Source organism: Carettochelys insculpta, chromosome 1, assembly GCF_033958435.1.
Source record: "Carettochelys insculpta isolate YL-2023 chromosome 1, ASM3395843v1, whole genome shotgun sequence".
In the NCBI taxonomy this organism is placed as follows: domain Eukaryota; kingdom Metazoa; phylum Chordata; order Testudines; family Carettochelyidae; genus Carettochelys; species Carettochelys insculpta.
In genome coordinates this window covers 119,959,745-120,224,082 of record NC_134137.1, presented here as the reverse complement: position 1 = coordinate 120,224,082, position 264,338 = coordinate 119,959,745, and the positions used below count along the sequence as shown (strand labels likewise).

At 43.1% G+C, this 264,338-nt stretch overlaps 2 protein-coding genes across 12 annotated transcripts; both read right to left on the bottom strand.

Moving 5' to 3' along the window:
- Nucleotides 1-4,208: 4,208 nt before the first annotated feature.
- On the bottom strand, nucleotides 4,209-13,544 carry F7 (coagulation factor VII). Its single transcript, XM_074986103.1, has 7 exons — nucleotides 13,347-13,544; nucleotides 12,963-12,987; nucleotides 12,763-12,876; nucleotides 12,219-12,359; nucleotides 8,860-8,966; nucleotides 6,846-6,966; nucleotides 4,209-4,887 (listed from the first exon to the last, which is right to left on the bottom strand). The coding sequence occupies exons 1-7, from the start codon at nucleotides 13,542-13,544 to the stop codon at nucleotides 4,346-4,348; spliced, it is 1,248 nt and encodes a 415-aa protein (XP_074842204.1). The 3' UTR covers nucleotides 4,209-4,345.
- A 26,947-nt stretch (nucleotides 13,545-40,491) lies between these two features.
- Nucleotides 40,492-256,777, bottom strand: MCF2L (MCF.2 cell line derived transforming sequence like). Of its 11 annotated transcripts, XM_074990669.1 has the most exons (34): nucleotides 238,604-238,620; nucleotides 146,143-146,226; nucleotides 133,656-133,770; nucleotides 99,852-99,942; nucleotides 93,395-93,514; nucleotides 91,936-92,052; nucleotides 90,994-91,143; nucleotides 90,115-90,239; nucleotides 86,199-86,313; nucleotides 84,505-84,624; nucleotides 83,547-83,738; nucleotides 83,065-83,256; nucleotides 80,273-80,432; nucleotides 80,057-80,133; nucleotides 79,535-79,611; nucleotides 77,376-77,442; nucleotides 76,416-76,531; nucleotides 73,207-73,276; nucleotides 68,977-69,069; nucleotides 68,774-68,866; nucleotides 59,804-59,929; nucleotides 57,484-57,705; nucleotides 56,632-56,724; nucleotides 54,929-55,007; nucleotides 54,043-54,109; nucleotides 51,786-51,901; nucleotides 51,283-51,375; nucleotides 50,409-50,468; nucleotides 49,983-50,057; nucleotides 45,935-46,015; nucleotides 44,719-44,846; nucleotides 43,885-43,997; nucleotides 42,887-42,990; nucleotides 40,492-42,767 (listed from the first exon to the last, which is right to left on the bottom strand). In XM_074990669.1, the coding sequence occupies exons 2-34, from the start codon at nucleotides 146,216-146,218 to the stop codon at nucleotides 42,673-42,675; spliced, it is 3,618 nt and encodes a 1,205-aa protein (XP_074846770.1). In that variant the 5' UTR covers nucleotides 146,219-146,226; nucleotides 238,604-238,620; the 3' UTR covers nucleotides 40,492-42,672. The 11 variants fall into 11 exon arrangements, with proteins under 11 accessions (XP_074846770.1, XP_074846751.1, XP_074846734.1 ...); XM_074990650.1 differs by lacking the exons at nucleotides 45,935-46,015; nucleotides 51,283-51,375; nucleotides 238,604-238,620 and adding an exon at nucleotides 256,623-256,777 and having other exon boundaries at nucleotides 49,953-50,057; XM_074990633.1 differs by lacking the exons at nucleotides 45,935-46,015; nucleotides 51,283-51,375 and having other exon boundaries at nucleotides 49,953-50,057; nucleotides 238,604-238,631.
- Between the last annotated feature and the right edge of the window lie 7,561 nt (nucleotides 256,778-264,338).

Below are 264,338 nucleotides of genomic sequence, written 5' to 3'. Positions count from 1 at the left end.
ACCTTTCTCTTCTAACATCTTCAGCATGAAGGACTGGAACTAGCCAACCCATTTCCAACAATTTCAATAGTTGGGGACTGGGGAACTGGCAGGTAGATCTGTTGCCCTATCTCCCAGTCCCGGTGAGGATCTTTTAAGGCTTAGTTAGCTCTTCCTTTTGTCTGCCAGCATCAGGAGTGAAAGTACCACAGTCACTTCAGACTGTGAAAAGCCCCCGGAGTGTGCTACTTCTCAAGGAAATCCCTACTGTTGGCACTGCAGGATTGTTTCTTGTGCTTGCTCACTGATTTTCTAGACTTTGCCCAGTGAAGCTTTAAATATCACAAGAGATGGGGGTTCCAGGATACACTGTGGGGACTGTTCCTTAATGGAACAAATCACACGGTTAAGAAAATGGTCAGGAGATGTTTATATTTTCACCCCCACTGCATCTAGACAGTCTGTCTGGTGCACCCCATTAAGTGATTGCTTCTTTGGAGTTCACAACTTCGATCTCTCAGGAGCCCACTATCACTCACTGCCTCCTTTACATAGCCAAGAGACACATGGTAACCCCGCACAGTAAAACCCTGAGCTATGCGCAGGTTGTGTTCCTGGGCAACTGTGCATAGTCAAATTTCAGGTAAGTCAGGAGCGGGGTGGGAAGGGGCAAAGAGCTGGCCCAGAGAGCGAGGTGCCCTGCTGCCTTTGGATCCCCGCCCCCCCCGGGCCAGGGCTGTGAGTGATGTGGGGGCTCGGGCAGCTGCAGCAAAGAGGGTGGCGGTTCCATGCGCCCGTTGGCTGGTGCGGCAGCGCTGCCTGCAGCGTTCATCCTGCTGCTCTCGTGGCTCCGGTCTGCGGGACCAGGCAGCTAGAGCAGCAGGGTGAGTGCTGTAGGCAGCGCTGCTGCACCAGCCGGTGGGTGCGTGGAACTGCCACCCTCTGTGCTGCAGCTGCCGAGCCCCTGAAGTTTTCAGATGGGCAGCAGTGAGCGGAGAGGGGGTGGTAGAGGTGCGGCAGGACCCGGCTGGAGAAGCGGCCAGGGCACGCTGCAGGTGGTAGGAGTGCAGCAGGGCCCAGCCCGAGGGTGCAGCAGCCAGGCAGTGACTCTTGATTTTGACTTGCTTTACTTGAAGAAATGTGCAAGTCCAAATAGTGTAAGTTGGGCGGGGGAGGGTCTACTGTAGTTAAAACATCCTTTATAGGTCAGGCCAGCGAGACAACTCACCTTTTCGCTCATTTTTCAGTATGCATTCCCTCCAGTTTGTGGGTGTCGTTCTGCAAAGGAGCAAGCCAGAAGCGAAAAACATTGACAGTGGAGCTGTATACAGAGGCACCATTAGCTCTCTGCTCCAAGGTGTCCTGCCTCAAGAATCCCCAAATAAATTGGATTCACGGTGGTGGCTTAGTTGCCATTGCAAAGTCACGCTTTATGTGCTGGTCAGTATTACCTATTTGCTGCTCTATTTATTAATTTCCAGCTTTCTCTCCAACCAGCGTGATCTGCAGGCTCCTTCTCCCCAGATATATTCGTTTTCATTTTTCCAGCATGGCTCTTCCTTCATTATTTCCTTCCATTTTGTAGTCTTTCTAGGTCCTTTTACAGTATCCCTTTGTCCTCTCAGAAATTTGCTGCTCTTTCCAATTTAAGGGCGCCTACAGTTTTGACTATGATCTGTGTGGTGCTACCTTTGATCAGAGAGGTGCAATATGGATCTCTGCAGAACTCCCCTAAACATCTTCCCATCACAGCACATTACCGTGTATCATTAGTTTACTGTTCTTCAGCCACTCCTTGTGACTGTGCTGCTTGTCAGACTGATTCCAATTAATTTGAAGAGTAAATGATTTTCCTAAATTGTGAGCTATTTTATTTACTTTTCTCCTTTAGTATATTATTTTGTCTTTCTAATGACATTTGGAGACACCTTTTCAAAGGGACCAGAGTGCAGCCTCTCATTGTGGATTCAGAATTTTTCATACACTACCAAATGCAGGTGAAAACAAGCATTGGCACAGGCAACCAGCAGTCGTCTGTTCTACACAGGAGGGCAGAAAATAATGGTCCTTAGCTGGCCTTAAAAAGTTTCAGTCTATACACACACGTGGAAAAAGGCCTGATGGTTTGAGACCTGTTTCTGTACAGGGCTGCACAATAAGCATTGACATTCCCTTTGCTCTCATAAGCTGCGTCTACACGTGCACGCTACTTCGAAGTAGCGGCAGTAACTTCGAAATAGCGCCCGTCACGTCTACACGTGTTGGGCGCTATTTCGAAGTTGAAATCGACGTTAGGCGGCGAGACGTCGAAGTCGCTAACCTCATGAGGGGATGGGAATAGCGCCCTACTTCGACGTTCAACATCGAAGTAGGGACGTGTAGACGATCCGCGTCCCGCAACATCGAAATAGCGGGGTCCTCCATGGCGGCCATCAGCTGGGGGGTTGAGAGATACTCTCTCTCCAGCCCTTGCAGGGCTCTGAGGTCACCGTGGGCAGCAGCCCTTAGCCCAGGGCTTCTGGCTGCTGCTGCTGCAGCTGGGGGTCCGTGCTGCATATACAGGGTCTGCAACTAGTTGTTGGCTCTGTGTATCTTGCACTGTTTAATGAAAGCGTGTCTGGGAGGGGCCCTTTAAGGGAGCGACTTGCTGTTGAGTCCGCCCCGTGACCCTGTCTGCAGCTGTGCCTGGCTCCCTTATTTCGATGTGTGCTACTTTGGCGTGTAGACGTTCCCTCGCTGTGCCTATTTCGATGTTGGGCTGAGCAACGTCGAAGTTGAACATCGACGTTGCCGGCCCTGGAGGACGTGTAGACGTTATTCATCGAAATAGCCTATTTTGATGTCGCAACATCGAAATAAGCTATTTCGATGTTGGCTGCACGTGTAGACGTAGCCATAATGTAATGATGCTATACCAGAGCAAAGTTACCTTAAAGTCAGATGTACCAGGCCCGAATGTGGGTCAATATGATAACTAATTGTTCACAATATTTTATTATTATTTGCTGTAAGAAAAATGAAACTAAGTCTTCAGTAAAGATGCTTAGAAACCTGGAATACACATTTTTCCATTTCTTTGGTTTGGGGTCTCAAGACAGATCACACATATCCAGGTTTGCCTTTTGTATTTGCAACTGTGATGTGAGGTAAGGTTGTGGGAATATAATTTACAATGGTTGCAACCTTCAAAGATCTTGCTGTAGAGTAATTCCTTATAGGATAAAATTCTGAAGTAGGCACGATATTTGCTAAGAACCACTGTTCTAAAATGCCGGAGGGGTAGCCATGTGAGTCTGGATCTGTAACAGCAACAAAGGGTCCTGTGGCACCTTATAGACTAACAGAAAAGTTTTGAGCGTGAGCTTTCGTGAGCACAGACTCACTTCATCTGATGAAGTCCAGCATGTGATGAAGTGAGTCTGTGCTCACGAAAGCTCACGCTCAAAACTTTTCTGTTAGTCTATAAGGTGCCACAGGACCCTTCGTTGCTGTTCTAAAATGGAGTGTGGTAAGTGCTCCCCTCCCTGCGCCATCCTCCAGTCATCTGGGGGGGGGTCACCCAGCTGGTGTAAATAACTCTCTAGTCACAGCCACATTCCAGGAAGGGACCCTGCGGGGAGGGGAATTGGACTATAGTTAAAAAGCGATTGACACGATTCTTTCACTAACTTCTGCTTTGATCCTGCATTGCCCGCTTGCTTTGTTTCTGTAGAGCTAACACGACTGGTCATGTTCGTGCAAATATTACATCAGGATGCCGGATAAGACATCACTGCTTTATGCATCAGTGTATTACAGAGGAGATACCACCACTTTATACATCAGTGTATTACAGACGAGACGTCACAGCTTTGCACATCAGTGTTACGACTGCACTCATCAAAGGACTTGTTGTTTCTAGATAAAATGTTCTGTAAACTGCATGCAGAAACGCTCTGTAACTCCCAGCTTCTTCATTACTTCATCTGGATTGCTCATTGATTGGTCATCGATTATGCTCATTGCCTGCCTGCTCCTATTCTTTCTTCTGCCTGTCAGCTCTCTATATAACCAATCACAACTTGATGTCTGTCAGTGCATGCTGAAACTCAGCCAAGTTCAGAATCACTCCATCAGCTGGCTATAATAAAACTTTTGTTGTGTCACATACAGTATCCAGACTTTGTTCCAACATCCTCTTTGAACATAATGTACAAACAATGCAGACAGGTGAATGAGTTTAATGTAACTGAACTGGAAAGCGACTGGCTTCAAATCATTATGTATTTAAGAACCTGAAAGAACACTGAATAGGGACGTGTCCAAGGTGGGCCACTCAGACAGCTCTGCATTGTGGAACTGTTCTGACTGGAGGCAGCTTGGCAGTTCATGAATTTATGTGCTTGTTTAACCAGTCAAGATATTTAGATACCCTTGTGTAAACTCCATACATGCCTTCGGTAGCACACCCCTGCCCCCAGCTGACAATACCTGTCAGAAACCATGTGTTCTTATACTTTGTGGCGTGAGGTCCGCCACTGTCCCCCTTGCAGGAGTCTTTAGTTCCACTCAGGTCTCCTGCACAGAACATGTTCTCTGTAATATTTAAGTTGGTTTCCTGGATACATTCTTGTGTCTTTACACGTGGCAGATCAACTCTCATAAGAACAGCAGCAGTAGCACCTCCGTCTAATAGGCGCCCCCATCCACTGACTGTGGAGAACTTAATGGAGGACAGCTCATGTGTTGCAAGCCATTTCTTAGGCAAACATATGGGTACCACATAATCGGTGTAGTTAACAGGTGCCTCCAGGTGCAGCAAGGCAATGTCATGGTCAATTGATCCTGGAATGTACTTTTCGTGAACTATGATTTTGGAAACCCTCCTTTCTTGCTCCCCTTCATCTTCGTCATCTATTCTGTGTTCTCCTGGCAAAGGAATCAAACCCGTCAGGTTCACATATAGATCGTAAACATCTCAACTCACACAGCTCTTATGGGATGAGATCACTAGGCTGACATTACTTCTCTTCTTACTACATCCCTGTGGCCACTGCTGAATCCTGCAGGGGTTAATTCTTTTCGCTGGTTCAGCAGACAGTGTTTGTTACCACAACAGGTCTCCCCTAGAGCCTCTTCCTTGATTCCAGCTTTCCCCTTGACAGACGCGTAATAGGGATTAGCCACAGAATTATAGCAGAAGCAACCAGAGTACAGGTGCTGCTTCTGTAGGACTTATTGACTGCATCAGAGCTACCCAGTTTGGCAGTTCAGTGACTCACTTCTAGCACAGAAAAAGACTAGGCTAGGTTCCATGACACAGTTTTATATACATAATCTACTACTAGACGCTGGAAGCCAAGTTCATCCCAAGTGTAACTCAACTGGCACGTGCCTTTCTCTGTGGTGGGAGAGAAGAAATGAGAGTGTATAGGTGCTGGAACTAGGGCTGGTGCCACAGCATGTGGCTTGAAGTGGTTTCTGTCACATGCAGGATTAATAGTTTGTTCACTGGCTCTCAGCACCCCCACTGTACATATTGATCCAGCCCCCTGTCAAAGTGCAACCTGTGCAGCACACCCCGCCCCACCCCCACCCCCCGATCCCAGCACCCCCTCAGCACTCCCTTGGCAGCCACTCTGGAGGATCCATGGGCCAAGGAGGGAGTGGACAGGGCCATCCTTATTCTTTATGGGGCCCTATGCAACTGATGCTGCCTTCCCATGTGACTTTTGCCAGGGGCCTGGGAATTCCCTTCACCCTAATTCCCTGTGTGGCTTCTCTCTGGGGTTCAGGGTCACCCATCTTGTGTGGCTGCTGCTGGGGGCCTGAGACTTGAGGCTTGCCCCCACCTACACACAGCTTCTGTCGGGGGCCTCGTGCTCAAGATCTCCGCCCCACCCCACTCCCCCTGTCCCAGCCACATACCCCAATGCAGCTTCTCCCTGGGGCTGGGGATTCCTTCCCCTCCTACCCCCACAAGGCTTCTACCTGAGCTTGGGGACGTTTTGGGGCCTGAGCAGAGATATAGAGGCTGAAAGTTCTTCTCTGCCTCCAGCCTGGCAGGAGGAAGCCCTCCCTAGTGGCTGGAGGCTGGCTGAGCAGAGCATGTGGAGAGGGGAGGCTGCAAGGAGAAGGCAGCACGGCTGCGGCTGGCAGGAGACACCAGCAGAAGTAGTGTGGAGCGGAACCAGCCCAGCTGCAGGGCTGCAGCAGCAGCAGAATGCAGCAGAAGAGATGGAAAGGGCCATATAAGAACATGCATCTGAGTAGGGACACCTAGAAATTTGGTGCCCCCAAATTTCTGGTGCTTTATCCAGCCACTTATTTTGCTTAGGAACGGCCCTGGGAGAGGGCCAAGGTAGGGAGGGACTGAGGGATTGATTGTTCTCTCCCTGTTTGGCCAGCAGATCCTTGGAGAAACCCACCACTCCTTGGCAGCAGAGTTCCTGCTGGAGTCCTGCTGCTCCCAAACCCTTCTCAAGGCTGAGTGCTGCCCTGGCGCAGAGACGGACACCATCCACACCTCTGCACTCTAATGAACCTGGCCCCTCATCCCCATTCCATGGGGGATAATTCAGCACGTTTTGAGCCACCTTGAGCCCAGCCTTGAAATCTGTTTTATGAGACTGTTATATGATGACTGACAAAAGTGAGGAGGCTTAGGAATCGCTACCTGCTCCTGTCGTAAACAAGCAGATGGCCATTGTCTTTGCGATCAGGTTTGAGAGATATTTGTTGCATTGAACCCTTATAAATGTTTGCAGAGTCACCCCACATAAATGTGGAATAACTCCACTGACTTTACGCTGGGTTTCCACAAGTGAACTTGACAACAAAACCTTGGGCCACAATGCTTGAAAAAGCGAGGCAAGAGAAAGACGTACCTAGTTTGACGCGGAGCTGTTTCACATGCGATTGCTCTAAGCAATGAGCGGCAGTAACTACCCAGCTTGGTGCAAGCAGTGAACCTCCACACTTTTGTTTCTGATTTTCTGTTAGCAGAGCCTGAAATATGCACAAGAAACTTTTCCATTGCACCGCTTTGTTTAATCGAAATTCTACTGAATTTACAGAGAACATTCATTGTATTTGGCCTGCAAGGACTCTGTTTAGTCATCATTGTCCTAACTGAAGCTTGGTGGCATTACCATCAGGTCTGTGAGGCAGGGAATAACCCAACAGGTTATTAGTTCTTTAGTCTAATCATTTGAGCAACTCAGGTTTAAAAGTAATTCAGGGGCTTATGGGAAGTAGGCATCCAACTTCAATTGAAAGTCAATAGGAGTTGAGCACTTAACTCCCTTAGAACCCTTTAAAATGCAAAGACATTTATAAATTGGCTGTAAAACTCATGCTGAGTCGCACCTTAATCTGCAAGCAGAAGTACCAGATTAGGGCTACTCATGGGACTTGTTCTACACTAGCCCCCATGTTCAAAGTGGTCACGGTAATCCGCCCGAGCGGAGAATAGCAATGAGGTGCTTCAATGTATATGCAGCACCTCATAAGGCTAATTCTCACCACAGCAACTTCGAAGGTGCAAACAGTTGGGAGTAAGAGCACTTCAAAGTTGCGCAGGTACTTCGAAGTGGCCATGACAACACAGCAAGCCGGCGCTGCGAAGTTTGCAACTTCACAGTTGCTGCGGCGAGAAGGAGCCTAATGAGGTGCTGCATATTCCTCACAGCATCTCACTGCTATTCCCTGCCTGGGCTGCTAGCATAGCCACAGCCATGGAGTAAGGTACATAGCAAGAGTAAAGGTACCAGCATCTGAGATCTTGGCAATGATTGTATGGCTTGTGCGTTGTCTTTTTGGAAATTAAAACTTACTCAGGAATAAAAAGAAACCAGCAGTCATGTAGTGCTTTAAAGACTAACAAAATAATTTATGAGGTGATGAGCTTTCCTGGGACAGACCCACTTCTTCAGATCTCATTTGTTAGTCTTTAAAGTGCTACTGGACTGCTTTTTTGTTTTGATAGACTACAGACTAACACATCTATCTCTCCGTCATTACTCAGGAATGTATTTGTGATCTAACTTATTAAAATAATTAGTCCTGAAATAGTTTCTTTCCTGTTTGCTGAAAGAGAAGCTTTCAGTCTAGCTCCAAAAAAGACAATTGGGCTACTCTACATACAGGCTATGCTACTCTGCAGTCCGCTTTCGGAAGCGGAATGCAAATAAGCAAGATCGGAAATGCAGATGAGGTGTGTAGTTACATATCATACACCTCATGTGCATATCCTCATGAGATCTCGCCTCCAGAAGAGGCTTTTCCAGAAGCAAAACCAGCCAAGTGGATGGGGTTCCTTCTAAAACAAACCCCGTTTTTGAAAGAACCCTTCTTCCAGAAAAGTAATTAGCGGGTTTTGCTTCCAGAAAGGCCTCTTCTGGAAGTGACAGCGTGTGAGAATATGCAAATGAGACCCGAAGCAAGGTGTGTGCTGACTGCCCATGACACTGACTGAGAGCGCCAAGCAGTCCCTCTGCATCCAGTCAGGTGCTGCTACGGTTCAACTGGCACACTTTGCGAAGTCTAGGTTTGCGCACACAGTTAATCAAACTACCCTGTGCTGCTGATTACCTGCTCTGTTCACTCGCTCTGAGGCACCTGGCATTGCCCACAGTTAGAAGAGAGGATACTGGGCTAGATGGACCTTTGGTCTGACTCCTTCTGGTTGTTCTTATTCAAAGACTGAATGGGCAGGGTATGGCGGAATCTTAACGCCCATTAATTACCAAGCAATAATTCTAGAAAACTGATAAGGCTCCTTACCAGAGATGTGGTGGTGCTGGGGAGCTTGCTTTCCCTTCATCTCTGCCTTAGCTGTTCAGTGGCTGACTAGAGGGTTTTGTTCCCTCAAGGACTTCAAAAAAAAACAAACCACCTCACCTGCCATGGACATTCGCCTGGAGGACAAATATTACCACCAATAATTCTTCCCCGCTGACTTGCACTTTTCTCTGCCAAAACAGGTATTTTCCCACATGGGTAATCCACTGTGAAAAGTAATAAATAAATCATAGTAATAAGTGTGATTAAAGACAACACAGCTACTGGAAAACACACAAGGCCAAATTCTCTGCTAGGGAAACTCCAGAAAACTCGGTTAATTTTATATGCTTTCAGGCCTGCGGCATGTGCTGCCCCTGCACTGAAAATCTCTGCCTGGTGTGGAGCAGAAGGTAGGACCGATGGGAGGGTGTGGGGAGGAGGCTGGAGAGCAAGCGTGCGCTGCACTCACCCTGTATTGAAAGGTCCCCAATCACGGGGCTGGATTGAGCTCCTCCCTATGGGAGTTACAACCTGGCAAACAAGGTCGCAGTGCCATTCAGGTTTGGCCCAGCCACCTTTCGGTTATGAAGGCTGGGATAAATTTGAGCAAGTAGTTTTGTGACGTGGTGCGCAGGGTCATCTCGCTGTGCAGCTCTTTGTGCCATGTTATAATACCCGGGGCAGGGAGCTGGGCCCAGCTGCTACTAGCAGGTGACAGGGGCGTGTGAGGTGGGCTGAAAATTGAAGGCAAGCACTTCTTTTACCCAGGTGTCTAATAAGCTTGAAAAGTTGCCACACATCTAAAGGAAGCCAGGGAGAGTTGTCCCCCGTCACTTTGCTAGTATCTCCATCACTTCCCATTTTATAAGACAGGCCTGTTCACCCACTTCTTCTTGGGGAAGGATGGCACAATCCAGTCACTCCCTGACTGGGCCCCCTCGGGTTGCCAACCCAGACACCTAGCACATCTAATGGGCACCTGTAAGTAGGGACCCAGAAGCAGCTTCCCCAAAAGAAGTATTTTATTTTGCCCAGAGGTGCCCAGGACTCAGAGAAATGGATCTACAACAACTGAGTCCTACAGCCTAATTGCCTCACTCCCACTTGGCCTTTCCCTCACGGCCATAAGTAGACATGAACCAGCCATAGTGCTCCCCGATGTTCCTACTGAAACAGCTGACAATCCTTTCCACCAATCGTCTCTGTAGAGTAGCTCTCTGACCTGATCAGTGTCTTTTCATCGCCATAGTCTCAGCCTTTGTAAAACAGCTCTATAGCTAGTATAGGCCAGAGAGATTGTCTCTTCATGGCCATAAAACTGCCTATTGTATCTGAGTGTTTGCTGGTCCTGAGGTGCATTTTCTAGGCCATTGTTTTACCTTTCACCTTTCCAGTCTTCTTTCTTTAACAACCCCTTTCCCTCTAACTCTACTCATCCAGGCAGGGTACTATATCCCAGGCACATTTACAAAGCAATTAACTACTTGCGGCTGGCCTGGGTTAGCTGACTAGGCTCATGGGGATCAGGCTGTAGGGCTGTAAAATGGCTGTGTAATTGTTCTGGCTGGAGCCCATGCTCAGGGCTCCCATGAAGAGGGGAATCCCTGTGCCCGGGCTCCAGCGCTAGCCTGAACGCCTATGCCACAATTAGCTCAGAGGCAAAGCCCGACCTGATTCAGTCCCACATGTTTAATTCCAATATAAACATACCCCAGGACATGAGGAGCCATATGATATTTATAAAAAATAAATTGTGATGCCTATTTTGCTACTGAAGATGCACAATGGCTTTGTAGAAGTTGTCAGCTGGAAGCGGGAGGGGTTGACAGCTGAGCAGGAGCTTTTGCTCCAGGAGAAGGCATGGCAGGTGGAGTTGATTTCTTGGACACTCGGCTACAACTGGCGATTTGGACCCTGAGGAAGGGAAACTGCTCATTTTCTTCTCCATTTTGGCAGGGTCAGAAGTTTGTAGTGAGTCTGGAATTTCCTGTTCCTCATCCCAAACAACCCTAGAAACCAACTGCTCCATTGCAGCCCACTGCTAGACTGCATGAGCCCATGACTGGATCGGTGTTCTTTAGTGAAATCGTTTTTAGTGTTAGCACCTCCATTAGTCTTCACTGTCACTACCCCGGTGAGACGAACAGGAGCAATTCACTCCTCTCAGAACTGCTGGTTCAGGCATTCTGCAGAGTCCTGCGGAAGGTTTTCATTGCAGCCACAAGAGCTAAGGAGGAATTTTTCAGGCACATGTGGAGGATAATGAGACACCCAAGGGAAGGGAAGTTGGGTGCCTGGCTCCCAAAGCGTCTTAGAAAATACCCCCTTTAACATGGTGAGGACAAAAGCTGGTGTTCTGAAGCAGAACAATGCAGCCCATTGTGCAAGGAGCACTGGTGCAACCGCCTAATGACACTGAACACAGGCCTGTGTTCACAGGGACCGTGTGATATATTTAACCCAAGGCTGGGGAATCCCCAGCCTGCGGTCTGGATCCAGACTGTGGCTTCTCTGGATCTGGACTCTGAGCTCCCCTCCATGGCATCCGGCTCACGGCGCAGGTGGAGGGTCTGGAACCCTGAGCCACGCAGCCAGGATCAGCCAGCCAGATCCAGACCACGGGCTCTGCCAGCGATCGGGGGCAGGAAGCAGCTCTGGGCTTCACTGTCACTGGCTGCTGCTCCCCCAGCCAGGGGAAGGGAGGTTGAGTACCTGTGGCCTCAGCAGTGCCACCCAGATGCTTCCTACCACACCTTTGATTGGCTGGAATTCTGGCCAACCAGAGCACCAGAGGGCAGTGCCTGGGAGCAGAGGAAGGGGGAACAGAGCCATATGCATCCTGGGGGGAGCAGGTAAGCTGCATCCCTGTGACCCAGATCCTGTGCCCCTCGGCTATGCCTGCACCCTCTTCCATCAAGACCCCCACTCCCACCCCACTTCCTGCTCTCTCCTGACAAAACACCTCCCCCAAACTCTCCACTTCCTGCCACTCAGACACTCTACCAGCACCCTGCTCCTGCCGCCTTCCACCCAGACACCACTTCTGAAACCCTCCTGTACCCCACTCCGGCCCAGATCACCCACTTCCACCCTGCCTCCTGCCCAGACCCCAGAGCCCTGCCCCCCATACAGTTGGGCTTTTCCAAGGAACAAGGGAGTTTGGCACCCTTAAATCCCTGCTTTTAAAAGCCCAGCAGTACTTTGTTATCGCTTCAAATGAGTGAGAAGCTGACATTCCTTGGCCATTCCCTGAAGGATACTATCTGTGTTTATTAGTCTTATTCAGCTGTAAAAAAGAGCATTGATTTCTCACTGGTTTCTTTAGGCTTATTCCTGTCTTGACTCATATAGTGAAATACACAAAGTTGTGAAACATCTGTTCATTGAATACAAATTAACAGCTCCTGGGGACATGCTGCCAAAAGACATTTCCCATAAAATATGTTGATGCAGTGATTTGGTTTGCATTACCTTACCTTGAGGAATACAGGCCATTTCATCACTTGCTAACACATAACCCTCTGCACACGAGCATTGTCGTATCATGGTTGAATTCTCAGTGCAATAGTGTTCACAGCGTCCATTTTCATAAATGCACTTCAATGTGTTATTCAGACCTAAGTACATGAAAAGACCACATTAATTTCTGGGTCTAGTGGCTCCAGTCAATTATGTTTGCAAATTTTGAGCAAGAGCGATTTGCAACTCAGTAACATTGATCTATTGACAGAGAAAGCTGCTTCTAGTGAGCAAATACAGGCACACATTAAAGTGTACAGAACTGGGAACTAAATACTCCAGCATTAATTAAAGCGATCAAAAATGAACCAAAAAGCACACAGAGTACATGCAATAAGTGTTTGCTAAATGCCATCTGTCAGCAATCCACTCTCTGCTAGAATGATGCAGTAATAATAAACTTTGCTACCAGTCCAATTTAAAAGTAACAATGTATTTATCAGAGCACCTTGCATTTGAAAAGTGTTTTCTGTTTAGTGTCTTAAAGTTTTAATATCTGACCTTTTTCACAGTTTTTGCCCTTATACTCCTCAGGGCAAAGGCAAATATAATCCTGAAACTGATCGACACACATCCCACCATTCTCACAGGGGTCAGGCTCACACTGGTTGGGATCTGTAAAGACACAGTATCAGCCAAGGCTCAAAGGAAGGATTGCGGTGGTGCAATTTCAGTAATTAGAACTCATGAAATTCTCATACCAACATAGTTCTGCCAGAATTCTGCCTGGAAGAAAGAGACAGAAAAGGGCATAAGGAATTACCCAAACAATATTATGCATCATTTCATGGACAATGGACAAGAGGGTTGTATGATACGGTAGCAAACAAATTATGGATGTATAGCACATAGTTGGTTGAAGGGTGAAGAAAGTTTTGGCTATTTAAAGACCATGTCTAAAATGTTACACTGTAGTTGAAGACAAAGATAATACAAGACAAAGGTACTATATTAGGCACTTTATTGCTCTCAGGGGTTAAGAGTCAAAATACATCTATGTTTTTAGTAATGCGATGGAAAGTTGCACGTTAAAAAAAAAATCAGGCCAACAAAAGACAACTCAGTCAGTGTTACCCGTTACTTACTGTTCTTCTATCATCTTGGAAGATTTCTCTGGCTTCCTCATATGAACACTTTTCTTCAAAGCACTCCCGTTGCAGTGACCCTATTTTTAACTCTTCAAAGAAGCTATTTGCTCTTCTTTGTCTTTTCAGCAAGCTGTTTGCCTGCTCCTGCTTTAAGAAGACTGAAAAATTGAAATAATTGGCACTCTGCATACACATTTTGTCTCCCCACAGAAACATAATATAGTAGAATCTCAGGTATAGGAACCAACCTGTTGACTGCCAACGTCATTTGGAACCAGAAGTACACTACCAGGCAGTGTGTGTGTTGTGGGAGAGAGAGAGAGAGAAAAGGGAAGCACAAATGCCCTTCAGTACTGTGTGACTAAGCTACTAAAAATAAAGGGAAAAGTGCTTTAAGTGTATTAAGTCACTGTTCAGTTGTAAACATTTGAAAGAACAGCCATGTTTTGTTCAGACATACAAAACAACCTTCATTCCCAAGGTGCTCACAATGCTGAGATTCAACTGTAAGCCAATGAGATTTCAGCTTTCTTTACTTTTTAAAGTCCAGGCTGTTTGCAACAATGTTTAGACAAGGTGTAAGGACATTATTTACCCATGCTGCTGTACATGAGGTAAAGAGACAATCTCTAGGTTTTTATGTTGGCCAGCACTTTAGGAAAGATGCTACTTATTCTAAAGTTATAGCAGTTCTGCATCCAGATAATTCATGAAGACTCATCATGCAGCACAAGGTAGGTTTAAACAAAAGTAGGACAGGATTTCCTTCAATAGTCTCAGGGGGTAGCTGTGTTAATCTGTAGCTTTACAAAAAAAATCCAAGCAGTCCTGTTGCACTTTAATGATTGTATTTATTAAGTAATGAGCTTGTGTAGGTAAGACCCACTTCACCAGATTTGAATCAAACTTAGATTTGAATCTAACAAAGTAGGTCTTACCCAGGAAAGCTCATTCCCTAATAAATAAAACTGTTAGGCCATGTCTACACTAGCCCCAAACTTCAAAATGGCCATGTAAATGGCCATTTTGAAGTTTACTGAGGAAGCACTGAAATACATATTCAGCGCCTCATTAGCATGCGGGCGGCCACAGCACTTCGAAATTGACGCGGCTCGCCGCCGCGCAGCTCATCCCGACGGGGCTCCTTTTCAAAAGGACTCTGGCTACTTCGAAGTCCCCTTATTCCCATCTGTTCACAGGAATAAGGGGACTTCGAAGTAGCTGGGGTCCTTTTGAAGAGGAGCCCCGTTGGGGCGAGCTGCGTCAATTTTGAAGTGCCACGGCTGCCTGCATGCTAATGAGGCGCTGAATATGTATTTCAGTGCTTCATTAGTAAACTTCAAAATGGCCATTTACATGGCCATTTCAAAGTTTGGGGCTAGTGTAGACACATCCTTAGTCTTTAAGGTGCTACAGGACTGCCTTAAATTCTGGCAGCCCAACAACAACACTGCTTGGAATTAGACATGTGGCATATAACCACACATATTTACCTACTTTAGCTGCCTATCTTTATATTTCCTATGAACTCACTTGGCAAGATAGAGGTCTACAGAGGGATAACAACTTTTCTGGACTCCCCAGTCTCCCTGCCCTCACTTCTTCCCCCTTCTGCCTTCGCTTACTCTTATCTTCTGTGGACCAGCGGGAAGGATCTTGAGACCAACTGCATCCCACTGATTGTTCCTCTGAAAAGACTTTGAGCCTTGGCAATACCTTTGATGGCAAAGGAGAGCGGGGTGCGGGGGGGGTCTCCATTCGGAGACAGTTATTGTCATACCTTTGCATCCGCTAAAGGAGCTTGTATGTAACTCCTAAGCTCATCAGACCAGTACCATGTGGCACTCAGCTGACAGCCTCAGCAAGGGCTAATGTGTAAGAAGAAAAACAGAAGTCAGAGTGGAGTGGTAGCCAGGCCTGTGCTGTAGCACATCTCCTGCCTGCATCAGCTGTGCTGTAATGGGGACCCAGTCCTGGCTGGTGCCTTTAGGCACTATTGTTAAACAAATATCAAATTAATATAGAGAGATAATTGATAATAAACAACACAGATCAGTGGTGTATTTCTGCATCTCTACATAAAAGACTATAAAACCAATCAGGCTATGAGATGAATGATGTCCTACCATCTATGTATTAGGCATTAATTCTGAAGCCTAGTGATGACAATTTAAATGTTGTTATTTCCCTTCTGAGCATTTTGGTAGAACTATACAACTACTCTGGGCTGGTGGGTAAAGTGGGGGCTTGAGGATGGCACTGGAACAGAGTGGTCCCAATACAATGTAGTTCCTAATGGAGACTGACCTGTCTTCCAATTGGAGGCAGCTCTGTAAGGCAATGTTAAGCTGCAGAGATATAGGCTTGGGGAAGTTTACACTACTCATAATAGAGGCCTTTGGTTTCCTGATTTACCAGCCTCCACACCACCATTAACATCACTAATTTTCCTACAAACTCATTTGGCACAGCTGTATCACAACTTTTTTGGCGTCTCCGTTTTTAGATAGATAGCTCTATCTATACATCTATAGCTAAGGGATTTACCATAGACAGACTACCCTGATAATTACCCCCTGTATAAGAATACACACAGTACAAATTCTTTTGCTTATGCTCATTTCAGGTTTTAGACTTTCACTATGTTAAATATTGTTATTTCTAATTCTTTGCAATTGTTTTCTTACTGCCATTGTCCTCATTAACTTACTGAAATAAGGGGATGCCTAGGGACATCACCCTCCCATAGAAATGGTGATGTATTGGAATCGTCTTAGAATTTTGTTCTTTGTATTTTTTTTATTGTTTGTCCAACCTCGGTGTCTGTATGTTGGGGGGGGCTCAATCTGCATCTAGTCTGCGTTCTGTGACATCAAGTGCTGTGTTTGCCACGGGAGTGGGTTTTGAGGCACATATTGATATTACTGAAGACTGGGTACCTGACTTTCAGTTGCCCTGGTTCACCCTTCTATACCCTACATTTCTTGTAACATCCCCTTTGTAAACAATTGTGGATTGAATGAGAATGACTGACTTTTGAGTCTCTGCTTTTAAAATGCTACATACAGGGTTGAATTTCTTCTGGTTTCATCTGTTAGGTAGGTAGTGGATGGATTAGAGCTTTCTGTGTGGTGAGATAACTTATTCACCTCTTTTTCCCAACTGGCACGATAAGTGCATGAGCACAATTGACACTCAAATCAATAAGCGCATGAGAATATCTGCACAGACAAAGACACATTCATTAGAACTTGTATGTACAGCCATTGCTCTGGATGATCCAACACACTTCACAAGAAAACCATAACAAAATAATAAATAATAATCATCATCATTACAGAGGTTTATTGGAACATACCTGCAGCTGGTGAAAGTGGAAGCAACAGCAAAAAGCAGAGAAGCAAAACCAAGAAGTGGCTGGTAGCCATGATGAAGCTGAAATATGAGTGTCCCAACATCTTGTTGACATTTCAGCAAGAACTGCATGGCGAAAGAGCTCTGATTCAAAGGCTTTGACCTGGAGGAGGGGTTGGGTAGTCATTAAACACAGACAGCTAAAACCCATGCAAATAATTCTAATCATGCAGAAATGGACGAACTAATCTCCCCCAATACATGCTCTTGAAAAAGGCAGCTATCTTGGTTGAGAAGAATTTCCATTCCTAGTGATTGAAGGCCACATTGATCCTTATGAATGTTGTAGTGTGTTGTTACTACTGCATGCTATTAAATGTGAAGTGGAAGTGCCAATTTATAGCCATGTACACTTTATACATAGCCACCTCAGCATGTCAGATATGAATCAGAATGCCAAGATTTGGCTGATGTGGGGCGGCGGGTGTGTGTGTGTGGGGGGAAGTTTGGCAACTTAAAATTTTGGTACCTTTGAATGGGATCAAATTGTTGGTGTTTTCAAATGCACCATGTTTTTTCCTTCTTGCCCCCAGTGGAGGCCCTGAATGGCAGACTGACTTCATGTTGCGACACTAATTAACTAACAAGAAACACCAGGTTTTTGGAGACATACCTCTCTCACAGAGCTGGAAGGGATCTTTAGAAGTCATCATGTCCGGTCCCCTGCATGCACAGCTGGACTTATCATCATTCCTAATGGTTTTTTTTTTTTAAATGTATTTGCCTCACCTCCCTAAACGGCCCTCTCAAAGGCTGAGCTCACAGCCCTGAGTTTAGCAGGCCAATGCTCAATCCACAGAGCCGTTCCTCTCCCCTGTTGCCCCCCGCACCTCCTGTACTGGTCCCTTTTTTGCTGCAGTGTAGGAGCTGTGTACTTTATCTACATGGTCTTCTCCACTAAGTACTTATAGTTAGTGGAATGAAAAGAGGAGTGGAGCAAAATTCTGTTTTTATTACTAATTGTAGCAGTGTGACTGAACCAACCGTTGTTTCTGGGGTATATTAGAATGTCTCGGGGGTAGCTGTGTTAGTCTGTAGTTTCACAAGCCATAAGCAGTCCTTTTTTTCCACTCTAATTTCATCTGAAGAAGTGGGTTTTTACTCACAAAAGCACGACCTAATGAATGTGTTAGTCTCACAGGCTATGTCTAGATGACAGGAATTTGTTGCCAGAAGTTTGTGTCAGAAGCTATCTTGCAACGAAACTTCTGTCAACAGCTTGCAGCCAGACCACAGGATGGCCTTAAAGAGTTCACAGAACGGCCAGCTGGAACCACAGCTGACAGGGTTGCATGGTGTCCTGGAGGACTTTTCTGTTGACAAAGCCCCCCCCCCGCCTCGGAATGTTCAGCTGGGCATTTTGGCGGTAGTATGCCGTCAACAGTGGCATTCTTCCTCGTGGCAAGTGGGGTACGGCTGTTGATGAAAGTGCTGCAGTCTGTTGCCTTACTGTAGACTATGGAGAAGAGGGTTGCCGTCGCCCTCTAGAAGCTTGCCAACCCCAAAAACTACCGGTTGGTGGGCAACCAGTTTGGCATGGAGAACCATCTGGGCCCTCCTCATGGAGGTAACACAGTCTCGGGCAGCAGTCCCCGCATGGAGAGAGAGTGTGTGTGTGTGTGTGTGTGCGCGCGCGCGCGCGCGCGCGTCCCACTAAACAAGGACCCTCGAGAAGTGAGGTTGGGAGGTATGGGGGTGGGAAGGAGAAGCCTCATCCCCTGGGGAACCTCACGTCCTGCCCTGCTGCTGGGGAGGCAGCCTCATGGGAGCAGTGCTCCCAGAGTGCTTGAGGGAATGAATGGGAAAGGGACCCCCTACCCAAAGGGCACAGGTACTCCCTCCCTCAGTCCTGGTCAGTGTGATCATTCGCTTCCCTCTGCTTGCTGTGAATGGTCATCAAAGTGATCCTGCTGTGACAGGTCATCAGTCTGGGAGACCTTTACCAGGTCTTGGTCAGATTCGCTGCCCTGGGTTCCCGGGCCATCGATGGGACTGACATCCCAAACTGCACCCCAGAGCATAGCATGGCCAAGTACATCAGCTGGAAGGGCTGCTTCTCCATGGTGATGCAGGCACTGGTCAGCCACCATGGACAGTTTATGGACATTTACTTCAGGTGGTCAGGCAGAGCACATGACGCCTGTGTGTGCCACAATTCTAGCCTGTGCTGGAAGCTGGAGATGGGCACATGCATCCCCTGCTGTGAGCTGGCAGTTGGAGCTGTGCAGATGCCATTTTGCATTGTGGGGGATGCAGCCTACCCACTCATGAGCTGCGTCTACACGTGCACGCTACTTCGAAGTAGCGGCACCAACTTCGAAATAGCGCCCGTCACGTCTACACGCGTCGGGCGCTATTTCGAAGTTAACTTCGACGTTAGGCGGCGAGACGTCGAAGTCGCTAACCTCATGAGGAGATAGGAATAGCGCCCTACTTCGACGTTCAACGTCGAAGTAGGGACCGTGTAGACGATCCGTGTCCCGCAACGTCGAAATTGCTGGGTCCTCCATGGCGGACATCAGCTGGGGGGTTGAGAGATGCTCTCTCTCCAGCCCCTGCGGGGCTCTATGGTCACCGTGGGCAGCAGCCCTTAGCCCAGGGCTTCTGGCTGCTTCTGCGGCAGCTGGGGATCTATGCTGCAGGCACAGGGTCTGCAACCAGTTGTCAGCTCTGTGGATCTTGTGTTGTTTAGTGCAAGTGTGTCTGGGAGGGGCCCTTTAAGGGAGCGGCTTGCTGTTGAGTCCGCCCTGTGACCCTGTCTGCAGCTGTGCCTGGCATCCCTATTTTGATGTGTGCTACTTTGACGTGTAGACGTTCCCTCGCTGCGCCTATTTCGATGTTGGGCTGAGCAACGTCGAAGTTGAACATCGACGTTGCTGGCCCTGGAGGACGTGTAGACGTTATTCATCGAAATAGCCTATTTCGATGTCGCAACATCGAAATAAGCTATTTCAATGTTGGCTGCACGTGTAGACGTAGCCATGATGTGGCTGATGAAGCCCTACACCGGTCGGCTGGACCCCAGCCAGGAACTATTCAATGACCACCTGAACCACGACAGTATGCAGGCTGAGTGCATCTTCAGCTGCTTCAAGGCATGGTTCAGGTGCCGCTAACAGACCTCAATGTGCGTGGGAGGGGGCGCAACATCCATCAGGCTGTGGGGGCTTGTTGTGACGTGCACAACATTGTGGAGAGGAAAGGGGAGGCCTTCCTCCCAGGGTAGGGGGACAGACACCAGCTGTGAGGGGCATGCCTACAAGCAGCTGGGCATAGCTATCATCTGCCAGGTCCATCGGGATGGGGTGTGGATCCAGGAGGCCCTGAGGGAAAACTTCTTCCAAGACCCCCAGTAATTCCTCAAGTTCCCCCACCACGCCCACAAGAGGAGCTTTGGGCCCACAGCTCTAGCCTGCTCCCATCATGACCTGCCCCTTCATCCCACTCAACCCTCTCTGACCCTAGCACAACAATGATGGATACACGTGGGGTGAACAATTAATTGGAATTTACTGAACCGAAGCAATACTTGTGCAAAAGAATAAAAGTGCAATTCAAAAGTATTTAGCAGAAACATACATGTACCAAACAATTACAGGCAATTCCAAACTCTTTACAAAGAAGTGATATGCAACCATAACTATAGAGTAGGGAGCTTGGGATGGGGCGGGGTGGGAGGGGTTGGCTTCTGAACTTAGCTAGGAAGGGTGTGGGGTGCAACAGCAGGTGGAAACCTCAGAACATGGAGGAGCATGACCCTGGGGGCAAGGGAGGAGGGCAGGACCCTGAGCGGCATTGGCCTCAGCATCCCCTGCCACCACAGCTTTGTGGCCCCTGTCAGGACTGGGCCGGAGCCAGGACCAGGGGAGATACAAACGGGGCAGGGGGGCTGCAGCAGGGTATGGGTGGGCAGGGGGAGCATAAGAGGCCTGAGGGCCAAGGGGCGCAGGGGGTCCTGTGGGCCAGGGGGACCTAGGGGCCAAGGGGAGAGGCCATGGCCAGGGAGGCAGGCATGGGGTCAGGGGGCTTTGCAGGAAGGTGCTGGCCAGTGGGGTGGCCATGGATAGCTGGGACAGCATGTCCCACAAGACACTGGTGACAGCATTACAGTGGACTATTAACTGCTCCAAGGCCCACGATGGTATGCTTTAAATGAAGCACTTAAGATCTTTTATGGGGGAAAAGGCAGTGCACCACATTTATTGAGAAGATAACAGTAGCATATGCTTTTCTCACACACACACACACACAGAATCCTGCCAAACGATGTTATAGTTACCAGTCCAGAGCTTGGCTCAATCTAGTGGCCAGCTAGACTGATCACAAAGTGGGAGCAGGGCCTTGTCAGTCGCGATCCGATGCTCTCCTGCTTTTATAATCCTTTCCTCCATTGAGGTTTGCTGTGTCAGTCTTTGACTAGTATGTTATCTTTTGATACCAATCCTTCTCAAAACATCTCCAAAAGTCTCATCCTGTAATCAATCGCCCTTAGGGGATCCTGCTCTATGCTTTAGAGTCGTCAATCTGCCAATCCAATCACTTCTTGACAGGGGGGTACGCATTGATGGTCTTTCTCTGACACCTGAAGTCTGTCTTCACCCATGCTTTGCCCTCCTTCTTTAGCCATCTGGCTCTGGGATAACTTTCACACCTTTATCTCAACACAGACATACCACTGTAGCCAGACAGACTCCCCCTGCTCTACTCCAACTTGCCCCTCTTAGGTGCCTCAGAGCACAAAGGATACAGCACAGTCTTAGAATGTCTGAAAGCACAGATGCGCTTATCTCAAGCACAGTCTTTAATGCTTCAAAACACAGATGTGCTGCCTCATCATGACCCTGGATGGAAGAATACAGATAAGAGGGCTAACAGGCCAGCTGATGATCACAGGGCCTTAAACTGCCCTTGGCTGGTACTGATAATTGACACGCCTATACATCGTCCCACAAGAGGAATCTCCCACCCATATGAAAAGAATGTCCTGTCTTAATGATTTAGTTATCTCTATCTTACAAGTGTAAATTAAGTTGCAACTCCCTTGTGAGAACTGGCATCACAAAGACGAACCAGTACAATTGGTACCTTTAGATAAGTAAGAGTGTACGTGACCCAAGGGGTATAAAGAAGGGCCCGGCAGACCACTCTAACTGAGCGCCAATTACCTATACCTGCTGGTCGGGTAAGGTCTTTGCCTCCCGAGATCCCAGGGGCTGTCCTCCTCGTACTGTTCTTCCCGAGGGATTCGGTGAACGACGTTGGCTACGCCGGAGTCGAAGGACGCAGGGGTGAGAATTATACCTGCAATGTACTTTTGTGCATATTCAGTAATAAGAGTTCTTTAGGCTGAGGCATCTGGTCCTCAAATGGGTAACTTTTCACTTGTAATATAATTGACATCATATGTATCATCCTACTAGTAGTTAAGAAGATAGAGCAATAACCTCGTAACCACTAAGATTCTTATTTCTGCTTTTTTAATAAATAGCAACCATTTAAGCTTTCAGCCTGACTCCTTCCAGTTACTGTAACTCAGCCGAACACAAAACAAAGGACCTTAGCCGTTTGGCTCTATCAGCCTGGTCAGTGGTAAGGTGCAGTAAAAGCTGAGCGCTGAGTCATGTCGCCTCCATAGGGCAGACTCTTGGGGCACCCGACAGCCATCCTGGCTGCCCGCTGCGAAGGGACAGTCTGTCCTAGCAGTTAAAGACTCGGGTGGATCTCTGGGGCATCTGTCAGCCATTTTGGCTGCCTGCTGCGAAGGGACTGTTGGTCCCAGCAGTCAAAGACTCGGATGTAACTAGGCTCACAGACCACTCATTACCCAGCCAATCAGCTAACAGCCACTTTCACACGTGAACAATTCTTACAAGGACCCTCAGAGAAAAGCAGAGTTGTAAATCAAACAATTAAGGCTTCAGCCTTCAACCTCATCCTGTGATCTCATTAACCTAGACACAATACCAACCTGTCTCTTACTTACTTCCTAAATTCACTGAACTCTAAAACAAGAGGCATATATTCAATTGGAGAACTTAATCAACAAAATCAATAAATGTTACACTGACTGCCATGCCACATCCCCCCAGACAGCACTCCAGCGTGGCATGGATGTCCTGCAGCACCACGATGTGTTGCCGCATCAGCTCTTCATGGAGATGCCATTGCCGCCTTTGGGGGCTGGGGTGGGCTGGTGGCATCGTGGGGGTGGCCCGGCCATCAATCAGTGTATGGATGGCACACACGGAGGAGAGACAGTGAGTCATTCACGTAACACAGCCCCTGAGGCTGTGCACTCCCGACATGAGTAGCAACCACAGCCCCTCAGCCCAAGGGACAGGGATGTCCTGGGAGCAAAGCCATGTGCCCTGCTGCATGGGGACTCCATGGTGCCTCTGGGCCTGTGCTGGCCCCTGCAGCGCCCTCCCAACCACCATTCAGTTGACAGGCTAGTGGCTAAGGAGGGTGGCCTCATGGGTGGTGGGTAAGCCAGAAGCAGACCTCCCCGGAGCCCATGCACACACCTGCAGCTTGTAGCACTGCCCAGAGGAGAGGGTGCTGCCTTGCATCTGCAGGCATACCTGTGTGCCGGGTGCCACCCTCCTTGGTATTTCTGGGGTCAGGCCAGCACCCTTGTGCGTAGCCTCAGCCTGTGGGCCAGACCAGGATGGGGCCCAGCTGTTGGAGCCCCTGGGATGGTGCTGGGAGCCCTGAGGCTGCTTCCTGTTACCAAAATCTCCTTTAGTTTGGAGCAAACTTGGGGGTGGAATTATGGTGGGCATTGAGAAGAAAAACCACCTGGAGAAGTGCTGATCAGCAGGGAATTGGAGCGGCTGGCAACAGGAAGGCAGGTGAGGCACAGGAGAGGTGGTGAGCTTGGTGGGAAGTTTCTCGACACCCTTAGGGCACCCAGACAAGGCAGGAGGGGCCCTGTGTTCAGGGAAGGAGACAAGGGGAGGGCAGCAGGAGGACAAACTGTGAAGGAAATTTGTCTCTCCTGACTGTGAAGGAAGGGGACAGGAGTAGAAACTGCAGTTTACTTGGTTGCAGCTATCAGTCTCAGGCTCAGCTTTTTGAGGGTTAAGATAAGTGTGCCAGAGCCACTTTGCAACTTTCTTTATCTTATCTTCTTAGAGCAGAAAAACCATTTTCCCCTCTGATGAGAAGGTCTCTTCCTCTGGTGGCTGCAAGAGCTGGAAGGTCATGTGTCTGACATAGCTACCATGGCTTGTTTTTTAAAACTGCTCTGACTCGCCTTGTACAAGCCGTGACACTTAGACAACGCTCTCTCCCTCTTGTAGGAATGTATTGCTATGAATGAGGTGGAACGCTTGCATTTAGACTTCTTGCTAAACCTCTGTACCAGGCCAGTTGGAAGTAAAGATAGATGTTTGGTTACACAGCTCCCTCTTAACACTTTAAAGAAACTGACTTCACAAAACCAGCATTTCTATGTACCTTTGTGTGCTCAGACCATCTGGAGTCCTATGACTTACCTCTAAATTGGATTTTGTTCCTGCCCTCTAACCCCTATAACAAACATAACGTAGATGGTATTATGTTGCTTTTGTATGTTGTGTGTGAGTCATGTGACATTTACAGAATGTCCTCTCTCATTTGATTGATATCCCTTAAACCCAGGAGGTTCTGATTTAACTGTTTGCTTGTGAATGTAATACAAACACAAACTAGGGAAGCCCCACTTGTGGAAACATAGTACATGAATGAAACAGCTCAGTTCAAAGAAACACTGGTACGATGTGGTTAGGTGATGAAATGTTTTGTGAAAAAAACCAAAAAAACAAAAACAGCTGCATATCTGAGTTAATTAATTTTCTTTTTAAAATTTGTGGTTCAGCTGCTTTGTGGTTTTTTTTTTCTAAATTTACGAGGTTTATGAAGGAAACAAGCATCGTGGGAAAAGCAGAGCAAAAAACTAGATTAAAAAAATTAAAATACATGTTCTTTAAAACTCCACTGCAGTCACTGCTCTCCAATCACATGCTGCGTAACAATGAAAGCCAATATGAATAGGAGAGACAAACCTGGACCCCCTGACAACCAGACAATTGATTCCTACCCACAATATATGTCAAAGTACTGCCTCTGCTAGTTAAACCTCTCAAATTAGCAATGTAAAGGGTTCCTCCTGCTCTAGCAACACCTACAGGCTGCTGCTGGAATTGAATGCTGGGAACTGTTACAGAAAAGGTAACGGAGGAGCTGTGAGATTCCAAGCCGCATCTACACTACAGAGCTCTTTCAAAAGACGTTCTTCCAGAAGATCTCTTCCGAAAAACCGTCTTTTGAAAGAACCCGACAACACACAAAAAAGCAGATTAAAAAAAAAAAATCAATCCACTCTGATGGACAGCATCCACACAGAACCCACTCTGTCGAAAGAACAGGCCAGGGATCAAAAATCCAGCGCCGCGAGGACCGCTCTTTAGAAAGAAGGGCCTGCGAAGTGTCTACAGATTTTTTTTTTTTCCAAAAGAAGCTTTTAAAAGGAGGTGCTCTTCCTGATCTGGAAGAGGAAGATGGCTTCTGGGAGAGGAGCTGAAGTCTTTCTGTCACCCTTCTGCCGGAAGGAGTCGGCAGCAACGAGGGCCAGGTTCAACATCTAGGGGTTCCTTTTCATTCATCTCACACAGAACTGGCTTAAGCCCCCTCCCAGTAGCCTGGGAACTTCACACACCCCTGGGCACCTCGGAGAGGCAATGCTTGCCCACGTGCAAGCACAGAGTCTGAGTGTAGAAAAGAAACTCAATGAAAAAGGCAGCAGTGTCATATGGCAGAAGCTTGGGAAAATACCACACCCAGAGTTCATAACCAATCCTCAAGTAACGTCCCAGCTCAAACAGATTGAGCAGGCCCTTGCCTCTCAGGCTCACCAATCCAATACTGTAACCAGACAATCCACACCCCCAAACTTTCTTCATACCTCCCCTTTTCAAATGCCCCCGCTTACAACTCCGTCCAGTCCGTGCAGGCCCTGACACATCACCCTGATGCATTCTCTCATTTCACCTGAGGCAATGCCCCCTTTCTGCTCGTCTGGCCTTCCGCTTGCTCCCTGCCAGCTACCCCACTGGCTGTCCGCCGGTCGCACCTGCTGTCTGCCTGCTGCTCCTCCTGCCAGCTGGCCACCGGTCACAACAGCCATCCATCCACTGCTGCTCTGCCTACTGGTCAGCTGCCAGTCACACCATCTTTCCATCTGCTGCTGCTCCTCCTACTGGCCAGCTGCCAGTTGTGCCAGCCAACCATCCACTGCCGTTTTGTGGGTTTTGCTGTGGGCAAAAACCTGTGATTCCAGCTTTCAGTGGCATTCCACTCTGGGCCTAGACATAGCATCTCGGTATGCACCAAGGTGGATTCTCATGGAATAACTATTAACCCATGTTTAAATCTACTTGTGAACGGTGGCGGGGGTGGGGGGGGACTAGTCAAACCAATTTTACAGCTGTATAGACAAAAGGCTTCCAGCCAGTTGGTTCAACCACTATACCTCCTCTCTTTCACTCACACAATGCTTTGAGCAGGGGGGGGGGGGGGGGGGGGGGCTCTGTAATCTATATTTTACACTGTAGTGATGACTGCCCTGTACCCCCACAAAACTTCAAGCATTGTTGAGACACCACAATTCTTGCACTGGGTGATAGCATAAATTGTGACTTTACAACAACATGTTGTTTAGAACAGACAAAAACCTCCTTGCTTTGCCTGCTCCCGTGAGGCTTTGTTTACCAGGCATTACATATGCACACCTTTGTATGTTCATGCAAATGACTCTGCGGAATACATTCCCTGACTCCTTCAGCAGTATTGAGCTCCTGCTGGCACATTCCGTACATCTCGATTTTGGATCCGAAGAGCACATTCTGTGTGTGGACGCTCTGCGTGTTCTTTCGAAAAAGGGCCGGATTTTCCAAAAGGACTTGCTAGTGTAGATGCAGCCGGGGCATCTACATCTGCTTTTTTTCCAAAAGAATCTCTTGGGAAAAAGGGGCTCTTCCTCACCTGGGAGATGAAGAAGGCTGATGGAAGAAGAGCCGCATTCTTTCAATTTCAGACCGCTGTGTCTGTGTGTAGATGGTCCATGGAGCCTTTTGGAAAAGGCCCATTTTTTCAAAAGCACTGGTTAGTATAGCTGTAGCCACAGAGTTGAACTCACTAAGTAGTGGTGGAACTGCAGCCTCACCATTGCCAGCTAACGGAAGCAGAGGTGGCAGTTACATGGGTGGGCAGTGGCAGGAGGCAGCTGCATCAAGCAGTGGTCAAGCTTGATACCACATGAACACCCCACCCCGCCCGGGTTCTGGGCCTTCATTTACTCAGACAACCAGCTGTGCATGGGTACAGTGGAGGACAAAGGAGAGCGCATGCTAAAGTGACATTTGTCCACCCAAGACTTTCATGCAGAAAGATGAGAAACTGAAGCATACGACTGCTGCCCCAAGGTATTGTGGGCCAAGCATTTACTTACTTTTGAATCACTGTTGCAGCATTTTCCCCATTAATAAATGTTTTCCTTGCTTATACACAGACACGGTGCTTGCCTCAAAGACACGGCCAGCGTAATGTTTAGTTTTCCCAGATTTCTGGGTGGGGCTCACGATGGTTCTCTTTGGTAATATTAAGTGGAACATCTGGCCAGGGAACCCACTCCTTTTTCCTGCACACAGCACCTGACAGCAGGGTGGTCCTTGCCTTTTGTTATACTAGGGACTTCATGTAGGATTTGGACAATGTCCACCTTCCTGTAAACTACACGCTAGGGAAACTGGAGAATTTAGCAGTCTCCTCCTGTCCTGTGTTTGGCCTCACTTCCACACACCAGGCTTATATGACAGGGCTGTTTGTGACGTGGCCTTGATAATCCACACCTTTCCAATCCCATGCTGCTATCTAGCAAAGTGCAGTCTGTTTTTCTATATAGGACTCCATCCCATCAATTTAAGCCTGCAGCAGTCTGATGCAGTGCAGAGAAGGAAGATTTTTGCTTCCGAAATGGTTTCAAGGTTCTAACTATTACATTAATCATTCTTAAAGAGCAGATAATCTGGGTCATCTCGTTGCAGTTACACGGATTCAGATCCATAACAACATCATTGATTGTCATGACCTTATTTTTGTTTTTACAGCAATTTTAAGTGGCTCTCTTATTCCTGAGGATGTAACTTGTGCACAAATCTGGCTGCAGAATGGCTCCATATGGCTGCTAGCCTGTGTGCCGCATTGGTGCCTGCTGACGTGCTGAATGATGTGGGGAAGTGTCTTAGTGCAGTGGAAGAACTTTTGCCCCAGCAACCTTTGGCGGAGGATTGCAGACTACCTCCTGGAAGGGTTCGCTGAGGTCTTTATGTAGGATTCACAGCACACCCCAGTGCATATAAGCTGTTTGGCAGGGCCTCCTCTGCTTAAGTGTACAGGGCACTGAGATGCAGATGGTAACATTTCCTCTGTTGGCTGTTTCACTAGCTCTTCTAGCATAAGGAAAAAGAGTCAATGAACAGATGTAGCCTTGCAATACAGCTGCATACTTATCAGAGGTACCTTCCCTTGCAGTGGGTTCCCTTGTACTGCGCTGGAGGGACTGGGCAGGAGTCAAAAACAGGTCCTGGCTCACTGTGCCACTGGAGTTTTGTTAGTCTGTGGCCAAAATAGCCTGGCCTCTAGCTGCGGTTCTATTACAATGACACTGTTTTACTAAACACTTAAACACCCCCCCACCCCCCACTCTGGTTTCTTGGAATGGAAATTTGTGTTTTTTTCCCTCTCCCCTCTCATCTGTCTGCTCACCATCTCGTTAGGACAAAGGAGCTGCTGACAACTTTTTTTTTTAAAAGACCCGAATAGGGGCCAGGACCAATATACATAAATGTCAAATGTTACATTAATTTTGCAAATAGACACGGGCTGTACAAAGAAACCTGTAGCGCAGACATATGCAAAATTATACTAACAGTGAGCTGAGCTGAGCTGAGCGGCAGCACCGGAGCACTGCCGCCTTCTGAGAGACATCATCGTCCTGGGTAAGGGCACAGCTCCACAAAACTTAAGCTTTGTTGCCAGGAAACGTTTGCTGTCACGCTGTTATGAAATACAATCTCCTTCCAGTTGTAGCTGTTCTGTTAATCCTCCGGCGTCTCTCCCTGTGCAGGCTCTTCTTGCCAAATTAACTGAAGGGACATTTTACAGCTAATAGTAGCACTCTCCTGGTGAACGGTGCACTGGTTGGTCCTCCCTGGTTCAGCACCCTCAGGACCAGACCACTCCCAAATGAAGGAACGATGGTCCCCGGCTGTTGGCCCTGCAGCATACTGGCTCCCAGTCCTGCAGCAGGGCTGCCTCAGGCTTTGTCTTGCCCCCGCTGAGGCTCACCATCTCCATGGCAACGCAGACCCCTGCTGCTCTCCAGTCGAGGCTGCCTGGCCAATGCTGGGCCGCTGCTTCCCAACCCCAGTGGTGGCACTGACTGCCCCACTGCTGCCAGGCCACTGCTCTCAGCTGCAGCTCCCCAGCCTCCCCTGTGGCTGCTGGGCTCTCTGGTCCAGCACTATCTGTGGCCTGTCTGGAGCAGAGAGTACTAGATTTCAGAGGTACTACCTGTACTGGTGAAGTACCAGAATCCCTCACATGTAATTGTATCTCTCCTTCACCCGCTGCCCTTTTACAGCTTGTGCATAACTAGCTTAGTAGATGTGTAAGCGGGCACAAGCTGCTGGCACGACAGGCACCCCAGAACTGGGAGGAATGGAGGGAGGAAGTCTTCAAATCTGGGATTTGGTTTGAGCCCATCTCAGATGTAATACACATATTGAATAATTTTTCTGGCCAAAGTGGTTCCAGTTCCACATATCCGAAGCTCTACTCTGCATCCACCTTGCTAGTTTTTTTCTGGAGCAGACCCTAAACTTCCAGGCACAGATATGCATTTGGCTGTACCTTGGATCAGGCCTAAATCTTAGAAATCTTGAGAGAACAATTTATTTGACTAGATTTCCAACTCCTGTAGGGCAAGGTCATGTGAGAAGAGAGAGATTTTTCAGACCACTGAAAACAAGATCAAACACCTTTTTTTCCCTCAATAAAGTGACCAGCATATTTCAGGTGGTTTCTAAAGGAGTAGATCATTTCATGTGTAACACTGCACTCAGTTCGTTTAAAAGGTTTGAAAGGCCTTAAGTTTCCTTTTCTGGAATGAATTGGTCGTGAAAGTAACTAGATAAAAATGAATTAAAAGCAGGTGTTTGAAAGTCTCCTAAAATAAAACAAATGAGCATAGTTAATACTGCTGGAAAAAGGCCTGAACTTAGTCTCATACAGCAGCTGACCCTTATCTTTTCAAGCTATTTGTGAAGGGCATCAATGGCCTGCACTGATCACATATCAAGCACTCTGCTAGCCCACCTCTGAAAATTGTGTCCCCATTGGAAGCTGTAACATGACCTTCCTACTCATTTATAGACCCCAAAAGAGCATCTTTGGACTCCTTATCCTGCTGGAAAAGGCCTTTTCTTTATCTGCAATGTTGTAAGAATTGTCACATGCCAAATAATAAACATATATTGATAATTGTCATCAGAAATATATTCCCACCTTAGTTTAAACTGCATCCAAGTTTCTACCACACTCATCTCTCATCGATGCAAGACTCATAAAATGGGGATATTACAACAATGTAGGTGTTTCTAGTGCACGTTAGCTACTGTGTTTAGGTAGTGGGGATGTTAAAATGACTAACCAATTATCTGTTTTAATCTAGAGACTGCCACCAGTTATGGGGCCCCACCAACTGGCCTGCCTCCCAGCCCTACCCCTTGGCTCTGCCCTGGCTGTAGGGTCCCACTGCCCGGGCTGCTTTAGCCCAGAGTGGCTGAGTGCCACCAGAGTTCACCACAAAGGGCTGGCTAACCAATAAGCATAACCATAAGCCTCATGCTTACCAATTGACCATTTAACATCCCTGCTTGGTAGTATATCTAGATGGCATTAAAGGTCAGAAAACTCTGCTTTCAAAACAAAAAAGCAGTCCAGTAGCATTTTAAAGACTAACAAAATAATTTATTAGGTGATGAGCTTTCGTGGGACAGACCCACTTCTTCAGACCATAGCCATACCAGAACAGCCTCAATATTTAGGGCACAGAGAACCAAAAGTAGTAATCAAGGCTGACAAATCAGAAAAACATTATCATGGTGAGCAAATCAGAGAGCAGAGGGACAGAAGGTGGGGAGGGGGGAGAGCGTCAAGAACTAGATAAAGTCAAGTATGCATAAGAGCCCCTATAATGACCTAGAAAATTCCCATCCCAGTTCAAACCACCTGTTAATGTGTCGAATTTGAGTATAAAAGAGTTCAGCAGCCTCTCTTCACAAACTGTTGTGAAAATTCCTCTTCCAGAAGACACAGACTTTCAGGTCATTAACAGAATGACCCATCCCATTAAAGTGCTGGCTGACAGGTTTGTGGTGGGAAAAGCAAAGTCTAGAGCTGAAAGTGCTTGATCTCATTTATAACAAATCTAATTTAATTTTTTTAATTTACGTACATGTAGGGAGGTAATGTTTGCAGGCAGCCATAATACATACCAGATAGAGTCTATACTATAATTTCAAAATACAACTTTTACACAGCACTTGGAAGATGGTTAGAAATTAGTGCAATCTTTGATGAATTGGAGACTGTTTATTTGAAAGTTTAGTTTAATTCAATGGAAATAATTCTACATAGTAAAATACACTCATCCTGAAGTCTTCCATGGGACTCTAGCTTTGTACCCACTAGAAGAAGGGCTTTTGCTTGATCGAAGCTATTGAGACAACAGGAAAAGAAACTCGAGTTCACAGTGGGGAAACAAGATAAAGTTGTCTCTATCACTAGTCACATTTTCACAAAAACCAAACCAAACCAAAAAAACCTCAAACAATCAGGATTTCTTCCACATTCCATTGGACAAATGTGTAGGAACATTTTTCTTAAGCTATTGACGCCCCCTCCCCCCCGTGGTGGTTGCCATTCTGTAGCTCAGGAGCACCAAGCTCTTTTGGCGCTCATCACTGGGGCTCCCTAATCTGTTACGCGGAGGCCAGTCTTGAGTAAACAAGACCCACTCTTTGCTCCAATGTATTGAAGTACAGTTCTGCAGCACATCCAGCCTGGCTGGAGGAAAGGATGTACAATTAAACCCGTCTTACATGGCAGCAGGTGGCCATAGGTCTGGTCCAGAATATCACAGTTCAGTGTGAAATAACTTCCTTGCTTCCAATACCTAGACACAGTGTGTGCTCTGAAGAGTCCATTAATTCTTAGACCGCCAAAGTATTTTTTTTTAAGATGCTGTAAGTGAAGAGTTTAGCAACCAATTCCTCTGCCTTGGCTGCTCTCATGACAGACATAAGGAAGAGGTGGAATTGAATCTCCACGTTCTTCAAGACAGATTTCCCAATGGTGTCACACCCAAAGACAATTTGGCAGAGCTCTCTATGTACAGCTTATGAATTCTGGCTATTATGAGACTACTTTATCTGGGAATACCTCTGCCTGTATGTGAACACCATTTGCTGACATGGGCTGCACTACAGTACCTATCAGACCGGGGACACTGGCGGATCATTAATAACTGTCTGCTGATGGACCAATGCATATGCCAAGGAGACTGGCTGAAAAGATAGTTACCGTTTCCATAACTGGGGTTCTTCGAGCTGTGTTGCTCAGGTTCATTCCAGACCGGGTGTGCGCTGGTGCATGCCTGGTTGCTGGAAGCTTTTTTTCTAGCTAGTAGCCATAAGGTCAGTGTGGCGCTCCCTGGAGTGGCACTGATACGGTGACCGACATGCACCGCCCAATGCACGCCCCCCGGCTCAGTTCCTTCTTGCTGGCGACTCCGACAGTGGGGAAGGCAGGAGGGTTTGGAATGGACATGAGCAGCACATGTCGAAGAACACCATTTACAGAATGGGTCACTGTCTTTTCTTCTGTGAGAGGTTGCTCATGTACTTTCCAAACTGGGTGAATACAAGCCAGTGGGTGGGGCGGGAGGTCAGAGCCCTGGAAGGACTGTAAGCCAGCCCTGCCCACTGCAGCGTCCTCCCTTACATGATGCGTGAGTGTGTAATGGGCTGTAAACATATGAATTGAGGACCAAGTGCCCACCCTACAGATATCCCGGGTAGGAACTTGGGCTAAATACAACATGGAAGATGCACACGCTCTGGCAGAGTGAGCCCTGATTGCGGGAGGGGGGGAACTTTGCCAGCTTATATCATTCTTTAAAGCAGGGCGCTATCCAGGAGGAGATCCACTAAGAGGAGACCTGGGGGGCCCTTCATCCTGTCAGCCACCACCACAAACGATTGCTGTGTCTTTCTAAAGGTTTGGTCCTGTCCTTGTGGAAGGTGAAAGCCCTTTGAAATATAAATTCTGTTCCCTAGGGGAGGCATGAGGTTTTGGGTAAAAAACCAGCAGAGAGATATCCTGGTTGACACAGAAAGAGGAGCCCACCTTTGGTGAGAAAGCTGGATGGGGTCTCAGTTTAACTTTGTCCTCGTGGAATACTGTATAGGGTGGGGTCCACCGTCAGTCCCCTCAACTCAGATACCCTCCTGGCTGACGTGAGGGCCACCAAGAAGGTTGTTTTGTAACTTAGATGCAGCAGGAAACAAAAAGCAAGGGGCTTGAAGGGAGCCCTCATAAGCTCTGACAACATCAAATTGAGATCCCACAGTAGTAGTAGTAGTAGTAGGCATCCTTCAGTCTGCATAGACTATGGATCGCGCCCTTTAAAGTTTCAATTGAGGACTTCATTTACAGCATTTATTGTGACTATGAAGACCCACACGAGAGTGACAGTCCTTGCTGCATCTCTTGCAGATGTAGTGGGTGTCTGGCAAGTCCTTATTGTGCTTTCTGTGCGCTCACTTCTCCTCTGCTAGCTGTCTGATCCTCATCTCGCCCTTCTGAAGGCCCTTGTGTAACCCCTGCCTCCATCTGCTGCAGTCGTCTGCTAGTTCTTCCCAGTCGTCCAGCTCGATGTCTACCTCTCTGAGGTCTCTCTTGCAGTCATCTTTTTAGCGCAACTGGGGGTGTCCGGGAGGTCTTTTGCCAGAGGCTAGCTCACCATACAGGATGTCTTTTGGAATCCTTCCACCATTCAGCCTGTGGACGTGGCCAAGCCAGCGGAGACGACGCTGCCTGAGGAGGGTGTGCATGGTTGGGATTCCAGCTTGCTCGAGGACGGCGGTGTTGGTCACTCTGCCCTTCCATGAGATTCCAAGGATGCGCCTGAGTGTCATTGGACACTGAGCTAAATAGGAGGATCGGAAAAGCAGCCACAACTCTAAGATCCCACACAGGTAAAGGGATCTGTACCTGTGGTTCAACCTTCCCTAGGCCTCTCATAAATCTTTTCACAACAGGGTCTGAGAACATTGAGGAAACCCCGGAACCAGGGTGAAAGGCTTAAATGGCCACCAAATGCACCTTAATTGAAGCTAGACAGCTCTTCCTGGCTTAGATACCACAAATATTGGTAGGACATAAACTGGATAGCGTATTCCCTTCCTTCCACGTGCAGCACCCTCTGGTCTGAAGTTACGCAGCACCAGGCAGGGTAGAAAGGGCATATGCAGAACAAAATAGAGGATGTGTTGGAGCTGGGCTGGAAACTGGTGTAGTGCTTTCAACCCACGGGTCAAAATGCTTTTTAGAGCCCCATGGAGGCTTAGGGTGCCCTTGCCTTTGACCCTGCTGATTAGGGCCCCTTCTGCCATTTTGGCTTCTGGGTCTGTTATGACCCCATTGCTGTTGGAGGAGATGTCTAGCAGGCAGGCGAGGGGTGAAGTGCCTACGTTAGGTTGCAGGCTTATGCAAACCCAGGGAACGAAGCGTGGCCCTTGAGTCTTTTCATCTCTGCAGTCTTTTGTCAGTCCTCTCTGAAAAGAGAGCGTGTCCTTCGAACAGCAGGTTTTGAATAGTCTGTTGGACATCATAAGGGAGGCCAGACACCTGTGACCATGTTCCCCCAGGCCACAACACTCTTAGCAGTGTCTGCAGCATCCAGGACCTCCTGGAGAGCCACTCTAGAAATGAATTTATTCTCCTTCACCATGTCTGTGAGTTCAGGTTTAGAGTCTGGAGTGACTAATTCTGAGACCTTTGAAAGAGAGGTGGCTACATTGTATACATATCTACTACTCAGAGCCTGCTGGTTAGCAATTCATAATTGTAAACCACCCATCAAATAAACTTTCCTGCCATACAGCTCCAACCATTTAGCCTCCTTATTTTGGGGGAAAGGACCCTGAAACCTGTCTCTCCCTATGGTTTGCGGTGTCCACCACCAGGGAATCAGAGCAAGGGTGTGTGAACAGATGTTCGTTTCCCTGAGAGGGCACAAAGTATCGGCATTTATTTTTCCTGGCCATTGGGAATGCCAAGGCCAGGGTCTGCCATACTGTTTTAGCTCTGTTGGCAATAGTTTTAATGATCGGTAAAGCTACTCGAGGAAGGTAAAATGTCTGTGACAACGATCCATGTCATCCTGTATCTCCTCGGCCTTCATCCTAAGCCCCTGAACCACCCTGCGCAGGAGCTGCTGAAACACTCTACTGTCCTCCAATACCAGGGCACTAAGTGACCCTACCACTGCCTCATCGGGTGAGGAGGAGGAGGAGATCCTCATGACATCCTACTGTGGAACCACAGCAGGGGGTCCTGCTGGTACCAGCTGGGGTCTCTGTAAAACCTGTGGTTCCCGGTGCCCCACACCCAGGACCAGCTGAAGTGTCGCAGGCACCAAGGGCACCAGTGCTTGAGTTAAAACCTGATTTAGAGGTGCCTGGCCTGGCACCAGACCAGCTGCTGCTGAATAAAATGGTGCCATGTAGCCTAGCACCAAGGCCAGGGGTTGCCATACTGCTGAAGTTGGTAGCAACTTCTGCGTTGGCATCGGGACGACGGAGCCAGATGGTGCTGGCAATGACTGTCCCATAGTCTCAGGCTGGTCCTGGTGTTCTTCCTGTGGCAGAGCGCTGAGTGATGCCGAAGGCACCAATGATGGTACCAAGGGTGTTCTCAACCAACCCAGCAATTGACCCTAGGCTTCGTGGTACACCCATGGGGGTCCGAAATGGACATTGGATGCCCACTATACCCACAGAGGAGCTCCTGGCACCCCTGGAATGGCAACTTTGATGGCTATAGGAAGAGACAAACCAGTGACTCTGACTCCTGCCCGAGCTGGAGTAATAAGATTTAGACTCTGATGCTGAGAAATCTGTTGCCGAGGACCAAGGTGGTGCCACTGGAGGTTGTAACAGCACCTCAGGGGCCAGTGCCTGTATCGACACCACCGACTGAGCAGGGCACATGGCAGGTGCCTGGAGTGGATAAAAATGCTCCAGCACTGCAGGTGGAAGCAGCATTGGTGCCATGCAGCTAAAAACCCCAGTGTTGGTGCCCCAGGGGGGTGAAGTAGGGGAGGCTTCAGGTCTTTGGCCGCTGCACTTATGCATATACGTGGAATGGCTCTGGTGTCATAGGAAACTCCAGCACGTGTGGGTCCTGGCCTCACACTGAAGTTCCAGTGTGCGCCCCAGGCTCATGAGCCAGGCATTCTGGTACTGGTGCACCTGAGTCCTCTTGATGCCGCAGTGCCAGAGAGGAGCAGCCCCTATCATGCCACTTTTTTTTGTTTCAGCACTGAGGACGGGCTCTTGTGCATTCTCACATGCACAGTGCCCTCCGCATGGTGCCGAGCCTCCTCCTGTGCCAGCGCTGGGGTGCTCTGCACCGAGGAGGCTGTACGTGGCCCTTCAGGGTGCGGAATGTCTGGCTGCAACACCGCCTCCACGAGGAGAACTTTTAGTCTTTGAGTCCTGTCTTTGAGAGTCCTGGGCTTAAAGGAATGGCAGATCGCACAGTGATCACCCTGATGGCCTTCCCCAAGACAGGCGAGGCAGTCTGCGTGTGGATCAGACTTGGGCATGTGCTTGCCACAGTTTTTGAAGCTTGGGGAAGCAGGCATCCCCCCGTGCCGAGGACAGGGAACCTCTCCCCCCGGCCCCTGCAGCAATTAAAAACCGGTGCAAATATTGGTCGCCATTTCGGCACCACTCCAGGAGGTACCGCTCCCACCTGAAGGCTGCTGGCTAGGGCAAAAAGCTGCTGGCAACTGGGCATGCACCAGCAGAACGTCAGTTTGGAATGTATATGAATAATCACTCGAAGCAGCAGCTAGTTTCTGCAACTAGTCTGTGCAGGGAGGCAGAACTGGACAGAGTGGGAAATTCCCAAACAGTACGACGATGACAAAGCAGAACTTAAAAAAGGACTCACAGGAAGAAGAAAGGGAACACAGGACGCATTCAGGCAAGAGAGAGGAAGAGATAAGGAAGCTTTTGTAGCAAAGGGGTAGTCTGGTTTAACTGTAGGATGAGCCAAGATCATGCCAAGATTATGAAGAGAAGCCATGCGCACGAGAGAGACACTGGCTGTGCCCATATGGAGAAGAGGACTCTGCCTACATCCAAAGAACTCTCCAGAATGGTGGGGAACCTGTACTAAGGAAATGCTTTTAGGGATATTTGTTATTTTGTATAGATTTGTGCATTTGCCATGCTTCTAAATAAAAGAGTTATGGTGTTTTACAAATCTGTGCAAAATTGGTCCATAGATTTTCACTGTTTTGTATCCTTGAAGAGGGTGAACTGTAAACCAGACAACTCACCCCTTTGGTGGGGGGGGTGGATCATGGGGAATATACACTAGATGCTGGAGAGGCTACTAAAAGAATCTAGGCACTAGACAATGTGGCTTCAGATAGGCTTACCATATAAAAAAAACAAACACACACCCCTGAGAGGAAGTGTATCCAGATCACCATCTACCGACTCGCATCATATTAAAGAGTTATAGTATAATCTAGTATATTAATACAATGTGAGTCGGTAGATTGATCTGGATACACTCCCTCTCAGGGGTGTCCTTTTTTGAAAGGTCAACTAGGGTAACCCTAGATCCCTTCTGCCAGGAGAGCCACAGACAGAATGGCTGTACCTGGAGCGTGTGCTTAGAGGCCCAGACCCAGGGACAGCATCTAAATGCTGCTCAGACCCAGCAAGCTAAGGGGCAGGTGCGAGTCAGCATTTGTACCCCCTCACAGCAGTCTAGTGAGCATCCAGCAGGGAGCACTCAACCAGACCTGTGAAAGACACCCCGCTTCCACCCTCCAAAATTGAACCAAAAACCAAAACCATCTTCCAGATCTGAGAAAGCCATCCCTTTCACTTCCCAACATTAAACTAAACCAAATCCTGAACAAATATTTGTAACAAGCTGTCAAGATATCTGGCTACTGTCAATCTGGCAGCATCTTAACTTCATTATCCAATCAGCAGGCTGGGCCCACCTCCCTGTGACAGCAACAGAGGGGTGGAATAGCAAACCAGGGGAGAGGTAGGAACAGAAGCCTGAGGCTGCGTCTACGCTACAAGACAAATTTGAATTTATTTATATAGAATTTCTAATTCTAGAATTTGTAAGTTCAGGTTTGATTGTCCTCACTTCCCACGTGCTCTCCACAAAGTTGAGTCTTTGCTGCCACACACAAATTGGCTAGTATTGACTGTTGCAGTAGTGCATTGTGGGAAGCTATCCCACAGTTCCCCTCATCCCCATAGCATTCTGGGTATGCTCACTGGTCCTGACATCTTCCCACATTGCATTTTCCTCATTCCCTTCCCACTCCCTGAAAATCTGACGATCCCTGGAAAAAATGCAGTGACCCTCAAAGTTAGAAGAAAGAGGACAGAAAAATCTAGGAAAAAATTTTTGGTTTCCTGACACATTATATTCCCCACTTGGGTGCAAGAACTGTGTTCTCAACTGGCCATCCACTGAGCGTCCCACCTCCCATCATTGATTGCATGTGATCCCTGGAAGTCATATGGGACTGTATTTGAAAGTGAGAAGAAAGAATAGAAAAATGTAGGAAAAAGGAATTTTGGGTTTTCCTATTCATTATCTTGGTGTTGGAAAGTGTCTTTGGCTTTCTGGTCCATTATAAGGCACCTGTGCAACAACTGTGTTCTCAACTGGCCAGCCACCGAGTGTCCCACCTCCCATCAGTGCACGTGATGATAATGTGTGGGCACGAACTGTTTTGTAAAGTGAGAAGAAAGAGAATAGAAAAGTCTAGGAAAAAGAATTTTTGGCTTCCCATGCCATTATATTGCCCACATGGGTGCAACAACTGTGTTCTCAACTAGCCGTCCAGAGTGTCCCACCTCCGACTATTGCATGCATGTGATCCCTGAAAATAACACGGGGCCTGGACTGTCTGAGAAAAAAGAAGACAGAAAAGTACAGGACAAAAGAATTTTTGGTTCCCCCCCAAGCGGCAGCAAGCCCCAGTATGGGTGAAGGGGAGGGGTACAGTGGGGGGCCAATTGGAGTGGTCCTTCCCCACATTAGCATCTAAACTCCAAATTTCTTAGCTGCCAGGGGAGACTTTTCCCCAGCAGCAGCAAGCTGCGGTATAGGCTAAGTGGAGGGAAAGCCAGTTGAGGTGGTCCTTCCCCAGCAGCAGCAAGACCCTTTGCTGCTGGGGGAGACTTTTCCCCAGCAGCAGCAAACCCTGGTATGGGCCATGGGGGGATGGCTCAGTGGGGGACTAGTTGTGGTGGTCCTTCCCCATGAGGACAGCAAAACCCCCAGTATCTTAACTGCTGGGGGAGACTTCCCCACGGCAGCAGCAAACCCCATAATATCTCTTCCACCCTTGGAGCCCTAAACGTGACTGGCAGCATTGCCAGCACTGAACTGCAGGCGCACCCTTTTATTGGGTTGGGTTGGGGGCTACCCACGTGATGTGGCTCAGGGTGGGAAAGACCCAGACTGCATGGCACCTGGCGGGGAGGGAAGGGGTTCACACACAGGAAGCTCCTCTGCGTGTTATGCAACCATGACACCCCGCACAGCCTTGTTGACACATGGTATGGCGGGGCACGGGGTGGTCCCAGGCAGTGCAGGAAAAAATCACAAGTGTACAGACAAAGCCGTGAACTCCCTGCAGGGGCTATTTGAATGGGCAGATGCACTCACCCCGCTAATAGCATAGAAAGAAAGACATTTCTCAGGCTGTCATAACATGAGCCCACAGCTAAAGGTTGGCTGCTCTGGCTTGGAAATTCAGGCTCTTCCTGTTACTGGAAAGCAGCAGCCATAGCGCAGCACTGAGAGGGCACTATGGGTTACATATGGGACACCTCTGGAGGCTATTAAATTCAATTTTAAGACATGGTGCTTCCACACTGGCCTTTAATCAAACTTCTGAATTCGAGCATGACACTACACACAGCAGGTAACTGCGATTTGTGATCTTGAGATTACTGCACCCAAAATCAAGCTAATGGTCTTTGCAGTGAAGACGGTCATGTGGTAAAATCAAGCTAACAATTAAATCTGAATTTATTTCATAGTGTAAACACATCCTAAGAGGTGGATTAAAAGAAGGAAGCAAAAGATTTAGGAGTGCAAAGGTTATTTTTCAAAAGCTTCACTCTGGTAGCACTACAAAGGCTACTCAAAAGTGTTAACCTGGCTTTTGGAGTCAGACACTGCAGCCCTCTGGGGTTCTACTGATGCATTTATGTTCTAAACAGACCCACTTCAATATTGTGTCCGAGTACCTGGAAACAATAAAGCAAACAGCACTCCTATGTTGAGGGCATCCAGCAAGGAATGCTGAGATTTATTCATTAAACTTTCATACATCCAGTAAAGACCTCTGACTTTGTACTTACAATTTACAACAGCAGTAGAAAAGGCAATGGTGAAATGTGCTATATTAAAGTGCAATGGTGTGTGTATGATCACAGTAATGGAAGGGACACTGCAGACAGCTGGAAGGACATGATCTCGTTCCAGGACTGTTAGAGAGCAATGTATTTAAGTAAATTATGTTACAGATCATTTACAAAATAACTTACAAACAATGAGACAAACTCATATATCTGCACATTGCTATTTCATCATCACATATCAGGTGAAACAGTCCCGGTGAGCACAGTTTTGTATGGGATAATAAGAATGAACAGATGATTTTTTTTTAAATTATGCATAAAGTAAAAACCCTGACCAGCCTTCATACTGCAATATTGCAAGAAACCTAAGTATTTATGAATTGTAAAGTGACACCTTTTCAGCAGCATGAAGACTATAAATACATCCTTTACATTTATATTTATATATATATATGTACACACATATACATACACAGAGACACATACATATATATGTATAAACACATGTATGCACTGGCCATAGCCAGCTACATTTTGATTGTAACTGGGATAGGAATCACTTCTGGAAAGTAGAAAAGTAAGTTGGTCTTTTGAGGCAATTGTTTTTTATCTGTTCACATGATCGGGTGTGAAACTGAGATTTCTTATATTGAGTGAGACTTCTAGGTGCTGAGCTACTGCAGCTTCCATTGATTGCAACAGAAACTCACTGCACTCAGAGCTTCTGAAAAAAATCAAGCCCTCAACATTCCAGATTATTTTAAGTAATACAGTTACAGAGGCCAGGAAGGAATGATATTCCAGCATAAGCAATATATATAAATTATTATAGGAAGGAAGGGATTCAAGTTACACATAAGCTAAAACACTGTGTGTGCATTTGTAAGGCTGATTTGCAAAGAATATCTGATGAGGAGACACTTTTTTTTTTTTTTTTTTATACAGCATTTACATTATACCCTGAAAAACTGCATGTTTATGATTTTCCTCCTTTAAAAAACAATTAAAATATTTGTCCAAAACATAGTTCACATTTTTTTTTAGTTTCCCTTACCCCCTCCTGTTTCTTAGAAAAGATACAATTGTTTAATGTTTTCCATCCTTTTGAGTAAATCTACAAACATACATCCTTTGCTAAAAGGTTCAGATTTGTAATCCTCATAAGTAGTCTTCAGCATTAGGAAACTTCTTGAGCTCTATAATATCGTTGTAATAGTTTCATTTGCCTGTAACTCTCTTCTAACTGTTTGAGCTGAAGATAACCACATGGTATTGCAAATCATTAAGAAATCACACAAATAATACAAACATTTTGTGTTTCAATGTGTACCCTAATCGTGAAAAATTATTTTTGTATCAAAGATGCTATTAAATTGCCAATGTTATGTAAACACAGTGATTCTTGGTAAAGAACTTGTTCAGAGGCCCGAATACCTCAAAAATAGCCATTTGATACACAGTAAAAATGCTGGAAAAGATAAAATAGTCTTTTCTTTCGATGCTGTTGGGGTCAGTGAAGTGTCTATTTCTTTTTGAGCACAGTCTCTGAAGACACATTTTACTGTAGAAAGCACAGTGCTGAAAATTCAAGAGAAGAGAATGGCTGAATCTACATTTAATTCCTGGGCATTGTAAAAGAAGCCCCCGATGCGTGCATTAACCTGGAAGTATCTTTAGAGGAAGGGTATTTGGAGGGAACTGTAAACTCAGATATCTTATCCTTATTTCTATAACATACAATTTTTTTTTGGATGTTACAATAGCATTTATCACAGAGGAACAGATTCCTGTTTCATTCTGTTTTTCTTCCGGTTGTGGTAAAGTGGCATGTCTGTAGAAATTTGATGGCAATATCCAAGGGAAAATGTACGTTGAGAATCAGACTTCAGACCAGAAGCTTCTAGAAGATCCAATTGCAGATAATTGACTTTTCTTCATAAGATTCAACGTACTTTTCATTGAGCTCTTCCCAGAGATGGCTCCATTAATCCCCATTTAAAACACAAGACAGGCAACACATACAAGCTGGATCTCCATTTCAGATCAATGTTTGGAAGTCTGCCCAAGATACTGTAAGTTCAAAGGTGAAAAATTTGACGTTAGCCCTTGAAGTCTGAGAAACTGGTGCTACCAGCATTGCCACTTTCACTGTAACTTGATGATGAACTCAGAGTGCTGCATCCAGTGCCTGATTCTGGAGTAGGAGGGAAACCAATCACAAGAAACGTGCTATGTCATTTGCTTTCTCAAAATGCTTACCATAGAAATGTTCAGCTCAACTGAGCATCACCACATTTACAATTAATCTCTTACCAGAGCTGCTTAAAGATTGTGCTGATTTTGAGTTGCCTATGAGCATTAATAAGTTGTTAGCTGGCACCAAACCTTCTTTCCCAGTGCTCAGATTCTTCACATACCTAAGAAAAGAATTTTACTGTCAAACTGTTTCATTTCATTGCTTTGAACATACTCTCTTTATACAAATCTCAGAGGGGTAGCCGTGTTAGTCTGTATCTGCAAAAACAATGGGGAGTTCTGCACACTTAAACACTAACATTTATTAGGGCATAAGCTTCCCATGGGTAAGACCCACTTCATCTGATGCACTGGAGTGGAAATACAGAGGCAGGGATCTGTATGGCCACACATATTCAGGCTAGGTCTAGATTAAGGAGATCTGTAGGCAAAAGATACGCAAATGTATCACACAATTTGCATATTTCCTGCCGACAGCTCTGTCTGGAGGGGCTTTCCTGACATTTGGCCCATCTTCACTGGGCCAAATATTGGGGAAAACCCCCTCTACTGAAACATCCCCTCTTCCTCGCGGAAGGGGATAGGGATAGGGATGTCAGCAGAACGCTCCTGATGTGGCATACTTCTGCCTTGAGACCTCCAGTCTCCCGACAGAAGCCTGCAGTTTAGACATAGCCACAGATGCATACTTAGGACTGAATGATTTATAGTAGTTATCTCATTAAAAAGGAAGTTTCCCCTCTCTTGATAATCACACCTTCCGATCAGCTGCTAGGAGTGATCCACATCAACCCTGACTGAATTGGACTTGTTAACACTGACTCTACACATGATAAGTATCTCCCTCCCCCCTTTTTTTATATATACACTTGTGTGCGCGCATTTCCATGCCAGTGTGTATGATGAAGTGAGTTTTACCTGCAAAAGCTTATGCTCAAATCTGTTAGTCTTTAAAGTGCCACACACACACACACACAGATTCTTCAGATAATAAGCTGTAGTAACGGAAGGGCTACTTGTGTGCATTTTAAACATCTACACTCAATTTTCCATACCAAAGTCTGTCCTCCCCTTCACGGATCAGCTGAACGAGGTCTCCACTTTTTACTGCAAGATATTCAGAACCTCGTTTGTCATAATCAGTCACTACAGTGTATCTACCAGGAGTCTAAATGGACAGAAGGAAAAACAAATGAAACTGTATGTTAAAGTACTAGACATTATTGACAACAGTAAATTAGATACTAACTTTTGTAACTCAGGGGTAATTTAAAAAAAAAAAAAAAAAAAAAATCAGTGAAGCCATGGTGAATATTTACTTTGAAGGACAATGAAGCTTGCTATTCATCAAGATGTGAAGTCAGTACATGTATTCTGACAAACATCCTGAGTGACTTCCTCAGAAACATTTGTATACCTTTCCATTATAACCAATAGCAAGCAAACAAACAACCTACGCCCTCAACCCTCACTCATGTTCTGAGCAGCAGATAAGATTTGAAGTCCAGAAAAAGCTTAGGTGAACTAATCAGAGAACCAAAGATTTAAATATACTATTTCATTTTATAACGTTGCTTTATAACTCACTGTTTTTCATTATGGAGGCAGTAAACAATAGACAATTTCTTTTGTATGAAATATAAACCACTGCAGATCCCACAAATCCGAATGACAAAAAAAAAAAAACCCCACCTTTCTCAAGGCACTTATGCTAGCCCAGCCTTAAACTAATATCACTGTGAATTTTGCCAGGTTAAAACCTTCAAACTTGGGATCATACTTTTTTTCCCACTGCAAATTCCAACAATATTTCCATTTACTAGATACTTTTACTACATTACTTAGTGATACAATTTTCATTAAATGGGTAGAAAAATATTTCTGGTTACCAGCTTCATCTCTCCTCTCCCTCCTCCTTCTTCTTCCTCTGCATCTGACGAATTAAGTGGGTCCTCAGCACTAGACCACCCATCATTTTCTTCAGAGGCGTCAAGTGAATGAGATGTTTTAGCCCAACCTTAGTAAACAAATATCCCATAGTTATTAATTTTGCTCAAATATCCTAGAAACAAGAAAACCTTCCCACCAAATTCAGGGCGACCAGGACTGCACCACTAATACTTACTTACATTACATATCAATTGAAAAGAGGAAGAAAATGTTAACTAGGGAAATATTTATATCCTTAGGGCCAAACTGACTGCTGACAAACTGGCACAATCCCTACAAAGTAAATTAAGTTGTGCTATTTTATGGCAGTGGTGAATTCTGGCTTTAATTTTTTTAAAAAGAAAATAAGTGGATTTGTGTACATCTGAGGGCCAGTGGGTAAATGTGACATCATCAAACAAGCTTAAGTGGGCGATCAGAAGATGACAATGGACAGTAGTAGCACGATTTTCCAAATTGCTAAGCAACTGCAATTCCTGTCAAAGCCAGTCTTCAGCGCTGCGCCAGATCAGCACACTATTGTTCAAAACCAACCCAGGGTGACAAAATGCCCAGTGAAACTAAGCAAATTCACCATGATTAAAACCCCAAGAACAAAGCTGTATTTATCACATTGTAAAGGGTTACTATTTTTCTTATGAGTAATAATCCAGGTTAAACCATTTCACTTATTTACAATGCTGAATCACATCCAGGGTGCATACCATGCCATTCCCAATGAAATCAAACTAAGAGTGCTTTTCACTGAGGTCAGCAGGTACCTAAAAAATGTAACCACAAATATATGCAAGTGGTTCTTTATGACATAAGCAAATCATGATAAAACACAGATTAGGAGAGTTTTAGAATTAATTTTTATGATAAATTTCTGTTTAAGACAAACAGTTAAACCATTAATACCCAGTGAAAAGAACAACAGGAAGAACACTCTCCAAGCCTACTCAAAATACAAAAACATGATGGAAAAATGCTGGGGGGCAAACCCACAGTATTTGCTTTCCACGGAATCTGTGAGGCAGCTTCTATTGCCTGCACCACGTCTACACAATATGCTACAAAAAAGTGTCCTAATGCTAGCAGAATAAAGTCAAAACAACCTCTAATCCACAGCACTCCAAAAACATAGGCTTATGTGGTCTAGGACTGATACTTTACCTTGCCTGCGCTGGGTTGCTGGTACTAGGTTAGAAGTACTGACCCATCTGGCCCTGTCCAATGTTAACACTGAACTTGAATCTGTGAAAGAACTGAGTAATAAATCCCTGCTTCATTCCACTTAATTTTTTTTTTTAGCTTAAAAAAAGAGATACCTTTATTGCTGGGCTCGTGAGATTCAACTAGACTCCTTTTCAATATTTTTAAATAAAAAAAAAACAACAGAATAAAGGTAAATAATTGCTGTCTGTCCCCCAAGTCCTCAATTTAGCCATGATATTTACAAAAACAGAACAAGGGAAACAAACAAAAATGGGAGACTAAAGCTAATGTTTGCAAACTATCACTCTGTTTATATGTTGCATCCTATTCCTCCCCCTCTTTTTATCTTGTCTCTTTTACATGGTCAATTCTTTGAGGCATGGACTAACTCTTAACGGCTATGTCTACACTAGCCCAAAACTTCGAATTGTCTCTTTTACATGGTCAATTCTTTGAGGCATGGGCTAACTCTTAACAGCTATGTCTACACTAGCCCAAAACTTCGAAATGGCCATGCAAATACCATAAATACAGAATCACTTGACTGTTTTTATTTTTAAACTGAATGCTACGCTTCATGACTAATACCATTACTGTTAGCTGCGCTCCAGCAGTGTCTATCGGGATTTGGGGCCCAGTAGCAGTAGATGCTGTATAAACACATGTGACGGCTATGTCTACACTAGCCAAAAACTTTGAAATTGCTATGCAAATGGCCATTTTGAAGTTTGCTAATGAAGCTCTGAAATACATATTCAGTGCCTCATTAGCATGCGGGCAGCCAGGGCACTTCGAAATTGATGTGGCTCGCCGCCGCGCGGCTCGTCCCGACGGGGCTCCTTTTTGAAAGGACCTCGCCTACTTCAAAGTCCCCTTATTCCTTTGAGCAGATGGGAATAAGGGGACTTTGAAATTGACGCTGCTTGCCACCACGTGGCTCGTCCAGACGGGGTGCCTTTTCGAAAGGACCCCGGCTACTTCGAAGTGCTGCGGCCGCCCACATGCTAATGAGCCGCTGAATATGTATTTCAGAGTTTCATTAGCAAACTTCAAAATGGCCATTTGCATGGCAATTTCAAAGTTTTTGGCTAGTGTAGACATAGCCCACATGTGTTTATACAGCATCTACTGCTACTGGGCCCCAAATCCCGATAGACACTGCTGGAGCGCAGCTAACAGTAATGGTATTAGTCATGAAGCGTAGCATTCAGTTTAAAAATAAAAACAGTCAAGTGATTCTGTATTTATGGTGGGGAAAAACAAAACAGCCCACAGAATGTAGTGATTTCCTAATTCAGGCAGGCCTGGCCGAAAACTGATAGAGCACCACATTGCTGAGGGTAACTAGGAAAAAAAAGTCCCTTTTTGGCAAGTAACTTTCAACTTGAGAAAAGAAGCAAATGAAAGACAGAGAACCAAAGAGAAAAGGAACTGCTATAATCCCAAACCAGTTGGAGGAGACAGTTTCGTTAATTCAGGCCTGATTTTGACTGGACTTGTACCAGTTCTATACCAGTCATTTCAACAGAGCAGAACAATCCATCTGTTCTCCCAAGGCTTTGGTGGGCAGAAGGAAAGCAAAGTGGTGGAAAGGAAAAGTAGAAATACAGTTGTCCTACAGTTCCCTGTCTCACATTTTTATTTAGTTTCTCAGCTTTTTTTCTTTTCTCAAATATACAATCTGTTCCAGAACCACATCTGAAATCTTTGTTGGGAGCTCAGGAAATAAGCAGTATTACAGTGGTAGAAACTAAAATGAAGAAACTTGATTTCTCCACAAAACAGAACCTCAGTCATTTAACAGCATTACTATGTGAGGGTTTTCTAAGGCAGATGGTTTCTAGAAGTGCTGTGGGCTAACTCATGCCCAAATACAAGAATCACACACTTTTCCATCAAGAAGCAGAAGCCCTCATATGAATTGGATTTGGATTTTCTGTGCACCACTTGCAAATCTATAAGTTCTACATGGGATAAGGCTCTTGACTGGACATCCACGTTCCCTGCTGATCTGTAACACATCACCATAGGACTGTCTTCACCTCTTCCTGCGTTATCTAAAGCAACCACCTTTTTGAGAGAGTTCCCATCCATATGCAAAGTCTCTTGAGCAAAACTTTGCTTCCTGGTAATATTCTCCAAGCCCAGACCTTTCATACTAGCTGGCAGATCTAGCTGCTTTTGCTGGTTTCCTACGGGACTCAGATGTCACAGCCACACATGAAGAGTCTAGGTACACCCTTAGGCTATGTCTAGATTACAGCGATTTGTCGAGAGAAGTACTTCTGTCGACATACCATGACCAAATTGACTGCACAGTTGCTCTCTTGACAAAAACAGCCAACCAGAAGCACAGAAGACAGGGCTGCCCGGTGTCTTGGAAGCCCTGCCTGTTGACAGAGGGCCCTCCCCGCAGAATGTCCAGACCTGCTTTCTGTAGACAGCTCTCTGTTGACAGAGGAGTTCTGCCTCATGGGGAATAAGATAAGACTGTCAACAAAAGTGTTGTGCTCTGTTGATTTATTGTCAACAGAACAGCTTGGGAACCTGGACGCTCCTTGGGTTTTGTCAACAAAATGCTAGTTTTGTCGACAAAACTCTGTACTGTAGACATAGACTTAGAATGCATGGAACGCCTTGCAGCAGAGGAAAAGTGAATACTGCATCACCAGCCTGGCTTTCACATGAGGCATGGTTAAAAACAAAGGATAAAGAAACCTTGAAAAATAGAGTTTGGAAGAAGAAAGTGTTCTGTAGGGGAAATAGGAGAGTACACAAGAAGGGCCTTGAGTCAGTGTTCAGGAGAGAGCTGTGACCATTCCTGCCACACAGCCTGATTAATCACCTCCCCAGTGATGTGCAACCTCCAGCCAGCAAGAGTCCTCATTATTCAATTCAGACATGAGTGTTCACATTGAAAAGTTCTCTCATGATTATTTGCTTTGCTGAATGCAATGGGGCCTTATGAAATCTGCTGGGTTTCTTAGCAGTGCATTGAAAGTGGTTCACTAGCACCAAGGATGAATATTTTTAAAATGGAAACATACACCATAAGTTAAATGACATGTAAATATCTCATGACAAAAAACAGAACAAGGTGATATGAATTTCACTTTAGAATAATTGTCTCAAACTACTCATATTCCACTGTTATGGGACTATGAACCTTTATGGAATTACATCCAAGGTTGAATGGACCTTTATGAAATTATATCATACACAATAAGCATTGTGACTGGGTAACAAGGGTTCCAGTTCTGCAGAGGTCTGGTACAGTCAGCTGTCTCCTTTGCATAGTATGGTCAGACTGTATGGCTATGTCTATACTACAGCGATCAGCCAACAGACGTTACTGTCGGAAGATACGTTCCAACAAATTTTGTGTCAACAGATTGCGGCCAAATTGCAAAGTGGATTGCAATAGCTATCCTCTCTGTTGACAGAGAGCAGTCAGACTGCCCAGCCACTCTCTTAACAGAATGGCCAATGGGAGGTATAGCAGGCAGGGCTGCCTGGGGTCCTGGAAGCCCTGTCTGTTGACACAAGGCCTCACAGAACTGCCCAACTGGCCTTCTGCTGACAGCTTTCTGTGAACAAAAGCATTCTGCCTTGGGGGAGGGGAGACAGAAGAATGCTGTCAACAAAAATGCTGCATTACTGTTGACAGAACACCTTGGAAATCTGGACGATTTGCAGGTTTTGTTGACAAAAAGCCAGTTTTGTCAACAAAACTCTCTAATGTAGACATAGCCTATTAGACATGCATTAAAGACACAGCTTTAGGTTATTTCTTTGGCAGAATGACAATTCTTTTCAAATTCATTGTATGTTACTTTCTCTGATCAGTGGGTAATTATGAAAATTTGCTCCATCAAAAACAACACACAAAGCAGCTAGACATAAACAGGCAATGACAATACATGTGTGCACCCAAACTCGCTTGATATAAACATTACATTAGTGAATTATGGCTTACTGTTGAGTACAAAAGGCAGTATCACTCTACCTCTTAAACCAAAAGGAGTTGGATCACTCTTTACTTCATGTCGTTTAGCTTTTTTGTCAGGGCTGGTAGGAGAAGCTGCAGTAGGATGAATAGGCAAAAAACACAGAAGAGAGATATTGAAGAACTGGAAGAAAGAATAGCTAGATTGCATGCTAAATACCTTTGAGTTTACACTGGATTGTAATTAATGGTTTCTGGTGAGTCTAATTCAGTTTAGTTGCCACTGATCATTACAACAAAAGGAATTAATTTTGGGGTATTATATTCATCATTATGGGCTAAACTGGCAAGGACATTTTTACAATTATGGATAGAAATATGATTTTTTTCCCTGCATCAACAGAATACAGTTAAACTGCATTTTAGGTACACACATTATAACAACATGATCATTTTATTCTAGTGTAACTACTTCTACAGTAATACCTGGTCCTGTCAGAAGGATCATTGGCAATGTCTGGTTTTTAGCAGTAGGAGATGGCATTTCTGTCAAGGCAAGCATGGGATATTAGTGCTTACCTCATACGTGCTTTGAGTATTTAGACACACTATGCTGAGACAGTCTCTCCAGAAAGAACTCAAAGGTAATCAGTGTTGAAAGATATGTAAAGAGGGAGCTTGAAAAATCATGCGTCCCACTAAGCGTAGTCATATTAGTGCAGCCCAGACTATTAAATAGATCAAAACTGAAGAGCTCTTGGGAAAAAAAAAAAAACAAAAAACAATTCTTATAGCCTCAAAAATAGCAGCACCCCTATTACAGCCTTGCATTAGGTACTGCAACATAGATTAACAGGAAGTCAATAAGAAAATACTTCTAGCAAAATATTGGTTCCCAACTAGTTCTCATACAGATAATAACCCAGAGCAGATTTAATGAAGGTGCAACACAGTGCTGCTCTTTCACTCTGAGGACAGGCAACTGCGGTTTCCCCTGCCGCTCTCCTTCAGCGTTCCCACTGAATGAGAGCCACCTGAACTCCCTCTGGGAACTCCACGGAAGGAGGGAATTGAGGTGTATGTAACCTAGACTTAGCACTTCCTCCATCCTGGCTAGCACCATGTCCTGGAACACCCTGTCACCAGAGAAAGGGAGATAGTAGGTACTTGGTACGGCCCACTTCCCCCAGTGGGCTTCCAAACTTAGAGCCTTTTGCCAGGATCTAGGATAGCAAAAACTGACTGAAACTTAGGAGAGGAGCTGAGCCATATATCCCTAAGATGTGTGTCTATTCACACAGAAAAACACACCAACAACATCCTTGATTGGAAAACAGAATCTAGCTAGTAAAAAATTTACCTTTCTGACTTTTGAGGTTAGTAAAACCCTGAAGTGTAAAGCGCTTTTTTGACAGTGCAGAACATTCTGAGGTAGGACTAATGACTGTATCATCTACAAATGAAGCGAGAGAGGGAAAGAGAGAAAAGGGAGACACACATAAAAGGTCAGAGAACTAGCATTCTGAGGGAGAAATACAAGTCAGAAAGCTCATGCACTGCAGAAGAATCCAAGCAAAGAGTTTATCACCATCATATAGGCCTTTATGTTTAGAAGCGGTCTTTTAGCTTAACTCAGTGATGGCAGTGAAATCACAGAAGAATAAAGGGCTTTTCTAAACACTCTCTGCAATGCCTTAAGAGATTTCTGAGTGTCAAGACATTTGTCCAGTTGACAATGTTGTCCCTATAACAAAAAAGCCCAAGAGAATACTCCTAGCTCCCATTTTAAATGGGACACTCTCCATTCCCCCTCAGTAAGGTCCTCTATGACCATGGATAATTTAATTGTTAACTGAGACTCACCTTTGCCTTTTTCGGGGTACTTTGGTGCTATTGAGGTGACACAACCTTCTGGACTTGTGGAATCAGCTTTTCTCTCTTCTAGTTTCTTGAAGTTTCTTCCCTGATTCCTTGAAGGACTATTGATTAGAGGAAAATTAAGACAATACACTTTCTGTACAGGTTGGCCCTCCCTGGCCTGGCATCATAGAATAATAGAATCATAGGGCTGGAACGGACCTCAGGAGATCATCTAGTCCACCCCCTGCTTCCAGCAGGATCAGCCCCAATTAAGTCATCCCAGCCAGGACCTTGTCTAGCCAGGACTTATAAACCTCTAGGGATGGAGAATCTACCACCTCTCTAGGCAATGCATTCAAGTGCTTCACCACACTCCTAGTGAAGTATTCTTCCTAATAAACAACCTACTCCTCTCCTTCTGTACCCTCAGACCATTGCTCCTTGTTCTTCCATCTGACACCACTGAGAACAGTTTCTCTTCATCCACTTTAGAGTTCCCCTTCAGGAAGTTGAAGGCTGCCATTTAATCACCCCTCAGTCTTCTCTTTTGGAAACTAAATAAGCCCAAACCCCTCAGCCTCTCCTCACAGGTCATGGGCTCCAGCCCCTTAATCATTTTTGTTGCCCTCTGCTCAACCTGCTTCAGCACATCCACATTCTTTACGTACCGGGGGTCCAAAACTGGACAGAATATTCCAGATGTGGCCTCACCAGTGCTGGATAGAGGGGAACAACCACTTCTCTAGATCTGCTCAATATGCTCCTCCTAATGCACCCCAATATGCCCTTAGCCTTCTTGGCTACAAGGGCACACTGTTTACTCATATCCAGCCTCTCATTCACCATAACCCCTAGGTCCCAGTCCCAAACAACAGAATTTGCTGTACCATGGGAGGTCCACTGTTACTGGCCCCCTAGTGCACCAGTCCCACTTCTGGCTCTGGATGGCCTCCCTGCCTCTGGCCTGCCGGCCCTGTCTGGACTTGCTGGACATCAACTGCTACCGCCAGTCCTGATCTCACTACCACTGCCTCAGTCTTGCTTCTGCTGCCTCCAGCCAGGCTCCCAGACCTCCCTGCCCCTGGGCACCCAGATCAAGGACATCCATGGTCCAGCAGCATCACAGATATTTCTGAAACAGAGTCCCGGTTTAGGGAGGTACAACCTGTAGTTCTAAATCCAAACAGGGATGGCAGGTACCTCTCTCTTCTACAGCCACAAGACTGGTGTTTCTCCTTCCTGCAGACATGCATACTGTACGGACCCATGCTTCCCACTCCCTGGAAAGCTAGGATGGGGACTGTCACCCAAAGATTGCACCCACATGTGTTATGGTGGCTGTAGTGGGTGGGAAAGGATTCAGGACTCCTCCCACACCTGTCACCTGATTATTTCAACTTTAGTAGAGCCCTGAACATTGCTTCTGTTAGCTTTTACCACTGGGCAGATAGGCAAATGGTGAAGGAGGAAACAAAAATGGAGTCCTGGAACCAGAAGAGGTTCCCATCTCAACGTTAGAGTTCAGACTGGAAAGGAGAGGGCTGACTCTAGAATCCTGGACAACAACTGGCACATTTTCCTTATGGCACTGGCAGGCTGAGGTACCCTGCCTTCTACATCCACCGTACCACTTTTGGAGGGAAAGGTGCTAGAACTCAGACTGTGCTGAGTCCTGGGGTATAGGAAGAGGAGAGCCTATATGGTAACAGTCCTGTAGGCCCCACCCTGGACCTATTAAATGCCAGATGAAGGAAAATGTGGGTGATAGGTGATAGTGCCCCTGCTCTGTGTCAGTGTGAAAACTTGTGGCCTGACAATTAAAAGTCATTCACCTACATGTTAGTTGTCATTTCACGGCTGTGTCTGTTTCAAAAGATGTATAGCCCTTTTTTCTTCATTTCTTGGCATTAAGTGTACAAACTTTTATGATAAAAGCAGAATAAATTATACTGTATTCCAAATACAGGGAACCTGGTATGTTTTGGCATGTATAGGAGTACTAGATTGAACTGTTCTCTAGTTCATGCCCCTCTTACTAGCTCTTCATTTAAAACATGCAAAAGTTCAAAAGCTATTAAAAGTCCAGGCCTGTAGTTCTACAGTGGTAAAAAAGACAGCAGGAGCAAAGAAAAATTAAGTAAAATGCATGATAAGAGGCAAGTGGACAAGAGAACAATATTTCCTTGGTAACTCTTTAGAATTCTGTAACTATCTGCTATGTCTTAGCTCACCTAGTTGATTATAGGTTATATTTACTTACCTTGAACAAGATGACATAGGCATAGGTAAACTGTGCGTCTGTTCAAGTGTTCGGTGCTGACTAGCTTCTGCAAGGAAGAAAAATACCTGTCAAAATTGTTTAGTTGAATTTGGAGCCCTTGCTTTCAGAGGTCTCTCACAAACCAGGGTTACACAGGTTGAACCTCTCTTCTGGCACCCTCGGGACATGACTGGTGTTGGATGAGAGAATTTAGGGGTAAATTACAGCTAAATAACAGAACAGAGCACTGAGAGCCAGCACTGCTTGGAGGGATAGCTCAGTGGTTTGAGCATTGGCCTGCTAAACCCAGAGTTGTGACCCCTTTAGGGGTCTTGGGCAAATAGAAATAAAAAAAAAAAATCTGTCAGGGATGGTGCTTGGTCCTGCTGTGAGGGCAGGGGACTGGACTTGATGACCTCCTGAAGTCCCTTCCAGTTCTGTGAGGTGTGTCTCTCTCACTATACAGCCAAACTTGTTGGGACCACAGGAAACTTGGCCATACCCAGGATAAGTGGTCATCCAGCTAACTAAAATCATGCTGGATTATGGAGTTTGCCAGATGATAAAGTATCAGAGGGGTAGCAGTGTTAGTCTGGATCTGCAAAAGCAACAAGGGGTCCTGTGGCACCTTACAGACTAACAGAAATGTATGAGCGTAAGCTTTCGTGGGCAAAGGCCCACTTTGTCAGATGCATGTCACCTGCATCTGACGAAGTGGGTCTTTGCCCATGAAAGCTTACGCTCATACATTTCTGTTAGTCTAAAAGGTGCCATAGGACCCCTTGTTGCTTCTGGATGAGAGTGTTTCAACCGCAAAATGGGGTTTGCAGTACAAAACTGAACTGTGCAGAAGAGAAAGGAAAAGGAGACAAAGAGAAAGTTTTACCTCTGCATGCCTGCAGTTGGCTAGTTAACACTTTCCTAATTTCATTTACCCAGGTAGCTTTAACTTCAGGGGTTGGTGCCTATCACAAAAAAAGAAACCAGTGATCAAATAGTGAAAGCTAGTTACACCAAATGGTGCATGCAAAACACACATTTAGGAAGAGTCCTCAAAGAAAAGATAAACATCACTATCTCTCAGTGCTTCAGATGTAGGGAGTTATTTTTAGTTTTTAGCTGGCATGGAGAACTGATGCTTTTGTCACTGTCACAGAAACTTCATTTTATTAATGGGAAAAATAATAAGATTCTTATTTACGCAGAATGTGTGTGAGAAATATTGGGTACCTTATTTTTTGGTCAAAAAGGCCTGGATTCTACACATGGTAACTTTTACAGGATCAAAGCAGTGTCACAGAAGTCAATGATTATCTCAGGTATGTAAAGCTAAGCAAATTTGTAAGTTCTTGCAAGATCAGGGATAAGTTCACACACTTTTGGTCCACTTTTTGATCAATGACATCTGAATCATGTCACACAACTACTGTGCTGAAAGCTGTACATTAGTAGGTTATAAAATGAGACAACACTTTTTTTTTTTGAGCGCCTCTTCTGTTTAAAGTACCTTCTACATTCTCTGATGTGTATGAGTTCTTTTCTTCTCTCATTATATCAGTGCACAATAATACCTTAAAAAACCCGTTATACCTTCTGTAACATTTATTGTATCCCAAAAAAGCTTCAGAGTTGAATACTACTTTGCTTTTTACTTTTATATTTTATCAGAAGAAGAGTGAAATTAAGAGTTGTATTTTTCCTCTTTCTTGTCTTTCCATTAAACAGCTCCTATTACTGTCCATGGACCACATCTTAAGCTAATGTAAACTCCTGTAGCTCCATTGACTTCAACTGAGCAGTAATCTGCCTAAATTGAGAATCTGGTTTAATCAATCTTATGCACATTCACAAACCTTTATGCACAATCGTGAAAAATGTTTCACCAGGCACTTTTTTGTGAATTTGGATTGTATAGAGATGTATACTGGCTCCATTTTTTCCCTCTTGATGGAAGTCAAAAAGCATTACTGTCTCATAGCCAAACATGAAAAGAGAGTCAACTTTTAATCCTCTTCAGACCATATGAGATTTGCTGCATATGTCTATTACTTATGTTTCTTGTCCAAGTGTCATTACTGTATGGCTGCACCTACACTGCCCCTCCCTTTAGGAAGGGGTATGCAAACACGGCTGATTGAAAATTTTAATGAGGCACTGATATGAATGTTCAGTGCCTTATTTGAATAATGCCAGCCACTTGCTGTGTCAAAAGCACTGCTTTCGAAATGTAAAATAGCTGTGTAGACGGGGTTCTCTAAACCAATTGGGAGGAAGGATGTTTTCAAAAACAGAGCTTCTTTTCAAAGAAACCCTGTCTACATGGTTATCTTAGATTTTGAAAGCAGCGAGTGGCTGTATTATGCAAATGAGGAAGTTAATATTCATACCAGCACCTCATTAGCATTTTCAATTGGCCACATTTGCATGCCCCTTCCGAAAGGGAGCGGAAGTGCAGAAGCGGCCCAAGTGTGGAAATCACCTCACAATTTGTTTTGTGAAAATGCATGATTCAGAAATTCAGAACCAGCTGTACATACAGCAGAAATATAAACCAATAAATTCATTTAAACTGAAGTGAAACACCATTACCTGTATGATGTAAACTTCTTCCCTTGCATTATACCAGATTTCAAATTTCTTTGAGTCACCTTTAACATTCTCCGTTATACCAACAGCAGTCATCTGGCAAACACAATAAACTAAGTATCAATGAAAATAATGGTAATAGCAGAGCAGTGGTGGTAAGGGTAACAGAAGACCATTAATCACATTCTTTTATCCCAATACACTTAGCTGTTTAAAATCTATTCAGCACAATCTTTCCAGCACTGATCTGAGGCTGTCTCAAGACCAAAGACTATACTGATCATGTGCAAGCCACACATTATGCAGTTGGAGCTTGTAAAATTTAGAGCTTTAACCGCAGAGGTCACTGATGTGCCAGAATGAAGGGAAGAGTCTGCAAATTAATCAAGGCAGACCCATATATTATTTCATATCTAAGGGCCAGATTTGGACACCCTCATATTTAGGATGATTTACTTCACCAGGAGTCACAACTAACTACTTAACATGGGTAAGGGGATCACACTCTGGATTACAATAGCATAATATGGATTTGTAATTTCAAAACAGAAGGTTTTGGAGTCAAAAAGGGGATGCTACGTAGAGATGGAAAGGACAGGAGGGGACGTAGAAAAATATCATGAAGAGAAAGAGATTATGATTATATTGGCTACACTTGCTTCACAGTTTAAATTCCATACTGCAAAAACAATTCTTTAGGAGTTTAAGACAGCAAAATATATTGAAGCACATTATACATTTACAAACATAGCTATAGGTATAAAATATCTTCAGTGTGTGAGAGTAATATACCATATTAAAGCAGCACAAATATTTAGATACTACTTTTATTTTATTCTTAATATGATAACTTACATTTAAGGAATGCTTATAACTGTAGGAAGGTGCTTTTTCATATCCCTCTCCATTTTCTTCTCTCTTCTTACAGAACAACACTGCCTTCTCATGGAGGAACAGATGCCTTTGCATTGGCTTGAAACGAGCCAAATCTTTCACTTTTGAGTGTCCCTTTTTATGATCAGTCCATACACTGAAGGATCCTTGCATTAAAAGCTTACCTAGTTCATTTAGGTTTCCCTGAAGCAAGAACAATGAAGTTGTTTATACTCTGAAGGGACACGATCAACTTCAACACATATTTCCATCTAGAAATGTTGTTCTAGCTGTGTGCTTCTTATCAGAAACTCCCAGGATCAGCAAGGGAGAGCGGATCCAAGAATGTTTGATAGAGTTAGAGAGAACAGCAGAAAATCTCTTGTAAAGATATGTGTTTGTGTGCGTTTATTTGTGTAAAGGGGGCTCTACCAAATTTTTAAATAATCAAAAAATTGGCTGACATTTTTCCATTATACTTTTTTTTGGTTTATTAATCTTGAAAGTGAGAGGACTTTAGACCAAGTGATGTAAGGAGGTCTAAATTAGTCTAAAGAGAACAAAAGCAGCACAGCAGGACAGCAATGATATTTCTTATTTAGACTTTAACCATTGTCAACAAAGAAAGGGGGAGGAATACACAATTACATGCAGATTCACATCAACAAATTACATGTCTAATATCTAAAATCTAACAACACATCAAATTCTAAAAAGGAATCTGATAGAGAAGGACGTGAGATTTTCCAAAAGACAAGAAAAGGTCTTATCTGAACATTTTTACTTTGATAGTTCAGAGAAAATGGAACTTGGGGGTGAAATCCTGGCCCTATTGATATCAATGGGACTTCTCCAGATTCATAGATTCTAAGGTAAGAAGGAACCATTGTAATCATCTAGTTTGACCTCTTGCATAGCACAGGCTGTAGAACTTCCCCAAAACATTTCCTATAGTAGAAAAACAACCACTCTTGATGAAAAACCTGTCTGATAGATAATCCACCAGGGTACTCATCCCAAAGTTTCATTGCCCTCAGAGTTATTACTACCCACACCTTATTTCCACCTTACTTTGCCTAGCTTCAACTTCCACCTCTTGGCTTGTGCTATACCTTTCTCAGCTAGACTGAGGAGCCCATTATTAAATGTTAAGTTCCTGCAACAGGTACTTACGGACTCTAACCCAGGCGTGTCCAACCTGTGGCCGCGTGCAGCCCTGGACAGCTAGTAATGCGGCCCCACAAGATCGTAAACTTTTAACATTATTATGTGATTTATATACATTATTTTATATGTGGCCCAAGACAATTCCTCTTCATTCAGTGCGGCCCAGGCAAGCCAAAAGGTTGGACACCCATGCTCTAACCCTTTACCTTCTCTTCTTGAAGCTAAACTGACTGAGCTCCTTGGGTCTCTCTCTAAGGCATATCTTCTTATACTTTAATTATTCTCACAGCTCTTCTCTGAACCACCTCCAATTTATCAACAGTCTCCTTGAACAGGGGACACCAGAACTGGTCACATATTGCAGAATAGTTATACTAGTGTCAAGACAGAGGTGAAATAACCTCTCTTCTCCTTCTCAAGCTTCTCCTATTTATGCATCCCAGCACCACATTAGCTATTTTGACCACAAAATCAAGCAGGGATCTCATGACTGTCCACCATGACCCCAAAATTTTTGTCAGCACTTGTCCCAGATGCTACTATTCCTGGGACTGGTTTTGCAATCAGAACTGTCCTATTAGTTCATCTCTAAAGGAAACTTCCCTCCAAAGATAAAGTATTATGAAAGGGTTAATAATGTCTTCTTCTGAGACACAAGGTACTATCTGTAGGTGCATGTCTTGGCTTGAAGTGACTTCTATCACATGGTGGGGGCAGGTTCAGTTTAGTTCAATGGGTCTCTGCATGTCCACTATTACAAACTGTTTCAGCACCCTTGATACGGTCTATTGTCAAGCTGTGTGTAACACTAGAAACAGACAACTGATGTGACAATTCTTATTCTTTTCTTTCTGAGGCACACTGCTGAATAAAACAGGCCTCACATGCATTTGAAAAAATTAAAGAAATAAACTAGGTTCTACAAAATAGGATTGGGAGTTGTAATAAAACTTAAATTTGTATTAGTAATGAGATTGGTGAGAAATAGCTCAGAATCCACTTCCCCATTATTTTTATTAGACAACACAGTTCAGATATTAGTTAAAAAGAAGCTTTCAGAACCTCATCTGCATTATTATGTACACCTCATAACTTTTTGTATCTGTCAAAAAAACAATTAAATGCTGTCACTTACATCATAGCCGGTAATGGCAATCTGGTGCATGGAATCATTGACTGCCTTGAGAATACCTAGTATAGAGGTTAATGCCTCCTGCAGATCTTCAGCTCCTTCACAGTTTTTGCTATATTTTAGCATTTCCTGTAAAGAGAGATTCAGTGCCCATGCAGGTTTGTAAATGAATACCTATTGATACTGCAGAGTACTTTCAGTACTGACTGAGACAAGTTTTTAAAATTACCTGACAAAATTTTGTTTTAAAATACTTCCCTTGTCACATGACTGGATTTTATATTGGATATGGAAGCCATTTTATGTGCCCAGTGCATCTGTTGTCCCCAAATATCATGATGGGGGGCCATATGTGAGGTGTCTAATGAATGCTAATGATGCCTTGAATCTATGAATGCTACTTATATGTCTGCACCATGTTTGTAGGTAAAGTTAATAGATTTTTAACTCTATAGTTGCATTAGAAAGTGTTTCAGGGCTGAGCTTCACAACAGGAGGTGTGACCTCAGCCCCAGCAAGGATAAACAGACTACGAACAAAGGATCAAACAGTGGAATCCACATACTAGAGGCTTGGGACTTGTCAATGGAATGCAGCCCACTGGTCAGGTGACCTGGCCTGAGTAAAGAAATTGAAATGAGATGCCCAGGCATCCACCCCACTTGCCCTGTAAATGACTGGGGCATGCTAGCAAAGGCATCAACCAATGGCAGTTTGCCACAACAGCTCACTTGAGGCAGATGGGGTGGACCCTCAAGGGACTATGGAAAGAAGAGGTTTGTCCCTGGACACAAAAAGAGAGAACCAGGAGGTGGACTTAGTGTCCATCTTGGTTCTTTTTGTCTTTTGGTACCTGTGCCTGCCTCCAAAGGTCCATGTCCCAGCATGTGGACCCCAGTGGGCCAGATCTACAATTCTCCAGTAACTGAAACTGTGTGACCTGAAATGACTTTGAGACTTAAGAATCAGCTTATAACATCGCTGGCCTTCATCAATAGCCATAATTGATCAAAACAAAAAGCAGTCAAGTAGCACTTTAAAGACTAGCAAAATAGTTTATTAGGTGAGCTTTCATGGGACAGACCCACTTCTTCTTGGTCTGAAGAAGTGGGTCTGTCCCACGAAAGCTCACCTAATAAACTATTTTGCTAGTCTTTAAAGTGCTACTTGACTGCTTTTTGTTTTGATAGTGTATAGACTAGCACGGCTTACTCTCTGTTACCATTCAGCTGTAATTGATGTATGTAAAGTACTGCTTTGATGATTTTTTTCTCTAACACCGTTCTTTATTACTAAATCTTAACATATTTGGATCTAAAGGATTTGGGCAAGTGTGTTTTTTTTGGGTAAGATCCAAATATATATTGACCAAGAACTGGGGCTGGACCCTTTGGGGACTGGAAGAATCTGCGTGGTGTTGGGTGAAACAGGTTTACTAACTGCTCACCATAGTTTGGGGTTGTTGGTAGAGCAGCTGGGAAGTCTCTGGGCTCGCTTGCTGGCTTCTGGCTGGCCAGTGGGGCTGGCAGAGGTATGTCTGTGGCTGATTGGGTCTTCCTTAGCGAGAAGGAAATCCCAGCCTTGGGCTGTGAGTAGTCAGGATTTTAAGCAAAGGTACCCTGGATTGATTTCCCTAGCTGCGCCCAGAACCCCTGTCCTATCACACCAGTGTACTTTCATTGCTGAATTTGGGACAAGTTTTCAAAATTATCTGATGAAATTTTGTATTAAAAATCACCCCTATCTGGTCTGTTGAAACACTTTCAACCACAAATTCCCACTTGCTGCATTTGAGAAAAACCTGAGGATGTGAAGGTGGAAATCCCCAAAAGTCCCATGGCAGTAGATAAAATAAAAGGCGGGGTGTCAGAAGTTTCTAAATTCTACTTTTCAACTGTGCCACTGACTGGTCTTAACAATTCACAGTTAGAGCATGTTACAGACTTTTTTATGTTATAAAAGTAATAGCTGACAATGAGACAAATATCTAAAATGAGGCTTATGCAAAGAGAAGTTACTCACCTGTAGTAACGATGGTTCTTTGAGATGTGTCCCTGTGGGTGCTCCACAATAGGCGTCTGGCTCGCCCGGCACTGCAGATCAGAAATCTTCCAGCAGTTTCTCCTGGATCGCGCATGCGCCAGCGCGCGCCGCCCCCCTGCGCACCCCTGGCCGCGTGCACGATCTGGTCCCCGCCAGTTCCTTGACCAACTGCCTCGGATGCTCCTGAAAAACACTGGACAGAGATCCGAAGCGGGGAGGATGGGCGGGTGGTGGAGCACCCCCGGGGACACATCTCGAAGAACCATCGTTACTACAGGTGAGTAACTTCTCTTTCTTCTTCGAGTGGTCCCCGTGGGTGCTCCACAATAGGTGACTACCCAGCAGTAACCCAAATAAGGAGGTGGGTAATCGGTTTACGTGCAGCTTGCCCCCGAGAGGACTGCTGTCGACAGACGGGTATCCTCTCAGAATACCGAAGGCAGGGCATAATGCTTGGCAAAGGTGTCATAGGATGACCTGGTCGCCGCTCTACAGATGTCTGTTAACGCGATGCCCTTGAATAAGGCTGCTGACGCCGCCACCGCCCTGGTGGAGTGAGCCCTGGGCGGGGCCAGCAAAGGAGTCTTCTGAAGTTCGAAGCACATTGTTATACAGGGCACAATGTGCTTTGAGATTCTCCGGGAAGAGAGACCTTCTCCTTTCGATCCAGGAGCGAGAGAGACTAGAAGCCTGTCCGTTTTCCAGAAGGACTTAGTTCTGTCTGTGTAGAAGGCCAACGCCCTCCTCACATTTAGGAGATGCAGGCGTGCCTCCTTGCTGGAGCTGTGAGGCTTGGGGTAAAACGAGGGTAAAACTATTGGCTCGTTAAGATTGGACTCCGGAGAGACTTTTTTTTTGGAACAAAGGCTGGGTGCAACCTTAAGGTTACCGCCTCCTTTGAGAATACTGTGCAGTGCGGTGTTGCCATCACTGCCGCGAGCTCACTCACCCTGCTGGCTGACATAGTTGAAAGGAGGAAGGTTGTTTTTATCGTAAGGAGACGTATGGGAACTGTGGCTAATGGTTCAAAAGGTGGACCCGATAGTGTGCTGAGCACCAAGCCCAAATTCCACGATGGTGGAAGCGGTTTCCGAGGGGGGTACAGGTTTACCAGCCCCTTCGAGAACCTGGTAACGATAGGATGGGCGAATACCATGGGCCCTGCCTCTGTATGCCGAAAAGGCTGATATAGCGGCGAGGTGGACCTTTAGCGAGGATAGAGAAAGCCCGCCTCTCTTGAGGTCCAATAAGTATTCTAATATTACAAGTATAGGAACGTCAAGGGGAGCTAACTGCTTGGCGGAACACCAGGCTGTGAAACAAGTTCATTTGTGCTTGTAAGTCCTCCTGGTGGAGGTCCTTCGGCTACATTCCAGGACTTGTTGTGCTCCCTCCGTACATGTGCTCTTTAAGGAGCTGAGCCATGGATTAGCCATGCTTGTAGGTGCAGACCTTAAGGGTGCGGGTGCACTACGGACCCTTGAGCCCGCGGGAGTAAGTTTGGCGCCACCGGTAGAGGGAGCAGTGGGCGGTCCAACATGCACAGAAGCAAGGGAAACCATTGCTGCCGATCCCAAGCGGGACTATGAGACTCGTGCGAGCTCTCCCCCTTCTGGCTTTGTGCAAGACCTTGCGGATAAGCACTGCGGGGGAAACGCGTTAAGTAGGGAGCCCTTCCATGAAAAACATGAATGCGTCCCCCAGGGACCCCCGCCCCACTCCTGCTCTGGAGCAGTGCTGGGGACACTTTTTTTTTTTTTTTTTGTGTGTTGTACTGGGTGGCAAACAGATCGATCTGGGGAAACCCCCATTTACGAAAAATGCGCTGTAGCAGATCGGAGCGGATCTGCCATTCGTGCGTGATTGCGAAGTGCCTGCTCTGCTGGTCTGCATTCACGTTGTGCATGCCCGGCAAGTACGAGGCTTTCAACGTTATGTTGTTGGCAATGCTCCTCCTTATCGATTGATGTAGACCATAGTGGAGGTATTGTCAGTATTGAATCCCGACTACTTTGCCATGCAGGTAATCTCGAAAATGTTTGCAGGCGTTGAACACTGTTCTGAGCTCCAGTATGGATATGTGCAGTGTCTGTTCCACAGGGGACCATAGCCCTTGCGTTACCTTGTCGCCGATGTGCGCTCCCCATCCCGTGTGGGAGGTGTTGGTAGTAAGAAAAATAGAAATTTGTGGTTGGTGAAAAGGCACCCCCACTAGCAGATTCTCGGGGTTTTCCCACCACGCCAGGGATCTGCGCGCCTCTGTTGTGGGCGACACCACCCTATGGACAGTGTGGAATGCCGGTTTGTAAATGCTCGCCAGCCAATGCTACGGGCTTGACATGTGCAACCTGGCATTCTGTACCACATACGTCGCTGCTGCCATATGGACCAGCAGCTGTAGGCACGGTAAGATCGGCACCGTGGAGCTGTATGTAATGACTTGCACCAGCGAACTGATTGCGCGGAAGTGGGCGTCGGGTAGGTACACCCTTGCTGTGATAGAGTTTATGCGTGCCCCTATGAACTCTATATGTTCTGTGGGTTTGGACTTTGACTTTGCGAGGTTGATGACTAGGCCCAGCGAAGAAACGTGTCCGCTGTGACACGTATCATGCGTGAGACCTCTGCCTTCGAGGTCCCTTTTAGCAGGCAGTCGCCCAGATATGGGAAAAATAAACACCCCCTGTCTGTGCAGGTAGGCTGACACCACTGCCAGGGTTTTGGTAAGACTCTGGGGGCCGAGGAGAGGCCAAACGGAAGAACCCTGTGCTGGAAGCGCTCCTGGCCGACCGTGAAGCGGAGGAAGCTTCTGTGTGCCGGGTGGATTGTTATATGAAAGTAAGCCTCTCATAAGTCAAGTGCTGCAACCCAGTCTCCATCGTCCAGTGCCATGAGTATCAAGGCAACTGTGATCATCCGAAACCGTTGCTTGCGCAAGTAACGGTTGAGGCCCCGAAGATCTAAGATGGGCCTCCGGTGTCCCGTTTTCTTCTCCGATAGGAAGTAGCGTGAATAAAAACCTTCCCCTGGAATTATTCCGGCACTCTTTCCACCGCACTTGTGAACATAAGATGGGTCACCTTCTGCTTGAGCCTTGCCTCGTGGCACCGCCCCTGAGGTGAGGCCTGGTGGCAGGGTTTGTCGGTGGAAGCGACTGGAGGGGATCGTGCAACTGTGGCTATGATCTCCAGCACCCATATGTCTGTGGTGATCTTTTGCCATTGGGAGTGGAACGGTCTGAGGCGATGATGGAACATGAGATGAGAGTGGCATTGAGCGAGGGTATTGATAGTGCAGCCCCCAACATACCCATCAAACTCGTTGCCTTTGAGGCCTGACCCGAGGGTGTACGGCTTTGTTAAGAACGTCACCTAGGGGTTCTGTACTGTCGCCACTATTGATAGCGCCCGTGGCCGTAGCCCCGTTGATATTGAGCACGCTATGGTTGTAAGCGTAGCGTCTTTGCTGAGGATAAAATTTTTCCCTCCTGTATGGGGGAGTATAAATGCCCAAGATTCTAAGTGTAGCTCTCGAGTCCTTACTGGAGTGAGGGACTGAGTCGGTTGAGTCTGCAAAACAGCTTTTGTGTATCAAAGGGAAGGTCCACGATCTTCGCCTGTAGGTCCCTCGAGATACCTGACGTCTAGGGCCAGGATTCTTTATGCATGACCACTGCTGTAGCTGTTGAGCGTGCCGCCGTGTCCGCCACATCCAGGGCAATCTGGACTCCCGTCTGCGATGCTGCGTAGCCCTCTTGAACAATCGCCTTTAACACCAGCTTTTTGTCTTCCGGGAGTGAATCCATGAGGGGAGTAAGCCCGGAGTAATTATCAAAATTATAGTTTGCTAGGTGTGCCCATAATTTGCCACTCAATAGCAGGGCAGGAGAGAAATACACCTTCCTGCCAAACAGCTCTAGCTTCTTAGCATCTTTGTCTGATCCCCCCGATTTGTACTGAGAAGCCTTTGACCTCTGCTGGGACGACCCGACCACCAAAGAATTTGGTTGTGGGTGACTGAAGAGGAACTTCATGCCCTTTGCCGGGACGAAGTATTTCTTATCCACTCTCCCATTCGTAGGCGGAACAGAGGCCGGAGTCTGCCATATAGTAATGGCTGACTCCAGAATGGCTTCGTCCAGCGGAATAGCAATTTTGGATGAAGCCGGGGGTCTCAGATTTTTCAGGAGTTTGTGATGTATCTCCTGCACCTCTGCCGTTTAAATGTCATGCGTGAAAGCCACCCTTTAAAACAGCTCCTGAAACTGTTTAAGGTCATCCCGGGGAGAGACATCCCCGGGGGCCATGGCCTCGTCTGGGGAGGATGAGGAGGACCTAAGGTAAACCTCCCTTGAACCCTCGGGTTCCCGCGGGCGATGACACACTTGCTCACTGGAGGATTGTGAAGGAAAGTCTCAGGGTTCTAAATTTAACTCCCCTTGAGACAACTGTGTTTCCGTCCCCGATTGGGAGCGCCCACGGGGGTATTGAGCGGCTGGGGGTGGGGACCTGCCCCTGGGTGCAGGCCCGTGGTTCGTCTGTGTGCAGCCTGATAGCGACGACCATGGCAGCATGGCAAGGGTCTGGAGATGGAGACCTGGACCACTCGCGGGGTGTGCACCCCCGATGCCTGGGAGAGCGAGACCTCCGTGGCGACACCAATAGAGGTGAAACTGGCTTATGACAGTACTCCAGGGGGATCCAATCCCAGAAAATGGTGAAGGTGGCCCAAGCCGTGGTGACGTCGGTTGGAGGAACGGAGAAGGCGGTTTGTTTCTTTTTCCCCTGATGGGCCGGTGGAGACACAGGCCTTCGGTGCAGTGTGTGTATCACAGGGGGAGGGCTTGGTGCTAACAGCAGCGCAGCCCTGTCCAGAAATGGACTGCGGTGCCGGGTTTTTGATGTTGCCTTGCCCCTCCGCTGCGGGGCCGGCACCACCCCCTCCCCTGCCGGGAATCTCAGCCCCGCTGTTGGCACCGTCAGCTGCGGTGCTGCGTGGGTATCCCCCTCCGGTGCCTGCAGGCTCCATGCCTGGCACCCCTGCACCGCTGGTGCCACGGGGGTCTGTGCCACCTGTGACGGTGCTGCCGCCTGAGTATGCAGCCGGTAGCTGTGTGCTCCGCTTGTCCTGCTCGCTGCAGATGCACGGCAAGGATCAAGCCAGGGAGGGAAGACGGCCGGTAGCTGTGTGCTCCGCTCGTCCTGCTCGCTGCAGATGCACGGCAAGGATCGAGCCAGGGAGAGTTCCCTCCGTTTCTGCACTGAGGCGGGGGCGGTCAGAAAACAGTGAGAATGCGGCCGGGTAGCCTGCAATTCCCACAGGTGTTGGATGCCTTCGCTATGCCCCACGGAGGCCGGCATAGCTTCACAGCATGACTCACGCTGTGTAAAACCTGAAGAGGCCATTGTGGTGAGTCCTTTATTGTTAAGAGGGTACTTAGCACTTAATCCGTGCCTTTCCTCCTCAAAGAGTGATCACCGGCCTGCGGCAGCGGGAGGCCTAATGGCCTTTCACGTCCGCTCTGTTCTTCTCCACTCCTCTCTTTTTCCTATTTTTTTTTTTTTTTTTTTTTTTTGCTGGTATTCTCTTTGTCTTTGCTTTCTCTTTTTTTTTTTTTTTTTTTGTTTAATAACCAAAACCCAACAAATTACATATGGAAAAAAACCACTAAGTAATCTGACTCTGGCCTTAGCCTGAGTGGATTCCGTCTGCAGCCGATGGCGGTTGAGAAGGAACTGGCGGGGACCGGATCGTGCACGCGGCCGGGGGCGCACAGGGGGGGCGGCGCGCACCGGCGCATGCGCAGTCCAGGAGAAACTGCTGGAAGATTTCCGATCTGCGGCGCCGGGCGAGCCCGACACCTATTGTGGAGCACCCACGGGGACCACTCGAAGAAGAACTATATCTTACAAACAGCTGTATTAAAATGGTGAAAAGACAGTCATGAAGTTTTGTGAAAAATGTTTCAGTAGTTACCTAGCTCTAAAACTTAAGTACAGATCATGCTCATTTGAAGCTGTTATTATTTATGTTGCGGCCTGTAGCTCTTCCGTGCTGGGCACTGCCCAAAAACATAAAGAGGCAGTCCTCAAAGACTTTACAAACGCAGCAAAGATGCTCTTCCCTTTTGTATGGTGCCAATCCTGCAGTTTGATCCATGTCACCCATGTAGAGGGAGATCACATGGGAAATAGGGTTCATTCAGGCAAGTCAAACCAACTAATTTTGGAATCTCAATTTGCCTGTGTGTGACTCACTGGCTAAAACAAGTAATCTAGATGCATGTAATTGATTATGTTTTGAATGGCTGTTAAATATTTTATAATGGAAAAAATCAGACGCATTCAATGTTTGAAAATTTGGAACAGCATTTAGAAAAATTTCAGGCTTCTAATATAAAAATAATAAAATTCAACATTATCCTGTGTTTTCTAAAAAGATACAGTGGTGTCAATTAAAATAATTTTATTTCTGAAATACCTTTGCATTTTCTTGCAGAATTTCTATACAACACTAGAGGCACTTTTTATGAGCGTATTTTGAAGCTGATGGTGCAATTCCTGCAAGTTTTAAGCAAATTTGAAGCATTCCTTACAAATTTTTTTTTGTCCTAGTCTTCCTTCCATCTACTCCGAGGGAGAATTAAGGCAAAAAGTATCATTAAGCAAAGCCTATACACAGACACACCTGTTTGCCTACTTCCTGCTTTTAGAATCAGACAAACAAGAGAACTAACAAGATGGTAGACTGGGATCTGCCCGTCAGCCTTCATGACTTGAAAGTCCATGTATGATCTTATTTCTGCGGCCTTTTAGGCTTTTTTCAGGGTAGGATGAGACAAGTAGTGACATACAACTACAAAAATATTGTAACTTTTAAAATGGCTAACCTGCAAAAGCATACTTATGAATACCATTCTGTATCCCTTACCTTCAGCAGTAACTGATATTTGGTTATTCTCTGAACAGGTTTTAGTAAGTAGGAATCCAAACTCAGTTTGTGATCAAGTTTCCTCTGACATTCCTAAGATGAATTTAGCACTTTGTTAATACATGAAGTCTTTCTTCATTCATTCTCAGAAACATTCAGAAAATATATAAATTTACAAACAGAAACATTTTGAAGAAGTATACCTGAAAAAATACAGAGTCTGAAAACTGCCTCCATAAGCTTTCAGATCGGGGTTTATTTTGGCAGTATTTTTCATAAATCTGGAAATCTTCCATCTGAATTTCATAAAAAAAAGAGTGTTGTGAATTCATGTACTGAACTTTTACTAAAAAGTACTTAAAATTCTTAGGGATCCCTGCTTATGAGACGACAAGAAGAAAAACAGGATAAATGAGAGTATAATTCCCTGAAACATTATTGGCAAAAATATTGTTAAAATATTCATTATCATTTTGAAGGATAGTATTCATTTACATACTGTATTGCAGAAATGCAAAAATATTTCTTAATTTTTGCTTCTTTTTAACCTTGCCGTTTTTCAAATATGCACAATCAAGACACATAAAGCACTTTCTTAAACTAACATATGGAAAATAGCTAAGTCTATATAGCACTATAATATTAACTATAAATATAGGTAAACAGTAATAAAATAGAGAGGTGTTCTTCAGTGATAGGTTGATGTGTCATTAGCTGCACCCAGGCAGTAAATGTTGATGAGGGCTAATTCATACAAACTTTTCCCATCCGTTCAGAAATGAAAGTTAACCAACATCAGCAAAATAATGAGTTCTGTGGAATGGAGGAGAGTCTTTGTACCAAATAATTTATTCAAGTACTTTTGCAGTTTTTCTGTTTGTGAGTTAACTGCATACAAGTTTGAATTTGATAAATTTGTTCAAACACTTTGCACTAACTTGTCATCCAACTGGCTGTGCTCTGGTCACTTCAATATCTTCAAGGTTTTTACTACTGGTTATTCAAGAATATATGTCTAATCAGGTAAATCATGTGGTATTATTGCTGCTCCCTAACTCTATGACTGAAACAGAGAAACCTTTGGGCTCTATTCACATAGGTACTTTATGTATCTATTAGCCCCTGGGACAAATTTGTTCCTGCAGAGATGGCCAGCACTAAGCCTATGTGGCAGACAAGTTCTCCTTCAGCCCAGTCTCACAGAGTTTAAATAGGTTTACGTGCTACATAAGCCTTAAGCTGGCCCTCCGCAGAGTAGAGTTTCAGCTTCTGAACAGACATGCCACAGATTGTGAATGTTATGAAAGCAAATTTAAGTTTATATTTTAATGAACATTAGTGGTCTTTTTTTTCTTTTTTGGAAGATTTGCCCATCTCTCCTCTACCTTTGTTTCTTTTCTATTTCCTTTGGAGAAATAGAGTTTCCTTGCTGAGCGCGTGCCAGACCCAATTCCTTCATGGTAACCATCTTAAATCTCACACTGGCATTTTTAAAACAAAAAAGCAGTCCAGTAGCTAAGATGTTTTTGTTTGTGTTTTTAAACAAGTTTTCGAATCTAACCCAATTTCTAGAAAGAAAACCCAGGACGAAACACCTGCTTCCAGTCACGTTAATAAATACACTAGTGTTGAAAACATTCACTCACATGGATTGCTCAGCTAACATTTGAATGCTTTAAAACAGGAGTTCTCAACCTTTTTCTTTATGAGCTCTCACCCATGCTATCAAAACTCCATGGCACCCCTGCACAGTAACTAGTTTTCTGCATATAAAAGCCAGAGCTGCTATGAGTGGCTAGCAAGCCAAGCAACTGCCTGGAACCCATGCCATAGCAGGGCTGCATGAAGGTAAGTTTCTCAGTCTTTGGCTTCAGCTCTGGGTAGCAGGGCTCAGTGCAGTTGGGGCTACAGCTTTCTACCCTGGGCCCTAGTGAGTCCAATGCTGGTCCTGCTTGGACCCCCTGCTTGCTGGCTGCCAGGGAGCCTGAAACCTGAGAACAACTGCTTTAAGGGGTATGTTGACTCGTTCAGCGGAAGAGTTAATAGGTCATTCAATTCTGACCTCTGAGTTGAAGCATCTGCATTTATTTCAAGACAGATATTTCCCTCTTTTACAGAAGGCAAATAATATGGTAAAACACCTCACCTGTGCATTATAAAGTATTGCAGTAAACCCTCAATATAATGGACTAATGTGGGGGGAAGGGGTGTCTGTTAATGCCACATGTCCATTATCTGAGGGAGTTTACTGTATTTGCTCTAGTGTCGCCCCAGCCAGGCGTCCTCCGACTCCACCCCCTCGAAAAAAATAAATGGGCAACTCACCAGAACCACTGGATCCACCTGCCGTAGAGGCCAAAGGAGCCGCGGTTCCAGGAACTGCCTACTGCAGCCACCAGAGGAGCCGCAGCCACAGCCACTGCCTTGCCACAGCCTAGACCACCACCATAACTACAGGAGCCACGGCCAGAGAAGCTGCCACAGGCTCCTCCCACTACAGGTGGGGCGCGTATGGTGGCAGACTGCACTCACATATGCGCCCCACCCCTGGTGAGAGGAGCACCTGGCGGCTCCTCCAGCTGCAGCTGCTCTAGCCACAGGGTGACTCCTGCTGCTCCTGGGGTGGTGCCGGTGAGTACTTTCTTTGTGTGTGTGTGTTTCAATGGACTTCGGGAACAACGCAGGGGGCGCTGGCGGACTTCCATTATTTTCTAAGTCTGCAGACTTGAGGTCTGCTAAATTTGGGTGGGCGGGGGGCGTGTTACTGTAATGGCTGCAGGAAACAATGGCCCAGTTTTAGTCTTGTTATAAACAGGTGCACTCTGTAAATTACAATGGCATTTCACCTATTTTAAGTGACCTCCTCAGAGTGGGGTATTTCTGAAATACCACACTGGGCTTCTATGGAACTGGCCAATGGACTACAGCAGCACCTAAAACCCATCTCTGTTCTCTTCACTAGGAGGGGTTTCCCTGGGGGACAGCAGCAGGCACCCTTATAAGTGAACCAAGAACCTTGAGGAGAAAAAAGGAGACAGCAGTAGCCAGACCTCAGAGCTGTGTTACATTCATTAGGCCACAATTTGGCCCTATGACTTTCCTAAGAGGGAGTAACATCACATTCTCAGTTCCAGAATGATTAATGGCATTAGAAGACCACAAGAAATTCCTATTCATTTCATCCAACTTCTTATGTAGCTTTCACAGTTGGAATGAACATTAGTCACTTCTACATTTTTCTGTTTCTTTAGAAAATGCCTTAACAAAGCCCTCCTCTGCATGTGCAGTGATCGATGGGAAGTAGAAGGAAGTTTCGGTTAAAGCGCAGCTAATGGGTGACTGTATGCACTTATCGGGGGTGGGGCATGGAGAAATCAGCAACTGTAGTAGATCTGTGGTTCCTGTGAGCATCGTGGGACACTACGCTTGTGTAACGTGACCCTTAAAAGAGGTGAGGTTTCTTCCTAGGACTTTCCAAAATGCTAGTGGAGATGAGTGCCAAGAGATTTAGATTTAGGTCCTTATTTTTAATGCATACTTCACTGTTGTAGCTAGATGCAGGTTGGACCTCCATGGTTCAGCACCCTCAGGACCTGAGCAGTTTCAAAGGAGGGAGTTTGCCAGACCAGGGAAGTTCACACCCCTCTGGGCTGCCCTGCTCTGGCTGGTGGAGTTTCCTGCCCCTGACCGCTGTTGGCTCAGTGCTTCCAGCTGGCAGTGACCCCACACCCTAGCCACAAGGGCTGCCTGCCTGCAAACTGGTGGGGCTCCCAGCTGCTGGCAACCTCTGCAGCTGGGGCTCTGGTCTGGCAAGATCCTGCTGGCCCACCATTGTTGGACCAGAGAGGATCAACCTATACCACAAAGTAAAGGTTCAGATACAGTAATATAGGATTCATTTATATTTAATCTCAAACTAATTAGTTTCAGTACAAAATATTAACTTACTGCAAAACCTGAAGGTTCTGGCTTGAGTACTACGTTGAGATGTGTTCCTTAGGAAGCTGAAAGTTCATTTTTCTACACAACAGATATCTGATCTAACAAGCCAGTCATTTCACCTGATTTGACCCTGAACTCATCTTCAATTTTTTTTTTTTAAATTGAATTAAAAAAACTTCTATTTCCACCTTATCAGTGGTTCAGTGGTAGCTGATAAATGAAAAAGGTAACTGAATGAAGGTTAAAAAATTCTCAGCTCCCACACAGTTTCAAAGAAAATAAAGCAAAGTAACATCTACCCTTTTGGTTCATTTGCTACCCACTCAAATTAAATCAGAGCGATCTCAAGAATACTGCCATGTGAAAATCTCCCAAATCTTTTCAAGTCAGACTGGTCTATAACTAGTATGCTGAGCTTCTAATTTAAGCAGTCATCAGAGCTGGTTGACAGAAGAGCAGCTAGCAACACATACCCTTTCTGAGATACCTACCCTCTCTAGAAAACACCGTCCCACCAGCTCTGGGTATTCTATGTAATTTTCTAGTTCTCGCAAGAATATTCTATAAAGAAAATAACTTCATTAGGTCATGTGATAAAATATTCTAAACAAAACCAAAAAAAACAGTTGAAATAAATTCAATTTCCTTATGTTCTCCCCCCCGCCCACTAACTTAATTTTAGGAAGTATCAGAGATGAAATATTGTACAGGTTGAACCTCTCTACAGTCTGGAACACTCTTGTTCTGGAAATGCTATAATCCGTCATGATTTTAGTTAGCCGGACAGCCACGTACCATTGGTATAGCCACGTTTCTTGTGGTCCCATAAAGTTTGTTTACAGCTACCAGTCCTGGCACTCAGTGTTCCGTGCTGTTATTTAGCTGTAACTTACCTCTAAATGTCTTCCAAGAGACCAGTAAGCAGTGAAAGTGTTGGTAATGCTGCTGGCAATACTGACATCCCATCGTCTAGCAAATTCTTTCATCTAGCACAGGTAAGGTCCCCAGGGTGCCAGACAAGACAGGTTCAACCTGTACTATGAAAACTAAACAAACTAGCCCCCAACTCATTATCTGAAGGCGACACTAACTTAAAAATTACATTTCTGATTTTATTCAACCTATTATTGTTATAAATAGTACCGAAGATTACTATAATTGAAAGTGGGGGGAGAAAATGTTTTTAGTTTACTTTGTGCATCTAGCAATGTTCTATGTACACTTATCTGCACTATTTCCTCTGGATAGTTTCACATGCAGTTTATGTGAGACTTTCCGCTAAATGTTTTTCTCCCCTTATTGGAAAGAAATAGAAAAATGTGACCATAAAGCCACATACATTGGCTCGGGGGCAAACACAGTATTTAAGGCTATTTTTATCTTAAAAAAATCCATTAACAAGGTCAAAAGTCAGCAAATTTTCCCTTAAAAATTGTTGACCAAACCCTACATGCATGTATTAAGAACATAACAATTGTCCCTTATGCTTAACTATTTGAAATTATACCAGAGCTGTCAAGAGATTTAAAAAATTGTGACAAATTGTACTGTTAAACAATAATATAATACAATTTAAATATTTTGGATGCTTTCAATGTATTCAAATAGATTGATTTCAGTTACAACACAGAACATGAAGTTTAGAGTGCTCACTTGTTTTTATTACAAATACTTGCACTGTAAAAGTAGTATTTTTCAATTCACCTGATATAAGTACTATACCGCAGTCTCTCTAACATGAAAGATGAAGGTGCAAATTTAGAATTATGAATAAATAACTGCATTAAAAATAAAACTTTAAAGCTTACAAGTCCATTCAGTCCTACTACTTGTTCAGCCAATCACACAAATAAGCTGCCTGCTTCTTGTTTACAAGATCACATTCATATAGCCCTGTTGCAGCTGTCATCACAAGATCTTTATGTGCTAAAGTTTCATATGTCCCTTCATGTTTCAACCACCATCCCAGAGGACGTGCATCTGTGCTGATAAGCTCTGCTTAATAACAATACAAAGAAGAACTGACAGTTGATGAAAATGAACACATATTAGAGTCAGATGCCAGTGGCAGAAGTTGATTTTCCTTTTTCAGTGGAGTGTTACACTTAAGACTTCAGAAACCATGTGACCCACCTCATCCCTCTGATTCTGGAAGGCATTTCAGAGTCTTAAACCTTGGGTGAAGTGCTGTAACCTAATTTTTTGAAATCTCACATTGGAACCTTCTTTGCATTTTGTCAAATCCGCTGTGGAAGTGTGCTTAAAGTGAACATGTGTTAGATTATCATCTGAGACTGTTACATCACAAAATATATGGCAGAATGTGGGTAAAACTGAACAAGAGATGTAATTCTTCCTCAGGGAGTTCAGTCACAAATGTAATTTTTTTTTTAAATGAGTATCAGTAACATGGAAGTATGTCCCTGGAATGGTGGCTGAAGTACACAGGGGCATACAAATGTTAAGTATTTTTGGCACAAATACCTTACAGCTCCAAAAATACCATGTGAACTCAGGCCACATTGTATGAAAGAAGCAGGCAGCATTTTCTACCATAATTGTAAACTTGTTTGCCTTAACAATTGGCTGAAAAAGAAACAGAACTGAGTGGACCTGTAAAGTTTCACATTGTTTTGTTGTTGAGTGCCCTTACGTAACAAAAATCTCCTTTTGTAAGCTGCACTTTTATGATAAACAAATTTTACTCTACCTCATGCCAGTACTGTAGTGCAGTCTCTATCTTTTTTATAATGAAAATATTTGTAATCAAAAAACAAAGTGAGCACTGTACACTTTGCATTTCGCTGTAATAGAAATCAATATCTTACATTTAATACATTTCAATTGGCATTCTATTGTTTAAGAGTGCAATTAATCACAATTTTAAAAATCTTGATTTTTTTTTTGTTCATTCTGTAAGTTAACTGCGATTAACTAACAGCATTAAATTATACTTTTGTCTTTCCTACCAGTTCCAATTCTGCCCTGTGGAGGAAGAGCTGTTAAACAGCAATTAATTCAAACTCCTGGGAGAGGTCTTGCAGCATAAGTCCTGTCGCCTTCACCATACAGACTATCGAGGGTGGAATGAAATGGTTAGCGGGTGAGGCAGATGTTAATACTTAGTGGTAGGAAAAAAAGACCCATATTCAGGAAATCAGTCATATTATTATAGAGCAGTGGTGGACAACCAAGACTAGTGAATGAGCTGCATGAGCGGCCTTCCTTCATCTCAGCGGGCCACAAGATTGAAATCTGTCAAGTGCACTAACCATGACAAGATTAAATACATTAATACACAGCATGCTGAATATTTCAAAACAAACAGAAATGCTTTAATTTAGTGGTGGGCAACCTCTGGCCCACTGGGCGCCACGTTGACCAGCATTTAGGGTTGCCAGATGTCCCATAATGTTCAGAACAGTCCCAAATTTCCCTGCAAAGTCCTGTGGCCTGCATTTATGCAAAAATGTCTCATTTAAAACTGATTAACTTCCTCCATCAGTTGAGAGAAAGGAAGGACAAGAGACAGATATCAAAATAGTGGGTGTTTTATGATTTTGGCAGATATTAGCTCCACAGCTTTTTGCAAGGTTCCTTGCCTCCTCGTAGGTACTTTGAATGTTTTCAGTTGTATGCATTCTCTTACCCCCACCTTCCTGCCTACACAAGCCTTTTCTGATTGAACATACACCCTAACCTGTTGTGAAAATGATAAATTTCTTCCATATTCCCAAACAAAATATCCTTCTTATTTTGGAGCCCTGGTGAAATGAGATGCATCATCAAGGGGTTGTCCATCTCAGCCGCATACCCCTGTGACACAGAGAGAGGCAAATTAGTTAGCTCTAACAACTGTCTGTTCCACAAATCCATCTGCCAACAGCTGATAAACAGTTCAGAAAATTTCTGAATTAATTATGAAATGTTAACTCTGACAACATTGCTCTTTTCTGGACCGTCACCAAAATGACTACTCGGGAGGCTTGTATACACACACATTCATAACCTCCCAAGAGCTCATTTGAAGAATTACTCACTGCTGTTGTTAAATAAGAATGCAACAGAGTTTACACAATCATCAAATTCAAGCCAAAGCTGGCATATTTCCACATCTTTTATTTATATGTAATTTGTGTTTTTTTCCCCCCATAACTCTTCATGAATTTCCGCTGACAGTTTCAAAGGTAGCTAGAGTGTCAACTGCAATCTTAAACACTGATATTTCAGATTACCATTCTTGCTCATCCACATTTATATCCGTTATTGCAGGTAACAAAAAAATCACTGCAGACCCTGTGTATTAGCATTTTAACACATCTTGAAATGCATGTAAACTTGTTTTAAGCCTGTCTTTCAAAGGTAGACATTCTTCACTGGGCCAGATGAGCCAGATTCTCTGGTCTGGGCACTCAGCATACCAAAGGAGGGGAGAACGCAAAGGTGGCTTTACACCATCACTTGTCTTCCCTAAGCCCTGGCGACTCTGGGGTAATGTCCCCCAAAATGATTTCCAGATAGAAAATATGTAAGACAAGCTCTCTTTTTTTTTTTGTATTGTACATTTTCTAGAATTTATTACTTTAAGGATAAATCACTGCAGGTGACAGCTCCCCAGATCAGTATCTATGACTGCAGCCATGTGGACAATGAGACTTACTTCTAGAACACAAAGAAGTTCTTCCACGTATGCTCGTTCAGTTTCAATAAGTTCATTAATTACATGGCTGTTAACAGAGAGATAATTAAGAAAAGACCGTTACTTGCCTCAGACTAATGAATCTCCATATACAATTCCTTAGCTCATTTTACAGGCACAAATAATTTATGCTGAACATTAATATCTATGTATGTGCAAATAAGAACATAAGAACGGTCATACTGGGTCAGACCAAAGGTCCATCCAGCCCAGCATCCCATCTGCCGACGGTGGCCAATGCCAGGTGCCCCAGAGAAGGAGAACAGAAGACAATGATCAAGTGATTTATCTCCTGCCATCCATCTCCTGCCCTTGTTCTGAAGGCTAGGGCACCATACTTTATCCCTGGCTAATAGCCATTTATGGACCTAACCTGCAAAAATTTATCAAGCTCTTTTTTAAACCCTAATAGAGTCCTGGCCTTCACAGCCTCCTCGGGCAAGGAGTTCCACAGGTTGACTGTGCACTGTGTGAAGAAAAATTTCCTTTTATTAGTTTTGAACCTACTACCCATCAATTTCATTTGGTGTCCCCTAGTTCTTGTATTATGGGAAAAGGTAAATAATTTTTCTATATTCACTTTCTCCACACCTAAAAATGCCTATTTTATGTCAAAATGTCACCTAAAAATGGCGGGGTAGTGAACGCTCTTTAAATCAGAAAATTATATACTGAGGCAGCACACTGTGACATCAAATCCTCTCAGCTTGGCTTCTGCTGTATTTCCAAGTGCTAGAGGAGCCGGAGTTAGACGCCACTGAAGATAGATTTTTATGTTTTAAATTCAGTTGATCATTTGCTATTTCAGTCATCTTAAACATCAGTATTTATGGTGTATGATGAGAAAATGTCATGCTATGACTCGGTCACATTTGTTTTCCACTGGAGAACAATTAACATGATTCTTTTTACCCTCTGTGTTTTTGGGTGGGTGAAGATTCCCATGCTTATGAGCCCTTGGAAAAATAGTGATGGCTAGGGTCAATTACAGTGTACGGTTTTTCAGATAGTTGAGTCAATGTATTTTAGTCTGTAAATCTCGCTGTATCAGTCTCAGATTTGTACTGTCCCCAACTTTGCTAATTTGGGAATTCATAAGATGGTTCTGTTATTTGGACAAGGGAATACCCGGGATTTCCCCAACACAGAATTTAAGGCTAGAAGACCTTCCATATATATCACAGGCCACTAACGTCACACCTGACAACCAAAACTAGAACAAAGCAACAAAGCCCATAGGATACCAAAGCATTATATCCCACAGGCAGGGAGGATGGAGAGAAACTCTTCCATGATCCCATGTATATTCAGCATGGGAGCTTGAGAGAAAGAACAAGCCAGCCAAGCACCTGAGAGAATTCTCAGTCCCGCCCCATCTCCAGCAGTGTCTGATTGTTTGCTTCTCACAACTCCTATTGCGAAGTTGTTCAGAAACTCATTCCTCTTGTTAACAAACCTTCTACTCTCTACTCTAAGTGAACTAATGACCAATTTATAACCATATTTTCTTGTGCCAGCATTGTGCTTTACCTTGAACACACATCAACTACCCAGACAAATTACAGGAACAATCATCTACAAATTTCCAAGTATGGAGACTATTGGCAGTTTATTTAAAGCTTGATAACTATTTAAACCTCCAGTATTTATTTGAGCTGAAACTTTAACATCCCTTTTCACGAACACACTTATTGAAAGTTTGCTCAGAGAAAGTGAAATTAGATATATAGTAAAACCAAAATACAAGACAGCAACTCTAAATGGGAAAAGATCCTTCAAAGTATACGACATACACAGCTGATTCATTTCCACGAGCTTAGATTGCCTTCAGCGATAAGTACACTGTGACATTTGGAGGCTTGAGTCAGAGAAACATATAAAAGCTCGGGATACTTCTCTGAACCTTAGTCAGATGTAAAACAGTTTCCTTAAGGTTCGTTTTTCAAAAGTTACAGCATCACTTTCACAGTTGTTGATTTAATAAGGGATTGTGCAAGATGGACATCTGTTTTACATACTACGCCCTCTGCCCCTGACTACCACTCAGCTATGTGAATCTGCTGAACCAAATGTAATGGCAGACCTGGATCATACCGACATGCTGGCTGCTGTACGCCTACCTTCGTAACACAGCTAAGTTTTCTTCATCATCCATTACTGACGCAACTCTGTTTTGATGGATTTCACTCATTTCACTCTGGAACACACAGTGGAAAAGGTAGGTCAAAAGCAAAACAGAAAAACATAGTTCTAGTCTATTTGCTGTATCACTGACATATAGAACTGTCTCTTTAGTCGCAAGAAAGGCTGCGACCATTAACAGTGAAGGAAACTATGAGGCAAAAGAATGAACATTCATCTGCATAAATGGGGTGCCCCACAAAGGCAGAAGCAAGCCTGCCAGCTTAGGAAAGTTTTGCTTTTGGTCCTTGCCCCTGCAAAAAGGATCTTGGGGTGACAGTGCAATCTTAGAGGGCAAAATGAAACTCTGTTTAACCAACACAACTCAGAGATCTTTGTCTGAGGCTTTCTGTATTTTTTTGAACTCTGTGACCGTACAAAACATTGTGGCTTTCTCTAGGTGTGCATGCACATGTGCACGACGGGAAAGAACAATCAAGATAAAAATAACTCAGAATTACTTTTACTCTTCTGTAGTTTGTTCTCCGGTGCATGTTACCATCTGGGTTGGACATGTAGTCAGAACCTCTATGAAGACCTGGTATAGAATCAAACAGAAGTTGTTAATCTGGAGCAGGTTTGACACCATTTGTACCACCAGACAAGAGCTTAAATTCTTTTCAAGTTCATTGACCTAGTGCAGACACCTGATTTAATGGTTTTTTGCAGTTATTTACCTGGAGATACACAAGGAGATTTTACAAACACTTCAGGCCTTGGTGCCACTGGCTGAACTGGACGGGTCTGCTTAGCTGCCAGTTTCTTAAGGCTCACTTGTCTCTTTTGAAACATTTCTTCCATGCTTTCCTGCTTTTGAAAAACTTTTTGCACATGTTCCTGTACAAACAGCGTAAAATTATCATCATTATTCTAAATAACCCCCAAGTCATGCTGACATTTATGGTACACTGGCCTCCAGCATGTGCTGTGTTTACGTAACATGCAAAAAGGAGTCCTGTGGCACCTTAAAGGCTAACAATATTTATTTATTATTATTAGTCTTTAAGGCGCTACAGGACTGCTTTTTTGTTTTGTGACGATACAGACTAACATGACTACCTCCAAGACTATACAGAAAAGGAACATGTTAAACTAATGCTCTACATTTCAAAAAGAGAAGTTCTTCACTCATTCTAAAAATATATACATGTATAATCCTAGACTGCACCACTTGCCCACAATTACATTAGTGCATGCCAAAGCATTCACATGCTGTACAGAAGGTAATCAAATAACTACTGATTCAGACTGGCATGTTAGGGGACAATGTTTCAACAGCAGGTGAGTGATGTAAGAGTAAGTCCCATTTAAAAAGCTGACTTCAGCATTTATTGACGAGTCTAAAGCCCAGTGACTAAGTGCCCAAATCATTTTTGGAAATGGGAGCTAGATCCATTTTCATTATGTTACTTCACGAATTAGGACAACATTTTCATGAGAGCCATGTTGGCCCTGTGTCTCGTAGCCAGATCCACTGGTGCATGGTGCCCTGGAAGAGGTAGAATTGCTAACTATCCTACATTAAAGCTGTCCTAAGGAGCACCTTAGACCTGTGGTTTTCAACCATTGTTTCCTGACACACCGGTGTGCCGTGAGAACTATTCAGGTGGTGCCATGGAAGTTCATCAATCTCCCCTTCCCACAGCTCTTTGCAGAGCCACCATTGGGAAAACTGATGACCCCATGCAGAAAGGCTACCTCAGTCCCAACTGATGTGGGGTTGGTCAATTTCCACCCACAGTGGTTCTTTATAGCGCTGCTGTGAGGGGAAACCCTGACCCCACAGGAGCTCGTCCCCGCTGGGAAGCAGCTAAAATATTGCTTCCCGGTATGGAGGGGATGGTGGGGAGCCTGCCCCACCCCAGCCTCTGCTGTGGCAAGGAGGGTAGGTGGGAGGGCAGGGAGCCTGTTGGAGCTGGAACGTGGTTTAAATGCCACACTGCAGCTGCAATGGGCTGGTGGGGAGGGGAGCCTGCTCTCTGGAACCTGCTCCCCCAAACTTGCCCACATTTTTGCACACCTGCAAAATTTAATTGAATTTCAATTATTTATTGATTCAATTATTTATTAATCGGGGGCAAGGGATAGCTCAGTGGTTTGTGCATTGGCCTGCCAAAACCCAGGGTTGAGAGTTCAATCCTTGAGGAGGCCATTTAGGGATCGGGGCAAATAGATGTCAGGGATGGTACTTGGTCATGCCAAGAGGGTAGGGGACTGGACTAGATGACCTCCCAAGGTCCCTTCCAGTTCTAGGAGATATGTATCCCCAATTAATTTGTGTCTTTCAGGGATGGTTTACACAGTACTTGGTCCTGCCATTGGGGCAGAGGGCTGGACTCAATGGCCTCTCAAGATTCCTTCTAGTCCTAGTATTCTATGATTAAAGCTATACTTCAAAAATATCGTTACAAATATGGCATTCGTAACACAAAAAGTTGAAATTCGGACACCTGAGCTGAATGCTGCACGGGGAATAGATTCAGGGCTACGAATAGTTAACACAGTTGAGTTGTGAATATTTTGAAAATGTTCAAGACGGCGAGCTCTGTGGTGGATTTAAAACATCAATGCAGTTGATCCTTGCTTAGCTTGTTGTATGCAATACTATGTTGCAAACCTCTCTAGTAAGTAACTGAAGTAAATGTGATGTTTATGAGCAATTAATTCAGTTGGGAAAAGTGAGTGTACTGTGGAACTGGTAGCCTCATTGAGGTGTGCCCTGTTACTGAAAAGGTTGAGAACCACTGGCCTAGACTGCTGCAGGAGAAGTCTTTAACAGGGTAGACTATCCCTTCCCCTCCATATACCCATAAATAAAATCAGTATTTCCACTAATATTTTCCATCTGTGAGCAGAATAAATATTGTGATGTGAACCACCAACAGAAACACACATTGTCAGCCGTGGGTGCTCTGCTAATCAGCTGGGCAGCACTTGAATCTCTCTTGGGTGGCTGCCCACGCACTCAGCTTGCAAGGAACACCGGTCCACACAGAAGTAGGGATGGACTAGAGAAATACTGGCGCTGAAGTTCCCAGCTGTCCCTCCAGACCCCTCCACTGCTGCAGCCAGATACTACAGGTGGGATTGGTGAGAGTTAAGGCCTATCATGCCTAAACAAATTCAGAACCTGAAGTGGCTGGTTATGTGGCTTACCATTAGCACCAGCCCTGCCGAAAAAACCAATCTAAAATTAAGGGTGACTGTAAGTATATGTAGCAGCAACGAAGGGTCCTGTGGCACCTTACAGACTAACAGAAAAGTTTAGAGCATGAGCTTTCGTGAGTTAACTCACTTCTTCAGATGCATGTGAAGAAGTGAGTTAACTCACGAAAGCTCATGCTCTAAACTTTTCTGTTAGTCTATAAGGTGCCACAGGACCCTTCGTTGCTGCTACAGATCCAGACTAACACGGCTACCCCTCTGATACTTGTAAGTATATGTGCACAGGCATAAATAGTAAGAGTACCATTAGGTCCTGGTTGAGAATGGGTTCATATAATTTGTAAACTTTATTTGGTTCCTTGATTTTATTGTCTGCCCCAGTGTCCAGGAATTTCTCAATCTCCTGTAAGGCTGATTCTGCTCCATCTTGGGTCTGGCATTTGTCTACAGGTTGTGATGCTAGCAGGTAAATGCCTTCATCACACCACCTCATTGACTGGAAACACAAAAGAAAACAGAAAAAAAAATTACCCACGAGTGGAAATACTTCATTCAATGGTTAGAAGAATATACTTTATACATGTACAACGGGCTCAGCTATATGAGAGAGAAAAATCATATTTGAGAGACTTTTTTTCACCTCCCTATTAGAAAATGCTCATTTTGCACTGGAAAAATTCTTTCCCTATTGCTCACCATTTGCTTCTCAAATACAGGAGATCATCCTAGGTTTGAAATATCATTAGTAAGTGAGATGGGAAGCAGAACCATTCTGTATAAATTTACCTTCTCCAATAGACCGTGCAGTTCTAGAGATTTGTTAAGAAGCTCTCTTCTCTTTTCTATCTCTGTAGTAAATGCATCACAGAGATGATGGAGCTCATTGCACTTGGGAAGAATGGAGTCCACAGCATAGTGGTTGTTTTGAACAAGCCGGTCACCTTCGGAAGCCAGCACCTTAGCTTCTTCTAATGATTCCTAGGGAAGCAAAACATTCTTAAGATAATAGATTTAGGTACATCTTTTGTTAGGCATTCTTCAAAAAGCTTCCAAAATAGAATCCATAAACATTTATTTTGTGATGGAAAGGCGCACTTATTTGCTATGCAAATAATTTAATGTATTAAATTGTTAACAGTTTAATTGTCTAATGAGTCAAGTAGTTTTTCCTGTCTTTCCAAATGCCTCAGTACTTCTGTTCAATACGGCATGTGTGTACCTGCACAAACATTAATGGCTTTAATTCCACAACACTAATACAGTCAGATGTACTATTGTCATTATTTTACAGATGGAGTGCTGAGGCCCAGACAGATTAAATTACTCGTGCAAAGTGGCACATGAAAGCTGTAGCAGAGCAGGAATCAAACTGATCTCCTCAATCCCAAGGCAGTACCTTAACCATTGTACAGCCTCTTAGTTATCTACACAGACGTAACTCTAACTATTCCACTACAAAATACAAATAAAACCGAAAAAAAATTGCTCTCTGCTCGTGTTCATAGTAGAAATTTTTGAGTCACATTTTTAATTTTTTGATACATTCTTACCAGTTCTAAACTGTAAATGACATTGGCTGATTTAATCATTGCAGGGGAAAGACACTCATTCGATCCATTTTTTGTTTTCATTCCAGGTCATGAAATACATTCAGTAACTAATTCCTGCCTTTTTTTTTTTTTTTTTTTTTTTAAACGAGCAAAATATACTAGACTTAAAAATATGAAGGAAATAAAGAACTTACATGTGATTTTTCTTCAAAGTTGGCAAGAGCCTGCAGAATGTGCTCCACATGTGCAAAGCTGTTTCCCACATCTGTGAAAGCAGATAGTCTCTCGGACACTGCACTTATGGAAGCTTTGACCTGAAAGGAGAGACAACTGTATATTTAAGGTGATGCCGACACTAGCCTCCGTAATAAGATTCGTGCTATGCATAAAATGTGTCTACATGATAACTGGTTTGGAAGGGACCACTGAACATCCCATCAGTGACCATCAGAACATTGCAAGGTGAAAAATACTTGTTGTTAAGGGCAAAGTAGAGTCAATGAGGCTCCTGCTTATAGCTTTCCCTAGTGATCTGAAGAACAGCTCTGCATGGCCAAAAGCTCCTCTCCTTCGCCAACAGACGTGGATCCAATAAAAGATTGTTACCTCACTCACCTTGTCTCTCTCCTATCCTGGGACCAACATGGCTGCACCACAATTGAAAACATAATTCCCTAATGTTAATCTTTGAAGTATCATGGACAGTAAGGCTATGTCCACATGGCAGGAGTTTTTTCAGGATTCTACAGTAACCTGAAATAGCTTTCCCATGCCTATGCAACAAGGTCATCATTTCAAAATACAGTAAAATTCCTTTAATACGGCCTCTGATGGTCCAGGAATCCCGATGGTCCAGCATCTTGCAAAAATAGCCCCATTTCTGGAGATAATCCAGCAACATTTGATGGTCTGGCATACAGAAATCCCCCCCGATACACGTGTGCCTGGAAATTTGCATAAGTCGGGTACTTGGGTGGTGGGTTGGGGCCCTGGGAGAGGGGCAGGGGGTTAAATCTGGGATGGGTTAGGACTGCAGGAGGGGGCCAGGGTGTGGCGGCACCAGGAGCTCCCGGCCCCTGAGCCCCATGAAAGTGGTAGCTGTGGGTGCTCCCACCCTCACGGGCCTAAATATGGGACAACTGGTCCCTTTTCTAAAATAAGTAGGGACGCCTTTTTGGTGTCCCCAATAAGGAACCATCCCACACAATACAGGACGGTTGGTCACACTATGGAGTGGGAGGAGCACAGGGATGGTGAAGAAGCTGGCAATGCACAGGGGTGGTGACGCTGCAGCTGGGCGCGGGAATGGTGACGTCCAATCGTCTGGAAAATTTGGAAATCACGCATCTGTCCAGTCCTGGATGTGCCGGATTAAAGGAATTTTACTGTATTTTTCAAAACAAAGGGCATGCTATTTTGACACCGCCTCGCAGGAGGAGTAAAGGATGCTTCAAAATAGTGTATTATTTTGAAATTTAGTGCTGTTTAGACTGGGTCAAAAGTCCAAATAGCCTATTTTGAGTTTACAGTGGTGTGTAGACATAGCTTAACTGACTACTCAGAGGATACAAACCGTGAAAGCATAAATGTAAGACCACGCCAATTACAAGAAAAAAGTTCCACAGAAACAATGAGAAGTCTTGTGGCACCTTATAGACTAACAGATTTTTTTTGGAGCATAAGCTTTTGTGGGCAAAGACCAAGAAAAAAAAGTTAACAAGAAAACTCTCATGAGAGAGGCAGAACTAGATAAGAAAAAAAAAATACATTGCCTTAAGGAGTAGAGGGGGGCTGAACGTAAATAATCTGTAAAGTGGTTGTGGAGCCTTTGGAAATGAAGGTGGTGACACAAATGTACCCTGTTAAGACAGCATCAAGAAACCCTCACCTCTCTAAAAGTTTGTTCAAAATTCCGAAGCTGTACACACTGCTCAAGCTTTTGATGATGTTTCGTCCAAAACTGATCAAAGGCAATCTCTGTTTCATCTAACTGAGCCAGAAGCCTAAAAGAAAGTACATTATTAAAATGATGGTTACAGTTTAACAGACAAGAGCATTGTTAGTAACAACTCAAAGCCTACAATTTAGTAACCTTCTTCTAACCAATTCAACGGACTACTAGCAGTACAGGAGCAAACTGCAGCTTTATGCTATATGCAAATATGCTGCAGTGGTTGTGATAAATATGAACTTGTTTCATGTGTAATTTAAGCCAGTTCTGAACCCCAGTGTTTTATGCCTACTTTACTGTTCAATCTACTTAAGTGATACTAATGAATATTGCAGATAGTTCTATGTTAACAGAGAGCTTTATCCTAACATACTTTACTATAATTAGGGTATAACAGGCTGGCTGCAGGCCAGGACTAAGGAGCACTTCATTCAACAGAAGCACCAAAATTCATGAGAATTTTGAAAAAAGATTTTAAAGCATTGAGAGGGTGGATGAGTTAAAAATTAAAATGAATGCAGAAGCGTGTTTATGTGGACTTGGGCAGTTCATGCTAGCTTTCCTCCAATACCATAGATATGAGGAATATTTTGGACAAACTACTCAAAACAATGAACAGATGGCTTGCAGATAACTAGTTGCACTGATGGGAAAAATCAAACTGCTTCTGCCAAACTCTGTTAGCTGGAAAGCCAAGCACTTCAAATATGAAACTACATGGAAAACACTGGGAACACAAGATGACAGAGAAATAAAATACTCTCTCAGTGAAATCTACAATATGCTTTAGAAACTTTGTGTCTCTGCCTGTCCATCCATCTTTGAGTCTGTTCAAGAGCTCCTGCTTGGTGATAATAGCTATGATCACCACATTTGGCAGCTTCCTAGTTTCATAACTCAAAACAATGTAAGGGTTGTTGTGCCTAAAATTAGACTGTTTCTCAAAAATGGAAGGGAGGGGTCTGGTAGGAGGAATAGAATGACGATGGGGGGCAGGGGGGAGAGGCAAGGGGCTGGAGATGGGGACTGGAAGAGCTATCTACCATATATTTCAGAGAGAGAGAGAGTGTGAGTGAGTGAGTGAGTGAGTGAGTGCGCGCGCGCCCCAGCTGGAAAGGTATGCACCCCTGCCTATGCCTGCTGCAGTGGCCAGGGACAGATACTTCTCACCTACTCCCAAGCTGCTGTGGTTACAGAGGACTAAGGTTGTCCCTTCTCCATGGGGAAGCCTGAATACTGAACCCTTTGTGCCCAAAAAGGAACTTATTTGAGCCGAGAACCCAAACAACACTGAATAAATTTTTTAGTGGTCTATGTTTTGATGATATTGTTCAAATTTGTATCTCTGTGTTATACTCATCTAAGGACTTGAAATCTGGAAGTAATTTAACACAAAAGCAGAGGAAAAACTTTAATATCCATTACTGAACTCTAGTTGTGAACCCACTTTTTTTTAAATCACGCAACATCTAAGAAAAGTTTAAGCCCATGTAGAAAGGCTAGCAATGCACCAAAAACTCTGTCCTTACCCATGTATAAAGTATTCCTGAGGGAATTTTGCACCAAAAAGGTTAAGAATTTTGCATACAATGTAAGAAAATTCTTCACATTTTATTTGTCAAAATAACACCACATGATCATACCAGTTTCAATTATTTTGGCAATTTATTTCAAAATAAATGCTGGTGAGTATGTCTAAAAATTCAGACATGCACAAAATTTCCCCCAGGAGGAGAAAGTTAAAGAAACCCCCATGACAACCCACTTTCTTTCTTTGCCTCATGCCCCTCCCCTCATGCCCCGAGGCTAGCCACAGTGCCCTGTCTTGCCCACATACACGCATCCCTCTTCTCAGAGCCAAGCTATGTCCCCCTTGCCAAGATATGCACTCTCACCAAATCCCAGCCATGCCCCCTTTGGCAGCTCACATACTGCCTACAGCCTAGTTGTCGTCCCCTCCAGCCTAGACACTACCCTCAACCCTTCATAGCTCAGGGATCCATAAGGGCAAAACAACCTGAGGCTTGGACCTAAGGTTGTCCAGAGTCTCTTTCCCTGAGGGAGTGCACAGAACTGCAGCAGCTGGGAATCTCCTCACTCCCTTTCTCCTTCTCCCATCAGTATCTCCCATGTGCAAGCTGGACTCTGCTGGGATAGGGGGCCCCAGCCATGGCCAGTAGCATTACAGTCATTTTTTATGCAATAAAGGAAATTCTGTATGCACATTAATTTCTACAAAACTTTGCATTGTGCAGTGGCACAGAATTCCGTCAGGAGTAATAAGGACATAGAACTCTCCCCATTTCAATCATCTTCTCTGAAAGGTCTGAGTAAACATATAGCCCTCTTTCTATGTGCCCCAAAGTCAACTAACTTCGTTGATAGCTGGATAGTCAAAGCCAATCTCAATTGTTATGTTTGACAGTAACAGAGATAGCCGTGCTAGTCTATATTCTATCAAAACAAAACCCACGCCAGTTCAGTAGCACTTTAAAAACCAACATAATAATGTATTATTAATTATTTTGTTAAAGTGCTACTGAATTGCTTTTTTGTTATGTTTGAGTGTGAGGAGACAGGAAATCGTGAAATAGCCAGAAATCAAATAATGAAGTGCTTGTATGTCAAAATCCACACACTGATATACCAGTCAGAATAAGCTCCAGAACAGTATTATGCACCCTGCCTCACACATCATTAAGCAAGGAACAACCACATTCTGCTCTGCATTAGCTGAAGATTCCAGGTGGCTTTTTAACTTACCCCAAGATGACCACATTGCACTACTCAATCTAAAGCAGTGGCTCTCAATCCTTCCAGGTGACAGTACCCATTCCAGGAATTTTATTTGTCTCGTGTACCCCTCAATTTTCACCTCACTAAGAAAACCACTTGCTAACAAAAATCAGACAAAAAATATAGAAGTGCTACAGAACATCCTTACTGAAAAATTGCTTAGGTTCTACTTTCGATATAGAATTATGAAACAAAGAAATCAGAATATAAATATTGTACTTAAATTTCAGTGTCTGGCATACAGAGCAGTATAAACAAGTCATTATTAGTATGAAATTTTAGTTTGTACTGTCTTCTCCACTTCTTTTTAAGTTGCCTGTTATGTAACTACGTAAATGTTTAGGTGAATTGATGTACCCCATGGTAGACCTTTATGCACACCTAGAAGAACATGCACCCTTGGTTGAGAATCACTGATCTAGAAGTTGCAAGGACATGAATGTCTCTGACGAAGTCTGTATGTGAAAGACTACTTCCTTATGCCAGGTGAAGATGGAAGGAAAGCACTCTTTGGCCACAGTTATGTGGACATGCAGAAACAGCTGGTGACCTAATAAGACTTTTAGGTTTTCAGTTATAAAAGATGGACAGGCACACTCAAATGAAGATACAGTATTACTTCTGCTATCTTCCTCTGACTGCTTCTCCCAAAACAATATCACCTCGGTTTTATCTGGGTTGAGCTTTAGCTGCCCACCTCTCACACAAGTAGCAATCTTCTGCAGGCAGTGGGATAGCCGAACAACTGCATTAGATATGCCAGATGAAATGGAGAGAGAGCAGAATGTCATCAGCATAATGATGGCATTGAAACCCCAACTGAATCCCTTCTCTCCTTCACATGCAGATTGAGCAGCACAGGAGACAAAATAGAACCCTGCAGGACTTTGCTCAACAAAGCGTTTGGAGCAGACAAGCTATTGACCACCAGCATCTACTAAACAGTTGACATGATGAAGCACTTTGCCAGTTTGCTAACTATATGTATAAAAATTAAATAAAAGAAAATAAAATGTGTAAAAAACCTAATGCATGCTCCATATTTCATCCATCTCACCTTTCCACAGTGGTTTGATTGTCAAGCTGATCTTGGTTGAGTTTGTAGTCAGGGTTCTCAGTTACTGGCTTTCTAATACTTTCAAGGATATCATGTCCATGTTTTAATGCTAACCTCAAATCCTCCTGCAGAAAGTAAAAAACACCACATGGTTTAAGTGGTCTTTCTAAGGAAATCTTGTACCATAGGTTAAGTGACCTTTATAGGAATAATAGAACAAATTAATAAAGTAAATTAATTAAAAGTAATGAACTAAAGGCACAGTGTTAAACCGCAACATTTTCCAATCTTGTTCCAACCTCTCTGATCTGTGATGGAAGTTTCATGACAGCAGAACCTTTCCCAAGATTTCCAGTACTACCTATTGGGCCAAAATTACTTTGAGAAATTTTGCTTCTGTATTTTGAAACTGCTGGCAGACTAACTTTGGGTCAAATCACTGATTTAGAAATATGTTCTCTGAACCACTTTGTTCATTCTTAATCAGAATTTCATCTATGTGCACACACATTGCCTGTTCTTGAAGCTTAATAAGCATTTTTATGCCTTGCAAAAACAATGCTGAAGGCTAAGAAGATATAACACGTACAAAATACAATGTTATTTTGTTGGACAGCAATTTCCATTACACAAACATAACGTTGTATTTTGTATGTGTTATATCTTCTTAGCCTTCAGCATTGTTTTTACAGGGCATAAAAATGCTTATTAAGCTTCAAATACAGCCAAGCAGCTTTAAGAATATTACAAAGGTTTCACATTCTTATCATGTAAGTATTTCCAAAAGCGCTACAATTTTTAACTGTATTTTTATTGCTAGTAACTAAAATCACGTGCAGTCTAGCTAAAAGTAGAGTACTTTCATATAAACACACCTACCTTCATTTTGTCCTTCTTTTCACTGTGTGCTGCAAGAAGGGAGCTGGTTGATTGAACATCATTTGGTAGTTCTGTTTCAGCCAATTCAGTCCCAAAGGACTGAAGCATTTGAGCTGTTTGCTTAACCATTAGAGCGAAACTTTCTATGGCCTTTTGGAATATAAAAGCATTAAAAACATTTCATACTCTGAACACACACATACCATAGCAAAATACAAACTAAAAAATTTGACTTAAAAGTTTGTTTTAAAGAATATTTTGCTCGCAAAAGTTGTAAATAAAACACACAAGAACAGCCATACTGGATCAGACCACAGGTCCATCAAGCCCAGTATCCTGTCTTCTGAGAGTGGTCTTCCTTCTTTTTCGGCCTTCCTAATTATATTTTTCAGCTTCATTTGGTAGTGCTTATGTTCCTTTCTATTTTCCTCACTAGGATTTAACTTCCACTTTTTTTGAAGGATGCCTTTTTGTCTCTCACATTACTCTATTGTTTAACCCCGGTGGTACGCTTCCTAAATTGGGATATACATTTAATTTGAGCCTCTATTATGGTGTCTTTAAAAAGTTCCCATACACCTTCATCATTAGTTTCCTTACTCTGTTTTTTCTCTATTTTCATATCAGGTGCATTCTCCACATATTTTTATAATCTAGAGTCATTTTTTAACTTGAGCTCTTTTCCTTTCTTGTAACAACATTATTCATCCAGTCCTCTCCCACCACCCAAACAACAATATCCCTTTGCTCCAAAGTCTTAAGAAAACCACTCCCAAGCTTATTACTTATGTAATTTCATTAAGATGACTTAAGTTCCACTGGGATCATCTGACTCAGTTGATGTCAGCTTGCATTAACTAGAATGTGTTTTATAAATGACAGCATATAAAACAGGAGAGTGTATTAAACAGTGAAAAATAAGAAACATCAACTAAGACGTACAGTGCGATGAGAGAGCCATCTGTTATGGCAATAATCCAGAGTGCCACCAAGATCTTCTGTTAGCTGTGTTTTGTCAATGTAACCATGCAATTCTGTTAGTGAGCCCAGCATTATGATCTGTAACCATAAAAGAGCAGAATTAATAGTACTAGGTCCTACTAAATTCACAGCCAATTCTGGTCAATTTCATGGTCATAGGATGTTAAAAATCAAATTTCATTATTTCAGCTATTTAAATCTGAACATAAGAATAGCTGTACTGGGTCAGACCATAGGTCCGTCAAGCCCAATATCCTGTCTTCTGACAGTGGCCAATACCAGGTGCCACAGAGGGAACAAATAGAACTGGCAATCACCAAGTTATCCATCCCCTGTCACCCCTTCCCAGCTTCTGACAGAGGCTTAGCACACCATTCCTACCCATCCTGGCTAACAGCTACGGGTGGACCTGTCTGCCATGAATTTATCCAGTTCTTTTTTTGAACCCTGTTTGAAGTCCCGATCTTCACAATGTCAAGGAGTTCCATAGGCTTCCCATGTGCTGTGTGAAGAAATACTTCCTTTTTTTGGTTTAAAATCTGCTACCTATTAATTTTATTTGCTGGCCCCTAGTTCTTGTGTGAAATTTCACAGTGTTGTACTTGGGTTGTGGGTCAGGGTTGCAAGGTTGTTAAGGGGCGGCAGGTTGAAGTACTTCTACCCCTAACTTCTGTGCTGTTGCTGCTGCTGACGGTGCTGCTTTCAGAGCTGGGCAGCTGGAGAGCTGCAGCTGCTGGCTTGAAGCTGATTTCTGAAGACAGAGCTGCCACAAGCAGCAGCACAGAAGTAAGGATGGCCTACTTACTTTTGCACTGCTACTGGCAGAGCACTGCCATCACAGCTGGATGCTGGGCCAACAGCCGCTGCTTTCTGGCCACCCAGCTCTGAAGGCAGCACAGAAGTAAGGGCAGCAGTGCCACAAGGCTCCTAAAATAACTGGAGGCTGGGTTGAAAAAATAATTCAGGCCCTATAGCTGAATATCCTTTGGAGAAATGGAAGTATTCACAAATAGAGGTGATATCCAGTAATAAGAGTTTGAAAACAGCTGAGAATGCAGTCCTCCTGCTGTTCAATGATGTAAAAAACATACAAGATCTGACACTGCCACTAGACAAAGATAAAAATCAACAAAATGGTCTTTTAAAAGTACATACACCATATTTTACATAAAGCTGTACACGGACTACTATTAATATACACTCCAGGGTTTGGCTAAGAGCTTGATACTAGACCACCCATTTCATGTTTACTCATGTCTAATTGTACTTGTCTGAAAAAAGACTCCTTGGGAACAAAATACTGACATGGAACAGCACAAATTGTTAAAGTAACGTGTAAGAAACTATTTTTTCCATCAGCTAACATGCACAACACCCAGATAGATATAATGCCAGCATAACTGAGATAAGAAATACTTACAGGTACCTTCATTTTAAAGTCATCTCTGTAGAATTTGAAAGCAATGTCTGAGAGAGTTCGGTGCATAAATCCTGTTGGGCGCAGAACAAGGACTAGCTGCAGGTTTCCTGGGAAAGATGCCTGTAAGAATCATTAAAAACAGTTTTGTTGCAATAATTTCTATATTGTTTGGTTCTATCAATGTACCTTAAAACTATACGAAGCCCACACTGAAACATGTTCTAACTGTAGTGAAGAAGAGCTACACAAATGAGTCACTGAATAAAAACTCAGAGAGGGTGGTAATTGGAAAATTGTAAAACCTGCTCCTCTGTAGGAATTAGGATTTAACTATTTTCCTCTTGACTGCGAAATGTTTGGATGACAGCTTACATTGTGAAGAGTAGTTATTACCACTATAAGTTGAAATAATTGTTGCAAATCAAAGCCATTAAATTGATAAAAAGGAAACTTATTACAATTTAGAGTTGTAGTTCATTGACAGTTATCTCTTCTCTTTGCTTAGTTGATAACATCTCCAAAAGAAGGTTGCACTGTAATTCCCTGTAATTTGAAAGTATTATGATAGTCTCTTCTTGTCTGTTTGCACAACTTGCACATTGCTAGCTATGTGAACTATTACCAACCATAATTGACTCTAAGGTGTTAATTGAAAAGAGACCGGGTCAAACTTGGCAGATACTATTCTGAACAGAGTGAAATTCTTCTCTTTTTTGATGATTATTGATCAAAGGCAAATACTTCAACGAAAAGCGTATAAATGTATTTTCCACTCCAGTTGGTTTATCTGAAACAATGCTATCAAGATCACTGTCTTTTGCTTAGATTAAGTTACTCTACACTTAAAACTGTCCAGTAGTTTCCCCTTTCCTTCTCCCTTAAATGCAAACTACACTCATCCCTTGCTATACAAGCACAATTGGTTCCCAAATTTCTGCTGGTAGGTGACAATTTGTAAGAGGGTCGCTAAATTCCCATTAAATTCTTAATCAGAATTTCATATATGTGCACACACATTGCCTGTTCTTGAAGCTTAATAAGCATTTTTATGCCTTGCAAAAACAATGCTGAAGGCTAAGAAGGTATAACACATACAAAATATAACATATAACACATACAAAAATTTGTAAGAGGGTCACTAAATTCCCATTAAAATACATGTAAAAGTCACTGATTCATAACTCGGGGAAGGAGCGGCAGCATGTGGCACTGCTTTTGAAAGGTAAGTGAACCTTGGGGTTTGGGGGGAGTTGGGGGGGGGGTTAAAGGCTGGGTGCAGTTTGGGGCCATGAGTGGGAGGGAGGGAGGGTTAAGACCTGGTGGCAGGTTGGAACAGAAGAAGACGCAAACCATCAAAATGTCAGCGAGGACTAGAAGATGACTAGCATCACCCACTTTACTTGACGTGGGCAGATCAGTTTTTAGTTATTTAAAATATCTGGACTATAATGAGTAACCATATGTAGGAGGGTGAGAGGAAGCCCAGGCAAGGCAGGGGTTAAACAAGGCCTGTTGGCCCAATCAGCCCCACACTGGTTCACCTGCGGCCAGTGTCAAGCCTGGAGGGATATAAAGGGAGGGAAGCCAGCTCAGTTGAGGCTGACCAGCGAAGAGGCAGGAGGCCCCAGGCCACAGCTGCCACCCGGTTAGCCGCTGGAGGGCGCAGCCGAGGACCCTCCCCCAGGTACTGAGGGGAGCAGGGAGTCCCCCCCCCCCAAGGAACCCCTCTCCCTCCAAAGGGGGGAACAAGATTCTCAGGGCCATGCCCCAAACTCAACCCATAGATGCTTGGGTGGGGGCTGCAGACCCACCCAACAGGCCTGGCCAGGGGGCCTAGCCACTAGGCCACCCAGGCCCAGGTGCGAACCACTCACACCATAAAAATTTCCTTTCATGTACAGTACCTCCAAATAGCTATGTTTCATTGTAATAATCCAAAATATTATGGAATTTCATTCCTGGAAACACATGCACTTGCTTATAGCAAATCACAAAACAGGTATGCTAGTATTCTTGTACATAAAATGAGCAGATGGGAATAAGGGGACTTCGAAGCAGGCAGGGTCCTTTCGAAAAGGAGCCCCGTCTGGACGAGCCATGCGGTGGTGAGCCGCATCAATTTCGAAGTGCTGCGGCCGCCCGCATGCTAATGAAGCACTGAATATGTATTTCAGCGCTTCATTAGTAAACTTCGAAATGGCCATTTGCATGGTCATTTCGAAGTTTTTGGCTAGTGTAGACATGGCAATGAAGTCATACTGCCCCCATCAAAATGGTTCACAGCCTCGAGGCCCTGACTGACTCATCACTAAGCTTTTGTAACTACACCAGTTACTAAAAATGTCTTATTTCCAGCTTAATAGGAAATTTCACTCCCTCTAAACCAAACTTTGGTCACAGAACTCAATGTCTAGATTACTGGAATTTATCTGAACGTGACTGTGAAAGAGAAAGCAAAGGCTCTAGATAGCACAAAAAGGCCTTAGATAGTACAAGCCTGGCTCTTTCATGGTTTTTTACACTATGGTCAGCACACTGGATCCATGTTCTAGTCTTTCCACTGGTCACCATCCACTTCTGCTGTCAGTTTAAAACCTGGGTCCCAATGTTGAAAGAAATTAATCAATCAAGCCCCAATTACATGAGGAACTGGGCTATGAACCACTGAGAGAGCTGCACTCCTACAGGACAATGCAATTCTCAAAGCCCAGTGTGAAGGGTAAAAGAAATGGGAACAAAGCAGTCTTACTCAAGTGGAATCAGCCATGGAACAAACTTCCCGAGCCAATTTGATGAATCCAAACTCAGGTCACCGTGAGGAAATTCTGCAGAGCTTTAATATTTGATCAAGATTTTTATATCATAAAGAGCTGGGTGCACATGACAATCACGCCCTCCAATCCACCAATTTTTTAAAAAAGTATCTCCAAGTGACATTCATTTAAACTGAAGGAGAGCCAGAGACACTGAGAAGTCCACCAGGGACTTCACCACAGTTAACAGACTTGGAAGGAGAGAGCTCAGATACACTCATCATCATCAATAACCGTGGGCTCAGCACCCGTTGGTGTCTGATGTCTCTCTCACTATTTCCTTCCATCTTTCCCTGTGCAGTACAGAGTGGCTTAGTTTCTGTAGACTAGCTCCGCACCAATCTACTACATCATCTATCCGTTCTCTGTGGGATCTGCCTCTCCTATTTGTACCATCCATTATGCCGAATATCAGGGTCTTGATATTTCATTCATCGTTCATTCTGCAAATATATCCAAATAGTTGTAGCTTCCATTTTATGACCTTCTGCACCAGGTTCTCTTTCGGCTGTATCTTTCTATAGAATTCCTCATTGGTGACCTTCTGCATCCATCCTATTCTCAGAATCTTTCTATAACAACTCCTTTCGAACGCCAATATTCTTCTTTTTGTACCTTTCATTATCACCCACATGTCACATCCATACAACATGCTGCTGAATACACGTTTTCAAGATGCTCAGCTTCATTCCTAAGCTAACTGCTTTGCTTGTCCAGAACTTATCCATGGCCTTCAAACTCGCTCTTGCTTTTGCGCTTCTAGTCACTATTTCCTTCTTACAGTCTAGATCATACATTATGCTGCTCCCCAGATATGTGAACTTCTCTACATTTTCTAGTTCAATACGATTGACACTGATCGTCCTTCCCACTTCCTTATCTCCAAATACCACTGTTTTTGTTTTATCGATGTTCATAATCGGTCCATATCACCTCCCTTCTTCATTTAGCATCTGCACTGTTTTCACTAGCTTCTCTCATCTTCCTCAATGATAACTATATCATCCGCAAACCTCAAGTTGTTAATTCTTTGCTTCATGGCAGAGTTTCAGATACACTGCTCATGTATAAAACCTTAAAATATGACAGGAAAAGAAAGATCCTCTTCTCAATACTAGGGTTAGCATATTAAAAAAAAGGACATCCCTTAGAGGGAGTGTATCTATATCAGTATCTACCAACTCACGTTGTATTAATGTGTTATAGTATATGATACTGATACAGATACACTCCCTCTCAAGTGTGTCCTCATTTTTGAAAGGTCAGCTATGGTAACCCGACTCAATACGGGCATGGGGGACACTCTTTTCCGAGATTCATTGATACTTCCTTTGACGGTCAGTGCTGAGAAGAGATTTACACAAAACTCCACAGCTGAATGACTGTGATCCTAACTGAATCCTCAGTCAGAAGTTTTGCTTCCTTTGTACAATCCTCCCCAACTACTCAGCTTGTAAGAGCAGTATAATTAAAAACAACTAGAAGTCCTGTGGCACTTAATAGACGAACAGATTATTTTGGAGCAGAAGTTTTTGTGGGCAAAGATGACAGAGCGGGTCTCTGCACACGAAAGCTTGTCCTCCAAAAAATCTGTTAGTCTATTATATATGTTATATACATGTTAGCCACAGGAGTTCTTGTTGGCACAGACTAATATGATACCTGTCAGGATAATTAAGTAGGGCTGTGAGGGGTTTGTTCACCCCACACTACTGCTGGAAGACTTAAGGTCAGTGTTCCCCCTAATTCTCTCCATCCATGGGCAGAATACATTTCATGATGCGTATCAAGGCACATGCGGCTGTGCACCACCAATAAGAGCCCATGCTGCTGGCTGTGGGCATTCTGCTAACCAGCTGGGCGGCCCCTGACTCTCTCATGGATGGCTGTCCAAGCCCTCGGCTTAGAGGGGACGCTGGTTAACGTGCCTCAGAAGGGGCTAATTAACTAGGTGGGCTTCACCTGGGGAAAGATATAGGTTCAACTGACAAGACCAATTTGGAGGACCCCATTTGGACAGAAGTAGGTGAGGGCTTTTATAAAGCTGGGAGCTGAACGGGAACGTAGCGTGGAGGTCTGTAGTCACTCTCTGGGACTAGCGAGGGAAAAGTCAGAAACTCGGGGTGAAAGAACAGCCCTGGAATCCTGACCCTCAGAGAGGGGTTTACCCAGAGCGATGGTGTGCAGAGTAAGAAGGTGCGCCTGTGGAAGGCAGAGTAGGAAGGGGTCCCAGGGAAACAGGAGCAAAAATCTGAGTTGGTGCAGACCTTGGCTTCTAATAATAGGGTCCCTGGGCTGCAACTAGGGTAGCAAGTACCTCAGGGTCTCCTACCAGCCACTAGGAAAGTGGGACAGACTTGAATCAGATGACTACCTGGAACTGCACCTGGATGGCTGTTCCATTGAGACAGCGTTACCCTGAAAGGGAAAACTTCAGTGACCTAGTTGTAGGACCAAGCCATGAAGAAGAACTTCTAGAGAGATGATGAGCTGCCTCATGAGCTGAGGGAGGGAAGGGGACATCACCATGGGCAGAACTAATCCCAGACACAGCCCCAAAGGACATGTCATCAAGGAGCATGCCCTGACACAAGGGCACTCGCTCTTTGTTTACCACTGCTACAGCAGAGTCTTTTCATCTGAAGCAAGTTCATTGTGTCATTAAATTAATTTTGTTTCACAACTAAATGAATCTATGAGCCACAAACGAAACTTTGGTACAGTAGTAGTCCCAGCAAACACACACAACCGAGTCCACTTCTTGTGAGCAAAATTAATTTCTAGTTAGCAGTTGCTGAAACATAAATGAATGTTCCCCATGATACATATCCAGGCTAGTCACAACGTCTTCTCTCTCTCGCTACGACAATTTCACTCAGGATGGCGGGCTGGAAGTTTCAAAAGTGTTCAGCATCAAAGACAAGGAGAGATGTGTCACAGATATCAACAGAAGCAGCATTAGGCCAAAGCCGAGCACGCACCAATAACTGCACCTGTAATCTACACAATTTCAGCTACAGAATCACAAATTTTTTAAATTAGTTTTTCAAATATCTTATCAAATCTGTTTAAACAAATTGCTATTCCACAATTGACAAGATGCCACAAGAGCAAGGCAATGTCATGAGGACAAATAATTTGCAGCCTCAGTTTTGACTTGATTTTGTTTCCCAGGAGGAGAGGCAATACGTACATACTGGTTACAGCTCTGTGATTTTGCACTTACTGGTAAACATTTTGAAATGCATCATGACAAGAATAATTTTGTAAATGGAGTTTCATATATTTAAACACTGAAACAGTTTCAGTTTAAACCAGAAGCACATTTATTTAAAATGTTCATCCTTATTTTAAAAAAAAGCTTGTTTGATCATTGAAATGATCACAGCTCTACTAAGCTTTCTATCATCTGAACCCTCCTAGGGGTGAAGCTATTTTGCAGATCCATTATTATAAGCACACGTATAACCTAAACCACAAGGTCTTAATGGATTATATCATAAGAACAGTTAAAGTGTATTTCTAACAAAAAGCTACTCAGTTTCACTTTGGTAACAGAAGAAAAAAAATTACTGCATTTTATGTATAAAATAGGTTCAACCAGTAAGGACTGCCATAAAGTCCTTAACTGAAAAAAAACTCACCGCTATTCGCAGTATGGAGGCTTTCACAGAAGTCCATTTGTCTTGCCTTCGATCTATGACAAGGATAAATCCAATTCCAGCATCTTGTAAACTAAATTTGGGGGAGGAAAAACCTCTTGTTACACATACAGATGAAACTGTCTGATATTCACTAGCAATATTTCACAGTTAAAAAAATCATAGGTTAAACTTCCTTGTGCACAGCCATAAGTTATTTATTTTAACCACATACACAAATATACCTGATATACCATTAACAGGATGCAGCACTCCCAAAAGGATTCCATTCAGCTTGTCAGTCAGTTCATCTGTAAATTGTGCTTACCCGCAGGAGGCTAGGTTTTTTGCACAACATGTACAAACACTATTTCAGTGAAAATATAAATCCCATTTGATTTTTCAGGATCTTTGTTGCCAGTATAATCTGACTTCCATATAATTTTCAGTTCCACTATTTTTGGATAAAAACAAAATCATTTTCCTTTTGCATCCATTTTCTTATTCCATTTTTGGACTGGCTTCTTTTGTGTTTTAATCCCTTCAAGACCCTCAAGCTTTTATGGTTTGTGGATTACATTAGTCCTTTCATCTGAAAATGTCATAGTCGTCCATGTTAGAAATCTTCTCTTAGGGCAACTGTTATATTCACCACTGCAAAAAATCCCTAAGGCACCTACAAGCTCAAACTCATACACTAGAAAGGTAAGATAAGATGCATGTCTTTGAAGTGAAAACATCTGTGAAAAAAATTGGAGACGAATCCTTGTGTAAAGCTCAGCTTTATTTTTCTCCTCTGTTCGGCTGCATGTGCTAGAGTCATGGAGTACAAATAGAGAGATCTGCTCCTGTTTCTGTAATTCCATATCAAAGCCAATTGTGTAATGCCAGCACTTGACTGCCAGCCAATCACAACTGAAATGAAAGTACAAGACAGACTGACTTAAATTGCTGTCTTTGGCAAATTGTATACATTGTAATATGCAGTGTAGCAGAACACAATTAATTTACAGAAAACAAATATAAATGGATGCAGAACTATGCAGTTTGTAAAGAGCTCTGCATATGCTGTGCTTGAAAATATTATATCCGATCATGATCGTGACATAGTGTGATGATGATACTTTTTTGTTTTAGGTTTGTAAAATGATATGGAACTAGTTCTTGCTTATTCAGCACTGATGGTTTATCATAAATGAGTTATATATTGTCAGCTGAATTCAATGCAGATAAATACCACGTGTTATGGTAGATGAAAATTCCAACTGTGGTCTACTGAATAACTGTTACTATTATAGGTTTTATTATCCCCACCTCTTTTTCTAACTGTAAGAGTATGGCCTAGCTATTTATGTGGAAAAACCACCCCTACCCTGTCTCCAAATTAACCTTCCAAAAGTAATGAGAAAGGAAAGAATACTAATTAGAAAGAAAAAACTAAACAATATCAAACAAAACCAAACATTTGTTTTGCCACCGTAAGGCTTTAGGTGCTGGAGCGCTTCCCAGAACCAAGACATGCAGCCTGTAACTGTCTCTGGTTTACAATAACGGTATCACTGATAAACGCAGCTTTTGAGCATTTAACTTATAAGCCTGCCCAATCCACTCTGTCTGTGATAGATTCTAACACTTTACATTTACCAGTACATGGATACATGACAAAATACGTAATCATAAAAATAATGAGCTATAACTTATTTTCAGATTCATGATGTCTTTCAAAGTCTCTGTACCTTTTTTAACCTATGCACTCCTCCTAAAGAAAACTGATATCCCATTAGGTCAGGTTTGAGATAAATGGATAAAAAATTCTGTTAATGTCTGAGGCCATTTGATTCACTATTATCCCCTGCCCCCCAATGGCTAGTTCACACACTGATCCCGGAGGGTTTTAGAGATAGGATGCACTTCTCTGTTGCAAATCAAACGAGTAATCTCCACAGCACAAGGCAGGGGCTCAGAGTCAAGGAACCTCACAATTGCTCCTGCATCTACTCAAAGGCCCTGATCACTACAAGGCTGTTCTGCACAGGAAGCCCCATGTGCCTGCATGGAGTTGCACAGGGCGACCGGTACATAACTTTCAGATTGGCCATCTCAATACTGTGTCCCCAAAAAACTAACAGTTTACAATTTTATATCTTAACAGTTGGAGTTTGTTTCCTTTTCTATGTTGGATGAAACCCACTTCTCCGTTTTTAATTTGAAAAGTATTTGTACTGAAGTCAAACTTCTTGTCTTAAAATTCTACCAACAATAAACCATGTAGGGAATCTATTTTTGTTGATCATTCAACTGCAGGCTTTCAAATTCGAAACATAAAAGCAGGCTTTAACACTTGAACTACAAAAAAATACCACTGGGCCAGGTTGATTTTGAGAAAGCAATTCCACTTAGTCTGTAAAATACATACATTTCTTAAATTTTCTTTTTAATATGGCAGCTGTTTGGAAAGGCTCAGAGGTTTGGAATATAAATTAAGGGCAGGGAAAGATTGATTTACAGGCAGAGGGGCAGGTGAGATGGTTAAAAGTACGTGATACATGTTTTCATCTAGCTCTGCGAATTATATGACTACAGGGCCTGTTCCTACGCAGCAGAGCATCTCTCATTCACTACCAGAAAGTCAGTTTCTGGCTCCTATCTATCTCATAAAAATGGAAGAGACCTTCAGAGGTCATTGAGTCCCAGCCTCCTGCCCTCACAGCAGGGCCTATCACCACACTTGGCAGTTTTTTTTTTGTTTTTTTTTCCCCCCCCCCCTCAATCTACTGCCCCAGACCCCCAAGTTACCCCCTCAAGGGCTGAACTCACAGCCGTCAGTTTAGCAGGCCAGTGCTCAAACCACCAAGCTATCCCTCGCACTTGCCTGTCTGCCAAAAATGTCAGCCTCTGCCTTAGGAAAAATAGTTGAGCTACCACATAAGGCCTATCCAAATAACAGTGTTAGTGTCACACAGTTAGCTTGCGCACGTGTGTGTGTGTGTGTGTTGGGGGGGTGGGCATGAAACATAAGGAAGAACTACTGTCAAAATTTAAGAATCATTACCAAGTAATACTGAAAACATATAATTAAGTCTCTATTGCATACAAACCTGCTCTGAAGATTTTTATTATTCCCTCAAATACTCATCTGGGGAGAGAGCGAGAGAGACACTCAGCCAACAGTTGTGGATATGGGGGGCTAGCAGACTCTGCTGTGCAGTCTTTTCCTATGCACCATAAAGGTTACGCTGCAAGCATGTGAAACCTTAATTACTGTGCAGAAGCACTATGCTCTAGTCAATGTTCAGGTGGTCAATTAAGGATAAGCTATTCCATATATTTTCTCCTCTTTGTTCAATGTGTGGCACAGGATTTATTTGCTTCACACTGTTCAATCCCAGCCCTGAATTCAGAATTATTAATTTTCTTCACAAGCTTACCTACACATGCAAACCTCAGGGGAATCATGAGACACACAAATGTTGGGTTACATTCAGGAGAGAACGTGACACAGACTGCTGACTGTTCCCCCCACTCCATCTTGATCGCTTCTGCCCTGTCCCCACCAACTTGTCCTCATACAGTCCTGTCTCTTCCCCAGTCATTTCCTCCTTCCAATTCCATTCTCCTCACCAAGCCAGATCCATCTTCTTCCCCAGCTATTCCCACCCCCTTTGGCTTCCTACCCCTAGAGTTGCCAACTCTGACTGAAGCTATTCTGGGAGATTTCCCCCTGCCCCCTCCTCCCGCAACATGATGTAATCTCATTTTCTTAAAATAGCCTATTAAAATTTCCAAGATTGCATTCAATAGTCACTGGGAGGTTGATGCTGATTCCGGGAGACTCCTGAACATCCTGGAGAGCTGGCAACTCTGCCTTAGCCAGCTAACTCAAGGCTTTCTTCATCTCATTTCCCCCTCTTTCTCCAATCTGTCACTCTCCAGTCTTAGTCTCCTACAACTCTGTGTCCCAATCTTCTCCTTCTGTCCCGACATTTGACTCTTGCCCCTCATACATTTCAATCAGGAAGCTTCCTTCTTACTGGGTTAGTGTCCAAAAGAAACACAGAGCATGGGGGAGAGAGTCTTGCTGCTCTAATTTTGTGCCTGGTCCCAGCCCTCAGTGGACCAGACCTATAAAAGAATCAGCCCTGGGCCAGAGAATGGTCAGTGCATAGAACTGTCCAAGTTTTTAGCTAAGAAGCTGTAGCAAATTTCCACTGAGCAAGTATGAACTGGAATTATTAAAAAGCTAGCAACATGGGCAAATTCCAATGGATTTTCACAAGGATGGCAAAGGCCACCCATCTGCCAAATTCCAAGTCATTTCTTCAAATCTTGGTGGCATTAGAGTTTTCCAAATAAAAGGTTTGTAGACTTTTTTTTTATTATTATTTAAACATTGGCAGAACAACCAATTTTCCCTAATTCATGTCTCAATTTGCAGAACCATTTTGGATGAAATTTTCCAAACAGACTGGACAGCCAGTATGGAAAATTTCAGCCCAAACAGTTAAAGTTTGTGAAACTGGTATTAGAATAGCAAATTATGGACAACCTGAATAATAGGCAAAGTTGGTCAGACCCTGTTTTCATTAAATACACGTGTAACTTGATATTTGTTTGTACATATTTCTTTTGTGTATTGTATTTCTATTCTAAAAGGGTAAGTTGTAAATTATAAAATTGAAAAAAGTCACTCAGCAATTTCCTCCCTCCTTCTCAAATAAATACAATACAGCAGGAGATCTGCTTGAGTCTCTGTACTTAGCATAATTTTAAATAGACACAATAGAATATGACTCAGGAAAAGAATAGCTAAAAAGGCACAGGAATAACTATTTTAATAGTACTCCCAGAGAACAGGTAGAAAGGCATAGAAAGAAGAGGGACCAAAGGGAGAAGAAAGTAAGCTGGACAAAAATTACACCCTTGGCTGGGTCTCACCCTTCCAAGGCCAGTGCACCATAATGCAATGCCAGGGATTGTTGTGGGGTACTGAAACAACCCCTTACTCCCTTCCCCGAAAGCACATATCTCACACAGTGTGGAGCATCAGCTGAAGTTTTCATTAAAAGCACCTTCTCCTTTACGCTACGGGGACATCTCCAGGCTTTGTCTTCTGTTGTAAGATTTATGATCTCATGCACCAGGGGAAAGGGTGGGAGAGCTCATAGAACAAGAAGTTTCAGAAAGCAACTTTCCCCTAAGGCATGTGGAAGCAATTATGTATTCATCATTGGAAAGATCCTCAAATTTTCCAAGGTATGGGTGGCGGTAACTGGTACACGTATAAGATCTTAGACATTACTGATGCTTTTATATTGTTGTAAGAATAGTTGCTTACATATATTGTTCTCCACAGTGACACAACATAGAGATTGCCTTCTATGGTGACTCAAAGCCAGATCATTTAGACAGAGGATGGGATTACCTTATTTTTGACCTAAATAACTAAATTATGTGAATGTAATAAAGTATTTCAGTGTTAACAAGTTGCATTTCTATTAAAAACAAATGCATGTTTATTGACGTGTTTCATTTGTTCCTTGCCGATACAGTCTCTGCTTGGTTATTCAAATGGGATAGGTATTTAAACTTTCAATAGCTGAACAATTATTTTGGCAGTAAGACTTCTGTGGACAGGGACCAGGCCTTTAATTATGTGTTTCACCAGCATCTAACACAATGGGGTCCTGGTCACTGAACAGGAGCTTAGGAGGCAACAGTTATACAATAGTGATGGTATTCGGTGAGGAGCCAGTAATGTGACAAGATCATCAGGGTGACATGTTTACAACAATCTGCAATCCTAAGCAGGCGAGGAGTTGTCTTCTGAGCTAAGTGGGGCTTATTTCATAATCATAAGATAAAGCCTCACATGTCTAGAGAAACCAGAGCATCCTGGGTATCTATGATGGTAAAAGACATAAGCAGATATGGTCATCTGAAGGCAGATACGATTCTCCATTTGCTTCTTATTAGAAGACTAGAAATGCTAACCACCACCAACATTCTCAGTTATCTTGTTTAAAAAAAAAAAAAAGATAATTAGAAATGAAATGGTAACTGGGAAGATTTGTTAAAAGACCCAATCTTCAAAGTTTCAATGGGCAGGACCTGAGCTACCTCAAAGACCACTTTTCAATCAGAAATCAAGATCTGCTGAAACATCTGCATTCCTCAGACAAAGGAAATATTGTCTGCTGCTGCCAGACTCTTGGGAGCAGTGGACAAAATTTTCTCTTCTCAGTCATTTTGTGGCTCTGAAAATCTCCTACTTCTGTCAAGAATGGCCAATTTCAAGACAAAAGTCAAACCCCATATTTTTGTCATAGCTGCTCCGTAACACTAAAATAAATCCTTTCATACATGCTAGTAATAACTGGAAGAGAAGTAAGAATCAACTCTCACACTCTACGTAAGCTCTGAGAAGCACTCAAAAACCCAGCCATGACTGTGACATAAATTAGGTAAAACAGAACTCTCTTCTACAGCAACTTCAACTTAAAGAAGTAGGTTGGAGGCAAAACATTAGGGGTGTTATATTACTTAAAGAACACATTAAGGTTCCAATATTTTTAGTGTGCTATATAGAAGAAAATCCTAGCTTATGGTAATCTACTGCAGAATGCAAACTACACTAGTAAGACCACTGGCTAGACACTGTAGAACAACTGTAGGTGAAGAGACCTCACTTTATTAAATTGTTCTTCACCAAAGATTGCCATCACTTCAGAATTGGCTCTCTTATCTGCTTAGATTCTTATACTGCATCCACCACTGCGGTATCTGAGTGCTTCCCAAACTTATAGAAGTAAACTCCAGAAGACATCTTATATCTAAAGGGCCCTACCAAATGGACAACCATGAAAAACACATTGTGAACCACGATACCTAGGGTGTGTCTACACTAGCCAGCTACTTTGAAGTAGCTGGCACAACGTTGAAATAGTACGCATCGCGTCTACACATGCTGTGAGCTATTTTGATGTTGAAATCGATGTTAGGCGGTGAGACGTCAAACTCGCTATTCCTATCTGAAGATGGGAATAGCGCCCTACTTCGACATTCAACGTCGAAGTAGGGCATGTGTAGATGATCCACGTCCCGCTATGTTGAAATAGTGAGGTCCTCCATGGCGGCCATCAGCTGAGGGGTTGAGACACACTCTGTCCAGCCCCTTTGGGGCTCTATGGTCGCCACATGCAGCAGCCCTTAACCCAGGGCTTCTGGCTGCTGCAGCTGGGGGTCCATGCTGCGTGCACGGGGTCTGCAACCGGTTGTCAGCTCTGTGGATCTCATGCTGTGCAGGGCAAGTGTGTCTAGGAGGGGCCCTTTAAGGGAGCAGCTTGGGACTTTGCTGGCCCCTTATTTCGACTGGGAGCGCTTGTGTGTGGACGCTCCGCATTTCCTTCCAGGGTGGCTCCTTTCGATGTTCCCCGTCATTACTTCGACGTTGAACGTCAACGGCACCAGCCCTGGAGGACATGTAGATGATACACATCAAAGTAGCTTATTTCAATGTCCTTACTTCGAAATAGGCTACTTTGACATAGTGTACTAGTGTAGACGTAGCCCTAGTCTCTTATGTGGTTTTATCCTATACTATACAGATTTCACGGTGGGAGACCAGGGATTCTCAAATTAGGGGGCTCTGAATCAAAAGGGATGTCACAAGGATATTTACGAGGGGGCACCCTCATGTCTGCACTGCCTTCAGAGGTGGGTGCCTGGAAAGTGATGGCTGCTGACCAGAAGTCCAGTTCTGAAGGCAGCAGAGCAGAAGGGTGGCAATATCAAACCATGCTTCCAACCAGCCATTGCCCTTCTCTAACTGCCCAGCTCTGAAGTTAGGGTAACAGTACTGCAGCCTCCCCTAGAATAACCTGGTAATCCTCTCCTCCCAACTCCATTTGGGTCAGTGAACAACATAGTGAAATTTCCAATTTAAACCCTAACATTTACTGTTTTTAAAATCCATTGCCCATGAAATTGACCCAAATGGACTGTGAATTTGGTAGGCTTCCACTTATATTTAATGCTTTACTTCCCCATTCTGTTGGCACTTTTTTCTTATGTTTTGATTCAATGAAGGAGGATTGCTAACCATTCAAAACTGACAGAGGCCAAGGGCATTTAACTCAGGAAATGACTGCTTCAAAAAAAATAAAAGAGCAAAAAACTGTCCTGTGCAGTCTTCTGTATATGATGGAATAGTGAGGTTCACCATTCTCCATAATGTTCTAGCTTCTAATGGTTCAGGACTCGGACATTAGAAGTGTTTCTACGACTCATAATACTAGCTCTGGTTCCGCTGTGGAAACCATCCAAGTTAGGGCTCACTTTAGAAATAAAAAGCAATAAGTAGTAACATTATCATTAACTGAAGGGATATGTTGTTTGGTCTTTCACTTGGGTAGTCAAAAATAACTAAGATGATTTGTTAAGCATGTTTTAAAACGAAGTCTAAATTGAACACTAAATTTCAAGATGTGTCTACAGCATTTCAGACACTTTACCATGTAACACAAACATTAAGAAAACTGCATAAAACCTTTCAATTAAAGAACAGGCTCCGAGACAAAATAATTCAATAGCTACCTTGAAATTTCTTTATGATGTCAACAGTATACAAAAGAATTGTCACCTCAGCTGGCCAAAATACCTAAATGATGAAATAATCAAATAGCAAAAGCAATTCTTACTCTGTCATATACGATGATCAAGACTGGCCTTGAAATCCTTTGATGCAATTGTTCCCTTCAGTTATCTTTCTTCTTTCTTTATTCTCCCAGGCACAAAGGTGGATAGAACATCTACTAGTTCCTGCTACATATTTTAGTCTTTTTCTGGTCTTTTCAAGCTTCTGAGTGCCATGCTGATGGATTTGTCTTCTTTCCCTGTTGTATTGCATAAAATTTCACCAAGCTGCCCTCTTTTTCCTCTTTCAAGATAGCATCCATGTTTTCACTTACCATGGAAGTCATGTTGGTGGCATCCCTGAACCACATCCGAAACAGGTCTGTTGCCTTCTTACCATATTTCAGGTTTTAGATAAGTTTGGTCTACTTAAAATTTCTGATGATAGAAGGAAATTTGATGAATGAGCTCTGATGATCCTTCCCTGATATTTACCTTGAAATGAGTTTATCGTCTCATTAAGATTTCCATTACTCTGCTCCTTCAAGAATGGGCAATGCTGATGATAGAAATTCATAATTTTGTATTGGTATCAATCATGCAAGTTTTCCAAACATTTTCAACTTTATGAAAGTTGTTTACTATATTTGATCTTTGTTTGACACCTATCATACTGTTACTATCACTGCCCATCTCCTTCCCTAGTCAGGTAAAATGACATACTACTTCTCGCATTTCTTCATTCACTCTAATGGTTACTTTTGGAACACCAATAGCCATATATTTAGTCTTCCCATTGTGGATGGGCATACCAACTTGTTCTGCGGTATCTGACAGAAGTTGGGTCTTTTCTTCCATTTAGTGATGCACTGAGCTAAACATGACAATGCCATCAGCAGAAAAGAGATCATCCAATTGTGTTTCTTCCATACAATTCCTTGGTTACTTTCCTTGTTACAAAGTCGATGATCAATGTAAACGATAAAGGGACATAATATACCCATGCCATACTTCAGATGTCACAGCACAGGGTGATATGGTCATCATGTCTGATGGCACATTTGGCATTACTCTACAGATCACTGATTATTCTAATCATTATTACTGGTTTTCCTTTATTTCAGAAGACTGCCTCTTTGTATTCTGTCAAAAGCCTCATGGAAATCTAGCAAGTTTATCTCATTAGTTGCTTACCACTCCTCACTTTATTCTAGAATATGTTTAAGAAAAACAACATTGTCTTCATTTGAGCTCACTGATCTGACTTGTTTCTCTCTAAGTAGAAGGATTGTTTTGCTTCTTGATATATTCTAGGATGATGCTGCACACAGTTTTCTAGGCCACGACAATAATGTGATTCATCTCCAGTGACTGCTGTTGGTAAAGTCACAATTCTTCAGCAATTTTATAAGTCCTCTCTTCCAGTGGGTTGGGTTCTTCTCTTCCTTTCATATTCTATGTAAAGCTAAAGCAGGACCAAACATGTCATCACTTGCTTTGACCAGGGCTGCAGTAATATTATCCTCCCGAGTTGCTTCCCTATTTTTGAGCTTACTGAGGACTTTTCTAATTTCTGTTGTAAGATCTCCTACAGCTTCTAGAGTGATAGGTCTTCATCACACATTTTGAATAGTTTGCTTGGATGTAGTCTATTTGAAATAGCCAGAAAAATCTTCTGCCCATCTTTTCCTTTGTTATTCCTCTGTACTAAGAGTCTTTCCATTTGCATCTTTAAGAGGGCCTCCATTCCAGCTAAAGCTTCCCGTGAGCTGTTTGATTTTCTTGCACAAGATTATAAGATAATTTCTTTGTCTAGCATCTTCAGCCTCTGGACATTTACTATCAATATAGGACCTCTGATATTTCTGAGAACTTCTTTTGTGGGTTTATATATGAAAGATAATACAGTAACTTTACCCTTCAGCACAGAAGCAGAAAGATAGCAAAATTAGCTGTCAAAGTACGGCTGCTAGTCCTCAAAACATTATAATTTTGACATTATTACTGAACCAGTTTTAAACATTTACCTCCTTTTTTAATTCCCTCCCTCAAGTATTACTATTTTTAGGCCACAAACATTTTATGCTTGCATACATCTCAGAATATAGTTGGTATATAGCTAGAAAGCAAATATAATAAAACCATTCTCCCAGTGATAACCACAGACACAACTGCATGATATCATCAGGACGCTTAACTGGTTAGACAGCAAATAACTTAGGGCCAAATTCATTCCATAAATGTGTGTATGAGACTCTCAGCAAGGTCAAAGGAAGTTATGCACATCTGGGAGCATAAGTGTTTCAAACAATCATAGCATGTCTATATGCATCACTGTTCAAAGTCCGAGATAAATTCTTTAAATATCTCGCAGGTCCACAATGCCACACAAATAGCTGTCTCCTTAAGCAACTACACCCTCACATGCCAAATCGGATTCATGTTGTTGACCTATCACCTCAACCCCGCTATCCAAACACTGCAGAGCATCATCCTGGTCTTTAACAGAAATTGAATCTTTTGGTGAATTGCCTCAAATTTAACTGCATATAAGCCACAATAGCTTAGTACTTAACATGGCAAATTTACAGAGAATGTGAAAAGCCTGAAAACAAATTTCTTTAAAAGGGTTGTATTAAGCCTTTCAGCTTGCAAGTCCATCCACCCTGAGTGAAGAATAAGCGAAGAAGTATTTCAAAAAAGATTATGATCCTGAATTTCAGAAAAAAACTCTTTCACAATGAAGCTAGAAGAATGCAACTACAGAGTAACATGGAAAATCCTTTTGTCTAATTTCAAATCTTATATCACAGGATGGTGCAGGAAATTAATGCTATCTATATTGTCTTCAGCTTAACTATCTCTGTTTTAATGGAGGTCCAGTTAATTGTCTTATTTAAATAAATGTAACTAGTTTACTTGTGCATGCATAGGCTATGGTAGATTAACTTCAAAATAATGGTTCGTAAGCTAAAGCTAGCTGCATGGCTTGCTCTTCCTAGGAGGGAAGTCCTCCTGTAACAATTTCTGTGAGAAGGCTTATCAGTTTGCTAGAAGAGCTATAGAAGACAAATCTGAGGCCTGATTCTTTCATCTCAGGTCTGCTTAAACTTTAAGAGGGACTATCTAAGACACAGGACTGAGGTCTTCAGCAATGCTCCCTCTAATCTTTTCCATCCCATGGGTGGAATAAATTTTGTATGTGCACCAATGCAGATGCAAATGTGCACCACAACAAAAACAAAAACCTAGCTGTGGGTGCTCTGCTAATCCAGTCAGCAGAATCCGACTCTCTCCTGAGCAGCTGCACAACCAGATGCTTACAGGGAACATGGGTCTCCATATAGGTACCTGGATTACATTGGAATTCTCATGGGAGAACTTGAACAAACTCGAGTGCTTATTGGACTATAACCCTTTGAACTGATTCTAAAAGATTTTTACAAATCAGAAGCCTCACCACCTCTGCTATGAAACTGACCTAAGGACTTTTGATACATTTGCATGTCTATTGAGCTCTTAACCATTTATAAACTCTCTTCTTTCTTCTATTAATAAATCTCAGATTTATAGTAGAACCTCAGCATTACAAGCCCCAGAGTTACCCACTGACCAGTCAACTGCTCCTCTCACCTGGAACCAGAAATACACAAATTCAATACAGTACTGCATTAAACATAAAATTAAAGGGAAAGAACATTTTTCCTATGCACAGTAAAGTTTCAAAGCTGCATTAAGTGTGAACATTTCGGATTTATGAACAGCATCCAGTCCCACGGCGTTTCTAACTTTGAATTTCCATATTAGTTATTAAGGATTGGTTGACAGCATGATATCTGCGTAAGATCAGAGATTCACATTGACTTGGGCGTAAGTGTCTTGTACACAGTGAAACAATTTTTCAGTAACCACTTACTATATTAGACAATTATTTAGCTATTCCAGCCCTTGGCTTCCACCTACAGGGGACAGTGTTTGCCTTCTTGGGGACCACTGTGGTATTACAAAAAGTGTTTGATTACTGAGTTGGTGAAGCTATGGACCAAACTACCAGTTTTAAAGGACTGTCTGCTTTAAGTGTGGTATCCTCTGTGTGACCCATCCAGGCAGCTGATCACAGCAATGCTGGGAAATGGTTCAAAACAGAACAATTTCATGTCTTTTTAAGATGACAGAAAGCTCTGAGATCCATCATTAGCTACAATGGAACTTACGGATGCACTTGCAAGCACACTGCTAATGTGTGCCATTGGAAAAAACTTGATCACGGAAAGTTGCACAAATTCATTCAATGGAACATGCAAAATGCTAGCTGCTTATCCAGGGCAAATGAGCTATGACAGAATGACCTTTCAAAAGATATTGCTACAGATTTTGAGAAGGTGAAGTCTCTAACTTGAATCGTTTGCGATCATTTCTGCTGAGTCCACTGATGAGCAAGACAGTTGCATACTGCACGTTGTGATTGATTTTATTTTTGGCAATGCTGAAGATGTACAGATAGGAAAGCTAACAACAATGCTCACCAGCTGCATTTACTGGGATACTACTAACTACATTAGTTTCTCAAGTGATAATTAAAAGGTTCAAAATACAGTGTGGATTTCCACAAGTATCTGCTTTCAAAAGTGAAAATGCAATGCACATGGCAATCTTTCAGCTCTGTTTTTGAAGGTCTAATGACAAAATGCTGTCCATGTTATGTGTAAGACACGAACTCCCTCTCCTTAAGAAACTGTGGAGATGCGAATTTGGTAAGGCTGATGAACTGGTCAGCTACATTAAAAAAAAAGATCTTTAAACACTACCCTAGCCATAAACAAACAAGGGTTGAAATATTGCTCTTCCCCCAGAGCCAGTCACTGTGGAATTCCTGGTTTCAGGATGTACAACCATGCAGCTCACCTGAAGTATTATAGAGAGCTCATCTCAAAAGAGCTCACACTGACACCAAACACACACACACACAGGCAATACCTCCCAACCTTGTGACATCTGAGAGTTTTATTAGCACGCACCCGCTTTTTGTGCCAAAGTCATTAATAAAAATGTCAAGACTGGTCCCAAGACTGATCCCTCATGAACTCCACTAGTAACCTTCCTCCAGCCTGACAGTTCAACTTTCAGTGTGACCTGTTGCAGTCTGCCCTTTAATCAGTTCCTTGTTCCCCTCTCAGTTCTAATATTAATCCCCATTTTCTCCCGTTTAATTAAGAAATGCCTTACTGACATCCCTTATGTTGCTCTTAGTTATCAGAAGAAGCTGTTTACCCAGTGTTGTGGTCCTAGCTTTGACTGTTTAAGGGGAGCTCAAACCTTGAGCATTGATTTAGCTGTGCCAAAACAGAGCACTGCTCCAAATTTCTCCATTTTGTCTCTTTTCTATAAGGTTTATGGAGAAGCAATCCTATTTCAGGGTCATCCTATTTTTCTGGCTCACCTTGCTTCAGTGTCTCTCAACATTCACTCACTTATGTCCGTTTTGAGGACTGTACTTGTTTGATGATTCCGTTTCTTTTCTGTTTGGTCTTATGAGAAGCAATACCATTTCAGGGAAATCCTATTTTCCTAACACAACCAAACCCTTACTCTGCTTGAAGCTATGGTAAGAAGAAGCTGTATACAGAATTTGGTGGTCCTAGCTCTAACTGTTTAGGAGGTGTTCAGAACAGACACACAAACTCTAAAACATATCATAGATTGTCATGTAACAGTTTTGTATTCCTTGGTACAAGTAGAACCCCATTAAAATGAATACACAAAAGTGGGAGAAAAAGGGAAGAAGAGACTCCAGTTTGTTCAAGAAAAATTTAAAATCACATCATTCAGGGCATTGAATGTCCGATAGCAGCCTCTAGTGGTTTGTGCTAAAAACTGAATGCTGAGTTAAAAAAAATTCTGGGACTGCTCCTGGCCAGAGATGGAAAAAGTACCTCAAAAGTTACTTCAGTAAAAGTGAAGCTGGTTTGACTTCTGAATACTTCAGTACAATCATGATGTGTTGCACGTGCATGTATATTTTTACTCAATTAGTTTTCCAGAGGGACACTGGGGACTTGTACTTAAGGACCTCCCGCCCCAAAAGCGGCAGTACTTTTACTCAGGTCATTTTCTGGGTACTGTTTCCACCTCTGATCCTGGCAATAAATCCACAACAACTACTGAGCTAGCAACCAACAGGGGAAAGCATAATCTTCCCATTACTCAGAGCCAGTCAGATTAAAAATCAAAGTTAGAAATGTAGCCTATTGGAGAAAAGTGGAGCAAATGAATGATCTGACGACAGCACAGGATGCATGCAACAATTCCCTGTTTTCATGCTGCACTAGAACAGCATGCATGGAAGTACCTGTATTGTTTAGGTACGTACATTCACAGTATATGTCTTGAGGCCTTGTCTTTGGTTTGGTAGCTACTTCCTTCCCCTACTAGTGAAGCAGCAAAGAGGACTCAAACAAAAACACAAAAACAAAAAAAACCAAACCTCAACCAGCCTTCACCTTGACTTTCCCTCTCACCTAAAAGAAAATGAACCAGTTTTCAGGTTCTGATCGGTTCAGATAAGTCGTCACACATACATTTCAAAACACCATTTTCTTCTCATTCTCCCTGCCCCTTCTGGTTCTCCTTTTCATAAATTCTATTGGATTGAATCAGTGATGAGAATTGTCATCTGTTCCCTTTTGCTGTTGTGCTTATAGTTGGTCTCCTGCATTATAGGCTCATTTCGTGGGGGTAATTTCAGAGCCACACAAAGTAATCAAGGATCTCACTGAATCTGGGGATACCCTCTCATGTGTATGGTAATAATTCAGGAGCTCAAAGCAGAGGTGTGTGCAGCATACAGGAAGAGAGGAATTTTCATCAATATTGCAGCGTGTGTAGCGTCAGCAAGGATCAGGCTGTAATCATCTCGGTGGGAATAAGAAGCAGGTGATGAGAGGGAAAGAAAAGAAGAACAAAGTGGCCAAAAGTTGTTCTTGGGAAGGTGGTCATGAGGTGGGCAGAGACAGACCAGTTTAGTCTGGGATTGGGCTGCGGCAGGACTGTTTAAAAGAGGTCAAATATGGCAGAGGCAAAGGAAAATAAAAGCAGCATGAGATAGCTTTGTCTTATGTTCAAATAAATACCCAAAATTTTGTAAGGATTTATTTAGGTGTTTCTTGAAATTTGTTCATCAAAGATCCATTCCTGATTACTCCTAAGGTTAGTTTATTAGTTTTCACCTTTTTTGCCTTCTGACCCTCATCTAATTATTCTACCTGCCATACCAGTGAAAACAGCTTAGTGTGTGTGTGCCACACCAACAACACCACACAACTAGCACAGGCTGTTTTGGGGATCAGAAGGGAAAGACAACTGAGGAAGAGGACAGGCTGCTTATAATCCCTGGAGTGAAATCAAATTCTTTACTAAGATGGGCAACAGGCTCCTCTGGACCGTCCACAAACATAAATCAGTATCAGCTGATTTTAATAATGCACTTCCAGCCAACTACCTAATTGGTCAAAGGAGTAGCTTTGTTCTAGATCAAGAAAAAGTTTCACGATGATTAAATATCAGCCAACTGACGAAAGCAAGGTACTCATGCTGACGACTACAATGAAGGAATACATTTTCAAAATAGCTGGGTGCCACTGAAGGTATATGGTTTTCCACGAGTTGTATCAGGTACGACACGTTAATATTCTTGCAAGCAGCTGTGAAAAGTTACTCCTAAATTCCTGTAGCTATTTAGCCCTGCATTTAAATTAGGTTTGATAGGTAGTTATGCATTCAATGCCAGGTACTTACAGCATTTAAAAAGAAAGATTCTTGCCTTTGGGAGGTGTTTGAGCAAGAAACCTAATTCTAGGTCATCTCTTTCCCTTGTACTTGAACCTTAATCGACACTGTATGCTGCCTTTCCTTATTTGTCCCTTATATCCTATATCAGCAACGAACAATAATGCACAAATCCTCCTCACACTTCTGACCTGACCTTTTTCACTTGTTCCCCTCACTCTCTCTACTCCACTACTAGCAGCATCAGTGTCTTGCATAATGTTTTTTCACTGGGCTCTCTGACATCTTCCATATTCTCTTCTCAGATTGGAACACCTTCTATCAACTTATTTGCCAAACTATTTTCAAATGCCCCCAAATATTCTTTGTTATTAGGGATGACTTACAATACATTAGCACTAGATGCTTTCCCCCTCAAATACGCAAACATTACAGATAAAAGAACTAACATGACCAGGCATTCCTTTGACCACCGTGCTTCTATTGTGCATATCAATTTTCCTTCCATGCTGTCTGGTTTTCCAAGCTTTCAAATGGGTACAAAAGTGAACACGCTCATTGATTTCAACAGGACTTATTACAAGTGTAAATTTAAGCAAGCATGTGCACGAACAAATACCAGCTATTAAAGGAGAATTCTTGCTAAGCAGACCTGTGGTCGGCTCCTGTGTGACTGGATAGACTAGCTGTTAGATCACTGAGTAGGTGGGTCGAAATGTGGGGGGGTGAGGAATTGCTGGTCTCCTCTGCTTCTGACTGCCATGAATGAACACCTGGAAAGGGTTAAACTTAGTGAAAGTGTGTTTGCTGTTGGCAGGCAGCCAGGTGCGCCAATGGGAAGAAGAGGGGAATCTTTTGAATCGAAGCAGTTACCTGCTGAGGGGGGGAGGGCGAGAGAGAGCGAGTGTGTGTGTGGCTGGAGGAGGGAGACAAAGATGTTTAAGGCTGAACAGGCTTAAAGAATTCAAATATCCAGGCCACAAGGAGATCCAGCCATACAGATATGTAAGTAGAAAGGAAACGTTTAGTCACACAATCAGGGTTTTGGTTTTTTTTTGGGTTTGGTATAGGACTTCTCAGGCGGGCTGATGTACACCCCACCCCCACATTCTAACTTTTAAACTGGATCCCAGGGAAATAGTTTTCTGTGCTTTAACCTACCCCCGCTTTCTTAAGTTGCTCTGTAACACCTGCAACCAAATATGCTTGGTCACATAAGATCTATGTTTTGTTAATGTCACTTTTTTTTTTTTTTTTTTTTAAAAAGGTAAAGGTTTTATTTCTGTGTCCTAGAGAAGGATCTGTATATATGCATGCCCAAGACTGAAAGGTCAGCTATCAGACTGCAGCTTAATTTCTTCCTCTTTGTTTTCAGGGTCAGGGAATGTGTGACCTTGGGAAGTTTTTAAAGCATAAGCCTATAGAGGCATGGTATTTTTAAGGTCTCATACAGGGCCCCATCTTCTGCACCTGGAGATCAGAGTGGGGAATCAGTCCAAATTCCCCTTTAGATGTGGTCTCAGGGGTCCTCCCTTTTCCCTGAGGGGTAGGGTGGGGGTTTACAGGCTCTTGTGGTTGCTACGCAGGCAGACTGTGGTTCCTCTGCTGAACCTCCTCTTGTCTCCCTGCAAGTCAGCATCAAACTGAGCCATGCTCCTTGCTTTTCTCCTCCCTCCAGGCCTGGCATTGGTTGAAAGTAAAGTGGGGCAGAGCTAGCTGGGCCTAGAGGCACTCTAACCCCATGGATCTCAGGCCTTTCTTTCTCCACTCATTCACAAGACCTTACATCTTTTTTAAAAAAATAAATAAGTTATACTGTGGCTGTTTTTTGAGGGTCTACATCCTTTAAAAGAAAGGAATTAAAATGTTTCAATTTTGTAAACGAAGAAAATTTGATTATAAATTCTTCAGATCGTAAATTAACTTCTGTCAGAACTATTTTAAGAACTGCAGTGCTTTTGAAGAGTGGACACAGACTTGCATAAAGTATAGATGGTTGAAGCAGGACATGCTATCCTTGAGGGGCTATTTTCTGGAGTTCTAAAAATAAACAGGCCACTAAGGCCAAAAGTGCTCCCTGTTGGTTAAGCTTCTGTAAACAGGAGCTGCAGAGAGCAGAAGTCACGCTAAGCTTACAGCTGTTAACTCCAATTCCATTTTTATAATTATTCCAAGATGTCAGACTCAAAATGTTTATATTTGTTAGTCAGTCTGAAATGTCATCAATTAAAAAATGCAATTTGTTTCAAGTAGTGCAAAAGTCTTTTAGCTCCTGTGTCACTGTTATGCTTTTACAATGCCACTTTTTAATTTCTCCTTTGCAGACATGTGAAAAGCGCACATAAAGAAAAGATTATTGACTAACACACACACAGTGAAACTAAAAATGCACAAACTCCTGTCAAAATGCAAAGAGGAAATTAACTAAATAGAGATGTCTGTGTTTCTATTCTCCTCTTATGTGCTAGTTATGACACTAACAGGAACACAAGTTTCAGCTGTAAGGGTGATCCTTTAAGCTGACACACCATGCCATGGCTGCAGAGCTAGAGGCACTGGGTCTGGGGCCTTTATCTTTCCTATAGTGTAATTCAGCAAGTTTCCCATTGTTAGACAGGGACTTGGCTATTGTACCCTGTGCATCCCCACTTCCCAAGCTACAGATTCAGCTTGAGTTCCAGCACTAACAGTTCTTCAGGAGTCTGTGACCAGCCGTGTACAGCAATCAGACAGACTTCTCATCACTGAAGTGTATTTTATCAGTTGCAGTAAGCACTAAAGGAGGAGGTGGTTTTTAAAAACAAACAAACAGTTTGCAGATGTCTCTCTTACCGAAGGCTTTACTATCCCTTCAGGGTAATCTAGGCAGACGTACCTTCTTCAGTTATCCCCAGCAGCTCCTGTCTCAGTCTGGTTCCAACTAACAGCTGCTGCTCCCTAAACCCTGCTACAGTTTTGTTCTTCTCTGTTCCCAGGCTTTGCCCCTTACCGTCAAAACCAGCCTGCAGGCTCAGCAGAGCCTGAGCCAGAGTCCTCAGTGCCAGTGGACTGGAACTGGCCCTTAACTGTTCTGTGAAGATAAGAGGTCACAAAAACATCTCGGTAAGTAGGCCAGCATGCAGAATTAATGAATTAGAGAGCAGCTCGAAATCTGTCCTACCCTTCAAATGCTTCTGTGAAAAAGAGTTGAATAGTCTTCAAAAGCATGTCCATGATATGCATCTCATGAGGTGGGTCTTGGCCCACAAAATCTGTTAGTGTATAAGGTGGCACAGGACTTCTCGTTTTTCAATAAAAACAAACAAATCTGACCCAAATTGAGCACACATTGTATATATGATATTTTCTGGCACTAATCTATTCAGGATTAAGACTGGCATATCATGAAAACAAATGGAAAGAGGGAAAAGCCCTTGTTAGATCAGTTCGGTGAAATACAAAAGCTTCCAAGTAGTGAGTAGTTTTATTCTGCTTCACCTCATCTTCTGAGAGAGCTGCTCAGGTTCTAGCACGTATTTTAGTTCCAGAGCTGTGAGGAACTCCCTTTATTTGTTCCTCTTATGCTTTTGGATTTTAAGAAATGCTTGCAGTTATACGGCTAGGCTCAGCATGAGGCTATTTAACTGGTGCACCAAACCCCATGCAAAGTCTGATTTACAATACAGAATGTTTACAAAAGGCAAGGAGCTTGCTGTGACATCCATCTGCCATTACACAGTAAGGAGTGTATCAAAATAATAAAACTATAAGCCCAAGATCTTCAAACTGAACATACAGGATATATTCCGGAACTGCTAGAGACTACGTGTAGGTGTGGCAAAACAAACAACCATAACAGCAGCTGCTTATGGATCAAGTACTGTTCCTACTAAAATATACAGCCAGGAGTGATGATGCACAGTTTAAGGGGGAATTTCTATCCCTATCTTTGCTAGAAACCAAAAGAGAATTAAATCCCAATACCATTTTACTGAGACTATTTTACATGAACAAAGAAGGTTTTATTACAGAGATACTCAATAACAATTTAGCCTCAAAACATGGCAAATTTAAGAAGCCACACCCAAGAATTAGAAACCAGATTCTAAATTCCTATTTTTGTAATTAAATTATGCCACAATTCTTTGACTATGATTCACATGGCACCCACAAATATATGAAACGAATAACTAGAAATATTCACATCTATCCAATATAGATTCATCGTCACTGCATCCAAAAGAAAGTTATTAATAAAGTTGCTTTATAAAGAGAGGAAAAAAGGTCAAACAGTATGTCTCAAATGGAAAAAAGGCAAAAATAAGTAAGGAAATATTTGTTAATTTCATGAGACTCAAACTAGCAAAAAAATGGTGGTTGAAGGCATTTTTGTATGATGCCTGGTATTTTTAATAATCACCTGTTATCGCTTTACAATGCCCAATTTCCCCATTGTTCTCAATGGTTGAAATTCACCCCATATGCAGTGGGCCTTTATAAAAGCCATGCACCACTGAAATCTGAGCCTGGAGGGTCTTAGAGGGATTTAATTAATACATAGGTTTTGTCTGCACAAAAGTGAACTTTGCCCACTCAAAACAAGCTCAAAACTACTTTAAACCTACTTAAAACTGAGATTATTTTAATCAGTGGTTCTCCACCTGGAGTAGGTGTTCCTGTGGGGGGTACACAAAGGTCTTCCAGGAGGCACACGAACTCATCTTGGTATATGCCTAGCTTTACAACAGACTACATAAAAAGCACCAGCTAAGTCAGTACAAACTAAAATTTCATATGGACAACTAGTTTATACTGCTCTATATACTATATGTTGAAATACAAGTACAATGTTTATATATTCCAATTTTATAACTGTATGGCAAAAATGAGAAAGCAATTTTTCAGTAAGTGTGCTGTGAAACTTTTTGTATTTTTATGTCTGATTTTGTAAGTAACTGTTGAATGGAGGTGAAACTTGAGGAAGGCAATACAAATCAGGTTTCTGAAATTGTGCAGTACTGTAGAAAGATTGAAAGGAACTGCTCCTAAGTAACGTTTGCCAAAAATCTCACCATGCATGAACCACTGGCACAGAGATGTTACAAAAACTTTTGAATTCTATTCAGCTTTATGATTGAATGCAGTGATTTGAAACATACATTTCAAAATTGCTTATTTTCTCTTTCAAAGGAACATATGGTGTGTCCAACAGCTTGGCAGCTGTGCCATGTGGAAGGAATAGAAAATGTACAAAGCACAAAGTTTTACCTGGAAGCCCTGGGACACTAACCAATGATTCTGAGGAAAGGGCTGTGAGTGCAACAGGAGGATGCATGTTCTGCATCTTAAGCTCAGGTTGTGAACTGACTGAAGGGTGAGTGCAGCCAAAACACAGCAGAAGGCAACAGGCACTGAAGCTGCAAAATTGCTGTGCTGTTACAATGTTAGCTCTTCGACACCTTTGACTCACTGTAAGCATTGCACATCTGTGGTGCTACATAAAATGATAAATAATAAAGCAGGGCTTCCCAGAAATTTTGGAGAACTGCAGTAACAGAACCTCAGCACCCCTGTGCTGCAAAAGACATTACCTAATGTCTGGTTTTTAAAAAAGTCACAAACAATGAGGTTCCTGGAAGGCATGAGAGAGGTTTTTGGGATAAACTTCACAGGGGTAGCTGGGTTAGTCTGCTTAAGTAAAAACAATGGAGGAGTCCTGTGGCACATTAAAAAGATAAACAAACAAACAAACAATAGATTTATTTCAGCCTAAGCTTTTGTGGGCCAGATGCATGAAGTGGAAACTTCATTTTGGTAGGGGAATATACATGTGTGAAAATGGGAGTGTTCCATGACTCTGCCTCAACCACACCCTGGAGATGTTGGTACTGAGGTTGCTACCAGAGAATCAGGTCCTGAGCAGAAAGGAGCAGTAGCCCATCATTCTGTAACCAGTTAAGTTGCAGATGTGGAAGGAAGTACCCTGCACTGGGGTAAGCCCCCCATTCCCCTGGAGTTCCAGTAAAGCAATTGTGTCTGCCAGTGACCAGCTGACCAACAAGTAGTCGTCAGGGTAGTGGCATTGCAGTCTGTTGGCCCGTAAGCTGAGCACCGGGGTGGCTTTCAGAAGCATAAGGTTCCTCTTTGGATTCCAAAGAGTGTTTTCTCAGTGACCCTGCTGGAGTGCCACCCCTTCTGCCAACATACAGCGCCAGACTTCTGGGAATCAGCACCCTGATCTCCAGGGCAGGTTCCCTCTACAAGGAACTGGGCACTATGCTGGGAAGGCACCGAATGCTCTCTATTCCCTGCAGCTACTGGATACTGGAGCTGGCAGGTGTCTCACTGGGGCTGGTGGGATCAGCAGAAAAAGAATGTCTCCAGCTGCCTGGAAAGCCTCAGAGATCAACAGCACCATCAGACTGCTGGCGCTGTGATGGCCTCCTGGTACCAATGGAAGGTCATGGACTGTATGTCTCAAAGGCCAGGGTAGGCTAAGCCTCACCTGACCCAGGCAGTGGCCCCACCCTTGCTCTGCCCCAAGGCTGCCATCCTACCTCTTTACCCTGTAGCCAGTGGGGACTCAGCTCCAGCCAGCAGCCTAGAGCTTGGGCCCACTAGCACTCAAGGGTGGCACTGGGGCTAGGCCAGACCAATTGATCCCACTGAGAGAAAATACCTCTAGCAATGGTGCACATGGCACGCATTCACCTAAGGAGGACTGTACATGAACCCGCATTCAAAGAAATAGTAAGTTTAGCACCAGAGAACACAATGAGCTGCCTAGCATCTCCCAGAAAAGTCAGCGAGACTCTCTGCTGTGGCTGCCACAGATGAAAAAGCAGGATCAACTGAAACTTATTAGTTGCTTATTATATCATTGTCTATCTCAATGAAATAAAAAAAAACAGAAAGGAAAAGAAAATGGGAACGATACCCATGCACGGATAAGCAAGTGAATTAAGAAAAGCAAAAAGTTGTACAAGGCTATTTCCTTTGCATTCAGGTACATATCTCATGTACTGTATTTGTATGAGGTCAGGAAGGGCTCCCAGATTTGGTTGATTTTTCAGACTATAGTTTCTCCATTTCTCTTGAATGATTCAAGCTTTGAAATTTCCTCCTTCCAGGAGGATCAGTGTTAGGCGGGTAGGGTTTTAATCTTCAAGTTTCTTGGAAAATTTGATCACCACCACAAAATAGCAACCAAAAATATACCCTTTCCCCGCCCCACTCTCACAGAGAACATATTCACCATTGTTCATAGTGTGGCTGCAGTAGAAATTGCTAATGATCCAGAAAAAAATTCATACCTTAGGAGCATCCTGCCAATTCCTTTCAATGGGCAATTTATTCATTTCTATAGACTAAGGACTTGTGCTATACCTTATCTCTTCTAAAATGTACATTCCAGGAATGTGCCCACATTATTAGTTTAACAAATTATAAGTGTACATGACAGCAATGTTAGACAAGAGTAAATATACAAAGCATTTGTCTCTGGGCGTATCCCACATTTTAAGAGTCAATTCACTGAGATAAAAAGAGCACATTGTACCATAGAGGAGGGGGAAAAAAACCCAAACAGGCTTTCAAAAGGGGTCAGAAAAATGTATGCCCTGAAGTTACTTCTTTTGAAGCCTGTCTCTTTAGACTGTTTTTGCAGGAATGTATCTCAGACAGTGTGTATGTCGCCCCCTCTACGAAACTTGCTAAGGGACTGTCTACACTGCAATTAAAACCTCCCTGTTGGCTTGTGCCAACTGACTTGTGTTCCTGGGATGCAGACTAAGGGGCAGTTTAACTGCAGTGTAAGTGTGTGGGCTCAGGTGAGGTTGGAGGGTCCCAGAGCTCACACTGCAGCTCAAACTGGAATGTCTACTCTGCCATGGAACAGCCCCTTAGCCCAGGCCAGCTGTGGGATTTTCATTGCTGTGTGGATGTATTCTAGCGAAGCGATGACTTGACACTGGGCAATACAAATGGGGGTCCTCAGGCATTCACCCACTCAATTATGAGCTATCACTGTCCTGTACTATCTTGTCTTCGTAGTTACAGCCCAGTAGCAGCTCTGATACAGCACTCACCCTGTAAAGAGGAGGGATAGCAAGGAGTCCTCTGCCTTCCCCAGCAGGCCAGGAGAGTAGCCCAGGAGGGAATGACTTTTAAGCCTCATGAATGTGTCCAACTGGTACAAGATTAAGGCCAGGTTCACCCCACAGACTTGTATCTGTATAACTTTTTCACTCGGGTGTGAAACATCCATACTCCTGAGCTAAGCCATTATACAGACCTAACCTCGCTAGCCTGTTGATTCACCCGTCAGCATTGCTGCCACCTCTATCACAGGGAACAAATTCTTCCAGCAGCATAGAAGCACAGCGCCTTCACTAAAGTGCTGTAGAGCACAGCTGTCTCTGTGCATCTGCTCTGCTGCAGTGCTCGACACGATAAGCCCATAAGGCCATTGCGCTGTACTGATTCTCTGTTTGTTCAAGGTTCTTTCTCCTCATTAGCAGCTCCGTAAGGTATTTTATTACCATTAAGTCTAACTCCTGCAAACACTTATGCATGTGCATAACTTCACTAAACCGAAAGTCTCATGGATTTCAAATGGCACTAACTCACGTGACTCAAGTTACTCCTCTCGAAGCATTTGCAGCGTCAAGCCCTTAGTTTTTAAATATTTTTGTTACGATGCATCTCCCTAATAAGTTATAAAAAGGTTGAAACTTCGATGGCCCAGCAACTTCCATGGTCCAGCATGATTTGAGTTGGCTGGATGTCTGCTTCTCATGCATATGGCCAAGTTTCCTGTTGTCCCATAAGAAAAGTAACGAAAAGAAAGGAAAGAAAAATATGGAGAGATATACCTATCTCACAGAGCTGGAAGGGACCTTGACAGGTCATCAAGTCCAGTCCCCAGCACTCTCAGCAGGACCAAACACCACCCCTGACAGATTTTTTTTTTTTTTTTTTTTTTAAATCTATTTGCCCCAGATCCCTAAATGGCTCCCTCAAGGAATGAACTCACAGTCCTGGGTTTACCAGGCCAGGGCTCAAACCAGAGCCTCCACCCTGTTTGTTTTTTTAAAGTTTGTTCATAGCCACCAGTCCTGGCTCTCAGTATTCTGTACTGTTATTTAGCTCTAAAATACCCACTAAATATCTAAAAGCCCAATAAGCAGCAGACATGTTGGTAATACTGCTAGAAGAATAGCACCAGTCAAGTCCCGAGGGTGCTGGCCTAGAGAGGTTTAAGCTGTACTGCCACGCATTGTTGCTTAGATTTGTCATGTGTTACGTGAGTTGTTGTGGCTGGGGGATTACACTACTGTGAAAAACTTTAAAAAGCAACTTCATTGCATCTTAATTAAACCTTGGTTTGCTTCACAAGCAAAGTCAAAAACAAAACCATGAAGCTCCACCCCTTTTCATAAGATAAAGCCCTCCCATGTGCAGTATCATCTGTCAAAAATATCAGTAACTGCTGTGTTTAGGACAATGATTTTAAATAGATTTAAAACAGATACACACAAGCGTGCACACACACCTGCACCTCATTAGCACAAACAGAAGCAATAAAGTGATTAACTACCAATCATTCATAATTTACATTCTACAGCAATGATTCTAAACCTTTCCAGAATACTGCGCCCATTTTAGGAGTCAGATTTGTCTTGCACACCCCAAATTTCGTCTCAAACTACTTGCTTATCAAATGAGACAAAAATAAAGTGTCATAGCCACACTATTGCTGATAAACTGCCTACTTTCTTATTTTGCATGCATGCAATTTTGTTTTGTACTGGTTTTGAGAGTGTTTGTTATGCAGCCTGTTGTACATATGCTACGTCTACACTTACCAGGAATGGTGACAGCTGCTACGTAATTTTAGGTATGCCAATTGCATACCTAAAATCAATTTTGCAGTTGTCGACATGGGTCCCTGTCTTCACTGCAGAATGCCAATGGGACCGTTCCTCCCGTTGACATTTCTTAATCCTTGCAGCTCGCAAGGAGTTCTGGGATCAACATTGACCCTGGAACACACCATTTTGCACATGAGCAAAACAGCACCTCGGAAGATCAAACTTAAGCGTTCAATCTTCTGTGGCCAGCATAGACCCAGCCTAGACAAATTAGTATACTTCCTGTTTGAGAACCACTGCTTTACAGCACTCATCCTTAAGCTATGAGCTGCACTGCTACAGCAGGAATATTTAATGCACGTGTCAGAGGGGTGTAGCCATGTCAGTCCGAATCCAGAAAAACCATGACAAGTCCTGTGGCACCTTATAGGCTAACAGATTTTCATTTATTTATTTTTGAGCATAAGCTTTCGTGGGCAAAGATCTGCTTCTTCAGATGCATGCAGGACTTCTTGCTGTTTTTTAAATGCACATGGTTGATAAAATTAGTCACAACAGGCCTTTGTATTTAGCATTTACAAGAATTACAAGTCACGTCAGATGATGCTCGCAAGAGGATTTGTACCTTTGTGTCAATGACCTATGAAAAAACAGTTTGTAATTCCAGCCATACCCACACAGGGGAGTTGCACTGCATTAAATAAAATACTCACTATAGTCTGTGTAGTAAATCTCAGAGTGTGGGTGGCACAGATGCTCGCTGCAGTCAGTGTTTTGTCAATACAGTCTGTTAGTTTAAAAAAATTTAAGGGAATATTTTAAACTGCTAAGGAATTGAGGACCTTCACCCAATCCATTTCCCTTGTTCGCTTGCAATATACATATAAACCTACACACGCAGCACTGTGCTGTCTACCTGATCTGCACTATTCCCATCGCTTGGAGGCCCAGGTTTGTATTCACTATTTGGACGTACAGGACTTGATGGCTGTCACCAAGAAACCTGTTGCACACACTGCCCTGTTAAAGCAACCTTCTGGCTGGGCACTTCCCAGATTCAGTGGACTTCAAGCTGCCAGAGGCTGAACAAAGTTGCACCAAGAGTGAAGCCTCTAGGCACATGCTCAGGCTGCTGACCCTCTGTCTAGCATCCACTCCTAATGGGACATGCGGTCCAATGGCCCATCTCCTGGGAATAGTGCTGTGCCTCCTTCCTTTGACTTCCAGTAGCTTAACTATACTCTCAGACTCCCAGCTGTATGAACACTCTGGCTTCAGAATTTCTCTCTTCAGGAGTATGTGCTCAGTTGGTCTGTGTCACACACAGACAGAGAATCCTAACACACCATTGCTCATCACTTACAGACCCAAGACATGCTCAGAATAATAAACTGTCCATGTATTTCTCTGTTTCCATTTCCTGACCACTACAGCACTCCTGGACATGGGACCAGGTTCTTCCAGGATTATTTTCCTGTTGCACACAGTTTGTTTCTGGATCTGAAAGTGCCCTCCCCCTCAACTCCAGGTCAGCCTGCTCTGATCTCGGTTGATCCTACAGTTCAGTCAGGTCCCTTCCCGCTGTGAATGCATGCTCAGCAATTTCCTCTTATGCCTCTCTCTTGCCTAAAGACTCCCATTCCTCCAAAAAGCCTTCATTCTCTTGTTTCTCTGAGAGTCCTTCTTAACTCACTGCTTTGTTCCTTGCATCTCCAGCCTCTTTGGGAATATTCCCTTCTCTCCACATCACCAGTCACTATCATACATGGTTAGACTGATTTCTCAACCCTGCCAACCATCGTGGCCTACCCAGGGTTTGGCACACAGCAGATTTGGCAGGTTTAATGACTCTCCAACATCCTGGTCCGGTGCATAGATGCTAGAGGTCTTGTCAGCACACTGTGCATTCTGCTATACTCACACAGAGGCTTTAAAACAACAGCAATTTTGCTTCATAATCACCACCCAGAAATCATAAGTTGTACAGAGATTTGCCACATCACCGTGTCATAGTTATGCCAGCAACAGAGCATCACCACTATTAAGTTACCTTCAGCCTGAGAGATGCCCATTTTAAAAACAAGAGTCTCTCTCCTGCTCCTACATGTGACCCACCCAGATCAACCAGCTTACTTTGTGTCTTGTTGGTGATACAGGAGCCAGAAAGAAACTTACATACGAAATACTCAAAAATTTAGGGTCCTTTGTTATTTTACAACAACAGAGGGAAACAACCTTATTTATTGTATGGGCCAAAGTTTAATGCCAGTTAGAGTTATTCATTTTTCTTACATTTTTATACCGGCAAAGGCACTCTCAATGGTATAAGCTATTCAAGTAAGGCGTTCCAGCATGACTACACCTGGATAAGTACGGACAGAACTTTTCTAGCATAAACTAGGTCACAGAATACCAAAGCCCCTTTATTATGTGGCTCACAAGAGCTCTTTGTTTACCTTCCAGAGAAATATAACTCTATAAAGGATAGCAGATAGCCAAATAAACCATAAGGTTTAATTCACCACTGCTGGACTCCATGCTCTGATGAAAAGTCTTTTGCCTGAATAAGGGACATGAATACCAGAAAAAAACATGCAAACAACAAGGAAGATTTAGAAACACGTTATGATTTTAAGTACAGGTAGTTTATTGCTTAACAACAAATTCATATTACCTTGGGATCATCATTATACCAAAAGCAATTCCATAATGCTTCAGTCAAAGCAGCATTTAGGGGACAAGTTATTTATTTTATAGGTGAAACAAAGCACATTTTGATAAAAATCCTAAGGATCAAATTATTGGCTGGATTTTCAAACCTCCTGTAAATTTTGTACCATAGGATTGTTCAAGAAATAATAGATCATATAATTAGCAACTGACAATTTCCCTAAAGGAGCAGCATCGAAGTGTTCAGATAATGTTTCAAAAATTAAAAGCTAACAATGCAAAATAAATGCCTTTAAAAAAAGTATTTAAAAATCGCCTTAAGGAAGTCATAGTGGAGTTACAAATACCAAAATCCAGCGGAGACCCACCTAAAGGTCCCAGCATTGTCAGTAAAGACAAGGGGATTCCTGGATCACAATTCACCCAGGGAAACGGCAGATAAGAGTAGTTTAGATATGTGAGGATGGAGGATCAAGAGGTCATAGACAAAATATGGAAAGCCAAAGGAGGTATGAGAACATCAGCACAATGTGGTGATACAGGGATAGGTGTACAGGTATCTCATAGTGACACTTGCTCCATTTGTTATTCTTATAACAAGCCCACAGGTCAAACTATGCCAGGTGAAATTTTACTAGAGTTACATCAGGATGACATTGGCTTTTGACAGTGAAAAACACCACCACTCTGTAACCAGCAGTGAAGTCCTAAATCTACTAATATTTAAGGCTATGTCTACACATGCGCCTCCATTTTGGAAGGGGCATGTAAATGAAGTGGGTTGAAAATACTAATGGTGTTAATATGAATATTCAGTGCCTCATTTACATAATGCCAGCCACTTGGAGCAGCTAAAGTGCTGCTATCAAATGGCAAACCCGCCATGTAGATGGGGTTTCTTCGAAAGGAAACCCTGATTTCAAAAGCACCCTTCTTCCAAAGTGCTTTCAAAATCATGGTTTTCTTTCGAAGGAAACCCATCTACATGGCTAGTTTGCAATTCAAAAGCAGCACTTTCAACACTCTAGGTGGCTGTCATCATGCAAATGAGGCACTGAATATTCATATCAGCAACTCATTAGCATTTCAACCCACTTCATTTACATGCCCTTTTCAAAAGCAGGGGCATGTGTAGAGGTAGCCTAAAAATATGTAAACACCAATTCAATTTAAGATTTGAAAAATAAGCTTAAAACTAGAATAAAGCTTCCAGATGCCATCAGTTTTAATCGTAACCGATAGCAAGAATTCAACAATTACTTGATAGCTCACACTGACCCTTCCCCCTTAGTGACGTAGGTAAGACATGGACTGTAATAGAATGGCAGAAAAGACTTTTTAAAGAGTTAACAAGAACCCAAACCAATAACAGGAAAATGTCGCAGTAACTGCTGTTTAATACAAGTCCATACCACGTTCAAAAACCATGATGGGCAATCGAGACTAGTGAGTTGGCCGCAAGATTGCCATAACCAAGCTGGTCTTCTGAGACAGGGTAGTTTTGCTAACTGCACTTGCTTTGTGAGGTGTTCCAAATGAACTGTAGCAGGGCCTTAACTGGATGCAGAGGAAGCCCCAGGCTCATATAGTCAAAGTTGTGTGCAAGCCTCTTTATTTACATGCATGTCACTTTAGTACACTATGCAGAAACCAGCAGAATCTGGCAACTCTATACATGAGCAACTCTAAACAAAATGTCTGATGGCCATATACAGAATTCAGATGGGCTGCAGATTGCCCACCACTGATGTAAAACATGGTCACATCTGGCAGACCAGACAAACATATGACAACTGAGGAGCAAGCAGGGCACAGAGGATTAAAAATTTGCTCTGTGACATCTGACAATCAGTGGCAACATGATCACACACCACTGGAGCACTAAAGCAATTTGCTCCTAGAATGACAGAATATTTCATGGAATGAAAATTACTATCTCCTGACTGGAATGTCTCACATAGGCCATGTTTTACAAAAGGGACGTTTGGCTGATGAGGCAAACACTGACAAGAATCTCAGACCGCAGGTGCAGGGCTGAAATTGGTTTATAAATTAGAATATTAAAATTTTAGAAGAGGTCTTCTCAAGAGTGGCTAAATGTCAAGTTTAGACAATATGCAGTCAAGTCAAGAAAGGAGGTGATGGAGAGATTACTGGTCAATTTAGGTAAATTCAAGAGTGTATACATATCATCTAGTACAGGGTTCTGCAAACTTACATAGTTGGGGCCCTTTTTTTCCAGTACCTGTTTTGCAGCCCAAAAATAAATGCATATTAAATAAAATGAAACATGAATACATTTTCACTGTTTAGTATTTATTCACAATAATAATAGTACATAGCAATAATTTTTTATATTTTCTAAGGACCAGCATTTTTTTCCCCCAAGGACTGGTGCTGGGCCACAGACCACACTTTGGAAAATGCTGATCTCATGGATGAATATAGCACAGACCACTGCCAGGAACACTGGTATGACAGACAAGCAGTGTAGTGGCACCTCTTTCCAAAGTAGCAAGGAAAGTAAGAAAAAGGTGAGACTAAAGTTAAATAATATGTAAGAAAAGAAGTCTCTTAAAAAGAGCAAAGGTAATTATAACATACAGAGGCTACCTACCACCAATAGTTTTTTCAAACAGTCTGGTAGCTGAACAAGCATGATCTACTTTGGTGTCCCCTGCTCACATACTATTATAATGATGCAAAGAGGAGAGAACACCCTTTAAGGGACTCTGCTAGATATTTAAAAAAAAACAAAACAGTGAGCTGTATCTAAATCAGAGAGCAACATGTGGCATACTTACACTTTGCCTACATTGTTGTAATAATGTGACAAAAACCACATCTTGGGATTGTGCAGTATGGTGACCAAATATTTGTAACAAGTTCAGAGGGATAGCTGTTTTAGTCCGTATCTGCGAAAACAACAAGGAGACCTGTGGCACCTTACAACTGAAAGTGCTTTTTACCCATGAAAGTTTATGCCCAAATAAATCTGTCAGTCTTTAAGGTGCCACAGGGCTCCTCGTTATTTTCGTAAGTGTTTGTAATGGATTCTACCTATTATCCATAATTTGTATTAGTAGTACCCAGGGACCTTCGTCATAGACTGTGATCCCATTGTGTTATGTGATTTGCAAATACAGAACAAAAAGATGGTCCCAGTCTAAAGAGGCTTCCACTCTAAATGCAAGACAAAAGACAACAGGTGGACATAGAGAGATTGGGTAGAACAAGGCAAAAATAAGACAACGGTAGTCAACATAATAGGCAGTGGCTCCCTGTACCCTAAGCACCTAACCATTGCGATGATATCAAGGAATGAGTCAGATCCTACATCTGACCCTTACAAAACAAATGGTTGAGACTAGGGGGGATATATTTCACAACACGGATTTTAAAATTTAAGATAAGATAAAAAAGGTGTCTCCCTCATTCTGGAGGTCAGAAGAATTGGAATCGTCTTGATTTCCACAATAAGCTTACAGTAAAACAAACTTCTGTGGAATAGTCTATGGATTTAATAAAATGCACCACACTGCTATACAAGATAACCAGAGCAAACTGCCAGGCTGGTTTTTGTGCATCACAACTGGAAGGAGACAGAAGTGCTGCAGAGATGGTGTGCTCAGCTGCAGGGGTCAGGGAGAGAATACTCATAGGCCGTTTCTACACAGGGAGCCAAAGATGCTAATGAGGTGCAGATGCAAATTCCCTGTGCCTCATTAGCATAACGTCACGTGATTTGGAGTCCGGAAGACGTTCTTCCGGACTCCAAAACGCCATGTAGAAGCGCCAGGAAGAAGGGGCCTCTGGAAGGACTTCCTTCCGGAAGCTCCCCCCCAGGGCCGCGCTTCTACATGGTGTTTTGGGGTCTGGAAGAATGTCTTCCGGACTCCAAATCACGTGATGTTATGCTAATGAGGCACAGGAAATTTGCGTCCACGCCTCATTAGCATCTTTCGCTCCCTGTATTAGCATGCCACTTCCGAAGGAAGTGGCCTGTGTGGAAACAGCCATAGTGATCAGAAGAAGAAGTTGTGAATAACTAAGTAGTATTCCATATCCTGCTCGGGGGTCTCCTTGGCTGGAGGGCTGCTGTTCCACTGTGGGACATCAACAAGGTAACGGTGTAAAATGGACACTGGTGTGACAGGGAATTCTCAAAAGTGCAGAAGGGAGACGTATGGTTCCGTAGAATAATGCAGGTTCTCACAGGTTTGGCTTTGTTAACAATAAGGAGTTACCCAACAACAGGGGAAGGAGGCAAAGGGGACAGTTGCCTGGGGACAGGCATTTCAAAAGGGCCCAGAGCTCAGGCTGCTGCAGTTGACGCCCCCTTGAAACGCCGCAGCAGCACGGTGCTGTGCAGTTCTGACGGAACGTGGGGTGCAGGGACGGGGTGGGAGAGGCAGGGCTGACTGCTCTTAGCCTGCCTCTTCCAGGGGTGGGGAGTTAGGCCCCCACTGCACCTTGCCCCCAGGCCTAAGGTGGCTATCAGCCCCACTGACATATCCCCGAGCATGTGTACATTTTTAATTAAACTGAGAATGCAGTGCCCCCGGTAGAGTATGCCGAGATCTGAAACAAAAGGACTCAACCAATTCTTTCCATGGAAGAGTGGGGCGTAGCTCAAGAACTGCATTTGCCTGAAGCAGAGAATTATTTTCTCTCATGTGCTGCCACCTCTTAATTTTCTTACCAGGCAGCATAACGATAAAAATTCTTAATGACAAAGCCATTATAAGAAAAACTGTACCTTCTTCTTTTCCCCATTTAATTCCTGACGTTGACAACCTTTGTCACAGGTGACTGAATCAAAACATATTTGATAACCATTGCAGTGTTCCTTGGCACAACAAGCACTTACCTGGGAACGCTAGTTAGATATGTGAGGACTTTCTGAAACTCCTCTTCTGCGATCTCACTGAAAGCTGGGTAGTCTGGGAATGTGATAACAGGGCAACCATCTTCCCCTCTACCACCTAAAAAACACAAGCAAAAGTACTAATATGTTATTAATCACATTATGAATTTAATGTTTCCTGAAAAACCAATAACTAATAATTTTTTAAAAATAGTTATGTAGTCCTCAGAAATTGGGATATTTACTTTGTATAATCTAGCTTTCAAGTACAATTTAGGAACTATATTCCACCAAATCCAGCACTTCCAACTTATTTTAAACATATGAGTTAAGTGTTTTTATTTCTATTGTGAACTGGTTTTTAAAACCAGATGGCTCTCCATCTTGCATACAAGTTATTTTTTTCCTGAATGCACAGATAGTCCACATAAAATGAGAACTGAAGAAGCGATTTAAAATAAAGCCTGTGAATTCAAAGCCAAAAATCACTCCAGCTAAAATGAATTGACACTTTCACCGACATCTGAGCCAAAACGTGCGCAGGACTGCAAATGCTCAGGTAACAGCTATGCTGTGTTTTATTTTTACAAGCCTTGGTCTGCACTTCCAGTTTCCATTCTGGTCTGGAAGAAGTGATAGAATAACAAGATTCTCATTTCTTCCCTTTGGGTCTACAGCATTGGACAGCAAACCTCAGCAGCACCAAAGTATAATTAAACATCAGAGCTTTTGAGTGTTTACTTGAACCTTTTGTGACTTGTTCTGCTCTACAAAGAATCTAAATAAAGAAAAGAGGAAGTAAAATAGTTTAAGATGCATTTCCCACAGGTTTTGTGGACATAAATAGTATTTTATATATGCCACCAAATGTTGTTAAAATATGAGTAGCTAGTATACAAAAGATGGACCATGGTTCTCTAATCCCCTGCAACTGCACAGAGTCAATAGTGTGGGATATACCCACCCAATTCTGAACAGTTACTCCTGCGTAATGCTCCAAAAAGGAGGAAAGAACAATACGACCAATAAGGTTCCTGACAATATCGTGGGAAAATTCCTTCCCAACTTCACAGTTGACAACTGAGAATAAATTAGCTAGACTATTATATTTTTAATATTAATGACAATATTGATCGCTGTAAATTTAGGATAATGCAAGAAACATAATTCATGTGCACCTGATATTAACTGACAAATATCTGCATTCACAGTTATTTTGATAAAAATAAATTTTTCGCTACAAAATATCTGTAATTAGAAAAGTGTGTGTATCAGGACTCTGCGTGTACATAACTGTGCTACAGTGGTCTGTTTACTTGCATGCAACCCAGTGTTATCTCTGTAAAACTAGTGAAAATAAACTTTACTAAAAATGAATCACCCAGGATGTGTTCCAAGAGGAAAAATTAAAACTACTATACAAACAGCATGGCTGTGCAGCCTACTCTTTATGACACAGCTAGGAGCTGGCATAGAGAAGTTAATTTTAGCCATATAAATATTCAGAACAAACATTAATCAAGGACAGTTTGGATTATCATAGGGCTTGTCTACACTAGCCCCCTCCTTCAAAGGGAGCACGTAAATGATCCAGAGCAGGGAATAGCAATGAGGTGCTGAGCTGAATATGCAGCACCTAATTAGGGTAATTCTCACCATGGGAACTTCAAAGTTAGCAACTTCAAAGCACTGGCAAGCCATGTAGCTGCGGCCACTTTGAAGTACCCACACAACTTCAAAGTGCCCTTAACCCCAAAACTTTTTGGGAGTAAGGACACTTTGAAGTTAGCAACTTCGAAGTGCTGGCATGCCACATAGCCACAGGTGCTTCAAACTACCTGTGCAACTTCGAAGTTCCCACAGCGAGAAGTACCTTAATGAGTGCTGCATATACAGCGCAACACCTCATTGCTGTGCCCCACTCGGGCTGATTACCATGCCCCCTTCAAAGTTCTGGTGAAACTTGAATGCAGAAGCTGGGTCTACATGTGAGCACCCTTTCAAAAGGGTGAAAATCGACATTCAGCGGTCGAAATAGCAGCCATTGAAAGGGATTGACTACACGCCATCAGTGGATAGCCAGGTCAATCCACCCTTTCAAAGTGCAGCTGCAGTCTTTTGAAAGGGAGCGTCCACAGGGCTCCAAGCTCTCCTTTGAAAGAAGGGAGGCAGGAAATGCAGTGGACAGGGTCCCATGGCTGACAAGCCCTTCTGGAGCTGCAGCCAGCCACTCCCTTAAAGCGCCCCTCCTTTCACCTTCCACTCTGCATGAGGGGAGTGCAGCCCATAGCTTTTTCCTTTTCCCACTTCCCGGGAAAGATCAAATATTTTCCTCAATTAATTTCATTAAAATATTCTTCCTATTCAAAATAATGTTTATTTCTATATCTCAGAGAATCTTACACTCTTAAGTGTTCGAGTTTCACCAAAATAATCCCCCCCCAGTCTAGGAAGGTATTATTGCCAAAAAAATGACATGTAGCCAATTTAAACAAACATCCACTGTAAATAATTTGCGGCATTCCTCTTCTCTGCTTGCCGGTGATACTTTTAAAAGTTACTAATAGTTCTACTCGTAACGGCTTCATTAACAAATACATTCAGATGCAGAGCTTTAATGTCTAAGTGGCGGTTGGTAGCGTTAACTGGTCTTTTGTTAGTCCACAGGCGGCATGGCTTTGAGCGAGCTCCTGGCTGCCTGGGGGAGGAAAGGCAGGGATGAGCTCTTGCTGTGCATGCCCATGAAAATTGGCTCACACGCCACTCTTGGCACCCATGATGGGGGGTTGCTGACCTCTTGTATAGAAGTGAGTTGCAATTTAGAGCCCTAGGGCCTGATTCACTGCTACATAATTCCAGTTTTATATGAGTGTAACTCTGTAAAATCTATGAGATATTAAAACCAGGGATTCCCCAGGGATTCATGGACTGGAGGGGAAAAACCCAGAGGAATATTCTGTAGAATTAGTCCCACACTTTCAAGCAGTTGACGTGTGAGGGATAAAAGCAAAAAGTCAAAAAGATACAAGTATGTTTGTCCCTCTTTCATCTACATCTAGTCAGAGTCCTAGGGGGATGACCCACCTCTTTGAGACACTATGGTCCAGCAACACGTAGCTGTGGTGCTAGAGCTGAGCCCTCTTATAAAAGAAAGGAGCCTTCTGGTAGTGTGTTCTCTGCAATGGCTCTGGTACCCTGCTCCTCAGTCTGAAATGCCTTGGATCTTACAGTGGCTACAAATACCATCTATTTGACAGGCTTTTAAGAGAAAACAGTCTATTTCCTGCAACAACAACAAAGGGGTAGAAAGGACTTCTTCTTAAGATGGCTGACAGGCAGCATTTCTATTTGACTGTTTTAATAATTGGGCATGAAAGCACCAAGAGCTCCGATAGGCACATTTTAATTATTAAAATAAAGGGAGCTGTTTTCACTTGATAACTACTGTACACCAGGGCTGGGAACTTCAAGAGGCCCTAAGTGCTACACACACAAATCCAACAGGAGTTTGGCGCCCAATTCCCCTCGACTCCTTTGAAAATACCCATCTATATTGCTTTTTATATACTACTGAAAGGGTGCTAAGCACCTTTCAGATAAGCGTAGGGAGAAGGTCTTTCCCTGAAGGACTTAAAATCCAAACATCATGGGGTGAGGGGGTGGGATGTGATGAAGTGGTGGTGCTTTCCGCACATGGTGAAAGTTTTATTATCTCTAATGTAACATTTTACAAAAGGAGGAGAGGGTTTGTAAATGTCTTGGAAAAAGAGTGATTACAGAAGGACTTGCAGTGGTGGATAAAGACATGGCAAACTGGGAAGTTCACGATGTCCTGTTCTATTCAGGTTCTTACAGGATGGGATCTGAGCATGCTGCCATCAATTATCTGATGTACAATCTCAGTGTGGTTCTAATGTCAAAGTGACTGAATTACTTGCACTGCAGTCAAATGAATAAAAGACTCAAAGTAAATAAGAATTCTAACCCTTCCATTAGCATGCTTGCTGATTCAGTCATAGAAGAAGGGAAACACAGGTTAGCCTCTACAATCATTTTACAGAAAGGAAAAAGCCCCCAATCAGAAGCTACAGTGCACATAAATCTTATTCTGAGGGCTAGAAGGGTTTGGAAATAAAGAAAGATTCTCAGATTTTTGATAAAGTGATAGGAGAACAGACAAAAGGCAGCTGTGCCACACTCGGTAGTGTCCATTCCACTTCAGCAAGGCGTGCTCCTGAAGGATTCTCAAAAAGAACGTTTTCCAGTCCTTTTGGCCAGGAAGAATAATAGATGCAATATGGCCAGAGATAAATTAGTAGTATTTAAAAATCTAATGATTTTTGGCCAAATTTTTTAAAAAATGCATATGGCACCAAAAGTGAGTGTAGTACTTCACCTTTTATTTTAAATTTTTAAAACTCTGGTTGGCAGCTGGAATAATGCATGGAAAGAGGTAACATGGGCCCCACTGGCAATATGGATTTAGCCTCCTCCTGCTGCTGTCCCATACAATATGGATTATTATCCTCAATGTGAGTATTTCACCTCAATTTCAGTCTGAAGAAATTATGCCACGATATACCACCGGAGAATCTGGTATACCATAACTCCAGATTTATCGAAACAAGCAAATTTTTCTAATTCCTGATTTTTCTCAGCAAAATTTCAGCTCATTAACTTATGCCAACTATCTGGTTTCTGAAAACCAGCAGAAACTGTAAGATATCTAAGATGACCTCCACATTTATATTATTTATCCCCCACCCCGCCCCCGACTAATTTAATACAAAGCCCTAGCTTACACTATTAAACTCTTAAAGCGCGAAATTTCAAAACTTAAGGTTTCCCTGGCTATTCTGCATTTTGTCTACTTTTTTGCCTGTTGAAGAACAACAAAAATTAAATCGCATCTGTCATGAATGAATGCAGGGAAAAGGTTAACCCTTAATAGAGATCACTCACAGCAGGGGGTGGTCAGGTAAGACAGTGGGAGGAAGAGAAACTTTTCTGAACTGAGAACAATTGCAGTTTGAGGAGTCTTTGCCTGCCTGGTTGATGCAGAGGGAAGACAGAGAGAGATCATTTTCTTTCAAGCAGTTGGAATCAATCCAGTAGCTATCCTGACCCACTCAAAATCAGCCACAGATAGGTAAGTGGACAGGAAATGTGTCGTTAGACACAATCAGGTTACAGTTATTTTGGAATTTGGCATGGACTAACTATGTTTTTTTTTTGTTCTTGTTGTTGATTTGGTTAATAATGCAATTTCCCTCCTCCCCACCCACGTAATTTTTAAGCTGAATCCCAGGGAAGTAGTTCTCCGTGCTGCAACCAGTATGATTTATTTCCTCTTATTTTTTTGAATAAATTACTTTTTTTTTTTTTTTTTTTAAAAGCAAATGATTTGATTCTTGTGTCCTGAGAAGGGTCTGTACATATGCAAGCCTTAGACTGAAAGGTCAGCTATTAAATTACAGTTCTTTGTGTCTAAGCTCTCTTCAAAAAGAGGGGTAAGAGGTTGGCGTACCCCACAGGAAGACGTACTGAATGTGTCTTCCCGAGGTAGGGGGTTATTTCCCACTCGGCTGGTGGAGGTGAACTACTCCCCATGGTCATGGAAACTTAGGGAGCTTTTTAAGCAAAGCCTTTTACAGGCAAGGTATTTTTTTTTAAGATTTTGCAGGACCCCACATTCTGCACTCAGAGTGTCAGAGTGGGGAGCAGCCCTGACAGCATCCAATGTAGGAAACTATGCAGCCATAAATCAATTGTGGTTAGGCCTAATATACAGTTTTGGGTCATTTGACTTCTGTAATTTGTTAAGCACCTTTTCTTTCTCTACATGGGAACTGCAAGAGAATACAAAGATCATGAAAAAGGGCATGGGTCCTCCAGTGTACCTGCAGTCTGCTGCCAGCCAGGACATAGGAGCCAGCTGCCAATCTTGTGGTCATTTCTATGATGACTAATTTATTCTAACTAAATATGGCCCCACAAGGGGCCAGCCAAGAACTGTCAGAATACAGCACAGCTTTACAGTCCATCCTTATTCTGGGAGTGGCATAGCTGTGCATCTGCTCAGAACTCCATCATGGTAAGGGAGTCCTGAACTGGGGAGGCCTCTTTACAATGTTGTTATAGCTGTATTGGTTGCAGGACACGATGGATGAGGTAATCTAGTGTTGGACCAATTTCTGTTGGTGAAAGAAAAACCTGAGCTACCCAGAACTCTTCTTCAGGTCTGGGACACGTAGTCAGAATCATAGCTAAAGGCAAATTGGAACAGACCTTCTCTGGGAGACCCTTCCCAGAGAAGTAGCCTGCTAACTCCACTTCAGTCACAGGATAAAAATCAGGCTGAGGGAGGGAGAGACTAGTAGATTACTTTAATAAACTATAAAACCAGTGACTCCATTCTGCCCAGGATTTGTAGTATCTATCAAAGTTAGGAATTTAAATTTCTAGGACTGTCTTTTAAAGGTGCTATTCAGCTTTCCCTTTAGAATTAGGGCTACGTGTTCAGATATGGAGTGACTGTTTTTAATCCCTTTACATCCGTCTAGCTTGTGTCCTCGGCTCAAGGGGTTTGCTGTTTCTTATTTGTCTCATCTCATTTGACCTGCACAGTTGTCATAAGGCTACATGGACAGTTTATGGGCAGAATAAAGGGCCTGGGACATGACAAAGAATCCATCCAAAAGTTTCGAACAAACCTTCAAAAGCAGTGTCATTCCTACGGCTAGTCTATAAAAGAATCCCACTACCTAGTGTGCAAAGCCTGCAATGCTTGTTATTTGCATACCATATAAAGGAAAAGTGTTAAGACTAAAGTCAAATATTAAACAAAGGATGAAAAGTAGGAACAGAACACACGGCTTTGCCTTACAAATCTCAAGGACCACAAGCAGGAAGTATTTTTAAAAACTAGTACTTCCACCTAGTTTTCAAGTTGCATTTGCACAACGTATGCATACTCAGAAAATGTAGGCAACATGGGAACTGCAAACAAAGCTGTAAGTGTGTATTTTAAAACATTTATTTTGAGATATAGTGAATCTTACTATTATTATTTAATCTTTGATTTATTTGACACTACATATTATACAGAGAACAATACATAGAGAAAGGGCTGTGGGTGGACTGAGTAGTTCAGGTGGCCAGAAGAGTCATTTTTTTTTTTATTATATTCAATCTGCATTTGACAATTAACTACAGCAGATAATATTCCGATAAGATACACTTGTCTATTTCTTAGTCATCTGTATGCTATTATACTGTACCTGTGCATAAACAATTGCCAGGAGTTAAAATGTGAACATAAAGTAGATGAGACAACTTCTCACTTGGGGAGAACAAATCTGAGGAAGTGTCAGAGAAAAAATAATACCAAGTGCTAATGAACTAAGCCCTAAGCAAGGTGTTTATCAGCCACAGAGGGACAAAATGTCCTTGGAAAAGGCAACAAAGAAGAATAGAGAGCACTCTTTGAAGTACAGAAAGAAATTAGAAGATTGTATATCAAAGAATAACAAAGACAAAAATAGAGCAAATTACCAAGTAAAATAGAGAAGACAGTGAAGTAAAATAAAAATACCTCTGTAGGGAGTGAGTTATTCAAACTGATGTCTGAGAGGAACAGCTGACCTAGTGTTTGAATATTCTAATGAAGATGTTACCTGCTTTCCAAAACAAGCAAAGCTCTTCTATAGGAGAACAGTGACTAAAGAGAAAAATAAAAGGGAACATACCAAGGAACAACATTTTAACTGCGAGCAGGGCTGGGGGTCAGGAACTTGCTCTCTGGAGCCAATGTATTTGGATGGACAGCTACCCAGAGATTAGGTGGAACAAATGTCCGCATACTAGTATTTAAGAGCAGCTGTCTTTAAACTCAGTCTGTACTAGCATGATTTTTTTCATATCTTGTAGATTAAATGAGGTTATGTTTAAAACTTTTCTTAGTTTTAGTATTTAATTCCTCTATTTCCTCAAGGCAAAGTTTGTGTTTTAAATTTCAAGTATAAACATGCATAGAACTATTGACACAGAGAGAGAAATTCTGTCTGCCACCCCAAGAAATAAACTAATTTTTACCCTTAAGAAAAACAAGTGACCAAAGGTTAACTGATCCAGAGATACCCACTGTCACAAAAGAGGCTTAGAAAGAGCCATGGCCTCTACTTGTAAAGGGTGCTCAAGGTGGATAGGGCTTTGTGATGAGGCTCAGTGACATGATGTTACAGTCTTACATGCAGAAAAGAATTTTGCAATGCTTAATATATATATTTATTAGAAAAAAAACACTATATATTCAACTTTTTCTTACATTTTAGGAGTATATAACTAAGTCAATAAATAATGTACCAAACCTAAAGTTTTTAAATGGACATAATTTAATAAAAAACAGTCATAATCTGTATACCTGCATCAATGGTGGGGAGAGGGATAGCCCAGTGGTTTGAGCATTGGCCTGCTAAACCCAGGGTTGTGAGCTCAATCCTTGAGGAGGCCATTTAGGGGTCTGGGGCAAATAGATTTAAAAAAAAAAACCAAAAAAACAAAAAACCATCTGTCAGAGATGGTGCTTGGCCCTTCCAAGGGGACTGGACTCTGACCTCCCAAGGTCCCTTCCAGTTCTACAAGATGTGTATCTCCATATATTAATTTTATATTACACACAAGCAGGTTTTAAAAAATCCCAACATTCCCATGACAAAAAACAACAACCCTAAACGGAATAGCAAAGTCACAATGAAAGTGTAAATAATTACATAACTTCAGTGACAGACTATTAAACACTGCTCTTGTGTTTCCTGAGCCCATAGCACTGAAAGCTAACTATTTACACACTTTAATGTGAACACTAGGATTAATATAAATTACAAAAATAGACTAAAATGCATTTTAAAAAAATCAAAATTGCATTACAGCAATAAGTTGCAATGAAAAAGATAATTATGCCAACCCATTGTTAAACAAATGAACATTGGCTTGTAATAGATTGAGGGGTTAAGTACAAATTCAATTAACTGGAATGAGAAAGGGCTGCTCGTTAAGCTCCACTGCACTGGGCACATAAGTGCTGAATATGCTTGTGGCTGTGTGAAAAAAGAAGTTTTGTGGGAGGGGGTTTAAGGAACCTTAATTTGTGTTCAGCTGGATTGCATCTACTCTAATTGTAATAGGGTTTTACTCATGACTGGGGGAAAAGCAGTAAATCCTTCTGGTAGCTACCCAGTAAGCCTGTTTCCTATACAAGATGATCATAAGCAATTCCCCCCTCCTACCCTGCCCTAGTCAGAAAACAGGAATTTAGGGCTTAAATATGTTGCTAAGGGGTAAGAAAAATACACATCCCAAGTGGCAACAAGATGACCCAGGTCTCCATAGAGAGAGCACTCAGTTGATGGAAGAATTCTTCCATGGTCCTACCTACTGCCGCTCAGGGAAATTGACTGACTACTGTAATGGGAGAACCCTCTGCCATCAACATAGCTCCTGTCCATGCTGAAGTGCTGCAGGCCCTGACTCCATGGGTGCTCTGAGGGTGCAGCACCCAGAGGGAAAAAGGCACTCACTAGCAGCCAGATCCCCACCGTCCTTTCCCCTGCCTTTCAGCAGCCCTGCTGACCAACTCCTGCCCTCCCCAGCCCTCCCAGAGCTTCTGGAACAGCTGATTTGTGACACTGAGGAAACTCCAGGATGGAATGGGAGGCATGGGATGCACTTGGGGGAAGAGTTGAAAGCAGGGGTGGAGCCTGGAGCAGAGGGGAAGGTGAGCCCCCTTCAGGCTAGAGGGGAAGTCGATGCCTTTGGATTCTGCAGCACTGCTGTGACACATTAGATTTGTTTTAAGTGTAGGACAAGCCCTTAGAGCATCACACGCCTAACACATGATGAGAGAATCCTTCACCTCCAACCTTCACCTTCTTCACTCCAGGTCTGAGGAAGTGGGTCTGCCCCATGCAACCTCATCCCCTAATGAATTAGTTTGTTAGTCCTTAAAGTGCTACATGACTCCTTGTTTGTCCTCCACAATGCTGAGTATATCTTTACTTTAAGATAAAATAGCTCTATTCTCTGCTTCCATGAGCCTGCACCACCCTGCCCCCACTGACATTAGTACAATGGTCAGCATCACACAAGAAATAAACCTCCTCATGTTTGGCCCATACAGTAGAAAGGAAACAGTCGTAACAAATGAAACAACGAACACAATGAGATTTAATGCATTTGTACAACATAGCACTGCATTGGTCAGGACACACAGGGGAATGACACCCATTTTAACTCCCGCTCTACTCTGCGCTGCTTAGGCCTCAGCTGGAGTATTGTGTCCAGTTCTGGGCACCGCAGTTCAGGAAGGATGTGGAGAAATTGGAGAGGGTCCAGAGGAGAGCAACGAAAATGATCAAAGGTCGAGAGAACATGACCTATGAAGAAAGGCCGAAAGAATTGGGCTTGTTTAGTTTGGAACAGAGAAGATTGAGGGGGGACATGATAGCAGTTTTCAGGTATCTAAAAGGGTGTCATAAGGCAGAGGGAGGGAACTTGTTCTTCCTTGCCTCTGAGGATAGAACAAGAGGCAATGGACTGAAATTGCAGCAGGGGAGGTTCAGGTTGGACATTAGGAAAAAGTTCCTAACTGTCAGGGTGATCAAACACTGGAACGAATTGCCAACGGAGGTGGTAGAATCTCCATCACTGGAGATATTTAAGAAGAGGTTAGATAGATGGCTTTCAGGGATGGTCTAGAAAGTGCTTGGTCCTGCCATGAGGGCAGGGGGCTGGACTCGATGGCCTCTCGAGGTCCCTTCCAGTCCTACTCTTCTATGAATATTAGTCATGAAAGGTCGCAATTTTATTAATTTTAATTTCTTAATTTCATTTGGCGATCCCCTGGTTCTTCTATTAGGTGAAGGATTAAACAACACCTTATTCACTTTCTCCATAGCATTAATGGTTTTATAGACCTCTATCATATCCCCTTCTAGTCATTCTCCTTTCAAAGCTGAAAATTCCCTGCCTTTTTAATCTTCAGTGTGGAAGCTTTTCCATATCCTAATCACTTTTGCTGTCTTTCTCTGTGCCTACTCTGTTTCTAACTTTTTTCTTTTTTTTTGAGATGGGCTGAGCAGAACTGCACACAGTATTCCAGATGTGGACATACCAGGGCTTTATAAGGTAGCATTATGATATTTACTGTCTTATTATCTTACCACCTTCCCAATGGCTCCTAGCATTCTGTTAGCTTTTTTGACTGCCACTGCCCATTGGAGCAGATATGATCTCAGAACTATCTATGACAAATCCCAGATCTATTTCTCAAGTAGCAGCAGCTAATTTAGACACATGGTTTTGTATGAGTAGTTGTGGTTTTGTTTTCCAATGAGAATTAAGGCACATTTACAATATGATTTTATTGCACTGTCAGTAGTTTCCAAGAAACAGAGTCTTGACTATTGTCAATGCTCTTTTGTATCGCAGTGTTGTCTGGAGATATGTACACTGGTTTGAGTCAGGGGTCAGGCTTACTTGATATGATGTGGTTTCAGCAAAACGTGTTCTCTGTTCATTCCCTCTGAAGCATGTGGCAATGGCCACCGTTGGAAGACAGGATATTGGGCTTAACAAACCACTGGTTGGACCCAGCACAGCTGTTTTTATATTCTTGGAGTTGGGGGATTGGAAGCAATGTCTGCAAAATGATCCTTCCTGGAAACTGAGAAACTATGCCAGCACAGCTGACTAGCAACAACAAAATGGAAGATGGGAGGACGGTATGGGATTTGGAATGTGGGCCGCCCACTGAGAGAAAGGAACAGCTAGTGTTCAACATTGCATGGGTGGTTCATGAGAAGGGTGGAACAAGTTCAATTCTGTTGCAGAGCAGCTGAATGGGTGAAGGAGAATTAATGGGGCAGGTGTTCCAGTGCAAGCCCTTTGGGTCGCATAAACCTACCATTACATTCTCTGCAGACGAAAGGTTAAATTAGCAATTGTTTTTGTTGCTTGACTCAGCCTAGGTGAATAAACGTGCAACATAATCTACAATTTAGATTTGTTTAAAAAGTTCTTTTAGTAACTGGTTTCACAGTAATCAAATGTAGAGTTTTTTCACATCTCAGTTCACAAAGTTTAGGTTAAATCCTGAAGTCCACCTTCAGTTTTTTTTACAGGGCATTCAGCTCCTGTGATCCCTCCTGTGATTATCTGAGGTTAGTCTCAGGCCTGGGCTCCTTCCTATAAAGCACGGTGATGCTATCCACCGATCCAGCCAGTTAACTAGCACTACTAGAGGATATACATCATTTGAGTTTCAATCATATTTAACAATTTTTTGGTAAATTCCAGAATGGCCTGGCTTTATGAATCATTCTAAATACATACTAGATGCCCTGTTAATCGCATTCAGTGACTGTGTGGATAGAAACAATAGCTGAAAACATACATTTGAACAACAGATAGAGTAGGAACTTCCAGCCTTTACCTGACAGATATGCAAATTGCTTCTTTAACTGGCCTTCAATATCGGCTGCAGAGAGGGGAATGATATCCTGGTGCATGATTTCTTCTGAAACAAAAAATAATTCTATATCATTTTACAGAGAATCACAGTCCACACAAATTGTCACTTCTAGAGCAGCGACTTACAAAGCTATTCACTTTTTGTCATGAATTTGGAGAAAATCATTCAGTCTTGGCAAGAGCAATCCATTGATTTTCCAGGTGCAGCAGGACCGATACAGACACAAACGATTACAAGTAACAGTGTGCTGAGACTGAGGACAAAATGGCTGTTGAGTTAAAAATTCTTGGACAATAGTACTATGAGATAGAGGTAAATCTGGTTTTTACCTTCAAGTTCAAACTCAAAATTTCATCACAAATGCTCAGATCATTTTTGTAAAAAGAAGAAAATGGTGCTATTTGTACACAGTCAACTCTCACTGAAACCTTTCTGTAATGTACACAGAGTAACCTTTGCAGTGTGTTGTATAAATTTACATAGGCACCTCCTGACTTCACAGTATGTCTAAATGTTTTCATGAAGCAGAAATATGTACATTCAAAATTGCACTCATTACACTAGCCATTAAATCCAAATGTAGCTGAATGAATACTTCAAAGAATAATAACGAAAGTTTTTCAATAAATACTCTTTGTAAGAGGAATATAAGCTTTACTACTTCAAAACAGATCACAGGTCCATCTAGTCTGGGATCCAGCGCTTAAACAGCAAGGCGGAGATAGGCACATTATATTAGATGAATAAGACATACTTCCTAGGAAGGAGTCCTGCCCATGGGCAATGCATCTTGGTTGACTGAGCTATAATAAGAATGGACAAATTCACTTCCAGATGCCTTCAGTGATCAAAATCCCATGCTTCCAGGAATAATTTAATACCTATCACCATGGCTTGATTAATGACAAACAACCAAACATTACCAATTCTTTCATTTCCTGCCACAGTCTTTGACCTGAGACAGCTAAAACTACAAATGTGCTTGATGGACAAGCAACTGTCACTGTCCCAGTTTTAGATTTTGGGGTTTTCTTCCAGTTGTGGTCTCGTTGTCTCAGGTAATCTAAAAATGAAAAGATGGTTCTTCACTGTTCCTGTTTTGTTGTGGGCCATCACGCCCCCATTTCTCATTTTCTGCCTCTTTTTTTTAAATGCATTTGAGTCTCACTTGATATTTTATATTTCATTTTGTTCTCCCATTGGGATGAACTAAAATACCATGGCCAGCTCAGTGAATTTTAAGGTAATACACTTAAGTAATTTTATGAATAATATCTATTTTGAAAGGTAGATCTGATTAAATAGAATAGTGCCAGTCTAGTACTGCCTGCAGTTATTGAATGACCACTGTGAAAGCATCCACAAATATATTTGTTTCCTGATACAGAAGATGAACCAAACAGGGATTGAACAAGAATTAGACAGTCCAGCTGCTGCTGTTTCCAGTCCTTTTGCCACGTAAACAAGATCTGGGCATACTTAGTTAATATTAATGAAGGAAAGAGCACATTGTACCACTGCAGCACCATTGGACAAGCAGTATTTTTCACGTGAGCGATATATCATGTATATTGCTTGGCAGTTAAAAAAACATGTTGAGCATCTATTCTGTCACCTGTCATGGACTGGATGGTATTTAAGTGTAACTTTATAGACAACTGCTGATGCAATTTACAAATGCATTTTTCGAAACATTCTTTTATATACACTGACTTGAGAAGTGGGTGTGCCCAAAAACACAAATCTGAAAAAACTTCAATTTTTATCAAGTCCAAAGCTGCATCAAAATTCACAGCTAATCCCTGTCACTACATACCTGGTTTAAACCAGAACCCCAATGCAAAACACACTTAGAATTTTGGATTACAATGGATGCAATGTTAGTTGTAATTTACACAGTGCTAACTACCTAGATATTTTTAGAGCTCAAATACAAGTCACAGAAATGTAAGAGAACATTTTAAAATATCACGAGATAGGCTCAAAACCATAAAATCTTCAATTAATTTCCATGCTCTTTGCAAATTTGAAATCTACAGTCATAACGAACAGTTAAATGCACTTCTATGTGCCTTATTACAGCACATATTTTTAAATTATCTCTAATGCCTAAATCAAATCAAGATAAGGGCAGAGCTTCAATCCTAACTTGGCATTTTTCTGCCTTGGTAAAAACCTTTGAGCATTTGAGGTACTCTTGTCATGTCTCTTTAAAAAAAAAAAAAAAAAGTAAACCCTGTATATATCATTGGAACGTGTTTCTAACAATCGAGATGTGATTGGGAATGGATCAAAAACCTGACATGGAATAGAATATTAAAAATTATCTCAGCCACCAAAGAAGAATGTTATGTAAACCTAAGACTGATAAAGTTCTGTTAAATCAACAGACTGATTGAAATCTGTGGAAGACTAAAAATGAGAGCAAGCAATTTCTGTTTAATTGACCACACCTTACACCAGCAGTATTCTAAGAAGTGCTATTTTTAAGAGTAGTCAAAGAATTATCAGTTTCTTTTCTTCCAGATAAATACCAATTTATTTTTTGAAACAGAACTTTGTTCTCTTTTTGGCTGCTTCACTGAAGAAGCTGTTATAACTTATTTGAAGGCCACACAATGATTGAAATAATCTTTCTGTAACTTCCAGAAGGGTGAGCCTATCAAGGGCCAAAAAACCTTCACATATTTTATTGTCAAATCCACAAAATGTATATAACAGTTAACTATGAACTAACCACAAGGGCCTCCTGTAATGCAGCTAACTGAATTAAGTTCCTTCATTTCTTTTGAAACATCTGACTTGGATGATCAGCTCCTCCACAGAGGAAGAAAAATCCAGTCCAACAAAAGCAGGCATGGAGTTTGCTGTTGGATAGTACAAGCATAATGAAGATTTCATCTGCATTCTCACACATACTTTAAAGCCTACAATTCTGAGTCTACAAACAGATGTACACAGGTGGACCAATTTGCCTTTACAGATCTGATTACAGGGTTCAAACCCTACATTTTCCAAAAATATATCCAGACAAAATAAGGTATCCCACATCTGCAGGAACAAAGAGAAATATTTTCATAATGGAAATTTAAGCTCCAAGTAAAACTGAAAAAGATTCTGCATGACCTGTTTTTGACAAATTGGCATGAAATTGAGCATCCAAGTTATAATTTTTCTTAAAATTCAAGGAAATATTTTTACACTCTCAATTGCATATATATCACCACATGTGAACAATCCTATTAGAGCCCTCATTTGAATTATATAAGGAAAGCTGATTGCTTGTTTTTCTTTTTATCCAAACAAACAAGTCTTTGTAAGTCTAAGAAAAGTTAAAATGCAGCCTAATTTCATGGATGCCAAAATTTTAGTGCCTAAATTGAATCCCATCACTGAATCACAACCTTAGTTGGTTAAACTTATGCCATCAAATTACATACCCAAAAACATACAAATCAGTTTCCCATTACACCCTCCTTTACCAGCATATGAATCCCTTCTAAAGAGATTCTGAATCTCTTTTCAAAAGAAGCCTTTCCACAGTTGAGATAAATCACTCTGTGGCTTTCTCCTATTGCCTGTTCTTCTGACCTGTAAATCCTGATGTCCGGGTAAATGTTAAGAGCGGCAAATCTTGCTCTGTGCCATGCCACGTTACCTATTGCGTGCAGGTGTATTTATATATATGCACATAGCTAGAGACAGACACTAATCAACAGATTACATTATTAAACTGAAGAGACAAAGTGAGTAAGTGAATAACTTATTGGACCAACTTCTGTCGGTGAAAGACGCAAGCTTTTGAGCTACACCGAGCTCTTCAGATGTGATCCAATAAAAGACATTACAACATCCATGTTGGGTCTCTAATATCCTGGGGCTGACATGGCAACAACACTACATAAACCTGTGAAACTAGGTATTTTCATCCCCACACTGATTTATGAATCACCTAACTCATGAGTACCACAGTGAGACTTGAAATTGAAGCTAGTTTGGAATTTTTGACAGAAAAAGCAGGTTCAACCAACCGAAAATACTTTATGGAAACATATTCAGGGCCTATGGTGCTGGAGCAGACCCACCATGCTGACTGCCCCAAAAATGGGGACCCCAGAACTTCTGGGGTTCCAACCATAAAAGGAGAGCCTCAAGATAGGATGCTCACACCCAGAAGCCTCCACCAAAAGATGGGGTTTTCAGTGGGCCACAGAAGACATCACAACCCAACATTTTCTTCCCCCCATAGAGGAAGCAGGGAGAGAGGAAAGGGGCAGTGGGTGGGACTGGGTGGCCCCCAGTAGGAGAAGGAGTGATGGGGAGAGCAAACAGGTCAGGATCTCTCAGCTTCCATGGCTATTGTCCAAAGCCCAGAAAGGAGATGTCCTTTCAGGTTCACTGAAGGAGAAACATTGCCCTCCCCTCCCTGCCTTTCACCTCCTCCCTTCTAGTGTACAGGGCACCCCCACCCCCTGCAGTTTCCCTGCACTTCCTTCTCAGACATTCTGCAGTTTACCCTGAAATCCCCCCTTGCACTGTGCTTTCCCTCTCCTTCAGAGTCTCTGGGGCTTGCATTCCCCCCACTGCAGTGCAGTCTGCACTGCACCATCCCTGGCTCCTTGAGCCTTGCATTGCTCCCCAAGAACTACCCCCAGGCCCCATGAGGCTTGCACTCCCTCCCCCCCATATCCCCTCTCCATATTACTCTCCCTGGCACTCCTCTGCTCCTTGCTCCACCCCCGTGTGGCTCCCTACCAGCAGCTGCCCCAGGCAGGCACCCCCTCCACCTTGGCCCACATGGGTTTCACTCTCCCTCCTCTCAGTGTGGTTACAAACCCTTCTCTGGCATGCACAAGCAGCAAGGGGTGGGATAAACACCAATCCTGGCACCTCAGTCTGTCTGTGTCCAGTGCATGTGTTTTAAAACCCCCTTGGCTTGCTGGGGTTTAACACGCATGAGACAGACATAGACAGCCCGAGGAGCCCAAGTTGATGCTTGTCCCGTCCCCTGCCACTTGTGCATGCCAGAGAAGGGTTATGACTAGGTGGGCAGCACTTAGATGTTTTATTGTATTTAGATGTTTTTATTCCCCCTCCAAAAAAGTCAATTGGGCTACATGTGGCCCCTTGGCCACGAGTTTGACATGGCTGCTGTAAACATACTTTATGGGACCATGGGAAACTGGGCCACACCCATAATAAGTGGTTATCCAGCTAACTAAAATCATGCTGGATTATGGAGTTTGCCAGATGAGGGAGTTCTGAATTAGAGAGGTTCAACCTGTAGTATATTATCAGTAATGGATACTTTGTATCATTACCTGGTTTACACAATTATTTCCTGCATACACTATCATATTGGTACGCTTCAGAATGTAATACAATATTACTCGCAAAGAACAAAGGTTGCTAGAGTTATGACAAAATGAAAATGATTTAATAGAACAGGTCTAAAGGGGAATTTGGTTTGTAGAGAAATTAAATGAGAAATGTAGTGGAAGGAGGGAGTAAATCTTTGCTCAAGTCATCTCTGAATTTTTTTTTTTTTTGCAGAACACCTATGAAATTTTTTTTAAAGTTGTCAGACCCGCCCCCCCAAATAAAAAGAAACAAAACAAAACAAAAAAAACCCAGAAACATATACAGCAAAAATAAAATGAAGTATTATTAATATATCATAGCAATGAAGTAGTAATATTATACCTGGTTCTAACAACAGAAAACACATACCATCAGTGAATTTTTCCAAACACCAATGGCACACCTGTGAGTTGTTTCTAGAACAATGTTCCACAGAACATAGTTTAAGAAAAACACTGGGTTAGAGTGTAACTTACATCTTAGACCCCATAGTAACAGAGAAGTAGCTGTGTTAGTCTGCACTCCAACAAAAGAAAAAAAAAAACTTGACAGGAGCACTTGGACCCATGGTAAAGAGAGACTGGAAGAATTCCATGGAGATTTTAACAACCTGCATCCTACCATCCATCTCAGCCTTGACTATTCCACACAACAAATACACTTCCTGGACACCATGGTACAAATCACTGATGGCCAAGTCGACACCACTCTCTAACACCACTCTGTGCCTCCAGTTTCCATTCAGCACACACCACATAATCCATCGTTTATAGTCAAGCCCTTAGATACAATCGCATCTGCTCTGATCCTACTGACAGAGACCAAAAACTTTTAAGACCACTAGCAAGCATTTATAAAACTTAATTACTCACCAGGAGAAGTTTAAAAAAGAGAGATTGAGAGAGCCAAACAAATACCCAGAAACCAGCTATTTCAAGACAGGCCCAAGATGATAAATAACAGATCACCTACAGCCCCCAACCCCTGCAACCATCATTAAAAACTTACAGCCTATTCTAGATCAGGATGCTACACTCTGGAAGGCCCTAGGTGACAGGCCTGTCCTCTCCTATAGACAAAACTCCTAACCTAAGAAAGATTCTCTCCAGCAATCACAGGCTACACCACAGTACTACTAATCCTGGAAATCTTTCTTGAAACAAACCCCACTGCTAACTTTGTCCGCATATTTATTCTGAAGATACCATCACTGGACCTAACCACATTAGTTACAAGGTCAAGGGCACATTCTCATGTACTCCGACCAACATTACATATGCCATTATGTGCCAACACTGCCCCTATACAATACACACTGGCAAAGGTTTTGCCCAGTTTGTCCAAAGAATGAACGGACACAGAGCAGACATCAGGAATCTCAATACACATAAGGTCGGTCAGTGAACACCTCAATGGAGTGGGCCATTCTGTTAAAGACCTGAGAATTTGTGTCTTGGAACAAACAGACTTTAAAAACAGATTATGTAGAGAAAGTTCTGAATTGGAGTTCATATTCAAATTTGACACGTTAACAGTTGGTATGAACAGAGGGAACAACTACCTCATGCATTACAAGGACTGCTTCCTGTCCTTTCATGCTTGCAATTATCTCAGGCAGGACATTTAACATCCCCCACCTTTCTGCCCCCTCCTTCAGTGCTATGTGCTTGATTTGACAGTTTTTATTGCAATTGTTTTTGGACCTCTGTATTAGTCAGTCTGTACTGGAAATGAGATTGATCTGATGACGTGGGTCTGTCCCATAAAAGCTCATCACCAAATAAATCATTCTGTTTGTCTTAAGTGCTACATTTCAGCTTTTTTGTTTTGTCTTAGACCCCAGTCTGGCACAGATGTCAATGAGGGTGCAGTGGCCCAGCTGCATGAATTGTCTTGCAGGACCTGAACCTAAGACTCTTATAAAAACGTTCTGCATGTCATTCAAGTCAGACTAAGACAAAATATTTTAATTTTTTATTTTAATCAATCAGTTTGAGTTTTGTGTCTAGTTAGGTTCCTTTTCACTAGAAAGATTCTGTCAAGTTACATAGTACCCATGACATTTTTTAATACCATTTATAGCAAGCTTAGTAAAATCTTGAATTTCTCCTACAAAGAAACCTAACTATGCAATAGACGTTATAATAAAAAAAAAAAACACACCACCTATAAAATACCAGAATTGTAAACAGAATAGTAGCATAGGCATAGTCCTTCACCTCTGTTCAACCTCGTACCAGTAGCTCTATTGATATCAACAGAACTAGAGGTAGGAATAGAGGTTTCTGGATTGGAAACACTATTTCTAAGGCAAGGATGAAATGGCATCAAAAGTTATTTTATTAAAGGCTCTCTCAGTGCGAAATGAATTAAGCAAGAAGAAAAAAAAAGAAGACCAACATCTTAAGAAAGGTAAGAGACAAATACAGGTACCCAAACACAGAATAAAAAGGAATGTAAAAATAATAAGTGATCTATTTAGAAATCAAGAACTATGATGGCGTATGAGGAAGGATGGTCCTATGGTTCAGTAATAGGGCTGTAACAGCCCTTCCAGTTTCCGGTTTTGTCTCTGCTATACGTGCTATGAATTTCCCAGGAGCGCACATCCTCTTTGTACTGCAGCACCCTCATCTTTAAACCGCCAACATTTACCTTCTGTGCTTCTTACGGGTATTATGCAAAACACCGTATCTGAAGCACACTGAGTGATTCACGCCAGAGTGAATTATAAAGCCAAAAAAAGCGTTAACTCTCCTACAGAAGTGCTAGAGTACAATTCTCTGAATTGCCAACACAAGTCTAAAAAGTCATCAAAGAGAGTTTCTAACACTCAGCTATGAAGAAAGATTTTTTTAATTAAGTTTGACTCTTGGGGTTATGACCATACTGATGAATGGTGGGGGTGTCCTAACATGAAAAAAGGCTGAGCCACCGATTTAGACAATTGTTTGAATGGCTAAACTGAAGTTATTGCAAACATTTTATTATTGTGTCATATTTTCCTGATGAATCCATATCCACTTGTGAAAATGCTGCAGTGAACTACCAGAACACAGGCTTGAATTCAACAAAAAGCAAAGGCACATTTAGATGGAATGCTAGGATGAATGCTGCAAAGTATCTCATAGATTAGACCACCACCACAGGACACATTATACAAAAACGATGAGTGAAAAATAGAAAAATGTCCTCTTTGAAGTTGCAAAGAAAACAAATGTTGAAATTACAGCTCTTCCCATTTGCCACCTAAAAGAACAGTTCTGTCCCACAGTTCTTTATAAATTATTTTTTAAAAATTACTGTAAGCAAAAAAACCTGAAAATCTTAGCCTAGCCAGCACTCCAAAGAAATTATGTTGCAGCACTTCCTTCCCATTTTTAAAAAAAATCCCCCACACAAGTTCCTCTAGCTACAAGGAAATGGTTACAAAAAGTAAAATAATTCAACAGTGCAAAAGTATAACATCATCATAAATGTGTGCCAGAATCCTGTCTCCACAAGTTGCTTCAGGTTTTCCATACAGCAACATGACCAAGCCTGTACTATAGAAGCACAGGAATCACATTTTCCTACAATCCAGCAGAAGCCAAGTTGTCACCCATTAGCACAAATCTCAGGGGCATAATCTATTCCAGTTGGAGACCAAACACAGTAAAAAGGATAAAAAGCTGGGGATGAAAGCCTGGCTCTGCTGAAGTCAATGGTCAAATTCCCATAGACTCAAGGGCCTAGGATTTCACTTGTGGAGAGACAGACTGCATCCAGATGGTCAGGTACTTCCTCCCACAAATACAGCTTCAACCCTAGTCCTGCAAGGGAGTCCAATAAAACATTTGTCTTACTTTTATATGAACTAAAACCGTATGGAATGTAAGAGAAAACCCTTGTAGTACCACTTGCAGATTTTTACAGTAGTAAGGGCGGTCACTCCAGGATAAACTTCTTCTAGCTACAATAAATGTCAATTCTAAAAAGAAGCAATGATAAAGTAGCCTTAGGCTGTAGATCAGATTCCCAATTCTAGATATTCATCTGCTAAGCCTATGTTTGAAAAGGTACTAAATTTATAAAATACAAAGCTGACTGGTTGACTGAATATAATCAAAAGCGCTAAATGCGCTTCCCTTCTGTCATAGCACCGCCCTTATAATAGCTACTGGCTTTCAGAAAACATATTCCTTCCTGCAAAGCTTAATTTTATGTATACATACTTTTATCAAAGGTATCAGGAGGTGGAGAATTACAGCGTAGGAGTGATTTCTGGCCACCCTTTCTTTCCCATTCAGATAAAAAAAGGGAGGCAAGGGAAATGGATGCAGAGACAAGATTTTCAAATTAGCTCAGCACCCAGTAACTCCTATTGCACACTGAGCTCATTTGAAAGTTTGACCATGTCCTAGAAATGCCTAAACAAGGTCTGACCTCTTGAAAAACATCATAGCCTAACTTCAAGTGTGAAACACTTTTGGAAATCTGGCTCTAGATGCTTAGTCCAATCATTAAAAAGAGGAATTTAAAACAACCTATGACCAATATGTTCAAGTTCTGACTTAAAAGTAAACCAAGAAAGTTAGATGTTTAAAACAGTTTTAAAAGCACCAATGAGATTTAGGAGTTTGTGTTCTACTGACTTTCAAACACAGGGTACGTCTATACAGGAAAAAAATCTGGAGATAACTGAGAAACAAGCATTTAATTGGTCACAGGTCTCCTAGTTAGACTACATGTGCTGTAAAGGAAACAGGAAACCTAATGCTATTAAGCCTCACTCTTTACTATCGCTTTCCTCCAGAAATCTGAGAGAGCAGAATCTTTCTGAGGCTGGGGAGCCTCATTTGGTTACCTCAAAGTAACTGGTCTACCTACAGAAACAGCCACTGGCAGATGTCCTGTCTTGGGATGTGCTGGTCTTTGAAGATTCAAGATGCTACCCTTGAGGGAAAGGATGATGTAATCTCCGCTTACCGTGTGGAAGTTTATACTGTGGACTCTGATCTAAGGCTAGGAACCAAAAGGTCCAAAGGCAATGTTGGGAAGGTTTGAAGACTCCCTCCTCCATAATGAGGTGAATCAAAATATATCTTCAAGTTATCTCCCTGACAAAGGACCAGATCAACAAGGTAGGCTAGGAGCTGTGTCCATGGCAGCTGGGACTGTAATCAGAGTTTCTGACAGAGCCTTCTGGGAATATATCTAGATATACAAATAATTACCTTCATTTAATGCTTTCGTGGGACAGACCCATTTCATCAGACCAATCTCATTTCCAGTACACAATGACATCTACAAGTACAGAGGTACAAAAAAATGTGCAATAAAAACTGACAAATTAAGTACATAGGACTGAAGGAAGGGAAGCAGTCCTTGTAATGTGTGAGGTAATTGTTGTCTTTGTTCATACCAAGTTCTATGTACTTGATTTGTCAGTTTTTATTGCAATTTCTTTTGGACCTCTGTACTTATAGATGTCAGTCTGTACTGGAAATGTGATTGATCTGATGAAGTGGATCTGTCCCATGAAAGCTCATCACCATATAAATCATTTTGCTAGTCTTTTACACGCTACATTTCTGCTGTTCCTTTAACCAGTTAGACATATGGAAAGGTCAGGATATATCTCCAGAAGATAAGTGACCACCCAAATATCAACTTTTTTTTTTTTTTAAATTGTGTCTTACATTAAAGGAAAAAGGAGAGGTTTGCCCAAGTATATTGAAAAAGATTGTGGAGTTAAAGCTCTGTTAAGGGAGGGTTCCTAGTTCTTTCTTAAACATTAAGAAGTCCTGTGGCACCTTCACAGACGAATAAATGTCAGTCTATAAGGTGCCACAGGACTTCTTGTTGTTTAAAGGAAGAACTAGGAACCTTCCCTTAACATATTTGTTAGTCTATAAAGATGTGACAGGACTTCTGGTTTTTGCAGATACAGACTAACACTGCTACCCCTCTGATACTAGTTCTCTCCTCACACTTTTTTTTAATCCCAACCATGTGGTTCTTTTGTTCAGTATGTCCTATTGGTCCTAGTAACAGCTAGCGATTTCCAGCTGCTTTACATTTGGAAAACTCTTCATCTTTACCAGAGATCCTCTTAAAGGGTGAATCACATCCCTTAACAGTTCCAAAAATCCTCACAAACAGAGAGAATCTCTTCTTGAAATGAGGTCGTATTTGAAGTAAAATATTCCATGCTGCATACATACAGAATACCTGGAGCACCAGTCCTACCAAAAGATGCAACAGTGTAGATGCTTGCACCAGAATGTAGGCCCTATGCAGAGGTCAGTAGGATCTGGGACTTGGAGCCCAAGACCAGGTCTAGAAAATTAAAGTTAGCTTAACTATATTTCTTGGAGTGCACAATTCCACATCTCTGAGTGGCGCAGTTGTGACAAAACAGACAAAAGGAAGTACTTCAACAATGCACAATCACCCTGCGGGGCTCATTGCTAGGGGATGGGCCAAAAGTGAAAGCATGTCTATGCTGCAATGTGTCAGTGACAAAAGTACTGCTGACATGCCCAAGTTGCCAAAAGAAAGTCACCGAAATCATGTTTAGATGGTCATCCTCTGTCGACATGTTGCGGACACGTACACTTCCTGTGTCAACAGAAGAACAAAGCAATGTGGGTAGACATTCAATAGTGCCTGGTGTTGTCTTTAGTAGCAATGTACTGTGGGAATACAGAATGTGGCATTCGTCCTGGGAATGTGGAAAACATCCTGTCAGCCACTTCTTTGCCTCAAAGCCCTCCCAGTGCTTCTGGCTGTGCACCATTTGAAGCTGCCAGTGCTTGCTTTGCACTCAAGCATCCGCTGTGAGAAATCACAGATCCCAGACTTCTCTCCTATGCTGCGTTCAAAACGCTGAAGACATCATGCATTGCAGCAAAGTTGCTATTGCTCTTAATGTCCTAGGAGGGAGACAACAGTGAGATTGGCATGGACAGCAGTGACTTTGCATTGTGTTTGGCTGTCACAGAATGCCTGTGTGGTACAAACAGTTGCTTTTGGGCTAGGGAAACCAGCACTGAATGATGGGATCACATTGTCATGCAGGTGTGCAATGAAGAACAGTGGATACAGACCTTCAGGATGTATGAACCTTCCTGGAGCGTGTGTTGAGATGGCCCCTGACCTGCTGTGCAAGGACGCCTGAGGAGAGCTGCTCTTTTGGTAGAGAAGCAGGTGGCAATTGCTTTGTGGAAGCTGGCCACCCAATTGCTACCGTTCACTTGCAAATCACTTGAGCGGGGAAAGTCTACTGCTGGGGCAGTGCTTCTGCAAGTGTGCGGGGCAATAAATCACATTTTGCTGTGTCAGAACAACTCTGGGAAATGTGGATGACATGGCAGCTGGCATTGGAGAAATGGGATTTCCAAATTGCGGAGGCACAACTGACGACACCCATGCTGCACTCCACCTTGCCACAGAGTACAGTCAATCAGAAGGCATACTTCTCATTGGTGCTTCAGGCACCATGTGCTGCTGCTGCTCTGAATCCCCATTAGCCTCAGGACTTGTGAAAAGTTCCTGGCTACCTGCAACATGGGGTGACCTTGCTATGAGCCCTATGTCATCAGCCAGCTCCTCCACTTCATCAAGCACATCTTGTTCATGGTTAACCACCTCTTTTTATCCCAACCCTCTCTCTTTTGAAGTATCCACAGGGCTGTGGATGTGGGATCCCCACACAGGATTCCCTCCAGTTCTTCATGTACACCTGGCACAGTTCCTTTATCTTGGCTCTGCATTGAAGTGCATCTCCTCTCCTCACACAGGGATCGAGAAATGAGTTTGTACGTGTTCCAGTTTCAGATCTTTCACAGCTGTGAAAGCACCAGTTCTTCATCCTCCCGCCCCCCACTGATCAAAAAATAGATGTAAATGACATACTTGCCAAAAAACAAAATAATAAGTCAACTCGCCTCTCGCTCGGTAGCCGGAATGGGCAGACAATGTGTCTGGGACTTGAATCTGCCCATGACCTTATGAATACAGACTCAACATGCAAAACAGCACATAGAGACCAACAGCTACGCACATGGAATGCTGACGTCGCTGCTCTTCAGGAAACCAGGCTGACAGATGCTGGATCAGTGAAAGAAACCATCTACACTTTCTTTTGATAGGGCTTGAGTTCAGAGGGACACCTTTTCTGCAGAGTTGGATTTGCTGTTCGGAACAATCTGCTGAAATCTATCAATACACCCACAGCTGAATCAGAACGTATTACATCCCTGAAGCTCGGCACCAAGTCAGGATATGTCAACATCATCAGTGCTTATGCACCCATGTTGGCGTCATGCTCTGAAGACAAGGACTGCTTTTATTACAATCTTCAGAAAGTTACTGACTCCTTTCCAACTGATGAACAACTGCACATCCTTGGCCACTTCAAAGCAAGAGTTGCACGCAACCATCAGTCCTGGCCCATCTGCCTCAGTCATCGCAGTATTGGCACATCTGAACAACATAAAGAACCTATCTCAAAGTACAAGAGATCAACTTCAACATGCCAGATCTGTTCTTCAGAGAGAATCCAGGTGGTGTGCAAACAACTATTGGGCTGACCTATGTTCTAATATTCAAAATGCATCTGATTTGGGTGATCTGAAAACCATGTATGATGGACTGAAGAAAGCTCTTGGGCCAAACATTACCAAAGTCACTGCACCAAAGCATTTAAATGGACTGGCGATCACAGAAAAAAGCTGCAGATGTTGAGATGGGTGGAACACTACTGCTTGACAACTTCATCCCAGCTGTTCCAGAAATGTCTGAGCTAGACACAGAGCCTATGGAGGAGGAACTCTCTCAAGCTCTCGATGCTCTCTCCAATGGAAAAGCACCAGGGAAGGAGAGAATCCCAGCTGAAGTCCTGAAGGCAAATAAGGCTGTGCTCTTCCTCTCCCTCTATGACTTACTCTTAAAATGTTGGAGAGCAGGGGAGGTACCACATGAAATGAAGGATGCAAACATCATCACTCTCTATAAAAACAAAGGCAACAAGGGTGACAACTACAGACACATCTCGTTCCCGAGTATCGCAGGCAAAGCTGGGAGCTGCAGATCCTCTACTTTTGGCACACATTTCCACCCTTCCCCCCGATCTTCCACTCCCTCTCACTGGAAGGATGTGGAGCCCCCATCTCCAGTGCCTCACCATGGGGCAGTAGCCCCCATAGCCAAGGAGCCCTGACAAGGGACGTAAGCCCCCAGTCCCTGGAGACTGGTGTCCCATATTTGGCTATGTGGTCATGTTACTGAGGGGACACTCTTAAAAGCTCTCATTTACTGGAAGATGGACTGTAGCTCATTTTAGAAACACTCCTAGTATGTCTTAGTATTTGCTAGCTTCACAAATGAAGCAAGTTAAAAGTTGTTTTGAACTTGAGGCTCATATACAACAGGAGCTTCTCCAACGCACGACCATTATCCTGGTGGAACTGCTGTTTGTTGCTATGTTGAACTGTTTCACAGCTTAAGTATTGACCTGATTGACAGTCTATAATTTAGTTATTAAAAATGAGCTATTTGAATTAAAATTCAGCTACATTTATAGCTGAGCAAAACTTTTGGGATGAACATTATCTGATGAATAAAGGCAGTTTTGGTCAGCTAAAACCTAATTTTGCATGTGATAGCTCTGGTCATGCCTAACTGATGACATCTTGCAAGCCCCTTAAAACATATAGCACAGTGGTTTGGCTAAGGATGTGTGTTACCCATGTTGAAATCCCTGCTCAGGAAACAATTCAAAAGGAACCTTCTGCTTTAGCAAAAGCTACTAAATATTTCAGACTGAGTTCAACACTAACCCCCTTTTTGTTTTGTTTCCACTTTTTCAGAACTGCCACCAAATCAACAAATCAATTATTCACCCACCTCTACTTTCACTGTACTGTAAATTACTATTGTTGGATAAAAAACTGAAAATAACAGGCTCCCCAAGATTTTTACCCACAATGTGACTCTTTTCACTGCAAATAATTTCTGAAGTGCCATGAGGAAGAAAGTTGTTAAGTTATGGAAAAGTGTGCCATCAGAAATAGCTTGTTTCTCTACATTCAAGTCAGGCTATGGCATGTCAACTTAAAACACTAATGCTTCATCTTCTTGAACACTACCAAATTAGCTGGGTTACATATCTGAAAATAAATACATTTAAACTCCAGCTACAAAGGAAAACAAATAGCCTGGTTAGTTCAAATTCAGCATTAGGCGTCTGATGTATAGCTGAATCACTTAAATATTTAAAAGTCTTAGTTTGAAACTAGACAATTGATTGAGACTTACAGCTGGAGACAGCTCATATTTCCCCACTCATTCAGGAGACACAGGCTCTTCTTTAGACCCATGATGAATAAAACAGATCACCACGTTATGAGTTTTCTAAAATGGAGTCACGTTCTACAGAAGCTCCATTTCCACAGTGTTAATCCTACCCTGAATATCAGTCTATTTGACACAGTTTCTAATTTATTTCACATTAGAAACCGTCACAGTTTCATACCTCTCAACCATCTGAGCTTCACTGGACTGTCCTGTGTTGACCCCTGAACCCATTGTGGTTCCAGAAGATCCCATCTCCCATGGGACTGGCTGGGGCTCAGCTCCCTGCTTTGGTCATTGTGACAGCCTTTGATACAGGGAGGTTGAGCCGAAATACTAGTGAGTATCACTGCCACGTGACACAGAGTCACAACACCACTCATTTACACTTGAGCAGTGCTGCGACTGTGTGTCAGAGGGCAGGTTGCAACACGCAGAACAGGAAGCCAAGCCCAGCCAACCTTGTGGGACAGGAGCTATCCACCATTGCAGGGTAAGGTCACTTTGCAACTTCCTCATAGGCCTTCCACCTCCCCAATGGCAAGACCTATCGCAGCTTTATCCATTTAAAGCATGGGGAAGTATACAAGTAAGAGCCTCCTCACAGAAGGCAAGAGCATACTTTATGAAGGACTGAAGCAGCCTGCTGCCATGCTACCAGGGGCAGAAATCCTGTAAAATTGTACAAGCTAATCAGTCTAGCCCTCTGAATATCTGGAAAGAAAGTAAACCCAGGCTGCTTGAGGAAGTGGCACTGGGAATTCAGTAAGTGGCATTCCGTCTCTTAGGCACTTCATTGCTTGAGCAGCCTTTACATGACCAGTTTTGGTCAGTAAAAGGTTCGTGACACTTCAAGAAGAGAGGTGCTGGACCTTGGACATCAGATGAGCTCTAATTTGTGCAGCTACATTCTGGCCACCTAAGTTCTTTATGTCACCGAAATAAAGAATGAGAATTCCATATCCTGTTGAAAATGTGAACAGTGTTGTACTATGTGCAGTTATTGAGTCTTCCCATTTGAGAAGTCTGAATTTCAATTGGGGCGTTGAAAGCATGAGATTTTTAAAAACAACAAGTTATGTACCATTTATCGTATTCAAGTTTATTTTGAATCCATATCAGATCAATACTAAATCAGTTATCATTTATTCCAGTTTGTTTTTATATAGTTAATAAAAAAAACAGAAGTACATATAAGGGAAGGGAATCTTAACAGGTCCACCCTCTATGTTAATATACAGAGAATGTGATCCTGCTGAAGCTCCACCTCTGGAGCCCAGCTCTCCAGCTAAAGATGTGGCAGCTCATGCTTTTAGCAATGGACGTCTGCAGATCCCCAATGTGTGGGGCCAGGAAGCTGCAACCTATTGGATAATGTAGTAGAGAGAGAATCAGCAGCAAACAGCAACCATTGGTGAAAGACTACAGCAGACCCAAGATGGAAAGAACAGACCAGCCATCGGAGCGAAAGGAAGGCATATAGCAACACGCGCACAATTGCATCACATCCCTCCCCCCCACTCTCACTTAGCAACTATACGGTACTTTGCATGTCCAGAGAGCACATGTCCACAATGACACAGTGAAAACGTACCTTGTATTGCTTGATACCAGTGTTCTATTAAAGACTGTACTCTGGGTGTAGTTAACGATTGAAAAGGGAGATTAATGGCAGGAGTGGTGCAGAACCTCACAGTGGAGTCAATTATAACATGAGGGATATTTCTGTGAGGTGAGGATTCTGACTGTGGAACACCTGAAGACTCATCCACATTTCAAATGACAATACTGTCAGTACTTCTGCTAAGCAGCACCAGCAGTAACTTAGCATACTCTGCCAGTAAGGAGGACTGAAAATAAACAATTAATTCTGTAAGTTAATAAAGACCATAGCGAGCCAGTTACCCTTCCAGTACAGACTTGGCAGCCAGCACAGAGACACTAAGACTCAACGCTATCTTTTCAACCATTCCCACCAAATGGGAGTTTTAAATTCTTCTTCACTTGTTCTCACTCGATGAAGAGCAGGAGAACCAGTTGAGTCCATATGTTAAACCAGTCTAATTCCTAAAGACAACTGTACCAGCAATAAACACACACGACAGGGCAGGCACTTGAAAAGCATGCATAGAAGAAGAAAAAAAAAAAAAGACTGGACAGATGCATGTTATTCCACCTGTTGTTCTTGCACTATCTGCAGCCTCCTGTACCATGAGCATGAGGCATTTTTTAAAAAGAATTCTCAGCTGGGTCTTCATTAAAAACCACAAGCTGAGGCTTCAGCATGCAATCACACAAGAGCATGATCACAGTCACTTTTTGTACCTGCCAGTTACTCACTGATCATTCTTGCAGTTTGGTGATGTGCCTGTGGATGGCAGTGTGCCAGTAGAGCAGCACTCAGTGCAGTGAGATGCCAACTCTTCTGATATTTGCAGTGATAAAATAGTCACTCACTCGCATGCTGGATAGTGTAAACAACTCAGGATTTGGATTCTTGGAAATGCTCCTCTAAGGTCCTCTAATCCTAACACTTAAAGTTAGCATTAAAAACATTTTTCAAATGCTTGTTCATGTTTTACTATTTTTGTTAGTGAGACTGAGCCTCAGATACTGGAGCATTAGCTTCGGCAAGTGCTTTTATCTCCAGGAACATGTAGGCGTTGCTCCTCTGAGTCATTTTTTAAGGTTGCTCTTTTCCTCAGGATCTGCAATGTAGCTCAGCTTGCAAGATACACTCACTGGCCCGTTTCTATACAGGGTGGCCCCAGGGTGTCTTCTGGAAGGGGAATTTTTGGGAAGAAGGGGCCTCCGGAAGAAGGACTTCCTTCTGGAAGACCCCTCTGGGGGCCGCGCTTCTAAATGGCGTTTTGGAGTCCAGAAGAACGGTCTTCTGGAGTCCAAGTCACGTGACTGTATGCTAATGAGGTGCAGGGAATTTGCATCTGCACCTCATTAGCATATTTCAGGCCATGTATTACCATGCCACTTTTGAAGAAAGTGGCCTGTGTAGAAACGGCCACTGCTAACAGCACACCACCCTCCTGGAAGAAGAAACCATGGCAGATCTACTAGTTCATAAATGTCTACCCAGCAAAACAAGCTGAAGTTCTTGAATAATACAGAACACAGATAACGTGGTCATTCTAGTGCATATGTCCAAATGCTAATCAATCTCTAATTTAAGGAAAACCTCTAAGAAAGGACACAGGAGTTTAGAGATCAGAAACAAAACTGTCATCATTTTTTCCTGTATAGATTGAACCTCTCTAGTCTGGCACCATCGGGACCTGACCTATACCAAAGCACAGAATTTGCTGGACCATGGGAGTTAATATTGTCTAGCAGCATTACCAAAAATTGAGGCAGTAAATCAAAGTAAATAACAATAGAACACAGAGCCAGGACTGGTTGCTATAAACAAACTTTATGGGACAGTGGATAACTTGCCCACACCCATGATAAGTGGGCATCTGGCTAACTTATATCATGCTGGGTTACGGATGTTGACAGACCAGAGACTGCCAGATCAGTGAGATTCAACTTGTACTGACAACATTCCAGATGGCTTCTATCATCCCAAATAATAGATACTTTTCCCCCAGTTCATGCACAGAAAAATACAAAAAGATAGAAAATTGGGGGAGGAAGTCTTTTTACAGAATTCTAGATGTGGCAGAGTAACCTCAAGATTTCTACTTTCTTCACGTACCCAAAAAGAATATAGTCATTACCATTTGGGTCATAATTTGCCTCTGTGTTCTTTGGTTTTTATCCTACTCTCAAGTGTGCCAGTACCGTATTGATACTTTCAGATGCTTTCCATGCTTTTCCAAGTAATATTAGCTACTGCCAGCATGAGGGGACAGCAGGAATTCTTCATCACTTCATAAACTAAATCATATGCATATTATCATGTACAGTAACTGCAGTGTGTCAGCAGGAGACAGATCAGTTCTCCAAGTCTTCACAATGACTCAGCATAACGAGTGATGAATGGAAGACCCAAGTTTGAAGTTAAATTCCATAACAAGAGATTAGAAATCATTCAGTCTCCTTGAGTGATTAGGGGATAGGAAGTATCTCAAAGTCACTTGTCTACATCAGTACTGTAATTTCAGATTCCTCAGGACTTTCACCCTAAAATTTGTGAGCAAAAACTGAAGAACTTACGAAAGAGACAATATTTTAAACAACTACTGTTGTGTAAATGAGCACACGGAGTATAATGAGAACCATTTCTGAGACGTTCTTTTTTTAAAATTTTAGCTGTTTTATCTTATGACTCTAAATAGGAAAGTGCCTTTTTATAATGGTATAGGACAGATATTTATGAAGAAGCAAGCGGAACATATAAGAGAAAGCATGACTGACTGAACATACGATTGTTCCATTAGCAAGGGCTGAAGTAAGAAAAGTGAAACTTAAATTGGACACATTTGATTCAATACTTCATCCAACAGACCTATGTGGATTGAATGGAATTTTGTACTTTTTTGACTGCTAGAGTCAGATTTAAACCTCAAACATTAATGCAATTTTCTGCTGACTATTAAAATCTAAAATGGAAACTAAGAGGAAAGAAAATTCTCAGTTCTTCAGCTACTGATTTTGGAGACACCTTCTGTGTTAAGAAAATTTGAGAAGAACCTTATCAGAATGATAGGCATTTGTTATGCTGGGATTTAAAAAAATATATAACTGCCAATAAAACTTGAACCAATCGCACAGCTACCTTTAAAAATGTGTTCAAATGGTCTTTTCCACTCCAACACTATTTCTTCTTCAAATGCACCCATCAGCAACAAGAAAAACCATGGAAAAACACATTCTTCGAACCATGCCCCTGAGAGGGAGCAACAGGCTTAGCAAGACTCAGGGAGGGTTCCTTCTCCTGGAACTTGCTTGGTTGGGTACCTGGGGGATTTGAGCTGCAGTGTATCCCCTGGCAAGGTGGCTTCAGTGGGTACACATGGTGCATCAGTGACAGCACAGATCATCGGAACTGGTCTGGAATTTTCTGTTGAGATGATTTTCTGATGGAAAGTGCACTTCCCACAGGAAATTTTCATTTTTTTTTTAATTATTATTATTAAATTTGGAAAATCATTTCCAGGTCTGGGGCTTCCTGCACTTGGGGAGGCCAGTGGGGAGCCAAGGCTTCCAAGTCTGCTGGTTCCTTTGGTGGCATTCTCTGAAATGCTTCCAGTTCCACGCGCAGGGCCAGATAGACAGGCAGAACTTCAGAGTCTCAATGCGTGGATGAGACGATGGTGTAGGGAAGAGGGGTTTAGATTTATTAGGAACTGGGGACACTTTTGGGGTAGGGGGAGCCTATACAGGAAGGATGGGCTCCACCTAAATCAAGGTGGATCCAGACTGCTGGCATTAAACATTAAAAAGGTCATAGAGCAGTTTTTAAACTAAGAGGTGGGGGAAAGCCGATTGGTGCGGGGGAGCACCTGGATCGGACGGAGACTTCTCTTACACGAGGCTCCATAGACAGGGATTCCCTAGAAGTTAGTCAGATAGGGAACGTGGGAAATAATATATGGGCAAGATCAGATGTGAAACAATCGTGCATAAAAAAATCCACCACGTCTGTGAAAGGCGGACATATAAATAGTGGTAGTTTTCTAACATGCTTTTACACTAATGCTAGGAGTCTGTCTAATAAGATGGGTGAACTGGAGTACCTCATATCAAAGGAGGAAGTTGACATAATAGGCATCTCAGAAACATGGTGGAATGAGGACAATCAGTGGGACACTATCATACCGGGATATAAATTATATCGGAAAGACAGAACAGGTCGTGCGGGTGGCGGAGTGGTACTATATGTGAAGGATAATATAGAATCAAATGAAGTAAAAATCCTAAAGGAATCAAAATGTTCCATAGAATCATTATGGATAACAATTCATTCCTCTAATATGAATATGGCATTAGGAATATATTACCGACCACCTAACCAGGACAGTGATAGTGATGCTGAAATGATGAGGGAGATTAGAGAGGCTATCAAAATAAAAAACACAGTAATAATAGGAGATTTCAATTATCCCCATATTGATTGGGTTCATGTCACCTCAGGACGGGATTCAGAGATTAAATTTCTTGATGCCTTAAATGACTGCTTCTTGGAGCAGCTAGTACAGGAACCCACAAGGGGAGAGTCGATTCTCGATCTAGTCTTGACTGGAACGCAGGATCTGGTCCAAGAGGTAACTGTTACTGGACCGCTTGTAAATAGTGACCACAATATAATAACTTTTAATATTCCTGTGTTGGGAAGAACACCGCAGCGGTCAAACACTCTGGCATTTAATTTCAAAAAGGGGAATTACACTAAAATGAGGAAGCTAGTTAAACAGAAACTAAAAGGTAAGAGTAATTAAACTAAAATCCCTGGAAGCTGCATGGAAACTGTTTAAAGACACCATACTAGAGGCCCAACTTAAATGTATACCCCAAATAAAAAAACACAGTAAGAGACCTAACAAAGAACCACCATGGCTAAACAGCCATGTTAAAAAGGCAGTGAGAGAGAAAAGGGCAGCTTTTAAAAAGTGGAAGTCAAATCCTAGTGAGGAAAATAGAAAGGAACATAAACACTCCCAAATTAACTGTCATAATGTAGTAAGAAAAGCCAAAAAAAGAGTTTGAGGAACAGCTAGCCAAAAATTCAAAAAACAATAGTAAAATGTTTTTTAAATACATTAGAAGCAGGAAGCCTGCTAAAAAAGCAGTGGGGCCCTTGGATGATAAAGATATAAAAGGAGCAATCAAGGAAGACAGTGCCATTGCGGAGCGATTAAATGATTTCTTTGCTTCAGTCTTCACGGCTGAAGATGTTACAGAGGTTCCTAAATCTGAGCCAGCCTTTTTAGGCGACAAATCTGAGGAACTCACTCAGATTGAAGTGACATTAGAGGAGGTTTTGGAATTAATTGATAAGCTGAATAGTAACAAGTCTCCAGGACCAGATGGCATTCACCCAAGGGTTCTGAAAGAACTCAAATGTGAAATTGCGGAGTTATTAACAGTGGTTTGTAACCTATCCTTTAAATCCACTTTGGTACCAAATGACTGGAAGACGGCCAATATAACACCAATATTTAAAAAAGGCTCTAGAGGAGATCCTGGCAATTATAGACCGATAAGTTTAACATCAGTACCAGGTAAATTAGTAGAAACACTAGTAAAGAGTAAAATTGCAAGGCACATAGAAGAGCACGAATTGTTGGGCAAAAGTCAGCATGGTTTCTGCAGAGAGAAGTCGTGTCTGTCTAATCTATTAGAATTCTTTGAAGGGGTTAATAAACATGCGGACAAGGGGCACCCAGTGGACATAATATACCTAGATTTCCAGAAAGCCTTTGACACGGTCCCACACCAAAGGCTTTTATGTAAATTAGGTGGTCATGGGATAGGAGGAAAGGTCCTTTCATGGATCGGGAATTGGTTAAAAGACAGAAAACAAAGGGTTGGAATAAATGGTAAATTTTCACAATGGAGGGGGGTAACTAGTGGTGTTCCCCAGGGCTCAGTCCTGGGACCGATCCTGTTCAACTTGTTCATCAATGATCTAGAAAATGAGGTAAGCAGTGAGGTGGCAAAGTTTGCAGATGACACCAAGTTGTTCAGGACAGTCAAAAGCAAAAGGGATTGTGAAGAACTACAAAAAGATCTCAGCAAACTGAGTGATTGGACAGCAAAATGGCAAATGAAATTTAATGTGGGTAAGTGTAAGGTAATGCATGTTGGAAAAAATAACCCAAATTACACGTACTACATGATGGGGTCAAATTTAGCTACGACAGATCAGGAAAGGGATCTTGGAGTTATAGTGGATAGTTCTCTGAAGACATCCACGCAGTGTGCAGCGGCAGTTAGTAAGGCAAATAGGATGTTAGGAATTATTAAAAAAGGGATCGATAATAAGACAAAAGATATCATACTTCCCCTATATAAAACTATGGTACGCCCACATCTCGAGTACTGCGTGCAGATGTGGTCTCCTCACCTCAAAAAAGATATATTGGCATTAGAAAAGGTTCAGAAAAGGGCGACTAAGATGATTAGGGGCTTGGAAAGGGTCCCATATGGGGAGAGGCTAGAGAGACTGGGACTTTTCAGTTTGGAAAAAAGGCGATTGAGGGGCGATATGATAGAGGTATATAAAATCATGAATGGTGTGGAGAAAGTGAATATAGAAAAATTATTTACCTTTTCCCATAATACAAGAACTAGGGGACACCAAATGAAATTGATGGGTAGTAGGTTCAAAACTAATAAAAGGAAATTTTTCTTCACACAGCGCACAGTCAACCTGTGGAACTCCTTGCCCGAGGAGGCTGTGAAGGCCAGGACTCTATTAGGGTTTAAAAAAGAGCTTGATAAATTTTTGCAGGTCAGGTCCATAAATGGCTATTAGCCAGGGATAAAGTATGGTGCCCTAGCCTTCATAACAAGGGCAGAAGATGGATGGCAGGAGATAAGTCACTTGTCTTCTGTTCTCCTTCTCTGGGGCACCTGGCATTGGCCACCGTCGGCAGATGGGATGCTGGGCTTGATGGACCTTTGGTCTGACCCAGTATGGCCATTCTTATGTTCTTATGTTCCTGAGTAGTCCGCCCAGAGGCCTGTTTCAGAGCTGGGAGCTCCCAGGACTTTCAGGCTCTCTGGTGTGTTCCAGGAGTTCCAGGCAGTGTTGGAAACCATTTCAATAAAGATCAAAACAAAATGTCCTTTTGCCTATTTATAAGGAACTTTTGGAATCTGTTGAAGGGGAAATTCTGAACTTCAAGCTTCTGTTTTGGTCTGGAACTTTTTTTTTTTTTTTTTTAAATGTTTTGAAATTTCCCTTGCACTGGGAATTCCAGTTTCTAGATAGCTGTAACCATAAACCATTTAATATAAGAAAAACTTTTCCAGTCTAGTGAAAAGAATATTGTATTCTTTTTCAATTTTGTACTTTGGCTCACCAGAATGTGGATGTACCATGGATTTATATAAAGGTAATATGACATTTTCTGTCTTATTATCTACTCCTTTCTTAACGATTCCCAACGTTTTGTTAGCTGCTTTTTTTTTTTTTTTTGACTGCCACTGCACACAGAGCACTATCCAGAATGACTCCAAGATCTCTTTCTTGAGTGGTAACAGTTAAGTCAGACCCCATCATTTTGTATGTACAGTTGCGATTGTATTTTCCAAAGTGCACTACTTTGAATTTCATCTGTCATTTTTTTGCCCAATGTTGATAAATGCAAATCACCCAATTTATTAAGATTCTTTTGTAGCTCTTCACAGTCTGCTTGGGACTTAACTATTGGAATATTTTTGTGTTATCTGCAAATTTTGCCACCTTCTTCTTTATCCCTTTTTCCAGATCATTTATAAATATGTTGAATAGAACTGGTCTCAGCACAGACCCCTGGGGTGGACACCACTATTTACATCTCTGACCATTTATTCCTACCCTTTGTCTCCAATATTTTAACCAGTTACCAGTCCAAGAGAAGACCTTCCCTCTTATCCCATGACAGTTTTGTTAAGAGCCTTTGGTGAGAGACTTTGTCAAAGGCTTTCTGAAAATCTAAGTACACTATATCCACAGGATCCCGCTTGTCCACATGCTTGCTGACCCTTTCAAAAAATTCTAATAGATTGGTAAGGCACGACTTCCCGTTACAAAAGCTGTGTTGACTCTTCCCCAACAAATTACGTTCATCAGCGTGTCCAACAATTCTGTTCTTTACTGTACTTGGGAGGACAAATGGGGGGTATTTATCTCACTGAATGTTGATCACAGGGTATGTTCATATACATTCACAAGCATGGCAATTTCAATGACTGGATGAAATCAACATAATTGATTAATATATTTTGTGATACCTGTGCTTTGTGCACCTATCTACAAAAACACTGCTAAATAAATTGTCAAGCTGAATCACTCATTTATAAAGAGCAGCTTAGATGTGTGAAAGAAGAGATAAACATTTACTAAGTAGTTACTAAGTAACTTACTCATTCCTTAGCATTTACTTGCTATAGTTAGTAGAGCAAGCCTATCTGGCATTGCCAAGTCTGTGAAAATCCAAGTAAAATGTAAATACATGAGCTCTACCTTGATCCATCTGAAAGCATTTGTCAAGGACTGCTCATATTTAACTTTTCTAGATTAAAGTAATAGGGGCAGATACAGGGCCCCTAAGCCAGCTTCTTTAATGGAGCAAGTCTCGGTCTGTAGCTTCACCAACAACAAGCAATGCTGTAGTGCCTTAGTGACTAACAAATTCATTAGGTCAAGAGCCTTTGTGAGTAAGACCCCCTTCTTCAGATGATTGCAAAAGACAAAAAGAAAAAAGAATCCAGGGGGAAGGCAGGGAAGGAAGAAAAATGGGGGTTCCCTGTCACTAGTAGGACAAATTGATGAAGCAAACTAAGTAGAATATGTCCCATTCCTGGAAAATGACCTTGTAATGTATAAGACAGTTGAGATCTCTTAAGGCCTTGGTTAAAGGTGTCAAATTTGCAGATAATTCAGATGTCCTGCTCCGTAATCTTGTGTAATTCTTTTGTAGAAGAGTAGCTACTTTTAAATCCATTACTGAATGCCGAGGGAGGTTAAAAAGTGTTCCTCTACAGGTATATGTGTATTCCAATTCCTAACGTTGGATGGAGCAACTATGGATTCCCCTGGTGCACGAGAATACCAGGGCTGAAGTTGGCAGCTCCGCTGGATCTGTCCCATTCACTCCACATTTTCCTTATTCCTTAGCCTAGAGGGTGTGCCATGGTAAGCATCGCAGGATCCATCTTTTCGTCTACTCAGGTTCCAAGATGAGCATCTGTGGGCAGTGTCTGATCTGATTGATATATTGCCTACTATGACTTTTTTTTTTTTAATTGTATTGTAAGGTTCACTTTGCTGTATGGAATGATGCAATGAACTCCAAACTTGTAAAGGTTCAATTACTTTTGTTGAAGGCTGACCCTGAAAAGCGAAGTAACGCAGAGAGAGATTCTCTCAGTCTCTCCCCTTTATTCAGAATCTGAAAGATGCAAACCTTGTCTTCCATGTGTAATAAGAAATTTCAGATTATAGTTGATTATTCCAAGTATGTGCAACTAAAACCTATAAAGCAAAGCAAAGCTTTAAAGCAAACCAACAGCAGTTTATTATTAATTTGCAGTAGCATCCATTATGGCCTGATCACTTTCAAAAAATGTAAGAAAGACAATCCCTGTTTGTAGGACCCAAAGAGCTAAAAAGAGAGCTAATGTAGATCTAGGCCTCCTCATTCAGATTTAGTATCTACCAAAATACCCTTTCCCCATGTGCCCACTAAAACCTCTCTTACAACTTCGGACACAACACACACATCAACAGGGCTGAATATGGAAAAGATTGGCCAGGTGAACTAGTTTACTCCTAAGTAGATGACCTCTACAATTTCCTTCACTTGGATAAGACCAAGTTATAAGCAGTGAGCCTAAATTTCTATCACTTCATGTATTGACCATTGTTGACTTCACATCTTCCAGCTCTCATGTGTTAACATGAAATTTCACAGAACAAAGTTTTAAACAAGGAAGTCTTATAAAAAAAAAAAGTGGTTACTCTGCCAGCTGAGGGTGTCGAGTTGCTGTGTAGACATAACCTCAGTTGCAAAGCCTCCTGGCACTCCACACAGAACACAGTACCAAAATCAATGCAATGGGACTGCACTTTGAAGAGGAAATGCTTCAGGAAGATCAAATTGGTTGTTCAAGACAGCTGAAACAGAAGAAAAGCATCAGAGCACAAGACAACCCCAACAATTTCCAAAAGGTCCATATCATAACTGACACACAACCTTCCCTACCTCCTTTCCAACTAACATTACGCCATGGGAGACAGAACTTTTTGTAGATCAAATTAGTCAGAAGGGATAAGAGCAAGCCTAGATCTGAACTTCTTCAGTCGTCCAAATGTGGGATTTTGTCTGAGATATACTTGTAATTAAACATGAACATTAGATTCACTGGATCATGGAAAGGCACATTTGCTCCGGAAGGACTAGTTCCCTGCCAAGTTCCAACAACACTATCCAGTTACATGGACTCCCTCCTCAAACTCTATGCCACCAACACTCCCACCTATATCCGAGATGCCACCAACTTCCTGAGGAAATTACAAAACGTTGGAAAGTTCCTGACAACGCCATCCTTGCCACCATGGATGTAGAGGCTCTGTACACTAATATTCCCCATAAAGACAGATTACAAGCAATCAGGAATACCATCTCTGATGTCACCACAGCCAATCTGGTGACTGACCTCTGTAACTTTATTCTCACCCACAATTATTTCCGATTTGGGGACAATTTATATCTGCAGATTAGTGGAATTGCTATGGGCACCCGCAAGGCCCCACAATATGCTAATATATTTATGGCTGACCTGGAACAACGATTCCTCAGCTCTCGTCCCCTATTACCCCTCCTCTACTTAAGATACATTGATGACATCTTTATGATTTGGACCCATGGTATAGATACTCCAGAAGAATTCCACAGATACTTTAACAATCTACACCCTACCATCAACTTATGCCTCGATTACAACAGGCAAGAGATACATTTCCTGGACACTACAGTACTAATCAAGGCTGGCCTGATCAATACCACACTGTACCGAAAACCTACTGATCGCTATACTTAGCTACACCCTTCTAGCTTCCATCCTGCACACATAACTAGATCCATTGTTTACAGTCAAGCTCTTAGATACAATCACATTTGCTCTGATCCAACTGACAGAGACCAAAAACTACAAGATCTTTACCAAATGTTCATAAACCTGAATTACCCACCAGGAGAAGTAAAAAAACAAATCAACAGGGCCAAATGAATACCCAGAGACCAGCTACTCAAAGATCGGCCCAAAAAAGCCAACAGAACAGAACACCACTGGTCATCACCTACAGCCCCCAACTCAAACCACTGCAACACATTATTAAAGACCTACAACCTATCCTTAATCAGGATGCCACACGCCAGAAGGCCCTGGGTGACATGCCCGTTCTCTCCTACAGACAACCTCCCAACCTCATGAGGATCCTCACTAACAGCCACAGTCTGTACCCCAGGAATACCAGTCCTGGAACCTTTCCTTGCAACAAAGCCCGCTGCCAGCTTTGTCCACATATCTTCTCTGGAAATACCATCACTGGACCTAACCAGGTTACTCGCAGAATCATGGGCACTTTCTCATGCTCCTTTGCTAACATCATATATGCCATCATGTGCCAACAACGCCCAGATGCTTTGTATATTGGGCAGACTTCTAACTCCCTTAGACAAAGCGTTAATGGGCACAAAACAGACATCAAAACCCTCCAGATCCACAAACCAGTTAGTCAACATTTTAATGGAATGGGGCATTCTATGAATGACCTAAAGGTATGTGTGTTACTGAAAAAAAAAAACAAAAAAAACTTTTGCACTGCTATTCAAAGAGAAGCACCCGAGCTGGCTTTTATATTCAAATTTGGCACATTAACACGTGGTTTGAACCGGGATGTGAACTTTTTGAGTCACTACAGGGGCTCGTCTGCATACTTGGCTTAATCTAATTCTTGACCTTCATCCCCCACCGCTCCACTCTCTGATTTGCTCACCTTGATCTTTTTTTCTGATTTGTCAACCTTGATTACTGTTTTTGGTTCTCTGTGCCTTAAATATTGAGTCTGGTCTGGTCTGGCTATGGTCTGAAGAAGTGGGTCTGTCCCACAAAACCTCACCTAATAAATTATTTTGCTAGTCTTTAAAGTGCTACTTGACTGCTTTTTGTTTTGATAGGGTATAGACTAGCATGGCTTCCTCTCTGTTACTTCCAGCTCAGGTGTGAGAGATTCAAAAAAGGAAGTAAACATTTATTTACCACAGCATACAGGTATTGGTTTTGTATTCTCTTTCCTTACTGAAAACTGTGGAACTGTTTTAACTCAAATTAAAAAAATACGAATACCACCAGTCATGTTCCTGGGCTGGAAAAAAAATCACACAAAAGAAGTGCTATGATAAACACAAGCAACAGATATAAAACACGTGCACCTGAAACTATAAGTATTTTGCCTGCAAAGGTGTAAATATTAATTAGAAATACATGCATAATAAGAAATAGCAAAATGAAGTTATCTAGATCTATTTGCCTTAGGGAGTAACAAAAACAACAGAGAGGTCTGGTCTAGACCTAGATTAAAACAAAACAAAACAAGCAAAAGGAAAAGTACACAAGTAAATATATGTCCAAAAAGCCAGAAAAGAGAAAGTAACTATAAAAGAAATGGATGATTCAGCCTCCACTCTGCTCCTCAACACATGACTTTCCTGTATTATTAACTGGAACATAGCAATTATTTTTCTCAAATAGCCCTTGCTGTTGGCTTTACCTTTATTTACAGCTTTTAGGGCTTTATACTGATTTCAGAAACTAGAGGAATATAGCCTCTCTCCTGGCCTAGATCCTGACCTCCACAAGACTCCTTTACACTGTTCTGCGAGGGGACCCTCCCTCACAGACCATTAACCTCCTGGTTCCTATGGGAGATGTGGGAAACACCAACTAATTCCAGGTAGCCTGCCCCTTGGTCTTATCTGAGGGGCTGATTTGGTCCTCATTACAGTATCTGAGCACTTCACAGTCTTTTACTGTTGCCCTCACAACACATCTCCCTGTGCTCCCACCCACAGAAGTGCTGCATTACTAGGATGACCATATCTCACTGTCCCAAATATGGGACAGGGAGTTATGGGGGTGGGGGCAGCTCCTCCTAGCTCCACCAAGCCCTGGGGAGCCCAGGGGAGTGCCAGCTGCTGGGAGCCCCAGGAAAACAGCAGGGATGAGGCAGCCACCTATGCTCCCCCAAGCTTTAGGGAAGTGACTCCCGCCAGCAGTGGCGCCTTTGCTGCTGCTGGTGGAAAAGGTCAGTGGGGGGAGGGCCCAAATATGGAACAATTAGTCCCTTTTAAAAAGTAATTAGGGATGCCTTTTTGGCATCCCAAATATGGGACCATCCCACCTAATACAGGACAGATGGTCTCTCAAGCTATCGGTGCCCTATTTTACAGAGCTGAAATTGAGGAACAGAGACTTTGCTAAATACACACAAGAAAGCTGCTGGCAAAGAGGGAATTATCTCCTGTTTTCCTGGGTCCCTCCCAGCCACAGGGCCCTATCCACCAAACAACCTTTTGCCAGTGACATTCTGTGTCTACCTCTGGACCTTTGCTATCAGTGAAGCTCATCAAGGAGAACAACATGGTTTCCCTCAGCCTTTTACCTTTCTGAAGAAGCCTCATGAGATGAGAGAGAGGACAATGCGTTTCTCCCCCAGTCTTAACACAACCTGCCTAAAAATCTTCATTGCCCGCCCTTCACAGATCTTGGGCCCCAGAGCTCTTCCCATGGGGCCTGGACACGGGATAACAGTGCTGTGAAAACAACTGGCCCTTCCTTCCACCTATCTGTGGAATGAACTGTATTCTACGTGGATCTCAGGGAGGGATGATCGGGGCCACACTGAACAAGCTCACAGCAGGGAACTACACAGCTGAGAGGAGAATAGAGCCCTGGAAGTTGCCGGACAGAGCTGCCTGCTAACGATTCCCCCCCACCTCATTTTGCCCAACTTGAAACAAATGAAAGAGCTGAGGGACAAGCCGAAACTCTCACCTTTATGTAGCACTAAACTCAAAAGTACACATTTAAATTCACACATCACTACCATGACTCTGCAGGGCAGATACACTTCATAAAATTATCTTATTCCACATAGAATATTCACTGATCCTACAAGATAAAATCCTACAACCTAAACATATAGCATGTTCTTAAATAGAGGCACCACCCTGCAACACACACACAAATATCAGACATTTCAGCCCATGATTCATCCCCCCAGCCTTCTATTTTTGATAGCTTTACCTTTAATTATTCCTTCATTCATTCATGCATGCACATCCAGCTTGCCTTATAATCTGCTCCTCCATACCAAGTGCGCTAATAGGAACGGATACTGAAGAACAGTGCAGCGAAGGCTCACATGTGGATAATTTAATCAGTTATTTTAAACAGAAAAGCCAACCCCCCCCCCATGTGCATACCAGTTTCATTTAAAGATGATGTTTGAAAAGCAGCAACACTGGAATGTAAAATGTCAGCCCAGCAAGTTACAGCCCTTCCTCTGGTATTTCTCAACAACAATCATGCACACCTAATAATAGAAAACAGAACTAGAAATGTGAATTGAACATGCAGAATTAGGAAGCAATTTATGGATGTCACTATTTCCATAAAATAATGAGTTTCAGTTTTGCAAAGAATTGTAGGTGTACTAATCATAGTGAATAGTATCTATGTTATTACATTCACCTCCAAAGAGAAACAGGATTTTGGTGGAAATTTTTAGTTAAGGAATTTTTAAGAAATAAATTTTTGTTTGCGCCTCTAGTTTTAGAACGACAAACGCACACAAAAATGCAACTCCCCTCCCCTTCCTTATGGCACAGTGTTCTCATAGAGATCATCACAAAAATAAACATGTAAGAGTGAGAATTACAGCTTAAGCAGTGTAGTCTAAAGAACAGCTGAAAGTCTCCCAAGATAGTACCCCCTCCTACAAGCTAATAGTGGTCCTAATAATTATAACAATTTAACAAACATATCTCCAAAAAGCTGTTTTTGCAACAAGTGCAAAGCAAAGCCATTCATAAATGCAATATAGTACAAGAATAGAAGGATACATTGCAAATTTATATATACCTAACAACCCCACCTTGTTGAAAATGCAAGAGTTCAGCTTCTCGTGCCCTTGCACTCTACCCCACATCACATCTTCCTCAACAGGGTAGCTTCATTTGCCAGAGTTACTGAGTAACACAATTTCAGAGCAATTAAGTTAGTAAGAAAAAAAATGGAAACAAATATAAAGAAGGACACACCTGTGCTTTTCTTCAGAAGGACCCACAATTCTGCAATATCTTTGTACAGCAAGGAGATCAGACTTAAGGTCATATTGCCACAAATCAATTTAGTGCAAAGCAGTCTGCAGACAGTGACCTATTTATCTGTAAGCCTGTCTTCAGAACACAAAGCAAGTGCAAAATTCCATCTTTCAGTCAAAGCCAAGCTCCATGGGATACAATACCTTTCTTCAAATTACATGCAAAGCAAGTATGTCTTTCAACACCATCAGAGCTCTGGTAAAGGGTCAACTGTTTACTGGCTATTTATCAGTTTCAGTCTTATTGTATAAAGAACTGGCATGCATTACACTCAGTTTATTTACTTAGAGTGTAAACACATTCACTGTTCAAATGCTGTCAGAATGTGTTAAAAATTTAAAGCTTTCAGTGTTGCATATCAAAAACCTCCCTTTAGGAGCCCTACTTTTAACAAATGGTAACGTCTCAAGTAAAGTGATCTTTTTTTCCCTCCACACACAAGGAAATATATTGTCTAACAGACAGCTGTCTTCCCCAAAGACTGTTCTGATTAGCAAATCCCTTGGAATTTAGCTTGCCATTTCACATTTAGCAGGGAAATCTCGCCCTTGTATCTTTGACTGAAATAGATCAGAATATTTTGCCTGGTTGTAAACCTCACAGAGCATCTGTGCCTGAAAAACACATGTAAATCCAGTAAGTGTGACACAAAAAGGTCTGTTGTCTAAAAATGACCCTATCTGACTTATGAAACCACATTGGTTAAAATGTACATGAAGCATTTTATAAAAAAATAAAAAGTCAGTCATGACCAATTATTTTTGTATGACCTTTCACATACAAGTATTTATCAGTCTTGTTTTACTTGACCCCTTAAAGTAATTGCTGAAGGATAGATTGTCAGTTAATTAATGGTCTCAAGATTATTTAGTAACAATCCAGGCTCACTAATACGAAGAGTAAGAAGATAAATGAGTGCGACAGCAGCAATTTGCTGTCCTATATGAAAATTCATGTATCTCCCCCCTACACTAACTCACTGTTATAAAAGCTCTTTTGCAACAAAACAGGTTAAGAGAAAGAACAGTGGGGATAAAGAGCTTGGGTTGATGGGTATATCTCTTCACAGCAATCAAATTACATGGAGAAAAGTTCAGTTATATATTCAGCAATCCAGACCATCCATCAATTTTACACAGAAAACAGGTAACCAAAGGAGCATATGGGCTATTTTAGCTGCTTACCTACAAAAGTGTTTTACTGATCTGCTTTCCATACATCCATCCTCAATGAGGCAGAAATGCTTATAATCTCAAACCAACATACCATTACATTACATGTACCTTAAATATAAATATTGCATAAAAGTACAGCTTGATAGATAGTATAACTAAACCACAAATAAGAAATTTAGCTATTTCATTCTTAGCATTCACTAGTTTGCTTTCTGGATTTCTGACATTTCACAAATATGGCTGGAGCCTAAAGTTTTGTGTTGTTTTTAAATTAGAGTTGGACTCAAAAACTGACCATCCCCTAAAATTCCTTAACTGCTATGAACTTACAAACTACTAAAATAATTATTTTGACTTCCATAGTGCCCTCCATCTGCAAAAGTCAAAGCATCTTAAAAACACTGGTGAGCTAATTTTCACATTAGATCTTCAGAATAGTTAAATGCTATCTCAGTTTTACAAATGTGGAAGCTGAACCAAAGAGACTTAAGAGAATTGTTCCATGTCACAAAACACATCTGATACAATCAACACACACAGAGTCGGGAACGGAACCCAGAGCTCCAGAGTCACACTCCTTCACCTCAACTCTAAGACTCCAATCTCTCTTGAAGTTTAACAGACTGTTACAGAACATCACCTGGTATCACCCGTATGGCATGTGGACAGGAGTCTGTACATTGGATCAAGATCTTGAATTCCAGTCATCAGACAGCACTGGTAAGTAAAAATCATCCTATTTATAGAGTCTGAAGAACAAAGAACTCTTTCCTATGAGGATATCAAAACAGTATTTTGGAAATCAAAAATTCTATTAATCTTAATATAGGCACATGGCATATGCTGTCATTTCTTTCTTATTTAGTAGCACAAAGTAAATCAGATGCAACAGCTAGGATGAACTCAATATTAGGCTGGATTAGATAACTACAGGTTGAACCTCTGTAGTCAAGTCCTGAGGGTGCTGGACTAGTGCCGAACAAGAGAATTTGCTGGATGATGGGAGGTGATCATCATCTAGGAGCATTACCACCACTTCCACTGCTTACTGGGCTCTTAGAAAGCATTTAGGGGTAAAAAAAAACCAGCTAAATAATAGCACAGAACACTGAGAGCCTGGACTGGGGCTGTAAACAAATTTTATGGGACCACAGGAAATTTGACCACACCCAAGATAAGTAGTCGTTCGGCTAACTAAAATCACATGGGATTATTTATGTTGCTGGATGAGAGCGCGCCAGACTAGAGAGGTTCAACCTGTACTAATAGTTCTGGAGTCAAGAGTCTAACCCAGTGGCCCCCAAATTGTGGGACCTATCCTCTTCAGCAGGACATAACAGGCTCTGGGCAAGTCTCCACACCAGGGACTACTGCCCAGGCCAGCCCTCATGAGAACCAGGGAGTGACAGCCACTCAGTTTCCTCTGCACCCATCCATAGTTGCACCCCCAGCCTTGACACCAGGACTGAGGCTCCACTCCTGGCCCTGCACATGCTCTTGTCATCCACCAGCTGCAGCCCGCAGCCCTCAGCACTTGTCCTCGAGCCCATCTTCAGAGCTATGGTCTCATTCCCAGCCCCTGCCCATGGGTCAGAGAGGCACAGATTGAGGTAAGGAGGGGGGATGACATGAAAAGACTGGGACCACTTGTTAACTATTTTTAACCATGCTGGGCAGGGAGGTTCTTATAAAACATTTAACTATACAGAAGGGAGGAGAGTTTTTGTTTTTGTAAGATTATGGTTGGGGGCGGGGGGGACACTAACTGCCTGTAACATATTTGTGGAAAAACAGTAAAAGTCAAGTGGAAGATGGGACAAAAGCTCTGTCACTAAATGAGAGATATGTATCCTTCCACATAAAACATTTCAGTAACATACAACCTCATACGCTGGCATATTTGAATCTAAAAGATCTCTTTAAAAAAGTCCCACTAACCTATAGAGTGTTAACTGTTTTTAGTTTTACAGTCAAGGTAGGGACAAAGTGAAATCATTTGTGCAGATCAGAACTGCTCCTTTCCCGAATCTTTTCAGATTGTGAGAATGGCAGGCACAAACCTCGTCCCACACAAGGATTTCAGAGCACAGAGATTATCCAGTAGATGAGGCTATGTAAGGCTCACAACCATCTCAGATGAAAACAGAATATCTAGAGTCCTGTGTGGATGCAAATTTCTAGCCTCAGATAGCTTGTCCAGGCTGTACGACTACAAAGCCCTTAGGTCCCATCCCAGCTGGGTCATGTGTCAGGGGTCCTACAGTTCAGCTGAGGGCAGTTCAGTTACATCGTTGAGAAGAGCTGGCAACAGAGCGCATTGGCTTTTGGGAGTGGCAGCACCACATTCTTCACCTCTGACTGCTGTGGTGCCTGATCATAGAGCCCTGCAGTTCAGTGGATACCGATCTGCAGCCACACATGGCTCTAAGAATATCGGTCTGATGGTTATTAGGTTCCTTGTATACTTCAGAATCTTTAGTTATGTAGATATCTGGAGTTCTATATACAATTATCATGCAAGGGAGGCAGCCAAGAGCAAGAGGGAACTCAGAAGTAGGTGCATTTTATAATCAGAGAGGTAGTCATGTTAGTTTGTATCTTCAAAAACAACAAGAAGTCCCGTGGCACCTTACAAACTAACAGATATTTTGGAGCATAAGCTTTCATGGGCAAAGACCCGCTTTGGCAATTAGTTAGTCTATAAGGTGAAACAGGACATCTAGCTGCATTTTAAAATGTTACTTTTTACTCAGTCAGCTTCCCATTGTGCTCTTCAGGAAAAAAAGATCATCCTGGTATAAAACCTAATACATTTCTATCCTTTGTCTTGCGGTTTGAAATAGAAACTGAAGAAGCAAACCTGGAGGGCAAAGGCTGCAGTGTGTGAATGCATACGTATGAATTACAGGACTTGGAGCAAGCAGAAAACTCCACAAAGAAATGCGGCAGCAGTAGTCCCAGGGATTCCAGGAAATAGATATACACATCTACACAAAACATTTATAGCCTACTAAAAAAAGTTTTACTCCTAGTATATTCTGCCACCTGCAACCCCAACACCCTGCATGTCCTGAAAGGGAAGGGATCGAAGATCATCACAGTCACACTGTTGAAGAAAGGGAAACGGACCTTAATAAAGATGTATGGAATGACAAGGGAGGGAGATTTTGTTATTGCCATTTTAAAAGTAGTCCAACAAGCAGCTCAAAGAGGTTGTGAAGCTGATAGACCAGGTGCCAGGTCATGCCGAGGCCTCTAGGTTTCAACTGAATACTGTCAAATACATTTACAGGTGAGTTGGACTGGTTCCTGTTACTGCTTTTATTAGAGAGTTACAAAAATGAGTCATGTTTACACTTATGAAATGCTTGTATGGTGCTGCATGCATTAATCTCACTTACAATGCCTCCATCCCTTGTTATAAGGAAATGTTTGCTCATTCTGTAACTGCAAATCAGCAAACAGAAAAGAAATATGAAATACTAGTTTCCAACAGGAGATATTATCTCTTGCCTAACAAAAGGAGACCTATCAGCACTCGATGAACCATTAAAAAACAACAAGAAGTCCTGTGGCACCTTATAGGCTAACATATATTTTGGACCATAAGCTTTGGTAGGCAAAGACCCGCTTCATCAGATGCATGAGTGCACGAAAGCTCATGCTCCAAAATATGTTAGTCTATAAGGTGTCATAGGACTTCTTGTTGTTTTTGATTATACAGACTAACTCAGCTACCTCTCTGACAGATGAGCCATTGTGGAACATCAAAAGACAAAAGATTTCTAATTGCTGCCTCTGACCCCCACTTCTCCCCTTCCCTGAATTCCTCCCAACAGCTGAATTTGCAGCTGGAAGGAGAAAGGAATAAAAAGAGGGAACTGCTTGGACTCTGAGGAATAAGTATTGATCTGCACAAGCAGAAGATCCCTGGCTTTAGCCTGCGTTAGTCCTAAAGGACACACAGAGCAGTGGTCTTCAACCTATTCATACCCAAGATCATTTTCTGAATGTAAGAGCAATACAATATCTACCCGGCTCTTTCCAAGGCCATGCCCCTTCCCCAAAGCCCCACCCTCACTTGGCTGGAACATGGCCATTGTGGTGTAAGAAAGGGTGTGGGATGTTGCATCTGGGATGGGCTTCAGGACTGGGGTGCAGGCTACAGGAAAGGGTCAGAGTGGGGCTGGGGACTGAGGTGCAGGAGGGGACTAGGGATTGGTGTGCAGCCTCCCAGCAAGCAGCACTTACCACTGGCAGCTCCTGGTTGGTGGTGCAGCGAGGCTGAGGCAGGCTCTCTGCCTGCTCCAGACCCACACTGATCCCGAAAGGGGCATCCCCTTGGGTCCAGAGGTGAAGGGTGGGGAGCACATGGCTGAATGCACTGCCCCCTCAGCATCAGTCCCCCGATTCCAGCTAATAGGAACCAGAGGGCTGTGGGGGAAGAGGGTGTATTTCAGAAAGGAGGAGTGCGCCAAGACTTCTGCTCCCCTCTCCACACAGAGACATGCTGGCCACTTCTGGGAGTGGGCTGACAGCATAGGGGTAGGCAGCAAGCCTGTCAATCACAATCAACTGGGAGACTCTCCAAGATAGCGATCGACCTGTCAGCGACCACTGGTATGGAATTTGCTTATTACGGACACTTCTATTATGTTTTGAGGACTTACTCGTACAGGTTTTGCATGTTCATCTGATTTAACCGTATAAAATAACTCTTAGCTCCTTGTCTTGGCTAAAAATCTTCAGGATTAATGTAGGATTGGATACAAGAGTTGTCTTTGGTCTGACATCTAAAATGCAATTGACCTGGTGTAGGTAACTGGTACTTTTGGGACTGGGAGTAAGCTGAACATCATTGTGTTTTTTTTGGTATGAGGGACATGCTATCAAAGGCATGCTTGCCTAGGTGATAAGACAGCTGGAGTACCCGAAGCGGCCGTCTAAGACTCTATGTAGTCAGTCAAACCGCTACAGTGCCTGAGGAGTTTGCACTTGATATTTAGCTCTATACATCAGCCAACAGCCAATTTGGGATTTGTGCCCTGTTCCTTAATAGCATGCACTGAGGTTGGTACTCATTCTCTTGAGGCACCAAAGGAGAGCTTGACAGAGCTACCAAACCTCAGGGGTCAAGGTCAGCTCTGAAAATACTATGTCCAGCTACTACAAAAAATTGCTTACTTATCATTCAGGTGAGTGGTCTCAGTACGGTCACCGAGACTACTGAGGTGAGTGAAGTTGAGCACATCTGCAGAATGAGACCCTTAATAGTCACGAAACCTGAATATTAAAATGTTACACTTAAAGGTATTTCTGCCCACAATAGATGCAAAGAAGAAGGTTCCTGTTAAAAGAGGAGTTTAGTTGCCTGATTAGATACAACACATATAATATGTCCACCGTCATTCATATAATGCATTGAGGAAGTATATTGCATACTTGGTAAACAGCATGAAAGAATCAGCAAAATACGTTCCAGCAAAACCTCCCTTACAATCAATACCTCCAAAGGAGGTAATAGGATTGACTCTTAAAAGTGACAAAAAGATTTAGTATGCCGCCTCTGCAAACTGTAATTGAATGCAATTGATTTTAAAAGGTTGATTTAAAAAGGACAAAATTAATAGGGCTATTAAACACCCAAAATCTTCTGTGATGGTATTTAAAAGAATGAAAAACTTAAAAGGGCACTTATTTTATTTTACCACTGAACAATAATTATTTAAATTTACTTTATTTGTTTTATGAGGCGCCTCAATGCTTAAATGTAAAAACTAATTTCCTTAATGATCCTTTTTAATATTTTTAAATGCACTATCCAAATAATGATTTGCTAACTTGTGTCAGCTGTTTGCCACACTTAGAAAATTGCTATTGCTGTGTCAAACTTGGTTATTCAAAGTTAAATACCTAAATAAAGTCCTCTCCTGCATCCAAGTTTGAAAGTTTTGATTGTTGTACCTAATTTTAATTGCCAGAAATTTTAATAAAACTATGGGGAAAAATAGCCTTCCTGGAGTGAGAGTTCTGCTCCTTTAAGCATGACGGTGCTGATAACCTACCTTTAACATTTCTAAAGCTACGAATAACAGCAGAAAGGAAAGTCTATTACCAAAGCTGGCCATTGAAACTCCTCAGGAAAAAATCTTATGAGAACACTTGTAGGACTACACAGATCATCAGGTGGGATGTGTGAAGTTCAGCATGATCATAGAATATTAGGACTGGAAGGGACCTCGAGAGGCCATTGAGTCCAGCCCCCTGTCCTAATGCTACGACGATGTACTGTCTAAACCGTCTCTGATAGACATCTATCTAACCTGTTCTTAAATATCTCCAGCAATGGAGATTCCACAACCTCCCTTGGCAATTTATTCCACTGTTTGACCACCCTGACAGTTCAGAACTTTTTCCTAATGTCCAACCTAAACCTCCCTTGCTGCAGTTTAAGCCCGTTGCCTCTTGTTCTATCCTCAGAGGCCAAAAAGAACAAGTTTTCTCCCTCCTCCTTATGACACCCTTTTTGATACCTGAAAACTGCTATCACGCCCTCCCTCAATCTTCTCTTTTCCAAACTAAATAAGCCCGATTTTTTAAGCTTTTCTTCATAGGTCACATTCTCTAGCCCTTTAATCATTCTTGTTGCTCTTTTCTGGACCCTCTCTAATTTCTCCACATCTTTCTTGAACTGTGGTGCCCAGAACTGGACACAATATTCCAGATGAGGCCTAACCAGCGCAGAGTAGAGCAGAAGAATGACTTCTCGTGTCTTGTTCACGCACACCTATTAATGCATCCCAGAATCATGTTTGCTTTTCTTTGCAACAGCTTCACACTGTTGACTCATATTTAGCTTGTGGTCCACTATAACCCCTAGATCCCTTTCTGCTGTAGTCATTCCGAGACAAGTCTCTCCCCATTCTGGACGTGTGAAACTGATTGTTCCTTCCCAAATGGAGGACTTTGCATTTGTCCTTATTAAACTTCATCCTGTTTACCTCAGACCATTTCTCCAATTTATCCAGCTCATTTTGAGTTATGACCCTATCCTCCAAAGCAGTTGCAACCCCTCCCAGCTTGGTATCATCCGCAAACATAATAAGCTTACTTTCTATGCCAATATCTAAATTGTTGATGAAGATATTGAACAGAACTGGTCCTAAAACAGACCCCTGAGGAACCCCACTTATTATACTTTTCCAGCAGGATTGAGAACCATTAAGAACTACTCTCTGAGTATGGTTATCCAGCGAGTTATGCACCCACCTTATAGTAGCCTCATCTAAGTTGTCTTTGCCTAGTTTTTTTTTTTTTTTTTTTTTTTTTAAATAAGAATATCACATGAGGCTGTAACAAATGCTTTAGTAAAGTCTAGGTATACCACATCTCCTGGTACTCCCCTATCCACAAGGCTCGTTATTCTGTCAAAGAAGGCTATCAGATTGGTTTGACATGATCTGTTCTTTACAAATCCATGCTGGCTGTTCCCTATCACCTTACCACATTCCAAGTGCTTGCAGATGATTTATTTTATTACCTGCTCCATTATCTTTCCTGGCACTGAAGTTAAGCTGACTGGCCTGTAGTTTCCTTGGTTATTCTTATTCCCCTTTTTATAGATGGGCACTATATTTGCCCTTTTCCAATCTTCTGGAATCTCTCCTGTCTCCCATGATTTTCCAATGATAGATAAAGGCTCAGATACCTCCTCCATCAGCTCCTTGAGTTTTCTAGGATGCATTTCATCAGGCCCTGGTGACTTGCAGACATCTAATTCTTTTAAGTGATTTTTAACTTATTTTTTAATTTCAACTTCTAACCCTACCCCTTTCCCACTAGCATTCACTATGGTAGGCAATCCTTCATCAGACTTCTCAGTGAAGACTGAAACAAGGAAGTCATTAAGCATCTCTGCCATTTCCAAATTCTCTGTTACTGTTTCTCCCTCCTTACTGAGCAATAGCCCTACTCTGTCCCTGGTCGTCTTCTTGTTTCTTATGTATTTATAAAAAGCCTTCTTGTTTCCCTTTATGCCTGTAGCTAGATTGAGCTCATTTTGTGCCTTAGCCTTTCTAATCTTGCCCCTGCATTCTTGTGTTGTTTGCCTATATTCATCCTCTGTAATTTGTCCTAGTTTCCATTTTTTATATGATTCCTTTTTTATTTTGAGATCATGCAAGATCTCCTGGTTAAGCCAAGGCGGTCTTTTGCCATATTTTGTATCTTTCCTAGGCAGCAGGATAGTTTGCTTTTGGGCCCTTAATAATGTCCCTTTGAAAAACTGCCAACTCTCCTCAGCTGTTTTTCCCCTCAGTTTTGCTTCCCATGGGACCTTACCTACCAGCTCTGAGTTTACCAGAATCTGCCCTCCTGAAATCCATTCTCTCTATTTTGCTGTTTTCTGTTCTACCCTTCCTTAGGATTGCGAACTCTACGATTTCATGATCACTTTCACCCAAGCTGCCTTCCACTTTCAAATCCTCTACCAATTCCTCCCTATTTGTTAAAATCAAATCTACAACAGCTTCCCCCCGGTAGCTTTTTCAGCCTTTTGGAATAAAAAATTTCCTCCAGTGCAATCCAAGAATTTACTGGATAGCCTGTGCCCCACTTTATTAATTTCCCAGCATATATCTGGATAGTTGAAGTCCCCCATCACCACCAAATCCTGGGCCCTGTACGACATTGTTAGTTGTTTAAAAAAAGCCACATCCAACTCTTCCACCTGGGTAGGTGGCCTGTAGTAGACTCGTAGCAGGACACCACCCTTGTTTTTTTACCCCTCTTAGTATAACCCAGAGACTTTCAACACGTCCATCTCTGCCTCAGTCCAAGTGCATACATTTTTAATATATAAGGCAACACCTCCCCCCTTTCTATCCTTCCTAAGTAGGCTGTACCCTTCAATACCAACATACCAATCATATGTATTATCCCACCAAGTTTACGTGATGCCAATGATGTCATAGTTGTATTTATTTATTAGCACTTCCAGTTCTTTCTGCTTATTACCCATACTTCTTGCATTTGTATATAGGCAACTAAGATTAAGGATACAGAAGGTGAGTTATCTGAATCTTAACTCAGAATATTTTCATTCAAGCCCCAACTCCTTTAAGATTTCATTAAGCAAATATTTCTCCTCCACTAGGACTGTTAACGTTATTCTGACATGCATCTTTCGCCCAAGTATAAAAGATGCCAGACTTGCAGGAACCGGATACTTTTATGGAAGGGAGGCAGGTCTGGATGAAAGCAGTGGTGCTAGATAGGATCCTTCATTCCAGTGGCAAGAGGCTGGCAGCCAAACTGAAAGGAACCAGAAGAAGATTTGGCTTGAAGATATAGATGTACATCTGTTCTGGTACGGCTATGATCTGAAGAAGTGGGTCTGTCCCATGAAAACTCATTACCAAATAAATTATTTTGTTAATCTTTAAAGTGCTACTGGACTGCTTTTTTGTTTTCTGTTGTAGAAAGAGTTGAATGGAAACTGAAATGGGAGAGAAAAGGTCTTTGGTCACAACATCTGAGAGACTGATCATGATGTAGAAGCAACAGTTGACCTATTTTTGCTCTTTTGTAACTGAGTTGATGGAGATTTGCTGATTTCACAAAGACGCACATATCCACGGGAACAGTAGAAAAGAACACAGATCTACTAAAACAGAGGAAGTACAGCTCCCCCAACAGTCTCCAATCAACCAGAACACAAAAACTGGTCAGTAGCAGACCCTTCTTGGGGATGCAAGATTACACCCTTCACAGCATTTACAGAATAACTATGTAGTCAGGAGGCAGAAGGAGCTGGAAAAAAAAACAGCCTATTAACATCTCTGCCTTGGTTAGCTGGCCTTCTGTAAGATGGTGATTATAGGCCTAATTCTGAGTCTAGCAGTGGTGAGCCCTGTCAGAACTCTCCAGCCTTACTAGTTTCCATGGCCCTGGTATGTTCTGCTTTTCAAACCCAGAACTGGGAATTTCCTTGCAGCTGTGGAGGTGCTCTCAGGCCACTCAGCCCTATACCAGACTCCAAGATTGTCAACAACAGGTAGTGACTGTAGTGGGGGGGGAAAAAAAAAAAATCACAAAGCTCATGACATATGGAATTCTTCTTAAATGGCCTGTTTCCTGCTGAGTCTCAGAAGAAAAATAAAAAGATGGGTATGTTCCCAGCTCTCATACTTGCACAGAAAAAGCTTGAAAATGTGAGACCTAATGGCTGAAAACCCAGAAGGTATACAAAAAACCCCTCACATTTTTCCTCTCTCAAGCCAGACTCCAGAAATTCAGGACCTGAATCAGGATTTAGAACCCTAGAGGCTGGCAGAACCATACGCTTAACCAGGCCAGCAGTAGAGAAGAATGAAAAGGGAAGCACAAGCCCTACATAGTGCCTGCCACCCCTCCACCAGCAAAAGGCCAGGAAAAGGCTCATTTAAAGAGCAGCATTACCAGGTGGAAGGCAGTAAGGAATGGATAATTTTGCCCTCAAGAAGATTTTAAAAAGGAGTCTCTTCAGATTTTGAAGCCAATAGCTCAGATTTCTTCCCTGGAAGGAAAATCCCAGTGTAACAAATGAATTAAAATCCTCACCCAAAAATTCAATTTCATTTGCTGCATTTATTCATAAGGAGAAATGAAACCAATGCTGCTCATGGCAGCTGCACCATAGAAAAACAAGATGAGCTGCAATACTTCTCTCTCCTTTTTGTAGAAAGTCTTTGTAAAGAAACACTTTTATATGCTAGCAAATGCTGCAATATAGGTTACTGCACACAATTTAACACACAAAAAACCTGCAAGAACTTTGGATTGTTTACAGACATGAAAACAAAGACAACACACAGCAGCTGCCACTGTGTCCCACTTCTATTCTCTGACGCAAACAGGAAGCATATACCTTTACCTGATTGAAAAAGCAGCCAGCCCGTGAAATGTAATTATCCTAAAACAATGGACATTTTTCTCTCTTTTCCTGTGGTGTTTCTCAGCCAGTCCATGGTAGAAACATGCAGACTAAAGCTTTTTCACAGAAGCACCAAGCTGCCATTTACCACTTCTACGAACTGCTATTTGCACTGTTACGCTGTTTATTTTTTATACTAGGTGTGACAGAATGGGCGGGAGGCTTGCTATGATTCATAGAGAGCAGATCAACCTCAGCTGAGGCACAGCACACAGTCGAAAGCCTTAATTTAAATTTCACAACCCTACATGGCAGAGTGTGGATCAAAATCCTTAAACTTCAACGTGTCCAGCTAAGCAGTAATTAGTATAAACATACTACCAACAGGGGACGATATCTGTGCAAATATATCTGGTGTTGGTGGTATCTCAAAGAAAGCTGGGGGGTGCTGGTAGCACAGGGTCTAAGCAGAGAGGCCACATATCCAGACAATCCTGTAGTGAGGGTGCCAATGCCTGAGATGATGGGGCGTCTGGGATTTCCAGGTTTATGGATCTTGGGTAGCAGGTAGAATAAGTCTGGTTTGGGTTCAAGACGTGTATCTGTGTAAATCTGTTCCTGTGCTTTTATAGGGATGGTCTTGAGCAGATGCTGTAGTTTCTTTGTATATTCCTCAGTGGGATCCTTGGACGAAGGCCTGTAGAATGTGGTATGGGAGATTTGCCACCAACTTCCTCAGGAAACTACAATCCATTGGTGACTTTCCTGAAAACACCATCCTGGCCACCATGGATGTAGAGGCCCTTTACACCAATATCCCACATGAAGATGGACTCCAAGCTGTTAGGAACATTATTCCTGATGAGACCGAGGCACAAAAGGTGGCAGAGCTTTGTGACTTTGTCCTCACCCACAACTATTTCAGATTTGGGGACAAATTATACCTTCAAATCAGTGGCACTGCTATGGGCATCCGTATGGTCCCACAGCATGCCAACATTTTTATGTCTGACCTGGAACAACGCTTTCTCAGTTCTCGTCCCCTAGTGCCCTTCCTCTATTTGCACTACATTGACGACATCTTCATCATCTGGACCCATGGGGAGGAGGCTTTTTAAGAGTTCTACCATGATTTCAACAGTTTCTACCCCACCATCAACCTTAGCCTGGACCAGTCCACACAAGAAATTCACTTCCTGGGCACTACTGTGCAGATAAGTGACAGTCACATAAATACCACTCTCTACCGAAAACCCACAGACCGTTATGTTTATCTACATGCCTCCAGCTTCCATCCAGGGCATACTACACAATCCATTGTTTACACCCAGCCACAATGGTACAACTGTATTTGCTCTGATCCAGACAGAGACAAACACCCACAAGACCTTCACCAAGCTTTCCTCAAACTACAATACCCACCTAAGGAAGTGAGGAAACAGATTGGTAGAGCCAGACGGGTACCCAGAAGCCACCTGCTACAAGACAGGCCTCGCAAGGAAAACAAGAGAACACCACTGACAGTCACTTACACCCCCACCTAAGGCGTCTCCCAGTGCATCATCAGCGATCTGCAACCCATCCTGAACAATGATCTTTCACTCTCACAGACCTTGGGAGGCAGGCCTGTCCTCGCCTATAGACAGCCTGCCAACCTTAAACAAATCCTCACCAGCCACTACAAATAACAAACCAGCAACAGAGGGTCCTGTGGCACCTTACAGACTAACAGAAAAGTTTTGAGCATGAGCCATCATGTGCCAGCAATGCCCCACTGCAATTTACATTGGCCAAACTGGACAGTCTCTCCGTAAAAGAATAAATGTATATAAATCAGACATCAGGAACGGTAATGTACAGAAGCCTGTGCAGGAACACTTCAATCTCCCTGGACACTCAGTGGCAGATTTAAGGGTGACAGTTGTGAAATAAATTTCAAAAAAATCAAATGGAGAGAGAAATCTCTGAGCTGCAATTTATTTGCAAATTTGACTCCATAAACCATGGATTAAACAGAGACTGGGAGTGGCTCACAGCTTACAAAGGCAGTTTTTTTGCTCTGGGTGCTAATAGCTCCCCATTAGACTCTGACAAAGGCCACATCCCCATCTGATCTGACTTGTGTTTGCCTCTTTTGATAAGTACAGTTGATACTGGGCCATTTCCACCTTGCTGAATAGACCTTGTCAGCTCTGGCCTTCCCTCTTACTGGGACCCCACTCTTTAAATACCCCTCTGAAACTAACCCCCCACTCATGCATCTGATGAAGCGGGTCTTTGCCCAGGAAAGCTTATGCTCCAAAATATCCGTTAGTCTATAAGGTGCCACAAGACTTCTTTTTGTTCAGTTGGGTAAATTGTAGGAAGGGGTGTGGTAAGACCCCGAGGTACTTGGCTTCCGCTAACCCAATCGCACACTTAGTGGGATTCGCCAGAAGGTCAGCTTTTCTCAGTCTCCAACACAGCTTCCACCTTCTCAAGGTGAGTGTCCCAATCCGGAGTGTGGGCAACGACATCATCTAAGTAGGCAGCTGCAAACTTGTCATGTGAATGCAATAGCTTGTCCATGACTCTTTGGAATGTTGTGGGCCCGCCATGCAGACTGAAGGGGAGGAGGCTGTACTGGAAGAGTCTGTCTGGTGTTGAGAAGGCTCTCTTCTCTTTGGCCCCTGGGGTCAGAGGAATTTGCCAGTAGTCCTTAGGCAAATTGAGAGGGGGGGGGGGGGGGGACAGAAATCGGGCCTTTTCCAGTTGGTCAATCAGTTCGCCTACCCATGGCATGGGGTAGGCGTCAAATTTCGATACCTCCTTCAACCTTCAGAACTCGTTGCAAAACTGTGGGCTTCCATCGGGCTTGGGTACCAATATGATAGGGCTAGACTACTAGCTGTACGACTCTTCAATGACGCCCAGCTCCAGCATTTTCTTAACCTCTGCTTGGATCTCCCCTCTCTTTGCCTCGGGTATCTGTACCCTTCTCTGGGGTCGGGGGGGCGGGTTGGAACAGTTCCCTGGTCATCAAGCTTCTCTCTATGACGGCCACCAGCTCATCGAAGGTAGCAGGGTCATACTGCCCAACCCACTCCCGTAGGTCAGGCAGCAGCCCTCTGATATATCTGTCCAGGATGACTACCTCGACAACCTTCCCTGCACTGTGGACCTCCGGCCGCAACCACTTCCAGACCAGGTGCATTTGGTCAAACAACTGGGTTCGGAGGGTTTTGTCCTTCCGGTACTTCCACTCATGGAACCTTTGGGTCCTCAGCGCTGCTGTAACACCCGCCCATGCTAGGATTTCTGCCTCCAGCTGGGGGTAGTTGGAGGCCGCTTCTTCTGTCATGTCAAAATATGCCTTCTGGGCTTCTTCACTCAAAAACAGGACTAAAATACTTGCCCACTGATCCTGGGGCCTGCCCTCCCATACAGTGATTCTCTCAAAGGCCAGCAGGTAGGCCTCAACATCATCATCCCCAATCATCTTCTGTAAGTAACAGCTAGCACATATTGACTGGGTCTTGTCCTGATTTGGTATCTGGACAGCCAGGGCCTTCACCTGCTCCACGACCTCCTACAGGGTAGCGCGGTCCTGGGCAGTCTGATTCACCAGCAACCGGTTCATCTCCTACTGGACCTGGGTAGCCTCCTGCTGGGCAGCTGTGGCCTGCAGGAGTGGCTTTATCATGTGCTCCATGTGTACTTCTTTACGAGGGGCCCAGAGAGTTGGTTTTAGGGTCACTGTGCAACCTCACAGCAGTTAGATCCCACTACTGACACCACATGTGACAAAGCCAGTCCAATTCCTAGGCCTCTGTCCTCTAGTCAGTCCATTAGGACCCCTTAAGGGCCCTGTTGCCTTCGCTGGGGTGAGGGGTGGTCTGGGTGGTAACCCAGCCCCTGCCCACTAATGCTGGGTTCTGGCCCAGGGACCCTGTGCAGCTGCCAGTGGGAGGAGCTGACTCCCTTCACCCTTGGTGCAGCAACTCCCTGCGCCACTTCCCCTGACGATTCCCCTTGGTACCCTCTCGAGGCCATAGCAGTCACGGGTCCTCACTCTTGATCTTGTAGAAGCTCCCACTCTTCCTCTGATCTCTGGTGTTCCTACTGTTCTTTCTCTGCTCCTGTCTCCTTGCGTCTCTCTGCCCTTCCCACTGTGGAGGGTTTTAAAGGCCTCTCATTGGCCCAGTCATTGGGACCAGCTGGCTTTAATTAGGCTAAGCCACCTCCCACCCACCTGCCTCTGATTGCCCTGCAGACCCTTCTCCTTGTTTGGGCTTCCTTCACCCTGGCCCTGCCACAATGGGCATAAAACAGACATAACACTCCTGATTCACAAACTGGTCAGTCAGCACTTTAATGGAACGGGCCATTCTGTTAATGACCTGAAAGTTTGCATTTTACTGAAGAGGAATTTTCACAATAGTTTGGAAAGGGAGGCTGTTGAACTCTTTTATATTCAAATTTGACACATTAACATGTGGTTTGAACCGGGATGGCACTTCTCGCTCATTATAGGGGCTCTTTTGCATACTTGGCTTTATCTAATTCTTGACTCCCCTCCCCCACTTCTGCCCCTCTACTCTTGGATTTGCTCATGTTAATATTTTTCTGATTTGTCAACCTTGATTACTATTTTTGGTTCTCTGTGCCTTAAATATTGAGTCTGTTCTGATAGGGCTATGATCTGAAGAAGTGGGTCTGTCCCACAAAAGCTCATCACCTAATAAATTATTTTATTAGTCTTTAAAGTGCTACTGGACTGCTTTTTTGTTTTGTTAATTTAGCTTGTGTTTCTTGTGCTTCCTCAACTCAAAGAAGATAGAAGCTCTTACTGTATCTAAGGGACAGGCAGTGAAAAGTAGTAGTAGTTCCCTCTTCAGCTTGTTTAGAGAAGTGTGAATCTGTCATCTACCGCTTCACACTTGCTTATCTTTAAGCTTCAGACAGCCCAGGTTTGATGAATGTAAGAGTCACTAGTGAAGGAATAATCATCTAGCAGAGTGATACCGAGACTGAATGGCTCATGAGCCACAAAGAAAGGTTACTCACCGTAGTAACGGTGGTTCTTCGAGATGTGTCCCCGTGGGTGCTCCACATTAGGTGTCGGGCTCACCCGGCGCCGCAGATCGGATCTTCCAAGCAGTTTCTGCCGGACCGCACATGCGCCAGTGCGCGCCGCTCCCTTGCGCGCTCCTGGCCACGTGCACGATCCAGTCCCCGCCAGTTCCTTGACCAACCGCCTCAGATGCTCCTGCAAAACACTAAACAGAGATCTGAAGCGGGGAGGATTGGCAGGTAGTGGAGCACCCACGGGGACACATCTCGAAGAACCACCGTTACTACGGTGAGTAACCTTTCTTTCTTCTTTGAGTGTCCCCGTGGGTGCTCCACATTAAGTGACTACCCAGCAGTAACCCAACATAGGAGGTGGGTAATTGGATTATGTGCAGCTTGTCCCCGAGAGGACCGCTGTCGAGAGACGGGTATCCTCTTGGAATACCCTGTGAAGGGCGTAATGTTTGGCGAAGGTGTCATAGGATGACCAGGTCGCCGCTCTGCAAATGTCTTTTAGCACAATGCCCTTGAAGAAGGCTGTTGATGCCGCCACCGCCCTAGTGGAACGAGCCCTGGGTGTGGCCAGTAACGGAGTCTTTTTGAGTTCGTAGCACATTTTTATGCAGGATACGATGTGCTTCGAGATTCTCTGTGAAGAGAGACCTTCTCCTTTCGATTTGGGAGCGAGAGAGACTAGGAGTCTATCCGTTTTCCAGAAGGACTTAGTCCTGTCTATATAGAAAGCCAACGCCCTCCCCACGTCCAGGAGGTGTAGGCACGCCTCTTCGTTAGAGTTATGAGGCTTTGGATAAAACGAGGGTAAAACAATAGGTTCGTTAATGTGAAACTCAGAAGAAACTTTAGGAACAAAGGCTGGATGCAGCCGTATGGTTACCGCCTCCTTGGAAAAAACAGTGCAGGGTGGCGTTGCCATAACTGCCGCAAGCTCGCTCACCCTGCGAGCTCACGTGATTGCGAGAAGAAAGGTCGTCTTTATCGTAAGGAGGCGGAGGGAAACCATGGCCAAAGGCTCGAACGGTGGTCCCGTTAGCGCATTAAGCACCAGGTCTAAGTTCCATGAAGGTGGAAGCGGTTTCCAAGGGGGGTATAGGTTTACCAACCCTTTGAGGAACCTGGTAACCATGGGATGGGTGAACACCGTGTGCCCTTCCTCTTCGTGTCTGAACGCCGAAATGGCGGCAAGGTGGACCTTTAACGAGGATAGAGAGAGTCCTCCTCTCTTGAGGTCCAGTAAATACTCTAATATTACCAGTATAGGCACAGCAAGGGGGGGCAGCTGTTTGGTAGAACACCATGCCGTGAAGCGAGTCCATTTCTGCTTGTAGGTCTTCCTGGGGGAAGTCCTCCTACTACTTTCTAGGACTTGTTGCACTTCCGCCGTACATGTGCTCTCTAGGGAGCTGAGCCATAGATTAAGCATGCCTGCAGTTGTAGGCCTCGGGGGTGTGGATGCACTATGGACCCCTGAGCTTGCGTGAGCAGATCCGGCGCCACCGGGAGGGGCATGGGTGGATGGTCCGACATGCGCAGGAGTAAGGGGAACCATTGCTGTCGATCCCACATTGAGACTACTAGGATCATTTGGGCTCCCTCTCTCCTGCCTTTCTGCAAGACTTTGTGGATAAGCACTGTGGGAGGAAATGCGTAAAGCAAGGGGCCCCTCCAAAAGATCGTGAATGCGTCCCCCAGGGACCCCCATCCCAGTCCTGCCCTGGAGCAGGATTGTGGGCACTTCTTGTTGTGTTGAGTGGCAAACAGGTCTATCTGGGGAAAACCCCATGCGTGAAAGATCGGTCGTAGCAGATCGGAACGGATCTGCCACTCGTGCGTGAGTGCGAAGCGCCTGCTCAGCTGGTCTGCCTTCACATTGTGAGCGCCTGGTAAGTACGAGGCTTTCAAGGTTATATTGTTGGCGATGCACCAGTTCCACAATCGGACTGCTTCCGCACATAAGGCACAGGACCGAGCTCCTCCTTGCTGATTTATATAAAACATGGTGCAGGTATTGTCTGTACTGATCCCGACTACTTTGCCGTGTATATGGTCTCGAAAGTGTCTGCAGGCATTGAACACTGCTCTGAGCTCCAGTATATTTATGTGCAGTGACTGCTCCATGGAGGACCACAGTCCTTGCATCACCTCTTCGCCCATGTGTGCTCCCCACCCTATGTGGGAGGTGTCTGTAGTGAGGAAAACCAATATATGTGGTTGGTGAAAGGGCACCCCTGTTAGTATGTTCTTGGGGTTCACCCACCATTGCTGGGATCTGCGCACCTCTGTCGTGGGTGACACCACCCTGTGAACGGTATGTGCTGCCGGTTTGTAGACGCTCGCCAGCCAGTGCTGCATGCTGCGCATGTGTAACCTGGCGTTTTGTACTACAAACGTCGCTGCTGCCATGTGGCCCAGCAGCTGTAAGCACATCAGAACCGGCACCGTAGGGCTGAAGGTGATGACCTCCACGAGGGAACCGATGGCTCGAAAGCATGTCTTTGGTAGATAAACCCTTGCTGTGATAGAATTTATACATGCCCCTATGAACTCTATGTCCTGTGTGGGGTCTATCTTTGATTTTGCCAGATTGATGACCAGGCCCAGCGAAGAGAACGTGCCTGTTGTGACACGTATCATGCAAAGTACCTCCTCCTTCGAGGCCCCTTTCAGTAGGCAGTCATCCAGATATGGGAATATAAACACCCTCTGTCTGTGCAGGTAGGCTGACACCGCTGCCAAGGTCTTGGTTAAGACGCTGGGGGCAGAGGAGAGGCCGAACGGCAGAACCTTGTATTGAAAATGTTCTTTGCCTACCATAAACCGGAGAAAGCGTCTGTGAGCCGGGTCGATAGTTATGCGGAAATACGCGTCCTGTAAGTCGAGGGCTGCGAACCAATATCCATCGTCTAGTGCCGTAAGTATAGAGGTGACTGTAATCATCCGAAAGCGTTGCTTGCGCAGGTACCGGTTGAGGCCCTGAAGATCTAGGATGGGCCTCCAGCCTCCTGTCTTTTTTTCCCCGTGAGGAAATATCTGGAATAGAACCCTTTCCCTCGAAGTTGCTCCGGCACTCTTTCCACTGCCCCTATGAGTATGAGATGGTCTACCTCCTGCTTGAGTCTCGCTTCGTGGGAGTCATCCTTTAGGTGGGGCCTGGGTGGAGGCCGTGGCAGTGGGAGTGACTGGAAGGGGATCGCGTACCCCGTGGCTATGATCTCCAGTACCCATTTGTCTGTGGTGATCCTTTGCCACTGGTGGTAGAATGGTCGGAGGCGATGGTGGAATAATAGCTTCGGATGACATTGTGCGATGGTAGTGATGGTGCAGCCCTGGATCTGTGTGTCAAACTTGTGGCCTTTGGCCCTGCCCCGAGGACGCACGGCTCTGTTGGGAACGTCGCCTGGGAGTTCTGTATTGCTGGTGCTGTTGTCGTCGCCCTTGCTCGTTGCAAATCCCTTGGGATACCCGATGTTTGGAGCCAGGACTCCCTGCGCATGACCACTGCCGTAGCTGTTGAGCGTGCTGCCGTGTCCACTATGTCTAGGGCGATCTGAACTCCCGTCCTCGAGGCTGCGTAGCCTTCCTGCACGATGGTCTTGAGCACCGGCTTCTTGTCCTCTGGAAGCGAGTCCATGAGGGAAGTCAGCCTGGAGTAGTTGTCAAAATTATGGTTCGCTAGATGTGCTGCGTAATTCGCCATTCTCAACAGTAGGGTAGAGAAGTAGACCTTTCTGCCGAACAACTCTAGTTTCTTGGCATCTTTGTCCGTTCCCCCTGTCTTGTACTGAAGTTTTCAACCTCTGTTGAGACGATTCCACCACCAGAGAATTTGGTTGCGGGTGGCTGAACAGGAACTCCATGCCCTTCGCCGGGACGAAGTACTTCTTATCCACTCTCTTATTTATAGACGGAGTAGACGCAGGGGTCTGCCATATTGTGGTGGCGGACTCCATGATTGCTTCATCAAGCGGAATAGCTATTTTGGAAGAGGCCGGAGGTCTCAGGTTTTTAAGAAGCTTATGGTGTTTCTCCTGCACCTCTGCTGTTTGGATGCCTTGCGTGAAGGCCACCCTTTTAAACAGCTCTTGGAACTGTTTGAGATCGTCCAGAGGATGAACGTCCCCTGGGGCTGTGGCCTCGTCAGGGGAAGATAGCGAGGAACCGCTAGGGTAAGCCTCTCTGCACTCCTCTGGGTCCTGTTGATGGTGATACATCCTCACGCTAGATTCTTGCGAGGGAAAATCTCGGGGTTCCAGAATCAACTCCCCCCAAGATATCTGCGTTTCCGTCCCCGTCCGCGATTGCCCTCGGGGATATTGAACCATCTGGGGGGATCTGTCCCTGGGAGTATGCCTATGGTGTCTATGTCCCGCGTGATAGGGGTGACCATGGCAACACGGGCACTGCTCCTGAGATGGGGACCTGGACCACTCTCGAGGCACATACCCCCTGCGCCTGGGGGAGCGAGATCGTCTGGATAATTGAGATACTGGAGAGACTGACTTTTGGTAGTACTCCAAAGGTTCAAAGCCCAAAAAAGGCAAAGGTGGTCCGAGCCATGGTGAGGCTGGCTGTACGAACGGGGATGGGGGTGACCCCTGCCTTCTTGTTGGGGTCCGCAGCATGAGCAGAGAGCTCAGAGCGAGCAGCCCTGAAGCCCTGTCTGGAGAAGGGCTGCGGTGCCGGGTTTTCTGTGCTGCCTTTCCCCTCCCCTGCGGGGCTGGCTCCGCCCCCTTTCGCGTCGGGGATCTCGGCCCTGTTGTCTGCGCCGCGCTCGGCACACTCTGCTGCAGTGCCGCGCGGGTGGTCTCCCCTGGTGCCTGCAGGCTGTGTGCCTGCGCGCTCTGCACCGCCAGTTTCCCGGGCATCGGTGCCGCCGGTTCTGGCACTTGCCTGGCCGCTGCCCTGCCAGTGGTGCGGGGCGGCTGTTTGATTATCGGAGGCTCAGCCTCTGCCATGTGCGTCTCTGCGCCGCCGCCGCTCAGCTGTAACTGCGGCTGGGGGCTATGCACTCCACCCGTCCCGCTCGCTGTGGCTGCCAGCAGAGATCGGGTTGGTGAGAGCTTCCTCCATTTTTGCGCTGATGGGGTGAGGGAGGCAGCTTTCCTTTTATGGGCCCCTGCGGGTCTCTCCTGCTGCAGCCGCTCCGGCACGTCTGGCTGGAGGGCCTTGTCGAAGAGCAGCATTTTGAGCCGCATCTCCCTGTCTTTCCTTGCTCTGGCTGTGAGCTTAGCGCAGAAGGAACATTTCTGGGTGACATGAGATTCCCCAAGGCACCTTATACACTGACTGTGCCCGTCGGAGGCCGGCATCACTTCGCGACACGACTCTCACTTTTTGAATCCTGAAGAGGACATTATGGTGAGTCTTTGAGATGTTAATAGGGTACTTAGCACCTTCTCTGTGCCTGTTCCCCTCTCTGACTCAGCCTGCCGCAGCAGAAGACCTAATGGCCCTACGTCCCCGGGCCTCCGGTGCGCCACTTGTTACTGAGACTGGAAGCTTTACTCCTTCCTCTTTTTTTTTTTGGAAAACAATAAGCTAACTTAATCTAAAAAACTGAAAAAGAAACTAACACACTTTAAGAACGTTAAATATGCTGACTCTGGCCGTAGCCTGAGCGGATTCCGTCTGCAGCCGATGGCGGTTAAAGAGGAACTGGCGGGGACCGGATCGCGCACGTGGCCGGGAGCGCGCAAGGGAGTGGCGCGCGCTGGCGCATGTGCGGTCTGGCAGAAACTGGTGGAAAGATCCGACCTGCGGCGCCAGGGCGAGCCCGACACCTAACGTGGAGCACCCACGGGGACACTCGTAGAAGAACCATTTTTCCAAACCAACCCACAGCACAGAGCGTCATGGAGACGCCCACGCTCGAAACACTGGCATCAACTAGATGTGGTCATCGCTAGATGTGATAACCTCAAAAACGTCCTTCTGACACAAAGCTATCATAGCGCCAACTGCGATACAGATCGCTCGCTAGTTTGCTCCAAACTCAAGGTGAGACCCAAGAAGCTGTACCACTCTAAACCAACTGGAAGGCCCCGCATTGATGTCAGAAAGACCGCAAACTCAGAGAGAGCTGAAAAGTTCAGAGACCCCCTCGAGGAGAATCTGCGCAGCAGACCTGGGGGTGCCAATGTGACATCCAGATAGCAGCATCTGAGGGATACAAATTACAACACGGCCTTGTTGGCGTTCAGAAGAAGAGCTAGAAACACAAAGGACTGGTTCGAGCTAATGCCGATGAGATGATTCCAGCCATCAAAAAGAAGCGCACTGCACTCCTGGAATACAAATGCTCACCGAGGCAGAGTACCCTGCAAGCACTCAGAGAAGCCAGAAAAACAGTACAGCAGACAGCCAGGCGCTGTGCCAACAACTACTGGCTCGAGCTATGCAGCAGCATCCAGACCAGTGCTGACTTTGGTAATCTCAGGGGAATGTATGAGGGCATCAAGAAGGCATTAGGACCCACCCAGAACAAGATGGCACCTCTGAAACCCAAATCTGGTGACTTCATCACTGACAAAGCCAAACAGATGGAGCGTTGGGTTGAGCACTACTTCGAGCTGTACTCATGCGAGAACACTATGGTTGATACAGCCCTCCATGCCGTTAAGCTCCTGCCAGTAATGGATGAACTGGATCAAGAACCAACTATGGACGAACTGAAGAAAGCCATCGACAGCATTCCAGTAGGAAAGGCCCCGGCCCAGGATGGTATACCACCAGAGGTAATCAAGTGTGCCACAGACACTCTCCTAGAACCCCTACATGACCTACTGTGCCTGTGCTGGAGAGAGGAAGAGGTTCCAAAGGATATGCTAACATTGTAATAAGAACAAAGGAGACAGAAGCGACTGCAACAATTACCGTGGAATCTCCCTCCTAAGCATCACTGGTAAACTATTCGCTTGCGTCATCCTTGGCAGACTCCAGAAGATTGATGAGAGGGTGTATCCTGAATCACAGTGCAGATTCCGTGCAGACAGATCTACCATTGGCATGGTTTTCTCTCTGAGACAGCTGCAGGAGAAATGCAGGGAACAGAGGAAGCCACTCTATATTGCCTTCATCGACCTGACCAAGGCCTTCGACTTGGTCAGCAGGGATGGACTGTTCAAACTGCTCCACAAGATAGGCTGTCCAGCACGGTTACTCAAGATGATCCAGTCTTTCCACGAAGACATGAGGAACCATCCAATATGACAGCGCATTATCAGATGTTTTCAGCATCAGGAGTGACGTCAAACAAGGATGCGTCCTTGCTCCGACCTTGTTCAGGATCTTCTTCGTGCTCCTCCTGAAGCATGCCTTTGGATCTTCAACAGAGGGCATCTTTTTGCACACAAGATCTGATGGGAAACTGTTTAATCTTGCAAGGCTGAAAGCTAAATCTAAGGTGTGGGAAGTTCTCAGAGATATGCTGTTCGCAGAGGACGCTGGTGTAGTGTCACACACACAAGACCAGCTTCAGAAACTGCTGGATCAGTTCTCCAAAGCATGCAAGGACTTCAGGCTTTCCATCAGCCTAAAGACGACAAAACGTACTTGGTCAGGATGTTGCTGAACCTCCATCAATCAGCATTGACAACTATACGTTAGAGGTCATCCACAAGTTCGTTTACCTGGGGTTCACCATCACTGACACCGTCATTGGAGACTGAGCTAAATAGGAGGATCGGAAAAGCAGCCACAACTCTGTCCAGACTCAGCAAGAGAGTGTGGAATGATGTCAAGTTGCACACCCACACCAAAATGCAAGTCTACAGAGCCTGCATCCTCAGCACCCTCCTTTACGGCAGCGAGTCTTGGACCCTGTACGCCCGCCAGGAAAAGAGGCTGAACGTCTTTCACTTGCGCTGCCTCAGGCACATCCTTGGAATATCATGGAAGAACAGAGTGTCCAACATTGCCGTCCTTGAGCAAGCTGGAATCTCAACCAGGCACATCCTCCTCAGGCAGCGGCGGCTCCGCTGGCTTGGCCACGTCCACAGGATGAATGATGGAAGGATTCCAAAAGACATCCTGCATGGTGAGCTAGCTTCTGGCAAAAGACCTCCCGGATGCCCCCAGTTGCACTAGAAAGATGTTTGAAAGAGGGACCTCAGGGAGGTAGACATCGAGCCGGACAGCTGGGAGGAACTGGCAGACGATCACAGCAAATGGAGGCAGGAACTATACAAGGGCCTTCAGAAGGGTGAGATGAGGATCAGACAGCTAGCAGAAGAGAAGCGAGCCCACAGAAAGCACAGTAAGGACTTGCCAGATACCCATTACACATGCGACAGATGCAGCAAGGACTGTCACTCTCGTGTGGGCCTTCACAGTCACAGTCGACGCTGCAAATGATGATCCCAAATGGAACTACGAAGTGAGAAATCCATTCTCTACCTAGACTGAAGGATGCCTACTACTACTGCCTACTACAGAAGTTGTTGGGTTTCAGGGAAGGGAAACCTGCATATTTGGTAGCTGGCTGGGGACAGCTAGAACTTTCGTCTTCCAGAAGGGGGCAGAAGTTCTGAGGCTTTGGCACAAAGGAGGTGGTTAAGACTTCTGGTCCTTGGGAGCAGACACATCTTCCTTGGAGAATGAGAGAGAGATTAGAAGTATTTGGTAAGGTCTTGAAGTCTTAGTTCTACACCCTAGCAAACCTTATTAATAAGACAGATGCCCAATTAACTGGTTGCTCACCTTTCAATATCCACCATTGGATCCAGTGAAGACAGGCAAGGAGATTGCCTATTTTAGCAGAAAAATCCAGCTAATCAGGAGAAATTTATTTTACCGTGATAGCTAAAAATATTTATACTCTATTGCTGAAGAATCATATAACAAGAGACCCTAATGATTTCTAATAAAAACCAAACATTTGCAATTTTTATCTGAAGTACAAAAGGCAACACTCCTCTGTGTTTCTTGGAAAAAGCCCAATAAAGGTGACATATCAGGTACTGTGCCCAAGAAGTTTTAAGCTGGGTGAAGCCTTGTTATAGGACAAATCAAAACCTCTCAGAGACTGGTAGGAAGGACAAAGAGAAGTCGGGACAGTATTATTATTAAAGCCAACCAATAACTTGTGAGCACAATGTGAACACAGACAAACCTAGAAAGAGAAAGCTTTGGGTCTTGGGTTGGCTAAACAGACTTGGGGATATAAGCTAAGAAACATCTTTTGCACTTGGGAATCATTAAGGGACAAATAAGACAGAGAATATGTTATTACTTATATATAAAGCCAAGACAGGCCCAAATCTTGAATACTGCATCGAGACTTGTTTGTCTCACCAAAAAAGAATAATCTTGGCATTGGAAAAAGTTCAGAAAAGCACAATAGAAATGATTAGATGTATGTAATGCCTGCCATATGAGGAGAGAGATTAACAACACTGCAACTTGTCAGACTGAAAAAAAGACATCTAATGGGGGATATGACAGGGGTCTATAAAATCATGACGGACAGGGGAAAGTGAGTAAAGAAGAGTGTTGTGGGTTCTTTTTTCCCCCAAATCGAAAGCCCAAATACATAGAATGCAGTCACTGTCACAATGGATTTCAATGTCAAACTGTGAGGAAGCAGAACTGTAGAGAAAACTCTCACCAGAAACAGCAGCTGATTCCACTTTTCTACAGTAAAACATTTAGGTGACAGTTTATTATGAGAGTTCATTAAACCATCAGTATAAAGAATTTTCAGTGAACAAGTAACATCAATCCCGACACTCCACTGAATCTATTGGTTTTTTTGGCTGGATCATCATCATCAGGTTGAATAAAAATGGCAGCCTCAGAGGTTAGTGTCTCAATGCTTACAGCTTACTTGCAAAAGACAGACATGCAACACCATAAATGCTTTGCAAAACACAGTTTCATTGCTTAGACACTAAGCACAACGTTCTAGTACAAAAATCTGTATTTCTGTTTTTTAAAGACAATATCAAACCATTTTACAAACTCTTGTAATACTTAAACAGCTCTGTGAATAATTAGTGAAATACCGTAACTGTTATGGCAAAAGAACATTTTAATTGTGAGTGGAAATTAAGTTTCACCTGGTAACTGTTTGTTGATATCTTTTATATATATATATATATATATATATATATATATATATATATATATATATATATATATATATATCTCAAACCTCTTAAAGGTCTTCAGTTCCCAATAAGTAGTGTTCTGTACTCATATGTCTTGATATGTTTATCATTCACAGTTACTTACATATTGTATGACATCTCTTTCACCTACTTTATGTAGAGGCCTTTTAAATTTTCTGAAATAGTTTATAAACTCACTATTCAAACTCCAATTCACTCTGTGTTTGGGACAACACGATTACAGGAGAAGCTGAATCATGCAGTTCCAACACAACTGTCAGCAGTGGAAATAAACATCCAAACAAGGCCATTTATTTGTCAAGAAGGGTCTTGGCAAGACAAAATTTAAGCAACTGAGATAAATACAGTAGACCCCTGAGATACGCACACTCGAGTACACACTGAGGTACACACCCATCTTGTAACAAGATGGAGTAGCAGGGAGCTGGCTCCCCTCCACTTGCTGGAGCCAGGAAACTGACCAAGCCCCGGTCAGTTCTCCTGCTCCTGTCAGTGGTGGCAGCTGTGAAAGCCTGACTCTCAGTTGCGGCCCCAACCAGAGCAGGGAAACCATTCCTGTCGAGGCGGCAGCCAAGAGTCAGACTGCCGCCCTGAGAGGCGTGGGGAAACTGACCAGTGCCGCAGTGCTGGTTAGTTTCCCTGTCCTGTGAGTGGCAGGCAGCTCAGAGCCAGGCTCTCTCTGCCCCTCACTCACAGGAGACAGGAAATTGACTAGTGCGGCACCACTGATCAGTCTTCTGGCTCCCCTAAACTGTGTGAAATCTGACTTACACAGGGTTGCACAAGAATGCAACTTGTGCGTAAGTTGCGGGGCGGGGGGGGTGTCCTACTGAAATCTCAAATATTCTAGCTCCCAAATTTATAATGCTCTGGGCAGCCCTCCAAACTGCCAACTACTAAAGACATCTTACTCCCAATTTCTCTTGATATAAAAATTAGTTTAAGATCTAGGGTAAAATCCTGACCCCTGCTGATCTCTACAGGACCAGGATTTTACCACGGATCTTTTGAGCTGCAACTGAAAATGTATATATCTGAAATTAGTCTTCTAACAAACTCAAAATTACATAATCACCTTTAAGGCAGACATTTACTAAAGCAATTTAAAATGCTTTCACACATTACAGTTTCTATTTTTTGCATATTTGGTACCCGCACACTCCGTATTTATTAAAAGGCAATGTCAGACATTTGTTATTATGTGCAAGGTCAAAAATATGCTGTTTATTTCATCCATTTCAGACATTTCTGCTTTCTGTCACTTATGTCTAAGATAGTCTTTAAAGTGTTCTAAACCATTAAATCACCCGTTTTGCTCATTCAAAACAACACTCTATTATGTTTAAAAGTAAAATCTACAGCCAAACAAGCTTTGAAAAAGTTTTGCAAAAAGCCGATCCCTCCAACATTGCAAAACAAGCCATTACAGACTTTCATGTGGAGGAGAAAAAAAACAAAAAAAAAAAAACTTACACAGAGATAGCGCTGCTCGTATTAGTTGCTGGATCAGCAGTTTTGGACAATGAAGGTGCCAGATTATCACATAACATGACTGCGGCAAGCTGAACAGCCAGATAAGACCCTGTCAATATTATTGAATGCTGACTTTGGCTGAGAAAACAGATCAGTCTCCTTGGCCTCTCAATCTTTCATCACTTTGCTGCCTGCCTGAAGGATACCAGTTGTGATACTGGTTTTATGTAACTGCTTTCTGACTAAGAACTTAAGTGTTTATGTGAAAGGCTACATTGGTCAAAGTCAACAGTTACCAAATGGTAACAAATTTCTGTTGCTGCTAATGACATAGTGATGAGGAAAGTTCCATCCCCCCCGGCAGCCCCAAGACTTGACACCAGTCAGCCCAAAGACTAAGTTTTGGATGCCATGCCTCTACAAAGTCATGCCTCATCAATTAAAATAAAACAAAATTATGCTCCGTACTTAACCGAAGCATATGACTGATCCATATTTTTAAAATTTAGTTATATATAAAATCTACATTGAAAGTCAAGCACTCAAATGTCGGAAAAAGTCAGGGTTTTGGTTTCCTGGTAGCTCTCGCTATGCTTCTCTACACTGATTTACCCTTTCAGTACCTCGCTTCCCATCACACCAATCCACACATCTATTCACAGCCTGGACATACCACCACAAACTAATCATCTCATACTAACAGGAAAAACATCCTCCTGTTCAGGTTTTTTCCATTCCCTAAAGAGCAATGCTCAGGTAAGAATGCATCAACTCCTCTCACAGCTGTTTGGAAAATGAGGAACTCCATCAGGCTGCTGTCCCTGGACCTTGCTCTGGGGGTCAATGTTTAGCATCAGCCTCTAGCTAATAGGTCTGATAACTGAAAACATTCACAGTTAATCACTGGCAGAAGGAACTCTGTGAATGTTCCCTAGCAGTACCTCAGATGTATGCAGGGGTGGGCCCAGGGTTCTCTGATACACCACCTCTCCTGCAGCCTGGATTCTTGGACTTCCCTCATCACGGGTTAGTCCCAATTCATCCTACTTCTGCAGTTGCTCATAACATTCTCAAGCTGTGATTCTTGTTATGTTTGCTGCTACTCACAAAGAACTAAATCAGAACAGTGAAACCTAACCAGTCTTTTCCCCAGTACAACTTTCACTAAAAAAAAAAAAAAAAAAGTTTAAGGCCCGCAAAATTTGATAGTACTTGCCCAGGAAAGGTCTCTACCCTTGCAGGGGAGTGGATTTTTAGAGCTCTGACCAGTATCATAATGCAGTTTAGATTTCTCAAACAATGTGTGTCATATAAATAGCTGTGTTTTCAAGAATGAAAGAATGAACAAGAAAAATCTATAGGAAGACTTGTTTAAAGATGTATTTTCATGGCTCATATAAACTATACTACTTACCTCAAAATTCTTCCTGCAAACCCACACGACACACATGTGAAAACTTCCCTACTAAACAGATTGTACATTCACTGTTACAAGACCAGGGACTTTTTTAGAATAAGTGAAGTTGACTTACCCTTAGCTATAGAATCCAGCCAAGAACACCACTCAGAGAAAAAATAATAGCTCTTCATTTCAGCTACAGAAATTCTTGTATCAGACATCTCTATGATGATGGAAAAATCATAAAGGAAAAGCCTCCACTTTTCCCTTCTTGTGCTCAGATCACCGTATACTCCTGTGCACAGAGTTTTGTTATTGAGTGACCTTTGGTCCTTACATGCAACTGGAGGACAAGATTACTTTACTCGTACATTTTCCTCCAGTAATTCCTCTGCTTCTTGCAAATAGCTCTTTAATTATAATATTCTCTATCTCCAACACAGATATTTACATACTGTAGATATACCCAACATCTGACATGTTGGCAACAGACTTTAGCCTTGAAGTCTCAGTACTGGTTTCATGAAAACATGTTGGGTTTGCTTTTTGTTTGCTATTTGAAGTGTTGACAAGACTGAGCACATGTTGGCAGTCTGCAAAGTGACAAAATATCTTATATTCCTGGAGAAGGTGCACTGAAGTCACATGCCCACAAGAGCAAGGGTGAGGGTGGGGGAGGTAATATCTTTCATCGGACCAACTTCTTCTGCTTGTGTAAGAGACAAGATTGCAAGAAACAGAGTTCTTCAGGTCTTTTTTAGTCCAATGACAGCTGTTAATGTTTCTTGTATATGTAACAATCTTTATTGGATAGAAGCAGAAAGGTAGCCGTGTTAGCCTGTACTCAAACAAAGAAAGCAGCAGAAATGTAGCACTTTAAAGACTAACAAAATGATTTATGTGGCGATGAGCTTTCACCGGACAGACCCACTTCAGACAGGTTTTCTTTATTTTCCCATTATTACACATGTAAGGTGAGAAGAGTCTGGCACTTCTAACAGAGATGGTAACAGAACCCATATACATGCTCTGGCATTCCGAAACCTCAAACACAGACTCACAGAATACCAAAACTGGAAGGGACCACACGGAAGGTCCAGGTACCATCTAGATCATCCCGATAGATGTTTAGCTAACCTGCTCTTGACTATCTCCAATGATAGAGATTTCACATTTTTCCTATGCAATTTATGCCAGTGCTTAATCACCATGACAGTTAGAAACCTTTTCCTAATATCCAACTGAAGCCTCCGTTTCTTCAATTTCTTCAATTTAAGCCCATCAATTTGTCTTATCATTGGATATTAAGTAAAAGAATTTTCTCTCACCCCTCCTGTTAACATCCTTTCACGTACTTGAAAGCTATTATGTTCTCTCTGTCTTCCTTCTAAACAACCTAAACTCTTTCAGTCGTCCATCATTGGTCATATTTTGTAGACCTTCAATCATTTTTGTTGTTGTTCTCTGGACCTTCTCCAATTTCTCCATATTTTCCTGAACTGTGGTGCCCAGACCTAGACACAATACTCTAGCTGAGGCCTAATCAGTGCAGAGTAGAGTGGAAGAGTTACTTCTCCTGTCTTGCTCATGAAACTCCCAGTCATGCACCCTAGAATGATATGTGATTCTTTTGCAGCGGTGTCACAGTGTTGACTCATATTTAGCTTGTGGTCCACTATGACTCCCCCTGAAAAAGGGAGTTTACTGGACCAGTCAAGGCTCCCCTACTGGCTCCCACTCCCAAAGCTCCCTTCTCAGCCACTGGACTGCTCCCAGCTGGGCTCTGCTCCTACTCTGGCGGGGCTTCCATCTGTCAGCCCCCCTGCTGCCAGGCTGGCTTGGGCTTCCCAACCCTGGCTGGGGCTCCCAGCTATGGCTCCACAGCCACTGCCAGCATCCCTACCACCAGTCCAGCCCCAGCTAGGGCTTACTAGCCAGGGCCTCCTGGCCCCTGCCCCCCCACTAGCCCCCTGTCCAGAAGTCCCCAGCTGCCAACGGCTTCATAGCCTCTGCTGGGCCTGGCTACAGGTGCCTGGCCCTGGTCAGTGCTCCTAGTTGCAGGAATCCCAGCTGGCCCCCTCTCCTAGCTGCCGGGGGCAGGGCAGGAGGGGGTGACTCTCATCCAGCATGGTCTGTGATCCAACAAGTTGCCAGATCAGAGAATCCCAGATTTCAGCAGTCATTTCTCGTTTTGTGTGTGTGAAGTTATTGTTCCTCCCTAAGCAGAGTAATTTGCATTTGTCCTTACTGAATTTCATCCTGTTCACCTTAGACCCTTACTCCAGTTTGTACAGATAATTTTGAATTAACACCTTACCCTGCAAAGTGCTTGCAACCCACCCAAGCCTGGTATCATCCCTAAACTTTATAAGTGTACTCTAAGCCATTATCTAAATCGTTGATGAAGATATTGACCAGAACTGTCCAGAACTGACCCCTGCTGAAACCCCACTTGTTATGCTCTTCCACCATGATGGTGAACCTTTAATAACTACTCCCTGAGAATGGTTATCCAACCAGTTATACATTGTATTTGTTCCAATTTATTGATAAGATCATAAAACAACGTATCAAATGCTTTATTAAAGTCTAGGTATACCATGTCTATCACTTTCCACAAAGGCGGGTGGGAAGCAGTGGACAGGGTATATCTTATCAAAGGAACCTTGATTTGATATGGATTTATTCTTGACAAATCCATACCAACTTATAACCTAGTTATCGTCCAGATACTTTTCGATGGATTCCTTAATTCCTTCCTCCATTATCTTTTCCGGCACAGAGGTTGAGATGACTAATCTGTAGTTTCCTGGCTTGTCTTTATTTCTCTTTTTATAGATGAGCACCATAGCTGACCTTTCCAGTTTTCTGGACTCTCTTGCACATTCCACGACTTTTCAAAGATGGTAGCTAATGGCTCAGATACCTCCTGAAACTTCTAGCACGCAAGTCACTAGGGCCTGATGAGATACAAAACATCTAGCTTTTCTAAGTAATTTTAACTTGTTCTTTTCCTATTTTAAGGTCTGAACACGCCTCCTTTTCTCCAGCATTCACTATTGTAGGCATCCAATCACCACCAACCTTTTTGGTGAAAATCAAAACAAAGAAGTCACTTAGCTCCTCTACCATTTCCACATAACATGCTGCCTTTCTGAAATAATCTCCCAAATCGAAGCACATGACTATTCTGTTTGCAAGTATTAGCCCTCAATCTCTTTCCAACATTCTACTGCCTCCTAACAAATAGCTGTGCACCCTGTGGCAAAGAAGGTGTCACATCTCCATCTAGCGGCCAGTTCAAATAGAGGCCGTAACAGCTCTCTTTTAATACCAGTTACACTCCTTGAGCTGTCAAAACAAAAAAGCAGTCCAGTAGCACTTTAAAACAAACATTTTATTATAATAAATAATATATATATATAATATAAAAATAAAAAGTTGTTAGCCTTGTTAGTCTATGTACTATCAAAACAAAAAAGTAGTTCAGTAGCACTTTAAAGACTATCTTTCTGTTACTTCTCCTTGAGCTGAAGTGGCAGGGCTCTGCACTGTAAGTCTGAAAGTCCTGGGTTCAAATCCGGATTACAAACCACAGAGGAATGAAGAGAAAAAGAAATCATGGAGTTAAATATTATAATGAATGTCCACATACAGTAACAGAGAAGTAGCTGTGTTAGTCTGTATTCTAACAAAACAGCAGCCATGTAGCACTTTAAAGACAAAAAAAAAAGTATTAAGTGATGAGCTTTCATGGGACAGACCCACTTCTTCAGATCTATAACATTTCCAGTCCAGATTTAGTTATACAGCACCGAAGTACAAAAAGTTGCAATAAAAAATGACAAATCAAATATATATAGGGGGAGTGAAGGGGGAGGTGTTAAGTGTCTTGTCTGAGATAATTATGAACATGAAAAGGAAGGGAAACAGTCTTTGTAATGTGTGAGGTAATTGCTGTCCCTGTTCATACCAACGGTTAACGTGTGGAATTTGAGTATGAACCCTAGTTCACAAATCTTCCTATGCGATCTGCTTTTAAAAAGTCTCTTTGTTGAAGGATGCATATTTTCAGGTCTTTAACAGATTGGCTACTCCATTGAAATGCTCACTGACAGGCTTATGTGCATTGAGATTCCTAATGTCTGCTCTGTGTCCATACGTTCTTTCCCTAAGTGTTTGCCCAGTTTGTCCAATGTATATAGTAGAGGAGAATTGCTGGCACATGATGGCATAACATTGGTTGAGGTACAGGCTACAATGAGCTCCTGATCTTGTAATTAAAGTGGTTAGGTCCAGTGATGGTATCTCCAGAATAAATATGTGGACAAAAGTTGGCAATGGTTTGTTGTAAGGAAAAGTCCCAGGATTAGTATTATTGTGGTACAGCCTGTGTTTGCTAGTGAGAATCTTCATTAGGTGAGAAGGTTGTCTACAGGAGAAAACAAGCCTGTCACCTATGGCTTTTCTATCACAAAAAGTATGGCTTTCCACACTAGCAGAGCTTACAACTACTTCAAACTGGAAGAAAGCTGACTGGTGCAAATGGCTGCTTTTCTCTTTATGCATGTGGTTTGCCTAGTGCAGCTGTCCTAGCTGTTGGCCAACTCAATCCCAACTACAGATAAAACTTGCATTTGAGGAAAAGTGGTTGTTCCTGCCCACCCATCCAAATTGTCCAGTCTTACATTTTTAAACTGTAGCTAAATGAGATTTTAGACTTTTCTTTATATTGCTGTAAATTGCCAGTAAATGCAACACTTGTTTAATATGAATTTAACTGAGCCGTACAACAATTAAAATCTAAATCATTTACTGGCTGGCTTGTAAATTTGACATGCCCTATATATTAAAAACAAAATAAACCTCCATTTTGTGTGAATAAAACTTATTTCCTCTTATTCAGATTATCCTTCTAAACAAACTTTTCTTCATGGCTTTAGTCTACATTTTTATAAACTGAAGCACTCAATAAATGAAAGTATTTATGAAACCAGGCACGAAGCCTAAGAAAGTATATCAGCTGGATATGAATTGTATAATACAACCAGGACTGAAAAGGAAAACAAATCATAGATATGCCCCAGTGAGGGGTTTTTTTTTCCTCTTGTGTCTCCCCAAGAGTTGGCCTAATTCTAGTAAATACTGAAAAGTGGAAGAAAAAGGGAAAAAAAGGGAAGAGGCAGGAGGAGTTCGAACAGTGTTCAAAAATATTAAATACACAAGAAATCCAGAACTTCTGAACAGCTGTTAGATTGACAGATGTACACAATCTAGATTTAGAAAATTCCCATTCTACAATACTTCTATATTTAAGATAAAAAGATCTGCAATGGAGAAATTATCACTGTAGCAATGAAACCGTAATCTAAATATTGCCATACCACTTACTATTCTTAAAAACCCCATTCATACATGCAGGTGCTTTTATGTTATTTCAGACTACTTAACTAACAAAGGCAGAATATAAAAATACAAGATAGGAAAATTATTTTCCTTCACTAGAAGTTTCTTATATTTTCAACACATGGAGGACTTACTGTGTCTCAGTGCTCCTTTGGTTTTATAGTTCTTCCAGACTTAACAGAAACAAGTTTTTTTTTCAGGTCGGACTTCCAACTTTTAATGCATTTTTCAATTAGTTACGAAAAAGAAAAAATGCAAAATCTATTAATAGGCCAACATAATTTTGTACTAGGAGTTTAGAATTCAATAAAACAGCTACAATATTTAAGTAATCTCCCCAACCCCAGCAGAAAAACAAGACGACATCTCACCAGACCATACTCGATGCGCATTATTTCGCGAGTGCCTCTTTGGAAGGGAACGATGTACTGCGGATGAGACATTACGAAAGGTTCGGCTGACTCTTGTTAGCGACCTATCATTACCTTCTTGCCATGCCCTTAAAAACCTGCGTAGAGACATGAATGGGCCTCTGTGTTTTCATAAAGTTTTTCAAAAAAGTTAACTTTTCAGACCCGTGTTCTGATGACACACACACACACTTTTTTTTTTAAATGCCAGTGATACCACAAAAATACTTCTTCCCAGTAATCACAGTTGAAGGATGGCATTCATATGTTATTTTAAAAAGTGGTGGAAAAAAAAGTGACAGATTTGAAGAACAAGAAACAGGTGCAAATCTGTTATTTGTACTGTTGATGCTGTTTCTCTGAAACCAAAGTCTGTTCTTTTCCAAACAGAATGAAATAAACAAAAAATGCCAAGATAATTTCTAGATGAAGCCACAAGATTCTTTTGAGTTTCAACTGCATTGAACAGGCTAATCCTGAAAATATGACATCTTGATACAGAATACATTCAGAGTTCTCTCATCTTCAGCAAGAGCAGATAAAAGTTTCTCACTTGAGTAGGTGAGAAACAAAAAATAGCTAAAAACTGTTCAAAAGTATCTATTTTTCAATATGGCACTGTATTGTGCTGCAACTCTTTAGAGCAACTTAATGTGTTTTTTGATGAAGTCAGGAAGACACATCCAGTTAGATAATTCTTTATTGCAGCATGCACTGTCTCATGGAATCAAAAGAGCTGTTTTTCATTTCCAAGCAACGCTGCTCATTTTTGCATCCTTCTCGCTGAAGTGCAGGAGTGTTCCACTGTTGCAAAGTGACATCTTTGGTTTTCAGTGAAGAAGGGCACTTGGCAGTCCTTTTCATAGGTCCACAAATCAGTACTCATCCAGGCAGAAATCTGATGCCGATGCTTGCTACACCTCCTGTGCCCGTGTGTTCACCAGCCTGTATCCCCGAGGCAAGCAAATCCAAAGAAAATATTGATGCCCACCCAATGCTGTACACTAGAAAGGGTGTACTTCCTCAATAATTTAGTCTAATTAAGATTTCCATCCCTCCTAAAACACAGAAAACCTGCAAACGAGCGAATCTTTCAAGATCAAAGTGAGTTTTCATCATACGCAAGCTGAAAAGTCTTTAAAAAGAAAAGCTTGAATCTTCCTGGGAGTTTAATGAGCAGCAAACAATGGGAAGGAAGGGAGGGGGAAATGGATCCCTGTTTTCTTAAAACATATCCGGAAATTCTGCAGTGTCTGTTCTCCAAATCTCTTTCAATGCAGAAGAAAGAGGAAATTGATAACACTGCTTTACTTGGCAGTCAGCTCTTTCCATGGTGTTATGTTAAACTCTCTCTCATGTGGTAACCGATTTACTGCAATCCCATTATATGTCAGAAAAACTATTCTGAGTCACAGCAATCAACCGTCTCTCTCTTTTTAAAAGGAAACCCTCTGACATTTTCAAACTAGACATAAAATCCTCTTTCCAAGTCCCATTATATTGAATACCACTAATTTTCTAGAATATTTGGTGCTGGAGTGTGCTGTGATGCTGAATGCTCTTGGTTTAAACTGCTAATGAAATGTGTGGAATCATTATGCTTATGCAGGAACAAAAACTCTCTCAGCTCTCTACACTTACCTCCTATGTGCCCTGTGCCACGACGCACAGACTGTATGCTTTCTAAAGATCTACGACACAAACTGCAAGAGTACCATAGACCCACAATCTCACTGAAATCAGGGCACCAGGCCACTGTCATATTTCTACAAGGAGCTTTTCACTTTTGAGAGTTCAAATTTGTTCTTAGCAGCACAAAAAAAAAAAAAAAATTAGTCACAACAATGGCCATGGCAAAGCACAATCAGAAGGAAACAGATGGTGTCATGTAACATTTCCTAAACAGCAGCCATCCTCATATCACCAGAAAAAACTTGAGCATTTTCCTTGCTGTTGTGTTACTATAACAAAAAAGTACAGAAAGGATTTCTTCTGTTCTGTGTACTGCATCAACAGACTAATTAGCAGTTTCCAGAGATAGCAATATTCTTTGAACATTAAATTGGCAACACTAACCAGGCTGCACCTGAGCCTCTCTCAGTTTACCAACAGTAGTATGCACAGGGTAACAGCATTTTGACTACATTTAAGGATTATGCACAGTGGTGAAATCAGGAAAAAAATGAAATGGACCAGGTTTAATTTTTCTACTTATTTGAATAATTTATACTTTCAGTTGCACACAAGGTTGTTACCATTCCATTAATTTGCATTTTAAATTGTCCTTGAATCTTCTTTTGAGAATTTGAATGTCCGCGGATTCTTCCCCCACGACACATATTAAAATATTTTTTTTGACTTGGGCTCACAAAATTAAATTTGCTGTTTGACACTCATGATTTCTTTCACCTTGGTACATGTATGTGGTGTCTTGGTACATGGTGTCTTATCTTTGCCGAAAATCTTGAAAACCCTGATATTTTCCCAGCACCAATGAGTAAGTTATTCGTTATAATCATTGTGGCTAGTTCAGAACTGATTGGACACATTATTCTGAAAATCTAAATTTTATGAGTCTCCAAACATATCAATTCTTGTCTTTTCACGTCAGCAGACTACTTCAACGTTGATTTTAATCAACAGAAATCACATTTCATAGAAATTCAATCAATCAATGGGACACTTTTAAAAAAAAAAAAAAATCACAGATAAACCTCTGAAATCAGGCAAAGGGTTTTCACTGACAGCACCCCTCAACTGGGCCTCCATCTGACCGATATTTGGACTAGATGTAAGTCATGACAGAAAATGATGCTTCACAAAGCCCTATTAAACCAAACATGGAAAAAAGTTTGGCCATATTTTATGATGCATAATGATTTCCAGCCTAAGCAGCATATTTAAGCTATTCCATGAACTGGCAGAAGTATCCATCCAGCAGACGGGTCAAACTAACAGAAAGGGGTTTTAGAATTCAGAAAAGATCTTCAGAATTCTTTTTTATTCTCTGAAAGTTTGTGGGGATTTTTATTTAAAAAAATATATTTTTTGAGTGCAATGATTTTTGAGCTTTTATTTTTCCAACCAACCAGCCACTCTCAACCAGAGAAATGTCCACATATGGCTAACGTGTTCAACACCATATTTTTATAAGCTGGTATTAATCACAGCTATGAAAAAAGTGTGTATGTTGTACAGAACGACTCTCCTTCACAAGTGCAAGATCTTCTGGTTGCAATGAATGTGGTGCAGTTTGGGTGAAAAGGATGCAAGAGGTACGCAAGACATCTATTATACGCCCTTCTGCTCCCAGCACTCAAGTGGTGAGGTGGACTGAAGGATCTGCTGCTCTATGGATGAAACCATCTTTTTTCCCTGCTCCTCCTGCACAGGGGAGGGGAGGCTCACCTTAGAACTGCAGGCGCTTCTGCAGACACAAAGCCGCAAACACAATTTTGTGATCATTTTACAAGAAAGAACTGGAGAGATAATGTAGGAGTGGTTTGGCTTAACACACTACTGGGTAAAGGGATTTGTACCTAACCTAACAAGCCTCTATTAAACGTGGTTTCCCAAACTGGGTTTGGGGGAGGCGTGCCACCCTGAGGGGGGCATGAAGGAATTCCAAGGAGGGCACAAGGTGACTCAGTACCCGCCTCACACCCCCACCCAAAGAAAGATCCGGCCTTTGCTTTCGGCTCTCAGCCCCTGCCATTTTATCTGGATGACCCGGTGCACCTGCTAAAAAAGCAGGCAGCCAGCAAAGACCCATGTGGAGCTAGCTGCCTCCTGCAAAGGTGACTGACTGTGGTTTGGAGGAGTAGGGGGAGCAGGAGGAGGATGGGCTTAGATGAGGGATTGGGGGTGGTGCCTGGCTTGGTCGGCTCAGACTTGCAGGTGGGCAGCTGGCCTTGGCAGCACAGCACTCGCATGGCTCAGGCTGGCAACTGGCCATGGCAACATGGGGCCTGGGTGGATGGGCTGGCAGCTAGCTCCAGCAGTGCAGACCTCAGGCAGCTGGCCCCAGCAACGTGGGGCTCGGGCTGGCAGGCAGGTGGCTGGCCCCGACAACGTGGGGTTTGGGCAGCTCGCGCTGGCAGGCGGGCACCTGGCCCTGGCAGCGTGGGGCTTGGTTTAGTGGCTCGGGTGGCAGGCCCTTGGTTGGGGAGGGTGGTTGGCATAGGATTCAGGCAGCTTATTTTTAATTTTACATACCATTTTATATCAAGTTGTTTGTGTTTATCTTAAATTACTAATTGAATTTTTTGTTAAAAAGGGGGTTGGATGATGGTAAAGAAAGAGGTGGGAGAGGCATAAGAGTGTCTCAAAAATCAAAATGGGGGCGTGATGCCAAAAAGTTTGGGAACCACTGAAGTAAAACAAAATTCTCCTTGAAGAACTACTAAAAGCCAAATCAGAGCATGCACCCCACTGCAGAGCTTACATATGTGGAAGAAGTTAAGATGCTGTATGTGTTCTTCAGTAGTGGCTCCATGCCTCGGAAGTGGTGAGGTGAAGGCACTGGGCCCTCAGCACCTTCTGGATCACAGTGTTGCCCCCCCACTTCAGCCTTTCACAGCCATATGCAGCCAGAGTAGCTCTGCCATGGCAATTCAAAGGAGCCCGCAACTACAAAGTAGCGGCGGCAGTGGCCAGAGCTCCAGGTCCCTGTGAAATGCTGGGCCCAGGGGCAATTGCCACCTTGGTTCCCACCTGTTGGTAGGCCTGTTGCCAGTAAATATGGGAGGCTACCAAATGTATTAATAAAGCACTACCTGACTTCTTTATAAATCCAGATACAAACCCTGAATTAGATTTTAAGTGAAAATTCAGTCTGCCTATTGAGATTGGACAGGTAACTATCTTCAAAGGGGGATGACCATGACTGTAGTAAGCCTCTCAGTTCTGAGGTAAATTGACAGCTTTTACAACTGTCTATTTATGCACTCATTGTCACTGTAACATACATTGCTATGCGTGAGCTTGCAGGAATTTAAATAGTAATCTCTCTCCCAAAACAGCTTTATTTTTAATCATACTGCTATTTAGCCATGCCTTAAAAAGCACTAGAGATCAGTTTAATGAGTTCAGTTTAAGAACATCTAAGCAAAATATTTCCAAGTTACGAATTTCCACCATATATTTTCCCCTTCTATCCATAAAACATTCCAGTATCCTACATAAAACTGAAAATATTTATATTCCTTGAAATACCCAAAGATAAAGGGAGCCTAAAATTTGCCTTTTTTGGAAGTTGTCTCATATGGTAGAGCTCAATGCCCCAGCTCTAGCACTGTATTTGATTTTTTCATTGAAAAAGTTGGACCTGTATACTAATGCTATGATTGGAGATGGCACATAGATGGCAGTTTGTACTGGTCAAAAGGTGAGATGGCCTGAGGGGGATTAACAGATGCACAATGACTCTGTCAAGTTTTGTTACTAAGCTTAGGCTGGGTCTACACTAGAAGATAATTCAAATTAATATTGATTTTGTAATTCTGGAATTTATAAGTTCGAATTCAACCATCCTCACTTCCCATGTGCTCCTCACAAAGTCGACTCATTGATGCCACGCTCAAATTGGCAAACATTGACTGTTGAAGTAGTGCATTGTGGGAACCTATCCCACAGTCCCCCCTCATCCCCATAGCATTCTGGGTATGCTTGTTGGTCTTTAACATCATCTCCCCACATTGCATTGTCTTCATTCCCCTCCTGTGCTAAGCAAACATCCATTTTTCCCATTGAAAGGAAGGAAAATTAGAGCATCCACATCGACAGCAAAAAAGTTTACACAAATGTGTCTCTGTAGCTGAATTCTCAACTGGCCATCCCATGATTACATCCGATCCCTGCAAATATGCCAATCCCTGAAAATAGAGGGACCCTGACTGTATTCTTAAAAGTTGGAAGACAGAGGATAGAAACGTCTAGGAAAAAAAGATTTTTGACTTTATTGAAAATAATAGCAGGACCCCAAAAAGCACGGAGAGAAAGAACATAGGGAAGTTTTTCAGAAAATAGAGTTGCTGATGTGGACAGTCTTTGGCTTTCCAGCGTACTATAATGTTTGTGTGCAATGACTGTGCTCTCAACGGGCCATCCACTGAGCATCCCACCCCTCCCATCATGGCATGTGATCCCTGAAAATAATACGGGGGCCAGGACTGTATTCTAAAGTTGGAAGAGGATAGAAAAGTGTAAGAAAAAAAAAGAATTTTTGGTTCCCCTCTCATTACATTGCTATTAGGGGGAGTCTTTGGCTTTCCGGTGCACTTTAAGGCTTCTGTGCAATCACTGTGTTGTCAACTGGCCATCCACTGAGTGCCCCACCCCCCATCAGTGCATGTGATCCCTGAAAATAATGCAGGAGCCCAGACCATTGTAAAGTTAGAAGGAAGAGGATAGAAAAATCTAGGAAAAAAGGATTTCTGACCTTCTCCTACACTACACAGATAATGCCAACACCGGGGATATCAGTGAAATGTCATACACTGAACTTATAACACAAACAGGAATCTCAACTAGCCCGCCCCCTCCCCTGTGTTTCTGAGGGCCAAAGCATGAAGACTGATGGCAGATATTAGCAAAAATATTTTATAAAACGAAATATAAGATAAGCAGGTGTCTGCAATGGACACCAAGCTCCCGAAAATATTTTTGGCAGGGTGTACAGGAGGGTGCTGTCGTCTGCGGCAGCTGAAGTAGACCCCTTCCTCTCACTATCTTAGCTGCCAGGGAAGGCTGCCCCACAGCGGCAGCAAGCCCCAGTGATCCCACACTATAAGCATGGGAGGGATTCAGTGGGGAGGCAAATTGAAGTGGTCCTCTGAGTATCTTAGCCACCAGCGGGAGACTTTGCCATGGTGGCTGCAAGCCCCTGAATCTCTTTCCTGCCCTTGGAGCCCTAAATGTGCAATCTGTAAGAGGGTGCTGCCTGGCAGCATGGTCAGCACCAAATGGCAGGCATATCTTTTTATTGCGTTGGGGGCTACCCATGTGATGCGACAGAGCACAGGAAGGACCCAGACTGTGTACGGCTTGCGTGGGAGGGATGGGTGTTTGTGTTCAAATTTCAACCACTGAGAAGTTTCTCAGCTTCTTATGCAAGCACGACCCCCACAACAGCCTTGTTGAGTGGTAAGCTGCTTGTCAACTCTAGCCTTCCTCTTGATTTGGAATTCCGTTCTTTTCATGAGCGCGCATAACTAGACTTTTGGAGTCTCCACTACATAGCATCTGACAAAGCGGGTCTTTGCCCACAAAGCTCATGCTCCAAAATATCAGTCAGTCTATAAGATGCCACAGGACTTCTCGTTTCTGCAAAAGTGAGCGAAACAGTAAAGTGGAAAAGGAGGGAGTCGTCAGTGTTAAAGGTCTGTCAGTTTCCTACTCAGATACACAATTCCCACCTGCCTGATCAGATTTTTTTTCAGCTTGCTTATCATTTGGCTGATCACAGTCACTTCTAAAAACCACAGGAAATAATGGGTTTTCAAAGATCAAGAGTGTGGGACAGTAGGCCTTTTTAGATTATTTGGAATTATCACAGTACAAAAATGAAAAGCTGACAGTTGGGAATCCATAGCCATCTTTCACTCTCGCAACACCTGATACAATGTGAAATGTCGATGCAGTTACTATGGTTACAATTCTTAGAGAATATGAGCAGCTCGTTCTATCTTTCATGGAATATTTGCCTGCAAATACTTTTTGTTGTTGGTTTAATTTTGTAAGCAACCATGACACTAGGGTTCAATGAATTGTGTGATATGCTTTTGGATATAAAAATGGACTACTGAATTCCAATAGTTGAATTTTTTATATTTTCCTTGTATTCAGTAATTTTTCTTGCTTTTGGATTTTTCTTCTCTAGAGAGATTTCTTCAGAGATTTACTCAAACAGGTTTAAGCAATGACTTTGCTAGGGCATTCCCAGATGCACAATGCACTTAAGGGATTTGCTGTTCTACTCAGTTCATACACAATGGCCCTCAAAAGGATGCTGAAAGACCTATGCAATGACTGTACATGGGAGACAGTATCCTTTGACATGACCTCACTACACATGCAAACACTGGAATGCAAGAAGCCTTGCAGACAAGATGGTAGCAACAATAAAGGGTACAAAAGTGAATCCCTACAAAAGTCATCCTTCTTCTAAAGAGAACACTAAGATCCTTCATGTGAATGATGCTTACAAACAAATGGTATGGAAATTGAGAACCCCCATGCCCAAGAGCTCCATAAACTAAGGGTCCGCCCCAATGAATGTCTTCCGCCCCCCCCTCCAAATCAGCCCTTACAGGGTAGGGCCGCTTCTGCTGTGTCCATACAGGTTTTCCAAAGTTGTAAATGGTGATTCCCATTTGCACGTCAGTTACTGCTGTGTATCCATCCCTGTTCTCCTGTAAACATCATGTCAGAAGTGGGAATGGCCAACATGGGCTTTCTGATTGCACTGTGAAGAGGACCACTATGTCAGACATGGCCAAACTGACTGTCCCTGCTCCTATTAGTAACCTGTTTGCTATCAACATTGCTGCATTGAATACCTCCGCTCTATACCAATAGAGACAGAAAATAGAACAGGCGAGCACTACACATATTATCTTGCCCCCTTCACCTCCCTAGCCCCCATTAGTAAATCCAATTGAATTTCCTGATAAATTCTGAGGGATGGATCCAAGCAGGGAAGGGAACTGTGAACAGTCATAGATGTTGCAATTCCCTTTAATGATACCCAGCAACCATAAGTGTTTGCACACTGGCACACATTGTATGAACAGTACAGAGAATCCCAGTCAAACAAAAATCATGCGGTGGGAAAAAAAAATCACAATCAAAGACGACTTATTGACGGCCTGTCAGCAGAATTCACAGATGGAATCCCTGATCCAGTGCCCTGAGGACATGACTGGTCCTGAAGCAGTGAATTTGCTGGACTAGGGGAGAGAAATGACGGCCCTCTGCTGCCGCCAAGTGTGGGTCTCTGCTCTAGTGGCAACAGAGGGGCCAGCATCAACAGAGCAGGGATGGTGGGGTGATGCTCAGGGGAAGAGGTGGCAATAGATTTAAATCTAATAAGTTTTGCTTACAAATATCTTTGTCTAAAATGAAATCTGAATTTAAAACCAAACAACTATAATCTCTCACACACACACACACACACACACACACACACACACAGGCAGCAGGGTCTCAGACCACCCCTGCACTCACCAGTGACAGTGGGGCAGCAGAGCAACCTGGCCTCAGACAGCACCACCCATTGGGGAAAGGGCTTGTGGGGAAGGGGTGGAACCATGCCCCGCACTCACCTATGGTGGGAATATAAGAGTTAAAAAGTTGCTTGTCAATATAAAGACAGAACCAGGGTGTGATGCGGGCGGGGCACTGGGGGTAAGAATCAAACTTTTGATGTCATGCTTTATAAAAATGCTACAATAGGTCACATACTGAATTAAGGGCTTGTTTTGTCTAAAAATATATATATATCTGATATTTCACATTTAATTAAATTCCCGTTACTTCCTCATGCAGCTTGACACAAACAATCAGCAAAAAGGTTAATTATCTAGTAGCAAAACAATATATCATTCACGATTTTCAAACACAGTTAAAATGTACCATTAAACAATTATACAGGTTAAGTGTTTTAACCTCCAAGATATCAAGAAGATTTACTGAATCTACTGCAAAGATATTTATCTGTCTACCAACATGTTCTAATGGTTATATCAGCCAGCCAATGGTTATACCAGCCAGAATTCACCTTTCTTTAGAAGATAAAGTAAAAATAGAAAAGTAGATTAAAAGTGATGGTTTAAATTGAGGCTTTTCACCTAGTGATTTCAAGTCAGTCCTTCCTGGGATTCAGAGAACCAGCACTGCCACTTTCTGCTGACTCCAGAACAGCACACACTCTTTGAAAAGCCATTATGATTCAACGGCATGTAGCTTTTCAGCCAGTGGATCTATGTAATGGTCAGCCCATTAGTCACATCCTCCTCCCCCCATCAGACTGCACTGGAAAAAGTTGTCACTATGTCCCAAGCTTATGGAACACATCAAGTCTGTGTATGCAGCCAGCCTCACATATGGAGCACTACCATTATGATCCACCTGAATTCAGGACTTTGTGCACACACAGAGAAGGAGAGCAACTTTTGGACATTAGCTGTGTGGCTGTTTCACTTTCTCCATGAATAAGTTAATAAAATTATAACTTGTTTACTTAGAGTGATGTGCAGGGAAAAAGAAAAAGTATTCAAATTATTTATATGCATGTTGTTGAAACAAAACATTTACCAGCTAGTCATTTACAGAGCAATTCTAAGCATGGCAGCCAAACTCCTTCAGAAGACACAAAAAAGCTCTTCAGATTTTTTTCAATTTTCTGGAAACAAAGGTTTAGAAAATACTTGGCAATTGTTCAACATCTATAGAAAACCAATGAACCTCTAAAACAATGAAGACAAATGCTGTGAACAGACGTCCTTCCTCAGTATCCAGCCCCTTACAAACACCTGTAATAATATTTTATTAATTTAGCCTTTTTTACTCGTGCAGTTCAACAGGCTATTTCTCCTATACAATGAAAGCAAAAATAAAGTTAAGAAACAGGAACAGAACTGAAACATTGTTCAAATAAGAATTCTCAAGACAATAACTCTAGAGTAGAAAAAAGAAATCCCTTCACATAAATCTGCTGGTTTATAACTTGAAATATTCCTCAAACATTGCTTTAAAAAGTGTCTGTTCATCTTTCAAAAAATATACTGTAGCAATCTCCATACAAAGGCCTTTTTGTGAAGAACCCATTGGCTCTCTAGCCCCTCCCCCACCCTTCTACTAAAGGGTCATTTGAACAAGTTTCTCTTTCTCTTCTAAAGTGAGCCCTCTGTAGTAGAGTACATCAGAACAGCATTTATCCTAGGAAACTCAATGACAAAAATCTATTAAACCTGCAAAGACAAAACCCCTTTAATTTATGCCTTGCTGTTAAACAGCCACATGTCTGATGTATATGATGTTAGCTCTTCGCTATTCCCCAGCCTTCATAAATAATTGAGGCTTTTCATAAATGCCAAGGCCAGAAGGAGCCATTATGATCTTCTAGTCTGACCTTCTGCATAACACAGGTTATAGAATTTTACCCTGTAATTTCTATATTAAACCAACAGCTTCTGGTTGAACTAAAGCATATGTAAATTAGTACAGCTTGACAGAACTGTACTTGCAAAAGTGTTACTTTTTTTAAAACAAGACAATTAATACAAATATACATGCCATTTCTATCTGACTAAAAGGTAAACAATGCCACTGTTTGAAATTGCATAAAACTGGTTATCATATTAATATTCTAAGACAATTGATACACTGCTCCACTGCACATAACAGCCACAATGCCCAACTAAGAATAAACATACATAAGTTGTGAATTACTGTCCTATTAATTCGTAAATGATTAGAAGTGCTATAAGGTAATCACATGGAAGAGGTTATGTACACTCAATGGTTTTTTTTTCTTTTAAATTAGAAAGGCTGATCCAAACTAGAACTCTGGACCTCAACATGCAAAATGTAGACATTTACTTTGGAATCCAGATTCAAACATTTGCTGAGAGAAAGCAAGGTCTGAGCTTTTTCTCCTCAATCTCTTGGAGATAGTGTTTCATATTTGTAAGCAATAGTATTTTGGACCCAACAGAGATTCTGCACATGAGTAGTACACAATAGTTCTTATTTAAACACTTAAAAACAAGAAAAGCAAATTCATGGTAGATATCAATGTCTGTACAATAAGTTACTTGTGAAGTAAACACAAAAGAAGATGATTTCATAATGATTTTGGTATCTTCAATATTAGCACAATCATGGTATATGATTTTGAGTTTTTAAAAATTGAAATAATTGTGCATGTCACTTTTTTATATTTTTCAAGAATCACCACAAAAAGATGTGTAGATATGAGCAAAGGACAGAACTTCTAATTTAGGAAGGATCTAAGCAGGTGGCTTCAATTTAAATCTGAACAATAAAAAAAACCTGTTACTAAGCTACCGTAACTGCTGTTCTTCGAGATGTGTTGCTCACATCCACCCCACATTTGGTGCGTGTGAAGATGTTTCTGTCAGTGGCTTCTGTTGGGCTAGCTCTACTACCGCCCAATGCTATACGCTTATGCACCAGGAAAGAGTGTGCCAACAACCACATCCCCTCTCAGTTCCTTCTCGCTGACCAACTCCAACAGACGTAAAGAGTCACAGAGAGGTAGTTGTGTTAGTCTGTATCTTCACAAAACAAGAAACAAACAGTCCTGTAGCATTTTAAAGATGACCAAACTAATGTATTAAGTGATGAGCTTTCTTGGGACAAACCCAGCTGTAGGAGAGTGGGTTGTGAGACAGACATGAACAGTGAGATGCTAAGGTATGCACTGACAACCTAGTTGCCACCATGTAAATGTCTTGGATTGGAATCTGTGCAAGGAATGCTGCTGAAGGGGCCCAAGCATTTGTCAAGTAAGAACTTAGGAGGGAGGTTGTGGTGCAGTACTTGTGTCTGTGATTATTACGCCATCTCACAATTTCATGTGAATTCAAAGGTCAGAAGGTATTTATTTTTCTAATATTATTTAATAATGTTTTCAATAATGTGGCCAATATGGAAAGACAACAACCAAAAGCGTGACAAGCTTTGAAGTCCTACTGGATACTGATAGCTTAGATCAATTGACTCAGTAGCACAGACCTGGCTTTGTGGTAGCCCGCAGAACAATTTATTAACACAAATTCTTTATCATTCTCCCAACCCTCCATCCTGTGCTACTAGACAGAGGTGTCCTTATTTCCCAACAGTGGAAGTGGGACTATTTTAGCTACTTCCCCACCTATATTTTGATACTCACACATACGAAGTCATTTTTTTTTTTTTTATTGTTCCTTTGGGTCATCCTTCCACAGGTACTATATTTAATCTCTGGTAGCCCACTGCAATTTCTATACCTCTTTTGTCCCATGTGTCACTTAATCTCTCTCGTCTTTCAAATGCCATCTAAAACCCACTCCATTCAGGAAGCCTCTCATCTCCAACCACCACACAAACTAATGCTAAAACCACAATCACCATACTATGCAAAATCACGCAATGACTGTTTTCGGTTAGCAGACTCTACATCTTTGTCTGATGTTTTCACATTTTGTTGTGTCTCAGATTTTGATTTCCTTCCTGTAAAGTATGGCTCATCCACAAAGTACCCCGCATGCGCACACAAAGTCTTTGTACTCAATGTTCTGAAGAGGCCCGCACTCTGCAATAAGCCAGTATTGCTGAGAAAATGACACACAATGTACAACATGCTATTAAACATTGCATGGGATTTTCAAAGTGCTCAGCCTTTGTGTAGCACTGCTCTCAATGAGCTCAAGGATGAAATTCCCAGTAACTTCTGTGGGATTAGAGTTGCATCGCCAATGAGTAACTATGAAAGACCTACCCCACGTGGATGGACACCACTATTTTTTTTGGTCTTATTTTGCCTGAAAATTGTGGATGTTTTAATTGTTGATCAAATATGAACTTGGCCTCTCAGGACATAAATTCATTGTGGACAGTCATGGCAGCAAAAAGTAAAAAATAAGAAAGATGTGAATTAGCATTTTCTATACTAAAGATTTATTTGAGAGTTGGATGGTGCTAGGTATGCTCTGATCTGCAGTCAGGTCATAATTACAGCAGGTCTAAAATAAAATATGTTAATTTGGAATTTTTTTGACAATAAAAATAAAGCATTTGTGAATTAAGTTTTTCCACCAATGCCTCACAACTCTCCCCAGCCTGTAGCTCATGCCTGCTATGCAACCTTTTAAAAGGAAGTAGTGAGCACTCTTCTCCATGGTAATTAACTCCACTGGCTGGTGTGAGAGAGATGGACATTTATGGCCCCCCACCTCCTACATAACTCCTTTTGAGGGGAGAGGGACAGAACAAAATAAAGCTTATGCCTCAGGGAAGATTAGTCCCAGCACTCTGACATACCATATGCATGTTTAATTTTAGAACAATTATCTTTTATTAGTACTACTTCCATGAATTCAGTCACTTGCTCCCTACCACTTCCTTCCTCTTCAGTCAAATGCACACACCAGCATGCGGACACACGGTGAAACAACAGCATGCGGTTGAAACCATGCTGGCAATGACCATATTCTCTAGCATTGACAGAATCAGAGCAAAAATAATTAGAACAGGTCAGCCTAGTTTACAGTCTGCACACACTACAAGACACAAACTAACAGCTAGTAAAAGAATGAAATGTAAATTAAGATTTAAAAAAAAAAAAAATCACTCTGGGCTATTTGTCATTTGTTACAAATAGGATTTTATCCTGAGAACAAATCTTTCATCACTACCTTTTTAGTGGTGCCCAGAGTTAAGGCTATTTTAATTAGAAATTCATACATTTAACGATCACATTCACAGACTTCTTTTTCAGCAGTAATGCTGTCAGAAAGGGACCCCTCACCTTTTAAACTACTTTTTCCTTTTGGATTCATTACGCAAAGTGTTTTCCCGCACTAAAGGAAAAATCTATCTCCCTCCCCCTCTAACTTTGGATTGGTGGAAAACTACCCAGGGAAGATCCATGACAGGGGACTGCATTCTCTTAAATGTGAAGCACAACCCTGCTCTGCACAAGCTTCCTGCAGCAGCCCACCTGTGGCTGGAAGTGGGTAGACCTGGGACTCTTCTTGTCCTCACATTTGCGTGAGGCCCCCAAAGGCACCTCTATATGAGCCCTGAGCTAGTAGAACATAACAGACCCTATATTTGTAAACCTAGGGCTTAAGCGTCTAGGCTTATTTGTAACCCCAAGTCAGGAATTGTTGAAACCCAGGTCTCAACATGGGGCTCCAACATCTACATAGCCTTATGCACTTCTGAGTCCCACCATATCTCAGGCTTTCTACTGCCACTCTAGCTTTGTGTTAGAGGTGTAGTGTGGGAAAAAAAAATCTGACTGTCTTCTAGACAGTCAAGTTTTGTGGAAAGTTGGCCCATGGGATTGTGGGATAATTTTGGCAGCCTTCCAGAACCTGCATCCAGTGGAACAGCGTCTATATTGCAAAGCAATAAGGCTTGAGTCCTGGGGTTCAGATCACATGGGCTTGGAACCTGCATCCCAATAGGTGGCTCAAGCTTGGCACAATTTGTGTGTAGAGGGAAGGGATGGTTAGGCTTGAGCCTGAATTTGAACCTGGGGCTTAAATTGTGGTGCAAACATATCCTGATGGACCCCCCAACCCCACCCCCTTCCCCGCAGAGGCTATTCCTGCTATGCACCTGAAGCACTCTCTATGACATTCCTCCATGGCTGCTCTGTTTCCGTGAGTAAGGATTGTCTCTATCCTTCCCCACACTCCCATGAGCATGTTTTGCATGAGTTCTAGGTTTGTCCCTAATAAACTTCATAGGAACAATTTAAACAGACCTGCCAAGCATCATGCACCTGTTGTTCAAATGACACCTATTCCTGCAGCACATGACGCATGTTACATACTCAGCTGGTTGCAGGTTTTGAGCTGCAGTCTTGCCCGGTCACCCACAGGGATTGATGTGGCACTCAAATTCAGAGATGCTCTGCCTCCGCTGTACTGCATCCCCCCTGCCTTTCCTATCCACATGGACAGGAGAGAGATGATGATGGCAGGATCAGTGTCCCAGTGTGGGTGGTGATGAGGGGATTACTTGTGGAAGTAATTCAGCAGCCACACATGCTTCCCCTGCATCAGGCTCCCCTCAGTACTGCTATTTCTCCCCCAAGATCCTTCTGGCTCTCCACAAATCCTTGCCTGAACTTGCAGGGGGAAGGCAGTGGAAGAGACAAGGAATAAAAGGTCCTGCCTCACCACATCAGCTTCTATCACTTAGGAGAAACCCTGTGAGGGAACTCTATTCTCAGTGCCATTACATCCATGGTGTTTCCAGCACCGATGTTTATGATCACAGTCATATTTAATTAAATGTGCACATTAGTTAATTAAGTAACTTGCACAATACACGACACATGGAGCTACATATACCTTAGCAGCTAGGATTAAATTAATTCTGTTATACAACAAAGTTCACATAAATCCTTAGGAACAATTTTTCAGGGTCTTGAAAAAAAGAAATCGCCAGTGGGAGATGGAACATTTATTCAATTCAGTGCTAAAGCAGCACCTTCTCCTAACCTACTCACAAACAAAGAAATGGAAGTTAAATACATCAAACTAAACCAAAAGTAATCGTTTTTGTGACCAAATTAGACACCAGATTGGAGGGAGAGAATGTGGAAAAGTTTGTTCCCCCCCCAGTCAGTTCTTCAGGACAGGAAAGGATCTCACTGATACAATAAATTGGAAATCTGCAAAGTGCATTATACAAATTTAACATAGAAATTGGTAAGCATTACCAGTTTCCTAAAGTGAAAAGAATGGTGCTCTTCTTTGGCCTCAAAAATTAGCCTATATGTGTAAAAGCAACAGCTGTGGTGAAGAGCTTGGAGCTGGGCAGGTAGCTGCTCTGAACAGGGAATAGGGACAACATACTATGAGAGGTGCCTTTACCCACCTCTTTGTCAGGCTTTCACAGATCTCTGGCTATGTCTACACTGCAGTTAAACAACTACGGCTGGTTCATGTCAGCAGACTACAACTTGCAGGTTTCAGGCAGTGAGGCTATAAAACCATGGTGTAAAGGTCCAGGGTTGGGCTGGAGCCAAACTCTGGGGACCTGAAGAGGAGGTGGATTCCAGAGCCTAACCCCCAACATGTAGTTTTGCAGCACAGTAGCTCAAGCCCCATGAATACAAGTCAGCTGACAAAGACCAGCCATCAGTCTTCATTTGCAGTACAGACCTACTCTGTGAAACCAAAGCGAATGCCTGCTCTGCTACCAGAACTCCTGAGCTAAGCTCAGCACACACCCATAGCCCTAAAACTTGCCCTGCCACATGTTAAACATGAGCTGCTGTTGCCTCTGAACAGTCACATGCAAGTTTCTGATGTGACACGTCTAAAGTTGAAAGAGGAGGTACAAAACAAAGGATGGAACAGACTGAAATAATGGAAATACATCATTTTTCCAAAGGAAAATGGAAAAAGAGGGTCAAGATTTTAAATAGCAAGACAGAAAAGTATGTGTGCTAATCTCAACAATGACATTCATTAAACAGAAAATGCTTGGCCAGGTTCCTGGTGCAGAAGCTTTGAGAGTTAGGAGAGAAATAACTATGACAACAACAAGGTCAATGGAAGCGCAAGGGCTATACCACAGCTATGAAATTCTCATGTGAGCACTATGAATGGTCACTAAAATTTGTTGTCCTCCTGACAATACGCAAAACCCTTATGCTTGGCATAACTTCTCACCATAGTAGCAGGGTGTTCAGGCACCATAGCACCGAATACAGCATCAGTACTATGAAAGGAGGGCAAGACAGGAGTCACTCACCAAACAGGTTTTGCAAGAGCATTACACCACCCAAAATGGGGTTTGAAACTGGATTTGAAAAGCAGCCAGTGAAAGAGAGGTGTGGCACGGGTTAAAGGATTATATTATGCGGACAGACGTCAGACAGGCTGGGATAGGATACTAATCAAAATAAGGGACTTCGCCTACTGCAGAAGTCAGACAGGGCTGTTTACAGACATGCTCTAAGTAGTTAATGTTTTCAAATGCTAAGAATTTCACTTTAGTGCTATTTCTAGAAGCAGACAAGTTTAATACCCTGCTTAATTTTAGTATCATTTGATTTTCTCTCTAATTTCTATAGTAAATAATCCACCCTTTAAATTATTCAAGATGCAGACAGTTTTGGGGCGTGGGAGAGTATAATAGGACAAAAACTGCTGGTTTCTGCTGAGAGGTAGATGAGAAATGAAGAGGCACCTTTTGCATCTTCAGTCACAGGTATGGAAGCAGAGCTTCCTATAAGTGCTGCAGCTATAGTGACTGTGGCGTGAATGGAGCACAGTGAAAGCCCAAAGCTTAACAGGTGAGTGAGCTTATCGGTTCTAGAGCAACAATGCTGGTTAGTAGCACCAGTCATCTAAGCATGTTTTATTTTTGCATTTGCCAAAAGCTATTTTACTCAAGGTACAACTTCAAATAGGAAATCAGGCTATTGACAGCAGAGCTAAAGACCACAATCCTCAGAAGTGGTTACTCTTACATTAAAGGTTATTGTGTAACTATCCCAGTAAGTGTTCTATCACTCCCTCCCTACACCTTGGAAATATTACCTTCTAGCATAGGTTATATGGCTTATTCAGGTTATCTGGGTCTTTCCATACTCTCCCTCACTAATGCCTGCCTCCACAGAACATGTTTTGGGGTTGGAAAGATACCACAAAACCTTTTATCCCTGACTTTGTACTCACTGATAAGTCCGCCTTTCTCAAAGTCTAAGTTCAGTCGCTGTCCAAGAGACCCACTAATATCCTGACCCACTTAACAGTATTCAAGTTGTCTAAACTAAAAACTGACTTAATTGGCACTTAATAGCATGTGATATGAAAAAATAATGAACTTAATACAAAATAAAAACTACACTTGCCAGACAAATTCTATGAAGCAGTTAAATGCATTGGTTCAGATACCTGAAAATCTTGTACAGAAAGCCATCAGTCTGACTCAGCAGCAATACAATTCTTGGTCTCCATTTCATCTCACTGATGTCACATGTCCCATTCTGAACTCCTCCTATTTTAGCTCTCTTTGGCTGGACAGCTTAAGCTAACTGATGCCTTTAATGTAGCCTGTGCAATTTATGGCTTTTTGCCCAGGGCCTGAATAAGCTTTCCTACACATATTCTCACCTATCTGATATGCTTATTCTCTAGCACCAGAACACTATCAAGGAAGCCTTTTATATTTACCTGTGAGCTTTTGTCACTTGCCCAAGTTGAACTCTGTCCAGCCCCATGCAATTGGTTCACGTGTCTATAAAGATGATCTTTTCTCTCTTGGTCTTGTGAACCTCATATCTTCCCAGCAGGCCTTCTTTCTGGAACAGCATTCCAAGGTGGAGGAATATGAAACCCTACCATAGACATCAGCTTTGTAGCCCTGCATTCATCTCCAAGATGAGCATAACCTTCTCTAGACCCTGATTGTCAGTCAGGGGTCTGGATGAGAACATAACTTGCACCCTCACAGAAAGCCCGGACCCCAGACAAGGTGTGGGTGAGCACAACTCTGCGCTCCTGGAAGAGGCAGAGGTAGCCAGCTCTAAAAACATTGCCTGGGACCCTAGCAGTGATTTCAAGGACCCAGGGCTCTGGCAGCCACTGCTGCTGCAGTAGCTGGGAGCCCCAGACCTTTTTGAATTGCTGGGCTCCTGGGCAGTTGCCCCAACTGTCAGGAGGCCCAACCCCAACCCCTTCCTTCTTGAGCCAGAGACCAGTAGTCACTGCTGGCCTGTCCAGGGTCATACTTGGCAGTATTATTATCAGCATCGTCCCATCCATAGGATGGTTCATGGTGGACGTCCCAGGCCTCATGCTTTAGGAATCCCTGTGGTGGTTGCCTCAACTATCCTATCGATGGGGCTCTGGCCAGCCCAGGGGTTTACTTGTGGGGTGTGGGCATGGAATGGCAGCAGGGGTTACCACCTTCCTATCCCCCACTACTATTGCAGCAGCAGTCTGAGCGACCCAGCAGCCCACCCTGACACATCTGTCCCTTCTCCCAGCCTCCTGTGCGTCGCTTCACCAGGGCAGCCATAAGCAGCACATTCCAGCCACAGGGTGCTCCACTTCCCACTGTTGCAGTGAAGTAGAGCGCAATGGGCTGGAAAAGAGCATCGGAGCAGAGCAGCCAGGTCACTTCAGCTCCTGCTGCTGTGGTGAGCGCGGGAAGGCTGCCAACCCCTATTCTTGCCCCTTCCCCTTCCCCTCCCCCACCTCTCCCATTGCTCAGGAGGGGGGCTTTGGGAAAGAGGGCAGAGCAGAAGTGGGAAGGGGCAGGGTGGAGCAGGAGCTGTGGCTGGGGGAAGGGTGGAGTGGGGGTGAAGCAGAGGCAGGACAGGGGCAGGGCCTGAGAAGAGGGAGTGGCCCTGTACCTGGGGCGCTGGGTGGGATTTGATCCAGGCCCTGCATCCCCCTCAGACCAGCCCTGATCATTAGTGCCCAGCTGGGTGAGCATCATGGAGCTGTAATCATATGGATGGATGGGCCACGACAACCTAACGTCTTGGACACAGGCTCCAGACATGCACAGCACTTTCTAGGACATCAGGTTGGCAGATGGAGGTCTCCATTCCTCTCAAAAGTCACCCAACATCAGCATTTGGTCTCTTTTCTTCCCATCTATTGCTTGAGGTGACGAGCAGCCAGTTTCCTGTTTGCAAAGCAGACGGCTCTTCCTCCTGTGGTGCTGCTGTAGTTATCAGCTGATGTCCTCCATCCCAGATGTCTCCATATGACGTTATCCTGTTGATGAAGTCCTCGCAATCCCAGATGCCAGAAAGACAATCACCTCTTCCTGCAGCTCTCTTCTGTCAGACACTCCTCACACCTGGTGACTGCCCCTCCTGGCTTTCAGCTTGGATAGATGTACATACACTGGGTTTGATAAAGCTCACTTGCTAACACAGAAGTGGAACTGATGTCGTGTGGAACAGCTAGATGAGATAGCTGACTGAGTGAATTCCTAGAGTCCAGCGTGGGACAGTACTTGGGGTGGCTAGCCAATCCTGCCACACGCACTGCTGCAGCTACATGCCGCTTCAACCAAAGACAGCACGCATCTGTCGGACCAGGCTGGAAACGACACCTCCTGCAAAGTTTTACATCTCACTCACCCTTTGAGACGCGATGCCCCTTAACACTATACTTTCACTTACCTTTCATTTAACCCCAGCAGCAATGAAAGATGCTGCACGGCCTGGAACAAGGTGAGACCTGACTCCCTTGGGCAGCGGTTCAAAGGGGCCTGTAGCTTCAGCCTCCGCCACTGCCAAAGTAGCAGCTGTGGTGGCCAGAGCTCTGGTCTCCTTTGAAATTCAAGGCCCAGGGGCAACTGTTCCCTCCCCCTGCTCTGGTCAACAGCCATGTTATACCCACAGACACACATCTCCCACCTCACTGCTGAAATCCCCAGGGGAAGATGACCCCTGTGCTGGTCTACTGACAACCTACACAATGCAGGGCTGAAATAAGGTACAATGGATCACTCAGTACACTTCCATCTCTTTCCACATAGGGGATTAGATAGAGGCCCTCACAGCCCCTGCTCCACTGCCTCAAATCACAGTTATGGCTCTTCCAGCTAACCCCTCCATCATTCAATACACATGCAGCTGGAGTGGACACAGATAAACTCCCAGTGACTACTTCCAGCTCTGGGGGCCAGAACAACATTAGTGTGGGCATGCCCTGTAATTCTGGAGCTCCTGGTTCACAGAAGTTTGAGTTTTGCTGAACTCGACTTCCTGAAAAGGTTGCAGAGCAGCGTGCCATGCCCTAACTCTGCAACGAGGAAGTGGGTTTTTTTTTTTAAATAATTAATCTGTGAACAGATCTAGTAGTTGAAATCATGTGAGCAGCTCCCTCTACTCAAGGGGCACAAAGTAAAGCAAGGTGGTGGCCAACAAAGCCTTTGAGAAGATTTCAATAAATCAATCTAAAAAGGGGGAAAAATAAAAAGGGGGTGAAAAAAAATGTCTTCAATAACTGAAGTAGGGCTACCTACAAATGCACATCACAAGGAAGGCAAAAGAGGATGCAGGGCTTTTTGTGTGCGTGCGTGCGTGCGCACTAAGATTATTGTTAGATACTGCAGTGACTGGCAGTTTAGAAACTAAGAGAAAGAGTGCAGAAGTACAGCTAAACCATTATAACCATCAAGCTGTTATTCTTTCGAACATCTCACCCCATTTTTAGAAAATGGATATATTTGCATAAATAATGATGAGCAACTCAAGTCAATGACTGCCACAGTGTAAGAAACTAAGGCTAGGAGCTACTTGCCTTCTTGTAGGTGAGTGTGCACACAGCTGGGTGGTTGGAATATGGGCTTGTCAGTGCACTCAGGCTGCTCACCGCCCAGCTGACAGATTCATAATTAAGTGCAGGAAGAATAACCTCCCAAATCAGTCAGAAGTCTGTTGCCTATACCGATACACATTGGGCATTGCCGATTGGCGGTATGCTTTACAGTTGGTCAGACCCTAGACAAAGTACAGCTGGCAACTGAAAGGCACATTTTTAGTGTGGCAATTATTTAAGCTAATATTTTTTTTTTCCTGCATAGAAAAATAAGTCACGAGCTGTGTGTTTTACAAAACCCCACACTAAATTAAGTGAGGCAGTAGAAATAAATCGCCCACCCTCCCCCCCCATGAATCAGAAAGAGACAAATGGTTCCAAACAGAGAAATGATAAAGAACTGGTGGAAACAGGCACACGAGAATCAATATACATAGACAATAATGGGTACAAGGGCCTTTTCTTATAATGGAATGTTCTGTGTATATCTTATTAAGATCTTTACCTTAAAATGCCTTTTTATTAAACTAACACTCCCACAACCAACAACATTGGAGGCAGCTCAGCTGTATGTTTCATATTTGACATTCAATATCCTCATTGGAAAACTGTCAGCCATCTTGACAATTATTTTCTATTATCAGATTAAAAATAAAAATATGCAATAATGAAAGATACTGTTCATTCATTGAGAACGAGGGTATCGTTAACATTAAGAAAATAAATCCTTGATATTTCAATATTTGTGAGGAAAGATACTTTTAAATTTCTGTAACATCAACCCACTAGTACACTTTTGTTACAAATTTTTCACTTCCTTGTTTTCCAATCTGTCAACTGCCTATGGATAGCTAACAAAGAAGAGATTTCAAAGGAGGAAGCACATATTTATTTTCACTTTCAAGATAACCAACAGATTTGTTATTTGGAGGCATATGCTGAGATATATTCAATTATGTTTATGAAGAAATGCAAACAATTGCCCATGGAAGTTCTTCTGGACCTCAATTCAACCACATATCAAATTATAATATGCTCCTACTTAGTTCTAAATATTTAAATTTTCAGAAAGCTTTAAAAAAGCAATTTTCAAAAAATCATATTATAACCCTAAAATCATATACAGATATTTGCTGCAGCTTTTATTCTGATTCAGATGTATCATTGAATTTGCTATGGACTAATGGAGTCGTAGCTTCATCCTCTTATAATTACAATTTAGAACTACCTAAAACAGAGGTTGCTGTGGCTTAGATTTTAATTATTTAACATAGCAGCTTTTTAAAGCTTGCTTTACAGTCTTCTCTCCTGCCCTGCCCCCGCCCCTCATTCCTTAGCCGCAGTTTGGTTTGAACAGCAAAACAATCAAGACTAGTTTATACTATTTGACTGTGTTAGCAACTAAGAACTCAAAGCTATTAAAGATATTTCTAAACTTGGCTTAATTAATTCCCTTCTAGACACAATGAAATGTTACTAAAATAAACATTGTCAACCCAAACAGGAATTGGGCTTACATGAATAACTTCAAACACTCTAATTACATAGCTGATCATACAGAAAGCTATTCAAGTCACACAGATTTACTTAAAAAAAACCTAAAATCAATAATAGCATCAACAAAACATTATTTCAGACCAGCAGCTCCTCCTACCAGCGCACTGGGAAACCACAATTAACCTCTGCACCAATTCCTCTAGGGCCATTTCTTCAATTCTCAGTTAACATCTCATTCTCTTGGAAAACAAAAAAGATCCATGTTCTCTCCTGCTTTAGAAAGAAAAAACCAACTACAGCAGTGCTTCACAGCCCTGCATTTCAATTACTTCACACAGACCCCCTATCGGCACAAAAGGTGGTGAGAGAGCACTCTCCCCCTGCAATGCTCAGGCTTGGCGGATGCTGCTGGAAGCAAGAGTCATGAATGTTAATTACTTCAGGACCACTTAAAACTTCTCTCCTCTGTGCACTGATTTGTCTGCTGCATCACTATTAAATTAATGTGAAGCACTGATGAGACAGCAGCACAAATCTCTGCAGCAGACTGAACAAGCACTGGGGAGAGCTGCATTGAACCCATACATTTTGGAAACACTAAACCATAAGAGCTTAAGCAAGCAATTCGACAGACCTTAACCCAGCAGTATCCTCCTTCTTAGGCGCACATTAACCTTTTTGCCAATTCAACTGTTACATGGGAAAATTCACTCTTTGCAGACACAAAGGCAATGCAATTCCACTAGCCTCAACACTGTAGTTACATTGTTAGTTAAAATACTACTTTTTGGATTTATGCCTGACGTCCTCTGTGACGGCTTAAATCCCCAATGTTATTAGAACCACTTTCAAGACAGTTTGGCTGAGCCTAGTTTTAAAATTCTGTCTGATAACAGCTCATTTACCCTCTACATTTTTATTTCCAAGAAATCAATGTTTTCTTACTTTAGAATACTTGATTCATAGATCTTGTCCATCTCTAGTGTCTAAGTCATACACCATCCACCACACTACCATCCAAAGCTCATTTTCAGTGCTTTCATCCAGTCTTCTTTTTAAAAGTAACAAGCAATGACTCCCACTACTTCCTTTGGGAGACAGTTCTACAGTCTAGTAAATTTATCAGAATGCTTGCTTTTGCTATAGTCAGGCTGAACGTGAGGAGAGAATTTAGCTCTTAATTGTAATTGTACTCGCTTGTACCACCCACATATTTGATGGTCTTCTTTGGTGCTTGATTCATCAAGATACTAATTTATCACAGGAAGAGGAAAGGAATTCATGGTCTCAGTTCTGAGTTAACTGAATGGGTAACTATAAGGGGTACAGTAAGGCTGTTTGTGGAAAGCGCACCACATAATTTCATATGTACATTTCTTTAAGACCGTGGGTGTCCAGCAGGGTCACCATCTGCCACGTGCGGCGAATGGGGCACCACAATGTGGCAATTTGACTCATGGGACCTTTACATGCGGCTCCTCATGGAGCCGCAGATGAGTGCCATCTGCCCATGCACGCACCCCATCCCTGGTGGGAGAAGCGCGTAGTGGCGGCCCCAGCCGCAGCCCCGGCCCCGGCCCAAGCCACTCCAGTGGCAGCGGTGACTCCAGTGGCTCTGCTGAGTCACCAGCGTTTATTTAGAGGGTGGCTGGGGGAGCCTGGCTGTTGGGGGAGGAGAGGGCTGTGGTGAATATAGACAGGACACACTCACATGTGTGCTGATCTTTCCATTCCCATTACACACCACCGCTTTAAAGAGACTGTTGGCCTAACGGTGCATTTGAATATTTACCAGCCTTCTCTTAACTGTTCATCTTCACTGAATTAAATGCTTTTTCCACTCCTCTACTCTACGTTCCTCAGTATAAGTACACGCACAGCAGCAACTGTTTTACTCTGATTTTTTTCAGGCTATTTCTTTTTATTAACTACTAGGAGGGTTTACCTGGTGTTACTCGAATCCTTAATCAGAGCAGTTTTCTATTTAACCCATTGTTCTGGGATGGGGCTTGGTTTGAGGCATTCAGTACGCAGAAAGGGCAACCTCAACAGCTTGGGGCCAGGTGAGAAGTGCCAGTCCACAGCAGATTCAGAGGGCACAGTCGGAGGGGTGAATATCCCCCATAGGGGGGACAGTCACACAAACGCTGAAAAATATAGCAGCAAGTTGCTCATTCCCACCTCTGCCCCCCACTGGCCCAATGGGGTTATAGCTGTGCAGGTCCCATCACTGGCCCCTTGCTGCACCCTGTGGTCATTCTGCAGTATTCCTGTCCCTCATGAGACACCCCCCGCTTAGCATTTTATGAGAAAATCAAATTCCAAGCACATCCCATTGTCTTGGCACAACTAAACCCTGACCTTCATTGAAGTTATGATAAGAGGAAAGTACATAACAAATGTGGTCATCCTAGCTTACCATTTAGGAGGAATTGTTGACCAAAGACTCACAGATGGAAAGCCAGGCACAAAGTTTCTAAAAAATATGGTAAATTATGGAAACACTAGCCCAATAGAGAAGTTAAGGGCTCCATGGAGTTCCTGGCTCAATCTCTCTCTCTCTTTCTCCAGGGCCCTATATCCCAGTCCTGGGCTCTCTAGCTCAGCACTTCTCAAATGTGTCCACCGTGGGCTTTTCATGTGGCCCAGATGGCCTCTGGGGAGTGATGGGGGCAGAAAGAGATGACAGCGGTGGAAAGAGATGACGAAGTATCAGTCCCTTGCTCTCCCCCTCCCTGTTGTCTTGGGTGCGCTGCCCTATACGACCTCTGGAGACAGGTGGGGAACAAGACGGCAGGAGCAAGGACACTCAGCTCACTTTGTGGGGGCAGGGGTGGTCTGCAGGCTTCAGACATGAGGTACTTAGACTTTAGGATCCTGGCATCACCATCCCTAGCTCCAGCTGTAGAATGACAGGTGCCGACTCCCAGTTTTGGGCAGGGGCCTCCAGCCACAGGGTAGAGGGTGCCAGTCCCAGGCTCCCCATGTGACAGAGGGTGCTGAACCCCTGTGCTCTGGCCACATGGTGGCAGGCACTGGCTCTGCATAGTGACCCCCCCAGCCCTGGCTGTGCAGCTGTGAGCTCCAGTCTGGGGGATCTGAATGCCAAGCTGGGCTGTGGTAGCAGGCAGCAGGTGCTGAACCTGACTTCCGCCATGTGGCTCCAGTCCCCAGCTATGGAGCTCTGACCCAACAGCCCCAACCCCTGATGCAGAGGCCCATTTCTAATGAAGTTTGCTTTGTAACAACAGGCCATGCATTGCCACAGCTATGTTGTTTCTTATAGCATTCACACAGGCCAGCGGGTTAAAGAAAATCTGTACAGCTGTATTGAGTCATGGAAAAAAAAAATGCAGGTGATAGTCACAGCACATTTTTTAAGTGGTATGTATGCTTAATGCAGCCCTTTCAGCTCGGTGCCTCTTAGGATGAATTTATATAAAAATAAAATTTTGTTTCAATACTATTTCTGTCACTGAAACCCACCCTGCTTTTATTGATGTTGATGGGCATTTCACTTTCCTCTGGCCAGGAACAGCCACATTGTACTAGTCTGATTCCAAGGCATATTATGATACACAACATCTTGGGGAAATTTGCTTCACTTCTCTGTGCCTTAGTTTACCCATCTAGAAAAGGGAAATAGTACATTTTTTGTAAAAATCTGAGATTTATGGTTTGAAAGTGCTGTGCAAGAGCTTAAAATTTTATAAGATTGTAATATTTGCATATGTAAAACAAAGTATTAAATGCAAGGCCTTCAATAATTAAAGTGTCAAATATCTGGTTTAAGTATAGATAAAGCAAAAACACTGAGAATTAAACCTGCTAATGTATCCTCAAACTCAACTAAGTACCTAGATACTGCCTTTCATTTGATCTTTCTACAAACAGAGAATTAGAAAAGTGACCTCATCATTCTCACAGGAGTGCATACATCCAGGTTTTACCTGTATGTGAACAGCTTCATGTTATTTTAATTACTTAAAAAAGTTTTGCTTTCTCTCAATTTCTAAAATAAGAATTATTCATCTTCATAAAGGATTGTTTTATTCAGCAAAGTGCTCAATGTTTAATTTCTGCACCATTACATGGCTGGCAAAAAGCAAGTTGCCCTGAAAACGCATGGATCCCTGTGGAGACTAATCAGTATAATAAAGATAACTAAGGCATGGAGTAATAAAATGAACTGAGAAGAGATGCCCCCTCAATGTATCAGCTTTTCCTCTACTGTCATATTTAAACAGCTTAACTTTATTCCCTTTATCAAGTTTTTAATATTATAGGTATTACATGTAGAAAGGTTGCCATAGGATAGATATTCCATATATCTGGCATTCACATAAGAACATGCTCTGGTACGCTTGCATAGTTTATAGAAATTTAGTTGTCTGGTACCTGTTATTGAGCCCTGTCAGCCAGATATTAGTGTTGTAAACTTCTTTTTAATACCATTCTTTCCTTTAAACACCTCCACACTATTTAATTCAATTTGTAATTATAGCTTTGCTTATACATGTCTGTGTATCATGTGCAAATTCAGGAGTGTTATAGCCTCCCAATTTTCACATGGTTCCAGGCAATGAGTGATCTCATCCTTTGAAAAGTTACATCTGTGTGGAAGAGTCTTTGAAACAAATCAGGAATCTCTGAAATTTTCTACTAGTAAGAACCCAGCACCTGAATTCAGGCAGAACATGGAAAACCTGTAAAATAATTGGCAATGATTTATGTGCATCTGAACAGTTTACAGCTGTATTATATGGATGCCTCAATATGGCTATGTCTACACTAGCCCCAAACTTCGAAATGGCCATGCAAATGGCCATTTCAAAGTTTACTAATGAAGCGCAGAAATACATATTCAGCGCTTCATTAGCATACGGGCGGCCGCGGCACTTTGAAATTGACATGCTTCGCTGCCGGGCGGCTCGTCCTGACAGGGCTCCTTTTCGAAAGAACCCCGCCTACTTCGAAGTCCCCTTATTCCCATGAGCAATTTGAGGCTAGTGTAGACATGGCCCATGCTTTACACTTTAACCTTCCTTTTTAAAAGAAGCATCAGCTTTGTTATAAGCAGATATTTTTGCTCTGGTTTTATGAGAAACCATGGAGTGGGGTGGAAAGAGGAGAAAAAAGGCAGTCTGTGTCAGTTTGGGCTGATAAACCTGGAAAACAGAAAGACACCCTGGGAATCCATACTGATGGTGCTTGCCACACTGATCTTTTAGCAGTCACTACCAAGAAATTCATAACATGACAACAGTGCCATAAGGTGCTTTCAAAGGAAGAAAAAAGGCTCAAGCCTAACTGAAAATTTACCTTAAGCAGCCCTATCATAGGTATTAACATGGCTCCCATTAATACAGTATCTGAGCCCCTCATAATGTTTAACATTTTATCCTCAAAACACCCACGAGGGCAATGAAGTCCTGTCATCTCCATTTTACTGATGGGAAACTGAGGTGCCAACTGAACAGCCCATGGTCAAAAAGGAGGAGAAAAATGTGAGTCCTGCATTAGAGCCTGAACCACTGGAACCTTTTTGTTCTTCTTGTACCATGTTTTACAAGACAAACTCCAGTCAACATCAATGTTTTTCTGGACCTGTAACTTGGAAAAGCTCACACAATGTAAAAACATGAGCTACCAGATATCTAAACTAAATTTTGGCATGAATACGGTTTGTCACATTTCTAAACATTTTAGCCTCCCTTAAGCACCAGTTCTTGCATAGAACAACTTCCTGTCCCTGCCCCACAAATGTTTCTGAATGACTGAACTCTCTTGGCACTGAGCCCATTTCTGGCCAACCTGGGGTGCTATTTTGAAACACACATTCATAAACAGAGGTGGCAAAATTCTACTTTCAGCAATACCTCATATGAGGACAGAGGCATCCCTGGATCCACAGAATAGATGAATAGGGAGACTTACTTTATACAAGTTGCTACCAGAACTAAGCTTGTAGAACTAGGTTTCTCTCCTGCTTCTAGAATTAAGAGGCAATAAACTAAAAGATAATTCCCCGCCACCCGCAGCTCTGCCTTTTAACTCCAATAGCAAGCAACACACACCACTAACAAAATTAATACAGGATCACAGAGTGAACAAGGCTCCAGATTTGCCCTCACAAATCCAACATTTATTGCACTGTTTTATTTTAATTTTTAATCGCAGTAATTTATATGTGCAATAGAAAATACCCACAAACCATGCAGTTCCATTAACTCATAGTGCCCATTATGAAAAATGTGACCATTCATCTACTAGCTCTATTTCCAAGGGTGGTCTCAGCAGGCCCCTTGGATATCATCAGAGGCCTCTCTCCTGCAAGCACTCAGAGAGGAGTCTCTCACTTCCTGTGAGCAAAGGGAGGACAAAAGAGAGAACTCCAGGTGGGTAGCCAGAGCCTGGAGCAAAGAGGAGAAATCTCATGCAACAGCCAGATTGGAACAAATGAGATCTCTTCCCAGGAGCCTATCAACTTGATAAATGGGGGCAAAACAGAAGCAAATGATGCCACTGTCTTTATTACCCTTTCCTCTTGCTCTCCTTTATTTCAGAAGGAAGTAGGGATCCAAGAGGACTCCCAAGAAATGCCCATATGACTCAAGATGAAACAGAGGCCACCACCATTGCTCCTCAGATCTCCTCTAACACATATGTTGTCATCCCAGGAGAGAAGTTCTACACCACAAGAGGAGGACTGACACTCCAAGGACATCCAAACTGCCCTGAGTATGAATGAATCTTGTCTCTGTTTGCTGTGGTTCAATTCCCTGAAGGCAACAGACTCTGTGCATCATAAATTCTACCTTACAGGTGCTCTCAGGCTTTGCCCTCTGTACTGGTAGCAATAGACACATGCCACCCCCCTGGAGTTTTCTATATTATGATCTGTCCCTTTTTCACTGAATGTGCTCAGAATTAACAGGCCTGTTAGTCTCAAAGGAACAGAATGCTCCAGCCTGCAAGATACAACTCAGGACCAGCACTTTGGTGAATACTACTGTTCTCAAATATATTTATAGTGGGAAGAAGTTTATGATCAAAGATTAAAGATGCAAGTGATAAGGAGTAAGAATATTGGAAACAAGTGCTTACATATGAAACAAAATCCTAAGTCCCTTCCTTGAGACAGTAAGAAACTACATTTATTCACATGCCTGAAGTTTCTCTCACGCAAATTCCTCTGCAGTATTTTCAACCAATCCTCGCTGACACCTTTGTTCCTGAAGCCAAAGCACTGTCCTATTATTACCTTTCACTCAGGGACTAGGGTGTTTTCTTAACTCTCCCAGATGTAGTGGAGGAAACCTCTGAAGCATTCCCCTTGGAAAGGGATCTCCCTCTGCTTTTCTCTTCCTGTTCAGTTTCTTCCTCTGCAGTCCTCACAATCCTTCTTTTGGTTCATTTCACAGTGGTGAGAGGTGACCCACTGCAAACAAGGCAATGTTCATTTACATGTGATGATTATTCAGCTATCCATTATCAGACAGAAGACTTGTTTTTCACTTTTTCTGGAGACTAAAATTGACAGATTTTAAGAACATGTTTGCAGTATATATACAAAAACCTAACTTCCTACATAGTAGCTGTACACACATTTCACTGGGACATTGATAATCACTGTGTCTTGAGCTTTCATTAAAGCCCATACAACATTCTTTGCTGAACCACAGCATACACACCAGAATCAAGACAGGCCTGTAAGTAAGCATGTAAAATCATGTTTCATTAGTTAACTGGTTAAATGTTAAGTTTAACCAATTAACTGATTAAGTGGAGGAGGGCAGACCGAGGGCTTCCCCCTGGCTGTGGAAGGGGGCTGCTCTAAATGATCTGGAACATCCCTTCCCACAGCACGCCCCTGTGTTCACCACAGACCAGGGCTGCTCTGGCCAGACTGAATACCCTTGCCCTGTGGCAGGCCCTATGGTGCTGAAGCAACCCCTGCCGGCAATGGGCTGCTCCAGCTGCCAACAGATAAATGTAACTGATAAGCCCCATTTGTTAAGAGTGAGGCTTACCACTTAACAACATCCCTTCCTGTAACCTCTCGGCACCCCCTTGATAGTTGGCATTATGAGGGTCTTGGGTCTCAGAGAGAGACCTCTCTAGCGCACCTTGCAGGGGTCTCTCTCACACACATCCACACAGGTATGCAATTCTCTGGTACAGAGAGAGAAGACAAAAACCTCTCGATGTCACCGTAAGGGCAGCTTCTGTTTCACACACTTCCTTTTGTCTCTGAACAATGCGGTAATTCCCCTGTGGCTTCGGAGACCAGTTGGGATAACTGTACTGGATGTTCTCTATTATTGTGGAGAGAGGAGTGGCAGGAAGCCTTGCCTCAAATCCAACAATCATTGGGAAGGATTTCTCTTATGAGTTCAGCCATAAATGCACAAGTAATTTTGGGCACCCACCTTGTCTTCTGCGGACAGAAGTCCAAGGAAAACGCCTTAAAATGCTTGAATGCGCTCTCTCAGCTCAAGCACCAGAAAAAACATGAACTTATTAGGGTGGGACCTCTGTTTCCTTCCTTGAAGATGACTTTATATGCTAGGAAAGTAATACCTTCCTTGAAACTAACTCTACCCAGAAGAATATGGAAGGAGATTAAATGCCATCTTGCTGCTCCCAGTTCCCTGCCTCCTGAGAAAACGTCACAAGGTGAAATGTACTTGGGGAAGTTGGCAATGAAAGGAAGTTGTGTTCTACTGACTAAATAATGGTTGCTTCCTCCAGGATTCCAGGAGACAGAACTTCTTGTGTAAAAGAATAGTTTCCATTAATAAGATGTGCTGAAAGATAATTTGAGCAGTTACTTCATTCTCCCTTGACTTCATATTTCACAGTTAACCCAAAAAACACATGCCACTTGACCTTACAGTTAATAGTTTTATTTTTAAATGAAGATGCCCAAGCTTATTAGGCTTTTTTTTTTTTTTTAAAAAAAAGCTTTTAAGATTGGTAAATCAAACTGTTCAAGGATTCATGAAAAACACTTGACTTTAAATCTCATCCTTTATGGGGGGTTAAATTTGGAAGCAAAAAATTATCTATTTCACAGTGCATCTCAGGGTGAACACTTGTCCAAGAAATCTACTTGCTGTAATGCTGCTGTTTGACTAATCTAGTGATCTGCATATTAATGAGCTATGGCTAATTTTGTTAAATGACCCTTTAATGAAATGTGTGCCTTAGCTTGCAGCTGTTGATTTTTCATACGTTATTTTGTAAGAATTCCTAAGAGAAGACAACAACACTAACTGGTACCATGTGACCATGACTGCACTGACAAGAACAGGAATGGAGGCAGAGTGATCGTGCATCACAGAAAGAAGCAACAGATTTCCTTCCAAATGCTTCTTTCTACTCACATGAAATGTCAATATTAATCTGTCTTTTCTTGTATGCCTCTTACATTTGGTTTGATTTTCTTCACAAATCTAGAAGTCACACGCATATAACAGCCACCAGACAAGAAAATCTAGGCAGCTTTCACTTTGGGTGAAACAGCCTAGCAGAACAAACCCGTAAGTACCAGCTGAAGATGAGCCAACTTGAGTTCAGAGCAGAAAAGGCTATGAAAAGGGGTGGCTGGAGACAGCCTTGCGCAACTCAGCAGCTGAACCAGACAGAAATAAGATGGACGCGTCCCCTGAAAGGTCAGGGTCTTAGGAACTGTGACCATCTCTTTGGATTCACAGGATGTTGTTTCTTATCTTACTAGGAACCAGAGGAGCCAAAGTAACCATTGGTTTGAGAGTTTGACTTACAGAAGCACTGCAGTGGTGTTGAGAGAAGACCATGGAACTACCACCCTACTTCATCTGTAAGTATAGGAAGGGACAGATACACACTGCAAAAAGGACTGAAGACTCACCTTACGACAAAGTTGGAGGGAAGTATGTCTACAGGCGGGGGAACAAGATAAACATTTCCTCAAAATTTTGAAAAAGCTATAAGTATAGAAGTTTGTGTGAGAAACACCAAAGGGCTACCACATAAGAGTTACAGGTGAGAAATATTCTTAACCAATTTAAATATTGTTTGCAGACTTAATTTAATAAAAAAGTTGTACATTCTCTCAAGTATAATTCTGGACAATATTAAATACTTGTGCTGAAAGGCCCAAGCTCTGTCTTTTCCACAATATAATAACTTTTAATATTCCTGTGTTGGGAAGAACACCGCAGCGGTCAAACACTCTGGCATTTAATTTCAAAAAGGGGAATTACACTAAAATGAGGAAGCTAGTTAAACAGAAACTAAAAGGTAGAGTAATTAAACTAAAATCCCTGGAAGCTGCATGGAAACTGTTTAAAGACACCATACTAGAGGCCCAACTTAAATGTATACCCCAAATAAAAAAAACACAGTAAGAGACCTAACAAAGAACCACCATGGCTAAACAGCCATGTTAAAAAGGCAGTGAAAGAGAAAAGGGCAGCTTTTAAAAAGTGGAAGTCAAATCCTAGTGAGGAAAATAGAAAGGAACATAAACACTCCCAAATTAAGTGTCATAATGTAGTAAGAAAAGCCAAAAAAGAGTTTGAGGAACAGCTAGCCAAAAATTCAAAAAACGATGGTAAAATGTTTTTTAAATACATTAGAAGCAGGAAGCCCGCTAAAAAAGCAGTGGGGCCCTTGGATGATAAAGATATAAAAGGAGCGATCAAGGAAGACAGTGCCATTGCGGAGCGATTAAATGATTTCTTTGCTTCAGTCTTCACGGCTGAGGATGTCACAGAGGTTCCTAAATCTGAGCCAGCCTTTTTAGGTGACAAATCTGAGGAACTCACTCAGATTGAAGTGACATTAGAGGAGGTTTTGGAATTAATTGATAAGCTGAATAGTAACAAGTCTCCAGGACCAGACGGTATTCACCCAAGGGTTCTGAAAGAACTCAAATGTGAAATTGCGGAGTTACTAACAGTGGTTTGTAACCTATCCTTTAAATCCACTTTGGTACCAAATGACTGGAAGACGGCCAATATAACACCAATATTTAAAAAAGGCTCTAGAGGAGATCCTGGCAATTATAGACCGATAAGTTTAACATCAGTACCAGGCAAATTAGTAGAAACACTAGTAAAGAGTAAAATTGCAAGGCACATAGAAGAGCACGAATTGTTGGGCAAAAGTCAGCATGGTTTCTGCAGAGGGAAGTCGTGTCTAACTAATCTGTTAGAATTCTTTGAAGGGGTTAATAAACATGCGGACAAGGGGCACCCAGTGGACATAATATACCTAGATTTCCAGAAAGCCTTTGACACGGTCCCACACCAAAGGCTTTTATGTAAATTAGGTGGTCATGGGATAGGAGGAAAGGTCCTTTCATGGATCGGGAATTGGTTAAAAGACAGAAAACAAAGGGTGGGAATAAATGGTAAATTTGCACAATGGAGGAGGGTAACTAGTGGTGTTCCCCAGGGGTCAGTCCTGGGACCAATCCTGTTCAACTTGTTCATCAATGATCTAGAAAATGAGGTAAGCAGTGAGGTGGCAAAGTTTGCAGATGACACCAAGTTGTTCAGGACAGTCAAAAGCAAAAGGGATTGTGAAGAACTACAAAAAGATCTCAGCAAACTGAGTGATTGGGCAGCAAAATGGCAAATGAAATTTAATGTGGGTAAGTGTAAGGTAATGCATGTTGGAAAAAATAACCCAAATTACACGTACTACATGATGGGGTCAAATTTAGCTACGACAGATCAGGAAAGGGATTTTGGAGTTATAGTGGATAGTTCTCTGAAGACATCCACGCAGTGTGCAGCGGCGGTTAGTAAGGCAAATAGGATGTTAGGAATTATTAAAAAAGGGATCGATAATAAGACAAAAGATATCATACTTCCCCTATATAAAACTATGGTACGCCCACATCTTGAGTGCTGCGTACAGATGTGGTCTCCTCACCTCAAAAAAGATATATTGGCATTAGAAAAGGTTCAGAAAAGGGCGACTAAGATGATTAGGGGCTTGGAAAGGGTCCCATATGGGGAGAGGCTAGAGAGACTGGGATTTTTCAGTTTGGAAAAGAGGCAATTGAGGGGCGATATGATAGAGGTATATAAAATCATGAATGGTGTGGAGAAAGTGAATATAGAAAAATTATTTACCTTTTCCCATAATACAAGAACTAGGGGACACCAAATGAAATTGATGGGTAGTAGGTTCAAAACTAATAAAAGGAAATTTTTCTTCACACAGCGCACAGTCAACCTGTGGAACTCCTTGCCCGAGGAGGCTGTGAAGGCCAGGACTCTATTAGGGTTTAAAAAAGAGCTTGATAAATTTTTGCAGGTTAGGCCCTTAAATGGCTATTAGCCAGGGATAAAGTATGGTGCCCTAGCCTTCAGAACAAGGGCAGGAGATGGATGGCAGGAGATAAATCACTTGATCATTGTCTTCTGTTCTCCTTCTCTGGGGCACCTGGCATTGGCCGCCGTCGGCAGATGGGATGCTGGGCTCGATGGACCTTTGGTCTGACCCAGTATGGCCATTCTAATGTTCTTTTGCTTCAACAGAAGAGCAGGCTGAAGTACAAAAATGTGTAAGTAATTGAACATAAGGGTCTCAGCTGCCCTACCCATTTCATTGGCCTAAAAGATTAAGTTAGCATCTATTTTATTCTTCCTTAATTATGACTCATGTAAGAAAAGAACAACACAGACAACCCCCCACCATTAATTATATTTTATTTACGTTTCAGAGCTCTGAATGCTGAACAACCCCAATGTATAAGTATAGCTTCAAAGAGACCACCGAGAATATACTATTTCAGTAGGACCTCTGTGTCAAGTAAGTCATATGTCAAGATGTATTATTGAACAAGAGTGGCAAATAATTTACCTAGGTGATGAACGTTATAAAATCCAGACTTTTTTTTGGCTAAAACACTAAGTTGCTATAATTAATTCCATGCAATCAAACAGAAAATAGACAAAGAGAATCAACGGAAGAGAGAACTAGTGAACAAGATCAGTGTTTTCAAACTGGGCACCAGAACCCCACAGTGGGCCGCAACTCCACTTCAATGCAGTTGCCAGAACTAACAGACTTGCTGGGGCCAAAAACTGAACTGGGCACTTGGGCTCAGTTAACAGTCCCTCTGCCTGGGGCTGAAACTCTTTGGCTTTGGTTTTTGGTCCTGCCTGCAGCAGACAGATGGGCTCAGGCATTGCTCCTTGCCCCCATTCAGGGCCAAGCTCTGGCAGACTAATCTATGTTGACCTCAGCTGTGTTAGTCACATAGTTGGAGTTGTGTACCTGACACTGACTTTCTGGAGTAGTGCATGTAGCTGGTCTATGATGGACATCATTAGATCAACAGGCTTAGTCTAACATCTCCCTGACTATTGCCACTCTAGAGTGCTTCCTATCTGTTTGACCCAAACAAACTTGGGTGCTTGGTCTCGCCATGAGGGCAGCAGACAGGACTTGACCTCTTGAGGTCCTTTCCAGTTCTAGTATTCCAGGATTCTAAGGAACAGAACACACCCCAGGCTGCTAATTGGTCTATGTCTTAGGTCTTGTACATAATGGGACTACATCCTGATCAAGGTCTCAGTCCCACTGTAGTATAGTAAATAAAATGGTTGCTTCACAGCTCTCTCTCTATTTCCCTCTCTCTCTCTCTCTCTCTAAAGATGGTCAGTAATGTGACCAGAATACTCATGCCATCAGAAGCTCTCTCGTATTCTATGTTCGTTTGATAAACTTTAACATGTATGTATTTTAAGGAGTTTCCTCAGATAACTGGTACACCAGCCTATCTTCCTACACAAGATCTTCATTATAGACTTCAACTATCCATATATATGTTAGGAAACTAATGCAGTGGGGCACAGACTTATCCAATAAGTTCTTGGACTGTACTGGAGACAGCTTTTTATTTCAGAAGGTTGCAAAAGCTACCGGGGGAGAAGCTGTTCTAGATTTGATTTTAACAAAGAGGGAAGAACTGGTTGAGAATTTGAAAGTGGAAGGCAGTTTGGGTGAACGTGATCACGAAATCACAGTTCACAATTCTAAGGAAGGGTAGAAGGGAGAACAGCAAAATAGAGATAATGGATTTCAGGAAGGCGGATTCTGGTGAACTCAAAGAGCTGATAGGTAAGGTCCCATGGGAAGCAAAACTGAGGAGAAAAACAATGGAGAGTTGGCAGTTTTTCAAAGAGACATTATTAAAGGCCCAAAAGCAAGCTATTCCTCTGCGTAGGAAAGATAGAAAATATGGCAAAAGACCGCGTTGGCTTAACCAGGTGATCTTGCATGAACTCAAAATAAAAAAAAATCATCATATAAAATGGAAATTAGGACAAATTACAAAGGATGAATATAGGGAAAACACAGGAATGCAGGGGCAAGATTAGAAAGGCTGAGGCACAAAATGAGCTCAAACTAGCTACAAGCATAAAGGGAAACAAGACGACTTTTTATAAATGCTGTTAGAAGTAAAAGGAAGACTGAGGATAGGGTCAGCGGATTGCTCAGTGAGGAACTAAAAACAGTAACAGGAAACTTGGAAGTGGCAGAGATGCTTAATGACTACTTTTTTTCAGTCTTCACCAAGAAGTCTGAAGAAGGAACGGCTAACATAGTGAATGCTAGTGGGAAAGGTGTAGGTCTAGAAGACAAAATAAAAAAAGAACCAGTTAAAAATCGCTTTGAAAAGTTAGATGTCTGCAAATCACCAGGGCCTGATTAAATGCATCCTAGAATATGCTAGGAGCTGATGGAGGAGGTATCTGAGCTTTTAGCTATCATCTTTGGAAAATCATGGGAGATAGATATTCCAGAAGACTGGAAAAAAAGCAAATATAGTGCCCATCTATAAAGAAGGGGATAAGAACAATGCGGATGCATTTGACCTGACCATGAAAACATCTCATTTTTATGGTTACTGCAATGTGAAAGTTTTTTCTCTGGAGTCTGGACCTTGATTTTACCTTGATCAAGAAATCTGAACCTTGAAATAAATTGTTGACTACCTGTGCTGTGAAGCACATTCAAAACAACTACTTTGTGCTTTGTTTTTATTCAAAATACAAATCAGACTGTTGCTCCTAGGGAGTCTTAACAAGCTTCACTATGACAGCTATTTCAAAATAGCAGCTCTGAACATCTACTGTTTCTTAAAACATGTGGCTTTGAATCTTTAGCATAGGTATGGATCATCCTCTGCCATCTACCATGAGATTCTCTCAGGAGATACTTCACTAATTTTAATTCCATGCATTCTCAACCCCTTTGATTGCTGACAGCGCTAAACGAAAATTCCAATACCTCATTTAGGCTGTGTCTACGCTACCACCTTCCTTGGAAGGAAGGATGGTAATGAGGCTGTTCGGAGTTTACTAATGAAGTGCTGCTGTGCATAGGCAGCACTTCATTAAGCAAATTCCCCCTGCAGCAACTCTGAAGTTTTAAACTTTGAAGTAACAGCACGTGTCTAGCCGCAGCTCACCTGCCAGTACTTCGAAGTGCCGGGGCATCTTCAAAATCCCCTTACTCCTCAAAATTTTGAAGAGTTTAAAACTTCGGAGTTGCCATGGGGGGGGGGGGGGGGGGGGGAGAAATTTGCTTAATGAAGTGCTACCTATGCACGGCAGCACTTCATTAGTAAACTCCGAACAGCCTCATTACCATCCTTCCTTCGAAGGAAGGTGGTAATGTAGACAAGCCTTAGGGTTGTCAGCCACTCTTCATGTATCTTCAAACAGTGGTCCATAATCAGCAATTACTATAGTGTAGTATGTCTGGCAAACAGATTCTAAAATGAAGATTTTAATGCTTGTATCTGGCAACATCATTACATCATGAAAATTTGAACACCAAATTGAACATAAAAGGTCCCAACTGTTCCCATGTTACCACGACTCTTAATAAAACAGAGAATTTAATTCGTTTGCTTTCCATACTCACCCAGTCACCCCCTTGCCCCCATGGATTTCTGAAGCATTCTTGTAGTAATTACTGTATCTTCCTTCTTGTTTAAGTTAGATCAATATACATGTGTCTCAATATTTTCCTGAACACTTATGTCCTTGTCCATGTTGCAGACCCTATTGCCTTAGGAAAGTGGAATTATGGTTCAATTCCTTTCAGCAACAAACTCATCTTTGTGGTGTGTTATTTTCTTTCACCACGTAACAAACATTGCTCTGACAGATTTAACTGCACTGCTGTTTTAATTTCCATTTCTTTGTCTTGACCCGTATTAGAGACCAAAATCTGTCATAGGCTAGCTAGCACAAATGTTCAAAATAACCATTTCGAAGATTACTAGTGAGGGGAATAAGGAGATTTTGAAATGTGCGGGATCCTTTTGAAAAGGATCCTCACGTAGCCGCGCCGAGCACGTTTGAAAGCACCACGGCCAGAAGCGTGCTCATGCTAATGAGGTGCTTAATATTCAATTCAATGCCTCATTAGTGATCTTCAAAATGGCCATTAGAATGGCTATTTCGAAGATTTGTGCCAGTGTAGACACAGCCACTGAGTCAGTCGTCAGCTAGGAACTCCTCCCAGTTCTCACACTTCTGTATGACAGATCATGCACTCTTACCCATATTAGTAGTGGATGTCTGGTATAGCAGGTAGCTATGCTGTGGCACAGTAGACTGGCAAATGGTTGTATGCAGAAGGTGAGTTAAAGAAGTTGATGGAAGTCTGGCATTTTTGGCAAACAGAGTTATGGTTGAGACCCAGGGTCTGAAGCATACGATAAGACATTGTAACTATAAGGTGTGCGCTTCTGGATGGAAGAGTAGAAGGCATGTATTGCTTGCTGGCCTTTCATTACTTCTGTGGATTTGCATCAGCCAGGATGCATGTAGGGCGACACTATTTGTTCACAGTGACATTTCATTTTTTGTTTTTAAATTAAATACAGGATAGTGGGCATTGGAAGAGATGGGGACAGACTAGTACCAGGGACAGAAGTGCAGCTGGCGGATTTCTTTTTTTTTTTTAAAATGTTAGCAGCTGTCCATGAACACTTCTTTGTTATCGAATAAAGACTGATGGAAAAGGTTCTCTCTTTATGCACAGGATTTTACATGTACCCTCCCTGCTATCCTTACCCACACAGCCATGAAGGACACAACGTTTTAGCTGTAACATGACTGACTGCTAAAATCCTAAATCCAAAACCACCTAATTTTCACTGCAACATTGCCTCCCCTGTGTCGAGCCCTTTGTAGATAGCTATCAACAATTAAAAGGGGTGAAGGGGTAATCAAGAAAAATGTCATCTTAAATTCAAAGGCTTCCTATTAAAAGTTTATAAAGAAAAAAAACCAAAAGTTCCAAGGGAACAAAACCACCCCTCTGTAAAATTTCAGAGTGATATTCCCCTTTAGAAACTCATGTGCCCATTGTAAGCCCACTTTAGAATGCAACTTCAGCTATGAAATAAACAACCAGATGCCTCCATATTATTTGCCAGCCTATGTTGACAAAACACTGGTTATATCTATAAAAATGTTTCCATACAGAAGTTACTTTTCCAATTACAATTGGGGAACATTTGTGTCTGTTTTCCTGTTAGTAAAACTGACTTCTACCTCACATATCCATGGCCCCATAACTGACATGGAGCTAAATTAAATGTTCTCATCAAAATATGACTATACACACATAAATACAATAAATTATGCTTCAAGCTCTTTTCCCATAATTTTTATTCATTTTGTTAGCTTCTGCCAGAGACTTTTACAATTAAAGTACCATACCTTAATTCAGTTAGCACGCAACTGTTTTTAAATTACCAGTCTCCGTTTTCCAATGTCAAATAAGTCTTTGCAACAAGCATTATTAGAAATGTGAAAACAAACTTTCACTGCAACCAACACTAAAATACCATTCTGGAAGAGCAAATACATTCAGATTCATTCTGTGTGAACTGCATGCAAACTACAAATAAGTCCAATTTCCTGCCAAAATGCTTATTAGGAAAACCACCTTAGTACCTCTTCCACCAGCTCTCCAATACCAGACTCTGCAAAGCAACTGTAGCAATGTACAAACAGAAACATTAAATTAACACTTCTAAAAAGAAAAACTTATGTTGTAAGACAGAAGCAACTTTTGACTTGACAGCTAAGTCAAAAATGTATTTCTGCAATTCCCTCAAAACCAAGATACCCTAAAACACTAACCTTTCTCATTGCTTTGTCCCAAATTCCAAGCATGTAGCTAACCTCTTCTCTTCACCATATATTTTGTAAGTTTGAAAAAGAGGGTACAATACACAGCATTTTAAACTCCACGCATGAATGCTGAATTCCAGAGATAACCTAAATTTCCAGTTCAGTAAAACTGACATGTTCAGTTTAGTGCAGGGTTTCCTGTGAAACTTGTTTCTACGGAAACAAGCAGCTCTAAATACTTTACCATTCAACAGAGAGAGACATTTCTGCAGTGAGATTCCTGCTTATTTGTAAAACTGAATTCTGCATTTTTTTCCCCCAAACACTATTTACCCTGATCAGTGTGGGAGGATCTTCATCCTCTCTCCAACTCTTCAGCTGGGTCTACATTTGCCCCCAACTTCAGAGTGGGCATGTTCATTAGTAATCTCCCATCGCCCCGATTAAGCGCTACAGTGAATAGTTCTCCCCCGCAGCAATGTCAGAACATCAAACTTCGAAGTCCTGACATGAGTGTAACCGTGGTTACTTCGAAGTGCCTGCACTACTTCCAATTGCCTTTGCTCCCCAAAATTTTGAGGCAGAAAGACACTTTGAAGTGCCCGCAGCTACATGCATACCAGCACTTTAAAGTTTGATGCTTTGAAATTGCTGTGGGGGAGAATTAGCCTAATGAAGTGCTGTGTATTCACCACAGCCCTTCATTTGTAATCTCCCACTGCCCTGATTACCCTGCCCCCTTCAAAGTTGGGGGTAAGTGTAGACAAGCCCTTTGTGTTTTTAGGGCCCTTTTATAAACACTCCCTCTGGCATAGGAAGGATTCCCCAGATCAGATACTCTCACCCAACAATCCCCTCACTAACCCTGAAATAGGAGTCCTGAAAGGCATTGAGTTGCACCACTCTGATTCCATGCAATGCTGCTGCCAGAGACAGCCCAAAGAGGCTGAAGTACGTTAGAGCAGGGGTAAACAAAGTTAGTAGCAATGAAATTTCATAAGAGGGGGTGCAGCACAATCACCCATCTAATTAAAAACGTTGAAATAGGTTATTCTTTTTATGTATGCGTATTCACATTTATATGCTGATTAAATACAGTTTTCACATTCTACATACTGATTTTCTTATACATGCCAAAAGGTTCCCCAATTCCCCCCGAACCTAACTGAAATTTCTGTTGGCTTGGATTGTGGGGGAGGGGCTGCTAATTGCAGGGACAAAAAGTAAGCCCTGACATAAAACGTTTGCTCACCCCTGCCTTAGAGTATGGCTATAACGTCAAGACCTGCAGCATTACAGTGGCTGACCAAGGCCAACTGCTAGGTCTCAGAATCACTGGACTATAAAATTGCAATGTAGATGTTCAGACTCAGGCCTGGGCTTTGAGACTCCCAAGTAGAACAGGTCTCAGATCTTGGGCTCCAACCCGAGTCCAAATTTCTACCCAGCTAATTTTAGCCATGCAGCCTGAGCCTCAGGAGCACAAAGCAATTGGCCTTGGCTCTGAGATTTCATGCTGGGGTTGATCACTGCAGTGTAAACCTACTCCCATAGACCCCAGGCAAGTCAAAATTTTGCAAGGAACTGTCTAGTCAGTCACCTGAACTGCTCTCTGAGCTAAGCTTCCTTAAAGGCATAGCACAGAATCTCATCATGCAAATGTAACATCTCCAGCATGCCCTTTATTGCTGAGAGCAACAAATTCATCACTTCATTTTTACTCTTTATAATTAGGAGCAGTATAGTCAGTGTCTCTTTTCGTGTGAATTATGCCAAGCAAAAGAAAGTCTGACACAGAACTGCAGCTTGCATTTGCAGGGTGACGGATAGATAGTATTGTTTTAGAAAACTTACTCTTCCTTTAAGTAAAAGTTGACAAGTGATTTTTGGGAGAAATTAGAAAATAAAATTTCTTAATTAAATCCATGTGCACAGTCTATCACAATTCTTCATTCAGTGCCTCCACTAAATTGTGAACAGTTTCCACTTACACTGGCATCTCTTCATTGCAAGCGACAGCAGGAAGTGGCTCCTGTAAGATCAGAGAGAAGGTCCTTCCATGGGTCTATAACAGGTTCAGAGACGAAAAGGAAAGGGCAGGAATAAAAGGTCAGTTGCACAATGGCAAGATGTGAAGAATGAGATGTCCCCCAAGGATCAGCACTTGGACTTATGCTGCTCAATATCCTCATCAATGGATGTGGAAAGGAAGCGGACAGTGAAGACTGTAGATGATACAACATTATTCAAGATTGTTGCATCCAAAGCCAACTGCACAGTTATAAAGGGATATCATAAAACTAGGTGACTAGCTGACAAAATGGCAGATGAAATTCAACATTGATGAGTGCAAAGTAATGCACATGGGGAAAAAAGATACCACCACTACATATATAAAATGATGGGCTCTAAATTAGCTGTTATTATACAAGAAAGATCCTGGAGTCCTTATGCGTAGCTCTCTGAAAACTTCAGTTCCATGGGCGGTATGTATAACAAACCAAGGCAGGCTAAGCCTTCCCTGGGGCACTTGCAACACTGAACACCAGCTGCGGGATCTGCATGTGGGGGAACTTTTTACTTATGCTATGCTCCATGCTGGTTCTGGGGATGCTGAAGAGGAGGCACGTACTAAGGAACCCAGGAAGCTGAACAGCATGTGCCACCTCCTCAGTTGCCTGCCTGGGGCACACAAAAAGCTCAGGTTCTACAGGAAGCTACAAGCTTTCCCCGCAGATGCTTATCGTCTCCAGAGGGATGGGGCATGGCTGAGAAGGTTCTAACCATCCTAATGCTTCTCTGGCCATGGTAGAACAGGACTCCAGAGGCAGGGATAGGCCACAGGACTCCATCCACCACCCACATTAAGCTCAAATGTGCTAGTAGTTCCTAACATCGCAAATAGCATAGTATCACAGATTTATACAATATGCCCATAGTTCAAATACAGCGCGCAGTTCTGGTTGCTCAATCTCAAAATGGATACAGTGGAGCTGAAAAAGGTTCAAAGAGGGGCATCAAGGATGACCAAGGGTATGGAATGGCTTCCCTTCAAGGAGAAGGAAAGAAGGTATGAGCTGTTTAGTTTAGGAAAGGATACAATTAACAAAGGCAATACTGCCACAAAACGTGTGGAAAAAGTGAATAAGAAAGTGTGTATTTACCCTGATTCAGAGCACAAAAACAGAGGTCACCCAATGAAATTAAACAGGCAGCAGGTTTAATACAAACAAAAGAAAATACTTTTCTCCACACACAATTAACATGGTGAACTCATTGCCAAGGGATGTTGTGATGGCCAAAAAGCATAACTGGGTTCAAAAAGGAACAAATTTATGGAAGATAGTTCCATCAATGGCTATTAGCCAAAAGACTCAAGATGAAACCCCATGCTTAAAATGATGCTACATCTTGGTCTCACAGAAGGCAGGAAGGGGTGGATCTCTCCCCAAATTGTACTCCCCATAAAGCTCTGTCACTGACCATAGCTTGCATCAAAATATTGAGGAGATGGAGCAATGATCAACCCAGTATGGCCATTTTTGGGTGGTGACAGATCAGTGGAAGAGTAAGCCTGACAATCGTGTAATCTAAAAGCAACCTTTGCATTTTTAAATGCTCTAATTATAGTGCTGTATGTTAAAGATGCTACATAATAATGTTAGAGTATTCTGCACGAAAAGAGATATCCACTGCAAAAAGTGATCTTCCAGACAGATGCTATTTAAAGAAACGTAAAGTACTTCAACCAACCTGCCTTTTCCTTTGTGTCTTTCTTTCCCATTTCTAACTCTACGTGCACCCCTCCCACCCTGAAATAATTTAACTCCCCTGCCTACTCTTACAAAAGCACCGGTGGTAGTCATTCCAGGAGGTGTCCCAGCAACCTGGTGATCTCACAGCACAGAACAATACTGGAGTATGGATGTGGCTTACACATAATTAAGAATGAATGACTTAAAAAAAAGTCATAGGAGCTACATCTACACTGGGACATTACATCGAAATAGCTTATTTCAAAGTAGCGAAACTGAAATACGCTATTTTGACACGTAGCATCCACGCATCCTCCAGGGCTGGTGCATAGAATCATAGAATACTAGGACTGGAAGGGACCTCGAGAGGCCATCGAGTCCAGCCCCCTGTCCTAATGGCAGGACCAAGTACTGTCTAAACCATCTCTGATAGACATCTATCTAACCTGTTCTTAAATATCTCCAGTGATGGAGATTCCACAACCTCCCTTGACAATTTATTCCACTGTTTGACCACCTGGACAGTTAGGAACTTTTTCCTAACGTCCAACCTAAACCTCCCTTGCTGCAGTTTAAGCCCGTTGCCTCTTGTTCTATCCTCAGAGGCCAAGAAGAACAAGTTTTCTCCCTCCTCCTTATGATACCCTTTTAGATATGTGACAACCACTGTCATGTCCTCCCTCAATATTCTCTTTTCCAAACTAAACAAGCCCAATACTTTAAGCCTTTCTTCATAGGTCATATTCTCTAGCCCTTTAACCATTCTTGTCACTCTTTTCTGGACCCTCTCTAATTTCTCCACATCTTTCTTGAACTGTGGTGCCCAGAACCGGACACAATACTCCAGCTGAGACCTAACCAGCGCAGAGTGAAGCAGAAGAATGACTTCTCATGTCTTGTTCACAACACACCTGTTAACACAACCCAGAATCATGTTTGCATTTTTTTTTTTTTTTTGCAACAGCCTCACACTTTTGACTCATATTTAGCTTGGGGTCCACTATAATCTCTAGATCCCTTTCTGCTGTAGTCATTCCTAGACAGTCTCTCCCCATTCTGGATGTGTGAAACTGATTGTTCCTTCCCAAGTGGAACACTTTGCATTTGTCCTTATTAAATTTCATCCTGTTTACCACAGACCATTTCTCCAATTTATCTAGATCATTTTGAATTATGACCCTATCGTCCAAAGTAGTTGCAACCCCTCCCAGCTTGGTATCATCTGCAAACATAATAAGCGTACTTTCTATGCCAATATCTAAATCACTGATGATATTGAACAGAACCAGTCCTAAAACAGACCCCTACAGAACCCCACTTGTTATACTTTTCCAGAAGGATTGAGAACCATTAAGAACTACTCTCTGGCCGTGTCTACACTAGCCAAAAAACTTCAAAATCACCACGCAAATGGCCATTTCGAAGTTTACTAATGAAGCGCTGAAATACATATTCAGCATCTCATTAGCATGCGGGCAGCCGCGGCACTTTGAAATTGATGCGGCCCATCCAGACGGGGCTCCTTTTTGAAAGAAGCCTGGCAATTTTGAAGTCCCCTTATTCCTATCTGCCCACAGGAATAAGGGGACTTCGAAGTAGCCAGGGTCCTTCTGAAAAGGAGCCCCGTCTGGACGAGCTGCATCAATTTCAAAGTGCCGCGGCCACCCGTATGCTAATGAGATGCTGAATATGTATTTCAGCGCTTCATTAGTAAACTTCGAAATTGCCATTTGCATGGTAATTTTGAAGTTTTTGGCTAGTGTAGATGTAGCCTCTGTTTACGATTATCCAGCCAGTTATGCACCCACCTTATAGTAGCCTCACCTAAATTGTATTTGCCTAGTTTTTTTTATATCATCATGGGAGACCATATCAAATGCTTTAGAAAAGTCTAGGTATACCACATCTACCACTTCTCCTCTGTCCACAGGGCTCGTTATCCTACCAAAGAAAGCTATCAGATTGGTTTGACATGATTTGTTCTTTACAAATCCATGCTGGCTGTTCCCTATCACCTTACCACCTTCCAAGTGCTTGTAGATGACTTCTTTATCTAACTGCTCCAATATCTTTCCTGGCACAGAAGTTAAGCTGACATAAGAAAGCATTACATCGAAATAGGCCCCTCAGGGGAACGTCTACACACAAAAGCAGCCCCAATTGGAATACGGGAGCTAGGAATGCCTGCGGACAGGGTCACAGGGCAAACTAGCCCTTCCAGGGCAACAACAAGCTGCTCCCTTAAAGGGTCCCTCCCAGGCACACACGGCCTGCACAGCACAGGTCCGCAGAGCCCACAACCACTCTCAGACCCCGTGCATGCAGCAGAAGCAGCAGCAGCCGCCAGAAGCCCACATGGCTGCCCTGAGGGCACTGGCCACCCTGCTCGGTGCCATGGAGGAGGCTGCCTAGCATCTCCTGGAAGATAAGCTGTCCTCCTCAGGGGATGAAGGAGCCGCCCCACACCAACATATAGCCCTCCCAGCCTTCCCCTGCTGGGCACGCCGCTGGCTATGGAGGTACCTCACCAGCACAGAGTGGTGGGAGCAGCAGGTGCTTTGGGAGTGGGACGACGACCCCTGGCTCCGGAATTTCTGGATGAGCTGGCAGACATTCCTGGAGCTCTATCAGTAGCTCACCCCTGCCCTGTAGCACCAGGACACCCCCATGCGGCGTGCCCTCACTGTCAAGAAATGGGTCGGTATTGCTGTCTGGAAGCTGGCAACTCCAGACAGCTACTGATCCATAGGACAGCAGTTCGGTGTGGGCAAGGCCATCGTCGGGGCTGTTGTCATGGAGGTAAGGGGACCCCAGGGGGGCCAAGCACACCCTGCACACCCCATACTGGTGCTCGTCCCCCTTCCACAGGTGGGCTGCATGCTGAACATTCTGCTGCTCCACAGGCTCATGCAGCTCAGGGACCTGGATGCGGCCATCGTGAGGTTTGCTGGCGTGGGGTTCCCCAGCTGCTTTGGGGCACTGGATGGGACCCACATCCCCATCCATGTCCCGGAGCACAGCAGAGGACGCTTTGTGAACAGGAAGGACTACCACTCTGTGGTCCTCCAGGCCATGGCGGATAGCCGGGGGCACTTCCAGGACATATATGTTGGCTGGCCTGGCAGCACCTGGGTTTTTAGGAACTTGGGCCTGTGCCACTGGCTGGAGGCAGGGACCTACACCGCCCAGCGGGAGATCCCTCTGGGGGACACCACTCTGCCCCTCTGCCTCATGGCAGATGCAACCTACCACCTCCAGCTCTGGCTCATGCGCCCCTACAAGGGCCACCTCAGCGCCAGCCAGGAGCGGTTCAACACCCACCTGAACCATGCACACCAGGTGGTTGAGAGGACTTTCGGCCGCCTCAAAGGCCACTGAAGGTGCCTCCTCACCCGCCTGGATGTGGGGCTCCCCAACATCCCCCAGGTTGTGGACACATGCTGCGCACGCCACAGCCTGGCAGAAGGCAAGGAGGTGGCATTCGTGCAGGGCTGGGCTGTGGAGGCTGGCATGGCCTACCCCCCAGCCACCTGCCACCACGAGGGGATCCAGGTCTGGGGGCCCTGCGGGCCCATTTCAACCAGGCTACAGGGTGAGCGCTGGCAGGGCCAGCCTCGTGAGCCACCCATCGCACCCCCGCCCCCACCACCCACCACACACTACACTGCCCACATCACTGCACACCGCAGAGCGCACAACACGTTTGTTTTGTTTTAAATAAACCGAACATTCTTGAAACCAAAACCGATGAACTTTAACATGAATGGGGGAACAACTACTTAGGGGGGTGGGACAAGGCAACTATGTACAATAACGGGAGTGAATACGTACAAAGGGGAAGGCTGGGGGGGTCCAGTCCTTGGCCCCCTTCCCCCCTACTGTCCGCTGCCCGGCATGGTGGGGGGCACAACCCACTTCTGGGCTGGAGGCCACGTCGAGGCTGGGTGGGGGCCAGGAGGACCGGCAGGTA

Coding starts and splice junctions, on each gene's coding strand:
- F7 (XM_074986103.1), bottom strand. CDS start 13,544: ATGTGTATGCAGAGTGCCAATTATTTCAATTTTTCAGTCTTCTTAAAG. Junction 8,967..12,218: donor AATGGCCTGTATTCCTCAAG/GTAAGGTAATGC, acceptor TACTTTTCACAG/TGGATTACCCATGTGGGAAA. Junction 4,888..6,845: donor ACAGCTCCGCGTCAAACTAG/GTACGTCTTTCT, acceptor TTCCTTTGCCAG/GAGAACACAGAATAGATGAC.
- MCF2L (XM_074990580.1), bottom strand. CDS start 215,021: ATGTCTCTACGCAGGTTTTTAAGGGCATGGCAAGAAGGTAATGATAGG. Junction 44,847..49,952: donor ACTGCCTTTTGTACTCAACA/GTAAGCCATAAT, acceptor TTGTTTACTAAG/GTTGGGCTAAAACATCTCAT. Junction 42,991..43,884: donor GAAGGGGAGGACAGACTTTG/GTATGGAAAATT, acceptor TTCTTTTCTTAG/GTATGTGAAGAATCTGAGCA.